Source organism: Homo sapiens, chromosome 12 (genome assembly GCF_000001405.40).
Source record: "Homo sapiens chromosome 12, GRCh38.p14 Primary Assembly".
NCBI classification, from domain to species: domain Eukaryota; kingdom Metazoa; phylum Chordata; class Mammalia; order Primates; family Hominidae; genus Homo; species Homo sapiens.
The window spans coordinates 45,697,425-45,917,259 of record NC_000012.12 but is presented as its reverse complement, the minus strand read 5'-3'; the positions used below and the strand labels follow the sequence as shown (position 1 = coordinate 45,917,259).

The 219,835-nt window shown below is 36.6% G+C and overlaps 1 protein-coding gene, 2 long non-coding RNA genes and 2 pseudogenes across 5 annotated transcripts, besides 8 other annotated features; 3 read left to right on the top strand and 2 right to left on the bottom strand.

Moving 5' to 3' along the window:
* On the bottom strand, positions 9,223–187,554 carry ARID2 (AT-rich interaction domain 2). 3 transcript variants are annotated; one of them, NM_152641.4, is made up of 21 exons: positions 187,332–187,554; positions 187,123–187,216; positions 185,946–186,043; positions 105,709–105,842; positions 99,372–99,590; positions 95,773–95,840; positions 80,605–80,671; positions 80,269–80,519; positions 79,843–79,939; positions 79,553–79,762; positions 77,764–77,931; positions 70,323–70,404; positions 68,290–68,424; positions 67,484–67,680; positions 64,364–67,224; positions 56,311–56,459; positions 25,342–25,480; positions 25,164–25,249; positions 23,717–23,840; positions 23,539–23,630; positions 9,223–12,326 (listed from the first exon to the last, which is right to left on the bottom strand). In NM_152641.4, the coding sequence occupies exons 1-21, from the start codon at positions 187,421–187,423 to the stop codon at positions 12,182–12,184; spliced, it is 5,508 nt and encodes a 1,835-aa protein (NP_689854.2). In that variant the 5' UTR covers positions 187,424–187,554; the 3' UTR covers positions 9,223–12,181. The 3 variants fall into 3 exon arrangements, with proteins under 3 accessions (NP_689854.2, NP_001334768.1, XP_047284445.1); NM_001347839.2 differs by lacking the exon at positions 9,223–12,326 and having other exon boundaries at positions 23,342–23,630; XM_047428489.1 differs by lacking the exons at positions 9,223–12,326; positions 23,539–23,630; positions 23,717–23,840; positions 25,164–25,249; positions 25,342–25,480 and adding an exon at positions 63,023–63,080 and having other exon boundaries at positions 56,312–56,459.
* On the top strand, positions 34,992–36,310 carry KNOP1P2 (lysine rich nucleolar protein 1 pseudogene 2; annotated as a pseudogene).
* On the bottom strand, positions 42,930–43,225 carry RN7SL246P (RNA, 7SL, cytoplasmic 246, pseudogene; annotated as a pseudogene).
* Positions 58,987–59,187: a silencer, noted in NCBI's record as "peak1713 fragment used in MPRA reporter construct". NCBI's record gives its function as "represses an SCP1 promoter by STARR-seq MPRAs in K562 erythroleukemia cells {active_cell/tissue: K562}" and the evidence as "EXISTENCE:reporter gene assay evidence [ECO:0000049][PMID:32103011]".
* Positions 67,614–91,360, top strand: LOC105369745 (uncharacterized). The gene is made up of 4 exons (XR_944892.3): positions 67,614–67,702; positions 71,720–71,828; positions 77,318–77,408; positions 91,227–91,360. It is a non-coding gene; the product is annotated as an uncharacterized LOC105369745 (long non-coding RNA).
* Positions 148,130–149,074: an enhancer, noted in NCBI's record as "NANOG hESC enhancer chr12:46161969-46162913 (GRCh37/hg19 assembly coordinates)". NCBI's record gives its function as "activates a minimal SCP1, AML or CMV promoter by ChIP-STARR-seq in naive H9 embryonic stem cells {active_cell/tissue: H9 hESC(naive)}" and the evidence as "EXISTENCE:reporter gene assay evidence [ECO:0000049][PMID:30033119]".
* Positions 187,104–187,343: a silencer, noted in NCBI's record as "silent region_4376". NCBI's record gives its function as "represses an Ori minimal core promoter by ATAC-STARR-seq in GM12878 lymphoblastoid cells {active_cell/tissue: GM12878}" and the evidence as "EXISTENCE:reporter gene assay evidence [ECO:0000049][PMID:35858748]".
* Positions 187,854–188,273: a silencer, noted in NCBI's record as "silent region_4375". NCBI's record gives its function as "represses an Ori minimal core promoter by ATAC-STARR-seq in GM12878 lymphoblastoid cells {active_cell/tissue: GM12878}" and the evidence as "EXISTENCE:reporter gene assay evidence [ECO:0000049][PMID:35858748]".
* Positions 188,786–189,748: an enhancer, noted in NCBI's record as "H3K27ac hESC enhancer chr12:46121295-46122257 (GRCh37/hg19 assembly coordinates)". NCBI's record gives its function as "activates a minimal SCP1, AML or CMV promoter by ChIP-STARR-seq in naive and primed H9 embryonic stem cells {active_cell/tissue: H9 hESC(naive and primed)}" and the evidence as "EXISTENCE:reporter gene assay evidence [ECO:0000049][PMID:30033119]".
* Positions 188,786–190,711: a biological region, named in NCBI's record as "H3K27ac hESC enhancers GRCh37_chr12:46120332-46121294 and GRCh37_chr12:46121295-46122257".
* Positions 189,324–190,043: an enhancer, noted in NCBI's record as "active region_6228". NCBI's record gives its function as "activates an Ori minimal core promoter by ATAC-STARR-seq in GM12878 lymphoblastoid cells {active_cell/tissue: GM12878}" and the evidence as "EXISTENCE:reporter gene assay evidence [ECO:0000049][PMID:35858748]".
* Positions 189,339–191,540, top strand: LINC00938 (long intergenic non-protein coding RNA 938). The gene has a single exon (NR_028408.1). It is a non-coding gene; the product is annotated as a long intergenic non-protein coding RNA 938 (long non-coding RNA).
* Positions 189,749–190,711: an enhancer, noted in NCBI's record as "H3K27ac hESC enhancer chr12:46120332-46121294 (GRCh37/hg19 assembly coordinates)". NCBI's record gives its function as "activates a minimal SCP1, AML or CMV promoter by ChIP-STARR-seq in primed H9 embryonic stem cells {active_cell/tissue: H9 hESC(primed)}" and the evidence as "EXISTENCE:reporter gene assay evidence [ECO:0000049][PMID:30033119]".

The window sequence follows — 219,835 nt, the reverse complement described above, 5'->3', positions numbered from 1 at the left end:
TGAACAATTTTTTTTTTTTTTTTTTTTTTTGAGACAAGAGTCTCACTTTGTTGCCCAGGCAAGAGTGCAGTGGCACAATCACTGCTCACTGCAGCCTCAACCTCCCAGGCTCAAGCAGTCCTCCCACCTCAGCCTCCTGAGTAGCTGGGACTACAGGTGTGCACCACCACGCCCGACTAATTTTTGTATTTTTTGTAGAGATGGGGTTTTGCTGTGTTGCCCAGGCTGGTCTCAAACTCCTGGATTCAAGCAGTCCACCTGCCTCAGCCTCCCAAAGTGCTGGGATTACAGGCATGAGCCAGTGGCCTGTTCATCGGTCTTATTGAACATTCAGTTGTTCATCAAACAATGCATGCCTACTGTGTATAAGGAATTCTTAGATTCTTGATGTCTTGTCAGGTTTAATCTTACCCCAGTATTCTAAAAGGAATAGTACGGTAAATATTACCATATTAAGCTTTTAGTATGTGCTAGGCATTCTGTCAAACATTTCATATGTATTACCACATTTCATTTGTAAAACCAATTCTAGTAATTTGACGAAAAAATTGAGATGCATAAAGGATTAACTGAGTTACCTAGTTGCACAGCTACTTAATGGAGCCAAGATTCACATCAAAGTCCATGCTAGACTTCGGGATGTTACATTGTTGAGTTCACATACATAAACTTAACATTTGTATAGTAACGCAGGAATGATAGCTGATAGAGAGAAGTGAAAACAGCATGGGGAAAGTGAGAGGAAGAGACATTTATCATGTGTCTATTCAGGTCCACTCATTTTTTACTTTTTTTTTTGGAGACAGTCTCACTTTGTTGCCCAGCCTGGAGTGCAGTGGCATGATCTTGGCTCACTGCAGCCTCAACCTCCTGGGCTCAAGTGATCTTTACACCTCAGCCTTCCAAGTAGCTGGGACTACAGGCAGAGGCCACTCCGCCCATCTGATTTTTTTAATTTTATAGAGACAGGATCTTGCTCTGGTGCCCAGGCTGGTCTCAAACTCCTGAGCTCAAGCAATTGTCCTGCCTTGGCCTCCCAAAGTGCTGGGATTATAGGCATGCGCCATGGTGCCTGGCCTCATTTTTGACTTTTTAATAGCACTCCCATATTTCCTATTTTGGAGATATTAAACATTTAACCATGAAGCCATCTTTAGTGAATTATTTGCTTTTCTCACCCTGTTTTCATTTTCTCAAACAGTTGCTATCTCCTGTGCATCAATTCCTCCTTTACAATAAACTCCAGCTCCAGTTTCCAGCCATGTTACCTTTGACTTTTTTCAGTAGTTTTAACTCTTACTTAAATTCTGCGGAAACCAGTTTCATCTCAGAAACTATAGACTAATCATCCAATAGTACAGTTTTGGTCAAATTATTCCACATCATTTCTTCAACAGATAATGCCAGCCTGTGTGTGTGCTACACAGTAGAGAAGAGAGAGCAAAACAGTATCATCATGGAGCCATATGCTTGGTGGGGAAAACAGGTACATATATAACTGATGAGGGTGCAAATAGGACAACCAGATGCTCCAAGAATCTGATGGGTTTATAAAATCTAAGATTGGTCAGGGAGGACCCTTGGGGTGGGAAGGGGGTTGACACTTCAGCTAAGAGCCAAACGGTAGCTAGGCAGGGAGAGGATGAGCTGGCAGAGGGAATGGGGCAAGAGTGGGTCTAGCCAGAGATAGCATGGCATCTCTAAACCTGGAATGGCTGGAATGAAGATTGGGAGGAGTTTTTTGGCAGCATATTTTGTAAGGAAAAGCTTTTAAACTGGAGGTGTTTGACATGATCAGATTTGCATTTTGAAATGAGTGCTCAAAATGTTTCAATGGCTCAATACAAGCGGTTAGAACAAGAGAAGTGGGCCGGGCGCGGTGGCTTATGCCTGTAATCCCAGCACTTTGGGAGGCCAAGGCGGGCAGGTCACCTGAGGTCAGGAGTTCCAGATCAGCCTGACCAACATGGATAAATCCCGTTTCTATTAAAAATACAAAATTAGCCGGGCGTAGTGGCGCATGCCTGTAATCCTAGCTACTTGGGAGGCTGAGGCACGAGAATCACTTGAACCTGGGAGGCAGAGGTTGTGGTGAGCCAAGATCGCGCCATTGCATTCCAGCCTGGGCAACAAGAGCGAAATTCTGTCGTCTCAAAAACAAAAAAACTTACTTAAGAAGTGTTCAAGCAAAAACATTAAACAACAGTGTTTTAAGTTTTGTCGAATTGATAATTTCCAATTATGGCAAGAGTGCCACGATCAAACACTACTGTGGGCAGAGGGGTGCAAATATGTACAATTTTTCTGAAAGGCAATTTGAAAATATGTATAAAGAAACTTAAAGGGATTATATATTCTTTTCATAATATAAACATCCTGGTCCACATATTTCTTTCCAGTATTAGTGGAAAACTGGAGAGGGATGGTTAACATAAACTATGGTTCATTCATATGAAAGTATTTTACAGCTATTTTAAATGTTTCCGGGGGGCGGGAAATGGAAGAATGTACTCCTTTAATACTAAATGGAGAAAAAATAATAGGACACAAATTATATACCATTATCCTAACTTTCTTTAAAAACTTTAAGGCAAAAAAATACATATTATTAATAGAAGTTGTTTCTGGGTAATAGAGGATTTTTTCCCCTGTATGCTTTTGTCTCCCAAATTTCACACAGTTAATAAAAATTGCATGATCAGAAAAACTATCTTCAAAATTGCAGGCCTCACTGCTTGTGGTATGAGGGTGAGAGACGGGGTGAAGGCTTTGCTCTAGGCTGAAGAGCTGAAAGTTTCCCACACCAGAACTGGTCTGAGTTCTCAGATGCTTGAGCATCTGACTGTGATGGGCAAGTGTCTGGTGGCTCCTCACACTCAGCTCCTCAGGGAGGAGCTTAACTTCCCTGGCAACTGATGAGTTCTAGTCTAAGTAGTCAGCACGCACTGGCTTTGTGGGGTGAGAAATGCTTTAGTCATGAAGCAGTGGACTTCCCAAACCATAACTAGCTGAGCATACTGCCCACCAATCCTGTGAGTACCACAGAAGATAATCCATTTCTGGTGATAAGCAGGGGTATCACAGAGGGCCCCAGTATGCTATCTCTGAACCTGAATTGCCTATAAAAAGGGGTGCTGCCTATCTACCTTGCAGGGTTACTGAGGATTGAGATAATAGATGGGAATGTCTTGAAATTTCCTCCACATTTACTTGGGGAAATTCCTGCCTATATAACCAGGACTGTTTTCTCACTGCTTTCATCCCTGTTGCATCCCTGAAATGCAACTTAACTTCTAGCTGCCTACTTAGGGTCATATAGAGAGTTTTATAAAAGGCCATGCACAAGCACAGGCCCACCCCAGACCAATTATATCTGTCTCTGGGGATGGGGTATTTTAAAATCTCCCAGGTGGAGTCTAATGTGCAGCCAAGAAGCAAACCATGTAACTTTTTTAGATCCCCTGCAGATCACAGCTGTTTGGTTAGAATAACATAATTAATTAGATTACAACTTGTTCTCTTTTTGAGACAGTCTTGCTCTATCGCTGAGGCTGGAGTGCAGGGGCATGATCACAGCTCACTGTAGGCTCAACCTCGTGGGTTTAAGTGATCCTCCCACCTCAGTCTCCCAAATAGCTGGAACTACAGGCATGTGCTATCATGCTACTTTTTGTATTTTTGTAGAAATGAGGTTTCACCATGTTGCCCAGGCTGGTCTCAAACTCCTGGGCTCAAGCAATCCACCTGACTCAGCCTCCCAAAATGCTGGGATTGCAGGTGTGAGCCACTATGCCTGGCCAGATCACAGCTTGTTTGAAAGCCATTTGGATTCTATCCCTGCTCTCTGAAACATCAACAGCACCTGATAGTTTGTACACACACGTAACTCTTTTTAACATTGTTTTCAAATTCGAATCTACCACATTATCTGGAATTTTGAGCCCACTAAGCACTAGGAAGATGGCAAAACAGCACCTTCAGAGACAAGATGTCAGACATTTCCAGGATGTTCACACAGTAGTTCACAGTGCAATCAACCTCTTGTAGGAACCCAGCTGTTGGTAAAGTTAGGATGCGTATACTTAATTTAACAAGATTTTTATTTACACTCTTGCCTAACGGAGTTATAGCTTCTAAAATTATCATTGTAGTATTGCTTTTTCAAATAATTTCCAGAAATCTTTTTCTTATACACTTTCAAAGCTGATAGCAGGTTCTCCTTACTGCTAGCTAAGTACAGTCAATCTTAATTACCAACAGCAGTGGCTAACACGGAGCACTTATTACTGGCTCTGTGCCAAGACTTTTATTGTATTATCTACTTCAATTTTCCTAACAACCTTGAAAAGTAGGTTCCATTATTTACTTCATTTTAGAATGGAAAAAATGCTCTCAACCATCTTATAATATTCCTCTCAGCTCATTACATGGTCTGCCCAGCGATATTTCCTTTGTGAAGTATCCATGTCCTAACACTGACCCTTCCTCCAACCTATCTAGCAGTTTGGGCACTAGAAATAACATCTGTATATTTCTGTTTCCATTATCCTGCTCCAAAGTGTGTGAAGTCCTCATAATCAGTCAAATATTATAAATATAATAAACTAAGTGGTCACCCTATTTAGTCTTTCAGATCATCCTGCTGACTTCTAAATTAATCATCTAATTCAACTAATATTAATTATATACTTGTGATGAGCCACGTAATTCCTGTATGCCATATTGCCAACAAACTTTACAGCAGAACTCCAAACAAAATCTAATTACAAAGGAATGAGTCTGCTCAGGCTGAAGGTGAGGACTGCACAGCTGCTTAGCCATCCTCTTGCCTATGGCTCTCAATCTGACTTCCTTTGAGGCACCTCTGGTTAGTCCCATTCGCCCTCAGAACCTAATTTGGATTGTATTTGTACTTGCCATTTGCACACTTCCAGACTGCTCTGTGGAATTATCTTACTAGATAATAAGGGAAATTCCGCTCCTAAGTTAATGTCCAACAGAAACACATGCCCCAGTGCATCAAGAGACGAGTAGAATGTTTATAGCATCATATGTAGTTGCCCCAAATTAGAAACAATCTAAATGCCATCAGTATTGGGAATATTCAGCAATAAAAATAAGGGAACCATTGCTACATCCAACAATATAGGTGAATCTCACAACCAAGCTGAGTGAAAGATAGACACAAAATATAATCCAATACTGTATTTCTGTAATAGTTCAAAAATTGACAAAACTAAATTATAGTGTTTAGAGATCCATACTTACGTAGTAAAGGTAAAAAAAAAAACATAAAGAATAGAAGCAGTTGCCTTGAAAATTCAGATAGTGGTTACTGATGGGGGTTTAGGGGCTTTGATTGAGATGGGACATGAGAGGCTTCTGGGGGGACTATCAAGGTCTTTTCTTGATCTGGGCAACGGCTACATAGGGTTTGCTGTAAAACAATAAGCCAGGCACTGTGAGTCATGCCTGTAATCCCAGCTACTCGGGAGGTTGAGGCAGGAGGATTGCTTCAGGCCAGGAGTTCAAGACCAGCCTGAGCAACATAGCAAGACCCTATCTCTAAAAACATAAAAATAAAGCTCTACTCTACATTTTACTCACTTTGTTATATGTGTTATATTTCATAATTTAAAAGTTTTTAAAGAAAGTACCAAGGGGCTAGCAATTAACCCAAGGCCATTGTTTTAGATTTGATAGTCAAATCTACATTTTTCCCATTCTCTCAATCCAGTCCCAAAGGCAAAAAGAAAATCCATGAACTTGAAGGGGGAAAAAAAATCTCCATTCAAAGAATAATTTTGCATCACATAAGACATACATCTGTTAGGAACCAGAAATAAGTAAAAAGCAACAAACATTCAAGGGCCTACTCTGCACAAGATTGAAGTTGTGTGTTCATTTCAAATAGTGCTCAGCCAGGCATGGTGGCTCACGCCTGTAAATCCCAGCACTTTGGGATGCCAAGGCAGTAGGATTGCTTGAGCCCAGGAGTTGAGACCAGCCTAGGCAACATAGTGAGGCCTTGTCTCTATAGCCAATCAGTCAGTCAAAAACAATGCTTTCTGTATTAGATTGCACCAACTTTCAGGTCCTTTCTTTTTCTAAGTTACTTTAACCATGCCATTTTCTACCTAAAGATGAAAAACAAACTCATTTTCAATGGTTGTACAATTTAGAAAAGTGCCTGTCCCAGGCAGCTGCCTTGCAAAAGTGATTTCGTTTAAAAGGTCAACCTGAAAGCCAGTCTAGTTTTGTCTTTCACAGTTTAGCTATAAATAGAGCATCATATTTGATAATTCAAATCAATACATCTTCTCAAAAGCAAAGGCTAAACGTTTTCTCCAGTTTAGGGAAGTCATAATGTATAGTCCAGAGATTCCGAAGCCCCTCTCAACCAAATGTGTTGGTTAAACTTACTTACTACATTTGATTTCAAAACTACACTTTGTGGGGCCCTGTTAGTTCTGTTTACTAGGTGGCCAAGACATTTCTATCATCTCACTCTGCTCCTCCCTGATATTGTCGAGTTTCATTTTTGTGCATTTTGTGTGTGGAGAATGTTTATAGCTTTGACCTCTTACTAGTTAACCCCTGCACTTGTCAATCTATAACCTCCTCTCATCCTCAACAAGACCTCTCCAAACTCAAACTCTCTTACTACCATTAGGTCTGTCCATTTCTATTTTATTATTATTTTGAGACAAGGTCTCACTCTGTTGCCCAGGCTGGAGTGGAGTGGCACAAACACAGTTCACTGTAGCTTCAACCTCCTGGGCTCAAATATCCACATGCTTCATCCTCTCCAGTAGTTGGAACCACAGGTGTGCACCACCACACCCAGCTAATTTTCTTATTTTTTGTAGAGACAAAGTCTGCACCATGTTAACCAAGTTGGTCTCAAATTCCTGAGCTTGAGCAATCTTCCTGCCTCAGCGTCCCAATGTGCTGGAATTATAGGTGCGAACCACCATGCCTGGCTGAGGTCTGTCAAATTTCTACTAGCCCTTAGAATCTCTCATTAAAAAGACATTTTCCCTTCTCAGGGGTCGGGCGCGGTGGCTCACACCTCTAATCCCAGCACCTTGGAAGACCGAGGTGGGTGGATTGCTTGAGGTCAGGAGTTCAAGACCAGTATGGGCGACATGGCAAAATACTATCTCTACAAAAAAATAAATAAACACAAAAATTAGCCAGGCATGGTGGCTCGCACCTGTAATCCCAGCTAACTCAGGAGGCTGAAGTGGGAGGACCGCTTGAGCCTGGGAGGCGGAGGTTGCAGTGAGCCGAGATTACACCACTGCACTTCAGTATGGGTGACAGAGCCAGACCCTGTCTTAAAAATAAAGAAATAAAAGATAAAAAATAATACAAAGTACTTAAAAAGAAAAAGACATTTTGCCTTCTCCACAAAGCCTTTCCTACTTTCCCTTTCCAACTCAGCATCAAATGAAGCCTGCTACATGATTAAACTCCCCAAACTGTTTATAATTTCCTTATGGCACATGTTTTTATCTTTTATCGTATTGGGTATTATTTGTAAGTTTGGGCTACCTTCAGAGCAGGATGTCTCCGCCTTCCAAAGCAGCAGCATAGGTACTCCAACAGTATTGTGCATTGAAGGTGATTTAAAGGTGTACGCTGGGGAAAATCCTATTAACATCATACTATTGTTAAGGAGTATGACTCTTTCCAAAGGAGTCAGCAGATGGTTGTTTGAACTAGGCACCAGACGGATAGTTGATTAGAAACTGTGGTTTCAACTTACTATAAATATTTGTCTTAGAAATGGCCCTTTGTCAAGGGTATTTCCAGAAAATTTTTCTGGCTGTATAAAGTGGTGCCAAGTTAATGAATGAAATACTTGGGAAATCTGAAGAATTATGGAAAATCTTAAAAAGACAAAATGCAAAGAAAGAAAATACTAGGAACAATGAGGCAAATACAAACGAAAAGATCCACACCAAAATTAGGGGTACATAGTGTTTATACTAGCAGACTCCTGGCCTTGAGTCTGACTCTCTGAGGAAAGAATTCTCCCAATTACTCTTCATAACTAGGCTTCAGAGGAGCTGGATAGTTTAACCACTTACTTGCTGTTAAGAACCTGGTCAAGGTACTTACTCATCTTAACCCTCTTTTCCCCACTTGTGAAATATTAGCTATTACATTGGGCTGTTGTGAAGGCTGAAACAATACATGTAAAATGCTTAGCACAGTGCCTGACAGAGTAGTGTTCAGCAAAGTATTAGTGACTAGTTTAAAACAGCACCTTAAATTTTGGAAACAATTTAAATGTCCATCGATATGGGGTCTAGTTAAATATAGTATACCCATACAATGGAAAACTATATTGTATAGCTGTAAGAAGGATGAGAAAGCTATGTACCAATATGGAATAAACTTAAAATATTAAAATTTCAAGAAAGTACGGCATATTATTTATGGTATGACATATTTTTGTGTAAAAAAGAGAAAATATTGAATTCACTTGTATGTAATCAACACCAGAGATGTACTCAAGAAATGTGAACAGTGGTTATCTGGTTGGGGGACACGGGTGGTGAAGCAGATGGGAATGAGGCTTTTCATATAATTTAACTTTTTGATTAAGTTACTTTCTAAAGGCAGTTTATGTTTTAAATAAATGTATACAATGTGGGTTGTATCTCAGACTAAAATCCACAGGAGCCAGGACTTGACTTAATAATAGCCTTTTCTTTTAATATTTAAATGTAGTCTTATTAATCAAAGTAAATGGATCTACTTAAGTATATGCCAGTGTGTCTTAGTGTTTCTTATCCACACACAAGGCAATCCTGGACTTAATTTTTACCAATAGGAAATGAGGCTATATAATTGAAATGAAAGAGTTACAAATACCAGTGTAGTAATGTAATTAGACAGTGGTACTGTCTTCATTTGTTTTGTTGCCTCTGGAGAAGGCTAGTGTAGTTGTCGTATGACTGACTGCTGTATGAGTCTGAGAAGAGTCAAGCAGTATGAAAGTGATCGGCTAAAATTTCCTAATAGATACTGGATTTTGTTCTCATTTAACTTACTATTTGGTAACAGTGACAGTGCCAGGTGTCCCACGTGGTTAACCCCATAGCTCCACTTCTGCTCTTTAGCAGCTTCTGCTTTGCATCATGTTTCCTCTGTTTGGTATTTAACAGCAGTGGTTAAGATCAGGACAGAAGTCACTTATCCAAAACATTCTCATTTTAAAAATCATTTTATTGTCATTTCATGGTTAAAAAAACATACATGACATGACTATAAAGTAATGAGACGAGTTCTCAGGTGTGGGTTGGATTACTGAGTCTCATTAATATATAGTCACAATCCTGACTTGAGCTTGGAAGAAAAATATGCCTTCGCTATATGATTATCAATTTTGTTACTTAAAATTTATTGAGTGCCAACAGAGCACTAGGCACATATATAACACAGAATTATACAGTCTCTATGTTGTAGACTATATTATTTACATAGATTTCTCAAAGATAACATTAAAGCATGTATTTACAGAACTTTAGACAAAAATAACAATACTGTAAATCAGCAAGTTTCTGTCTAGCAAGGAGCACCTTTTCATGAATGAGAGGGTTTTGCAGAACTTATTGTGCAAAAGCACTTTAATTCCATTACACAGCAAGTCCATATTATTATATAGTTCTATAAAGCTATAAGAAGAAAAACCTAAGTGGGAAGCCATGATCAGTTTCATTAGGTCAAACGCATTTAGGAAATTCTCTGCTGAGACTGAAGCTTAAAAGGCTACAGTCATATTTACATATTATAGCAGAAAAGCTAGAACTACAGCATGCAATTCAATGAGGTGGAAGAATGGTGAATATGAAAACCATTTTTCTAAACCTGCAGTTTGTTCTCTTTTCTATTAATTTAATTACCACTGCAGTTTCTGATTTTGAGAAGACATTATCTTTCAAATAAACGTTGTTGCACAAATTTACTTTTTAAAAGAGATTTTTGGATAAGTACGGTGAATAGAAAATTCCCCATATGATGTCAACTACCAGGTGCTTGTAAGTTTGAGGGCTCTGAAGGCCATCCTAGGGATACCCACATGATTTCAGCGGTGTCTGTTGGGCAGTGCCAGTCTTGGAAGGTGGGCCAAGCATAAATTCCACAACCTTATAACTAATATTAGATGAAGTTTCTCAAACATTCCTTTGAGACATGGCAGGACAGCGCCAGGGATCCTCCTTCAGGAAGAAACTAGATTTTACATTGGTACTAATTCAATCAAAATATTTAAAACATTTTTAATATGGAAACTGAGGCTTTTTCACTCTAAGAATCTGCCTCCAAATTCAAGCTGAAGATTTGGATACACTGTGATTCTGAATAAACAGTCAAGAAACACAACATCAAACAATAAAAGCTTTTAGCCAAATGTACAGTATCCAGTAAAAAAAGGCATATTGAGCTTTAACTGCATCAATCATTTGCTGTTCTCTACATTTGCTCTGCATTATAACAAGATGAAAAATAAATACTTGGTTAATCTGCTTATTTCATGCAAATTTGTCATGTAAAGGACCTCTCTTATTTGTTCTCTATTTAATATGTTATCAATCAACATATAATCAAATAGGTAGGTGACCGTTATACCTTGCCTTCAGCTGAATTTAGAATTCTCTCTATATTTTTAAGATGTCTTAAGCATACTCAGAAATGAAGGACTCAAGAAAATGTTCAGTCTTTTATTTAAAAACTATAAACAGTCACCAAAGTAAATAAAGCCATTCTATAACATAAACTGTTAGGTCTATATTTTTTACTGCACATCCTAAGGACACAGCAGAAATGGTGGTTGGGAGGCCTTCCACATTTTTGGATGCTAATAGAACAGGCAATAGGCAGTTATAAATGGATACATTTCACGCTGGGGGAAAAAAGACAATTTAAGGAAGTGAGCAGTTTCTGAGCAGGAATGTGGTACAGTATTAAGAATGGAAGAATAATACAATAAAATTCCACACTATATTAAGATAGAAAAAGTAGTGAAGAAAATATCATACCTGCACATAATGCATATATAACACAGGAGAAAACCTGTATAAAATTCCATGTATTTAAACCAATTTACAAATACAAAAAATTCTGTCCAAGCTCTGAGCTTGTACACGACAAACGTTTACAGTGGATACATGTTAAGGAAAACCAAAAAATACCTTCAAATAGTTTTTCTTCTAAAAAATGACATGAGATATATTATTCCATACTCTTTCAGCCAGCAAAATGAGTTCTACAAGGTGTATAATACAAAAAAAAAAAGAAAAAAAAAAAGAAAAAAGAAAAAAAAATCACAGTTCCACAAAACTGTTTTGACTTTACAGCATCAGTACCTTTGCAGAAGTATTTACACAAATTTAAAGAACATTCATCCACTGCATAGAATATATCACAATTACTTACAATTGACAGGAAAGTCTAGAAAACTTTAGAACCTACCAATAATGCTTCTAGGACACCACAGAATGTATTTCCAGTGGCTGCAGTGGCATGAAAGGTATTCATTCTATTCACAAATATTTACAAGATCTATTCAGACTGGTAAATTTTTATGATAATAAATAAGTGAAAATATATTGGCTCAAGTAAGAAAACCAAGCTACTGATTTCTAAACAAAACACACGATCCATAGCTAGATATTGGTGGCCCCCTCTGAGATCGGGGGTATAGGTGTGCTGAAACTTTTTTAAATTATTCAAACCAGCTTAAACGGTTTTGTAAATATAAAAATGTGCTCCTTTTTGGATATAGATAAAAATATTTAATGCTTCTATTTCATCTGCTCATGTAGGTTTTACAATATTCCATGTATATTCCAATGTGGATGGTACTGAATTCTGATCATACCAGTTTCCATCAGGATTTATCAGATCTGAAACATCCTGCAGATAAGCTGGTTGACAATCCCACAGCAGTTCTTTTTTTTTTTTCCTTTTTCTTTTTAGATTTTTTTAAACAGAGAACAAAGGGATTCACTCAGAGATCAGAATACGAAGCTTCCTCTCAGCATCATGGGAGGAGATAAAATAATTCATTCTATGGTCTTTGTTCCATTAAGACTTGGTGCTTTCTTCAGTAACAGTATGTGAAATGTGGCTGACTTTGAGTCCCCCACTGTGTAAGTGGAATTATTTTTCACTGCAGCATTTCTGAGTCTTTTTCTTGTTCCTTACTCTGAACTGTAAAATTAAGTTCATAAAGGCATTTGGCAAGGGTGGAGGAAGCTTCCATGTTACTAATGGCTAGCACTGATAAGTTATTTTCATGTCTCTTTAACAATCTGCAAAAAAACATATAGAAGATTGTCAGTCTCCAAGGTCACAGCGATGACTCTTTATCATGAATTTTGCAAGTTTAAAAACTAAAATAGAAACAATACATAGCTCCACACCCCGTAAATGTTAATATAGTATTGCAGGAAGAGAGGGAAGCATCTGGGAAACAACTAGAAGGATAAACTGAGGCTGACTATTACTGTTTGCCTTTTCTGCATAGTACCTTTTTTTTTTTTTTTTTTTTTTTTTGAGAAGGAGTCTCACTCTATTGCCAGGCTGGAGTGTAATGGCGCAATCTTAGCTCACTGCAACCTCCACCTCCCGGGTTCAAGTGATTCTCCTGCCTCAGCCTCCCAAGTAGCTGGGACAACAGGCGTGTGCCACCACGCCCAGCTAATTTTTGTATTTTTAGTAGAGACGGGGTTTCACCATGTTGGCCAGGACGGTCTCGATCTCTTGACCTTGTGATCCACCCGCCTTGGCCTCCCAAAGTGCTGGGATTACAGGCGTGAGCCACCGCGCCCAGCCTCTCCATAGTACCTTTCTAAATATGGAAGGCTGCACAGCAAAATTCTTTTTCAATCTTCATTCATGTTTCTAGAAAATTTAGAAAATGGTGTCAGAAAACAGCTGGAGAGGAACAAAATGGTTGCTTTTAAGGGATGACATGAAATTAAAATTATATTGTAGGTATAATTAAAGCTTCTTAGTCTTCATTAAGTGAAACCAAGCCACATCTAGCTTAACTATATCCTAAATGCCCCATTAGCCATAAAAGCTGTTTTCTAAAAACTTATCAATCTTAAATTTTCTACCCAAAAGATCACAATATTGATGTGGCTATCTATATAATGAGAGATTATAAAAGTGAGCATCATCTAGCTAAAAAAAAGGGATGCTGGGGGCTGAGAAAAATGGTAAAAATCACCCAGAACTGTGGGATGGATAAATGGACAGATATGTGATAAAGCAAGTATACTAAAATATTCATGGTAATAGCTAGGTGGCAGGTATAAAAAATTTCATTGCAAACATTTCAAATTTGCCTATGTGTGAAAAATTTTATATTAAATGTTAAAAAAAAATATCAGCCAGCATGAGATTACCCAGGAACCTTGGTGCCTTCATTAAAATAACTCCGAATAAAAGAAACTACAGGAGAAAAAAAGAGAAGATGAAGACACGTACATTTTGAATTAAAAAACACTGTAGAAAAGAAGTTTATGGAAAAGATGCAAAAATTCAAAATCAAAATTTAATGTAGGGACTGGAGTCACTTTTACTATAGTAAAGCAAAGGAAAAGAAATGAGCAAAAAATGAGACTGAAGAATAAACAGTTGGGCATCTTTTCATGTTTTTTGGGCCATTTCAGTTTTATGTAGTTTCCATATATACATACCATCACACACTCAAAAGAGTGGATAAAATTAAACATTTTAATTACAATACCAAATGTTGGCAAGTACATGGAGTAGCTGAGACTCTCATACATTTCTATAGAGTGTCAATTGATAAAATCATTTTGGAATTGGTTGGCATCATGTAGCAAACTTTTAACATCTTATGAGTCACCAATCCTTTGAAAACACTCAACAGAAATATGTTCCGTATATGGCCAAAAAACAGAATATGGTTTAGAATGTTTATAGCAGCATTACTCTTAATAGCCCCAAATTGGAAATAACCCATTTGCCCATCAAAAGCAGAGAAAAAAATACAATAATATGAATAAAATACTATCATGCAACAACATGAATCAATCTCAAAAATATAATGCTGAAAATAATATTGTATGATTTCACATATAGAAAGTTCAAAATCAGGCAAAATGAACCTCTGGTGTCACAGATCAGGATAGTGGTCCCTTATAGAGAGGAGGATGGAGTAAAGATTGGAGAGAACATGAAAGATTTCAACTGATATTGCTCTATTTCTTAACTTGGACAGATAGTTATATGAGTGGTTCAGTTTGTGATAATTCACTGAACTTTACACTTCTGTTTTATAAAATCTTTATGATTTTCTTTAAAATTTTATTTAACAACTTTTAAAATAAAGTATGAAATTTCTAAGATCTTTCTGGAAAAGAAAAATTAGTTGTACAAAAATTGATTTAAAAATTTACAAAACGCTTTGGGAGGCTGAGGCAGGCGGATCACGAGGTCAGGAGTTCGAGACCAGCCTGGCCAACATGGTGAAACCCCATCTCTACTAAAAATACAAAAAATTAGCTGGGCGTGGTGGCAGGAGCTACTTGGGAGGCTACTAATCCCAGCTACTCAGGAGGCTGAGGCAGGAGAATCGCTTGAACCCAGGAGGCAGAGGTTGCAGTGAGCCGAGACTGCACCACTACACTCCAGCCTGGGCAACAGAGCGAGACTCCATCTCAAAAAAAAAAAAAATTTACAAAATAAAAATAACTTTACAAAGTACAATCAGTTTTTCCCCACAATCAATGAATATTTTAACAAAGAAAGAAAAAAGACTTTAGTTTCAAAAAGTTAACAAAATCATATTTTTCAAAGTGATAGTCACATGTTAAAAAGTATTCTTTTATTTGAATATTGCATGGATAAAACTAGAAAGAATAAACTGAAATCACTAGGATGATTTTAAAGTAACTAATAATTTCCTTTTTGATATAAATGTTTAATTTTTTGAGGTTTTAAAAAATTAAGCACTCACTTTGTTTTGATATAAAACAAAACATGCCTAATTTGTTTTTTTATAAAATGATATTCTTTCAACTTCTAAATTCACATGTTAGTTTTTTGAGATGATTTAACAAAGAATAAATATTGGGTCACTCTAATATCCTTAACAGATAATAAAAATAATTTCTAAGCAACACTAGTAAAAACCATTTAGGATACAAATCAGCTTCTAAGAAAACAAGTTTAAACAAGTTTCTTTCCATTCCCTCCTCAAAACAGTACGAAGGGTAAAAGAAATTTATTTTTTGCTAGGCGTGGTGGCTCACGCCTGTAATCCCAGCACTTTGGGAGGCCGAGGCAGGTGGATCACTTGAGTTGAGGAGTTCAAGACCAGCTTGGGCAATATAGTGAGACACCCTCCCCCACCCCCCACCTTACAGAAAATTAAAAAATGAACTGTTGGGCATGGTGGCATATGCTTGTGGTCCCAATTACTCAGGAGGCTAAGGTGGGAGGATCACTTGAGCCCAGGAGGTTGGAGGCTGCAGTGAGCCATGATGGCCCCACTGAACTCCAGCCTGGGTAACAGAGCAAGACTCTTGTCTTGGGGGGCGGAGGATAAGCAAACCCCCAAATCCTCAGAAATTTGAGGAATTACAAGGAAAGAGTAACCATACACAGATTGGGAAAAAACTACAAAAGTAGAGGTGTTAATATCCTCAGAGAGATGAGAAGACACCACTAAGAACAGGATGTTATAAAATAGTAACAACTGGCAACCAATAACAAGCTCTTAAAAATTAAGGAAATTTCCGGCTGGGGGTGGTGGCTCATGCCTGTAATCCCAGCACTTTGGGAGGCTGAGGAGGGCGGATCACGAGGTCAGGAGATCGAGACCATCCTGGCTAACTAGGTGAAACCCTGTCTCTACTAAATATACAAAATATTAGCGGGGCATGGTGGTGGGCGCCTGTAGTCCCAGCTACTCCAGAGGATGAGGCAGGAGAATGGCGTGAACCTGGGAGGTGGAGCTTGCAGTGAGCCAAGATCGTGCCACTGCATTCCAGCCTGGGCAACGGAGCGAGACTCTGTCTCAAAAAAAAAAAAAAAAAAAAAAAAAAAAAAAAAATTAAGGAAATTTCCAAAAAATAGATTAAACAGAGAGAAAACAGAAAGCTAAAAGAGAAAAGAAAAAGAAACATACCAGAAAAGTTCCCATTACTGAAGGATATAAATCTCCAGATTGAAAGGACCCACCAAAATGAAATAATGACTTCAATGAAAACAACAACAAAACACCCACCGAAGACACATCATCATCAAGAAACCTCAGAATATTCAGAAATAAAGAGATCACAACAGTTTCTAGAGGGGGGAAAACAGATCACATACAAAGAAATGGGAACCAGAATGTCACTAGTCTTCTCAACAGCAAAGCTGGTGCTAGAATACACCAAAGCAATGCCCTCAGGTTTTTAAAGAAAAATGATTTTTCAATCTAGAATGTTATGTACAGCCAACAACTATCAAGAGTAAGGGTAGATTACAGACATTTTTAGGCATGTAGGGTCTTAAATGATTGAAGGATATGCTTTTGCATGAAGAGAGTAAAACAAGAAAAGAAAATAAATGGGTTTCAACGAAAAGGGATTCAACATGGAGGTAATTCCTGAGAAGAGGTGTGTACCAGGTCCAGAGAGCAACCTGTCTAGACTGCAGAAGAGCAGTTTGCAAGGAAAAAAATATTCTAAAAATGAAAATTTGACAGAGGTTTAACAACTGTGTTTCAGTATGTGGACAGCTTATTGACAGGCTTGAAAGATACTGATTAAAATATATGGTACAATCAGTATTAGGCCCGTAAAAAGCCAAGCAAAAAGCATGGCACTCATGCTTTTTATGGGCCTAATACAGAGACAAAAAAGCTGGGTATGGTGGCTCACACCTGTAATCCCAGCCCATTGGGAGGCCAAGGTGGGTGGATCACTTGAGGTCAGGAATTGAGGACCAGCCTGGCCCACATGGTGAAACCCCATCTCCACTAGAAATAAAAAAATTAGCCAGGCGTAGTAGTGGGAGCCTGTAGTTCCAGCTACTCAGGAGGCTGAGGCAGGAGAATCACTTGAACCTGGGAGGCAAAGGTTGAAATGAGCCGAGATCACGCCACGGAACTCCAGTCTGGGTGACAGAGCGAGACTCTGTCTCAAAAAATAAAAATAAAAAAGAGAAAGAAAAACATAATAGTATAGCACTTGGCTCAACATCAAACAATCCAACAATATCTGATTTAAGATTTAATCAACGACTGTGATGGAACAATAATATGATGAGGTAAAAGTAAAGTGGGAAGAAGAGAGGTTTATCCAATTTCTTAAAAGGGAAGTCAATAAATGTATAAAATTAGATAAGTTAAGAAATAGTAACATAGACATATTTTGAAATATGAAAGCAATTGCACTAGCTCAAATTGTTGCAGGCTCCCCCCTTGGAGGTGGGAGGGGGGGGTAAAGTAGGGAACTATTTGGTTATATATATATATATAAAACCATATATATATAACCATATATATATAACCATATATATATATAACCATATATATATAACCATATATAACCATATATATATATATAACCAAATATATATATATATAACCAAATATATACATATATATATATTTTGAGATGGAATCTCGCTCTGTCGCCCAGGCTGGAGTGCAGTGGTGGGATCTCGGTTCACTGCAAGCTCCGCCTCCTGTGTTCACGCCATTCTCCTGCCTCAGCCTCCTGAGTAGCTGGGACTACAGGCGCCCGCCACCACGCCCAGCTAATTTTTTTGTATATTTTACTAGAGATGGGGTTTCACTGTGTTAGCCAGGATGGTCTTGATCTCCTGACCTCGTGATCTGCCCGCCTTGGCCTCCCAAAGTGCTGGGATTACAGGTGTGAGCCACCACGCCCAGCCTGGTTATAACTTTTGTAGCACTTACTTTTTTTTTTTTTTTTTTTTTTTTTTTGAGACAGAGTCTTGCTCTTTCGCCAGGCTGGAATGCAGTGGTGTGATCTTGGCTCACCGCAACCTCCGCCTTACGGGTTCAAATGATTCTCCTGCCTCAGCCTCCTGAGTAGCTGGGACTACAGGTACGCGCCACCACGCCCAGCTAATTTTTGTATTTTTAGTAGAGATGGGGTTTCACCATGTTGGCCAGGATGATCTCAATATCTTGACCTCGTGATTCACCTGCCTCAGCCTCCCAAAGTACTGGGATTACAGGCATGAGCCACCACGCCCCGCCTTGATTTTTTAAAATTTATTTTTTCTAACACCTTCATTGAGGTATAATTCACACACTATACAATCTATTTATTTATTTGAGATGCAATCTTGCTCTGTCACACAGGCTGGAGTACAGTGGCATGATCTCAGCTCACTGCAACATCCGCCTCCTGGGTTCAAGCGATTCTCCTGCCTCAGCCTGAGTAGCTGGGATTACAGGCATGCGCCACCATGCCCAGCTAATTTTTATATTTTTTAGTAGAGATGGGGTTTTGCCATGCTGGCCAGGCTGGTCTCAAACTCCTGACCTCGGATGATCCGCCCGCCTCAGCCTCCCAAAGTGCCGGGATTATAGGCATAAGCCACCGCGTCTGGCCCAATCCACCCATTTAAACAAAAATTCTCTCGTTTTTAGTATATTCACGGAATTGTGCAACCATCACCACAATTCTAGAATATTTTCATCATCTTTAAAAGAAACCCAATACCCATTAGCAGTCACTTCCAATTTTCCCCAAATCCTTCCTTTGTTGTGTTTTAGTTTTTTTCCATTGTGGTAAAACATACATAACATAAAACGTACTATTTTAACCACTTTTAAGTGTACAGTTCAGTGGCATTAAGTACATTCATACTGTTGTACAACCATCACCACTATCCATCTCCACAACTTTTTCATCATCTCATAATGGAACTCTCTACCCACTTAACAGTAACTCTCCATTCCTGAACTACCCCCAGCCCCAGTAACCACTGTTCTACTTTCTGTCTCTATGCATTTGACTCTTCTAGGTATCTCATAAGTGAAATCATACCATATATTTGTCCTTTTGTGTCATGCTAATTTCACTTGGCATGATGTTCTCAAAGTTTATTCATATGTAGCATATGTCAGAATTTTTTTTCCTTTGTAGGCTGGGCTCAGTAGCTCACGCCTGTAATCCTAGCACTTTGAGGGGCCGAGGCAGGTGGATTGCTTGAGCCCAGAAGTTCAAGACAACCCTGCACAACATGGTGAGACCTCGTCTCTACTAAAAACACAAAAACTGAGATGGGAGGATCACCTGAGCCTGGAGAGGTCAAGACTGCAGTGAGCCATGATTGCTCCGCTGCAACCCACCCTGGGCAACTGAGTGAGACCCCGTCTCAAAGATAAAAAAAAAAACCTCAAAAACTCATAGAACTGTACACTAAAAAGCGTGAACTTTACTATAAGTAAATTGTTTTTTCCTTTGTAATACTGAGTAATATTCCATTGCATGTACATGCCACATTTTGTCTATCATCGATGATAGACACTTAGGTTGCTTCCACACCAATTTTTGTCTCTTATGAGTAATAGCCATCAATATTGGTGTAAACATATCTTTCAATTCCCTGCCTTCAATTCATTTGTGAATATACTCAGAAGTGGGACTGCTGAATGAAACAGGTAATTCTGTTTGTTTTTTTAAGGAACTGCCCTGTTTTACACAGTAGTTAGGCATTCTCTATATATTCTGAATATTAGTTTCTTCTCAGACAGGTGACTTGCAATTATTTTGTCTAATTCTATGGGTTGCCTTTTTACTCTGTTGATAGTATCCTTTGATGTACAAGCTTCAAATTTTGACGAAGTACAGTTTGTCTGGTTTTCCTTTTATTGTCTGTGTCTTTGGTGTCATATCCCAAGAAATCACTGCCAAATCCAATATTATAAAGCTTTTGCCCTGTGTTTTCTTCTAAGAGTCTTACGGTTTTATATATGGTACAGGGTAAGTGTCCAACTTCATTGTTTTGATGTACATATCCAGTTTTTCAAATGCCATTTGTTGAAAAGACTGTCTTTTCCTCATTGAATGAAGAATTGTCATACTTATGGAAAATCATTTGACCAAATATGTGAGGACTTACTTTTTGGGCCCTCTCTTCTATTCCATTGGTCTCTATGGCTGTCTTTATGCCAGTACCACGCTGTTTTGATTATGTTAGCTTTGTAGTAAATCAGAAGTGGGAGTCCTGCAACATTGTTCTTTCTCAAGATTGTTTCTGCTATTCAGGGTCTCTTGAGATTACGTATGAATTCTAGTACGAATTTTTCTTTTTTTGAGTAAGATTATCACTGTATTTATTTTCCTATATTTTTTCTATAGCTTCAATGTTTTATCTTCAAAATGAAAAGAAAAACATCCCCAAATTTAGAACTGGATCATTTGGCCCTTTCTCTTCTTTATCTCCTCCCAGTTCAAAATGCTTGCATCTCTTAATGGCCAGCATCCTGTTGATCTGCTGTTAGGCTCAACACATTCCACCCTTAGCATAATCGTGGTTTTAGCCTTTGTATTAGTCCGTTTTCACGCTGCTGATAAAGACATACCCAAGACTGGGCAATTTACAAAAGAAAGAGGTTTATTGGACTTTTAGTTCCACGTGGCTGGGGAGGCCTCACAATTATGGTGGAAAGTGAAAAGTACGTCTCACATGGTGGCAAACAAGAGAGCTTTTGCAGGCACACTCCCTTTTTTAAAACCATCGGATCTCGTGAGACTTATTCACAATAATGAGAACAGCACAGGAGAGACGTGCCCCCATGATTCAATTACTTCCTGCCGGGTCCCTCCCACAACATGTGGGAATTCAAGAGGAGATCTGGGTGGGGACACAGCCAAACCGCATCAGCCTTCTTTTGGAAAACTGACTTTGTCTGCCCACCACAGCCACTCTGCTTCCAATCATAGCACCTCTTTCCCTGGGCATACAGGGAATCCTTGCCCTTCTCATACTGTGTCACTTTTGTAAGGCTGATGCTTACCACACTTCTTACACAAGGTTCTTTGGGTTTTAGGCACATTGACCATCTCCGCAGCAGAGCTGCCCTGTCTATACGATGAAAACAGGAAACTGCATCTGCAACCCTCACCTCGTGTCACTCACACATAACTGGATTTTTCTATTTTTTCAAAAATCATTGGGATGTTGACAGGGGTTGCACTGAATCTGTAGAATACTTTGGTAGTACTGACATCTCACCTAAATTAAGTCTTCCAATCCATGAACATGAGAAATCTTTCCAGTTGTTTATATATTCTTTAATTTCTTTCAGTAATATTTTGTAGTTTTCAGTTTACAAATCTTCTCTTTGGTTAAGACAACTCCTAAGTATTTTACTCTTTTTGATGCTATTGTAAATGGAATTACTGGCCAGGTGCGGTGGCTCACACCTGTAATCCCAGCACTTTGGGAGGCCGAGGCAGGTGGATCACGAGGTCAGGAGTTCAAGACCAAACTGGCCAACATGGTGAAACTCTGTCGCTACTAAAAATACAAAAATTAGCTCGGCATAGTGGCATGAGCCGATAATCCCAGCTACTCGAGAGGCTGAGGCAGGAGAATCGCTCAAACCCAGGAGGCAGAGGTTGCAGTGAGCCGAGATCGTGCCACTGCACTCCAGCCTGGGCGATAGAGCGAGACTCTGTCTCAAAAAATTCCAGATCAGAACTCTAGGAGAAAATGAATTTCCCACCACCTGTCTATCAATCAAATACTTACTGAATGACTATCATATTGCCAACACTATGCTAGGCACTAAAGATACAAAGATCAAAATACTGAATCCCTACCTTCAAAGAGCTCATCATCTAAGGTGGTAACATGCAACACATGGGGCATTAGGGAATATGTACTGTGCTCCAGGTCAGGGTTAAGGTAGTAAGGAAGACATCAGGAAAGGAAGCAGTAACCACTGAGTTGAATCTTAAAGGATGAATAGGAGGTAGAGGTTATAATGTGTTGGGCACTGTGCTAAGTGTTCAAGCTACAAAGATTAATCAGAGGAAGTCTCTGCACATAGTTCTGTAAGGGAAAAAGCCACATAAAAAAACATTTTCAAAACAATGAGATTAAAAGTTTTAAGACAGACATGTTATAAAAATAGAGGAGAACAAGCTCAGTAGGGAAGGGGAATAGAGCAAAGGAAAAGCTACACAAAGAAACTCATGTCTGAACTGAATCATGAAGGATAAGCAGATATTCAATAGGTGGGCAACGCAGGGAGGAGGGCATTCTAGGCAGGGAGAATAGTATGAGCATTGGAACAAAGGTACCAAGTGTGACTTGAGAGAGCCCAATGTGATTAGGAACTTGCATGTGGCTTAGTTTCACTGAAATGTAGGCTATGAAACAAAAAAGAGGTTAGAAGGGAAATAAAGTAAGAAAAGTAAAAAGAAATGTTATGAACTAAATCATGAAGATACTGGTATTCTCATATGGTTACTAAACCTTTATATTTCTTTTTTTTCTAAAAAAAACTTGGCTCAAGTGTTAAAAATTTTCCTGTTCATTTATACTTGATTAAATAAATATAGTAACATTTGTCATTGCAAATACTTTTCAACTTTAGCTTTAAATGTTATTCACCTTCCACTTAGAGAAATCTTAAAACAATATAGTCAAATTCATTTTCTTTTTATAATTGATACCACTATTTTTATGCTTAGAAAATTCAGTTTAAAGGTCATTGCAAAAAAAATATCATAAAAGACGTAAGACAAGGTAAAATAGTGGTGTAGGGAAGAACTAACATGGATTCAAAATACATTAAGGAGATGGAACTAATATTATGTGAAAGGGAGGGCCTGAGATAGAAAGTGACTATCAGGAACACAAGATGCATCTGAGGACAATTTCGCAGAGAGGCGGCCCAAGACTGGTCAATTGAAGATGTAGGAGGAATTCTAGAAAAGTAACTAAGGAAGACAAGGTATTGACAGAATATTCTATATTTGCTCTCTCACGAATTAATGAGTTATCCCTCCTAGTTTCTGTAGATCTACAAAATCCTGGGTTTTCTTTTGCTTAAATCCATTGGAAAGTTAAGTTTTAAAACTTCAGAGTATTATACACATACCTTAACATTATTTATGCCATTGATGGGTACATGAAAATGCCAGGTGTCAAACTGAATTTCATTTGGACTCCACGTGATTCAAATGATCAAATTCCTTTGTTTTCCCCAATAAACTCCTAAGTTTCCTCTTTAGTACAGCTGCTTTTTGTTCTAAATTATATGGTCAGTAAGACAAATTAACTTAATAAAACAACTTAAGAGACCACCTTTTGGTTGTTTTAACTTCTATTTATTTTTGACTTTTAAGAGCTCATCATGGCCTGACCTAGGCATAAACTTTTGGATGTATTTGCAAAATTGATGAGAAAAACAATGAAGAAAATACAGTTATCTAATTTTATTAACTTATATGTAAAAATAAAATAAACTAAATTCACTTTGGCTACAGAAAACATATTACTCACCTGCGACCACATTCTGAATATTTACCAATATTTTTTAATATTAAGGCAGCTGTTAGTCGGATGTGTTTAGTTATTGGTCCCTCTTTTTCATCCTTAAAAAGAAAGGAAAAAAAAGAATAAAGATCTAAATCATACAGGACTCAGACTTTTACAGATAAGGGTTTCAAGGCATGCTTACTGTAAAATCTCGAAAGACAAGGTTTCTTGATCCTCTCCTCAGAGCCATAAGTGCAGCACTGGGATGATTCACAATGGCCTTTTGTGCTCTAGGAGTTGAGCTTGTGCCCCCTACAGTTGGCTGCCTAAATTGATCAGAGAGAGAGAGAGAGAGAGAATTAACGTGATACTGCAGACAGACTGACAACTATGACCACCCTGCCAACCCCTTTAAGCTGGTTATTTTAAAATCGTGTTTACAGGGTGACTAAAGGTCCAATGGTCTAGCATTAACGTTTATGCTCTGTGACAGCCTAGGCAAAGGGGCGCTTAGTATCAAGGTAAAGTTTCAAGTCTTTTATTTTCCAATCTATCAATTTTAAAGCAAACAGATGTTCCATCTTTAAAGTTACTGTATTGGGTAAGTATGCAATCAAGACAAATTCAACGTAGCATCGAAGTTATAGCCTTCTCATCTTTGAATATAATGTGAACATTTTAACAAAGAAGAAAAGTCTACAATTTTTGCTACAAATTATTTCTAAATGGTACCTAAGAGTAAAGTAATATTACCTAAGAATGTACTGACACTGGTCATCCAAGAAAACATGGTATGATAACATGGAATTATGCTAAATACCACATTTCCAACTATTACTTACATATCTTAAATTTCATTATTAGTTTATAATTTCAATCAATCCTTTCACTATAGTTCTGTTATTTATGAAAGATACAGAATGGAAGAACTGCAGAGATGATTTTATGTAAAATAAGATTCAAACTACTGTAGATTTCTTTCACCAAGCAGATATAGTGCATCATTATCTGTGTGCTCTGGTGAGATAGCAATGGAGATGCTGACTCGTATATGAGGAAACCCTATTTCTGACACTGTAACTGGCTGCATGACTTTCAATATTTCTTTTCACATCTGAAAAGCAGGGGTATTTCTGATATATTTTTACTAATTCTGAATATTAAATTATTTTAAGCTAATTCTGAATATTAAATAAGATAACCTGAAAACAATCTTTAAACTGTAAACTAGTGTATGTTTATATGTGTGTGTATATATATATATATGATAATGACAAGATATGAAATCTCTTTGCCATTATCAAATAGATGATTACTTTTACAGAAAAAAGAACCATACACAGTACTTTTAGTTTACAAAGCATTTCTCATATATCATCTGTCATTACTTCCAATGACTGACTAGTCTACAAAACAGAATCAGTGTTAGAGCTGAAAGGTAACTTACAGACCACATTGTCCAGCCAAAAGGAAAAGTGATGCCAAGAGAATCTAAGCAATTTGAACAGGGTCACATTGCTGGTTCATGGCAGAGCTGGACTAGAACCCAGGTTTCTGGTCTCCTAATATGCTAAGTTGCGTTTCATTTTCTTGTGTTTTGCCTAGTTTCTTTTTGTATGTACAACAGGAAGTAAACTCATTTTCCTTACTTGGTAGAAGACTTCTGACTTCCTGCTTGTCCTGGTTCATCTTGTTTTAATCCTGCAAGTAGGGCATCCTTTGAACAGTGCTTATCCTTTTTGAGGAAGAGGAAGCAAGAGAATGGCACGTCAAAATCTTTAATGCAGTCAAATGAGTTACTGATCAAATAGTATTTAAAAAGTGTACCTGCAAGTGGGTAATAAAAGAAAACCGCTGTCGCTGAAAAGGCTCACAACCTTCCCAAAGACACTGCCCTGGATATACATCTTTTCCTCCATGTTCAGTTGCTGCATGGTAGAAAACCTGTGAGGGTGTCTGAAACCACCTATAAAAAATAAAAGTAGTAGACACTTGGATGTATTCAAGTATATTTTGAAACTATTTCAAAAATTTCTCTGCTTATATTTCCAAGTGGAATCATCAGTTGTACTGAACACTTTTGGTAAATTGTTTTAACATCCCTTATTCATAATTCCCTACCTTCAATGAAGGCTGACTAAAAATCTCTTAAAAGTGAATGAAATATCATTAAAAACACCATAGAACATTATCTTATAAACAAATACCATACTCTACTGTACTTTCATAAATTTCTCAAGCATTTACTAGATTTCATATTACATATAATAACTCAAGCATATCCAATCCAACAGTTCAAATTCTATAAGTTTTAGTAAGTCTGCCTTTTAAGTTCACATTTATATGTCTGTCCATGTTTTTAAGTCCCATCTCTCACTCCTCCAGCACATACCCTATGATGTCTGAGTGGGCATGTGGCAAAGCACACAAAACTGAAGAAAGTCAGATTTTATTCTCCTTTATTAGACAGTAGGGAAATGAGAGAGAACAGTGGAATCTAGACAGCAAAGAATGTATTAAAAGGCTTCAATTACTAATGAGTAACTCAAATATTTGTGCAATCAATTTTTTTTTTTTTTTTTGAGACGGAGTCTCGCTCTGTCGCCAGGCTGGAGTGCAGTGGTGCGATCTCGGCTCACTGCAACCTCCACCTCCTGGGTTCAAGTGCTTCTTCTGCTTCAGCCTCCCGAGTACCTGGGACTACAAGCACATGCCACCATGCGCGGCTAATTTTTGTATTTTTAGTAGAGACGGGGTTTCACCATGTTGGCCAGGCTGGTCTCGAATTCCTGACCTCATGATCTGCCCGCCTTGGCCTCCCAAAGTGCTGGGATTACAGGTATGAGCCACAGCACCTGGCCATAATCAATATCTTTAAGATCTACAGCAAAGATCTCTTAGGATTTGACTTTTTATGGCTGTCATATTAACATATCTATATTTGAACCAGTTTTTAACGTGTAACAAATATCTAGTATCCCAAATTAATATTCCTTCAGGAATGACTAATATTTTAAAATAAAATTTAATCAAAAAAGTAATTAAATACTGAATTATATAACACAATGTCAGAAAGAGTAAGTTATATATTTAATTTCCATCACATGCATCTATATAAATACCTACAAAAGTATATTGTGAGGCTAAAATCAGTAAATACATTTTGTTTTAGAATTTCGTTTAATTCTCAGAACTCACAATGCTATTTCATTAATATGAAATATGATTTGAGTTCTGTTATACATACTAGTTATTGCCACAAGGAGGCATTTCTTGTTAAGACATTACCTAAATACTATTAAATCATTAATTGCAATATAAAGTCTGCACACACGTGCACACATATACACAGAAACCAAAACCCAAATGTACTACTACTCACTATTCACAATGTCTATTTCTAAACTATTTTTCAATACATACAATTAATCAAGTTTATTTGCAACAATAAAAATGGTGAATGTAGCAGCCATAGGAAAAAGGATAGCACTTCCTTAAATCAATTTTAATTACTAAATATACACAACTATGTATGATTTTAAAACAGATATTTTTAAGTGTTCATTAGTCTATCTGTCCTCAGAGTCTATTTTTCTCTCCAATCTACTACTCTTTTCTTCATTCCAAGTCTATTTTCTCTCTATCTAACTACTCTAGTCATAAAAGCTATTCATTGATTGTTGTGGTGGTTCAAGGTAAAGTTCTAATCTAACTATGAATGAAGCTGGTTGCAATAATCACATGAAGGTGAAAAGTAGTTAAGGGTTCCAAATCCATTAAATGAACTACCTGAATTTTATTTATTTATGAGACAGAGTCTTGCTCTGTCACCCAGGCTGGAGAGCAATGGTGCGATCTCGACTCAATGCAACTTCTGCCTCCCGGGTTCAAGCGATTCTCCTGCCTCAGCCTCCCAAGTAGCTGGGACTACAGGCACCTGCCACCACGCCCAGCTAATTTTTGTATTTTTAGGCAAGACGGGGTTTCGCCATGTTGGCCAGACTGGTCTCGAACTCCTGACCTTGTGATCCACCCGCCTCGGCCTTCCAAAGTGTTGGGATTACAGGCGTGAGCCAGCCACCGTGCCTGGCCGATACCTGAGTTTTAAAAGTTTACGTGTAATATTGGAGAGTTAAACTCTAAAGAAATGTAAAGCAAATAAATACTGAGTTTTCAGAACATTACGGATATTTATTGGATGGGTTGGGAGAAGTGTAAGTGATGAAGCAGAATGCTACCATTTACTGTCATGTCTAGAAAACTGTTCTTAAAACTACTCCAGCAATCACCTCCACTCCCTATCAGCAACCCGCAAATCATAAACAATATGTTCATTTAAGGGAACTGGGAAAATTCAAGAGTATACAAAATAATAAAAATAAAAATTACCTGTGATATATAGCCAAGTATACTAAAATGCTAACATTTTAGTATACTTTCTTTAAGCCTTCTCTGAGTATGTATGTGTTTTTAAACAAAACTGGGACTGTTACTGATATAATTTTATATACTGCTGCCACTCCAGAGTAATATGATACCTTTGTACAAATTATTATTATTATTTGAGACAGAGTCTCACTCTGTTGCCCAGGCTGGAGTGCAGGGGCACAATCTTGGCTCACTGCAACCTGTATCTCCTGAGTTCAAGTGTTTCTTTTGCCTCAGCCTCCCGAGTAGCTGGGATTACGTGCACCACAATGCCTAATTTTTGTATTTTTTTAGTAGAGACAGGGTTTCGGCATGTCGGCCAGGCTGGTTTCAAGCTCCTGACCTCAAGTGATTCGCCTGCCTTGGCCTCCCAAAGTGCTGGGATTACAGGTGTGGGCCACCAAGCCCAGCCCCTTTGTACAAATTAAAATAATACTCTTCCTTAAGATACTTTATTGCCTTGTGCTGAAAAATTGTTGTAATAAATATACCACATATGGCACATACAATGTAACTGGATCCCCCTTTGATGTGTACAACCACAGGCAACAGCTCTGGGCAAAAAAGATTCCTCTGAAATGCATTTTACTCACTGAGAATCTAGTTTTAAAGATGGGTGTGAGGCTTAAATTTGATGATATGTATAAATCTATTTGGAAAATAGTAGGCCAAAAATAAATAAGGGCTATTGTCATCATGATCAGTAATAGTAGCAGTAGTGGTGGTAAGGGGTAGTGGAGGTACTGGTAACGTCTTGTCTCTTCACCTGCCCATCTTGTTAATCCTCTACTCTGAGATCTTCTCCACAACTATTCCAAAATTGCCAAGCTTTGCTAAGTAACGTTTGGTCCACCTTCAAGTTAGTGGCCTCCATTAGCAAGCAACACTCACTATCGCTCACAACTACTTTTATTCATTTCTGCTCCTGAAAATATTCTCCATAGAAACTATCTGCAATTCAACTTTGGTTAAATAGTGAGTTTCAATCTTATTTTAGAGCTTGTCTTCCTCTGTACTTGTGTGTATTTGTAAATTTAGAGACAGTATCTTACATTTGTCTCTGAAAAAAATGCTTATTACTGAAAAAATAAGTTCATTTCATTAGAGCTTTTTTTTTTTTTTTGAGACGGAGTCTCGCTCTGTCACCCAGGCTGGAGTGCAGTGGCGCGATCTCGGCTCACTGCAAGCTCCGCCTCCCAGGTTCACACCATTCTCCTGCTACAGCCTCCTGGGTAGCTGGGACTACAGGCGCCCGCCAGCACCCCCAGCTGATTTTTTATATTTTTAGTAGAGACAGGGTTTCACCGTGTTAGCCAGGATGGTCTCAATCTCCTGACCTCGTGATCCGCCCGCCTAGCTTCTTTAACTTTCTTCTGTACATTAGATCTTCAGTCATTATTCATCCTTTCTTTCTCTAGGATCTCAGCCAAATGTAGCTACTATTTCCCTGGTTAACTCCTTCACTTATATATTGGTGAGACAACCAAGTTAAAAGGGCTCCTCAGAGAATCCCTGACCAGCCTCTGCACTGGAAGGACGGGGTGGAGCCTCGGGAAGTTCGTGCCACTTGCAGAAGGGAGATGCCTGGCCACTCCTCTTCCTGTGTGGTAAGCTGGGATTCAATCTGTGAGGTGGAAAACCTGTTAGCAGGACTCCATCTCACTTTGCTGAGTTGTTTTTCCTTTTCCGTTCTCATCCAGTAAATTCCACTCCTCACACTTCCATGTGTCTATGAGCCTAATCTTTCCTGGTTGTGTGAAAAGAACCCGGTTTTTTCCTACAACATTGGATTCTATTGTGTTTCTTCCTAAATTATCCCCTCTTTTGCATCTTTTATCTTTTCCTCTCTTCTGAATCCCACACTTAAGTATATAAAAACAAATGTTATTCTAACTAGAAGCGATAGAAACAACACTTTTTCTTTGATCCTGCTACTTTTTCAAAAGAAAGGAACCAGAATTTATCAATATCTGGCAAAACAATGCAAAATGTAGTATTTAATATAATTACTGTAACAAGTTTTTGACACTTTTCTCTCAGTCACTGGCGATTTAAAATATATATATATTTTTCAGTTACATCATCACTATAATTTATAATAGTTGGTTTCCTGCTTATTATTTAAATCATTGCAGTGAAAGCTCAGGATTAGCTTCTATTCTTCATTTAATTCCCCTTCAGCCAAATTGTATTTTCTTTTATTCCAGTGAAGAGCTGTTTGGTTCAACTGAGCAAATATTCACATAGGCTACTAGGTACAAATTTCCTGAAATGAAAACCCATTTTCTGGGGAGAAATTCAGGTCTGCTGCAGGAATTTGTATAAGTAACAAGGAGCTGAATGTTAATCACCAAGACAATGGGGAAAATGTCTCCAGGGCATGTCAGAGACCTTCATGGCAGCCTCTCCCCAGAGCCCTAGCAGGACAAAATTATTTCCTGGGCCAGCCCCAGGCCCCCATGCTGCCTGCAGCCTAGGGACTTGATGCCCTGCATCCCAGCTGTTCCAGCCATGGCTAAAAAGGGCCAAGGTACAGCTTGGGCTGTAGCTTCAGAGAGTGCAAATCCCAAGCCTTGGCAGCTTTCACGTGGTGTTGAGCCTGTGGGTACATAAAAATCAAAAATTGAGGTTTGGGAACCTCCACCTAGATTTCAGAGGATGTTTGGGAACCTCCACCTAGATTTCAGAGGATGTATGGAAACATCTGGATGTCCAAGCAGAAGTTTGCTGCAGGGGCAGAACCCTCATGGAGAACATCTGCTAGGGCAGGTCAGAGCCCCACACAGAGTCCCCACTGGGACACTACCTAGTGGAGCTGTGAGAAGAGGGCCATCATCCTCCAGACCCCAGAATGGTAGATAAATGAACAGCTTGCACTGTGCTCCTGGAGAAACCGCAGACACTCAATGCCAACCCATGATGGCAGCTGACCGGGGGGGGCACTGTATCCTGCAAAGCCACAGGGGTGGAGCTGCGCAAGGCTGTAGGAGCCCACCTCGTGCATCAGCGTGACCAGGGTGTGAAACATGGAGTCAAAGGAGATCATTTTGGAACTTTAAGGTTTAATGACTACCCTATTGGATTATGGATTTGGATGGTGCCTGTAGCCTCTTTGTTTTGGCCAATTTCTCCCATTTGGAATGGGTATATATACTCAATGCCTCTATCCCACTGTATCTAGGAAGTAACTAACTTGCTTTTGATTTTACAGGCTGATAGGTGGAAGGGACTTTCCTTGTCTCAAATGAGACTTTGGACTTGGACTTTTTGGTTAATGATGGAATGAGCTCAGACTCTGGGGGACTCCTGGAAAGGCATGATTGTGTTTTGAAATGTGAGGACATGAGATTTGGGAGGGGCCAGGGCAGAATGATACGGTTTGGCTGTGTACCCACCCAAATCTCACCTTGAATTGTAGTTCCCATAATCCTTACTTGTCATAGGAGGGACCCAGTAGGAGGTAACTGAATCATGGGGTTACCCCTATGCTGTTCTTGTGATACTGAGTGAGTTCTCATGAGATCTGATGGTTTTATAAAGGGCTTATCCCTGTTTGCTCAGCACTTCTCTCTCCTGCTGCCATGTGAAGAAGGACATGTTTGCTTCTCCTTCTGCCATGATTGCAAGTTTCCTGAGGCCTGCCCAGCCCTGCAGAAGTGTGAGTCAATTAAACCTCTTTCCTTTGCAAATTACCCAGTCTCTGGCAGTTCTTTATAGCAGCATAAGAATGGACAATACAGATAGTTTCATTTGGAGTTTTCTTATTTACTCAAGGTCTTGGCAGGCTATTTTTCTTTGGTGGCCAAAGAGTATTCCATATCCTTCTTTATAGCCTTCCTACTGAAACAAACAAACAAACAAACTCACCTGACTTAAAATGCAAGGGATTTTTTTTTTTTGCAGGAATATTCTAGTTAAAAAGATGGCACATAAATGTTAATAAATGCACATAAATGTATATGTGAGACTATACATCCAAAAAATTCATACTGCAAACATATTTTAGTTTTAAAAAAGGCTCTATTATTGGTTGCAGAACCATGAACTTGTACCTCAACCCTTGGCATCTGTTTTAGATATATATATTCTATGACAAAAGAAATATCAAGGGCAAGCATTATTATATATTCAAATAAGACTTAGTAACAAGCTGCTAAAATTCTGGGGAAAAAATATACCAACAACCTTGGTGAGAGGCTAACCCAACTTTATTTTATCTAGTTGCAAAAGTTCAAAATAGAAAAAAAGTACTAACTACACTATTAAAGAGAAATTAATTTATTTCCTTAATACATGATGAAACATTATAAATACAAACTGGAAAACTGAAAATCAGTACTGGTATTCTTGGAAACAAAATATTGCTGTTCCTACAAGAATGAATTCTCCAGTCTCAGCTTCTGTGCTACCGTCAATCCAGATTAAAAGTCATAGGTGGGAACAACTGATTGACTAGTGTAGCTGCCAAAGGCAATAGGGGAGGAAGCAAGTATTTGGCCTTCTTGGGGGGCTTTTGTACAAAGATGGGCCCTGCCTCCTAGTAAGACTGAAATTGTAGGAAATATCCCAAATATAGGAAGGGGTTCATATGGGGGATGATCCAAACCAACTGCCCTCAGTTCTGACTCCTTTCCTTTCCTCCTAATAATTATTACAGGAAAAGATTTCTGTATTTGCTCTTTGACCTTCCCACATCAAGTGCTATTAACCCGCCGGTCTGTGAAGCAGTCACTTATTTTACATAGTAAAATATAAAAGTGAATTATCAGGGACTTTGTTTTAAAATGTTTTTAAAATGTGTACCTGCCAAACAAATATGAATATTGGGCTGAAACAGTAGTTCACATTTGAAAAGTGCTATGAAAGCTGATTTGTACAATTCAGGTATTATAACAATGTTTTGTTTGTTTGTTTGTTTGTTTGAGACAGAATCTCACTCTGTTGAGCAGGCTGGAGTATACTGGCATGATCTCTGCTCACTGCAACCTCCACCTCCCAGGTTTAAGTGATTCTCCTGCCTCAGCCTCCCAAGTAGCTGAGATTACAGGCACCTGCCACCATGCCCAGCTAATTTTTGTATTTTTAGTAGAGATGGGGTTTCACTATGTTGGCCAGCTGGTCTTGAACTCGTGACCTCAAGCAATCTGCACACCTCAGTATCCCAAAGTGCTGGGATTACAGGCATGAGCCACCGTGTCTGGTCAACAATGTTATTCTTAATAAGCTAAACATAAACTTGGAGATAAAATAAAAATAAGTGATGATGTGTATATCTGTGTGGTTTTAATGAAATAAAAAAAGCATACCAAATAATTTTAAACTTTTAAATTCTAGCTTATTCATTCATTCTTCTCTTTGAAAGATATGCTAGCACATCAGTTCACACTGTTCTTGACAAAGCTGCACATAGCGCAAAGTACGTCTCCACTTGAACTTCTGTTTGCTCAGAACTTACTATGTATCTGGCATATTCACATATATCATCTTATTTGATTCCCATGACTGCTCTTTGAACATAAAATTATCCCTTTACTGCTGAGGAAGTGGGCTTTCAAAAAGTAACTTTTCCAGAGTTATACAGCTAAGTAACAGAACTGGGATTTGAAACCTGGTATGTCTAACATAAAAGACCTGATTTTCTCCTTCTATGTGATACTACATAATTGTTTACTCAAATACTACACATAGATGTATTACTAGGTAAAAATGGGGGTATATTTTTATATACAGTATCTGTGATATCATACTGGCAAATAAATTCTGAAAGCATACTAGATAAGAGGTTAGCATTGGTATATAATTCTCCTTATTTTACGCACAAGTTTCCAAGGAATAAATAAGGTTTGTTTCTTTGTTTTTGTTTTTGCTGAAGTACATACTAGATTCTCACCCTAGGAAATTCTTTTCCCAACTATTGTAAATATTTGATAACAAAAATGTCTTCAACATGATTTGGCAAATTCTTCTCATTGTTATGTAACCTTTTGGCATTTGATAACATCTTTAAGTAATCAAATTCTTTGGTATTCAATGTTTAAAATAATAGAGCAAGGTAAAAATTCTACTACTATGTGTGGTAGAAATCAGGGTATTTCCTAGTTAAAAAAATTATTTATGGCAAATCAGTAGTTAAGGCCTAAGGAACACATATTTCTCAAACTGATGTTACCAAAAATAAATTATTAAATGAAATTAATCTCACATTTATGAAGGCTCATTAGTTCAAATTATAAGGATAGTAATATTAGCAAAATATCTAGTATTTTAGCGCTCTCACACAAAATATTTTATCAACCTAGAAACAGCAAGATGACGACAACTTGTTATCCTGACAATTGAAAATGCAAGATGCCAACAGGCTAAGTCAGCAAAGAACTGATGACTTTAGAATCAAGCTAGGTAAACTTCATTCATTTAACTTAGTCAAAAATATGTTAGTTAAAAGCATTTTATGTGCAAGGCATTGTGCTAATACCACAAAACTTCAGAAAACAACATATAACCCTCTGAAGATCTCTTCTGGTTTTATGACCACAAAATTGAGACAAATGATGCTACAAAACTAATTTCAATTTGTTTCTCCCACTGACATTTAAGTCAAGCTATTGATCAATCTAACTACTGATTAATTTCAACCTAAATTGGCAGTTTACCTAAAATTAAACAGTATTTGCTAAGGCATGTTATCATGAATTTAAAAATTCCACTTGGATATTTTACTCTTTCAAGTATTTTCACATTATCAAGATGGCAGTTTTATGTGTAACATTCAGCTCGTCTTTAGATACTTCAATACTTTTGGAAGAAGTAGAAGTAATCATGTAAATCAATCTACCTTTGTTCTAGAAAACAAATTCTAGCTACCTGTAAGTTTTTAATCACTTGCAAAATATAGTGAAGTTGGTGTCTGTTGTTGTTTTCAGTAATTTTCTATCAGACAAAGCATTATTCGTACTTTAGCCAGTTCGGTACAAAAGTCTTATTCCGGGACTTCTGGGTCATGGTGAAGTAGGCTCTCACCTGGAGGCAGAGAAGTTTGACTTATGGGAATAATCACCAAGGCCCACAAAGGAGACCTGGGCCTTGGGGTCCCAAAGTAAAAAAGAAAGAAGGTCATCAAAGAACTGGAGACTTAATCTCAATTTTAAACAATGACAATCATTTTGTTGATGTTTCTCCTATAAGAGCCACATCCCGCTCTAAGAGTGTGGTACAAGCGCGGACACCAGAGATGCCTCTAGTGAAAACAAAGACAAGCCTTAGCACCCTAAGGAGCACCTAGAACCTGAGGCCATGTTGTGTGACAGACAGACAGGGAAGTCACCCAGCCCCAGGAAGCAGGCGCTTTGCCACTTGGAGTTCCTCAGCAGGAAGAAGAAAAAGAAGTGACCTCTGGCATGTTCCACGGCTCTGGGGTGAAAACCTCCCCAGATCCCAGACACAGTGAGGAGGAGACCAGAGTTGGCGAGAAGTTCAAAAAACACAAGAGGGAAAAAAAGGGGCACAGGAACCCAGAGCCTTCTCAGTCCAGGACCCTTGATTCTGCAAGGAAAGGAATGTTGCCTACATTTGCTCAGTGAGGAAGGAGGGCAAGGAGCAGGCAGCCTTGGGGCAGAACGGAAGCAGGGGAAGCCCAGGGAACACAGTGGTTAAGTGAAGAAGACAAAAAAATCCACCGGAAGGGAGACAACCTCCTAGGCCACACCCCAAGCCCTCCAGGTCCATGAAGTGTATGTAGCCTTAGGATACGAAGTAAAAAAAAGCCAGTCAAAATTGAGGCTCCAAAATACATCGCAATATGCGATGGCCCTAAGGTCACAGCAAAGAAGAAACTGAAGTCCAAGAAAAACAGAGCAGCCACTCACTGAGGACGTGGCTCTGAAAAGGAAAAAAAGAAGAGGAAAGAGAGTGGGGTAGCAGGAAACTCGTGGAAAGAGAAAACAGACAGACACAGAGGTTATGTTGGAAAAGAAAGGCAACATGGACAAGGGGCACACAGACCAGGTGAGGTGGAAGGCCTTGCAACAGACTGATCTTTAGCTGGGCAAAAGAGAAGCTTCTGAAACCAGGAAGTGGACAGTAACCCAGTTTGGCCAGTAGGATACTGGTTTTAAGAACAAGGAACAGAAATGGAAATTTCTCAAACATGGGTGGATTCAAAAATCTGACCCCTTCATTCAGCTGCCCCCCTAGCATGACTGCAAGGCCCAACATGACCCTCAGCAAGAAGGCAGCAAATAGCCTGCAGCAGAACCTGCAGCAGGACTACAACTAGGCCATGAGCTGGAAGTTCAACCTAGGAGCAGGCTTTGGCTTCTCCAATGCCTCAAACAAAATCTTTTATATTGGCAGGAATGCTTCCAAGTCAAGTTCGAAGATTAAACTCTAGTGTTGTGTCCCCCCAAACAGCCAAAACTGCATTTATATTCACTTATGCAGATGAACGCCATCTGACAGTTGTCTTGAATCCAACACCTGCAAAGATTAAGGACACTATCTCGATAGGCTTGGACAAACTGGGGTAGGGGCAGAGAATATGTCAATGGCTAAAACTTCCTGTTTTATGTATTTAACATTCCATGCCTGTTTGAGACATCAGCATGTATAAATAACATCTGTTAAGTGTTGAGCATGTGCTAGACACAGACTCAAGTGTTTTCCTTGCATTAATGTGTTTAATCTTCATAATTATAAAATGAGTGCTATTATTATCCCCATCTTATCCATGAGGCAACTGAGGTTCAGGGATAAAGTAATAAAATTGCCTGGGTCACCCAACAAATAAACAAACAAACAAAAAAATTATTCTGGCTTGTACAGTAGGAGTAATTATACCTTACAATAGGAACTTTAGGAGGAATTGTAACTGTATAAGGTTCAGTAGGAACCTGGTGATTTGAACCTCAACATCACTTGGGTAGATTTCCTGGGCAGTTGGGGAATTATCAGTTTTATCAGTACCAAGTAAAAGTCCCTCCTTCATAGACAGACAAGTTTTCACACAGGAAATATTTGTTTAGAATATATTTGAGATCCTCTATATTCCTGGTTTGACTTTCAATAATGCAATTCTAAATACAAATATAATGTAGATTTTATTCCTCTTAAGGGAAAATAATTTTCATCTTTCTGTAGCAGTTTTTAACGAGAAATATATGAGGAGCAATAGATTCCAGAAAAGTGTTTTTCAAATGTCTTTTTAGCAACAGAATCTTCAAACAAAATATTACTTAAAACCCCTATATATAAAACAAAAGCAAAACTCCTATGTTTAAAGGCAAGGTAGAGGGCCTTTCTTAACTTTGCCTGACACCACTTATTCAAAGAACACTGTAGCCTAGAAAAATAAAGTCCTAAAAACACTTAATATAAACTCCACTATTCAAAGGCATCAAGTCCTTTTCTCCAATTACACAGAATTTAAACAGCAATTCATAGATATTTTTAAATAAAGGACACTTTTGAGGGAGTCTCAAAAATGTTTTATACAATCACACATTATTTATACATTTCAAGGATAAACTAATAGTCAACATTGTGCTTAATGATGATAAACAAGGATAAAAGATAATGATGAGGACTTTCAGTTTCCTTTCAAACATGTAAAAAGCTGCAAGTCATCAGTCCCATCCTCACAATAAGAAATAAGATGAACAAACTGAAAATTTACAACTCCTCCTGGATCTGTCAGAGAACTGAGGTCACAGGGCAAACTACCACTCTGAAAGCTGGAGAGACCCTTGAATACAGAGAATCAGCCCTTATAGCTGGAGCCCGTAACTTGCAGGAACCCTTAAACAGCAACTGACAAACTGCTAATCTTCACAATTAAAAACCCTTGGGGCGGGAGGTCAGTTTCTGTGGAGAACCCATACTTTTGTGTGAATTACCTTCAGAGTCCAGGATCTCACAGTGAAGACTGAAGAAAAATTTCTCCCTGCTTCCAGGAATGGAAGGGGGTGAGTAAACATTTCTAATATGCCCAGACTGTTCTCTTCACCTTACAAAGGTCTGTCTCATGAAAAACGACTTTACCAGAGCCTTATCTGACTTACAGGAAAAGCAATTAGAAAACACGGGCCCTCTCTAGACTTTTCGTCTTACACAGGAGAAAAAAAATAAAGGCTGAAAAACTTACCAAAGTCGCAGCCCTTAGATGAAGGCCGACTTTTTTAAAGTGAGATTTAATCATAAGATTATAGAATATTTCACCTCCCCATTACCTTACCACTGTATCAACAGGTTTCCAGTATAGTATAACAGTGTATTAGAACTGAGAGAGCTACAAGATACAGGCTATATTTAAAAAGGAGTTTCTAAAAAAAATCCAACAACAACAAAGGAAGAAAAAAAAGGACATCAGGGAATACTGAAGCTTCTGACACCTACAGCTACAGCAAACATTAAACATAGCCTAAATTCTAACCAGATAAACATAAAACCTCACGCCAAAGGCTATTTACCTCAGATGCTTAACTGAAACATCCTGTCTGACTTAACAAAAACTGACAAGGCACGCCAAAAGTATAAAAACAAACAACCCCCGCCCACCACCACACACACGGTCAGAAGAGGCAAAGCTAACATTAGAACCAGACTCAGATATCACACAAATTTTGACATTTTCAGACTGAGAATTTAAAATAATTATAATAAATATGCTAAGACTAATGGAAAAAGTGAACATCAAGAACAAATGAATAATGTAAGCAGAGATGAGATGCTAAGAATAAAAAGAAAATGCTAGAAATATGAAAAAAACTGTAACAGAAATAAACAATGTCTTTCATAGACTCATCAACAGACTGGATACAGATAAGGAAAGAATCAGTGGACTTGAAGATGTAAGTAAGATATGTCAACAGGAACTTCCCAAACTGAAAAGCAAAGGGAACAAAGAATAGAGGAAACAAACAGAATATTCAAGGACTGTGGGGTGATAACAAAAGCTGCAAATATATGCAGTGGGAATACCATAAAGAGAAGAAAAAGAGAAAGAACACAAAAAATATTTGAAGTAAGAACGAAGTGAGAATTTTCCAAAACTAATGTCACACAAGAAATCACAGATCCAGGAAACACAGACAACACTAAACAAGATAAATATTAAAAAATCAACACCTAGCCACATCATATTCAAACTTCCAAAAACCAAAGACAAAGAAAAAAACCTTCACAGAATTAAGAGGGAAAAAACCAACTTACTGATGGAAGGACAAGGAGAAGAATACACTGATGTCTCTTTAGGAATAATGCAAGCAAGAAGAATGGAATGAGATATTTAAACTGTTGAAAGATAAACATCCACTAACCTAGAATTTTGTATCCAGTAAAATCACTCTTCAAAAGTCAAGGAGAAATAGACTTTCTCAGACAAACAAAAACTGAGGCCATATGCACCAGGAGACTTGCTTCACAAGAAATGTTAAAAGGAGATCTTCAGAGAAGGAAAATATAGAGGTCAAAACTTGAATTTACATAGAGTAAGGAAGAGTGTTAGAGAAGAAATCAATAGAAGCAAAATATTTCTTTTTCTTACTTTTGATTGATCTAACAGATAATAAAAAATAACAATAGTATATCTGGTGATTATAGCTTACAGATAAGTGAAATGAGTGACAGTATGTAAAGGACATAGTATAAGGCAACGGTCACCAACCTTTTTTGGTACCAGGGACCACTTTCATGGAAGACAATTTTTCCATGGACCAGGGGTTGGGGGGATGGTTTTGGGATGATTCAAGCGCATTACATTTATTGTACACTTTATTTCCATTATTACTCATTGTACCATATAATGAAATAATTATACAACTCACCATAATGTAGAATCAATGGGAGCCCTGTGCTTCTTTTCCTGCAACTAGATGGTCCCATCTGGGGGTGATGGGAGAAGTGACAGATCATCAGGCATTAGGTTCTCATAAGGAGCATGCAACCTAGATCCCTCGCATGCACAGTTCACAACAGGGCTTGCGCTCCTATGAGAATCCAATGCCGCCACTGATCTAACAGGGGGCAGAGCTTAGGTGGTAATGCAAGCAATAGGGAGCGGCTGTAAATACAGATGAAGCTTTGCTTTTTTGCCTGGCACTCACCTCCTGCTGTGCAGCCTGGTTCCTAACAGGCCACGGACCAGTACCTGTATAGCAATACACAGGTACATCCCATTTTATTGCATGTTGCTTTATTATGCTTTGCAAATACTTTTTTTTTTTTTTTTTTTGAGATGGAGTCTCACTCTGTCACCCAGGCTGGAGTGCAGTGGCGTGATCTGGGCTCACTGCAAGCTCTGTCTCCTGGGTTCACGCTATTCTCCTGCCTCACCCTCCCAAGGAGCTGGGACTACAGGTGCCCACCACCAGGCCTGGTTAATTTTTTTGTATTTTTTTAGTAGAGATGAGTTTTCACTGTGTTAGCCAGGATGGTCTCGGTCTCCTGAACTTGTGATCCGCCCACCTCAGCCTCCCAAAGTGCTGGGATTACAGGCGTGAGCCACCACGCCCGGCCTTTTTTTTTTTTTTAATTGAAGGTTTGTGGCAACCCTGTGACAAGCAAGACTATCAGCACCATTTTTCTAACAGCATGTGCTTGCTTCCTGTCTTTATATCACATTTTGGTAATTCTCACAATATTTAAAACACTTTCATTATTACTATATCTGTTATAGTGATCTGTGATCAGTGATCTTGATGTCACCTTTGTAAATGTTTTGGAGTGTAAATGTTCTGTGTCTTTTTTTTTTTTTCCTTTTTTTTCTTTTTTTGAGATGGAGTTTCGCTCTTGTTGCCCAGGCTGGAGTGCAACGGCACAATCTCTGGCTCACCGCAACCTCCACCTTCCGGGCTCAAACGATTCTCCTGCCTCAGCCTCCCTACTAGCTGGGATTACAGGCATGTGCCACCACATCTGGCTAATTTTGTATTTTTAGGAGAAACAGGGTTTCTCCATGTTGGTCAGGGTGGTCTTGAACTCCCAACCTCACGTGATCCACCCGCCTCGGCCTCCCAAAGTGCTGGGATTACAGGCGTGAGCCACTGCACCCAGCCAAATGTTATGTGTCTTTTGAGTACTCCATTGACTGGCTGTTACCTTCATCTCTCTCTCCATCCTTAGGGCTCCCTGATACACCATTCAACAATAATGAAATTAGGCCAATTAATAACCCCACAATGGCCTCTCAGTGTTCAAGTGAAAGGAAGAGTCGTATGTCTCTCACTTTAAATTAAAAGCTAGAAATGATTAAGTTTAGTGAGAAAGGTATGGCAAAGCTGAGAAAGGCTAAAAGCTATGCCTCTTGCACCAAACAGCCAAGCTGTGAATGTAAATGAAAAGTTCTCAATGGAAAATAAAAGTGATTCTCAAGTGAACACCCAAATGTCAGGAAAGTGAAAGAGCCTTGCTGATATGGAGACAGTTGTAGAGGTCTGGATAGAATATCAAACCAGTCAAGACATTCTATTAAGCCAAAGCCTAATCCAGAGCAAGGCCCTAAACTCTCTTAAATTCTATGCATAGGTTGAGAGAGGTAGAGAAGCTGCAGAAGAAAAGTTTGAAGCCAGCAGAGGTTGCTTCATGAGGTTTAAGAAGCCATCTCCATAACATGAAAGTGCAAGGTAAAGCAAGTCCTGATGCAGAAGCTGCAGCACGTTATCCAGAAGACCTAGCTAACATCATTGATAAAGAATGCTACACTAAGCAACAGATTTTCAATAAAGATCAAACAGCCTTTTACTGGAAGAAGATGATATCTAGGTCTAGGACTTTCATAGCTAGAGAGGAAAAGTCAATACCTGGCTTCAAAGCTTCTAAGATTCTAAGAAAGGCTGACTCTCATTAGCAGCTAATGCAGCTGGTGACTTTAAGTTGAAGTCAATGCTCATTGGCCATTCTGAAAATCTGAGGACTCTTAAGAATTATGCTAAATCTACATTGCCTGGGCAACATCAAAGCCTAGATGATAGCACATTTGTTTACAGCATGGTTTACTGAGTATTTTAAGTCTGCTATTGAAACTTACCACTCTGATGAAAAGATTTATTTCAAAACAGTACCACTCACTGACAATGTATCTAGGTGCCCAAGAGCTCTGATGGAGCTCTACAAGGATATGAATGTTGTTTTCATGCTGCTAACACAACATCCATTCTGCAGCCCATGGAACAAGCAGTCACTTCAACTATTTTTTATTTTTTTGAGACAGGGTCTCACTCTGTTGCTGAGGATGGAGTGTAGTGGTACATCTCCGCTCACTGCAAACTCCGCCTCCTGGGCTCAAGCGATCCTTCCACCAAAGCCTCCTGAGTAACTGGGACCACAGGCAAGGGCCACCATCACCACCTATTTTTTATTTTTTTTGTAGGAACAAGGTCTTGCTATATTGCCAGCCTCATCTTGAACTCCTAGGTTCAAGCCATCTTCCTGCTTTGGCCTTCCAAAGTGTTGAGATTACAGGCATCAGCCACTGTGCCTGGCCTCAACTTTCAACTCTTGTTCCTTAAGGCTATAGCTGCTATAGATAGTAATTCCATGGATAGATCTGGCAAAGTAAATTGAAAATCTTCTGCAAAGGATTCTCTAATGCTAGTTGCCACTAAGAACATTCGTGATTCATGGGAGGAGGTCGAAATATGAACATTAGCAGGAGTATGGAAGAAATTGATTCCAATTCTCATGAATGACTTTGAGGATTCAAGGCTTCAGTGGAGGAAGTAACAGCAAATATGATACAAATAGCAAGAGAACTAGAAGCAGAGCCTAAAGATGTAACTGAATTGCTAAAATCTTATGATAAAATTTGAATGGATGAGGAGTTGCTTCTTAGGGATGAACAAAGAAAGTGGTTTCTTGGGGTAGAATCTACTCCTGGTGAAGATGCTGTGAACACTGTTGAAATGATAGCAAAGGCTTTAGAATATTACATAAACTTAGTTGATAACATAGCAGCAGGGTTTGAGAAGACTGACTCAATCTTTTTTTTTTTTTTAAGAGACAGGGTCTTGCTCTATTGTCCAGGTTGGAGTGCAGTGGCTATTTACAGGCACTATCCTAGTACTGATCAGCGTTGGAGTTTTGACTTGCTCCATTTCTGACTTGGGCTAGTTCACCCTTCCTTAGGCAACCTGGTGGTCCCTACTCCCAGGAAGTCACCATACTGATGCCGAACTTAGTGCAGACAACCAGTCAGTGTAGTGTGCTACAGCCCAGAACTCTTGGACTCAAGCAATCCTCCTTCCTCAACCTCCCAAATAGCTGGGAGTACAGGAATGCACTGCTGCTTGATTCCAATTTTGAAAGAAGTTCTACCGTGGGTAAAATGGTATCAAGCAGCATCTCATGCTACAGCAAAATCTTTTGTGAAAGGAAGAGTCCAGTGATGTGGCAAACTTCATTACCTTATTTTAAGAAATTGACATGACTACCCCAACCTTCAGCAACCACTATCCTGATCAGTCAGCAGCCATCAATATCGAGGCAAGACCTTTCACCAGCAAAAAGATGATGACTTGCTAAAGGTTCAGATGATCATTAGCATCTTTAGCAGTAAAGCATTTTTAATTAAGGTATGTACCTTTTTATTTTAGACAAAATGTTATTGCACACTTAATTAACTACAGTATAGTGTAAACATTACTTTTAAATGCACTAAGAAACAAAAATATTTATGTGACTTGCTTTATTGTGATATTTGCCTTCTTGTGGTGATCTGGAACCAAACATGCAATATCTCTGAGGTATGCCTGTACTATTGTTTGAAAGTCATCTTAGATTAACTATAAATGTATACTGCAAACTCTAAAATAACCACAAATGAAAAAGTTAAAGAAATATGATTGATATCCGAAGAAAGGGGAGAAAATGGCAACATAAAAAGTGCTCAGCTAACATCAGAGAAGGCAGAAAAATGGGACAGCAGAAAAAGAACAAGTGCATTTACAAATATGATAGCTATCAATGCAACTACAGTGAAAATCACATTAAATGAGAATGATCTAAATACACGAATTAAAAGACAGAGAGGATAATAAGACCCAACTATGTATTGTTAAAATAAAGACACAGATTAAAAGTAAAGGGATGGAGAAAGATAAACTATATTAACACTAATTAAAAGTAAGCTGGAGTGGCAATAATTATTTCAGACAAAGCAGACTTCAGAGCAAGGAAAATTATCGTGGATCAAGAGGGGCATTACATAATGATAAAGAAAACCTAACAATCTTCTCCAAGAAGATATAGCAATCCTTAAGATATATGTACTGAACATAAAGCATCAAAACATGTGAGTCAAACACTGATAGAACTGCAAAGAGAAAGAACCAAATCCACTATTATAGTTGAAGACTTCAACATACCTCTATCAGTAATTGACAGATCCAATAGGCAGAAAATCAGTAAGGATATAGTTGAATTGAACAGCACCATCAATCAACTGGATCTAATTGATATTTACTGAATACTTCATCCAACAATATATTCTTCTCAAGCTCACATGGAACATCCACCAAGATAGACCACAATCTGGGACATAAAACACACCTTAGCAAATTTAAAAGAATAGAAATCATATGTATACTCTGAAACCACAATGGAATTAAATAGTAATTGATATGGTTTGGCTGTGTCCCCACCCATGCGGTTACGCCCGTGCTGCTGTTCTCCTGATAGTGAGTGAGTTCTCACGAGATCTGACGATTTTATAAGGGACTTTTCCCCTCTTTGCTTGGCACTTCTCTCTCTTGCTGCCATGTGAAGGACGTGTTTACTTCCCTTTCTGTCATGATTGTTGCTTTCCTGAGGCCTTCCCAGCCATGCAAAACTGTGAGTCAATTAAACCTTTATTCTTTATAAGTTACCCAGTCTCGGGTATGTCCTTAAAGCAGTGTGAGAACAGATTAATAGAGAAATCAATAACAAAAAGATAGCTAGAAAATACCAAAAACATTTGGAGTCTAAATAACACATTTTTGCAATATTTCGAACTAGAGGAAAATGAAAATACAACATAATCATAATTTCTGGATATAGTAAAAGTAGTACTTAGAGGGAAGGCTTTAGCATTGAACTTATATACTAAAAAAGAAGAAAGATCTAAAATAATAATGCAAGCTTCTACCTTAGGAAACTAGACAAAGAAGAGCACATTAAACCCAAAGCAGGCAGAAGAAAAAAAATAATAAAAGAGCAGAAATTAATGAAACTGAAAACAGGAAATCAACAGAAAGAAAAAAATTTAACAAAACCAAAAGCTGGTTCTTTGGGGGAAAAAAAATTCAATAAAATACATAAACCTGTAGCTAACCTAACCAAGAAAAAATAACAGAAGATACAAATCATTAATATCAGAAATGAAAAAGGGACCATTACTACCAATCCCATGGACATTAAAAGGATGCTAATAAAGAAACAGAAATATCTCTATGCTCACATATTTGATAACTTAGATGAAATCGGCCAATTCCCTGAAAGACACAATCTGCCAAAACTCACTCAAGGAGCAACAGATAATCTGAATAACATTGTAACTATTAAAGAAATTGAATCAATAATTAATAACCTTCAAAACAGAAAGTACCAGGACCACAGGTTTCTCTGCTGAATTCACAACAAATAATTAAAGGAAGGAATGATATAAATTCTCTACAATCCCTACTCCCTACCAGACAATAGAAGCAGAGGGAACACTTTCTAACTTATTCTATGAGGACAGCATAACCCTATTACCAAAATCAGACAAAGACATTACAAGAAAACTACATCCCAGAATCTTGCATGAATATAGAGGAGAACATCCTCAGGAAAAATATTAGCAAATTGTATCAAACAATGCATAAAAAAGAAATATATGCCATGACAAAGTAAAATTTATTACAGGGACACAAGGCTGGTTGAAGCAAAAATTGAAGTAATCCATCACATTCACAAGACAAAAAATAAAAATCATATGATCATAGCAATAGACGCAGAAAAGCATTTGACATAATCCATTATCTACTCATGCCAAAAGCTCTCAGCAAACAACCAAATTAAAAATGGGTTAAATATCTGAATAGACACCCACCAAAAAGATATACATATGGTAAATAAACAAACAAAAAGATGCTCAGCATCATATGTTTTTAGGGAACTAGAAATTAACAGATATACCAACACACACCTATCAGAATGGCTCATATCTAAAACACTGACAAAACTAAATGTTGGCAAGGATATGAAGCAACAAAATTCTCATTCACTGCTGGTAGGAATACAAAATCGTACAGACACTTTGGAAGACAGATTCACAGTGTCTTACAATGTTAAGCATAGTCTTTATCATATGATCCAGCAATTATAATCCTAGGTGTTTGCCCAAATGAGTTAGTTGAAAAACTACATCCACACAAACTTACACATAAATGTTTATAACACCTTAGTTCAAAATTGCCAGTAATTGGAAGCAATTATGACACTGTTCAATAGACGAATGGATAAGCAAACTATGTACATCTGTATAATAAAATATTATACAGAAATAAAAAGAAATGAGCTATCCAACAATAAGAAGACATGGAGAAAACTTATGTGCATATTACTAAGTGAAAGAAACCAGATTAAAAAGGATACTGCTGAATAATTCCAACTATATTACATTCTGGAAAAATGAAAACTATAGAAATAGTAAAAAAAATGAGTGGCTGCCAGGAACTGGGGGCGAGGGAGGGGGTGAGGAGGAATAAATAGGTAAAGCAAAATGGATTTTTAGTGTAGTGAAGGTACTCTGCATGTTACTGTAATGTTGGAGACATGACATTACGCATTTGTCAAAACCCACAGAACTGTAGAAAGGATGAATCTGAATGTAAACTATGAACTTTAGTTAATACTAGTGTATCAATATTGGCTCATCAATTATCACATGTGTACCACACTAATGCAAGGTGTCAATAATAGTGGAAACTGTGTGCAGGGAGGACGGAGATATGGGAACTCTATTCTGTCTGCTCGATTTTTCCATAAACCTAAAACTGCTCTAAAAAAACGTGGTTTTGGCCGGACACAGTGGCTCACGCCTGTAATCCCAGCACTTTGGGAGGCCGAGGAGGGTGGATCAGGAAGTCAGGAGATCGAGACCATCCTGGCTAGCACAGTGAAGCCCCGTTCTCTACTAAAAATACAAAAAAAGTTAGCAGGGCATGGTGGCGGGCGCCTGTAGTCCCAGCTACTCAGGAGGCTGAGGCAGGAGAATGGCGTGAACCCAGGAGGCGGAGCTTGCAGTGAGCCGAGATCGCGCCACTGCACTACAGCCTGGATGACAGAGCAAGAGTCTGTCTCAACAACAACAAAAAAAATGGTTTATTAGCTTTAAAAAAGATATGGATGAATATTATCACTATTGTGCAATTGTGCTGAAAACATTAGACTTGTTTGTTTGTTTTTGTTTTGTTTTGTTTTTGAGGTGGAATCTTGCTCTGTCACACAGGCTGGAATGCAATGGCATGATCTCAGCTCACTGCAACCTCCACCTCCCCGGTTCAAGCAATTCTCCTGCTTCAGCCTCCTTATTAGCTGGGATTACAGTCGCCCGCCACCACGCCTGGCTAATGTTCACATTTTTAGTAGAGACGGGGTTTCACCATATTGGCCAGGCTGTTCTCAAACTCCTGACCTCAAGTGATCCATCTGCCTCGGCCTCCCAAAGTGCTGAAATTACAAGCATGAGCCACGACACCTGGCCTAGACATTATAATTGGATAAGACAAAATATGAAGTATAAATATAGAAAACACCTATCAGTTGAAAAATATAATGGAAGTTGAGATCATTTATAACAACTAAATATAAGACTACCACCTAGCAATAAACTTAATAAAGTACAAAATTCATGCGAAGAAAAGTCAAGAAGCTCTATTGGAAAAAAAAAAGTAATAACATGGGCTGATACCTTTTCCAGTAAGGGAAATCTAAAAAAAAGTGCTCACTATCAAAAAATAAACAAAAAACTGTTCATTAAAAGCAATCGCGGCCGGGCACGGTGGCGCACGCCTGTAATCCCAGCACTTTGGGAGGCCGAGGCAGGCAGATCACGAGCTCAGGAGTTCGAGACCAGCCTGGCCAATATGGTGAAACCCTGTCCCTACTAAAAATACAAAAATTAGCTGGGCATGGTGGCACGTGCCTGTAATCCCAGCTACTCAGGCTGAGGCAGGCGAATCGCTTGAACCTGGGAGGCGAAGGTTACAGTGAGCCAACATCTTGCCAATGTACTCCAGCCTGGGTGACACAGCGAGACTCCATCTCAAAAAAAAAAACAAAAAGCAATTGCAACCCAAATCCCAACATGCCTTTCTTGGCAATCTCGAGAAATAAATCTGATTTATACATCACTCTAATTTCAAAACCCGGCACAGTGCCTAGTATAAAGTAGTTGCTCAAATAAATCATAAAAAACTGCGAAGAATCAGCAGGGGCAAACTGCCATGTCCAAAGTTAAAATACATTTAAAGTGATAGTGTAATAAGGACAGAGATCAAGGGGATAACAAGTGATCCAGAAATAGGCACAGCATTTATAGGATTAGTATATGACAAAGGTGGCAATTCAAATGTCTGAGGGAAAGATGATTGCCAATAAGTTAGCCATTTGGAAAATAATTAAGCTAGGCTCATACCTCATTTTATACATCAAGCTAAATTACAAATTAATCAAAAAGTAAAAATATTAATGTATTACAAAGCAAAAAATGTGCATTTTATGATATAAAAGTTGAAAAGGTCTTTCTAAGCACGACATGAAAACCATTAAGATTTAAATTTTATGTAGCAAAATATGGCTAAAGTCTCGAGACGTGGGGTGGACACATAATAAAGAGATGATATCCTTCTTTTTTTCCTCTTTGAGACAGAGTCTCGCTTTGTCACCCAGGCTGGAGTGCAGTGGCACAATCTCGGCTTGCTGCAACCTCTGCCTCCTGGGTTCAAGCGATTCTCGTGCCTCAGCCACCCAAGTAGCTGGGATTACAGGTACCCGCCACCATGCCTAGCTAATTTTTGTATTTTTAGTAGAGACAGGGTTTTGCCATGTTGGCCAGGCTGGTCTCGAACTCCTGACCTCAAGTGATCTGCCTGCCTTGGCCTCTCAAAGTGCTGGGATTACAGGTGTGAGCCACCACGCCTGGCCAAGAGTTGACATCCTTAATGTACAGAGAAGTATTGCAAATTTTTAGGAAGGGCAATAAAGAATGAGCAAATGACACGAGTAGATAATTCACAGAAGAAAATCATAAAGATATTTAACTCAATACTTGAAATAAAAATTAAAACAGGAGCTGGGGAATGGTAAGATGAAGAGGCAGAATACAAAAGATTTTTAGGGCAATAAAACTATTCTGTATACTGTAATGGTGGACACATGTTATTATATTAATAGTTGTCAAAACCCATAGAGTGGTCAGGTGCAGTGGCTCATGCCTGTAATCCCAACCCTTTGTGAGGCCAAGGTGGGAGAATTGCTTGAGACCAGGAGTTCAAGACCAGCTTAGGCAACATAGTAAGACCCCATCTGTACAGAAGTTTTTTTTTCTTTTTTTTTTTTTTGAGATGGAGTCTCGTTCTGTTGCCCTGGCTAGAGTGCAGTGGCGCGATCTGGGCTCACTGCAAGCTCCGCCTCCAGGGTTCATGCCATTTTCCTGCCTCAGCCTCCCGAGTAGCTGGGACTACAGGCGCCCGCCACCATGCCCGGCTAATTTTTTTGTATTTTTAGTAGAGACGGGGTTTCACTGTGCTAGCCAGGATGGTCTCGATCTCCTGACCTCACGATCAGCCCGCCTCGGCCTCCCAAAGTGCTGGGATTACAGGCATGAGCCACTGCGCCCGGCCAGCACAGAAAATTTTAAAATTAGCTTAGAAAAAAGTTAAAATTAGGTGGGTGTGGTGGTCACATCTGTAGTCCTAGCTACTCAGGAGGCTGAGGCGGGAGGGATCACTTGAGCTCAGGAAGTTGAGGTTACAGTGAACTGTGATCATCCCACTAAACTCTAGCATGGATGACAGAACAAGACCTTGTCTCAGAAAACAAACAAGTAACAACAGGCTGGGTGCAGTGGCTCATGCCTGTAATCCCAGCACTTTGGGAGGCCAAGGTGGGTGGATCAGGAGGTCAGGAGTTCAAGACCAGCCTTCCCAACATGGTGAAATGCCATCTCTACTAAAAATACAAAAATTAGCTGGGCATGGTGGCACGCACCTGTAGTCCCAGCTACTCAGGAAGATGAGCCAAGAGAATCGTTTGAACTTGGGAGGTGGAGGTTGCAGTGAGCCGAGATCACCCCACTGCACTCCAGCCTGGGTGATGAAGTAAGACTCCATCTCCAAACAACAACAACAACAACAACAACAACAACAACAACAAACTTCACAAAACAACCCAACAAAACAAAACCCCCAGAATGTACAATGTCAAGAGCAAATCTTAATGTAAACAATGGACTTTGGGTGATAATGATGTGTCAATGTAGGTTAACCAGTTATAACAAATGTACCATTCCTATAAAGATGTAATATTTGTGGGGCAGTGCTATATAGGAACACTCTGTATTTGCCATTCAATTTTGTTGTAAACCTAAAATTGCTCTCAAAATAGTCTATTTAAAAAGTTAAAATAACAAAAGAATAAAAATTGACAGTCTTTTTGAGGCTATCAGATCAGCAAAGAAATTTCCCCTCAGTTTTGAGTAGCCAGGTAGTGGGAAACAAGCTCATATTCTATTATTTGAATTACAAGTTAACATTTTTAGATGGTACTTCTACAAAAATAAAAACATGTAAATCCCCTGACTCAGCAATTCCCAATTTGGTATTTTATTCTACTGAAATACTTGTAGAAAATGTGCTATGGAAACGAAATTATTCACCACAGTTCTGTTCATATGTAATAGCAAATAACTAAAATCCTAAATACCCTTAATATGAGATATAGTTAACAGACTATAGTGCAGGATCATTGCATCTTATTTATGGAAAGAAATGTGTCCTCATAATTCAAGAGTAATCCTGTCAAAAAAAGGACGAGCAGTTCTATTTACCAATGCAGATAACAAAGACAGTGCAATAAAAGGGAATTATTGGTATTCAATACAAAGAATGAGTAAATCTATGTATTGACATAAAAAGTATATATATATAGTCATATTAATGAGTATTACATATATTATTGAAGCAAGCTCTAGATCAGTATATATAGTTTAAAATAAGAAACAAAGTATACATGTATACTTTTCATGTACAATATAGTATAGCTGTATATGAAAAAGGTTTGTAAAGACACATACCAAACTTACAACCATGGTTATCTTCTGATAACGCTATTTTTGGAATTTAAATTTTTTAAAAGCTAGAAATATAATTTTAAAATAAGAAAAACAATTATGAAAATATTGTGGAATCACTTTTGTTAAGAGTCTTGAGTAGCATCTGATGAAACTAGTTTGGATTGTCCCACTGGACAGTGCTGAAGCCCAAAATATCCACTGTGACTCTCATTTTTCTTAGAATAAACTACTCTTATAGTATGAGAAAAGAAAGTTACAGTGACAAATTGAAGAAAAAAGTCACTGACTTACCCTCATTTCCTTAAGACCAGATTACTGACACAGGGAAAAATACCAAAATATAAGATTTAAATGGAAACTAAAAAATCACATAAGTTCTAAATAAAAACATGGGGGTTCTTCTACAATTTGGGCACAGAGAAAGCCTTCCTAACTATAATCCAGATCCTGAAGCAATAATGAAAAACCTAATAAATTTGTTTACAGAAAAATTAATTGAAAGAAAAAAACCCTTCATCTAGGACAAAAACAAACAAAATAACAAAAAACAAAGGGTTACTTTGTTTTCTTTTACAAATGATTGTAAAAAGACAATCATTTGTCTGTTTACTTTAAAAGACAAATGATTAATTGAAAAAATGAGAAAAACCTTTTCAAGTTATACCACAGCAGACAACATTTTTTTTGGAGTATGACATAGGACAAAGAATAAATTCTTAACAATATTGAGAAATGGGATTTTTGGTGTGGGAGAAAGAAGGTACAGGTGTGAAAATGATAAAACGAAGTAAAAACCTTGTTGTACTTAATCTAAATTCCAAGAATCAGTATAAACACACAGACTATCTTGCCTATCAGAGAGCAGGAAAACTATCAAACACTTATATTAAGGTCACAACCAAAGGACCTGGGAAATCCACTTGAAGAGGCTTTCACTGACCGAAAATGGCACAATTTGTATACCAAGAAGGATACATAACCTCAATTGACTGAAATATCTCAAATATGTTTAAATTCCTGTTAGCTCACAGTAATACTACAAACAAAATAAACAAAAACCAAACCTCATGGTAACTTTTGCAGGGTGATAGTGAGCAACTCATTATTTTGAAAACTGGTAAATAAGGGAAATATCCAAGCATCTATCTTGCCTTTCCTGTAGGAACTATTCCTCAAAGAAGGCAAATGACTGATAAAAGGGGGTCTTTTATATTTTACAAACCTTAATGAAATAATGTTCTGAACAATGATCCTTAAAGGCTGTTTATATCACAAAAAGAGACAAGAAGATATTACATATCTCCTGATGGAAGTACACAATATCATTTCTGAAGTGGTCTTCATATAGTGAAACCAGAACTTGATCAAATATTTGGACCAAACTACCAATGTACAGAAAATACAAGGTCAGAGTAACATGCTAAACAGTATCAGGAAAATCCAGATTGTAATGCTCTATAGGACAAATTAACCTGTTTTTTTTTTTTCAACAAAAACTTGCAAAGAAAAAAAAATTAAGAGGGATGGAGGGGTAATCTAACAGATTAAAAGAGATTTAAGACTTATCAACCAGAGGCAATGTTTGAACCTTACATTCCAATTCAAACTCTAAACAAAAGGCCACTGGAGAAATGTAAACACTGACAGGATATAAGAAGAAATCATAATATTGAAGGGAATTAATTTTTTTCTGTAGGAGTATGGTGGTGGTGGTGGTATATAGTATTTATATCTAAAGAGTGAGGTCCCTAACTTTTAGAGATAAATGCTTACAGATCAAAAAACCAAGCATCAATATGTGATGATATAAGAGGGAGTGGGGCTTACTGAAAAGAATCTATATTATACATCTAAAAGGAGAATTATGGCTCATGCCTGTAATCCCAGCACTTTGGGAGGCTGAGGTGGGCAGATCACTTGAGTTCAGGAGTTCGAGAACAGCCTTGGCAACATGGCAAAACCCTGTCTGTATAAAAAAATGCAAAAATTAGCTTGGTGTGGCGGCATGCACCTGTAGTCTCAGTCACTTTGGAGGCTGAGGTGGGAGGATGGCTTGAGCTCACAAGACAGAGGTTGCAATGAGCCAAGATCAAGATAGCACCACTGCATAGAAGCCTGGGTGACATAGTGAGACTGTGTCTCAAAAAAAAAACAAAAAAAAAAGGGAAAGAAAAAGAAAAAGAAAAAAAAAGGAGAATTATAAATACAAAAAGACTACATAAAGTGTGGTGCCAATACAGAACTAAGAACAGGTTAAATGTATACTCAAAGTCACTTTTAAGTCCTTAAAAGGAAGAGAGCACATAGCTATTTCAACTTTAAATACAAAGCAGTTTACAATAATATATAGGTAAAGAAAATAATTTTAGCTTTAAATCTGATGGAAACAAAGAAAGTTTTCTGGTTTGTTTTTTTTTTAAAAAGAGACAGTGTCTTACTTTATAACCGAGGCTGGAGTGCAATGATGCAATCATAGCTCACTGTAGCCTTGAAGTCCTGGGCTCAAGAGATTCTCCAGTTCTCAGCATCCCGAGTAGCTGGCATTACAGGCTCAAGCCACCATGCCCAGCATAAAGTTCTTTACTAGTATTTTTGATATGATATTAAAGAAATCAGAACAGCCACTTAGTGGTCAATGGCTATCATATATATGTTCCTACTTGGAACTGGAACTAAATATGAATAAGAGCCATTTCTCTTTTCATGTCGTTATGCTTGTAGTATCCTAACTTCTCACAGTTTCCTGGACATACAAGGTCCTTTTACACTCCTGTGCTTGCTCTTAACATTCTGACAGGTTTATTTTAGCATGAAAAATTCCTACTCATTCTTTAAGACTCAACTAAAATGTAATGCTTGTAGTAAAACTCTCCAACCATCTCAAAGTTAAATTGTCCAATATGTTGCAAACAGCACTATGAAACTATCTTTTTTACAGTACTTACTTATACTGTAATTTATTTGTTTTTTGGTCTGTGTCCCTCAGGACTGGGAGTGATTTTTGTATTTCTATCTTCTGGCACATGCACCCTCGTAGAGGATGCTTAACAAATATTTGCAGACTAAAACTAAACTTATTAGCAATGCAGTAGTGAAAAGCTATGGATAAAAAAAAAATGGCATGCTCTAAGAAGCCCTGTTTAATCTGTCTTGTTTAGAAAAGACTAGCAAGAAAAAGGTAAATCATCAAATTATGTAACACTGATCTATTAGCAAGATGGGAAACTGTCAGACATCTAGGTTCATTAACTCTTCCGGCAACTTATCTTGAAGTAACCTAAACACTTCATCTAAAGCAGTTATGCTTAAACTTCTTTATTTTTATCTTTTTAGACATGAGGTCTCACCATGTTGCCCAAGCTAGACTCGAATTCCTAGGTTCAAGCGATCCTCCTGCCTCAGCCTTCCTGGGCAGCTGGGGCTACAGGAGTGCACCACTGCGACAAGCTTCGTAAACTTTTTGAAAAGTTAACAAACACCTTTAGCACACTACCCATTCCATCAACTACTATTTGCCATGAAAAAAACAAAAATCTCAAGACAAATGGAGAGAGTAAAATTGGCATGCAGTGAAGAAAGTTTCAAATTAACTTACAAACATACACCTTAAAAAGAAAGAGATGGTCAAATTAAATGAATGAAGGAAATAATCCTTCAATGAATGAAGGAAACAACCTAAAGGACTGATTTTTAAAGAATTTTTTTGACAAATAGATTTTATACTATGATCAAATACACATATATAGGTCACATATATATAACTGAAAACAATATTTACCCTTGCTAACATGGTGAACTATGATATATTTAATTTTTTCATTGAAAAGAAAAACAAACAAAAACCTACTAAAATGATCCACAGTCCCACTACTGGGTTGAGAGTTACAGTTTGATCATTGCTATCCTATAGATATTTTGCATACTATTAATAATCCCTAGGCTACACAGGTAGCCATAATCATATAAAAAATCTGTATATGAAGTTTACAATAAAGTATAATATCTATATCACAAAAATATGAATAGCAAAGATAGCTTGTAAAAGATATGGTAATTTCTGCTATTAATTATGAAGAGTGAAATGGAATCTTTGATATCTAAAAAATGAACAGTGTTATGTCTATTAAAACAAATGCTGGCAGGGCTTAGTAGCTTACGCTTGTAGTCCCAGCACTTTGGGAGGCCGAGGCCAGAGGGATCACTGGAGGTCAGGAGTTCCAGACTAGCCTGGCCAACGTGGTGAAAAAAAAAACAAAAATTAGCCAGGGATGGTGGCACATGCCTGTAATCCCAGCTACTCAAGAAGCTGAGGCAAAAGAATTGCTTGAACCTAGGAGGTGGAGGTTGCAGTGAGTGGAGATAGCGCCACTGCACTCCAGCCTGAACAACAGAGCGAGACTCTGTTTCCAAAAAAAAAAAAAAAAAAAAAGACAAATGCCTTAGTCCTAGACCTCTAAAAAAATGACTGAAGGCAAAAGGTCTTACCTAAGTACTGTCAAAGGAATTAAGATTTTTATTTTAACCAACATTCTTTTCAAGTTTTCCTTCAAGTCTAAGAAAGGTTTATTTCAAAAGTTCATCTTAATTAAATTGTAAGATGGTATGGCTTTAAAAATAATTTTCATAGGTATCCATCCCAAACTCAAATTCAAGACAAGTCATTCTCTTTCTAGCACATTATTACTTCTAAGTTTCTACTATATGGAAATACTATAGCTGCCACTAAGTTCAAGCCACTTAAAAACGACAAAAACAACAAAAAAAAGCTTTTAACAGCCAAATATATAATTAAATTCTTAATTGATTTTCTTTACTGAAAACAAATATTGAACCGTATTCTCTACAACGTACCATTAAGCAATGAAGTTCTTTCCATCACTTATATATAAATTTCTTAGTTTAGGTCCACATAATGGATCATAAATATAACTCTTGTAGTTTCGCTAAAGTTAGTGGTTCTAAAGGAAAATTTTCATGCAACTATAGATGACAGAAACTTAAATATAAAAGCATTCCAAAACAAAGAATACTTTTATATATCAAATAAAATTGCCATTTACTTTTTACAAGACTGCCACAGACACATGAAGTTCTGTCCAGGTTTTCTCATTGGATCTCCAGGCTGACTGGATCCACTGAATGGAGAAGGCTGAGAACTGTTAGGCTGGCCCTGCACTTGTACAGCTGGTGAAGGTGGCATAGGAGTGTTCTGTGAAAAAGAACAAATGCAGAGTTTGTGACATGACACTGAAAAAATTCATATTTTATAGTATAGTCTTATAAATTTGATTATGTTGTTATACATTTCTACCATAAAATTTACATTTTATAATTTTAAGCTTATGATTACCTTTAAAATCTTTAAAAATTATTTTTATAGAAATATTTAGAAAGTTTATTTTATTTAATATAAAACCACGAAGGTAATACCACATTGTTATTACCACTATAAAATATATATTATTTAAAATAAAGATTTTTAGGATGAAACAATACAATTGTAGATTTAAATGAGAAATAAATATACTATAAATGTACCCATTGGATTTACTTATGTGAATTCTTCACAAGAACAGATCAACTGCAAGTTACTACTTTTTTGTATGTTTACTTTTAGATTTTCTAAAGAATATAATGTGAAACAATATGGTAAAAAGCAATGAAAATTTTAGATAGCAATAATGATGTAACCATATGTATAAAATATGATATTAACTAATTTGCAGTAAGCTGCTTAACAATTTTAGATTTTGAAGTTGCTCAATTATGTATTTTTGTTATTTTTAGAGACAGGGTCGGTCTTGTTCTGTTGCCTGGGCAGGTTACAGAGGCATAATCATAGCTCACTATAATCTCAAATTACTGGCCTCAAGCCATCCTCCCCCTTTGGCCTCCCAAAGTGCTGGCATTACAGGTATGAGCTGCCACATCCAGCCCCCAGTCTAATTATATCTTTTGTTATTTATGTAAGAATTCTAGGCTGGGCACGGTGGTTCATGCCTGTAATCCTAGCACTTTGGGAGGCCCAGGGGGGTGGATCACCTGAGGTCAGGAGTTCGAGACCAACCTGGCCAACATGGCGAAACCCCATCTCTGCTAAAAACAAAAATTAGCCAGGCGTGGTGGCAGGCGCCTGTAATCCCAGCTACTTGGGAGGCTGAGGCAGGAGAATCACTTGAACCCGGGAGGCAGAGGTTGCAGTGAGCTGAGATCGCTCCACTTCACTCCAACCTGGGTGAAAGAGGAGACTCTGTCTCAAAAGAAAAAATAATAATTCTAATTGTAGGCATAAAGTCTTTTAAATATATCCTATAATTTTTTTCTTTTAGATCCCATCCCTTTCTCTTGGAAAAAACACTAATAATCAAAATGTACCTTAAATCAAATTTAGGCAATATATTTTCTTGAAATACCACAAAGGGAAAAATTAATGTTAAATTTCTTATAGAAATGGTAGTACATTATTTTTGAAGAACTGCTTAAAGGCAGTAAATTAAAACTCTGGGAAAACATTGAATATACTTGTTCATTTATAAGGTAATGCAGTCGTGCATCACTTAATGACAGGAATATGTTTGAGAAATGGGTCACAGAACATTTCATTGTTCTGTGAATGCCATACGGTGTACTTCCACAAACCTAGATGATATAGCCTACTACATACCTAGGCTATATGGAATAGCCTATTGCTCCTAGGCTAAAAATCTGTATAGCATGTTACTGTACCGAATACTATAGGCAACCGTAACACAATGGTTAAGTATTTGTGTATCAAAACATAGAAAAGGTACAGTGAAAACAATATTATGATCTTATGAGACTATTGTTGTATTATGTGGTCCATCCTTGACAGAAATGTCCTTAAGTAGCACATGACTGTACTGGCAATAGGTGGGAAAGCAGTAAGCTAAAATTGCTGAGAACTTAGATTAAAAGCCACAGTAATTTTCTTTAGAAAAAAAGATAAATCACAAACATACAAGGCTACTATGACATACAAATGAAAGAAGGAAGAGAATAACATGTTGAAAGACAAAGTTGTCAGAAATGGGAAGTCAAGAACTTTTGAGTTCTAAGCTCTGAGGGAAAAATCTACTTCAAGACTGACATTTCTATAATAGGTTCCCACTCTTAAGATTTTACAATAAGAAAACATACACATGCACCAAAAACATTTTAGGGCCGTAGAGATATCACAAATAGGATGAGGATTTTCCAGCTTGACAGATCAGGACTCACACTTTCAATCTGATTTTTACTAGCCATGTGATCTTGGGCTACCGACTTAACCTCTCTGATCCTCAGTTTTCTCATCTGTAAAGTGTAAGTAATAAAAACTAACTTATGAGATGATGGGAAGACTAGAGAAACTATAAATGAGAAGCCTAGCTCAAGAGTCTCAATAAATGGCAATAATAGGAAACCATATTTCAGAGGAAAGATGATCGGTTTAGTTTGGGAATAATGACAGATGAACGAACTAAAAATGTCTATCAATAGAAGTTAATGTTGGAAAAATAAATCTGAAAACCATTCACCTGCAAATTCTAAAAGCCATAGAACTCTGATGGTGAGAAAGTGGCATGGGAGGAGGGGTTAAAGAGCAAGGAAAGTATAAAAGGAAAGTTTCTTTCTTTCTTTCTTTTTTTTAGATAGGGTTTTGCTCTGTCACCCAGGCTGGAGTGCAATGGCGTGATCACAGTTCACTGCAGCCTTGAACTCCTGGGCTCATGCAATCTTCCCACCTCAGCCTCCTGAGTAGCTGTATCTTCTATGGTTGAGATAAACAGGATGGTGAATAAACCAGACACCATGACACCTAAAACCATACTGAAGAAACTGGGAAAGAGTATTCTAAAGAAGAGGTGAGAAGGAAAGACACTTTCAAAACCTTGTAAGGAACAAGAATTGTATTTACTCTGAATGTGATATAAGAGATACCTCTAGCTAGGCCAGGCACGGTGGCTCATGCCTATAATCCCAGCACTTTGGGAGGCCAAGGCAGAAGGATCACTTGAGCCCAGGAGTTTGAGATCAGCCTGGGCAACATGGCAAAACCTGGTCTCTACAGAAAATACAAAAATCAGACAGGTGTGGTAGTGTGCACCTGTAGTGCCAGCCACTCGGGAGGCTGAAGAAGGAGGATTGCTTAAGCCCAAGAGGCAGAGGTTGCAGTGAGCCAAGAGTGTGCCACTGCACTCCAGCCTAGGCAACAGAGCGAGGCTCTGTATTAAAAAAAAGAGAGAGAGAGAGGGAGAGAGAGAGAGATGCATTTAGCTAAATGTATAAGTCTTCAGAGAAGAGAATTAAGACAGTAATAGAAATCACTGGAAAAGAGATTTTTGTGAATGTGGACAATTCACTTCAACTCTTAAAAGTAGGAGTTTTGGCCAAGATATAATATCAGAGACCCTTCAGCTCTAACATTTCCTCATTTTCTTAAATTACCAAGTTTTTTCCTCTTATTAAGTATAAATTTAGATCATCAATACATGCCAACACTACTTTATAAGAACACATTAAAATATAAACAAAAAAGTTATGTAATACTTTTCTTAGTTTTATAATGTGCTATTGGTCTACAAATCTGAGTGGCAGTACTCTTAGAAAAACAAAAGTGATATTCTTGTGGCTCTTGCTAAACTGTTCTTTTATGGCTACAACTAAATGCTGCCCCCGCCTGAGGCTACCAATCTATTTTCTGATGGGTTGAGTAACTTTCTCAAGCTCTTTACCAGTAAGATACCAATATTCCATGTTACACAGTACCATTATTAGGAATGATTTACACTCTGAATTGAGGCGAGGCATATGTTAAATATCTTAAATATGTATATCCTTAAACTATTTTTATGTATAAGAATTTGGCATGTTATCAGATTATGGGATTAACAGATAACTAACAGATTATGTTCAACATGTATTTTGTATGATCCTGAAAAAAAACCAAGTCTTATGTTAAGTTTTTGTATCTAAGTTTCTTTCATTTTATAAATTCTTTTTTATTTTTAGTATGCCATTTAGCAAATATGTTTCCAACAGATACCAATTCATGAACAGTGGAACAGGGCAGGGCTTCTGGAAATAGTATTCTATAAATTGTGCTTCAACTTGCAAGTATTACATTTGAAATAAGCAGTTACCAATAAAGAAATGTGCCTTGAAGTAGGTACAGTTTATTTTATATTTATATAAACTACCCAGCTAAATACTAAATATAAAAATCAATGGGTATATCATTTACTTTCACATAGATTCTTTTTACTTGTTGCTATTTTTTTCTGTAATAAAATTAATATAGCTGATTAATGGAGGTTGGAAGAAACAAAACTGAGAAGAAAAAAAATGAATTACAATGGCATTAGAAAGGATTACTTGTTGCTCCTTCTTGGCAAGGAGACTTCCCTGTGCTCTTTCCAGCCCTGGGCATTCTGCAAGTCTGGAAATCCCTTATCAGGGTGCAAGTACTTCCTTAACATCCCTAGATCCCTTGAAATTGTAGAATAACAAGGTTTCTCCAAAAAAAATCACAATTAAAATCCTCTATTTTGTCTACTCCTTTAAGCTACCAATTCAAATAGTGAATAAAATGGTATTAAACCAAGGTCTAACATGCAACTTTAAAGAGTATATAAAGAAATTTAGTCAGGCATGGTGGCTTACGCCTGTAATCCCAGCACTTTGGGAGGCCGAGGTGGGCGGATCACGAGGTCAGGAGCTTGAGACCAGCCTGACCAACATGGTGAAACCCAGTCTCTATTAAAAATACAAAAATCAGCCAGGCATGGTGGCCTGTAATTCCAGTTACTCAGGAGGCTGAGGTGGAAGAATCGCTTGAACCCGGGAGGTAGAGGTTGCAGTGAGCTGACATCATGCCACCGCACTCCAGCCTACGCAACAGAGCGAGACTGTGTCTCAAAAAAAAAAAAAAAAAAAAAAAAAGAAAAGAAGAAAGAAAAAGAGTACATAAAGAAATTTAAGCCAGGTCTGTTGGCTCACACCTATAATCTCAGCACTTTGGGAGGCCAAGGCGCGGGGATCACTCAAGTCTGCTAGGAGTTTAAGACCAGCCTGGGCAACATAGGGAGATCCCAACTCTACAAAAATAAAACATAAAACAAATTAGCTGGGCATGGCAGTACATGCCTGTGCTCCCAGCTACAGTCTTGGGAGGCTGAGGTGGAAGGATTACTTGAGCCAAGGAGGTCGAGGCTGCAGTGAGCTGTGATTGCACTACTGCACTCTAGCCTGGTCAACAGAGTAAGCCCCTGTCTTCCCCACCCAAAAAAGAAAGAAATTAAAAGGATGGGGGCAATAATGGTTATGGCTTTCTGTTAATTAGCATGCTTTTCAGAAGGCCCAACAACCTTCTCTTCAAAAGAAACTTATAACGCCATCTTGAACAGTTAATTTTTTTGTCTGTTAAAAATATTTAGCCCCAATAGGTACTTCATCATCTATAAAAAGATAAAGCATACCTTCCCCATTACTAACTGCCCATATATGTAGCAGGCACTGGGCTAAGTGCTATATATAAGAATGCTGTTTTTGTTATTCTCATTCTCATAGACATCATGTACGCTACATCTCTTTTTCCTTGCAAAGTTTTAAATTTCTATAAGACAACCAAATATCAGTTTTAGAAATAAAGAATGTACCTATTTTAAATAAACTACATCCTTTGTGAGAATGTAAGAAAGTTTAATACAGATTTTTCAGATTAGGAACAAAATGTATTGATTTCTTGGCCTGAATTAACTACATATATGTCCAATGTGCTAAGTAAAGCATTTTAGCATTAATGTCCTAAAATTATCATTTAGTAGAACATCTCATAACACCACAGCTCAAATAACCAATGAGTTTTAGCAATAATGTCCTAAAATGATCATTTAATAGAACATCCTCTAACACAACAGCTCAAATAATCAATATGTTAGATTAAAAAAAGGCTCTCTAGAGCTTTATAGAGAAATCTTCTAGAACAGTGGAAAGAAGAAAGGTTAATGGGTTAAGAGCATGAGTTTTGGTTTCAGACAAACCCAGGTTTCTGTCCTGGTACCACCTCATATTAGTTGGTAACCTTGGGCAAGTTACTAGCCATCTTGAGTCCTCATCTTTATAATAAATTTTACCTAATAAGGTTGTGTGAGGATTAAATGAGAAACTGCTTTAGTATAAAGTCCCTATGACATGTCCTCGTCTTAGCTAGTATTATTGTTCATTCTTTGTAATTGTGATATTACTGACTACAACCACATTGGAAGATTAAGGGTACAAAAAATGAGTGTTGGTGAAACAATTCCATAATGATGGAGATGGAGTTTTTCTCTAATTTGGCTTGGTCTGTTATAACTATTTAGGATTGTAAAGGTCTCTAAGAGGAGTAACAGGCACATAATCAAGGTGAAGTGGGAAATTATTAAATATAAGAGAAAAAACCTAACTATGGAATATCTACTATATACTCCACATTGCACTAATTAAAAAATTGTGTTTAAGTGGAAAGCTCAACATGTGGAAGCTTGAATAAAAATGATACAGTATTTTCCATCAATAACTCAGGATTAATTATTGCCATGTATATAACATCCCTCAAAGCAGAAGTCTCCAATCTTTTTGGCACCAGGGACCGGTTTCATGGAGGACAATTTTTCCACAGACCAGGGAGTGAGGAGATGGTTTTGGGGTGATACAAGCGCATTACATTTATTAAGCACTTTATTTCTATTATTACACTGTAATATATAATGAAATAATTATACAACTTGCCATAATGTAGAATCATTGGGGGCTCTGAGCTTGTTTTCCTGCAACTTGACAGTCCCATCTGGGGAATGGGAGACAGTGACCGATCATCAGGCGTTAGATTCTCCTAAGGAGCGTGCAACCTAGATCCTTCGCATGCACAGTTCACGATAGGGCTTGTGGTCCTACGAGAATCTAATGCTGCCACTGATCTGACAGGAGACAGAGCTCAGGATATAACGTGAGTGATGGGAAGCGGCTGTAAGTAAATACAGATGAAGCTTCACTCGCTCACCTGCCGCTCACCTCCGGCTGTGTGGCCCAGTTCCTAAAGGGCCACGGACTGGTACCTGTCAGTTATTCTACTAGTTCTGAAGCAAGGGGCTCTTCCCTTTGTTCTTGTACTTTCCATTTGGCTATTGCCCACACCTAGATTTGGCACTAATGCCAACAATAGCCATATATCTGCTGTCATCACCGTAACCATACAGAAGCCCAAGCCAGAACTGTGTCAGCAGAGTTGGCAGTAGTCATAGAAGGTTCTGGCTATGTAGGAATTAGGAAGAACAGAGTGAAAGAAAAGTGATCCAGGAAACAGGTGGTGACGACTGTTAAGAGAATCCATGATTTCAGTGGAAAGAGCATATAAGATTGTCCTTAAAATCCTCATAGCCTGATTGGACCCTCAACTTGGTAGTGCTGATTTTAGAAAATACTTGTTTTTACTAAGGCATGCAGAGATGGAATCTTAGGCATTAAAAAGGGAATAGCAGGAATAGGACAGTAAAGCAAAGGAGTAAGAAACAGAAAAGAATATCAGAATATCTGAAACAAATTGAAATTACAATAAATAATACTTTTTAACACTAAAGGAGACTAATGCAATACATAAATACAAAAAGAATACGACTGATAAAGTTATTACAAGATTCATCCTTATTACAACAGTACTGTTAAAGAGGCAACAAAAACACACTCAGGTCAAAATCAAATACAGAAATCCCCATTTAGAGTACTCTTAGGACCCCCATTCCCCCCAACACTTGTGCAGTAAACTCAAAAAGGAGATTAAGATACATTTTTTAAATTCTCCAAAAGATGTCAGATTAGCAACTGCTTCTCTACCTTGGGCCTAGAAAATTATTAATTTGGATCTATAACAAAATTGAAAGATTCTTTAAATCATGTGCTAAAATTGAAAACTAATATTACAAAACCAGAGAAAAAGAAAAGGACAGGTTGGATACAAGTGAGCTGATACAGTAACTTTTCAAGATGAGACATGGAAAACAGTGCATTTCCCTCTAAAATTGTATTTACAGATCAGAAATTTCATAAGAGAAATGTGATCATGGAATAACTTACCTGCGGGACCACATTCTGTACATATGTTGGTGGATGCTGTTGCTTTTGCTGAACAGCACTTTCTATTGCTACTTTAGCTACAGTGCTTGGATCTGCTCCTGCTGGCACAGCAACCATTGTTGCGCTGCAGCCAGCATTGTTGGGGTCACTGATTGTAACAATTCTAACTCCTACTTTATTTGGAATTCCTGCGACTGTTTCCCTATCAGTATCCTCTGCTGGCCTCTTTACAGTTTTGCATTCTGCTGTGCCATTTGTAGACCGAACGTCAGATGATAGGGCAGGAGAATGGGATACTTTTGATCCTGAGTCGGGAACTGCTATGATTTGATGTCCCTGTATAACAGAGGTTGTAGAATGTGGTGAGACAACTACACTTGGGCGTTGCTGAGGCACATCTGAATTCAAACTTGAAGCTAGAGGTCCATTAAGCAAATCAGTACCACTAAATTGCTGTGTTGCCGCATTTGAAGCCTCCTGTATACTGCTCACAGATGAACCACCCAAAGTTAATACAGGTCCATTAGAAATTCTTTCTAGTTGATCACCTTTGGCAGTATCTTGCTGAGTGATATCTAAAGTCCCTTGTGGTTCCATTGGAGATATCTCACCATTTCCTACATGATTGGAAGTTTTATGATTTGGAATGTTTTTGCTTAAATGAGAACCATCTCCTTTATCAAAATCACAGATTCCATTAACTAGCGGTTTTCTCAAATCACTTTTGATATCTTGCATGTCTATTTGTTCTGAGTTCTGTTTCCCAGATGCTCCATTCTCACCTAATTCCAATGATGGCCCATTACTGATTAGTGAGCACTGATTAGTCTCACTTTGAATTTTCCCTGAGTTTGAAGGAGGTAGACTTGAGTCACTGTACTTTCTCCCATTTAAAAGACTTCCCACATGCATTTCATTTTCCTTTGTATCCCCATTGCTGGTGTTTGTGGCTCCTCGTCGGCAGGACGGGTTCTCCATGACTTCAATTTTACGTTCATGAACATGTAAACCTGTTGCTTCCTTTGCTTCCTCCTCCTTTTGGCAAATTATTTTATCACCTTTGAATGGGGGAGTAGCAGTAGTACATGATGATTGTCCAGCAGGAGATGCTTGAGTGGCTGGAAGCGTTTGTACTGGAAGTCCAACTCCTGTCTGCGTTCCGCTCATGGTAATTCCTGCTGGAGCAATGAGCTGAGTTGCATTTCCCTGACTCACAGTTGCAGGTGCAAAACTCGTATTTGGCACAACTGTTATGGTTACCTGGTTGCCAGAAGTCCCTTGGAAAATGGTTGCTGGGCTATTTGAGATCAGTGGACCTGGCAATATTTGTAAGTTCGAAATGGGCACAGTTTGTACTCCCCCTGAGGGTGGCATTGCACTTGGGACCAACTGAACATTTTGCTGCCCAACCAATAGCTGCTGAGCTGGAGTTTGCCCCTGCACTCCAAAACCTGCGGCTTGGTTACTGGCCACCTGATAGACCACCTGAGGGCTAGGAGCTCTTGCATTATTAGGGGGAGGAATCTGTGGAGCTGGGAGAATAAGCTTACCACCTGGTGTTGAAGGACCACGTTTCGGAAGCAGAAGCTGTTTAATCAGACTCGACTCACCAGAGGCAGGCTGACCAACTCCTGCATTCGACTGTTGAGGTTGAACTTGCATCTGTACTTGTTGGGGCTGCTGAACTTGTACTTGTACCTGCTGTGGTGGGGGTGCTGGTGAATGTTGCTGCTGTTGCTGCCTTTTCACAGATAACATTTGACTGACAGTAGGAGGTGGTCCCTGTGATTGAGGGGTAGAGGACGACGACATGGCAGTAGGGACTTGGTTATTAGTAGCTGGGACAGGTGATGGTGAAGAAGATGGAGTTATGTTAGGTTGTCCAGTTAGCTGAACTGTCTGACCAGCTGGAAGAGCTGCTGGATTAGCAAGAACAATTTGGTGAATGGCTGGTGCATAAGTTTGACCTTGTTGAGCTGGCTGGCTTACAATCACTACGCTTTGTTGGGTTGGCTGCTGTGGTTGTTGAATAGGCTGCTGTACCACTGTAGATGAAACTTGCTGAGAAGGGAGAGGTTTTGGTGCAATGTTCTGAAACCCTACCCTTGAGGCTTGTGGACTTGGGACACCAGCAATAGTAACCATTTGTCCTGTAGCTACCTGAAAATTCTGTACTGAAGTTGCTGAGACAATATTGGATGCAGAAGTTGTTACATACTGTGGGGGTGCTATGATAACAGTATCTTGTGACTGGCTACCAGCTGATGTCTGTTGAGATGAAGTTTGCACAGGTTGGGGTGATGTGGTGATTAACTGTTGACCCTGTGAAACTGTAGAAGTACATGCTGGTATGTTCTGTACTCTGCCAAACATATGACTCTGTGGGACAGCTTGTTGAATTACTGTAACAGGAGTGCCTGAAGGGATCTGTCCTGGTACCACTGTGTGTAATGGAGACTGCTGTGGAATTACAGATGGATGGTGAAGCAATGTCTGAGAATTCACAACTGTAACAGGTTGTGGCCCTGTACTATGATTCTGAACAACAGAACTCTGTGGAGGTCCTCCTCCAACAGCAATACTAACAGGAACTCCTGTCTGGGGTATGGAATTCTGGATAACTGTAGCCTTAACAACTTCACAAGGAATTGGAGCTTTACTTTGAATGACAGTCACTGGAGCATTTTGTTGCTGGTGGGTATGAGGTGAAGGATTTTGTGGAATTCTTGAAACAGTTTGTGCCACAGTATGAACACCTTGTACAGGAAAAGACATTTGTGTTGCAGTCAGATTTGAAGATTGGTTGGCAACAGGAGTCCTCTGAAAATGGTTTCCTATGGTTTGTGATCCATGAGGGATTCCTGAAAATATGAAGAAAACGTCAAAATTCCAAATGAAATGACTGAAAATCCCAAGTAGGAATTATTTTACTTAAGAGAAAATAGTTTTAAGAAATTAACATCTAACAATTTTGAATCATATGAATATGGTAATAGACCAAGTAAGAAAATGCTACTGGAGACACAAAAGTTATACATTTAAAATGCATAGAATATATATTTTTCATTCAGTTTTATTATTAAATCAGTAATACTTTAAAAATACAATAAAAATTAACACCTGCAGGTGAAGGAGCAGGAGATACATCAGGAACAGAATCAACACGAACAACAGAAGTAGAAACTGGTTGCTGCTGATAGTACATCTGAATGGGAAGTGGTATAGCCCTCCGTTTTACTCCTACCACATGAATATGTGCCTGCCCATTGCTACTGGAATCCTCCACTCTCTTCACTGTATGATTTGGAAAGACCGTTCTGTAAAGTACATACATAATCAGTAAGTTTTGATAACTATCACATTGACTTCTAACATTATGTTTACATGAACAACAGCAGTATGTTTACTGTTGCTTATGTATGAACCAGTATGACTCACAGTTATATTCTGCAAGGATGGAAAGCAAAGAAATATAAAAGATTAATCATCCCATTTAAAACATCATTATTTATTAACAATGTCGCTGGGTTTTAAACAATTCCACCCACATATAACTAATAAAAGATACCTATTTTTATGTACTTTGCAAAATATCAAAAAGTCTTTGTATTTGAAGATAATAATATTATATTCTATTATTCAAGATTAAAAAGATACAGTCATGTCTTTAACATGTAAAAGTAGGTAGGAAAAAGAAAGTAAACTTCATTTCTTTGATAAATCTCATAATGTTCCAACACAAACACTAGATGTGATTTCTGAAACTGCTTTTTATTTAAACCTCCACCACACTATAACCTATCCATACGAAACTTCTAGTAGTAGAAATATTTAAAACTAGATAAGATATTTGGTATTTTCTTTAAAGAGCAAGAGATGTTGTAAGTGACGTAAATGGACTTTATTTAAAGAACTATGGATCCTACCTAAGACATTTATAAAATCCAGTTGATGTTAGGATTCCACCACGAGCTAATTTACTGCAAGTCGAGAGGTATTCAGAATACATTTCTGCTCGAGAAACAGAACAATCTGGATTTACTTCAAAATGAGCATTTAGCCTAAAAGAGGAGAAAAATTAAGCATTATACAATATACTCTAGGAAACTCCATATTTAAATATACTAAAGCCATGTGGAGGCAATGTGTTAAAACTAATAATTATACCTACTAATCAAATTTCACTGACTCATACGTTAGTAGCAAAAATATATGCTAAATTTTAGATTAAATCAATAGATTAACATGCTTATTTTAGTATTAAAAATGACACTGACAACAAATATAAAAACTATGTTCACATCCCAATGAGAGCAGGGTTGGTCTGCTGACAACAAATGTTCTATAAGAAATAGTTTTATTTAGTGAATATCTATTCGGCATCCTGTCTTGTAATAATCATAACATAAAACAAGTTCCCAATTACGTGCTATTTGCATTGTAGCTGAAGAAAATGGGGGGAAACTGAACTAAGGTTAAACTTTCCTTGGCTCTTGGATCAAATTCCTTCAGAAAAAACTTATCCAAGCTTTTCAGCTACTTCCTAAAACAATGACACTTTCCATGCTGCACACTCCCATTTCCCCATTTCAAAACAGTTTTAATTTGTAATCCATTACAAACTAATTCAAACCTCATTTTGTCTTTTTCTTAAAATGACCTTTACCTATAAATTGGGATTGGAGGCCTGATTACCCTGATAGGCTCTTTCCATAACTCACTATGTATAATAGGCTAAACTTAGTTTTTCTGAAAAACTAAATCAAATAGTAATTATGATTTAAAAAAAAAACTGTAAAATGATTCTCTTCCCCCTCTCCAAGAAATAGCAGAAACGTGCAACTGGGATTTATAAGACCAAATCTATGCTTAACACATACACATTTTATAGTGGTTATGGTGTGTATTCTTTCCAACTTTCATAATCCTGTCTGTACTGAAATTTCAAAAAGACTAGATATAAAAACTTCATTTTGGTTGCAATGTAGAAGACAAACAACATTTCCAAATATTACTGGAAAAGATTCAAGTGTAAGGGGCCAATGTGTAAAAATATAGAAGGTGAGGAAAAAGCAAACAATTAGAGATATTTAAAACCATAAACCCGATTTAAGCAAAGTAGAAAAGTCTGGAGAAAACTGTCATAGGAACAAAAATGTATTGAAAGCACCAAAAATACGGAACAAAGAGTGACAGGAGCATGAAATGGGAGACAAATAATGTTAGTGAATGGCAGAAAAGTGATCAAGAAATTTTTAAAGTGATATATCATTGGAAAGTGATTGTGTAATTCAATCTGTTAATCTTCTAAAGAATTTAAGCCGAACTTCATACTAATGTTGAGGCAACTATCCATAACAAGTGAAATTTTTAAAACTCTTCATTTGCTTTTTTTCAGAAAGTGGTGCAGATAGGACTACACAATCTTTTCAAGGAAATATTATTGTCAAGCTGCTTATTTCTGTTCTATCATTTGATTAATGTCCGTCTACTATTACAAACCCAAAAATTATTAAAGAATAAGAAGTTTTGTTTTAGATGGAAGAGAAGAGACATTTTAAAACACCTGCTTTTATTTTCTTAAGGTCAGTCCAATTCAGTTTTAACAAAATGTTAATTTTAGAAGAACAAATTTTGTAACCTGACAAACTGTACTTTCTACAAAGTGAAAGATAACTTTTTAACACAAATTTTACTCTGAAAAAAGTTAAATGGTGTAATTTAATGACATTCTAGTCATACTATTTTAATTCTGAAAATTCTGATGAATATTTTTCTTTCAAATTATTCCAATATACAAGGGGATTTTAAAGTGTCCTTTCTTTGTGTAAATGATATTCTACTCTAACTAAAAAGGAATACAGAACAAAACATTCTGGATGTCTGTAGAATACATTTCCTTTTTTTCTTTGCTTTACTCCTCCCAAGGATAAATCCTTAATAGAAATAAACCACTTACCACTGACAAGCAAACTTCTCACTATCTATTTCCACTATTCCTGGAGGTGGAGCAACATGCTGCGCTACAACTGCTCTGGAAGCTAAAGAAAAAAATACATTAGCTACATCATTTCTTAAAAGTTAGTCACTATTTGCCATACTTTTTTTTATGGATATTGAACCCATTAACACAATGAATACCTTTTTAAAAGGTGTATAAACATATGAAAGTATACACATTTGAGAACAAACCTAATATATAATGGAGCACATATCATACCAGGCACTGTCTTAGAGGATTCATATGAACTATTTTGTTTAACCTCACAATCATTAAAATAATAACAATTAATATGGATGATTTAGTTAATATAACCTCTGTTATTCCCATGGGCAAGACACTGAACTAAATACTTTACAATATCTGCTTACTTAATTCTTCTGTGAGGTAGGTACAGATAAGAAAACTGAGACTCAAAGTGATTTAAAAAACTGGCCCAGGGTCATACAGTTCAACACGTAAGTTGAGCATCTTTCCGTTTAGCTACGGAAGCAGAACGCAGCTGAAATTATGGCTTCACTCCCTAATTTAAAAGATTAATAACTCTGTAAGTGGCATATATAAAATTTTTGGAATACAGTGAACAAAAGCTGAACTAATTTAAAGTCCCATATTCAAAAAAGGATTTCCATAATTTTTCTGGGGAAGAAAAAAAGAAGATATCTGTTGTAATAATAAATTTGAATTATACTTTTTTCCTGAAAGAGGCAACCTGGTTGTATACAAATGTACTAGCTATTAATCTTAAGACACATACTTTCTAAAGTTGCATCTATGACATATTCTAAAAGTTTCAAGGTCAATGAATAAATGAGTAAATCACCTATTATTTTCTAACATGTTGAAGAGATCTGTAGAAAAATGATGTATGTTACCTTTTCTTCTCCCCTATGTTATACAAAGGAACTAAGGAAAACATGAAAAGTATAAAGTCATATTATAAATTATAAGTCTGAATCATATATTTGTAAATAAAAATTAATTATCCTTTTTTCACTATTGATCAGCATTACTTTGTAGGTTTTTAGAAAACTTGCTATGTGACACGGCAATGTAGTTTTTAAGCACACAGATTATACACAATTTTTTTCAGATGATATTTTAGCAAAGCTTCTCAGAACCCTCAAACAGAACAAATGCATTTTAAAATTATTGGAACTAGGCAAGCTCCATAGTACAGCCAAATGTGTGAATGATCTGAGGCAATCATAACCTTTGATGAATGCCCCATGCTTTCTTTGAGGTAACAGCTAATTGTAGCCATTTAATAAACATATACTCTGTATAAATCCATTTATATTTACATTATATATTTTAATCTTTTAAGTCTAAGTTTAATTATACCTATTTTACAGATCAGAAAACTAAAGCTCAGAGATTAAGTTCAGCCAGGAACACGGTGGAGATAGCAGAGCTGGGTATACTTGGAAGGACTTCTTTTAAAAGTGTTGGATTTGAATCCAGGTCTGTCACATTTTAGAGGCCATACTATTATATGCTCCTTGAGATAATGCAACAGTTAGAACAAAAATAATTTTTCCTGTTGGCAATCCTAGCTTATCTTTTCTTCCCCTTCTAAGTTGACGATATTAATACAGAAAATACTTTCTAGGGCCTGAAACTGTGTAGAAATCTTCCTCCCTTTATCATCTCTACTATGAAAGAGCATACCCTACTTAGACTGAAATTTCCTGAATGAATTAGCAATCAATTTCATGAAACACTAGAAATTACGTTGAAATCATGAGAAGTCTTTATAAACAATGTAGAAAGAGGAATAAAATCACAAATGGGAATTTAAACTGGAAACATAATTACTATAAAAAGTAGCCACAAACTGAGGAGCACTGCCCTCAGGATACCTGAAGACATTCTAAATGAAGGTGCTTATACTTTGAATCAATTTCCAGATACTCAACTTTCTTATGTATTCTTCCTAAAACTGCTTTGCATGAGAATATCACCTCCTCTTTGATAATTTTTTCTCTCATTTTGGAATCAAATGACTTAATTCTCACCCATCTTTGATAGCTCTGCAGGATTATGCATTATGGTTAAATGCATAAATCCAGAGCCAGAGAATTCCATCACTCACTAGCTAGCTGTGTAACTATGAGCAAAATAACTCTGTCCATACAATGGAGGAAAGTAACAGTACACTAACCTCGTATGTTGCTATAAGGATTAGATTATGTGCAAGTCACTTAAAATAATGCCTAGCACAAAGTAAGCACTATATAAACGCTAGCTACTATTATTATTGTTATAGTGTAACGTGGAACACTAAAGAGAGAATTAGAAACATTAGTATCCATGAAGCCTCTTAACCAAGGTATTATTGGTATAGCTTCCTGTCAATACCAGTATTTTACATATTACAATTGAGGGCAAAGTTGGGCATTAGAAATTGGGTATTCTGGCCCCTTGGTTTGTTCTAAATTCAGATAAATTGTAGAGTAATGATAATTCTGCTTAATGCCCTTGCCTCCTTAACTACTGTCAAAGAATGCATTACTTCTTAGGCAGAATCCTGTGTAAACAAAGTACAGAAAATATTTTAAAGAAATATCAAAGGTGGGCCAGGCATGGTGGCTCATGCCTGTAATTCCAGCACTTTGGGAGGCCGAAGTGGGTGAATTGCTTGATCCCAGGAGTTTGAGACTGCCTGGGCAACATAGTGAAACCCCGTCCTTAGCCAGACTTGGTGGCATGTACTTGTAGTACCAACTACTCAGGAGCCTGAGGTAGGGGGATCGATTGAGCTCCCGAGCTCAACACTACAGTGAGCCAGGTTCTGATGGCGCCCCTGCACTGCAGTCTGGGTGACCGAGTGAGACCCTTTCTCAAAAAAAAGAAAGAGAGAAAGAAAGAAAAAGTATAGAAGGTGGTGGTATTTTATTTCATTCAGATTACGAACTCATGGCAAATTCAACTGTTAAAATTCTGAAGGAAAGAACGCGTCACACTAACATACTAACATACTTTCTTGAATTGAAAAACAACATTGGACTTTTTCTAAGTAACAAAAAGAGCCTGATTAAGCAAGAGACTTTTGTTAATAAAAACTATCTTTACTAGGTTACGTGGCAGACATTTTCCGAAAAATCAACTGAGGTAAATCTGCAGTGTCAAGGTTTTCACAAAAATATATTTGAAGTATATGATAAAAAGCACCTAAACATCAAATACATTGTAACGGTCTTGAAATGAACAATATTTCAATTTTCCCAACCCAGTAATCCTAAAAATACAGTCCCTGGACTGCAGCATCTGCATCTCATGAGAACTTGATAAAAATGAAAATTCTGTGACCAGCCTGGGCAACATGGTGAAATCTCATCTCTATTAAAAAAATACAAAAATTAGCTGGGTGTGGTGGTGGCCACCTGTAGTCCCAGTTACTCAGGAGGCTGAGGTGGGAGGATAGTCTTGAGCCCAGGTGGTAGAAGTTGCAGTGAGCTGAGATAGCACTCCAGCCTGGGCAAGAGTGAGACGCTGTCTTTAGAAAAAAAAAAAAAAAGAAGAAAACATCTCAGGTCCCACCTGATCCAGAAACTCAGGGAATGTAGCCCAGAAATCTTTAATAAGTCTATCACATGATTCTGATGTACCTAAGGTTTGAGAACCACTGTGCTAAAACTTCTTGAATATATCAGGTTACACAAGATACCTAAGTAAAACAGTAACAAGTATAATTTATACTCATATCTTGTTAATATCTTTTTGATATATTTTCCAGAAACTTAAAAAAAAAAGGCCTCTAATGACTGAGCCACAAATATTCTTGCAGTCAGGTACTTGCTAATTCTTTGATTTCAACAAAACAAAGGAGAACTCAAGTTTTCAGATGATTGTAAAAAATAAGTTTAATACTTTTTGGATAATTCTGAAGTTCAAAGAACTGTAAATTCTATCTTCATCTATTTAATAATGCAAACTAGATTTTTCAATTTACATCTATAAAAAGGGAAACAGGGATACTACTGATGCTAAATTCCAGTTTCATTCTAGCAGTAAGTAATAGTCATTGAGAGATATACTGAATTAATAGCATCTAGAGAATTAGAGGGGAGAGTCCTATTCATCTTATTAAGAGATACATTTCAAGTAAATTTTTGTTTAATAATTTTTTTTTTTTTTGAGATGGAGTCTTGGTCTGTCACCAAGCTGGAGTGCAGTGGCATGATCTCGGCTCACTGCAACCTCTGCCTCCCTGGTTCAAGCAATTCTCCTGCCTCAGCCTCCTGAGTAGCTGGGACTACAGGCGCACACCATCATGCCCAGATAATTTTTGTATTTTTAGTAGAGATGGGGTTTCACCATGTTGGCCAGGATGGTCTCAATCTCTTGACCTCAAGATCTGCCCGCCTTGGCCTCCCAAAGTGCTGGGATTATAGGCATGAGCCACTGTGCCCGGCCTTGTTTAATAATTATTTATAAAAATTTACAATGTATTTACTATTTGATGTACCATTTATTAATAAAACCTGTAATGATAAAATATATGTATGTGTGTTTTATATATGTGTGTGTATATATACACATATATACATATACATGTGTGTATATATATACATATACATGTGTGTATATATATACACACACATATGTGTGTGTATGTGTATATATGTATATACATATACGTATTTTTTTTTTTTTTTGAGATAGACCAGGTTCTTGCTCTACTGCCTAAGGTGGATCCAGTGACACATTCATAGCTCACTACAGCCTTTGACTCCCTGGGCCCAAGCTGGGACTACACGCATGCATCACCATGCTCAGCTAATTTTTTTCCTGATTTTGTAGAGATGGAATCTCACTATGTTGCCAGGCTGGTCTCAAACTCCTGGCCTCCAGTGATCCTTCTGCCTCAGCCTCCCAAAGTGCTGGGATTATAGGTGTAAGCCACAGTGCCTGGCCAAATGAAATTTTTAAAATTTAGAGCTTTAAAGAATAACAAGGAATTGAAAAACTTTAAAAATGTCTATTTTGTAACTAAAAAGTATTGACAGGGTGATGAATAAAAAAGAATCTCAAACATAAAATGTATTATATTAGGATAAAACTCTTGTGAGGATACTGGAATACAAGTTCAAGGTGAAAGAGGAATATTATAAAATTTCTGATGTTAAAGAGTTTGTGTATTTTAAAAAATGAATGATGGTATCAAGATTCCACTGCATACAAAAAGCACTGTAATTATTTTCTTTTAAAAATGTAGTTTAATATACATCAAGACAATACATACTTTGCAACTATTTAAATTATGATAGAGATTTAGATGTTAACCTAAAAATGGGTAAAAGGTTATAAAAGTTTTCAGAGGGATTGAGGGAAGTGAGCAAAAAGTTTAAAGATGGTAATTCCAAAAAAAGCAGCATTAAACTATGCAGGCAATAGCTAAACCACAAAGGATAACCAATCAAACAATTTAAAGTTGTCATTCAGGGAGAGCACAAGTAATAAAGTGCTCTCCAGCTGAAAATTAACTCTTTTCAATCCTGAGCAGTCTAGTCCCATCTCTATGAATGAATTAATTACTACATAAATGAATAAGCCACAAATTCTCAATGTTTAAATTCATTCATTTGCCAAATGAGGACCAAATTTTAGATTGAGAAGTAGGTTCATTTGCTGAGGTCAAAAGAACTGTGAAGGTCAAAGGCTAACCATGCAGCAAAAAATAGTCTTCATCAAATCACCCTTGAGTATTCACTGACATTTTATCAATTTCTCTAACACTGCTCCTTTATGTCCCTCAATTAATTTAATCTTTAGTTTCTTCTTTGATGGTAAAAAACATTCCCACCTCCCACTTAACTAGCAATATGAACAGTTTCATTTCTTTCTCAAGGTTGAGAAACCATTAATATTCTGACCAAAGATTCCCCAATATAAATCGGCTGTTTAACATCTATTACCTGTAGTTGAAAGCTCATTGAATAGACTGGCAGTCAAAATTATCTATTTTGTGCCTTCTGTTATTTGTCCACTTTTGTTAGGTGGATCCAAGTTAGTTGAGTGAACATATGACACAAATCTATACACTTCAGAAGGACATAATGGAAATCAATGAAATATGTGATACTTATTACATACTTTGCATAGAGTACATAATTTTCATACTACAAGTTGGAGTAGAAGACAAATTGGGACCATGAATGAACGTGAGAACAGATAGCTAGAGATGATGAGAGTTCAATCTCATTCATAAGCATTGGCAATTGAAAAGGCCAGGTATTTAGGAAGACTCAACAAGATCTGATGAATGGATGTGATGGCTAAAGATTAAGGATAATGAAATTTTTGGTTTGGGGCTAGCGAGGGAGGATAAGAGACCTAAACGCATTTCTAGCTGAAAGGAAAAAGTGAGTAAATAAAAAGAGATTTAAGATATGGGAACATGGAGATGGGAAAGACTGATATTCAGAGTAAGTTTCAGAAGAAATTAGCATCTCTTTCTGAAATGAGCAGAAGCTAAAGGAAAATGAGTCCAGATGCTAATAAGTTTGTAACTGAAGGAGTAAAAAATTGAAGAAATTCATTCTACACAGCCTCTGTATTAATTGCAAAGTGAGAATTAAGATCAATTGAGAACACGAGCATCCTCCATTCAAAAAATATAAAGAAAGATTAAGTGTCTTGGGGACAGCAGGAGGTGAGAGGATAGGAAATGGAAGGGTAGGTGAGATGAAATATGTATTTTTAGTATAAACCAAGGTAGAGAAAGCACTCCAAAAAAAGGTTAAGGGTGGTAAAATATAAAAAATGATGACTCATAATGAGCCAGTGGAAGGAGTTCAAGGACTGAAGTCTGGTTATTAGACATGTCTGTACTATAATTACAGTTGAGCTAAACAGAATTGAGCTAAGAGACACTAGGAAAGGTGCATAAATGCAGGTATACATGCTTGTAAGTGTGTGTATACATATGTGCATGTGTCTTCTCCTAGGCTGTTGATTCTGTGGTGTTGGTTCCAACACTTAAGGACATTAGAAGTATTATACTTACGCGTCCTGATGATCACCTGAGAAAATCATAAGGTAATATATGAATAATCTATTCCTGGCATGTCAATTTCCCATGACCAAAATCACAAATAATATGCCTATTGGGGCACTTATAGCTATCGTAATTATGAATATCTAATTCATCACATTACTCTAAATCCTGCCGAACTTAATTTTCCTATTATACTATTCTTCCTATGAGCTCACCTTGATCCTGCTACTCCTGGAATGTATAATATCTAAGAAATTAGAGTACATATCCAAATTCCACTTTGGCCTACTATACTGTAAAATATCAGTTCTCTATACTGCACATTGAAATTTATTCTTAGGATCAAATCTTATACACTCGTAACCACACTGAAAAAGAATATGTGAAAACACTAACCTGGGGCAGATGCTACATGAGTCTGGGTTTGGACTTGCTCTATAGCTTGTGGCCTAATTTCAGATAACATTTGATGACTGGAACTTGGGTGTTCAATGAGTTTTACCGCAGCTAGTGCATCAGGGCCAAACATCTGAATATCCATAGAAACCAGACACACTAACATGTCTAAAATAAATAAAAAGCAATAGTTATTAGTCAATAATATTATAAATGAATGCCATCACTGGTGAACACATGTTGTACAGAATACTTATCAATGTGAATAAATGCTAGTCCATGAATCACAGTACATCAGAATTACCTGTGCATCTTTAAAAAAAAAGATTTTTAGGCTGGGCGTGGCGGCTCACACCTGTAATCCCAGCACTTTGGGAGGCGGAGGCGGGCGGATCATGAGATCAGGAGATTGAGATCATCCTGGCTAACATGGTGAAGCCCCATCTCTACTAAAAATACAAAAAAAAAAAATTAGCCGGGCATGGTGCCTGTAGTCCCAGCTACTCGGAAGGCTGAGGCAGGAGAATGGCATGAACCCAGGAGGCGGAGCTTGCAGTGAGCCAAGATCAGGCCACTGCACTCCAGCCTGGGCGACAGAGTGAGATTCTGTCTCAAAAAAAAAAAAAAACAAAACATTTTTAGGCTCAATCTCTGAAGACTGATTTAATAGCTCTGGAGTGGGAGCTGGATATCTATATCTATATCTATCTATCTATCTATATATTTTTTTTTGAGAAAGGATCTTGTTCTGTCACCCAGGCTGGAGTGCTGGCACGATCACAGCTCACTGCAGCCTCAACCTCCCAGGCTCAAGTGATCCTCCCACATCAGCCTCCCAAGCAGCTGGGAACTACAGGCATGCACCACTACATCTGGTTAATTTTATTTATTTTTCGTACAGATGAGATCTCACTATGTTGCCCAGGGTAATCTTGAACTGTGCTCAGGTGATTTTCCTGCCTTGGCCTCCCAAAGTGCTGGGATTACAGGTGTGAGCCACCATGCCCAGCAGTGGATATCTATATACTTGAAAAGATTCTCAAGTGATTCTGATGTGTAGCCAGATTTAAGAATCACTGATATGAAAAGTGACACATTAACTTCTCAATAAGAACAGTTTTCAAGCTGAATCTTTATTAACTCTGATTTTAATATTTATTATACCTAAGAAAGATATCATTTTAATCACCAAGTAAAACGTTAACATGGCATGTGTTAGTAAGTATATTTAAAACTGATAGCTCTTATGGAGGTGACTTCAATGATTTTTAAAGATTGCAGCACTACCAGCAACTTCTAGGAACAGAAGGAAACATATTTCACTTAGCTTTAATTGTTTAACAGTAGTAGCTGGCCATATGAAACAGAAAGACCTGCTCTCAGATAAGTTAGATATAGCAGTTTTGTCCATTTCAAATTTAATACGTAACAACAGAAATTAAGAGAAGAAATAGGAATTACTGATAGCCATGTAATCCTGGTTTCTAAATTATAGATGCTTCTTGCTCATTGAGCTACGCTTCTTCCAGAGTTGTATATTTCAAATTTAATAAAAATAAAAAATAAACAAGACAATGTTGCATAACGTTAAAGAATGTAATTATTGTAAAAATAGCCATCACTGAATTTAAAGCATAATAAAGAATAATGGAAACAAGTATGCCTGAGGAGGTAATGACTCTTCAAAATAAAACACTAAACCTCAAATATAAATTGAGGGTTTTGTACAGTACCATATTAAACACTTTTACTCAATAAAGAAAATAAGTGTTTTTTGGTCCAGTCTTACCTATGCTCTTTTCTACTTTTGCAATTTTTGTGCAAGCAACATCTCCCATTTCCGTGAGCATGTATAGCACCTCGAGTGTTGAGATTACAAGCAGCACATCAGGTAAAGTGAGATGACAAATGATCTCTCTGTAGGAATCCTGATCCACATATTCACAAATTAAAACACCATTATCTTCTGCTTTGCAAAGATTTCCCAAAATTTCCATGCCTGAAAAACATACAAATATGTATTACTAAGAAATGATAGTTTGTTTACTTTAGAAAGTAAATACTTCAGTGAAAACTCACCTCTCATCTTTAAAAATCTATCCCTTGACATTAGACATTTTGTAACAGTATGAAACATCAGATGAGTAGTTTTGAAATCAACAGGGTCCAGTAAAAGCTGGAAAAAGAAACAACACTATTATTGAGCTATGCTTCTTCCAGAGTTGTATACTTCAAATTTAATAAAAATAAAAAATAAACAGGACAATGTTGCATAACGTTAAAAAATGTTATTGTAAAAATAGCCATTTCTGAATTTAAAGCATCATTTCAAATACTTTTTTCCATAAAAGTATGTGATACTTCTACATCACCATTTTTAGCAACTAATACATGTAAGCATTTAATAGTCTATAAATATGGCAACTATAAAATGCCACATCCTAAAATTGTAACATAAATGTTGCTAACTATAAAAACTAGTTTAAGGTACAGTCACATGCTTACCTCAGCTGCAATATTTCCTAATGTGTCAAGGCCTAATTGCCTTAAAGAAATAAAATGACTATGTGCAGAAAGTAATAGGAAACGAAGACAGGTACGATTAGCTGCCAAGAGCTTAACATTGCCCTCCTCAAAGGAAAGATTTCTCAAAATCACTGCAATCTGAAGTACCCGCTGTCCTTCAATATCGTTAATGCCCAGCTTTCGAGGTGGATGAAATAAAGACTCCCAAATCCATTCTCCTGATGTACCTTCTACAATAGAAAATACATATTTCACTTAATATTTCATTTATTAATACTTCAAAGGTTTTGAAAAATTTTGCTTTCACTAACTTACCATGAGACTTGTTTCTGTCAGAAATGAGGTCACGAACTTCATTATCATCAACGATGTCTTTCCAAAACTGTAATGATAAATTATTTAATTCTCCATGATTTGAAACAACTATTCTATTGCTTTAGAAATAGTCACACACAGGCTAGGTATGGTGGCTCATGCCTGTAATCCCAGCACTTTAAGAGGCCAAGATGGGAGGATTACTTGCAGCTGGGAGTTTGAGACCTGCCTGGGCAGCAAAGAGACACCCCATCTCTACAAACTAGAAAATTTAAAACATTAGCCAGGAGTGGTGGCATGTGCCTGAAGTCCCAGCTACTTGGGAGGCTGAGGCAGGAGGATCACTTGAGGCCTGGAATTGAAGGCTGCAGGGAGCTGTGATTGTGCCACTGCACTCCAGCCTGGGCGGAAGAGTGAGACCCCATCTCAAAATTAAATTTAAAAATAAGTTTTAAAAAATAGTCACACAATATGAAAATAATGTTTCTACTTATTTTTAGTTCATGTGGATATTGCTACATTCTAGGGAATTAATTCTTTGATGTAAATATTTGATTGTCTATAGTTTCAGATACTTATATAAAAAGGCATCTTTTTATGTTTAGGGCTTTTTAACCTGAGGGCCACAGACGACTAAAGGGACTGTGAAAGAAATCAGAAATCTGTGAACTTGGATGGGGGAAAAATGACATCTCTATGTACATTAAACACTACTGGAAATTTGACATTTCTTTTTTGTTTTTGTTTTTTTTTTTGAGATGGAGTTTCGCTCTTTTCACCCAGGCTGGAGTGCAATGGCACCATCTCGGCTCACTGCAACCTCCACCTCCCGGGTTCAAGTGATTCCCCTACCTCAGCCTCCCGAGTAGCTGGAATTATAGGCACGCGCCACCACGCCCAACTAATTTTTGTATTTTTAGTAGAGATGGGGTTTCACCATGTTGGCCAGGATGGTCTCAATCTCTTGACCTTGTGATCCGCCTGCCTCTGCCTCCCAAAGTGCTGGGATTACAGGCATGAGCCACAGCGCCCGGCCTGGAAATCTGACATTTCTTTAGAATTTCTTCAACTCTGAATATTAAGCAATGAACTATAGTAATATTAGCAGTATCTGTGACATTATGTGTATATTTCAAAACAACTGGGTTTTTTTTTTGGAATCAAAGTTCTTAGGCATTTAAAACCATTAGTTGGAAAAAGGCTTACTGGCTTCATGTGATCATCAAAGAAATCCATTGCACAAAAAATCTATGACAAACAATGTTTGGTAGCAATAAAAAAGAAGTAGGCACATTTTTTTAAAAGACAATGTTCAATAACCAAGAAAGAAGGGCCACAAGAATTCAGATATTAAAGATATCAGACACAAAACTTAAAATGACAATGAATAGTAAGTTCAAAGAAATAAAAAACTAAAAATTTTGGCAAAGGAATTAAAACTATATGAAAGAACTAAAAAGAAATTCTACAACTGAAAAACATAACTAAAATTAAGAATTCAGTGGATATGTTTAAGAACTGATTAGATACAACCCAAGAGTGAATTTATGAGCAAGAAGAGAGGGCAAGTAAATAAGTTTGAAGTATAAAGAGACAAAAGGATGAAGAGAAAAAAAGTGTATGAGACATAAGGCACACAGTGAAAAGTTCTAACATACAAATAATTGGAGTTCCTGAAGAAGAGAAAGAATGGGCAGACAGAATATGTGACAATGTAAGGGCAGAAAATTATTCTAAAATAACTGAAAAATGTTAACCTATATATTTCAGAAGCACTACAAACTCCAAGAAAGATAAAAAAAGAAAAAAGCTGTGGAAACGTCATCATAAAACTCCTGAAGAACAAAGAGAAAAATCACAATGGGATATTTTCAAAATGATGGAAGAAAATATCTGCCAACGTATTTCTTTTCATTGAGACGGAATCTCGCTCTATCACCCAGGCTAGAGTGCAATGGCGTGATCTCAGCTCACTGCAACCTTTGCCTCCCAGGTTCAAGCGATTCTGCCTCAACCTCCCAAGTAGCTGGGATTATAGGTGCGTGCCACCATGCCCAACTAATTTTTGTACTTTTAGGAGAGATGGGGTTTCACCATGTTGGTCAGGCTGGTCGTGAAGTCCTAACCTCAGGTGATCCGCCCATCTCGGCCTCCCAAAGTGCTGGGATTACATGGGATTACAGGCGTGAGCCACTGTACCCAGCCTGCCAACATAGAATTTTTTAAATAGTGAAACTGTTCCTCAAGAATGAAAGTGACATAAAAACATTTTCTGACAAATAAAAAACAGAAAAGCTCATTATCTACAATCTAAGGAAGAATAAATGATAAAGGTAACTGTGGTTAAGCCAAATTAAAACACTTTCAAAAAGTCATGGGGTAGAAAAAAAAAAAAGGTAAATTTAAAATTTAGAAAAATACTTTCAAGTGACTATTTATTTAGGCCATATGGAGTATGGTACTGGAGTAGTCATCCTACCAAAACCCAACATGTATGAAAAAACTGTTTTCAGAGATTGGAAAAAAGGTAATGCAAGACTGTAATCACTGAACAAGAGAAACAAATGAGGTTATTCCAATGATTGACTGGTATTTTTATTTGGACATTAATTCTAGACTAAAGCATAAGGAAGAGAAACCCAAGATATCATAGTGATTGCTAAGCTGAAAACACTGAACAGAGCACAGCAAAGCTAAGGAGGCTAGAATATGAGAGCAAATTTTCAATAAGGGAAGAGTTATGCAGAGAAAGAGCTCCATGAATCTACATACATATACTTTGAGTTCATTGCTAAGTATTAAGTTACACAGATGTATGCTCAAACTCCACAATGCTAGTCAAAAAACTGGAGAGAACAATTATAAGAGGCTGTAATTAAACAATTCCTAGAATAGAGAAAACTCATATACACCTAGCTCTTTCAGGAGAAATTCCCAAAATGTCATACCTAAGTAGAAGGAATAAACAAGCCCTAGAGTAAAGGCTAATCTACATATGTCATAAAGCTTTAAAACAACCCTACTCTGATAATCCATATATGAACTAACAGCCTGCTAAAACAAAGTTCAACATTCTGGAAAAATGCCAAAGTTCAGACACTCAACAATGTCACACTCACACAACACTCACATCTAATAAAAAATTACCACACCTACAAAGAAATGAGGACCCATAACCAAGACAAAAATCAGTTTCAAGAAAAATAAGATAGTGAAATAACAAAGATAACAAGAAAATTAACAATGACATTAAAAAACTATTAAGTATGTTCAGTGATATAAAAATATGAACATAATTAGCAAATAAATGGATAATATAGGACAATCAAATAAAATTTCTTGAGCTGGAAAATGTAATACAGATGTTCCTTGACTTATGATGGGGTTATGTCCCAATAAACCCATAGTAAGTCTAAAACATCGTAATGCATTTAATACCCCCAATAAAACCATAGTAAAGTCAAAAAAACTAAGTTTATCATAACTTGGGGACCATCTGTATCTGCAAATAAAGAAAATATACAAGATTTGCTTAACTAGAAAAGATGAATGCATAACAATAGAAAATATCCACAATTAAGTACACAGAAAACAAAAAAGGTCTAAAAATACTGAAAAGAGCTTCAGTGACCTGTGGAACACCCCCATGATCTAATATACATATTCAGTCATCCCTCAGTATCTGTGGGGACTGGTTCTAGGACTCTCCAAAGATATCAAATTTTCCACATGCTCAAGTTCCTCATATAAAATGGTATAGCAGTATAGTATTTGCATATAACCTACAAACATCCTCCTGTGTACTTTAAATACAGTATACCTAATACAGTGTAACGTGAAGTAAATAGTTGTTGCACTGTCTTCTTTTAATTTTTTAGTTTTATTACTTTTTACTGTTTTTTAAATTGCTTTTTTCCCCAAATATTTTCAATCTGTGATTGGTTAAATCTATGGATGCAGAACCCATGGATTCAGAGACCAGACTGTAAATGTAGTACCAGGAAAAGAAGAGGGGTCTGGGTGTGGTGGTGGATGCCTATAGTCCCAGCTACTTGGGAGGCTGAGGCAGGAGGATTGCTTGAACTCACGTGTTCAAGGTTGCAGTGAGCTATAATTGTACCACTGCACTCCAGCCTGGGTAGCGAAGCAAGACCCTGTCTCTAAAACAAACAAAACAAAAAAAACAAGAGGGGAAAGAAAAATATTGGAAGAAGTGATTGTGAAAAACTCTCCAAATTTTACGTAAGATACCAAACCACAGATCCAAGAAACTAAATGAACCCCAAGTAAAATAAGCAATGAAACTGCAAGGCATATCATAACCAAATTAAATATCAGTAATAAAGAGAACATATTAAAAGTAGTGAGAGTCTACAATACATATACAAGAGCAATAAGAAAAAAGTTGACTTCTTGTCAATAAGAATGCTATCTTTAAAGTGCTCAGACAAAACCCTAAAACCTACAGTTTTATATGCATCAAAAATATCCTTGAAACATGAAGGCAAAATAAAATTTTTAGATAAATAAAAGTTGAGAGCCTAAACTCAACTACATCATTAATTTCCTAAAGTGTAAATGGGCTTAATGCACTGACTTAAAGGCAGAAATCACAGAAAAGGCAGACTGTGGGGAGGAGGAAAATAAGTGCTAACTATATGGTATCTAAAGAAACGCTATGTATAAAAACACAGAAAAAAACTATAAAGATGGGAAAAATATATTATGACAACATAATAAGAAAGCTGTAGCTAAGTTTCATACATAATGTTTTTTAAAAGTTAATTCATCATGAAAATATATCAACTGTAAATGTGTATGCAACTAACAACAGAGGTTCAAAAGACGTAAGGTAAAAACTGACAGAACTGAAAGGATATATAAACATTCATAATTACAGTTGATGATTTCAACATTCACATCTCAGGAAATTGTAGAACAACTGAACTGAACTCATGGAGATGGAGAGTAGAATGATGGTTACCAGAGGCTGGGGCAAAGTAGGAATGGTTAATAGGTACAAAAATATAGCTGGACAGAATGAATAAGATTTAGTATCTGATAGCAAAACAGAGTGACTACAATAATTTATAGTATGTTTAAAAATAACTAAAAATGTATAAGTGGAATGTTTATAGCACAAAGAAATGATGTTTGAGGTGAAGAATACCCCATTTACCCTGATGTGATCATTAAACACTGTATACCTATTTCAAAATATCTCCTGTATCCCTAAATATATGAACCTACTACATATCCATAACAATTAAAAACTTAAATAAATAACCCACGTAGAGGAAATCACAGTGGAAATGAGAAGATACTCAGTTGTAATGAACGCATGACATATCAAATTGGTAGAATAAAGTTAAGCTGTGCTTAGAGGTAATTTTGTGGTCTTAATTGTATGTATTAGAATGTACATATTAAAAAAATAAAAACAACAATCAATCGTGTAAGCACCAGCTCTAATTCCTAACAAGTTAGAAAAAGTGCAGCAATAGAAAGATATATGAAAAGCAGAAATTAATGAAAACACATACAACAGCAGGAAACATCTAATCTTCCTCAATTATATTTGTGTTTTCTTCTAATGCCTTTTTTTTTTTTTTTGACAGAGTCTCGTTCTGTCACTAGTGGCATGATCTCGGCTCACTGCAACCTCTGCCTCCTGGGCTCAAGTGATTCTCCTGCCTCAGCCTCCTGAGTAGCTGGGATTGCAGGTGCCCGCCAAAATGCCCAGCTAATTTTTTTGTATTTTTAGTAGAGATGGGCTTTTGCCATGTTGGCCAGGCTGGTCTCAAACTCCTGACCTCAAATGATCTGCCCACCTGAGCTTCCCAAAGTCAAAGTGTTGGGATTATAGGCGTGAGCCACCGTGCCCAGCCATTTGTGTTTTCTTGATTTCATGTGATTAGTGATTATACTGATAACTGCCACTCCCCATTGTGACTGGGTATTTATTTAAACACTTTGTGCAATTTACACTTTCATCACTAATTTTCTGGAGTTAAAAAAAAAAGTATATAATTCTATAACCAAATGGTTTCGCTCTTGATGCAGTGTAGTGAGGACAGAATATAGGACCCTGGGTCAGTTTATGAAGTGGGGAATTAGGAATGCAGCTCTGTATCATGGTGAAAACTTTGAAGATCTAATACCTTCAAAGAAAAGGAGGCAAAAGGGCTTGACTGTCTCTACCGTAGTTTTGGGTTAAAAATAATGCCCCAAATTTTGTACCACTGGCCTACTCCCCAATCTCCATTGATTTGGTTTTAGTAACTACTCGAGTTACCCGAAAATCAATGAAGAAATTAATACAGTCATTCTGAACCAGTATTTCTCTGTAGATGATTGGCAATTGCAATAGAGTAGTGGAAGAATGAACTTTCAATCCAATCTGTACAAAAACCCTACAAAAACTGGTCTGCTGAAATTTGTAACCAATATTATAAAACAGAAGGGAATATTCCACCATGGAATAAGTAAAATTAGTCACAACAGCTTTAGATATTAGAACAATCAAGTGTATTTAATTTTTAATTTACATATTATATATTTATATATTTTGTTTCTATATATTTATATAATTCAAATTAATTTATTAAAAGATTTTTAAAAATCTTCAAAATTATTAAAAACATAAAAAAGAAGATCAAAAGGGCAAATCTAAAATAGGATGGAGAGAATTTCTAGAAATTAAAACATGATCACTAAAATAGAAATTTAACAAATAAGTCAAGCAGCATATTAGGCACAGCTGAAAATGATTAAGGAACAAGCCTAAGGAAATTACCCAGAATGCTGCTCAGAATTAAGAGAAGGTCAGAAATTGATTAAAAAAAAAAAAAAAAGAAGAAGAAAGATAACCTAGAAGAAAAGGCAGAAAACAATAGAATGACAATAATACAAGAAAAATATAACTTATAATCTACAATCTATAAATGGAACATGGACAAAAATAAAGACAAGATAACCTAGAAGAAAACGCAAAAAACAACAGAATGACAATAATACAATAAAAATATAACTTATAATCTACAATCTATAAATGGAACATGGACAAAAATAAGGACAATTATAAAACTCAGAATTTTATCAATAAAATATCTTCATTGAAAGATCTAGTTAAAGATGTGTTATACTGTGAAAAAAACACATACTCAGAAGGGAGATGAAATACACAAGAAAGAATGAGGACAGAAAAATAAGATTAAAAGATCTGCTTTCTGGGGTTTTAAATTGCATAGAGGTATAAAAACAAAAATAACATTTTTAGCAATGAGCTACACATAAAAATAGGAAAATAAATATTTTCTCTAATTAGAAAACACAAATTTTTACTGAAATGTAGTAGGAAGAATTTCAGTTTCTTGACTAAAAATCTGGTACTTTCAAGCCCTAACGGGGCAAATAAACCAATGAAAAAGAATCTAGAAAAAGATCTATACATATATGATTGGTGGATTTATGACAATGGTGATACTGCAACACAGTTTTTAAAACAAATATTGTAGGTTCAAGTGGGTATCCATATGAGGGAAAAAAACCAAATCTTTACTCCTGGCTTATACCACATACACAAAAACACAATAAAAATTATAGATCTAAGTGTGAAAAGTAAAACAGAAAAAAACACATTCTGTTTTTGACCTCATGGTTGGCAAAATTTTGTAACTAGAACTAAAAAATGGCCAACTTCCAGAAAAATTGATGTTAAACTACATTAAAATTAAGTTATGTAAGTTCATCAAAAGACACCATTCAAGAATGAAAAGGCAAGCTAGAGAGAAAATATTTCCAACATCTTAAAAAGAAATTTTATCCAAAATATAGAAAAAAAACTCTTACAAATCAAAAAGATAATTATTTAAAAATGGACAAAATATAGGCACTGCCTAAAAGAAGCTATCAAAATTGCCAAAGGTATTCTAGTTCTCATCAAACAAGAAAAAATGTAAATTAAAACCAAGCTACAGTAACAATGCACACTCACTGTAATAGTTAAAATGAAAGAGACTGACAATACCAAATACTGTCAACAACGAGGAACTGGAACCGACATACTACTGCTGAGAAGGTAAAACTGTACAACTGCTTTGAAACATGTTTGGTAGTATCTACCAAAGCTGAATACAGATATGCATACCCTATGACCTAGCAATTAACACTCCTAGGTCAATTACCCAACAAAAATGCATGCATATATTTACCAAAATGCATATATAAAACCCTTCATAGCAAAATTATTTGTGTCCAACCTGGAAATAACTAAATCCTTATTGCTTTTTACAGTAGAACAAATTGCTGCATATTCATGCAATGTAACATTATACAACAATAGAAATGAATGAAATACAAATACTTGCAACGATATGCATGAAACTTTCACAAACATGATGTTGAACAAAAGAAAAAAAGAGAAGTAGAATAAGGAAGAAAGGTTAACAGATAAGGGAGTGAATGAAGAAGTGACTGAAAGGGGGAATGAATAGGCGTACTTCAGAGGTGTTGATAATGTTCTAATTCTTCATCTGGGTAACGATTACATGAGTGTATTCACTTTATAAACACATCTTGAGGTGTATACTTATGTATGTGTTATACATATACACTAAGTATGTGTTATAATTTAAAAAGTACTTATAGGAGTCCAAAAAAGATAATATATTAAATTACAAAGTCAATGCATCCTGAAGCTTAGTTTTAATACATATAATAATACGATTAACATATCTTTTGTCATTAATTAAAATTTTCTGTTAACTGCATATTCACAGCTGAAACAGGCACATTTGTCTGCTACTACTTTTCCTTTTGTTTACCATGGTCCTGCACATAAGCATACTTTCTATACCTCAAACTAAATTTGTTCTTACCTCAGAACATTTGCATTTGCTATTCCCTCTGTCAGAAAGACTCTTCCTCTGCAGTGCTGGTCACCTATTATCATTCAAACCTACTAAAAATCATCAGATATTACCTCCTGAGGGAAGCCTTTCTGGTCATATTATCTAACGTTACCATACACTCACATGTCTTATAACTCTCTATCACATTGTCTTGCTTTATTTTCTTCACAATACTTGCAAAAGCCTCAAATAACATTGTTTACTTTTATTGTCTGTTTTCCTATCATAGAATGGAAATTTGCTGAGAGGGGAGACCTTGTTTTCCCAGTGTCTGGAAAAGTATTGGCACACAGAAAATAGTAAATATTTTTTAAATAAATGAATTAATGTACAAAATATTTTACCAAATAAATTAGTTCAAGTATTTTTTTCTCTGAAATAAGGTGACTTAAAGCTATTAATCCGATAATTCTTATCAGATATTATCAGATAAATGTCATAAACATTTTAACTAATTATACAATATTTTATGTAGCAATAGGCCTAGCTATTTTGGGCTACAAACTTAATTCTGGATAACAATATGAAAAGTGTAACTTTACCACAAAATTCAGTTAAGATGGTATACTTCTTGTGAAGGATCTAGTATACTCTTTGACTTGCAAATTTGTCTTGGAGTTAACTTAAGAAAAAACGTTTTTTATACTTGTGGGCCTGGATGTGAGTACGTACATCCCAGGTAGGTTGATAATAAGAAGAAATGGAAACAATCTAAATTTCTGAAAATATGGATTATTTACATGAATTATGAAATGTGTAATATGAATGAAGTAGCCATTAAAATACTAAACATTAAGGATGAGAAGAAAATCTAACATTGTAATAAGTGAAAAGAACAGGTTACAAATTAAATTCTGAATAAAACTTTTGCTTTAAATAATATGCATAGAAAAGACTCGATAGATGTATATAAGGATATTAATGGTGTTTATTTCTGAATGGGTGTGATTAATAATGGTTTTAATATCTGCCCTTTGCTGTAAATTCTAGCTTTTCCACAGCATGCATCAATTACTTCTATAAGGGAGCAGACAGGGTGGTTCATGCTTATAATCCCAGCACTCTGGGAGGCCGAGGCAGGAGGACTGCTTGAGAACAGGAGTTTGAGACTACCTTGAGGAACATATCAAGACTCTATCTCTACAAAAAAATAAAAAATAAGTTAGCCAAGCATGGTGGCAGGAGTCTGTAATCTTAGCTACTTGGGAGCCTGAGGCAGGAGGATCCCTTGGGCCGAGGACATTGCAATGAACTACAATGGCACCACTGGACTCTAGCCTGGGTGATAAGAGTAAGACTGTCTCAAAGAAAAATAAATAAATAAAAAATAAAGACTAACCTCTGTAAAACCAGGAAAACATTTCTCTCTCTCTCTCTTTTCCCACTATTTAACTATTAATTCAAATATTACCAGCTCGTTAAAATAAAATTCATGTATACATCTCTGAAGAGACATTATAGGTTCCTATTTGTTGAAATACTTTACAGTGGAACTGTTTTGTAAAAAAACTGTGTAAACAGAAAAATGATAAAGAGAACTACGTAAAGTGTTTAATATATAGTCTATATTAACTTTTAATTCAAGTAAAAATATGTTTATGATAGAAAAACAAATCTACATGACAACTAATACTTAATATAAAATTATTTTTATATAAGCCATTGATGCTAAATGCCTAACTATAACTCTTTAATTTTATCTCTTCTTAGGTAAAGAAAAAGTTCCATTATAAAAGAAAAATGCCCTAGTGGGAATATACGTTAGAAACCAAGCCTGTAAGGATTTTCTAACTATTTAAACATCTAAAATCTACAAAAAATTCAATAAATCATACTGATCTACATGAAAGTTTCCAGAAAGTCTTTTTTTTTTCCCCTTAAAGACAGGGTCTCACTCTGTTACTCATGGTGGAGTGCAGTGGTACAATCATAGCTCACTACAGTGTCTAACTCCAGAGCTCAAGCAATCCTTCTGCCTCAGCCTCCCAAGTAGCTGGAACTACAATCATGCACCACGATGCCCAACTAATTATTTTTTTTCTTTGTAGAGACGAGGTCTCATTATATTGCCCAGGCTAGTCTTGAACTCTTGGGCTCAACCAATCCTCCTAACTTGTCCTCTAAAATTGTCAAGTAAGTCTTGATGCATTAAAGACAATTTATAATACTTAAAATAGACTGCTAAAGAATAAAGTTTTTGATTAGTTGAAGCTTATCATTAGCAGTTTTTGTTAGTTAAACCTAAAGACTAGCAATAAAGAAAAGCTAAAATGCCACTAGAAAAATCTACTTAACAGTTACCATTTCCTAAAATGACTCCCTTTTAATACAAATTTGCAAGATAGCTCAATAACAAATTTTATGGACATATAACAACTGTATGTACTTATGGGGTACCTGTGATATTTTAATACATGCATACAATGTGTAATAATCAAATAATGGTATTTGGGATATGCATCACCTCATATATTTATCATTTCTTTGTGTTGGGAGCATTTCAAATCTTCTCTTCTTACTATTTTGAAATATAAACTATTGATAACTATAGTCATGCTACTGTCCTATAAAACACTAGAATTTATTATTTATTCTTTCTAACTAGGTATTTGTACTCATTAACCAACCTCTCTTTGTACATCACCCTCTGACCCTTCCTAGCCTCTGGTAACCACCAATCTACTCTACCTCCAAAATATCAACAAGTTTGGCTCCCACATACGAGTGAGAACATGAAATATTTCTCACTCTGTGCCTAGGTTTTCATTGAACATAATGACCTCCAGTTCCAACCACATTGCTACAAAAATAGCACATTTTCATTCCTTTTAGGGCTGAATAGTATTTCATTTTATATATACATATATATATATATATGTATATATATAACTTTATTCATTCACCTGTTACTGGATACTTCAGTCAATTTCATATCTTGGCTATTGTGAATAATGCTGCAATGCACATTGACGGCACAGGTATTCCTTTGATATACTATTTCCTCTCCTTTGGATAAATACCCAGTAGTGGGATACCGTTTTCCATAATGGCTATATTACTTACTTTCCCATCAACAGTGTATGAGTTCCCTTTTATCCACATTATTACCAGCATTTGTTATTTTGCTGCCTTTCTGACAACAGCCATTCTAACTGGGGTGAGATGATATCTCATTGTGGTTCTCATTTACATTTTCCTGATGATTAGTGATGTTGAGCAATTTTTCATATATATTTTGGCCATTTGTAAGTCTTTTTTTTAAGAAATGTATCCTGCAACTTTACTGAAGTTTTATTCCTTTCTCTTGCTTGATTCCTTTGGCTAGGACTTCCAATACAATGTTGAATGAGAGTGGTGCAAGTGAGTGTCCTCATCTTATTTCAGTTTTTCAAGGAAAAGCTTTCAGTTTTTCCCCTATTTGGTATGATGATTATCTCAAAAGATGCAAAAAAAGCATTTGATAAAATTTAACATTTCTTCTTGATAAAAATTTTCAAGAAATTAGGCATAGAAGAAACATACCTCAAAACAATAAAAGCCACGTATGACAAATCTACAACTGAGATGATCATATTTTTGTCCTTCATTCTGTTGATGTGATGTATCACATTTATTGATTTGCATCCTTACATCCCTGGGATAAATCCAGCTTAATGATGGTGCACTGTCTTTTTGATATGTTGTTGGATTTGGTTTGCTAGCATTTTGTTGAGGACTTTTGCATCTATGTTCGTCACAGATACTGACCTCCAGTTTTCTTTTTCTGTTGTGTACTTGCCTGGTTTTGGTATCAGAGTAGTATTGGCCTCAAAGAATGAGTTAAGGAGAGTTCTCTCCCCTTCAGATTTTTGGAATAGTTAGAGAAGAACTGGTGTTGGTTCTTCTTTATAAGTTTGGAAGAATTCAGCCATAAGCCATCCGGTCCTGGGCTTTTCTTCATTGAGAAACTTTTTATTACTGATTCAATCTTGTTACTCTTTATTGGTCTGGTGAGGCCATTACTTCCTGGTTCAATCTTGATGGGTTGTATGTGTCCAAGTATTTATCCATTTTTTCTAGGTTTTCCAATTCATTAGCATAATATTTCAGCATAGTCTCTAATGATCCTTTATATTTCTGTAGTATCAGCTGTAATGTCTCCTTTTATGTTTCTGACTTTATTTGAGTCTTCTCTCTTTTTTCTTAGCTATTCTAGCTAGTGGTTTCTCAATTTTGTTTATCTTATCAAAAAACAACTTTTTGTTTTGTTGATCCTTTGTCTTTTTCGTCTCCATTTCAATTAGTTCTGGTCTGATCTTTAGAATTTCTTTCCTCTACTAATTTTGGGTTTGGTTTGGTTTGCTTTTCTAGTTCCTTAAGGTGTATCATTAGGTTGTTTATTTGAAATCTTTCTACTTTTTTGATGTAGGCATATATTGCTATAAGCTTCCCTCTTAGGACTGCTTCTGCTGTATCCAATGGGTTTTGGCATATTGTGTTTCCATTTTAAATTTCCTTCTTAACTTCTTCCTTGATGCCCAATAGTCATTCAGGAGCACGTTAATTTTCTTGTATTAACATCTGTACAGTTTCCAAAGTTCCTCTTATTATTGATTTCTACTTTTATTCCATTGCGATATAAGAAGACACTTGATACTATTTCAATTTTTAAACATTTGTTGAGATTGTATTGTGGCATACGATATGGTCTATCCCAGAGACTGTTCCATGTGCTGATGAGAAGAATGTATATTCTACAGTTGTTGGATAAAATAGTCTATAAATGTCTATTAGGTCCATTTGGTCTATAGTGCAGATTAAGTCTGATGTTTCTTTACTGATTTTCTATCTAGATGATCTGTCCAATGCTGAAAGTGAGTAAAGTCCCGAACTATAATTGTATTGGGGTCTCTTTTTAGCTCTACTAATATTTGCTTTATACATCTGGGGCCTCCAGTGTTGAGTGCATATATGATTGTTACATACATCCTTTTGCTGTATTGATCCCTTGTTTCATTATATAATTACCTTTTTTGTCTCTTTTTGTTCTGTGACTTAGTCTATTTTGTCTGGACAATATCAAAATTTTTACAACTGATTTTTAATATTTAAGTGATTAATCAAACACCATTAAATAAATGAAAATAAAAAATAAAGTAGTTCCCTAAAACACCATGCTATCATTTTATTTTTTATTTATTTTTATTGATTTATCGGTTGATTTTAGAGACAGGTCTTGCTCTGTCACCCAGACTAGAGTGCAGTGGCACAATTATAGCTCACTGCAGCCTCAAATTCCCAGGCTCAAGCAAGCAATCCTCCCACCTCAACCTCCCTAGTAGCTGGGACTACAGGCGCACACAACCACGCCCAGCTAATTCTTTAATATTTTTGTATAATGAAGTAAAAAATATATACTTTTTTTTGTAGGGATGGGGTCTTGCTTTGTTGCTCAGGCTTGTCTTGAACTCCTAGCTTCAAGCGATTTTCCCACCTCAGCCTCCTAAGGTGCTGGGATTACAGGTGTGAGACACCACACCCAGCCCAAGAGAGCTACTTTTAAGAAACAAAGTGGATAGATTTAGAAATTTTAGCTGAAGTTGCAGCAAGAATGAAGAGTAATCATACTTGAATGTATCTCATGAGTTTTAAAGAAAAGGTGTTTAAACAATAATGTTCTATTAATAGTAATACTATAAAATGTACCCTTGGAGAGTAAATAAAAGAAGCATCCTATATTTCCTTGAAAGCCAGCAAAGTTAGACAAGTGTTAAGTGAGAAAACAATTTGTTCAAGTCTTTTTGTAGTTTCTCACTTGAAATTCACAACTATATTTTGTTTCAGAAATATATTCCCAGAAATTTTCCTCTAGATGGACACTTACTAATCTTTTACACCTATTCTTTTTGAGGATTTGATGGCAGGTCTGGCCCTTCATTCCTTTCTGAATTGCATAGTTTCAGAACACACATAAAAACGAAAACTTCCTGAAACCCATTCTCAGAATCCCAGTTGAGAAGAGGGTCATTCAATTGTTTACTGCTATTGTTGTTACTATTCACAGAAATCAATGAAAATTTTATGTCTGTTCGTGGGTATTCTAAAAGATTTTTCACTCAACTCAATCACAACTTTAAAATCGTTGTGTATGGCATATGTATTAGGTAAAGATAAAAGTATAGGTAGTATTATGTATATTAAATAAGCAACCACTGATCTATTGTTGGCTTAGCTGCATGTAACTCAATGAATCAACATTTTAATTAAAATGATTTACCTTAACGAAGTCTCTATCAGTCTTCTCTTTCCATTCTTCTCCAAATACAGTGGAAAAGGATCCTAAAGCTAAAAAACAAATAAATAAATAGTACATTCAATAAAATGCAATAAATTCTTTCAATTAATTATTTAATAATAGGCTTGGAAAAACAACAAAACTACATCTTAATATATCTTGTGTACTAAAAATTATTTTATAGTAAATGATAGTCATGATAATTTCTTTTGAAATACATTGTTTTTAGATTTAAAGAAAATTTGTGTTCCTACAAATTAATAATATAGACTCTTTTTCATAATAATTATACAGATAATAAAGAAGTGAAGAGTACTTAAGAGTTACTCCACACTGGCTTTCATTTATACAGAAGAAAAATCTTAAAAAAGCAAACTGAGGTTATTGCTATTAAATTTCCAGGTTATCATTTAAAATCTTCATATTAATTTCAGAAATACTTGCATAATTCACACTTCAAAAAACATAGAGAGCAAGGCACTCCATGGAAATAATTCCCACAATTCCCATAAATCTCCTTTAAGGAAAATTCTGAGGCCTACATCACGCTTGTGTTTCTCGATAAAGTTGCTTTATCAACAACTTTATGACTTTTGAAAAGTCAAACCATCTGTTTTCGTAAGCTTCTTCTTAATAACGCTCTGTCTCTCATCCACATGTGGCCCTCACTTCCCCACCAAAAAACTTAAGGCACATAGATAAGTACATCCTGTGTTATTTTTTCTCCTTCATGCTGCTAGCTCGAATTGTCAATATGGGATCAGACTATAAAGCAGTATGATTCAAATGTCTAAGCTGTGATACAATGTATTTTTCCCCTTAAAAATTAAGTGAATCCTTTATCAACTATCACATTAGCTCCGTAATGAAAGTTACTGCTTTTAGAAACCAAAAGAAAATTATATAATGACAACTGTTAACAGAAAAACTAGCTGTTATGAACGTTAATCTTTAAAAAAACAAAATCTTAAGCTTCCTTATTGGACGTGTTATGACAAGCATAACAAGTGGGTATGTTTTCTCTCATAAGAGATTTATGGACTCTTGGCAGTCTTATTACCTTTTAAGTATGAACCTAATATTTAGTTAAAATTGAGTAAAATAAAGTTTGTAAAGTACTCTGGCTAGAATAAGAATTTTCATCTTACAAAATATTTAAAAGGGTGAGAAACAGCAACATTTTAAACATAAATTATATTTACTAATGATTTTACTACTGACCTTAGGGTCGTGAGGAAATAATATAAAGAACAGATGTAAATGTTTTGAATAAACAAATTAACTACAGTGACCTCAAAAAGCATTTCATAAAATATCAAATTTATACATAAGTAGCAGCTTAACCAGCAAAATGAAGCCCACACACCACTAAAGACAGACAAAGTTTTCTTTGTCCTGAAAAATCCTTATAAAAAACTTCCCTAGGGGCCGGGCATGGTGGCTCACACCTGTAATCCCAGCACTCTGGGAGGCCGAGGCGGGCAGATCACTTGAGGACAGGAGTTTGAGATTGGCCTGGCCAACATGAGGAAACCCTGTCTCTACTAAAAATATAAAAATTAGCCAGGTGTGGTGGTGCTCACTCGTAGTCCTAGCTACTTGGGAGGCTAAGGCACGAGACTCACTTGAACCTTGGAGGCGGAGGTTGCAGTGAGCCAAGACTGCATCACTGCATTCCAGCCTAGGGGACAGAGCAAGGTTCTGTCTCTTAAAAAAAAAAAACCCAAAAAAACAAACAAAAAACCCACCAAGCAAATAACATCCCTGGGAAAACAATATAGGGCAGAAATATAAAATTGAAAAATGAAATTTCTTGTCACATAGAATTTTTATTATACTTCTTCAAACACACAAAATATGTAAATATTCTACTTTCTAAAAGAAGTGGCATCTATATTTCTCTCTCAATTAAAATCTCATGCCCTAAAAATCAAATTGAAGCCTCTCAAAGTCTAACCAAATAAAATATGTCTACAACCTTCAAACTCCAAAGGAATTATTTTTGTCATATAAAACTATTGTTTTAAATATAAGGTCTTCATAAAGTCCCTATGTACTGTGGAACTAAACTTTCTGTGACTTCAAATGATAGAAACTATACCCAAATGGCACTTGCTAAATTAATGCGGTTTTGCATTATTATACTACACAATAATTTAGTCTTTTAAACAAACAAAATGCCTGAAGAATGCATGAAGATAAATTAGGTCTAAACAAGGTCTTGTCTTAGAGCACCCAAACTGGTAAGATTACTTCTATCATATACCCAACTTAAATTATTTACATGTAATCCTATTCAAAGATTAAATGTTAAGACTTAAAATTATTCTGGTTTGAAAATATACATTCTTTTCAAAGGCTTCATTTTAAGGTTTCTAAAAAATGTGAAACAATTTTCAACTCCATTCTACAATAAATGCTGAAAGTTGTATTTGGAAGATCAAAATAGAATAACGGAAATCAAAGAATATAAAAGTGATGTGAAAAGCCATCAAATTTATATCTTCAAAGTTATGACAGAAACTGAGAACTAACCATCTTTCTTCCCACATCCCCATCCATGTAATCAAGAATAGTTTTGGGCAAGTTAAGAAACTAATTTTTACTTTTATTTAATTTCAAAATCATTTTCAATATAAAATATGTGCCAAATTTCAAAGAATCCTACCTAAATAATCCCAAATAAAACACTACTTGACCCAAATCAAATTGCAGAGAAATAAATTCTTTTGCAAACATCTCACTAAAGATAAAAACAAAAAGTCATAAAATGTTATAACAAGTTCTCTCAAAGACTCTGCTACTGTGCTATATATATAATTTCCTAAAAGATAAAATACTTTTGATGTATGTCAATACCTTATTCTTGAATAGGATATACTTCTGGCAAAAAATGGGGTTGGAGTTGGGGAGAGTCGGAAAGCAAGAAATAACTTTATACCAATAACTTCAGCTAACACAGATATTTTACAAAAGAAAAACTGAGCAGGGAAAGATTTCAAAATATTATTTCTAAATCTTTATTAAACTGCAAGAGAAAACTGAGTAATTTGCTCTGTGTGATAATCTAGCCTTAATAGGTAATTTCAGAAGAGATGAAGAATTTGATTTATCAAAACCCACAACTAGCAAACCCTACAAGTAAAAATGATATGAAGCCTTTGATAAGCCTTACGTTGATGATTTAGAAGACAAATTTTCAAATGCATTGACCTAAAATGTTTTAGTTAAAAATTATAGCCACACATTAGCAGTAATAGACTTCAGAAAACAATTTCTTCCAGATCCTAGTTTTCTTTGTCAAAATCTTGTAGCAAGCAATCGTCTCAACTCAGGAAATCTATATATTACTCCAACTTAAAAACCAGGACTTTTACTTCAAAAACACTGAGACAAAATTACTATTCAAATATTTAAGGTTAAAACCCCCCAAACATTCATTATCTTAAATAATGCATAATATAAAAACAGAAAATAAAGAATGCTATTATGTTGACAAACAAAAAGTACTTTCTCCTTAAAAACCTTAAAAAAAAAACTTTTACAGAAGAATTATATAATACATTCAGCTTAAAACTTACTGTCGTCAAACACCCCGGCATTAGCAAGTAGTAAAGTGATGATTTTAGGATCTTTTTCAAGTTGCATGACGTGCTTGCTTTCATTTGATAGGAGAGTGCATACGTTAATAGCAAAGTCCACTTCATTTGGGAGTCCAGATAACAGTGAAAGCACCAATTTATTATAATCATTTGGCGAATTAAAGTCCATGGACAGCCCATAACTTTGACGCAGATAATCTAACAAAGAAAAAAAATACCTTAAGTATATCAAAGATCAGATACCTTTATGGTGAATATCCCTTGAATACAGAACACAGCTTTAAATATATATATATAATATATATAAAATATAATATAAATATATATATATATAAAATATAAACTGATTAGAGGTTCAAAACGTTCAACTTTTAAAACTTCTTAGGTTTACTAATTAAAATTACATTCTTGAAAAGGTATTAAAATACCAAAATGTACATACCATTTGGCCATCATTGCCAAAATATTTTTGAATCAGTATTTTAATTGACCTAGCTGCACTTTTTTTATTTTCTGAGACATGTCTGGCTCTGTTGCCCAGGATGGAGTGCAATGTCGCTTTCATAGCTCACTGCAGCCTCAATCTCCCAAGCTCAAGTGATCCTCCCACCTCAGCCTCCTGAGTAGCTAGGACTACAGGAAGGCTCCACTATGCTCAACTAATTTTATTTTTAGTAGAGAGAGGTCTCCCTATGTTGCCCGGGCTGGTGTCTCAATCTACCGAGTTTATGCAATTCTCCGGCTGCGGCCTCCCAAAGTGCTGCATTACATGCATGAGCCCTGTGCCCAGACTAATCTACACTTCTTACTATTGCATTTCAATGGACTTCTTCCAAATTACTGCAATATCATTAACATAGTAAAACCCATGCTAATTTTAGTTCTACAATTCTAAGTTTTGACAGATGTATAGTTTTAATCATCACAGTCAAGATATAGAGTATCTCTATCACTACAAAAAGTTTCTCATGCTCAATTCCATCCCCTACCACTAGGTACTACAAATCAAATTTACTTTCCTATCATTTTATTTCAAAATGCCAAATAAGTGGAATCACACAATATAGTCTTTTGTTGTCTGGTTTCTTTTATTTAGCAAAATGCTCTTGAGATTCATATCCATGTTGATAAGTGCATCAGTAGTCCATACCTTTCTAAACACAGTTTGTTTATCCATTCCCTAGTTGAGGGACGTTTAGATTGTTTCCAATTATTGGTGAGTACTAATAAATCTCGCTAGAAACATAGACAGGATTTTGTCGGGACATATTTTTTTCATTTCTCTGGCATAAATACCTAGAAGTGGGATTGCTGAGTCACACATAAGTGTATCCTTAACTTTGTAACAAACTGTGAAACTGTTTTCCAAAGTGGCTGTAACATCTTGCATTTCCATCAGCAATATAAAGAGTTCCTATTGCTCTCCATCCTGGCCAGCACTTAATACTGTCAGTTCTAAATACTCTAAATGAGTCCTTTGTTTCATATTTGCTTTGCACATATTTTCTCCCTGTTAGTGGCTTATCTTTTCATTTTCTTAAGTGTCTTTAAACAGAAATTTTAATTTTGATGAAGTCTGAGTTACAAATATTTACTTTTATGGTTCATGCTTTTGTGCCTAAACCAAAGCAACTAAGATTTTCCACAGGAGAATTAATTTAAAACATTTACAAAACTTTGAAGATGGGATAAAACGGGCTTACAGAACACTAAGATACTATATAATCATAATTCACATATATAAAAAATGTTGTATTTTTAGAAATAACTGAATCCTAACGGGGCAGTTTAGACCTTGGCAACTATGTCCTGAGACAAATATCACAAGTACATTTTTTCAAATAAAGCTGTCACAAGTTTAAGGGAAAAGGCAAAAAACTAAAATTTAAACATTCAAGAATATTTCAGGCTGGGCATGGTGGCTCATGCCTATAATCCCAACACTTTGGGAGGCTGAGGAAGGAAGATCACATGAGGCCAGGAGTTCAAGACCAGCCTGTGCAATATAATGAGATGCTGTCTCTACCAAAAATTTAACATTTAGCTAGTTGTGGTGGTGTGTGCTGTAATCCTAGCTGTTTGGAAGGCTGAGCTGGGAGGATTGCTTGAGCCCAGGAGGTCCAGTTTCCAGTGAGCTTTGGTTAAGTCACTGCACTCCAGCCTGAGCGACGAAGTGAGACCTGTCTCTTAACAACAATAACAAAAGAATATTTCGGAAATATCTGAATATTTTTAAAAGTTAAAAACACACACACACACACACACACAATCTCTTTAAGTAGGATGCAAGTAGAAATCTACTGTCACAACATACCACAGAAGAATATCATGTAAGTAAAGAATTTCATTTCCAAATGCAGACAGTTGAAGAGATACACCTCTTCAATTCTAACCTATTCTAGCAGTGTCTCCAACATAATGAAGAAATTCCACAACACAGTTTTTAATGGCTATGACACAGATTGTTTACAATATTTAAAGCTTGACAATAAGAATATATTGTTCATTTTTGATAATCCTTATAAATGAAATTTCTCATAAGTAACATAAAATAAATATCTGGAGAAAAAGTAATGAAACTTCTATGAATATAGGAGCAGATTTTTATATTCTACACTGTAAACTGGACTGATGATAAGCCAAGTCTTAGCAATAATTAATTTACATTTTTATATTCCACATAGCTTTCAGGTAAATCTGAATAGAAAAAAATGTGGAACCCGTATTCCTTATCTGTCGCAGTCCTAAAGTTTATGTTTTCAATATGATCTTAGAATTGTGCTATTTCCTACTGTAAAATGACAGATATTCCATTCAATACATCCTTACCAGAATGACTCTGTCAAAGACATCTTCAATTAGAGTAAGATAAACATAACAATTATGAAATATCCTTTAATTATATTTAAACATTTAGTAGTAAAGTGATGATTTTAGGATCATTTTCAAGTTGCATGATGTGCTTGCTTTCATTTGACAGGAGACTGCATACATTAACAGCAAAGTCTGCTTCATTTGGGAGTTCAGATAACAGTGAAAGCACCAATTTATTATAATCATTTGGCGAATTAAAAATTCCTTGGTAAAGATTCCTAAGATAATTATGTAGGAGAAAATGCTTATAAAATTTTAAGATCCTCCTTTCATTCCCTCAAGGAGATATGGTTGAGTAGCTATAATTTTATAACTGGAATGAGGAGGGAAGTTTATTATTTTTTTGAGATGGAGTTTTGCTCTGTCGCCTAGGCTACTGGAGTGCTGTGGATTTCGGCTCACTATAACCTCCGCCTCCTGGGTTCAAGCAATTCTCCTGCCTCAGCCTCCTGAGTAGCTGGGATTACAGGCATGCGACACCACACCTGGCCAATTTTTGTATTTTTAGTAGAAACAGGGTTTCACCATGTTGGCCAGGCTGGTCTCAAACTCCTGACCTCAGGTGATCCACCAGCCTTGGTCTCTCAAAGTGCTGGAATTACAGGTGTGAGACACCGCGCCCGTCCATATTTTCAACATTCTTGATTCAAAATTTATACAAGTGGGTCACTACTGACAAATTTAATCTGAGGCAGTCACTTCTCTTTGTTTTCAATTTAGAAGAAAGGGAGAGTTGTTCCTGGAGTGCTGTTTATGTACACTGTAGAAATTCTACAATATATTCTATCCATCTATATTGGCAGTGATTGTTGTAGTCCAAATGTCTTGTTAGAATATGCAATGCTTAAAGAAAATCTTTACTCAAATATAGCTAATAAAAAATTTTTATATCTTCCTTCTTGAAACCGAAAATTTAAGTACCAAAAATGCAAATGGACCGGGTACTTGGCTTCACTTTATTAAAATGATTGAGTTGGATTAAATCATCATAATAATAATAATCCACCTAATAATTCTGCAGAAATGATTATATCCAATCAATACCAAGGAAAAAAACAGAGAAAGAAGGAAACTGAAGTATTAGGTATGTAATGTCAAAAACAGTATGAAAACCTATGCAAATGAATGATAAAAACCACCATGTACTTGATGCCAATGTTGAAGAATCTTAAAGCTTAAAGCAACAAAACCCACAATATTTTTTTTTGCCACTTAAAGTTATTGGCCAAAAGTAGTCAATATCCTCAAAGGCAAATTCAGGCCCACATTCTATCAGTGTACGATGTTCTATATTCTAGCACTACTGACCACTGAAATTTATTATACTACCATTCAAAATATTTTAGAACAGCTTTTCTTAATGTCAACAATAAAAGTATCTCTGGATAAATACATTTATTCAAAGCTACAAGGGGAATAAGGCTGTATGATCAAATATGTAAATACATATCTTCTCAAAGTTCTAAGTAAATTTCTTTAAATACTCTCAATCTAATATTAGATAATTTCATTTTGGTGGTTTTTTTTTTTTTTTTAGAACACATGCACGCACACACACACGGAGCTTATTCTATTTTCCTTAATAACACATTAAAAGAAAAATTAATGACTTATTTGCTTTATATATTGATAATCATGTCAATTTTTAGAATACTGTCATGATGTTGCTATGGCTCTTTCTAGAAAAACATAAAGTATAAATGCTGCCCTGAAATTCTACCCCTTTTCAGTATGAACTAGATATTCTGTAATCTGATGTTCCCCATCAGTTCCCAGTTTCTTCCTCTTCATGAATCTCCAATCCTGACTTCATTACACATGTTACACATAAAATGTAACTGTTCAGATTCTCTTAAAACAAATCACACATATAATAGCATATCAGAAAAGGGTTGTTTTAACAACAGGTTAAGCAATTCTATCACTCCTTTAACCTGTGTAGCTCTATCAGTAACTTTCATTATAGGCTTCCGAAATACCAAAAATATTTCACATGATCTTTCTCAAAGCAGATCAATAGAAAATGGGAAAAAACAGATTCAGGAAAAAAATCTATTTTAAACAAGACCAAACATAGAAAAGTGTTTGTTTGGGAACAGTAGTAGCGGACACCAAAGTCTGTTTAAGTTACAAGGATTAATAGCTCTGCTATTATTGTAATACAGGGATCACACAGAGTTGTAAGTTGAAAATGATCTTTAAAGGTCATTAGCACAACATCTCATTCGATGTAGGAGTATCTTTTTTAACATCCTTGAATTAGATAATGGTCATTAGCTCTTTTTAGAAACAAGGAGCACATCACCTAACAAGTCACCCCATTTTATCTTATCAGCATAAACTATTAGCAAGCATTTCTAAAGGTGACTTAAAATATTCTCCTTTACTCTTGGTTCTTGCAGTAAAAACTATTCATTAAAAACAAAGCTAGGTTTTGTTGGCACTCCCTGCTTCACCCCTACCCCAATTATACAAAAGCATCAGATGAAGCCTCTTCTAATGGAGATCGCAGATTCTAAAAGAAGATTCTATTTCTTCAGTCATTACTGATTAGGGAAGAAATATGAAGTCAAATTCAACTTTTAAGAAACTTTGAAAATAGATAATACGAAAAAAAAGTTGATGATACTGATGATAGTCCACAAATGAGACAGTATAAATCTAAGGATAACCTGTAAGAGTACAGAACTAGTACCAGTAAATAATAATAATGATAATAAATATTTAGAATAATTATAATTTTTATAAAGAACATAGCTTGAAAAACAAGTATCTCTTTTTTTTTTTAGGCCAAATGTTAGTGAGTGGAAAAACAAAGATGTGTATCTCCTTAGACCTCTCTTCCTAGTCATCACAGTCCTGACCTCCAGAGCCACTGAAAACTGGAGCCCGTCTACTCCACTCAAGAGAGTATCAACACTCGCGCTGATTTTTTTCCAACTTGATTTTTTTCAAGCTGTGGATTCCTCTATAACCATTACAAGCATGACAAGTGAAAAAAAAATCTTCCTGCTACCATGGCAGGAAAATAGAATAATCAGAAACATTTCTGAGAATTCTGATGCTGGAAATCCCATTAATGTTAGAAAATCTAATAGACTCTATAAGAAAATTCTTGGTCTCCTGAATCCTAACAGGATCTTCCTCTTCTTATTTTAGTGACTATTTAGGATAAACTGATCATTAGTTAGAGCAATAAGGAAAAATCATTACTTGGAAGTGAAAGTGTTTTATAACTAAAAATTCCTGCAACTAAAATTCTCAAGTAACCTGTGAGAGAAAGGGCTCTGATACCAATTAGATGTCAATCTTTGAAAGCTGCATTACCTTAAGGCCTTAAGTGTTCTCATGTGCAAAGGAAGGGACTAACTCATTGGATGATGTCTATTTTCCTAATTCAAAACTGCGGACATATATCCTGTTAATTTGCAGTGATATTTACCCGACACACTGTGTTGCTGGTAATTGTAGGAAGATGGAATTGCACCAATAGGAAGCTGTGGCTTTGGATTGCCTGGTGGTACCTCATCATCATCCTCCCCAAAATGATGAACTTTCTCGTACTTTTCTAGGTAACTGAAACAGAAAAACAGCACAGCAAACATTTAAAAATAGATTTATATCTTATTTTTAACTCTCACCACATATTTGTTTTCCTTTTCTAAACAATAATCTAAAAAAATTAATAAAAATACCATAAACCTCTTATATTAGAACAGTAACTCCAGTTTAGAGTAAGATAAACCGCAGATAAACTCAATGCAATGGTTCTTTTTTTTTTTTTTGAGACAGAGTCTCGCTCTGTCGCCCAGGCTGGAGTGCAGTGGTGCGATCTCAGCTCACTGCAAGCTCCGCCTCCAGGGATCACGCCATTCTCCTGCCTCAGCCTCCCAGGTAGCTGGGACTACAGGCGACTGCCACCACACCCGGCTAATTTTTTGTATTTTTTGTAGAGACGGGGTTTCACCGTGTTAGCTAGGATGGTCTCAATTTCCTGACCTCGTGACCCACCCACCTCGGCCTCCCAAAGTGCTGGGATTACAGGCATGAGCCACCGCGCCCGGCCTCAATGCAATGGTTCTAAAAGTATTTTTATATTTTCAGAAAAGACCATACCACTATTCAAATAACAATATAAAAATAGGGAATATCAGATGACAACTACATGTAGATGAATAGTACCTTTATTTATTTGTAAAAATTATACATGGTCATTATAAAAACAATATGAAAATTAGAAGATTCTGTAACCCTTGACCTCTACAAATTCACTTATCAGCAATAACAACAGGTTCATGTGCAAACCTGAGTATATTTTCTGAGAATATCTTTATTTAATAATATATTTTAGAGGTCTAAATATACCAATACATACTGCACTACCTCATTCTTTTGTAACATTCTTTTGTATAGCATTTGATCCTATTGATACATTATAAATTTAAATAGTTCTCTAGCAATACATTTAGGGTATTTTCAGTTTTGTTTTTTGGTAATAAACTTAATCTGTACACTTGTTTGAATATTTTCTCTTGATATTAGAAAGGTATGATCATTTTAAACATCAATATAGCCAAACTGCAATCCAAAAGTACTATGCCTAATACATTTTGACCAATTTATAAGACAGTGTATCCCCCCACTGTATCACCATTACTGAGTATAATCAATCTTAATATTAACTAGGATTGAATTTTCAAATTCATAATACCTCATCATCTACCAGTTTATAGTAAGATTTCCAAGTAAGATGTGATTTTAAAACAGGGAAACAACTGGTCGAAACCATGTCAAACACAACACTATTCTAACATAGCTGTTACTATGCTTCACAGATAAGAAGTTAAACTGATTGATATATAATGACTTACATTTACCAAAGAAAAGTTCTACATGTGATTATTTTACAGATCAATCCTTCTACCATTCCTGATCTAGGCAGGTGCTTAGTCCATTTGGAGCTACTTAAAAGCTTGGCAGCTACCTACCCTCTGCTTTTTTAAGACAGCTGAGGTAAGGGAGGTGGGTATCAATGAACATGTAAGAGTATCCTGGAAGTATTATTTTTAGTACCAAACCTTAAATTTCAAAGAGGGATGAATGGAAGCTATAATTTTATAAATATAAAAACTAATGACATGAAAAATCATTATCATTCCTCATTTTCCCCTTCCAGCTTTACAAGACACAATAATTCACATCCTTGAACCTGGAAAAGAATTAAACTGTCCCTTTCCATTACTTCCAAGTTCCCCACATAAGCCTAATTTGAGCAAGAAACTCTTTCCTAGCAGGTAGCTTGATAGATAATGAATCCAATATTTTTCTTTATGGTTGTAGATAAAACATACTGAAGCAGAGACATATACACAGATATAATCCTTGAGCATTGAAAATGGTAGGCAAGTGTACACATTTCAACCTGACTCTGAGTATGTCCCTTGCAGACAGAATTTACAGTCTAAGAACACAAAACAGAACAAAAAGATGATTAAGAAGGGGCAGTCATTCTCTAGCATAAACCCACAACAAACTTAAGTAGGTAAATGAATCAAGCTCATTCTTTTTAAATTGCTAAAGCAGGTATCACAGAAAGAAAAATATATATAAATGTAGACATAAAAAGTACACTGGAAAAACAGGTGCTCAAAATTTATGTGGCATCTTTACTGCAAATGAAGGATAATATATGTCACACAAAATCACTTGGATATAATAGTATTCATAAAGGTATTTTACATAGTACAATCTTTTAGAATTGTTTGAACTCATTGTGGAATGGTTAAAACAGACTACAGATAAATAATCTTTATAAAATAATTGTTATCTAATCAAAATAACAATGAAGACCATTAAATAACAGGTTTAGGATGCTCTTCATAAGTTGTTATCATTTAGTACAGTAGATTTAAAATTTACGTGTTTTTTAGGGTGGGTGCAGTGGCTCACGCCTGTAATCCCAGCACTTTGGGAGGTGAGGTGGGAGTATCTCTTGAGGCCAAGAGTTCGAGGCCAGCATGGCCAACACAGCAAAACGCCATCTCTACTAAGAAATACAAAAATTAGCTGGATGTGGTGGCGCACGCCTGTAATCCCAGCTACTCAGGTGGCTGAAGTACAAGAATTGTTTGAATCTGGGAGGCCGAGGTTACAGTGAGCCAAGATTGTGCCACTGCACTCCAGCTGCCTGGACGATAGGGCAAAACTTCGTCTCAACACACACACACACACATACACACACACACACACACACACACGCACGCAAACACACATTTTTAATAACGGCCGGGAGAGAAAGCAACATTGTTAGTAAAGAAAGGCTATAAACAGGAACTCGTCCCTCCCAGAACACCCAAAATGGAACGTAAGAGATGTGGAGTGAACTGACAACACTATATACTCATAATAAACCATATATATTATATATATAAAACCCCATATAATTCAAAGTTTCATTAGGTTTTAAAAATACATCATTTCTGGTCCCTTGTAATAGTCTAACAGTATTCTTCCAAACAGATTCTTTGCACAATTCCAATCCCCAGAAATTTATGATTTAGGCTGTTATGATTTTGAAATTTTTATTTCCCTGGCTTGAAGACCAGTACTTGTTCTCACTGCCATTATTAAATATTTCCAACTGAGATGCAAAAAGATTTTGGCACCCTCTCAATAAATAAGCACAAGGTCAGTTTGTTTGGTTTTTCAGTTATACTTCTAAAAACTAAAAAGTATTAACAAACCAGAGAACACAGCTAAAACACAAAGTTACATTTCAAAGTGCAAGTGTTCTGATTTAATTCCCTAACATGACCTTGAGTTTACATATCAACAGATCTACTGTGTTCACCCATTAAACTACAAATGCTAGACTGCACATCTTTCTCCTCAAAAATCGATGACATAACTTTGAACAGTTAACATATTATTCAAACAAATATTTGCTGAGCTCCTATAGTAATCTGCCTAGTACATTACATATTTAACTCAAAACTAGTGAAATATTGTAATCCAGAAAGCTTAAATGTGACCAATATAATGGGGGAAAAAGAGTTCATTCAAAACAGCATCAAATAATATCAGCACTATTACAGTGACTTTGGGGAAATTTAATGTATCTCTTACAATATCTGACAGATTAAGTAGACAAAGAAATAAATTAGGTTACAGAAGACTTGAATATCATCACCAAGATGGTATTGGACACATAATGACTTCCTTTTAGAATCTTAATGGAAATTTTAAAACTGATCATGTATCAATTCACACAGAAAACTACAATAAATTTAAGATTATATGTTATATAGGGCACATTTTCTAACCACAATGCAATTCAAGAAATTTTTTTCTTAGAAGAAATCAAATTCTTGTAAAATTAGAACTAATTTTTTCTTATGTGAAATTCCAAACCCATAGGCAAAACTATAAAGACTAGCACAATAGTATCTATCAATAGATATCAATTTATGGTCAATCTTGTTTTATCACAACCACAGTTACCCATCTTGACAACCAAATCTCTCTCAGATTTTTTTAAAGCAATTCTCAGATATCATATAACCTCATCTGTAAATATTTTGGTAGAATACTTATAAACTGAAACAATAACCACCACCACTACCAATCAAGAAAACTCTTGACTATTCTTGGATCAAGGAAAAAAAATTAACTCTGTATGACAGAAACACTTCCATATTAACAAAACCTTTTGAAATGTTACAAAAAAAGATGATAGGGCAAGGACTCATATTCACTTCTCCCTTTAAATCCAATTACAATAAACTTTAGAGAGAAAAATAAAGAGGTATTAGCATAATTTCTCAGTTAAAAACTTTCATAAATTCTGATACATTTAAAGCAACTTCAAGGATTCACAAGGCCAACTTACAAAACACATCTTGAGAAAGTAATATGGTCTGGTGGATCCTAGGCCCAAACACTTAAAAAGGCAAGTTCAATTTGGATTTCCCTTAGCTCCTGAGGAGCTACAGAAAGTGATGGTGTGTTTCAAAAGGGGACCCAGAGAGTAACAACTATTTTTTAAAAGATTTATTGAAAGTTGGGTTGAAATAGTTGGTTTTCCAAGAAAGCAAGGTCCTTTATAAACTTCAACTTGTAACTTCTTTGTCAAAATGAGTCCAAAGACCAAGGGGATGTGAAGCAACTATGAGAAGCACCAGCACGGAATGACTGGTGTCATCCGGTGACAGGGACCTACACTGATGTGATAACTTCAAGATGAAAACACTAGGCAAAAAAATCCAGTACAGTAGCTTGGAAACCATAAAAATAATAAAGTTTCTCTTCCAGGATTTCCAAAAGAGAGAGAAAAACAGAGAGATATGAGAGAGCATTAAAGAGTAAATTTGACAATGTAGATCACATCGGTAATGTACAAAGTAAGCCTGAGAAACTGTTCTATATGGAAAGGAAATAAACTAATGGAAATAAGTGGTGGACAAAAATGAAAGATATGTATGATAAATAAAAGCTCAAACACAGAAAAAATTTTAAAACCAGTAGTCCTATAGGAGAGACCGGAATAAATGAAACAGAAGCAATAATCATTGATGTAATAGAAGAATGTCTTTAACTGAAAGGCATGAAAGGATGTAAACATCAAAAAGTTCCCTGGGGCTAGGGTGTCCGGGTACATGGGTCACCAGGCAAAATGTAAAGAAAATTGAAAAATACTCAGATACATCTTGATCAAAGATTTAAGCTTCAAAAATAGAGAAGATTCTTAGAACTATCCAGAACCACCATCTCGCCCCCACCAAAAAAAAAAAATTACACAGAACATTTGAATCAGGCTCTGATTTCTCTCCAAAAATTAATTGCCAGAAGATAATGAACAGAGTTTGAGAAGAAAGGTTATTTCACAGGAGTTTCCTACCCAATTATGTTTCTCACCTAAGACAACAGAAATTCATTTTCAGATATGCAGACTCAGAAAGAATAAAGCCACATGGCTCTCTAGACAAAAACAAACAAACAAACAGTCTGATAGATGAAACAAAATTAAGAAATGGTTAGAAACACAGAACAGAATGGTGATTACCAAGGGGGAAAGTGGTAGGGGAAAAAGGGAGATGCTGGTCAATGGGTACAAACATTCAGCTACAATATGAATAAGTTCAGAAGATCTAATATACAGGATGGGGATTTTAGGTAACAATACTGAATTATATACTTTATTTGAAATTTGCTTAGATGTTCTCACCACAAAACAAAAAGGGTAACTAGGTAAGGTGATAGATGTGTTAAACTAACTTAACTGTGGTAATCATTTCACAAAACATGTATACCAAACCATCATGTTGTACACCTTAAAATCATACAATTTTATTAGTCAATTGTACCTCAATAAAGCTGGAAAATTTTTTAAAATGTCGGAATGGTTAGGTAGCAATACAGATGACTAATAATAGGTACAGAAAGTAAACTCAGATATTAGTCTCAATAATAACCATTATATATACACAAGAGAAAGCAATTGTGATTGGTAATTAAGAATATAAAGATATAAAACTATTAAAATAATTTGAAAACAATACTCCTCATCTGAATTTTCAAGAACTTTTCCACATAAATGGGAGAAGAAAACTAGTAAGAATTAAAGCTCTACTCTGTATGTTACTTGTATAGGAAGACTGAACAAAAGGTTTATTCTCACAGTTAATATTAAGGTAAATAGGTTATCAGCTGTTTTCTAATTTTTTTCAAGTGCCTAACACAAAAATTAAAGTCAGGATCATTACTTTCAAAATCACCATAGGGAAATAAAAATGACAGCAAATATAAATATACAGAAAAAAGGAGAAAATAAAGACTATCCTATCATGCAGCAAATCCACTCTGAGGCATACACCCTAAAATAAAACCAACTGGAAACAACACAAACATCCATAAAGGAAAGCATAGATAAAAATACTGTGGCATATTGAGGCAATAAAATACTATATGGCAGTAAAAATTAACAAACTGAAATGGACCCATACAAACAGCCATCAACAACAAAATGGTAAGTAAAAGAAAATCATTTCAGAAGAATACATTATAATTCCACTTATATGAAGATCATAAGCATGCAAAAAATCGAATATATTTGTAGCAACAGACAAGTATGTAGTAAGTGACAAAGAAAAGCAACATAATGATTATCACCTAGAGGACAAGCTAAAGTCTGCCATTCTACAGAGGCTTCAAAGGTATTAGTAAGGTTAAATTTTTTGGAGGTGGGGGTTTAGATGATGTATTAAGCTTTTTTGTGTGTGCATGATATATTTCACAATTTAAAAATTTTTTTAACATCAAAAAACCAGTAGTCAATTATTTCAAACTTTCCAAGAACAGACATTTCCATTGCTATGTAAAATGTTTCCAACTATAGAAAAAGATTGGAAGCTATGCTGAAAATCGTAATCCAGTAAAACCCTGATAAACTTCATAAAAGTTGCAGTTAAAAAAAAGACTACATACAGACACACACACACACACACACGCACACACACGCACACACTAGAAAAACTAATTTACTCATTAAACACAACCACCACAACCCAAGACTATAAGATTTTATTGTGGAAGTCCAGTGATAGTTCAATATTGAAAATTTCATAACAATTAAACTCATCTGTAGATCAAAGAAAAATGACATTATGTAAACAAAGGATGCCAAAGGGAATTTAATAAAATGAAGCCGCATGCTTTGCTGGAAAAAAAATTTAATTAATGAAGAATCTCAGAATACTTCTACTTTTGGATCTCTCCTATGACTCCTTTGTTGTGCAATTCAGAGAATTTCCAATGTAACTCCTTTTTCCAGTACAGGCCTTCTCAGGACTTCACAAGCCAACTTCAGCCACAACAGTACTTGCTTCTGTAGAAGAAATGTCCTTCAAAGTGGGGCACACACATAAGATACTCCAATAGGGAAAGACATTTAATTTATGCATTGACACTGTCTCCTCTCTCCCTCTCTTCATATATCAGGCACTCCATATGTTACTCATCCTACTTCAGACAAAGTGGAATGCATAAGAGAGGAACCGTCACTCATTTGTTAGCTTTTGACAAGTGGAACCTTTACTCATTCGTTATTTTCTATTTACTAATGTCTGCGTGTGTCTAGGTTAAGTCAACTTAAAGATGTATTATCTAACTTTAATTAAACCATCTCTCACAAAAAGGACAACTAAATTTAATAGATTCCTCCAAAGAAACCAGTTTGAATAATGCAAACAAAACTAAACAATAAAGTGGCAGAGTAGACGCTTCTCACCTGAACCTATTGTCAACCATACTATGCAATAAAAACAATGAAAATGCAATAAGATATGAAAGAAGTAGGCCAAAAGATTTCTATATTACCAAAAGAAGATCTAAACTATAAATTTACATGCCCCCACAATGATTAACCTTGTCCTAGGTTAATGCTGTACTTTTTGTTACGTGATGCTTTGCAATATGCTTACAACTAAGTATCCAGAATTTGAAGTACTTTGTTAAAGTTTAAAATGAAATATTATTTCAAGCAAGGATACTGATAAATATTTACCAGTCATTTCAGAAGCTAACTTCTGTATCACTGAAGACAAATGTTTTCATTTTCTCATGATAAAAGTGGCTAAATTAATACATGGAAGATATGGCAAAAAAAATACTGTTGGAAAATGATAAGAAAACACTACTGAAGAGTTGAAGAAACAAGGATTAGAGCAAATTACACTGTGTGGGAGGTTTCTATATAGCTGAATTCAAGTACAGATGTTTCTAACATGTCTGAGCTTATGGTATTTACTAGATTCTCTTTCAAAAACAAAATTCACAAAGAACTACTTTTTAGTGAGTCATTAAAGGAAAGCTCTAACATGGAAGATATGTTCTCATAAGCAAATAATTTTTTTTTAGAAAAAAAGACTTTCAGAAAAACATGTTAATTCTACTTAAAGCCACAATGAATAAGCAGGTGCTTTAATTGGAAAAGAAAAGAAAATGAGGGGAGAGGATAGCGGGAAAAGAAAAGGAAAAAGGAAGGGGAAAAGAAGGGAAGATTACGGGGTAAGATTAGACATGTGAAAATCATTTATTATGTCATTCACAGGCAGACGAACGTGGCAAAGAAGTTGAAAGTCGGCAATGCCAAAAGTGTTACAAGATGATTTCAATGTAGTAAACAAGGTTTTAGACATACAGCAAAATTTACTTTGTGACTTTTATGATCACATAATGAATTGACTCACGAAAAAAAATTTTTTTTTCTTTACCACACAGTGTTTCTTGGTGGTGTAAGTACTCTTGAAGCTTATTTATAAGTGATGCCAATCTTGAGAAGAGTTATATGCCTTACTTCTCAAAAGCCCAACTTTACTAACTTTCCTGTGATAACATTAGATGATGAGCAATATCTTACCTAGCAGATAATTTAGAAAACAAGGCAATAAAGACAATCTACCCGTTACAATAAAGGTGAAATTCTAACAATAAATAGAAAGTAATTACTTTTAAAAGAAATTCACGCAATATGGAACATTTTTTAAAGGGTGTTTTTTAAAAAGTATTTTCTCTCTACCATGTGCCTTTGTGACTGAAAATACTGTGCAAATGTCACATATTAAAACTCTTTGGCAGGCACAGTGGTTCATGCCTATAATTCCAACACTTTGGGAGGCCGGGTGTGAGGATCACCTGAGCCCAAGAGTTTTGAGACCAGCCTGGGCAACCATAGTGAGACTCCAACTCTACAAAAAATAAAAAATTAGCCAAGAGTGGTGGTGCACGCCTGTAGTCCTAGCTACTGGGAAGGATGAGGTAAGAGGATCACTTAAGCCCGGAAGGTTGAGGATGCAGTGAGCTGTGATTGTGCCACTGCACTCCAGCCTTGGCAACAGAGAGAGACCCTGTCGTCTCGGGGGTGGGTGGGGGTGGGGGAGCCAAACGAAAAACAAAACTCTTATATCTACACTGAGCCAGAAAAAAGGATTTTCCAAATAATTTAAAAACCTCCCTTAAGTTTCTGTAGGCTTGAACCCTTTAAAAACAACTTTTATACTGATACAGATTCATACTTTAAAGTTACAACAATATTCAAAGAATTCATTTATCCTTCATCCAGATCCAGATACACCAATTGTTTATATGTTGCTTCATTTACCTTATCCTATTCTCATTCTTTCTCTCTCTCTCTGTCCCCCACCCCCCAATACACACATTTTTTGTGTGTGAACCACTTAAAAACAAGTGGTTTCTCCTTGTTTTTCATGACCTTGACATCTTTCAAGAGTATAGGGTGGCGATTTTGCAGAATGTCCTGCAATTCGGGTTTATTTGATATGTCTTAATAATTAAATTAGACACAGAGAATGTATTTTTTGAAGGAATACTACAGATGTGAATTGTTACCCTAGTGTATATATTAAGAGGCACATCATGTCTATTTGTCTCACAGTTGGCGCTTTTACTTTGATTACTTTGTTGTTAAGGTTGGGATTGCTAGGTTATCACACTATGAAGTTATCCTTTTCCTTTTAGAAATTACTAATTTACAGAAAAACACTTTAAGTCTAAATATCCTGTTCCTTTTCAACCTTGTACCTGCTAGTTTTAGCATCCATTGATTCTCGACTAAGTCACTGTGAAAGTAATTTTTCTTTTTTTACTTTTTTTTTTTTTCTTTTTTTGAGACGGAGTCTCACTCTTTTGCCCAGGCCGGACTGCAGTGGCGCTATCTCGGCTCACTGCAAACTCCACCTCCCGGGTTCACGCCATTCTCCTGCCTCAGCCTACCAAGTAGCTGCGACTACGGGCGCCTACCACCGCGCGTGGCTAATTTTTTGTATTTTTAGTAGAGATGAGGTTTCACCATGTTAGCCAGGATGGTCTCGATCTCCTGACCTCGTGATCCGCCCACCTCAGCCTCCCAAAGCGCTGGGATTACAGGCGTGAGAAAGTAATTTTTCTAACTCCATTATTCCTTCAACATTTATTAGTTGGCATTCGACTGTGAGTACTTTCCATCCTCTCTCGTTTATTTACTCATTATTTATACTACCATGGATTCAGAGAGTCTCCTCTTACTTCATGGGTATTACATTCCTATCGTTATTCAGTCAAATGCTCAAGTTATCCTAGATTTGGCATCTGTATCCTTTAGACAGTGTCCCAGATTTGGCCACTGGGATCCCTTTCAAGCTGGCTCCTATGTACTTTTGATGTGTCCTTATCATTTTTTTTAGCAGTTTCTTACTTTATATTTATAGCACAATAAGATATTCCAGGCTTATCTCGTATTTTCCCTGCTTCAGCCCTAGAATCCCTCTTTCTCCCCAATAAACACTGCTTTTCAGTGATGAATGGTATTTAGAAACCAATTATCTGGACACTAGGTGTGCTCAATGCTTAAAGAGGTATCTTTATTTCTAGGACCTTCCATTATACAAAACTAAGAAATATAAACAAATGCATGCACACGTTTATAAATTTCTTTATCTCTAAAAGGATAAAATCATAGCAACATCTCTAATATCAATTCAACATCACAGTTATCTCTTTTCATATTTTAAACTTTTTTCTCCAGTACTGAGAAATCTGGCTCATGTTATTCTCAATAAAATTGCACATTTGCTCAATCCTAAAGTAAACAAACCTAGAATTTAATATGAATTTTACAGTTCTTTGTGTCTTCAGATAAATGGTATAGTATTTGAACTACTAATTCACTTGTTTCTGTTTTTATTCCATTTTTGGTTTACTCTGCCACGTTATTGTATCTATTTAATTTTATTATTACTTATATTTTTTGTTAACTATCTATGAGTCTATTTTCAGTACGAAAATTAAATTTTCTGGGCACAGAGGCTCACACCTGTAATCCCATCACTTTGGGAAGCTGAGGTGGGTGAACTGCATGATCCCAGGAGTTCGAGACTGCCTGGCCAACATAGTGAGACCCCCATCTCTACATAAAATTTAAAAATTGGCTAGGTGTGGTGGCACACACCTGTTGTCCCAGCTACTCGGAGGGCTAAGGTGGGAGAATCACTTGAGCCTGGGAAGTAGAAGATGCAGTGATCCATCATTGCGCTACCACACTCCAGGCTGGGCAACAAACTGAGACCTTGTCTGAAGGGGAAAAAAAAGAAAATAAAACTAAATTTATGGGTTTTAGCTAAAGTCATGATGGGGTAATTTATGTAATGTGTTGCTTTGTTCTTTCATTTTGTTTTCTATATCTTTTGGTATTTAGTAAAATCTGTGTTTTTGTTATATTGATTACCTTGGTACTTACACATTTGCAATGCCTTAACCCATTCTCTTATTTTGTCATCTGGCATGTCAACTTTCAGTAGTATCTTTTGACTCCCAACTATTGCTTTTATAACAACAAAGGTTTATTGTATTTTCCTCTTTACTTCTTCCTTTATAGTTGCATTATTTCTACTTTGTAAAGATATAACAGATTTACATATTACACTGACCCAAATTTTGCAAGAAAAATTGATGGGCAAGATGAAAATAAATAAATTTCAACAAAAAAAATGTGCACCACTGACAGATGGGATTTTAAAATAAGGGATCATGATTTATTAAGTGTACATAATGATGCATTTGTTCCATGTTCATCCATGTATTGTTCTTCCACTGAGGAAAAGCAAGTATCAAAATAAACTGAATCTAAAAACAAACCTTCCAATCAATGCATGACAAACTATTAAAGTGATTTAAAGCCTACTACAATTCATTCAACAAATACTTATTAAGCACTTACTATGTGCCAGACATTGTTTCATATGCTCAGAATACTGTGTAAACAAAGCAGACACATATTGCTATCCCCATGAGGCTAACAGTCTCATGGGGAGAGACAAACAATAAGAATAATAAAATACTTTTTTAAAAAATTATAAAAGCTTTTTATGTGGTTAAAATAAAATTTTAAATAGAATTTATTTCACTTTATTAAAAACTTACTTCTTGTATATTTTTATTTTAATACCCAGGTTAATATATTAGGGAGAGTACCTCAATTTTTCACTTAATTATAAGTATATAATTATACTTATATGTAATTATAAGAATATAATTACAGTCTGAAGAAAAGAGATTTCTAGAGGAAAACACTAAGAGTTTCTGGATTTAAAGCTGGATGGAAGAAGTAACTTATGAGCCTTTGGGTTGTCTCCCCTTAGAGAATGAATAAAGTATTTACAGGTATAAGTAGAACCATTACAATTTACTACGTTGAAGAGCTCTTATATTGTTTACTTCAAATGTTTGTATGAGAAGAAGGGTTGCATATAGATATTAAGCAACCAAAAATGATAACTGTATTGCTTGTTTGTTGATATCCCACATTCAAGTACCTTACTTTTAGAAGAACTTGCTTAACTGATGGGCATTAGAGTCTGGCTTAAACTATAAATCCTAAAAGCTTGAAAAAGCCTACTCTCCACTTCCAGGCAGCTAAAGCATGAACAGATAACACCCTTGTCCAGATGGATTCTCCTGCCTGAAATTTTGAATTTTTAGGGAAGAACAAACATAGGTTATTCAAAGCAGTGGCAGTAGGAGGTGAGAGACTAATTCCTGGTTTTCCAGATTTCCTGTAAATATCTCTTCTGAAATTAGCCAAGACTGATTTACATTGTTTGTAACTTGTCACAGTCTATGACACAATAAATTCCACTTCGAGAAATTTATCCTACATTGCATGTTAGCAAAGAATAGGATAAGGATGTAGAATATTACGGTAGTTTTTGACAAAAAAATACTGGAAAAAAAAAACACGTTCAAACAATAATAAACTATTGTTTTAGATTCTTAAGTTGGATTAGTATATAGCTGTAAAAAGTGAGAAAATTAGTTAGATCTGTATTTGGTGACACATAGTAAAAAAGGGTACAGAGCAACTGTGTATATGGTGTATTTCTATCTAGGTAATAAAAAGAAGATTAGCTATATGCTTGCAAATGAACCATATATTTTTAGAATGAAATAAAGAAACTATAATAGCAGTTAGCCTCATAGTAGAGACTTTCCCATCCTTTACATTATTTATTTTCTTTTTAAGAATGTGCTTGATGACTTTTCAATAAAAAGATCAAATTAAAAAATAATATATTAAAAGATACAATATTTAAAACAAAATGAAGAGCTGAATCAATAATTCTCTGATATAAAAAGCTAGTATTTCATATACACGTGAAGAAAGAATAGCATTTTCAATAATTAATTCTGCGATAAATCATTAGTGCAAAACAAAAAAAATTAATTTTTTTTACCTCATGCCATACTAAGCAAATTCCAGGTGAGTAAGAAATTTAAATGTAAAATTTTTAAAAAAGAAGAAAATGTGTCAATATATTTATAATATTAAAGAGCAAGGAAGGCTCTTCTTAGCATGAGAAATCATTATCTCCAAGAAAGACTAAGATATTTATCTCATTAAAATTTAAAAACGGCTGGGAGTGGTGGCTCACAACTGTAATGCCAGCACTTTGGGAGGCCAAGGCAGGTGGATCACCTGAGATCAGGAGTTCAAGACCAGCCTAGCCAACATGGCGAAACCCATCTCTACTAAAAATATAAAAATTAGCTGGGCATGGTGGTGCACACCTGTAATCTCAGCTACTCAGGAGGCTGAGGCAGGAGAATCACTTGAATCCAGGAGGCAGAGGTTGCAGTGAGCCGAGATCACGCCACTGCACTCCAGCCTGGACCACAGAGTGAGGCTCAGTGTCAAGAAATAAACAAATAATAAAAATAAAATAAAATTTAAAAACTTAGGCAAAGTATAACACAATACTAAATGATAAACAATAGCCTAGAAAACTATGTGTTTGTGTGTGTATGTATGTATATTAAATTACTTTAAATCATTATAAAAAGGATTGATATTATAATTTTTAAAATGAGCAATGACATGATTTTTTAAAACAAAGTAATATTTGATGCACACGAGAAACACAGATGTAAAATGTGAAATGTGTTTGAAAAACTATAATATCCAGTTTTGGCAAAGGTTTAGGTAAACAGAAACTCATACAGAGAGTAGAAATACATAGTGTTATATCGGTTCTGAAGGATAATTTAACAATATTCTCTATAAAAGCATTAAAAACATGAGTATCATTTGATCTCAGAGATCTTTCTCCTACCAAATAACACTTAGAAAATAAACATGTTGGCCAGGCGCAATGGTTCACATCAGTATTCACTCTGGGAGGCCAAGGTGGGCAGATCACTTAAGGTTAGGAGTTCGAGACCAGCCTGGCCAATGTGGTAAACCCCATCTTTACTAAAATCACAAAAATTAGCTGGGCATGGTGGCATGTGCCTGTAATCCCAGCTACTCTGGAGACTAAAGCAGGCGAACTGCTTGAACCCAGGAGGCGGAGGTTGCAGTGAGCCGAGATTGCACTACTGCACTCCAGCCTGGACGACAGAGCAATACTTCATCTCCAAAATAAAATAAAATAAAATAAAATAAACATGTTATTCACAGATTCATTCAAAGACATCGTTATAGATTTATATATAGATGACATATAGTTTCAAAGATTTACCAAAAAAACTCAAACTGTCACTGCTTATAAGGAAGAAAAACAACCTAACTATCCAACAGGGAACTACTATACTAAGTTTTTATGCAAGAAAAGTCCATGTGGCCCGTAAAAATAGTGGTGTAAAAGAATACTTAATAACATGTAAAAATATTTTAGATACTATGTAAAAATTAGAAAAAAATCATACAGTATGATTCTATTTAAATATTTGTAAGTGAATATATGTAAAATATATATTAAAAATTTTTGAATTTTATCAAGGAAAAAGGAGTAAACAGAAGTTATTCCTTCTGAGTTCTGAATAAGGAGAAAAACTTAGTTAAGATATAAATCATTTTTTAAGTGGTAGAGAAAGTGGTTTAAAAAAAGAAATCTAAATGTCAGTTTCTATTTTCTTAGTACATTAGAAAGATATCTAAAACGAGTACAGTAGACAGGAGCGGAGACCAGGGAATTTAAACAAATAACAAATCTTTAAAACAGCTTTTCTAGGAATAAAAGAGAGGGGATGTGGTCATTTATTGAGGCAGTAGTAGTGTTATATAGGAAAAGAGCCTTTAATTTGGAAAAAAGAGGATGGAGGAGACAGGAAGTGGGGAGCAAAGGCAAGTAAAGGAAAAGGAGGGATATAAAGAAAAGAAAATAAAGAAGAGAAGAACAAACAAGATAGGAGGAAAAGAAAAGAACAGAGAGGCCAGGCGCGGGGGCTCACGCCTATAATCCCAGCACTTTGGGAGGCCAAGGCGGGCGGATCACGAGGTCAGGAGATCGAGACCATCCTGGCTAACACAGTGAAACCCCGTCTCTAGTAAAAAATACAAAAAAAAATTAACCAGGCGTGGTGGCGGGCGCCTGTAGTCCCAGCTACTCAGGAGGCTGAGGCAGGAGAATGGCGTGAACCCGGGAGGCGGAGCTTTGCAGTGAGCCGAGATCGCACCACTGCACTCCAGCCTGGGCGACAGAGCGAGACTCCGTCTAAAAAAAAAATAAAAAAGAAAAAGAAAAGGAAGACGGAGGAAGAAAGCAGAGCAGAGTACCACAAGAAAAAACTGATACTATAAGAGAGTTATCATAAAATATCCAGAGGCTCCTGTGGCGTAGTATCATCAGCCAGAAAGTAGCAACCTCATGAGAACAGGAGTAGACTTGAGGTGATTGTACAATGGGTAGAAATGATCCCCTACAGGGTCAATGTTCTAGATGGGACTTTGATACTGGCACATGGAGGGTGCAAAAGATATAATACACTCCCATACTAAATATCACCCTTCATAAATATCTGAATTTATTTCTAAAATTATTATAAAACATAAAATGTATTTATATTTCTTGAATAATCTAAGAACTCTTCCATGTTTAAAAAAAAAACCTTGCAGAATATAAAAATTCCACACACAAAAAACGACAGGAGTGGAAAATTACAAGATAGTATGTTTTAGAGTGAAATGGAAAAAAGAAAGAAACTTGTGGGGAAAGTGCCCTGGAAACCTGAGGGGGCTGGGGGCATAAAGTATTACCATGCTAAGTTACTCAAGACAAAAATAATAGCTAAGTAGACAGAATATTAGAAAATTCTTTTTCAGAGTCAGTTCTACCACATAATTTATAAATTAGATTCATTATTTAATAACCACACTTTGTTTTCTGACCTCAGACAGTAAAACTGAATGCTCTGGCCAAATGAAAAAGAAAAATCTGTTACCATCGGGGAAGCTAGGGTTGTTTAACCAATTAAAGTACGCAAGACGAATGCCCTCTACCATTAGGGTAACACCATTACAAAAAAGAACACACCGGGAGCTATCCCTGGTGCTGCAATTAGCCCTAACTACTGGAGACCTGACCTAAAGACTAGTTTTCCTAACGCTGAGTCCAGGTCTACTCCTCCTATGATGACCTATTTGTCTGAATCTCACTAGTCTTATTTCAGCAAATTATACACTTACCTGTGCCTCCATAAGTGTATCCCTTCAAAATTTATTAGAAATTGCATGAAATAAAGAGATAGAGCAAAGGGTTCCAATGTAGGTCATTTATGCAAGATGTTTTCTTCATATTTTCCAATAATTTTTGAAAATTAATAACAAGAAAAAATCATACGCTGAGGTTGCTCAGCTCTATGGAAAGAACAAATATTCCATCCCTAAAATTGTGAAGAAGGAAAAATAAACTGCTAGTCTTGCTGTTGCACCTCAAACTGCAAACATTATGTCCACAGTGTGTGGTAAGTGCTTAGTTAAGAGAGAAAAGGCATTAAGTGTATGGGTGGAAGATGAACAGAAACGTGTTCTGATTGACGGCAACTGGGTTCCATATTACCTGCAGTTTCAGGTATCTACTGGGGGTCTTGGAACATACCCTCGAAGGGGGACTTCCATAAAAACACACTCAAAACTGCTCCAGATGCTGAAATTACCAAACACAGATTAAAACCCCAGGCAAGATTTTAAAAATTCATAACTGCTTACAACATAGTTTCAAAAACCAAAGACAAAAACAATTATTAAAGGTAGTCAGAGGAAAAAGAAGACATTTGCTTCAAAAAGGAAAGAATAGAAAAAATAAAAATATTTCCTAAAAAAAAGAAATGACTTTTTTTTTTAAAACCAGCAGACCTGCACTAAAAGATTAAGTTTCTAAATGGAGGTATGGAGATGTAATAAAAAGCCAAGAAAAAAAAAGTGTATATATATATATGTAGAATATCTTGCTGAGATATATATGTGTGTGTGTGTGTATATATAAATATGTAGAATATCTTGCTGAGATATATATGTATATATATTGTCCTCTGGGATTTAAATATAGACAATAGAAATATACAATGCTTATGACATATATAGCATATATATATAATACATATACACACACACACACACACACAGTTACATAAAGGCAGTTATATATATAAAGTACTCTAAGGTCTTTCAATTAGGTCTTTCAATTTATGGGAAAGGGATAAAAGCACCAAGTATTAGACAGTGATAGGTCAAGGGTGAGTGTAAATAATAAATTAATAAAAAAGAATAAAGATGAAAAAATTCCTCAGTTAATTCAAACAAGATAAAAAAGAGAAAAAAAGTATTAAAAAGCAGAGAGATAAAAATACAAAATAAGTCTTTTTTTTTTAATGGAGGTTCACTCTTGTTGTCCAGGCTTGAGTGCAATGGTGCAATCTTGGCTCCCTGCAACCTCTGCTTCCGGGGTTCAAGCGGTTCTCTTGTCTCAGCCTCCCAAGTAACTGGGATTATAGGTGCCCAACAGCATACCCGGCTAATTTTTGTATTTTTAGTAGAGATGGGGTTTCAACCATGTTAGCCAGGCTGGTCTCGAACTCCTGACCTCAGGTGATCCACCTGCCTCAGCCTCCCAAAGTGCTGGGATTACAGGCGTGAGCCACTGCACCCGGCCCAAAATAAGACTTAAACCCAAATACATCACCAGCCATATTAAATATAAACAGACTAAACAATTTTTTTAAAAAGATCCTCCAATTACATTTTAAAAATTCAAGTATATGCTTTTTATCCAGAAGGTTGAAATTTTAAAATGTAGATATTAACCAAATTGGCTGATATAGCTATATTAATATCAGATAACACACTTTAACATAAAAACCTCTATTAAAGATAAAGCAAATTTTATAATAATACTATATTTAACTCATTTTAAAAAACATTCAATTGACCAGGAAGATATCATTTCACCTTTGACCTAACAAGAGCCCCAAAACATAGAATGCAAAATTGACACAACTAAAAAAAAATGACAAGTCCATAATTAATAATTGTCATAGTTTAATTTTTAAAACCTATCTCTCTTAATAATTGAAGAAACAAACCAAGAAAACACAGTAAGGATACAGCTTTATCTGTATTATTAACAAACTTGAACTAATGGACATACTGTATACAAAGCACTGAACTCTGCGTTACAATGCACAACATACTTAAGCACAGATAGAATATATTTAAAAATTTACCATATATTGAGTCATAAATTGCAAACAATTGGGATCATATATACTATGCTCTCTGATCACAGTACATATTAGGTAACAATAACAGAAATACTAGGAAATCCTTCCATGTTTGGAAATTAAGAAGTGTATTTTGAAATAACCCAAAGGACAAATAATCCTAATACTGTAGAAAGTAGGAAAACATTTTAACCTAATCATAATAAACTAGAACATGCAAAACTTGTGGGAACAAGCTAAAAGCAGTACTTAAGACAGAAATGTACAGTCCCAAAAACAAAAATATTAAAAAGCAAGAATGAAAATTAATTATGAGCATCCATCTCTAAAAGGGTTTTAAAATAGAAGGGAATAAAAGGCAAATGCAGAAATCAATGAAATAGAAAATTAATATAATATAGAGAATCAACATAGTCAAAGTAGTTTATCAGAAAACACGAATAAAATTGATTACTTTCTGGTGAGACTGATGGGGGTGGAAAAGAAAGTGCACTAATTACCAATGTTAAGAATGAAAGAGGGGACATTAATTATAGTTCCTGCTACCACTATAATATTTGACTAGTGCTATAATTACTGAAGAAATTCAATCTGTAATACAAACTGTTCCACAAATAAAACTAGATTGCAGACAACTTTCTTGCTGGTGGGAATTATATCAGATAGTTGAGAAATAAATTACAATCTGGGCCGGGCACAGTGATGCACGCCTGTGAGTCCCACCTACTTGGGAGGCTGCAGTGGGAGGATCACCTGAGCCCAGGGAGGTCCAGACTGCAGTGAGCCGTGATTGGGCCACTACACTCCAGCCTAGATGACAGAATGAGACCCTTTCTCAAACAATCAATCAATCAATCAACAATCTTACATATACTTTTCCAAAAATAAGGAGAAGAGTTCATCAGAACCCTGATATAAGAACATTTCAGAAAAAAAGGCCAAATCACACATATTAATAGACAGTTGTAACACTGTAAACAAAATATTACCAAATCAAATACAAGAAGATATATTAAGGATAAAACTTTATGAAAAAGTTGAGTTTATACCAGGATTTAAGGTTGGCCTAACATTTTTAAAATGTAATTTGCCACATTAAAAAATATGGAAGACAAATCATATAATAGATGAATTAAAAGTATTTGATAAAATTCAGTATCTCTTTTCAATTAAAAGGAAACACAGCTACTACTTCATACCATTAGGACTGCTACCACACACACACACACACACACACACACACAGAAAATGTGCTGGCAAGAAAGTGAAGAAACTGGAACCCTTGTGCACTGCTGGTGGAAATATAAAATGGTGTAGCCACTATGGGAAACAGCATGGCAGTTCCTCAAAAAATTAATAATAGAATTACCATACAATCCACCAATTTCACTTGTGGGTAAATACCTTTAAATAAATGGAAAGCAAGGACTCAAAAGATTATTTGTACACTCATGTTCATAACAGCATTATTCACAATAGTCAAAAGGAAGAAGTAGCCCAAGCGTCCACTGACGAATAAATAGATAAAAAAGAAAACAAAGAAAAACCTCTTCTCAAAGTAGGAACAGAATTTCCTTATTTGATAAAGGGAATTATTAAAAAAAATCATATCTAAATGATGGAAGTTTTTCTTTTAGAACATGAAACACCACAAAGATGCCTGCCACCACAACTTGTGTTGAACAGTGTCCTAGAAATGCTAGCCAAGATAGTTTTTATGAAAGAAATAAAATTGACATTTGTGAACAGTAGCATTCCGCATGTAAGAAATTCAAAAGAATTTAAAGAAACATTTACTAATTTATTACCATTAATAAAGGAGTTCAGCAAGATTGCTGCATACAATGTTATATTTCTACATATAACAGCAAACATAAAATAAGAACATACAATTAAGTATCTAGGAATAAATCAGAGAACAATGTACAGGACCCTTACAAAGAAAATCATAAAACAGTACTGAGAGAACCACATAAACAATTTAAAATTTTCATGAGTTAGAAGGCTTAATATTATAAAGGTGTCAGTTTTTGCCAAATTTAGTTCAAATCCAAATTCCAAGTTTTTTAAACTAGAAGAACACAACATATTGAATCTATATCATACAAATATAAACGTAAAAAATTAAAGTTACAGAACCATAAGGCATAAAAGAGACAGAAACAATTCTTTGATTCTATAAAAAACTAAAACATAAGGTATTTTTAAGCATCATATAAAAAAGATGAACATTTAAAGGTAGTAAAAGCAAGTCCAAATATACCACTATTTGCAAATAATAAAAGTACTAATAAACTTTAAAGTTCATAGATAATAGAACTGAATAATTTAAAAATGGAAAAATACGCTATTTATAGGACATCTAAGTTATAAGTATAGAGGAAGGTTCCAATTAAAGGAATGGAAAAGTTTATATCATTTCCATTCGAATCACATAAATTGTGAGCTGCTCTATTAATAAAAGACAAAATCGTTTTGTTTTGTTTTGGTTTTTTTGGTAGAGAGGAGCTTGCTGTGTTGCCCAGACTGTTCTCCAACTTCTGGCCTCAAGCAACCCTCCCATCTCGGCATCCAAAAGTGCTAGGATTACAGACATAAGCCACTACACCCAGCCTTCAAAATAGCTTTAAAAAATATATTACTTGGTTCAAGAAGGGTCACATTATAATGATAAAAGGTTCAATTTCCAGAAATACATGATACTTCCGAAAAACTTGTAAGTACTAGTAAAATAGCCGCAAAATACTGAAGCAAAAGTTACTGGAATAACACAGAGCAATTGACAAATCCATTGTAGTGGGAGATTAATACATTTCTTTTATGTATTGGTAGTTCAGGCAGACCAAAAAAATTACTTAATAAAGCTACAGAAGACCAGGATGGTTATCAAGGCTAATTTAATATATATTTAAATTACAGAATACATATTATCCTCAAGCATATGAAGAATATTTATAAAATTTAACTAAAACTAGACCATAATGAAAGTCTCAACAAATATCAAAGAACTACAATCACGCAGACCACATCTTTTGACAACAATGCAATTATATTAGAAGTCAATAACAACAAATAAACACAGAAAAAGAAATATTGCCCCAGTAGAAGGCTAACATCTGAAGAACCAACCTAAGATCTCACAGACAAAATATAATCCAAAATGCACCACAGTCTTCTACCAGGCAAAGAATTAACCTTGCACAACTACTCCCAAGGGACATCTGACTAAGAAGGAAGAGATGTTCTGCTGGGCATCACTGGTTGTCATTATTCTACAGATAAGGAAACTGAAGCTTAAGGTAGTGAGTTTTACAACCAGGATTTGAATCCACACTGCCTATTTATAGAACTCATAAACTTATCCACTATTTTGACCCTTATAAAAGGCCCTTATTAAATGTTTGTCAGATTAGTTAATAATATAATAGATTATCAGGCTTGTCTGAACATCAGGTTAGAAGAATTAATTAAGAGCAAATGAACAGATTCTATTTTGACGTGCATTACTCTGATTAAGTCTGCAGGACAAAAAAGTCCTTTTTATACATTAGGTTAAACAGTTCAGCACATTTATTTAATACACATGATCTTAAAAGGAAACTGCTTTTGGATAGGTGAGCATCTATTCACACTCTCATAAAAGATTATGTTTAAATTTATTTTCCAAAGTTCTTGAACAGAGTTTGAAATGCTTTAAGTAATTTTTATTTTTTTCAGAATTCAGAATTCCATCTCTCACTGCTGGGAAACAAAAAGGGTGGTAGAAACCTTCAGTTTGGGGAATACAAAAGAAATTTCCTTGAAATTTTTCACTATAGGAGTATTATAAACTCCCATATCCTGGGTAGGGGGTAGGGAGCTATAATACTTCTTAATCAAATCGTAGTCTACTTCCTAATCAAAGTATAGACCATTTCCCTGATACATGTAAATAAGTATGAATTTAAAAGTAATCATTAACAATTTCTTTATAAAATAAAGATACATCAGGGTCATAGAGTATGCTTAAACAGTGTAAATATGGATAATGAAATCAAACTTGGAACTGAATCCCAATGCTGCCATTTATCAGCTACATGATCTTGAGGTTTGATAATTTATCTAATCCTCAATGTAAAACAGACACAATATCTACCTAATCGGTTTGTTGTAAAGAAGACTGTGTACTGAGCAAGGCATAAGTTGCTATGCATGTAATAACTAGTAGCTGCTAATATGAATAAAAATAGCATCAATAATTATCAATTAATAGCATTAATAGTAATGCTCATGTTCTCAATACAAAGTAATATAGAATCAAAGACAAATGATCTCTCTAAAGTTCTACGTTTAAATGTTGAATATTATAAAAATGATAACTATGTGAGGTAATGCATTTGTTAGCTAGGTTTAACCATTCCACAATGTACACATACTTCAAAACAGTATGTTGTAAACGACAAAAACATACAATGCTATCCGTCAATTTAAATAGAAAAGAATGAATGAATGCTTAATGTGCCCTATGAATGCTTGCCAGATTAGAAAAGCAAAAGGAGTGAAAATATATTCTAATAGGCAGGGTAGGAAAACAAGAGAAGACCTTTGAATCCTTAAATCTTGCCTAAATTCTAGCTTTGTCCATTCAAAGTGACTTTGACACACAGGTAAAATGAGGATAAGGATCCCTATATTAATATAATTATTCTGAAGCTTAATTAGGATAATATATACTAACAGCCTAGTTTTATGTCTATTCATTTAAAAAGTTTACAGTTTAAAGAAAAGATAAGGTTTAGGTAGTTAAATAATTTTAAAAATAAGATTAGTAAAGGCATTATAGCAGTGATATATTTTCTATTTTTTAATCAACAAATAAATGTTGTATATATTTATGGTATACAACATGTTTTGAAATATGTATATGTACACGTCTGTCCAGGTACAGGGGCTCAGCCTATAATCCCAGCACTTTGGGAGGCGAAGGTGGGAGGATCACTTAAGCCCAGGAGTTCGAGACCAGCCTGGGCAACACAGTGAAACCCCATCTCTACCAAAAAGACAATAATAATAATAAACAAAAATTATCCCAGACATATTGGTGCATGCTTGCAGTCCCAGCTACATAGGAGGCTGAGGCAGGAGGATCACTTGAGCCTGGGAGGTCGAGGCTATAGTGAGCCGCGATTGTGCCACCGTGCTCCAGCCTGGGTGACAGAGGGAGACCCTGTCTTTAAAAAAAAAAAAAAAAGAAAAGAAATAGGTATACATTGTGGAATGGCTAAAATGAACTGATTAACATTTGCAATATCTCACATACTTATCACTTTTTGTGGTGAAAGCACTTAAACTCTACACTTTTAGTTATTTTCAAGTATACAATACATAATTAATTATAGTCAGCATGATATGAAACAGATCTCTGGAACTTATTTCTCTTAAATAAAATTTTGTAACCTTTGACCGACATCTCCCCCATCTCCACAACTTCCAGCCTCTGGAAATCACCATTCTATTTTGTTTTATGAGTGTGACCTTTTTAGGTTCCACATATAATTGAGCTCATGCAGTATTTGTGTTTCTGTGCCTGACTCATTTTACTTAACGTCCTCCAGGATCACCCATGCTGTTGCAAATGACAGGATTTTGTTCTTTTTTACGGCTGAATAGTATTACACTGTGCATATATATCACATTTTCTCCGTGCACTCATCTGTCAATGGACACTTGGGTTGTTAATTCCATATCTTGGCTATTGTGAATAATGGTACACTGAGCATGGAAATGCAGATACCTCTTCAATATACTGATTTCTTTCCCTTTGGACATATATCCAGTAGTTGGATCGCTGGATCACACAGTAGTTCTATTTTCAATTTTTTGAGGAACCTCCATACTATTTTCCATAACTATACTAATTTCTCCCTTTCAAAAGAGGTCCTTTCCTTACACAACTACTCTCCAAACTTGTACAGGTCCCACAGAATAAAAGATCTGAAAAGCACTATCCTTGTTAATATCATCCACATTTACAGTGATAGCTTTCATATTTTATAGGACAATACTGATTACAAATATTAAATCATATTGTCATATTATGTCAGAATGTGTATTTCAAATTTTGGCTTAAAGACTAGTCACCATACTTATAAGGATAAATCCATACCCTTTCTGTTCTATGTAGTTTTCTTAAGGATTCTTAACATTGGGCTAGATTTGTCCTCTACTTTAAGCAACCAAAAGGATCAAAGGACTTACTACCTTTGTTTTTCATTGATAGACCAGAAATAAAAAAGCTATATATGCAGATAAAAAATGTGTACAGTTAAAATTATATTTATAAATATGAATCACAGTATATAAAAGACTGTAACTTTCAGTCCCTTAGAGATTGACAGTATTCTTTCACAGAGCTATTCAATATTGGGCATTAAATAAAGGTTTTTTGAAATATGACCCTCTCTATAGCCTACATCAGCAGTCCCCAACATTTCTGACAGCAGGGAATGGTTTCATGGAAGACAATTTTCCCACAGACCACTACTGGTCCATGGCCCAGAGGTTGGGGACCACTGCCCTACACAGTAAATCTATTATTTCACTGGATCTTTTTTAGGATATTTCTATTTTAAAGGTAATAAAATATAAGACCTAAGTACTACAGGTTGAGTATTCCTTATCCAAAATGCTTAGGACCAAAACTATTTCAGATTTTGAATTTTTTTGGATTTGGGGGGGTGTTTTTGTGTTTTTTTGGGAATGTTTGCATTAAGCTTACCTACTGAGCTTCTCTAATCTGAAAATTCAAAATACTCCAATGAGCATTTCCTTTAAGTGTCATGTTGGCATTCATAAAGTTTCCAATTTTGGAGCTTTTCGGATTAGGGATACTTAACCTGTAGTAACTTGTGTAAGGTTTTTTTTTCCACTAACCCAGGGGCGTTGTACTTAGGCCTTCTAAATCATAGTTCATTGCTCTTTCACTACCACATAAATCAGCAGGTAAAATCATTCTCCCTGATCACAGGAGGAGAGGCAAAGATTTCTGTGCGTCTTATGGAAAACATCAATCCTAACCGAATCCTCTCATTTAATATAATGAAAGATGATGATGATGATATTAGTTACCAATTATTAAACACTATGAGGTAAGTATTACTAAAACCTTTTAGTAAGTAGAAAACTGAGGGTTGAAGAAGGTAAATAATTTACCTGAGGCCAAAGCTAGTTAAGTGATAGAATCAGAATTCAAACTTGTTTAACTTTAGGGCACTCTGTGCTCCTGTCTCTATAATTTACTATCTTTACCTTATTTTCCATCACCTCTACTCTGGCAAGAGAATATAAGAAAATAAGAAGAGAGGCTTCTTCGCCTGAAAGGCTGATAGGAAATTCTCTGGTTAGAACAAGGTTCTCCTTTCTTATGTCTAATACAGATTTCAGCTGTTTATTCATAATTTATTATAACAGAAAGATAAAGGCTCCAAGTATTAGCTTCTTAACGAGCTGTGTGGTATTAGGCAAGTCACAAACTTTTAAATCCACAATTTCTCCACCTGAAAAAAGGAATAACATTATGGATAATAACAACTGTGGGAATTAAGTAATATTTGTGTGTAAACTGACTCTCTATAGAAAGGCAGGAGTTTAAATATAAATAATATTTTCTTCGTATGTGGTCTGCCTGGAATTAGTCAAGAATATTACAATCACAAACAAAACCATCAAACAAACATATATACAAAAGATACTCATCTTACAAAGAATTAATCAAAACCTAAATATTCCACAATTTTTTCTTTTCTTGAGACAAGGTCTCACTCTGTCACTCAGGCTGGAGTGCAGTAGCACGATCTCGGCTCAGTGCAACCTCCTCCTCCTGGGCTCAAGTGATCTTCCCGCCTCAGCCCCCTGAAAGTAGCTGGGACCATACCCAGCTAATTTTTGTATTTTTTGTAGAGATGGTGTTTCACCACATTGCCCAGGCCACCGCCCCCAGCTTCATTTAAGTTTTTCTTATATAGGTCTTACATGTTTCTCATTGTGTTTATTCTTAGATATTATTATAAGTTGGATCTTTTTTTATTAATTTTAATTGGAATTGCTGGTATCATATTTTAAAATAGTAGATACTAAGTTTTGCATATTTGGCTGGATACTGTGACTTGTGTCTGTAATTCCAGAGACTCAGGAGGCTGAAGCAGGAGGATCACTTGGGGCCAGGTGTTCAAGACCAGTCTGGGCCACACAGCAAGACCCTCATCTCTAAAAATAAATAACTAAATAAATAAAAATAAAAATAAAACAAACAAATTAGCCAGGTACAGCAGCACACACCTGTAGTCCCAGCTACTCAGGAGGCTGAGGTGGGAGGACTGATTGAGCTCCGGAGTTTGAGGCTACAGTGAGCTACAATCTTGCCACTGCACTCCAGCCCAGGCAACACAGTGAGACCCTGATTCTAAACAAAATTAAATAAAAACTTTTTTGCATATTTATATTTTTGGATTCTGTCCACTTTATAGAAGTCTCTCATTAGGTCCAATAGTTTTCCCATTGTTTCTTTGCTTTCCTATTTAACTTAAAAGTAGTGATAATTTTCTCGTCTTTGTTTAGTGTTGCTAAAACAGAACACCTGAGATTGGGTAATTTATAATGAAAATAAGTTTATTTAGCCAATGGTTCACAATTTCAACAGACTGGTACTAACTGACCTGTTAGGAACCGGGCTGCACAGCAGGAGGTGAGTGGCAAGCCAGCGAAACTGCGCTCCACCTCCTGTCAGATCAGCAGTGGCATTAGATTCTCAAAGGAGCGTGAACCCTACTGTGAACTGCGCATGCAAAAGATTTAGGTTCCATGCTCATTATGAGAATCTAATGATGTAACGTAATGCACTTAATATCATCCTGAAACCATCCCCCTGCCACAGTCTGTGGAAAAACTGTCTTCCACAAAACTGTTCCCTGGTGCCAAAAAGGTTGGGGACCACTGCTCTAACATTTCACCATTGAGCATAATGTTTGTTTTCTGATTAAATACTCTATCAATTTATTTTCCTCATTTACTGAGATGACCATAAAATTTTTCACACCTGATTTTCAATAATCCTAACATAACCCCCTACATGTTATGATATATTTTTCACTGTAGTGCTGCTGAATTAGCTAATTTCATATTTAGTTATTGATAGTCATAATTAAGGCTGGTCTAGATTAAACTTTGACATAATCTTGGTCAGATTTTATTACAAAATTAATCAGACTACTTTCCATCCTTTTCTAAGCTTTGGATTTTTTTTTCAATCATGAGAATCATTTTTCACTTTTTTTTTTGGAGACAGAGTCTTACTCTGTCATCCAGGGTGGAGTAAAGTGGCGTGATCTTGGCTCACTGCAACCTCTGCCTCCCAGGTTCAAGCAATTTTCGTGCCTCAGCCTCCCCCGTAGTTCAGTAGTTGGGATTACAGGTGCGCACGACCACCCCTGGCTAATTTTTATTTATTTATTTATTTTGCATTTTTAGTAGAGACAGGGCTTTGCCATGTTGCCCAGGCTGGTCTCGAACTCCTGAGCTCAAGTGATCTACCCGCCTCAGCCTCCCAAAGTGCTAGAATTACAGGCATGAACCACCGCACCCGGCCCATTTTTCACTTCTTAAGTTTTTTTCCCTGAGGTTTCCTATCTCTTCATTAGGGAAACAATAGAGCCCAACAGGTCAGCCTACAGACACTGTTGACAAAAAGGACTTTAGTTCAAGTCCTAGTTCTGCCACTTGTTAGTATATATGACATCAAGCACATTAAAATTACTAAATTTTGATTCAAAAAAATTTTTTTGAGACAGAGTCTCGCTCTGTCGCCCAGGCTGGAGTGTAATGGCGCGATCTCGGCTCACTGCAACCTCCACCTCCCGGGTTCAAGTGATTCTCCTGCCCCAGTCTCCTGAGTAGCTGGGGTTGCAGGCATCTGACAACATGCCCACCTAATTTTTGTATTTTCAGTAGAGACGGGTTTTCACCATGTTGACCAGTCTGGTCTTTAACTCCTCACCTCAGGTGATCCATCCACCTCGGCCTCCCAGTGTGCTGGGATTACAGGCATGAGCCACCGTGCCCAGCTTGATTCAGATGTTTAAATTTATTAGTATTAGTTTTACTTTACAGGTTTCTCATTTTTTTAATCTCCTCCGTTTTTATAGCTATGTATTCTTCTGACACCTAATGTTGTATATTTGTGTTTTCTACTTTGTTTCTAGACACATTTGCTAGTGAATATTCTATTTTTATAAAATTTTGTAGCATGTGCCAAATCCAATTCCACAATTTCAATTTATAGCCCTTCTCACAAGTCATCTTTTTAAATCTACTCTCTTTTTTAAAAAAAACTTACTAGTGTCCCTCCTTCATCCTCAAATTTTTCCCTTAATTCTCTATAACTTTTATATTAACTTTTTATACCTCCCCTTTACTGGTCATTTAACAGTTACTGAGGAAACAGCAAGTTTTATCTTGTACTAGAATTGTTCTCCCACAACTGGCCCACAAAATATTTGTTCTTCAAAATCTTAATAGATACTGTACCATAAAAGGATTCCATACCAATTAACTCTGAGAAATATGGGTTTAAACAGGTTCCTTTAGCTAAGAGCACTTAAAGTATGTTAATGTGCATTGTGAATCTATAGGATACAATAAGCAGCTTTTGTCAGATTCACAAATCCTTCCTTAAACTCCCACCTACAAACCTATCCATATCTTACAGGCAGTTGGTGAAATACAGCCCTGGGAAATTCAGTCAGCAACAATCACTTCCATTTTTAAAAGCCTGAAAAGCAGAGTTATGGTGAAGCCCTTCAAACCAATCCAAGTAAAGTACTTCCAAGAAAAATTATAACAGAAAAGTGGAGGTTCCTCAACTTGGCGAAAATATATCCATTACTCTTGTAAGACTTGGTACTTACCGGAAGGCTAGCAAGTAATGACCAATGATAATCTGACCTTTATTCCAAAACATAATCAACATGTTATATTTTAAGGGTTTAGTTATACTAGGCAAGTACTGAGTACTCAATTGATAAAATTTGATGTGCCTGGCCAATGCCCTCATTTCAATGGGCCACAAGGAAATTAATTCTGTCAACAATCACTGAGTGAGTTTGAAAGCAGACTCCTCCCTAGTCAAACTTTGAGATGACTGAAACCCAGGCCAACCATTGACTGCAGTCTTGATTGCAACAGATTGACAGTGACAGACTCTTAGCTAGAGTCTAAGCTAGAACTAAATTGTGCCCAGATTCAGAACTCACAGAAACTTTAAGATAATAAATGTTTGTTGTTTTAAGTGCTGGGTTTGAGGGTAATTTGTAATGCAGCCATAAATAAGTAGTATGATTTCTTTCAGCTCTGTTTTTATGGGAGTGGGGGATTTAGTGAGATTGAAAACTACTTCATAAGTAATTTTAAAAACAAATATTACTCTTAAAAGTAAATGCTATATTTTTCTTTAATTTTGGAGGCCAATTTTAACAGCTAAGCAAAGAAAATAATTTCAGCCGGGCGCAGTGGCTCACGCCTGTAATCCCAGCACTTTGGGAGGCTAAGGCAGGTGGATCGCCTGAGGTCAGGAGTTCGAGAACAGCCTGGCCAACATAGTGAAACCCCATCACTACTAAAAATACAAAAAATTAGCCAGGCGTGGTGGCAGGCACCTGTAATCCCAGTGACTAGGTTGGCTGAGGCAGGAGAATCACTTGAACCCGGCAGGCAGAGGTTGCAGTGAGCCGAGATCACGCCATTGCACCCCAGCCTAGGCAATAAGAGCAAGACTCCGTCTCCAAAAATAATAATAATAATAATAATTTATATCAATTTACTTTAAAATGTAAATGTACTCTGCTGTTTAGTTACCAAAAAAGCAATTCCTTCTTCCCTTCTCAGATAAATTATTATAGTATCATTAATTCCAACATGTATTACCATATAAAAATCAGATGCTTTATTTTCTATCAGCTTGAGTTTCCCAAATGAAAAAAAGCAGATACTAATCACATCACTTTTCATATGAATAAAACTTATACAGAAAACAAAAACAGTGCAAAGTACTCCTCCCCCAAAAGGCAGAAGTCATTCTTTAACTATAAGGCCATTTATTCCCATGAAGTCATTTATCCCAAGTTTTTAAACACTTGTTTATGGTTATTTTAATTTTCAAGATAAATTCTACCCCCTCATCCCTAACTGCAGTGTAAGTTCCATCAGATGATTGTCAGTTTGTATCAGCAATGTCTACAAAGTGTGTGGCACACTGTAAGTGGTTAGTAAATACTTGTTGAATGAATAAGTCTATCAAAATCTGCTAAACTATAACCAGCATGTAGTTAGCATTTACCAACTACTAGGCAATCTGCTAAGTAAGTACTTTACATGTATTAACTTTCACAATCCTTGTAAGAAACTGTTTTTAATCTTATTTAATAGATAAGGAAACTGAGGCCTAGAAGTTAGACAATTTATCCAATATAAATATTGTAAGCAAATGACATAATCTTAATAAGTTACTAAAAAGTCTAATTTCAAAGCAGCGCTCTTACATTCCTACATTATAACAGCCATTCCTAAAATTTGATAAATGAGCAAGGATTTATTTTTCTATAGAAAAATACTTCTCAGTATGAATTTTCTCTTGCTTTTAAAGCTGCTTTATTTCAATAATATTATTGAATAAATTATTATTTTAATAAAACTGCCAAGTTTTGATTTGGCAAAACTAAAAGATGACAGAAAACTAATGAGAATTACTCTAAAAATCCAAATAATGATCAGAGGCAAGACCTAAAGTTCAAGTGAAAGTCTATTAATCAATGGTGATTCCCAATGGATCCTCTTACCATTACAATGACCAAATATTTCCAAATCTCCTGGCTGTTGACAATGTTCTACTAAACTACATTTTAATTTAAATTGATAAAGTCCAGGTATGTTTTTTAAATGTTCAATTAATCCACTTAAAACTATAATGTAAAATAACATTTTCAGTATTTTGACAATATTTGACAGAACAAAGTACAATTTTTCACAAATGAAATAGTAAAGATTTTTAAAATGCAATTATGATACTAACTGGTGACAAAAGTATTATTTTATAGACATTTTACATACTGCTAGTGGATGTTAAATTGGATCAGTGTTTCTGGATGGCTACTTGGCAATATACATTAAGAATCTTGAAAACATTTATATTTCCTGACTTAGTAATTACCCCTCTAGAAATATAAAAGGAAATAATCAGACACAGATAAAAGATTTACAGATTTATAAATACATTTATGAACAAGAAGATTCACCACAAAATTTATAACATTAAAGCAAAAGGGTAACTTAAATGTATGACAATAAAAAGAAGTTAAAATTATGACACAAATATGAAGTTATTAAAATTATCTAAAAACTAAAGATATGGAAAAGTTATTGTTTATAATAGGTTAAAAAACTAATAAAGATATGAGTGATGCCAATTTTAAAAATTTATTTTTTAAAAGACTGGGAAGAAATAAACCAAAATATTAATTGTAATTATTTTTGAGTGGTAGGTTCACATGGGATTTACAGTTTCTTCCAGATACTTTTTCAGATGTTTCCAGATTTTCTATAATTAACCAGTATCAGCTTTAGGATGAAAAACAGCCCATTATTTTCCAAAGATTTTAATTCAGATTAATACATAAAATATTATATGATTTTTGAAGTATAATTAATATGTAAATGAACCGTCATTTATTTAAAAATTTAAATTAATTTAAATAAAAATTAAGTAGAAACTCTGAAAACACTGATTTTCTTACTAACCTAAGTAAATACACTGTGTAGTAAACTACATACACTGTATATAACTTCCGAGCAAATATAGATCTATCTAGGACCTATAGTCTTTTTCTTATTATTACTCTCTCTGCAGTCTTTTATTACTTCTCTCTCTGCCTTCTCTACCTATCTATATACACACAAATATCAAAAACAGCACTAAGTACTAACATACATTCAACTTATGAATATTCTTTTTTACACGAAATGTATATATTCCTGGCCTCTACCCAGAGTTATGATGAGGTTAGATACCCTGAAGTTGGAAGTGAAAAATAGCAAATTAACACCATAAGAGGTTACCTCTACTCTGCCATCTATATCCTAGATCTATAATAAGGCATTTTCTTGCGGGTTGGGGGGGGAACACATATAAACTGGGCTTTTAAGCATTCTTTTTTTTTTGGAGAAGTCTCGCTCTTGTCCCCCAGGCTGGAGCGCAATGGCGCAATCTCGGCTCACTGCAACTCTGCCTCCCGGGTTCAAGCGATTCCACTGCCCCGGCCCCCCTGAGAAGCTGAGATTATGGGCGCCTGCCACCACACCCGGCTAATTTTTGTATTTTTAGTAGAGACAGGGTTTCACCATGTTGGCCAGGCTGGTCTAGAACTCCTGACCTCAGATGATCCACCTGCCTCAGCCTCCCAAAGTGCTGGGATTACAGGCGTGAGCCACTGGGCCTGGCCGGTTTTAACCATTCTTATTAGTAAAATTACTAAATAGTCCAGTTTGTTAAAATTCTACTTGTTGAGTATAATATAAACTTTATAAAATATAAAATATATATTTATATAAAAAAATAAAATATATATTTATATAAAAAATATAAACTTTAAAGACAACAGTCCCTGTACTTAGTCCCTATAATCTACGACAACGCTAAGAAAGGCTAATGTATAATAAGCTAAACTAACATAAAATAAAAATTAGTTTACCAGCAAGAATAAAATATGTAGCACCTATATTGAAAGATAATTAGGGATAGACTCAAGTTAAGACTTTAGTAGTATAACCTGCATATAAAAAATTTGACTTACACGGAGAAAAATTAAGGTCACCAGTTGAAGTATCTCAATATTAATGTACTGCTTGTGCATTATTAAGAAGAAAGGCCCAAAGATTTGCAAGCTATAGATAATAGCACAGCTCTGTACATTTAATGTGATTGTATCTTCTATATATTATACACAATACACTATCATCTCAATGGCAATTCAGTCATTATGAACACATTAATTAGAGCATTAATACTTATTACACTACAATTAAATTCTCAAATAGACTAACAGTACTATTATAAGCATCCAAATCTGGAATTCTTTTCTACCACTATTTAAAAGAACATCTCTATACAATATATACTATACTATGAACTTTTAGAATATATTTTTAGACTTCTTTTCTTTAAATAATTGCAGTTTTCAGCATACTACCTCTTCTTATATATTATCATCCTAATTTCCATTTTTAAAGTTTCCTTTTTTATATAAAATATCTTATTTAAAAAATAGAGATGGAGGTTGGGCACAATGGGTCACGTCTGTAATCCCAGCACTTTGGGAAGCCGAGGCAGGTGGATCACTTGAGGCCAGGAGTTTGAGACCAGCCTGGCCAACATGGCAAAACCCCATCTCTACTTTAAAAAAAAAAACCACATAAATTAGCTGGGCATGGTGGTGTGTGCCTGTAACCCCAGCTACTTGGGAGGCTGAGGCACAAGAATTGCTTGAACCTGGGAGGCAGAGGTTGCAGTGAGCCGAGATCACGGCGCTGTACTCTAGCCTGGACGACCCCGCAAGACTGTCTCAAAAAAAAAAAAAAAAAAAAAGCCGGAATCTCACTATGTTGCCCAGGCTGGTCTCGAACTCCTGGGCTCAAACGATCTGTCCGCCTTGGCCTCCCAAAGTGCTGGGATTATAGGCATGATCCACCATGCCCAGCCTCGATTTTTAAAGTTTCTATAGAAGCATGTGAATTTTTAAAAAAATCCTTTGATTTCATGTCTCAGGAATCTGTTTAACTCAGCAGCTCCTCAGTACCAAACAATCATACTCCCACAGTACAGGATTTTAAATTAAATATTTTGAGGGCTTTTTTAAAATAGTGATTTATATAAACACCTATCCTGACCCTTGAAATAATATTTCTCAAACTGTCTTTCTTTAAACGCTTCATGTGAGCTATTTGAGTTCAGCCAGAAATTTGGACAGTTTATCTTCCCACAAGTAATACAAGTTTAAAATGTGGTAGTTTGAACAAAAGGAGAACAAGACAAATATACTGGATTAAAATCAAGTGAACTTATTTCAACAAGTCACTCTCTGTAGAGCAGTTCCTAAACTTTAGCAAGGTTCAGAATCACCTGGAGGACCTGTTAAAAACAGACTGCTTGGCCCTAACCCCAGAGTTTCTGACTGAGTAGGTCTGAATATTTGCATTTCTAACAAGCTCCCAGATGATGCCGATCCGGCTGGTCTGGGGAACCTCAGTTAGAGAATCACTGCTGTAGAGTCTCATGAAGTATACTGCCTGAAATAAAAATTGTAACATGTCAAAAGTTCTCTAATTAGAAACACATATCTAAATATATGTAAGCAAATACTCTCTTGCCTAACATTGTATTAATTAGTTACTGGAAGTAAATTATTTCAGAGAAATATGGTACCACCGGATTTTCACCAATTATTACAACAACGTAGGTTAAAACATTCTTCGAAAGGTTAAGTTTACCAGCTAGAAATTACTAAGATAAGCAACAGCAATAAAGTACTTAAAGCAGAAAAAAGTATGATCCTGAATAACTTATAAAATGAAAAGATTAGTTCCTTAATATATTTAAACTAAATTCTATTTGCATCCATCTGGCAGTAAAATTAACACAGTATGCCTTTATTTTAGAGCATACCTAAAGTGGAATCATGACTTCACCAAACTACTTAGCTCATATGACATTGGCTGAGCTAATGAGTTAATGTTTCTCCTGCCTTAAAACAGACAGTTCCAATATAGCAAAGCTTTAAAATGCTTTGTAATGTTATTCTCCCTTCCATGAAACTAGTAACGCATCAAATTGTAAGAACAGTAATGAATAAATTTTCAAAAAAGAATCCAGAAACTTCTGAGAGAGAAAAAATTTGAAAACTTAAAATTCTTTTCTCACCTGGATTCAGATGGAGTCTTATTGGATGTGATAAGGATGCCCTAACCAAAACCCAAGGGCATAAAAGAGCAATGAAGCCTCTTAGATAAAATCCCTATTGCACATAGAAATAGACATTCTGGAAGACTCTGTCAGGCATAGAGGGCAATGATCCAAAAATAGTTCTAGGTTTTCTCTGAGATGGCAAACACTGCAAACTTTCTGGAGCTAGACATTCTGGTTGTCAGCTTACGTCCTAAAGTACTAGCATGAAAATATAGTTCAACCAAACACTAAAAGAAAGCATCATTTTCCCTCAAACCTGCAAGAATCATGGCTCATAGGATGAACGCACAATCACTCCAGGCCAGGGTTTCTCATCCTCAGCACTATTAACATTTCAGGCTGGATAATTCTTCTTTATGGGGGGACCATCCTGAGCATTATACATTATTCAGCAGTATCCCTAGCCACTATTCACTAAATGCCAGCAGCACTCCCCAGCTATGACAATCAAAAATATCTCCAGACATTGCCCAATGTTCTCTGTGAAGCAAAACTACCCCTTATGGAGAACTACTGCCGTAGCTCAAAATCAAGAACAGCAGTAAATTGAAAATGTTTACAAATAATCTAAGTTTTGGATGGAACAATTATCTGGCCACAATGCCTCATAAAACTCAAGCATTCAACAAATGTTAGCCACTATTATTATCATTTTGTATGTGTACATGGCTGCCTAGTGTGTTGGCAGTAACAGGAGTCTGAACTCACTTCCTGTAATAGTTAACAAAAACGTTTAGAAACTTTGGAGGGAGGAATCGTCTCTTAGAGTCCCACCAGTGCTGCATATTGGGACGCTCATGGGAAGCCATAATTTATATCCCAAATGGTAAAAAAGTATGCCACAATTCATATTAAACACAACACACAAACATGTACACACATGCATACATACACATAAAGGGGAAAAAGATGCTAAAAGTTGACCTACCAACCTCAAAGATCTCTAATACTCAAGTGAGACGCATACAAATGATCTTTGACAGGTATGATAAACAAGTTTCCAGGGAAAAGTGATTTTTAAAAATCAGCCAATTCAGCCCCAGCTTATACTCTTTAAGTTTACACCAAATGATTCAAGGAACATGTAAGGGTCCTTTATTCTTGTAACAGACCTTCACACTAAAAATTAGGTTAACTAAAAACCTGAATATAAGTAATTTAGTAATGTCTTTAAATTAACATTATTATATTAGAACCTAGAAATACAACTAGTATTTGGTATAATCTTATAAACACACTTTAAACATTTTATTTAAAATTTTTAAATAAATTCGGATTCAATAATCAATAATCTGCCTTCAAAAGGTTTCCCTCACTCAGGCAATACAATGTCTTTTAAGGAAGTTAAAAGTTTTATAAACTAGTTACAAGATAATTGAATGCAGGAAGCTACTATATATGAAAAAAAAGTTTCCACTCAAAGCAAGGATCTTAATCTCCAGTCACAGGGGAAGATAAATAACTTACTGCTATTTCCCTAGTGCTCTGGTTACCCATTCCCACACCAACTGCTGTAAGAAGGTACATCTGTCCCCAACTAAGTCTATTTCTTGCAAAAGTTGGTGAAGAATCTGTACTAATTTTCCTTTCAATGTTTGGCAGAATTCCCTAGTTAAACCATCTGGGCCTTTGCTTTACCTTGTAGGTGGCTTCTTAAAAAAATAATAATTAACTCAATCTCTTTATTTGTTATAGGTCTATTTACATTGTCTTTTTTTTTTAAGTCAATTTTGGTAGTTTGTATCTTTCTAGAAAGTTGTCCATCTCATCTAAGTTATTTAATTTATTGGCATACAGCTGCTACTATTCCTTTACACTCCTTTTTATTTCTGTAAGATTGGTAGCAGTGTCTCCTCTTTCATTTCTAATTCTAGTAATCTGTGTTTTGTTTTTTCTTAGACAATCTAGCTAAATATTTTGGCAAAATTGTTGATATTTTCAAAGACCCAGCTTTTGATTTAACTAATTTTGATTTAACTAGTTTTTCTTTTATTTCATTAATTTCTTCTTGAACCTTCATTATCTCCTTTCTCTGCTTGCTTTAGGTTTAGGTTTGCTCTTTTTTCAGTGTCTTAAGGTAGACGGCTGTATCAATTTGAGATTTTTCTTCTTTTTTAATAGACATTTACAATTACAGATTTTCCTCTAAGCACTACCTTAACTGCACCCATAAGTTTAGTATATTATTTCTTCATTTTCATTAATCTCATAGTATTTTCCAACTTTACTTCTGATTTCTTCTTTCACTCACTAGTTACTTTAGGAACATGTTCCATTTCTACATATTTTTAAGTTTCCCAAATTTCTTTCTGTTGGTTGCTCATTTCATTCTATTGTGCTTTGAAAACATGCTTTGTATTATTTCTTTTTAAATGTAATAAGGTTTCTTTTACAGTGTTGCATATGGTGTTTCCTAGAGAATATTCCGTTTGCACTACAGAAAAATCCATATTCTGCTACTGTTGGATAGTGTTCTGCTACTCTTGGATAGTGTCTGTTTGGTCTGGTTGACTTACAATGCTGTTCAAGTCTTATATTTCCTTGTTGATCATCTGCCAAGTTGTTCTATCCGTTAATGAAAGAGGGGTATTAAAGTCTGCAACCATTATTTTTAAATTGCCTCTTTCTCCCTTTATCAGTTTTTGCTTCATACTATTTTGGAGCTTTGTTGTTAGATGCAGATATTCACAATTTACAATTATTATGTCTTCTTAATGAACTGCAATTTTTTTATGAATATAAAATGTCCCTTTTTAGCTTCAGTAACTTTTTTTTGTTTTAAAATCTATTTTGCCTGATATTAATATAGCCACTCCAGCTTTCTTATGGTTATAATTTGCATAATAAATCTTTTGTCATCCTTTTATTTTCAATCCATATATTTGAATCTGAAGTGTGTCTCCTGTAGAGAGCATAGAGTTGAGTTCTGTATTTTTTATCCAGTCTGACAATCTCCAGTCTCTGCCTTTTTAAAATTTTTGTAAACAGGGTCTTGCTATGTTACCCAATCTGGCTCTTAACTACTGGGCTCAAGCAATCCTCCCATCTCAGCCTCCTGAGTAGCTAGGACTACAGGTGTACTTTACCACACCTGGATTCTAACTTCTGAATTGACTGTTTGATCCATTTACATTAATTGTCATTATTGATATAACTAGATTTTGACCTGCTAATCTACTTTTTGTTCTGTGTGTATCTCATGTTTTTGTTTCTCCATTCCTCCTTCTTTATTGCTTTCTTTTTGCATTACATCAATATTTCCTAATGTAGCATTTTGTCATTGATTTTCCTTCATGTTTGCTCTAGGGCTTCCCATATACATCTTATCAGATCCAGCTTCAGATTTATGCTAACTTAATCACACTGAGATGTGAAGATGTTACTCCTATATAGCTCTATTTCCTTTTCCTCCTTTTTGTGATATCACTGTTTTATACATCTATAAATGTTATAAGCTGAACAATACTTGTTATAGTTATTACTTTACATAATTTTACAACTTTTTTAAAAGCTGAGAGAATAAAAAGAGCAAAGGGAGTTTGCTCTTTTTTACTGTTTCTGGTTCTCCTTGTTCCCGTGGCTTCAAATTACCATCAAGAGTCATTTCCTCAGTTAAGTAGTTTTGTGCCAACAAATTTTCCTCACACTGTAACTGGCAAATATATTGCATTTTAATGTATATGGTCCCAAAGACTATATATATATATATATAGTTTTACACATTTGCTCTTTAAGACAGGGTCTGGCTCTGTTGCCCAGGCTAGCGTACAGTGGTACAATCATAGCTCACTGCAGCCTCAAACTCCTGAGCTCAAGCAATCCTCCCACCTCAGCCTACCAAGCAGCTAGGACTACAGGCATGCAACACTGTGGCTAACTAGTTTTAAATTTTTTTTTTTTTTTGTAAAAACAGAGTCTTACTATGTTGCCCAGGCTGCTCTCAAACTCCTGGCCTCTGGTGATCTACCTGCCTCAACTTCCCAAGGTACTGGGATTTCAGGTTTCAGCCACCATACCCAGCCCACAATTGCTTTTTTTTTTTTTTTTTGACATGGACTCTCAATCTGTTGCCCAGGTGGAGTGCAGTGGCACGATCTCAGCTGACTGCAACCTCCGCCTCCCGGGCTCAAGCGATTCTCCTGCCTCAGCCTCCTGAGTAGTTGGGATCACAGGCGTGAGCCACCACGCCCGGGTAATTTTTGTATTTTTAGTAGAGATGGGGTTTCACCACTGCGCCCAGCCTGCTTTTTAAATCAATTAAGAAATGGAAAAGAAATATGCATTTATACTATCTTTTATAATTATATAATTACCTTCGCTGGTGGTGCTTTTTGTCAATTTTGTGTGTGTGGATTTAAATTACTATGTGGGATCGCCGGCTTTCAGTCCAAGTAACTTCCTTTAGTACTTCTTATTGGTAGTGACAGGAGGCAGTCAAATGCCAGGCAGATAGGGATGGTTCCCTGGTGAAACCCCACTCCCAAGCCAAAGAAAGTTTAAAGCCTGAAAGCCAAGCTACAAGTCAAATCCATGGACTGGATTGAGAACCTGTCTTCCCATTTGGTGCACTTTTCTCTGATTGATCTCTACCCTTCAACTATTTTACATACACCTACTCTTTCCTAATTGGTTTTCTACCCTGCTGTGCCCACCTCTGAGTGGTGCCTCTGCTTTAGCCTTTCTCTGCATACTAGGAAACCAATCAGCACACACTCCCCTATTCTGAGGCCATAAAAACCCTGGACTCAGCCACACTGAGAGAGGGACCACTTCCGTGTCCTCTCTTTGGTGAGAGCTGTTCTGTCATTCAATAAAATTATTCTCCGCCTTCCTCACTCTTCAACTGTCAGTGTATCCCCATTCTTCTCGGATGGGGGACAAGAGCTTGGGAACCACTGAATGTGGGTACAAGCTATAGCACAGGTGAGCTGGGACACCCCTGGTCTAGCTGCAGGCTGTGCTGGTGCACAAGTCAGACTTAGCCCAGGTGGGACAAGTAGACAGGGTGCCCCCCTGCTGTGACCCTGGCAAAGGGGCCAAAAAAAATCCTGTGTCATTGTAAGGCATGACTGCTAGCAACAAATTCTCTGAGTTTTGTTTATCTGTCTGGGAATATTTTTGTTTTGCCTTCTTGTTTTTTGTTTTTTTTTTTGAGATGGAGTCTCGCTCTGTCGCCCAGGCTGGAGTGCAGTGGCACGATCTCGGCTCACTGCAATCTCTGCCTCCCGTATTCACGCCATTCTCCTGCCTCAGCCTCCCGGGTAGCTGGGACTACAGGCGCCCACCACCACTCCCGGCTACTTTTTGTATTTTTAGTAGAGATGGGGTTTCACTGTGTTAGCCAGGATGGTCTCGATCTCCTGACCTCGTGATCTACCCGTCTCAGCCTCCCAAAGTGGTAGGATTACAGGTGTGAGCCACCGCGCCCGGCCTTGCCTTTATTTTTCAAAGACAGATTTCCTGAATACAGAATTCTTGGTTGACAGGTTTGTTTGGTTTTTTCCCCTTTAAGCCCTTGATCTTATCCCACTGCATTCTGGCCTCCATTCTTTCTGATAAGAAGGCAGTTATTAATTTTATTGGGGTTCACTTGTAAGTGATGACATGTTTTTATGTTGCTGCTCTCAAGATTTCCTCCTTATCCTTAACCTATGCCATGATGTGTCTGTGAATCTCTCTGCATTTATTCACTTGGAGTTCACTGAGGGTCCAAGACATATAGATTAATGTTTTTCAATAAACTTGTGAATAAATTTGGCAATGAAAGAAAAATGTTCAGTCCTTCTTCCATTTTCTGTTCTTTTCTGTTCTCTCCTGGTCCTACCATTATGTGTACGTTGGTACACTTCATGGCGTCCCACATTTCTATGAGGTTCTGTTGATTATTCTCCATGCTTTTTTTCTCTTCACACTGCATAATCTCTGTTGATCTATCTTTAAATTAACTAATTCTGTCTTCTGCCAGTACAAATCTGTGACTCAGTCCCTCTAGTGAACTCTTCATTTCAGCCTTAATATTTTTCAATTATAGAATCCCACTTAGTTCTTTTTAATAATTCTGTATCTTTATTGACATTCTCTATTTGATAAAAAATTGTCACCATACATTGCTTTACTTAATAGTGATTTTATTTACTTCTCTGAACATATTTACAATGGCTATTTGAAGTTAATTCCAAAATCTGGTCACTTTTACAGGCAGTTTCTGTTGCCTGCTTTTTTTCTGGTGTATAGCTCATTCTTTGATGTTCTTTACATATCTCACAATTTTTTGTTGGGAACTGACCATTTTATATATTATAGCCACTCTGGATATTGATTGCCCCACTCTGGGGTATGTTACTGTTATTTCTTTAGTCACTGGCTGGATTGTTTTAGTGAAGCATATTTCTCCCAATCTCCCCTCTGTGTGAAGCCCCTCATGTTCCTCCTCAGGAGGCACAGCCTTGGATAGTCCCAAAGTCACCATGAAATGACAGTGGTTTTGGCAGGGCACTCTTTTCCTCTTTCTTTGACCACATCCAGTTGTTAGGCATCACCAATTGCTGGCTGATTACTCCATTGTTTTCAACAATGTGCTGAAGCATAAATTGCTTCACAGGTCAATCAAAACAAATCTGGGTTCCTTTAAAGGAATAGTTTCGGGGGCCAATGTTTGAGATTTGTTCTGACCCCAAAAAGACTCCTCCCAGCTCTTCATTTCCCTGGTTCTCTCCAGCAAACTAGCCCTTCTACAGTTTATTTATCTCCACTGCACCTACCAATCTCCTCCTAACTGTCTCTCACCGCACCCTCCTGTTTTTGAATACTCTTAGGCCTGAACTTCTCCCCAGCAAATGAAGTTAGTTGCTTTAGAAAGAGATTTAGAACTCTGTCTTACAGCATACTTCTCCCCCTAGGCAAGTCTCTATCTCTGGAGCTGGGGAACAATGGTGCACTTCTCTTTGAATGACAACCCAGCTAGAGGACAAAAACACTTTGTGGAGTTGGGGCAACAGCCTCGGGTCTCAACTTGCCTCTCCCAATGTGGAACTGCTGGATTACAAGCTGGGGCATGGGTGACTGTGCCTTCAGTATTCTCAGTGGTACTGTACACAGGTACAGCCTCTGTACCATGAGTAAGAAATAGTTCCTGCCTCTCAGCCCCACTCATCCAGAACTTGACCTCACCAACAGGCCACTAAAAAAAAAAATCTTGATATCCTATTCCTTTGAGAAAGATACCCTCCAACTAGGAAATAAAGGAACAGGTAATCTTGTGTTCTTGGCTGCACCAGTCTGGAGTGAAGTTTCTATCTCAGCAAGCTGGGAAAGAGGAAAAGGAGTGGGTCTTGGTTCAATACCACAGAAATTCAATGTTCTTACCAAGTTTTAGTAGATATTCTTGAATAAATGTCTTTTCATTTGCTATATGTTCTTAGGACCATTTTTCGAGACCAAATGACTGCTTTTTCCAGTTTCACCGGAAAGTGGGTCTACAGAAAGACTCATGCTGTCCTGTTGAAAGTGCACTGTCCCAACTAAATGTATAGCTCAAATGTCTCTTAATGATTTCTTATTGCATCTCCTTCACTGCATTCCTCTTCCACAATCAGAGATAACTACCAGCAACAGTGTGAAGTAGATTTTTTTCCTCATACCTTCAACAAGGAAGATGTACAAACTATAGTTCCACAGATACATCCCATACCACACACCATCGTTCTCCCCAGAACTGAGAGTTTTGTTTTGTTTTGTTTCAAGAAACAGAGTCTTGCTATATTGCCCAAGCTAATCTCCAACTCCTAGGCTCAAGTGATCCTCCTGCCTCCACCTCCCAAGGAGCTGGGATTACAGGCCCCTGCCACTCCACCCAGCTTAAGTTTGTTGCTATTTGTGGTGACCTGCCATTCCTGCCCAGTCTTCAGAGATTTATTTCCTCACTTACAGGATTATTCAAAGCATGGAAAATATTTTTATTTCCAAGTAACCATGTAAGTAACTAAAAGCATGAATCTTGAAAGAAAAAAAATTGAAAAAAAACAACTTTATAAAAACTAAAAATTCTTCCTTTTTTCACGAGAAAATGAAAGCACAAGCCATAGACTGAGAGAAAATATTTGCAAATCACTTATTGGGTAATATTCAGAATACATAAAGGACTCCAAAATTGAATACAAGGAAAACAACTCAATTTCAAAGGTGCACAAAAGACTTGAACAGGCTCTTCACCAAAGAATATATAAAAAATGCAAATAAGAATATAACAGTACTCAATATGATTAGTCATTAAGGAAAAGCAAATTCTAGCCACAGTAAGATATCACTACACACCTATGAGGATGGCAAAAAATAGATTGGCCATGTTGAGTGACAACATGGATCAACCAGAACTTTCAAACATTGCTGGTGAGAATGTAAAATGTTTGTTATTGTTGTTGTTTTTTGTTTTGTTTTGAGACAGAGTTTCGCTCTTGTTGCCCAGGCTGGAGTGCAATGGCGCGATCTTGGCTCACCGCAATCTCTGCCTCCCAGGTTCAAGTGATTCTCCTGCCTCAGCCTCCCAAGTAGCTAGGATTACAAGCTACTTCTTTAAAAATTAAATATATGCCGGCTGGGCGCGGTGGCTCACGCCTGTAATCCCAGCACTCTGGGAGGCCGAGGTGGGCGGATCACAAGGTCAGGAGATCGAGACCATCCTGGCTAACACGGTGAAACCCTGTCCCTACTAAAAAATACAAAAAATTAGCCAGGTGTGGTGGTGGGTGCCTGTAGTCCCAGCTACTCGGGAGGCTGAGGCAGGAGAAGGGCATGAACCCAGGAGGCGGAGCTTGCAGTGAGCCAAGATTGCGCCACTGCACTCCAGCCAGGGTGACAGAGCAAGATTCTGTCTCAAAATAAATAAATAAATAAAATAAAAAATCTACTCTCCATCATTTTCAAGAATATAATCCACTTGGCCAGGTGGGGTGGCTCATGCCTGTAATCCCAACACTTTGGGAGGCCAAGGCAGGCAGATCACTTGAGGTCAGGAGTTCAAGACCAGCTCGGCCAATATAATGAAACCCATCTCTACTAAAAAATAGAAAAATTAGTCGGGTGTGGTGGTGGGCGCCTGTAATCCCACCTACTCAGGAGGCTGAGGCAGGAGAATCGCTTGAACCTGGGAAGCAGAGGTTGCAGTGAGCCGAGATTGCGCCACTGCACTCCAGTCTTGGTGACAGAGCAAGACTCTGTCTCAAAAAAAAAAAAAGTTAAATATATGCCTAACATATCCAATATATAACATAAAACAATATGTTCATTGTGGTCTTATTTGTAACAACCAAAAATTGGAAATAACTCACATGCCTATCAAGAAGTGGATACCTAAACAAATTATGGTGTATCAATACAATAGAATACTACTCAGCAATAAAATAAAAATGAACTTTGCTATATGAAACAACATGGATCAATTTCAAAATAATTTTGTTGACTAAAAGAGTACAAATTGTATGATTTCATTTATATAAAATCCTAGAAAATGCAAACTAATTTGTTATGAAAATAAACTAACAAATTAGTGGTTGCCTGGGGATAGCCAGAGGTTAAAAAGGGGCAAGAAAAGACTTTTGAGGGTGATGAATATGTTCACATTCATAGCTTGACTGTGTTAATAGTTTCACAGGATACACATGTCGAAACCTACCAAATTGTATACTTTATACAATTCAAAAAGCTAAACTGTACAAAGAACATTTTCAGTTTACTGTACATCAATTATATATCTCAATAATGCTTACTGAAGAGAGAATAAAAAGACAAATCACAGTTTATGTGAAAATATCTGCGAATCACATACTTGATGAAGGACTTCTACCCAGAATATTTTGAAGAACTCACAAAATTCAATTAAAAAAAAAAAAAAACCGAGGCCAGGTTCAGTAGTTCAAACCTCTAATTCCAACACTTTAGGAGGCTAAGGCAGGAGGATCACTTGAGCCCAGGAATTCAAGACCAGCCTGAGCAACATGATGAGACACCATCTCTACAAATAGTTTACTTTTTAATTAGCCAGGATTGGTGGCGTGTGCCTGCAGTCCCAGCTACTTGAGAGGCTATCATGGGAGGATCACTTGAGCACAGGAGTCGAGGCTGCAATGAGCCAAGATTGTGCCACTGCACTCCAGCCTGTGTGACAGAGAGAGACCTTGTCTCAAAAAAAAAGAAAAGAAAAAGAAAACAACCCAATAAAGAAATGGGCATGAGATCAAATACTTAGTTACTTCACCAAAGAATATATACAGTGGAAAAAAACATATATTAAAAATGTTCACATTCATTAGTCATTTAGGGAAATGTAAATTAAAAGAACAATGAGATATTATTACACATCTTTTAGAATGGCTAAAATTAATTTAAAAATTAACAATATCAAATGCTAGCAAGGTTGAGGGACAACTGGAACTCACATATTGCTAATGGAAACACAAAATAGTTCAGCCATTCTCAAAAACAGTTTAGCAGTTTCTTATGAGATCAAATAAATATTTAAGGTATAACCCAGCAATTTTACTCCTTGGTATTTACTCAAATTAAGTGAAAATTTCTGAAAAACTTATATGCGAATGTTTATAGTGTTTTTAATCACCAAAGACTGGAAGCAACCAAATTATTCATCAACTAAAAAAGAATAAAGAATCTTCAGTATATCCACACAACAGAACACTACTTAACAACACAAAAGAATGAATTCTGATAGAGGCACTATGTATAAATCTCAGATGTACTGTACTAAGAAAAAGAAGCCAGGCTTAAAAGGCTTCATACAGTATTATTTCATTTATATCACATTCTTGAAAAAGCACATTTGTAAGGGTATAAAACAGATTAGCGGTTGCCAGAGACTGAAGATGGAGAGCTGGACTGACTACAAGGGACAGAAGAATGTGAGGGGTAACACAACTGTTCTACATCTTCATTTTGGTGGTTCTTACACAACTGTTTGCATGTGTCAAAACTTGCAAGGCAGTACTAAAATGGGTGAATTTTACTGTGTGTAAATTATATTTAATAAAAAGGGGGGAATGATTTCACTACTTAAGTAATGTCAAGCAAAAAAAACAACTCCAACAACATAGAGTTAGCAATTTTCTAATCTGTGTTCTTTCACACAATCACTGTTTCGAGTTCCACCACCAAGTATAACTATAATCAGGAAGCAAAAGATAAGGGTAGAAAATTTGCCTTTTTTATGTAATAAAAAATAAAGGTTAATTACTAAAATAATTTTAATAGTTAAGTGTACTAGTCTTAAATGAAAAAGTAGTTACGTCCATAGATAAGTCTAATATTAAAAAAAAACTAGTTGAGAAATGGTGATCACATAAACTGCTTAAGGAAGCAGGAATTATTTCTCATTTATTTTCTGTTTTTACATCTGAATATAAAACATACAAGCACACAATGAATAAACAGCTTTTCAGTGATCCTTTCTATTTGCAATTTTCTATAAATATTAAATACTCTAAAAATTAAATGGCTCTGTATAATCATCCCAAACATAACACTGAAACCAAAAAACAAACAAAAACCATTAACGATATAAAAATTGCAAATTCTCTAGGTCTCAGTTCCCTCAACAATAACAATCAGCCAGGCACAGTGGCTCACACCTGTAATCCCAACATTTTGGGAGGCCAAGGTGGCGGCATCGCTTGAGGCCAGGAGCTGAAAACTAGTCTGAGCAACACAGAAAAGCCCTGTGTCTACAAAAAAATTTTAAAAAAAATTTTTTTTTTTTTGTAGTCCCAGCTATTCAGGAGGCTGAGGTGGGATGATCCCTTGAGCAGAGTTCAAGGCTGCAGCCTGGGTGACAGAGACTTTGTGTCTGAAAACAATAACAACAGTAACAATCTCCTCCAATTATTTCCCTCTTCCACAGGCAAAACATTTTATGACCTTTTTTTTTTTTGAGTCTGAGTCTCACATTGTCACCTGGGCTGGAATGGAATGGAGCGGTCTTGGCTCACTGCAACCTCCGCCTCCTGGGTTCAAGTGATTCTCCTGCCTCCACCTCCCCGGTAGCTGGGATTACAGGTGCCTGCCTCCACGCCCGGCTAATTTTTTGTATTTTTAGTAGAGACGGGGTTTCACTATGTTGGCCAGGCTGGCCTCAAACTCCTGACCTCATGATCCACCCGCCTTGGCCTCCCAAAGTGCTGGGATTACAGGCGTGAGCCACCGCACCTTGCCTCACATTTTATGACTTTAATGGAATTTACTATTACTAAACTATATTGAACATAATTTTTGTTTTGAAGAATAGTAATACACAATTCTTATAAACCTATTAAGTTAAAACTTCTCATTGGAGAAATAATCCTGGTCTTATCCCAACATTACATACATAAAACACTTAGCACAGTATCCAAGACACAATAAGCACCCAATAAATAGTAGCTGTTATAGATCACAATACTTTAAAAGTCAGTTATATTTCTATCACAAAAGGTTTTTTAAATATACTGTAACCAGAATAGCACAATTTGATGCATGAGGAAAGAGACAGAAATTGTTAAAGATAAACTTGTTCTCTTATCTCTTCATAAAACCACTTTAATACCCTAAGATGTTCTGAGAATTCCAAAGAAATTTAATCATTTATAGCTATTACCTTTAGAAGTAAGATATAGGTTTTGGTTTCTGAAAAGTTAAGAGACTAGCACCATCTGCTGGTATGCTGGCTTATTCCTATGAATCCCACTCTACAGATGACGCTGAGGTAATATAAACATTGCTGGATCTCAAAAACCAGTTCAACAACACTTGAAGACATTGATAATGGTAGGGCATCTTTAGGGATGCACAGAGCACATGAAAGCCAGAGTCTACTCACTGATGGGAAGTATAAACTAGGGTTAAAAATTCTACTTGGGTATACTTTTTACTAGGCTGAATTTTCTTATGCAGATTATTGCCTATGCTATCACTACTTTAGTGTAGAACCTAATCAGCAGTGACAGTGAGATACCAGACTAAAACAAGATAGCAGAGAGGGAGGTGCCCTACTTATGTAAGCAGTGCCTACGGACAAGTGTCCCTAAGAAACAGGAGAGAGCCACATGTGAGAAAAACACCAAGTATGGCTGAGCTCGGTGTATGTCCATCTCTCACTCTCTAAATATACCAGCATTTTATGATTATAGAAGATTTAGCAAATGGGAAAAATTAAAGAGATATTTAAGAAGCATTAATATGGGAAAGGGAAACACATACTGACAAGAAATAACCTCATTCAAGAAAAATCAGAACTAATCAAAAAAAACTTTAAACAGTCATAATAAATAGCCTCAGGCAGACATGAAAAAATATCAGAAATACAAAGCAGGAATAAGCAGTTAAGAGAAAGAAAATATTGGCTGTAAAAATATATATAATTATTGCAATGAAGAATTTTAAAATGGTTTGAATAAGAAAATGAACAGAGTTGATTTAAGAATTAATCTAGGAAATGTTCCAAAGGGTCTCAGAAAGCGACAAAAAGATGAATAAAGCGCTAGTTAAAATATGGTGGGGAAAGTAGTATTAGTGTAAATATCTACCCAAAAGGAATTCTATAAGCAAAGAAAATAAACGAAGAAGAATTTGAAAAAATGACAGAATTTTGCAGAATTCACAATATGAAATCTCAGATTGAAATGGCTTAAAGTGCTAAGGAGAAAAGATAAGGAAAAAAAAAAGTCCATACCTAAATGTACTGGAGTAAAATGTAAGCCTTTCAAAGACAAAATTTTAAAAGCTTCTAGCAAGAGGAGCAGGGGCAACATCACCTAAAAAAGAGCAGGGTCAAACTGATACCAGATTTCAGAACACCACCAGGACAGGAAGAGGACAATAAAACATTACCCTATCCTCAAAATATTGAGGTAGAAAAACAAATCCATGCTTAGAATTTTAAATCAAGGTAAATTATCACTTAATTGTGAATGGTAAACATATTATAGGCAGACAATGCCTCAATGTTTACCACAAAAAAAAGACCTTCTTTCAAAGAACATTTGAAAAATGTAATCTAGTCAAAAAAGAAATATATCCAGAAGAAAACAACAAAATATGGGAAGGAAAAAATTTTAGAAGATGTATTGTTATCTTAAAACAAGTGTATTCATAAGAATAAATAATTAAAACATCACATCACCCTATTTCAAGAAAGTAGGGGTGCAGTGTGGAGAGTATGCTAAACTTCTTGGAATTTGTTGGGCAAGGAAGGGAGAAGAGAAAGATTCAACTTGGACACTGAAGGGATATGATATAAAATGGCAGAGCTAAGTTCTAACATAGAAATAATCACATTAAATTCTAATAGGTTAAACTCAGAAGACATATTCTCAGTTTAAGTGTAAAACAACAATCCAGGCCAGGAACAATGGCTCACATCTGTAATCCCAGTGCTTTGTGGGGCCAACATGGAAGGACTGCTTAAATCCAGGAGATTCGGGCTCCAGTGAGCTATGATCGCACCACTGCACTCCAGCCCAGGCAACAGAGCCAGACCCTATCGCTAAAAACTAAATAAAAATTAAATTTAAAAATTAAGTTAAAAATCCAAAATAAATAAATAAAACCAGGATCCAGCAAAGCTGAAAAAAATAAAGAAACAAAAAGGTACCTAAAAAATATGAACCAAAATAAACCCACCATAGTATCAAAAGAATTTAAATTCAAAGGCAAGGGCAATAAAAGACAAATGGAAACATATACCGGTAAAAAAGCAAATGTGAATATACACAGATACACATATATACAGCCTCAACATACATAAGCAACAACTTATGTATAGATACACATATATACAGTCTCAATGTACATAAGCAACAACTAAAAATCTGTGTGCAAAAACACAAAAAAACACAAAAAACACAAAAGAAACACAAAAACACCAAAAAAACACACACGCAGAAAAAACAACTAAAAATCTGTGTGCAAAAGAGATTAACAATTCTAATTAGACGTTGTTAACAAGCCTTCAGAAAATGACAAAAAAAATTTAAAAACCTCAAAATTTGAAAAATGCCACTTTGAAAGTCTGATATCATATGACGTATGTGACATCACAATAAACATAAAATATATTCTTTTTGAGCTTACACAGAACATTCATAAAAACTGACCATATAATAGCCCAAAGAGACACTTCAATTACCTTCCCAAATCAATGAAATACAGACTCTGTACACAAAGTATAGAGCAATAAATTAAAATCAACAACCAAAAGAGAGCTTTAAAAATATTATATCTGGAAATTAAGCTGTTAATTAAAGAAAAAATTCTGATTATAATACTTTGAGATGAATGACAAAATTCATGTCTTTGCTATTCATGCAGCGTTAACAAAAAAGAAAATGCATGTCAAAGTATGTAAAATCTAGCTTAAGCCTAAAGAGAAATTAATTTGAAAAGATCAGAAAATAAGAATCATTTAAAACATACTTAAGATACTATCAAATAATATCATATACATGAAAAGGTGCTTGTTAAACTATAAAATCTCCCAAATGTACAACCTTATTTTTATATGCACTTAGGCCAGGCACGCGCTTGCATGCCTGTAGTCCCAGCTACTAGGCTGAGATGGGAGAATCACTTGAGCACAGGAGATTGAGACCAGCCTGGGAAACAAAGTGAAACCCCATCTCAATCAATCAATCAATTGGTGCAATTAAAATTTCCTAAATTTAATTTTAGTTGGAACTCCCTATAAAAATTATTACACTAAATGGAACTAATTCCTAGGTATGTGTTTACATACGAGAGATATGAGATCTAAAAAAACGAACGGACATAGCTGAATATACATATTTTCCTCTATTTCAATAAGATAAGTACACCAATTACCTTTACAATTTTAAAACTGAGAATTTGGGAAGAAGACCTAAAATCTCCTAGATCATATTGCAATTTAAGTGGACCACTGCATCACTAAGTCATCATTTTTCCCTTTCATGGAAAACAACTGTAATCAAAAGTGCTCATTTTAATAAACCATTACTTTGCTATTACATTTTTGATAGACAGTCTGTACATCAAGTATCTGCATGCCAAATAATATTATCTCATTATATTCCTATATGTGCACATATACACATATACATATCACCAATTTAAAAACTCAATATACATTCAGACATCCTGGGGAACTGAATGCTTCATACACTGAAAATTCTTACACCCATAAGTTACTCATTTACAGAGAACTAGAATACAATATACTTAAAAAGTAATTTCTATAAAGTACAATCTATTATTTACGTGAAAACATAGAAAACACTTCAGCATTTGGAAAAGCATATCAGAATAATTAATAACAGCCTGCTAAATACCTCTATTCTCCCTATAAATATATATATTAATATATACATACACATATGTGTGTGTGTGCGTGTCTTTTATCACAACAGAAGTTTCAGCAGGACATATCTGATATGACTTTTTTAGGTGTTCTCTAAGGCTTACTACATGATCAATTTTTATTAATGGTCTGTGAAATCTCAAAGACTACATTTCCCAGTCTCCCTTGTGTAACAAGGTTCTGACCAGTGGAATGTGAATAGAAAAGACATATACAACTTTCAAGGTGTACCCTTAGAAAAAGTGCTTCTTCTCTCTTTTACTCTGCCCTGCTAGCTGGAAGGAGGATGTACTGGCAAGTACTACAGCAGGCATCTTAGACCATGAGATGGAAACCATTAAGGAGGAGGATAGGAAAGAATAAGGCCCAAGGGCTCCACAAAGCTACATTATCAGTCCTAGACTATTTATGTTTGGACTGTTATATCAGAGAGAAACAAATTTAAGATTTGTTAAGCCATTGTTACTTAATTTTTGGGGCAGCTATAAAACCTGTAGCCTAACATTTGGAACACCAACTATTATCTTGTAGAGCAGGGGTGTTCAATCTTTTGGCTTCCCTAGGTCACACTGGAAGAAGAATTGCCTTAGGCGACACATAAAACTAACACTAACAATCGCTGATGAGCTTAAAAAAAAGTCGCACAAAAAAAAAATCGATCGCACAAAAAAAAATGTCATAATGTTTTAAGAAAGTTTACAAACTTGTGTTGGGCCTCATACAGCCCACGGGGCTGCATGTTGGACAAGCTTGTTGTATAGAGTTATTAGAAAGTCTATGAAGTTGGACTAAATCTACCCTTACTTAATGAAATGCCTTTAATGTTTGTTTTCCATATTAATAATTTCATAAAAAATGCCCACCTATTTATCTTTTACATTTTTCTCAAGAAAAAAGTATGTAATATGTCGAGAAACTGTAAGCATCCTGCTTATTTAGGTTCCAGAGAAACAAAACTTTGTTGTCTCGAAAAATCGCTTTGTTGTCTCAAAGAATCCTTTTGTCTTCACAGGGAATTCATAAATGACTATTCATTTTTGTGATCTTTGCATATTCACCTAAAGGAATTTATTAGAAAATATTGGACAGCAAATATTTAGAGAAATACTGGAGTTAACGGATAATTGAAGCAAGCACCATGTCTATTCCACCAGTTCAAGAATAAAAGATAATTCAACAACTTACAGATCTAATTGAAATGCATTCTCAAACTGCATTCACATGACAAAAGTGTGAAGAATTTGCACTGAAGTGTTGAAATCTAATCCTAAGAACTAACCGTATGAAATATTTGCTAATTCACTAATCAGGGTTCATAATCTTCAGACTTTTTTAAACGACTCCTCTCAAGGCACCCTACTATGCCCTAGTAATGAATGTTAACTGTTTTTACTCTTCTAGTGCATTCTAAATAAATTCCACTAAAACTTGGCTTCTCCTTTTTTCTCAATCAAGCTCTCTGTGATCATGATCAATCATCCCAGAACTAGAAGGGCAATGGGCTTTCACATCTGTCTCAGTAAGTTAAACATTTTTCAAGACTATCCCAGTTGGGTCCATTTTATCTAGCAAGTTTGTGTACTGACGGCAACATTTCCTAAAACTTCACATTTACCCTGTGAGTGATACGTATGCTAGGGGCTGGTGAGGTCAGGAGTGGGAAGAGATGGGACAATATGTGCTCAAATGTGTTTGGGAAATTCTGTGGACAGTCAGAAGATACATTATAAGCATATTAGTTTGAGAAGTGTTGCAGAAAAGAACGATGTTTAACTGTTTTTCCAAATAGTATTTAAGTACAGAACACATTTTCCACAGTCCACCTACTTAACAGTTTGGGAATGCTGGCCTAGGGATCTTTGCAAAGAAAACCAGTCCTTAGTCAATCATCCAAAATTGTACAATGAAAGGGGATTTGATACTTCATTAGGAGCTTAAACTCCTTTTCCTTATAATAATGATTCAGAGAAAGGAACAAGCTGAGATTTTTCCCTTAATTCAGGCTGCAGTTTACAAAGATGAATACTCCTTGCATTGCAAGGAGACTATTCCTGAACTTGCTGTGAATACCATGAAAAGAGCTCCACATTTTGTTTATATTACAACCGCCTCTGCTCTTTTTTTTCTTTTTTTAGAGGCAGAGTCTCATTCTGTTGACCAGGCTGGAGTGCAGTGGCACTATGCCAGCTTACTGCAGCCTCAACCTCCCAGGCTCCAGGGATCCTCCCACCTCAGCCTCTCAAGTAGCTAGGACTAAAGGCGCATGCCACCACACATAGCTCAAGCAATCCTCCCGCCTCAGCCTGCCAAAATGCTGGCATTACAGGCATGAGCCACTGTGCCCAGCCTCCTCCACTCTTCTAAGCAAAAGCAAACCCATGCCTTGAATGTTACAGGTAGGGAAGTTTGGGAAAAATTAACTTCATTCTAAATGCTGGATTTTCATCATTTGAGAATATCTGTCCTCTAATTGTGGTTGCAATGTTGTCAGTTACATATTCTTTGCATATTAATTGAAGGTGAGTTAGAGTGGAAGCAATTTTTATTAGTCTCAACCTTTGTGATAGCTATTTAAAAATCACTTCTAAAGGGAAAAAATATAGAAATGTCCAAACCAAATCAAATCAGCTTAATGTTAAAATAAGATTCTAAGTAACAAAAAAGCCCTTCCAGAAGAATTTTAATAAGATATGATGCTAAGTACATCCCAGTAGATAATTCTCCCCACTCCCAAGTATCTTTCCTGAACAGTCCCTTTTTCTTAACCACATGCACTAGCCACACAAATGTGTGTCCAGGAATATCCAAAGTTAGAAAATGTATTCTAGGCTGGGCGCGTTGGCTCATGCCTGTAATCCCAGCACTTTGGTAGGCTGAGGTAGGAGGATCACTTGAGGCCAGGAGTTCGAGACCAGCCTGGCCAACATGGTGAAACCCCATCTCTACTAAAAATGCAAAAATTGGCCAGGCGTGGCAGCACACACCTGTAATTCCAGCTACTCCGGAGGCTGAGGCACGAAAATCGCTTGAACCTGGGAGGCAGAGGTTGCAGTGAGCCGACTTCACGCCACTGCACTCCAGCCTGGGTGACAGAGTGAGACTCTGTAACAAGAAAAAACAAAAAGTATTCTAAAGAACTCTGAAGGTTTCAAATATGTGTATCTATCTTCTGTTCAGCCTGTTTCTGTCATTTGTAGATATACTTATCCCACTAGGCTCTATCTCACATGGTTCAGAAGAATAGAAGACAATGTTGCCAAATTATTCAGAGAGAAGTGCTGAGTTCCAGAGCTTGTTTAAAAAAAAAGTGAGCTCAGAGATGAAGTTGTAAAAAGTTCCTTCCAGCACAGAGGAAGAAGATAAACTGAATTAATAAGCTACATGTAATCTAAAATTTTACATGATTATGAACAATGGTGGACCTACACTCAAATAAAATATAGAACAGTTTATCCAATTTCCTAGTAAGTAGAATTCTCTATTAACCTGTTCTTCTGTAAATCAACAGTTCAATGACAAGTGATACTTACAACGATAAGCCTAAAGATACCACAGATTCTGAAGTACTTTCTGAATGTGACTTCCTTGTCTAGTATTTTTAAAGAAGTATTAGTTCACATTTATCTTAATATTCTATAAAAATAATCTCATTCTCTGACCAAGCTGGGCAGGTGTGTTTGCCATTCCTGCCACTACTTCCTCCTATCTCAAACCTATCCCACATACCAATGTAAGATTAATGTTCCCAAAACATCACTTTCATCAAAACAGTGTTCTGCTAAAAAACAAACAAATAACAACTACAAAACCTCCCCCAAATCTCACATCCTCACTATATGCAGAATAAAGCTCAAATATGTTAATTTGATTTTCAAAATCCTCCACAGTCTAAAACCAATTTTTGGTCCAGGTCTTATATTCCACCAATCACATGCGTTAACGCCTCCGATGCAGCAGAGTTCATTTACATGTTTAAAATACACTGTACAGACTCTCATTTTCCATTTTCCTCATATCTAAAAAGTCCCCCATCTTCCTTTTTATTGTTTCTATCTGAATCCAACCAGTCTTTCAATGTCAAGCTTGAGGGCTCTTCCATAGGCCCCTCTCTATCTCAAACAAAAGTGATTTCCTACTTTTCTTATTTCCAATTATCCTTGCAAGCATTCATTCATTGATTCTATTAGCCACACATTAGGTAACTCCTATGCACTAATTAGTATTGTGTTATGATGTTAGGGCTACTAAAATACACAATACTAAGTCCCTACCTCCTCAGGCTCACAGTTCACAGAAGAAACAGACAATAAAAAAGTTGTTATAGTAGTGTTTGTAATAGAGATATAAATGAGGAGGAAAGTGGGATTATAAAGAAGGATCTACTTCAAGCTGCTTGATGAGATAAGAAAAGGCTTTTTAGAAAAGGTGACATTTGTGTTCAATTTCAAAGATAGGTAGGAGTATGTCAGGCAATGAAAAAAGGAAAGGAATTCCAGACAGGGAAAATGGCACATGCAAAGGCAGAAAGGTGAGAAAAACTTGGCATGCTTGGAGAACTATAAATGGATCAGCATGGCTGGATCTAATTCTACTAACTAATTCTACCAACGTGTACTGACTGTTCATTAACCAAGCTTTAAAACAGAAAAAAAGACATAGTATCTGTCTTCAAAAGATGTGCAAGGGTATGGCAAGGAGATTAAGAATGGAAAAGTAATGAAGGGCCTTTTACGACCTACTAATATATTTGGACTTTCTTCTTTAGCAATAGAGAGCCACTGAAGAAATGTAAGCACTTACCTGCATCACTCAGCCCTCTTTTTTTATTATTTTTTTGCCTGATACTATTACTTATGCATTCAAGTGAATGAAATGCTTCTATAAGATTCAACAGTTTGTTTTTTGAAACAACTAAACCAGAATGTATTCATTCCAATGAACATTATTTTCCAAGTAATCACCTTGTTGAAATCATAAATGTATTTCAATGATACTATTAGTTAAAAATAACTTTTTAGTAGTTGCTTTAGAAATGACATCAGATATAGCCAGAAGCATCACAAATCTTAGTACTTCATCATGTTGAAAATGGCAAAAGTCACTAAGAGCTAAATTTGGCAAATAAGGTGGGTAAGCAAGTTGTTGTTATGGGGGCTCATGCCTATAATTCCAGCACTTTGGAAGGCCAAGGAGGGCAGATCGCTTGAGTCCAGGAGTTCGAGACCAGCCTGAGCAACACAGGGAGACCTCGTCTCTACAAAAAATACAAAAATTAGCCAGGCATGGTGGCACGTGCCTGTAGTCCCAGCTATTCGGGAGGCTGAGGTGGGAGGATCGCTTGACCAAAGGTTGCAGTGAGACGCAATCGCACTATTGCACTCCAGCCTGGGCGACAGAGCGAGACCTTGTCTCAAAAAAAGAAAAAAGAAACCTGGATTATGTTTTAGATCAATTACAGGATCAGCAGAAAATAATAAAAATTTGCATTTATAGATTAAACTATATACCAGACACTACATATACTAATGTATTTACCACTCAAAACAACTCTATAAGGTACACACTTTATTATCTACTTTTTACAGGTGAAACTGTGCAGAGTAACTTGCCCAAGGTCACAAAACTGACTGAATGGAGAAGGTGAAATCTGAACCCAGATAGTGTGCCTCCAGAGCCAACTCCTAAATCACTACGCTACAGACCATCATGAGGGGGGAAACACTTTTTTTTTTTTTTGAGATGGAGTTTCGCTCTTGTTGCCCAGGCTGGAGTGCACTGGCACAATCTTAGCTCACTGCAACCTCTGCCTCTGGGTTCAAGTGATTCTCCTGCAACCTCTGCCTCTGGGTTCAAATGATTCTCCTGCCTCAGCCTCCCGAGTAGCTGGGGTTACAGGCATGCGCCACCACACCCAGCTAATTTTGTATTTTTAGTAGAGACAGGGTTTCTCCATGTTGGTCAGGCTGGTTGTCTTGAACTCCCGACCTCAGGTGATCCGCCCGCCTCAGCCTCCCAAAGTGCTGGGATTACAGGCATGAGCCACCACGCCCAGCTGGAAAAAAACTTTTAATGAACAAATTTAATAAAACTTTATAGCATGACTCAAACTGACTCTTAAGAGTAAACTACATGATGTCTTTACAGAACAACAGTATCCCCGATGACTTCCTCTCAAGATAACTGTAGTGGTTGTTTTAGCTTAATTTCTGTTATGTTTGCTTAAGAAAAATCAGCCTTGGCCTGGTACAGTGGCTCACGCCTGTAATGCCAGCATTTTGGAAAGCCAAGGCAGGAGGACTGCTTACTGGCCTGGGCAACATAGCGAGATCCTGCCTCTACAAAAAATCAGCTGGGTGTGGTGGTATGAGTCTGAGTCCTAGCTACTCAGGAGAGTGAGGCAGAAGGACTGCTTGAGCTCAGGAATTCAAGGCTACGGTGAGCTATGATTATACCATTACACTCCAGCCTGGGCAACAGAGCCAGACCCTGTCTCTTAAAAAAACAAAACAGAAAACTCAGCCTTATTATTTTACAAGTGTACCTACTGAGTGTTTCCTCCCTAACTAAACATAAATCATTGAATCCCATATAGTATTTGGCACAATTAATTCAAACAAAACAAGCAGCACTAGCACTTATCATGAACCAGACACCGTGCTCTCTACCTAAGATAGAGAAATAAAGAACACAGTTCCTGTTTTTAAGGAGCTAAGATTTTAGTAGGGGAGACAGAGAGCTAGCTTATGGTAGACAGCATTTATTAAGGTTCAATCCTATGCCAAAAGACTAGAAAAAAATACGCCAAGATGTTTGTTCATGGCGTTCAATAATTTTATCTGCATATGCTAGGATATTACACTGCTTGATATTTTCCCTCCATGGATCTTCTAAATTGTGTACTATTAACACATATTATAGACTTTGATAACAGAAGAAAATTAGGTTTAAAATTGAAAAAGTATAAAACTTGGCACCTAATGGGTTATATCTGAGGTCTCTGCTAATTAAAGTCCTCAAAGTTTTATATTTGAAACTTTAGAAATATATCTAAAATATGAATACTTTTTACCATCTCAAGAGCTATGAACCTTGGTCGTACAAACTATCATTTTTCAACTGGATTACAGTCATGCACTGCAAAATGACATTTAGGTCAATGACCATATATACAATGGTGCTCCCATAAGATTATAATATCATATTTTTACTGTACCTTTTATATGTTTAGCTATGTTTAGATACACAAATACTTACCATGGGGTTACAATTGCCTACAGTATTCAGTATGTAGCATGCTGTACAGGTTTGTAGCCTAAAGCAACAGGCCATACCATATAGCTTAGGTGTGTAGTAGGCTCTACCAGCTAGGTTTGTGTAAGTACACTCTACGTTGTTCAAACAATGAAGAAATCACCTTACAACCCATTTCTTAGAATGTATCCCAGTCATAAAGCAAGAACTAACTGTATTTTCTCAGCCTTCTATCAAGACTCTTTGGTTCTACCCTTGAGCATGCAACATCTATACACAACAAAGCATCCAGACAAATCCAGATAACACTTCATTGCTCAAAATCCTCCAATGGCTTCAGTAGATGCAAAGATCTTCCAGAGGCCCTACAAGATCTGCTCCCAGATTGTACCTCTCTGATCTATTCATCTCCACTGCTTTCCTCTGGTCTGGTCACTAATGCTAGCCACAATGGGCTCCTAAATGTTCTTTGAACATACCAAGCATACTCTCTTGCTGTTTGTTCATTCTTATCCCAAATATCCACCTGGTTTGCTCCTTTCTCTCCTTTAAGTCTGTATTCAACTCTTGCTAAGACTTTTCCAGTCCAGTTTGTCTAACGATTTAACACCCTACTCAAGCAAAAGCCATCTCCCTTTATTTGCTTTATTTTTCTCCTTGTGCTATTAGCTAGCATACTCTTATTTGTCTCCTTTCCCTCACTCTAAAGGGGAAATAATTTTTCTCTGTTCTCATCATTGATATATGTCCAGTGCATAGAGTCTAGCACAAGATACGTGATCAATTATTATTCATTAAATTAATGAATAAAGAGCAGTATTCTACATAGCTGGTAAAAGTTTGGTCTCTGGAAGCAGAAGACCTGGGTCAAATTCTAGCCCCACCACTTTGTACTTGGGTCACCTTGTACAAATTACTTAACCTTTCTAAATCTTAGTTTCCTCATTATAAAATGATGATGATGGTATTCTTATAGGGTAGTTTGGGGGATTAAAATAAAGCAGGCTGAGCATAGTACCTGGCAAATAATAAGTGTTCAATAAATGTTATCTATTATAATAATAAACATTCCCAACTCCAAAATGTCTCCAACCAAGTAATCACATCATTTGTATTAATCGTATCCATGTTTTCAAAAATAGTAGTTACTTTGCAAAATCCCTGGATCCTCACATATCAGTTTAAAACAAAGTCAATACAGGCATACTTCATTTTATTGTGCCTCATTTTATTGTGCTTTCCAGATATTATCTTTTTTAAAACCAATTGAAGGTTTAACAAGTTGAAGCAAGTCTATCGGCATCATTTTTTAAAACCATGTGCTCACTTCACAGTTCTGTGTCACATTTTGGTAATTCTCCCAATATTTCAAACTTTTTCATTATTATTATTATATCCATTATGGTGATCTCTGATCAGTAATCTTTGATGCTAATATTCTATTTGTTTGGGGGCACCCCAAACTGTACCCACATAAGAAAGCAACTTAATAAATACTGTGTGTGTTCTGACTACTCCACTGACTGGTCATTCTCCCATTTCTCTCCCTTCTCCTTGGGCATCCCTATACCCTGAGACACAACTATATTGAAATTAGGCCACAACGGCCTCTAAGCGTTCAAGTGAAAGGAAGAGTTGCATATCTCTCACTTTAAATCAAAAGCTAGAAATGATTACGCTTAATGAGGAAGGTATTTCAAAAGCCAAGATATGCCAAAAGCTAGACCTCTTGCACTAAACATTTAGCTATGTTGTGAATGTAAAAGGAAAGTTTTGAAGAAAAATAAGTGCTACTCCAGGGAACACACAAATGATAAAGTGAAACACCCTTATGGCTGGTAAGTAGAAAGTCTGAGTGGTCTAGACAGAAGATCAAACCAGCCAGACATTCCTTTAAGCCAAAGCCTAATCCAGAACAAGGTCGTAACTCTCTTCAATTCAAGGAAGACTGAGAGAAGTGAGGAAGCTGCAGAAGGAAAGTCTGAAGCTAGCAAAGGTTGTTGGTTTGTGAGGTTTACAAAAAGACGTTATCTTCATAACATAAAAGTGCAAGGTGAAGCAGCAAGTGGTGACAGTGAATCTACAGCAGGATATCCAGAAGATCTAGCTAAGGTAAATGATAGAACTGGCTACACTAAACAACAGATTTTCAACATAGATGAAAAAGCCTTCTATTGGAAGAAGATGCCATCTGAGACTTTCAGAGCTAGAAAGGAAAAGTCAATGCCTGGCTTCAAAGCTTCAAGGGAAAAGCTGACTCTTTTGTTAGGGGCTAATGCAGCTGGTGACTTTAAGTCAAAGCCAATGCTCAATGACCATTCTGAAAATCCAAGGGTCCTTAAGAATTATGCTAAATCTACTCTGTCTGTACTCTATAAATGAAACAACAAAGCCTGGATGACAGTACATCTGTTAACAGCATGGTTTACTGAATGTTTTGAGCTCAGTGTTGAAACCAGCTGCTCAAAAAAAAAGATCACTTTCAAAATATTACTGCTCACTGACAATGGTCACCCAAGAGGTCTGATGGAGATGTACAAGGAGATGAATGTTGTTTTCATGCTGCTGACACAACATCCATTCTACAGCCCATGGAACAAGGAGTCATTTTGACTTTCTAGTCTATTACTTAAGAAATACATTTTGTACAGTTATAGCTGCCACAGTGATTCCCTGGATGGAAGTGAGCAAAGTAGTCTGAAAACCTTCTGAAAAGGATTCACCATTCTAGATGCCATTGAGAACATCTGTGATTCATAGGAGGTTAAAATATGAACATTAACAGTTTTGAAGACATTGTTTCCAATCCTCGTAGATAACTTTGAGGGCTTCAAGATTACAGTGGAGGAGGTCATTGCAGATGTGCAAATGGCAAAAGAACTAGAATTAGAAGTGGAGCCTGAAGATGTGACTGAACTGCTGCAATCTCATGATAAAACCTGAATTAATGAGGAGTTCCTTCTCAGGGATGAGCAAAGAAAATGGTTTATTGAGATAGAATGTATTCTCGGTGAAGATGCTGTGAACATTGCTGAAATGACAACAAAGGATTTAGAACAGTATATAAATTTAGTTGATAAAGCAGTGGCAGGGTTTGTGAGGACTGACTCAAATTATGTTCTACTGTGGGTAATTTGCTACCAAACAGCATTACATGCTACAGAGAAACCTCTCGTGAAAGAAAGAGTTGATCGATGCAGCAAACTTCATTGTTGTCTTAAGAAATTTCCACATCCACCCCAATCTTCAGTAACCACCACCCTGATCAGTCAGCAGCCATCAATATCAAGGCAAGACCTTTCACCAGTAAAAAGATTATGACTCACTGAAAACTCAGATGATTGTCAGCACTTTTCAGCAATAAAGTATTTTTGTTTTCTTTTTTTTGAGACAAGGTATCATTCTATTGTCCAGGCTAGATGGAGTCCAGTGGCACAATCATGGCTCACTGCAGCCTCAACCTCCCAGGCTCAAGCAATCCTTCCACCTCAGCCTCCCAAGTATCTGGGACCACAGATATGCACCATCATAACCAGCTACTTAAAACATTTTCTTTTGTAGAGACAGGGTCTCACTACGTCTCAAACTCACTAGGCAGCTTGAGACTGCCTAGGTTGTCTCAAACTCCTGGCCTCAAGCAATCCTCCTGCCTCAGCCTCACAAAGTGCTGGGCCTACAGGCGTTGAGCCACCACACCTGGCCGTACATTGTTATTTGAGACATAATGCTACTGAACAATTAATATACTACAGTATAATATAAACATAACTTGTCTGTGCACTGGGAAACCAAAAAATTCACTCTCATTTTACTATCATATATATTAATGTGGTGGTCTGGAATCAAACCCACAGCATCTCTCAGGCATGTCTGTATTACTCTCTCAAATCTTACCCTACACAAGACTCTCTAGTCTCATATTGTAGCTTGTGAAGACAGATAGGGAGACATTAGTGTCTATTTTACTTAAAAACAACTTCAAGTACTGCATAGAATTGCACAAAATGACACATTTACCACAATGTTAATTAATATTCTACAACTACAACTGACTCTTGATGCTTGTTTAATAAAACCACACAAAAAAATGTTAAGCTTTAGGGACAGACGAATGAAATGCTATACTATTAATTCTGTAAGTTAGAAATTTTCAATTCTTTCAGAATTTCCCAAATTAGATTTCCCACTTGCTGAGAGGCCTACCATACCCACCTGAGTTCATAAGAAGCTCCCCAAGTGACAGGAGATCCTAATTCAGTTCAGCTACAATGTATCAGATGCCAAAAAGTGCATTGCCATTAAAAAAAAAAAATCCTTGACCCCAAGACTCTGATAGTAAACTAGGAGCAGTACACTATAACTCACAAAACTAAACTCTAATTCTGCACTAGCAATGGTACTTACAGGCTTTTTCCCTGATCTACAAGAGGATAATACCTATTTCCTAGAGTTGTTGCAAAAATCCACTGAGATAAATATTTGTAAAAATAAACTATAAACTGTACAGCAACACACACGTTATTACAAAAAGATACATTAAAGAATTTTTTAAATAAAAATAAAAAGCCACAATCCCACAACTACCCTAACCATTTTCATATTTTTATTCCCTTGAAGTCCTTATCTTCAAATACTTTTTAATAAAATTATATTCATGTGAATTGGGGGAAGACAGTATAATATGCCTAGATTCCAGGTTTAAATACTAGGTCCAGCCGGGCACGGTGGCTCACGCCTGTAATCCCAACACTTTGGGAGGCTGAGGCGGGCGGATCACAAGGTCAGGAGTTCGAGAACATCCTGGCTAACACGGTGAAACCCCATCTCTACCTAAAATACAAAGAAAAATTAGCTGGGCATGGTGGCGAGCGCCTGTAGTCCCAGCTACTCGGGAGGCTGAGGCAGGAGAATGGCGTGAACCCGGAAGGCGGAGCTTGCAGTGAGCCTCGATCGCGCCACTGCACTCCAGCCTGGGTGACAGAGCGAGACTCCGTCTCAAAAAAAAAATACTAGATCCAGAACTTACTGTGTGAACCTGGGCAAGGTTCTTAAACACCTTTGTCCTGTTTTCTCATCTATAATACCAGGATATTAACAGTATCTATGTCATAGGGAGGTGTGAAGAGAAAATGAGTTACCACTTGGTGCAGTGCCCGGCACATGGCAAATTAAATAAATGTTAGCTAAAAAAATATAAACTTAATAGTCTGCTTTTTAAAAGATTCAACATGGTATCATAAACCAAAAGTATACTATTAAAGTTTCATAAGAAAAATACTTAAAAAAAAAACTTTAGCATATGTTACATTGACTGTTTTTAAAACATATCTCCCTACCATCCCTTTGTCTAGATATTTACAGTAATAGAATCAGGCTGGGTGGGTGGCTCAGGTCTGCAATCCCAACACTTTGGGAGGCCAAGCCAGGAGGATCACTTGAGGCCAGGAGTTGGAAACCATCCTGGGCAACACAGAAAGCCCTGGTCTCTACAAAATCTTTACACATCAGCCAGGTATGGTGGCACACACCTGTAGTCCTAGTTACTAGGGAGGCTGAAGTAGGAGGATCTCTTAAGCCAAGAAGGTTGAGGCTGCAGTGAACCATGATTGCACCACTACTCTTCATTCTCCAGCCTGGGTGGCAGAGCAAGATCCTGTCTCCAAAGGAAAAAAAAAAAAAAATCAAACCAGAATCTATCTATTACTTCATACTTCCAGTAGAGGTCTCCATCTAAAAAATTATGTACTAGACTAACCTTTAAATGAGTATCCTTGGTTATTTAAAAAAAAAAACAACTATCAAATATATAAGCTTTATCAAATATGTAAGTTTAGGTTTTTACGAGTAAAATATTTAATATAAAGAATATTTGCAGTAAAAAGTGTTTTTTCTCTCTTAGTATAAGTCAGCAGAATCATCTTAACATAAAACCAGGCCAGGCGCAGTGGCTCATGCCTGTAATCCCAGCACTTTGGGAGGCCAAGGCGGGCAGATCACTTGAGGCCAGGAGTTCGAGAACAGCCTGGCCAAATGACGAAACCCTGTCTCTACTAAACGTACAAAAAAATTAGCCAGGCATGTTGTTGTGTGCCTGTAGTCCCACCTACTCAGGAGACTGAAACATGAGAATCACTTGAACCCAGGAGGTGGAGGTTGCAGTGAGCCGAGATTGCGCCACTGCATTCTAGCCTGGGTGACATAGTGAGACTTTGTCTCAAAAATAATAATAATAAATAAAGGCCCCGTTTTATATAGCAAAGAAATCTCTGATAGTCTTCTAAAATTATTCCTTTTAAAACAGAATGGAGTGGTTAGTGTAATAAATGCAGATCTGATTTGGTTTCTACTTTTCCCTTCCATCATTCAGTAGTAATAATCTTAGGCAAGTCAATTATCCCCACGCAGGCCTACCTGGAAAAGTATCCTTATTTCTACCCTTCCAGAAAGCAGAGGGCTAGACCATCTTCTTAAAATCCTTTCTAGTATTAAGACTGACGATACTACAAATCAATAAATAAATTCAGTAGCCATATCCAATTATAGCTAACTACACACTTCTTGCTCCTGTCTTTAGGAATCTAAATTTTCAGGTGCTGAAAGCTATACTACTGGGCTTCTACAAAACATTAAGTTTGTATACAATAGCTAATATCCACTTCAACTTAGCCCTTTAAATATGTAAGGCTTGGTAAATTCCTATAAGACTGGTTATGAGCAAGAACTGATCAATAAATCACCAAACAGTTTGCTTAAAACTCTAAAGAGTGCTGCTTACACACACACGTGCCTGCACAAACACACACATTTAAGCTAACCTCCATAGTTTATAAAGAGGGGGCCAAAGAAGGAGGGATGTTCCAAGCAATTCTCAGAACTAGGAAGATTTTTTCAATAACCAAATTATGATTAATTGTGAGGATCAAATATACTATGTAAAAACATAACACATTTAATTTAGCATTGATGAATTTAAATGGATTCACGCAAACAAACATAAGATTTCTGACTGTGATTAAAGTACAAATTTGCTTTTCTTCTTTAGGGGGTTCATTAACCTATAATGAAGACTTGTAAGACTAAAATAATTATTTCTCATCTTGAGAATATAAAAATCAAGCAATAATTTAAATTATTGCCTTATTATTAAATATCAAGTAATGTAATCAATGGCCAGCAAAGAACAAAAGAGCAAAAACTGTTTCATAGATAGAAAAAGAAAGATAATTTTCCTCCAAATTTATCAGCACTGTAGCTGACTTGTATTTTTGTGTTAAATTCTTGGAACATAAGAAACACTCATATTCAAATATAAGGTGCAAAAATGGAATTTTAAAAATGTAATGTTCATCATTAGCCCCTCTCTTAAATATAGATAATACCTATGGATTAAAAAAAAGATACTAAACTGTAGTAGATAACACAAAAAAATCACTAAATCTGATTTCTAAGTCTAACAATACCACTCATTAAATAAACAGATAGATGAATACTTTCATATATCACAGGATTACTAAAATTAAAGTCAATAGTTAAGATTGCATCAAAACATATAACAGGCAGTATCTTAATGAGGAAATGTCAGAAGCATCAAACTAAGGTCAGCAACAAGGCAAAGAAAAGATGTTTCCATTTTCCCTACTAATTAACATTGCATGGATATACTGGCCAATGCAATTAGACAAAAGAAAGTAATTTGATGCATAACTTAGAAGAGTAAAACAATCCCTATTTGCAGATGACACACCAAGTATACAGGTAAAATTCTAAAAAAAAGAAAAAAAAATCAATCATAAAATCAAAACTATAAAACAATTTAGTAAGGCAGCAGGTTAGAAAATATAAAAGTTCAACAGCTTTTATATAAATAAATGATAACAAGAAAACATGAAACAGAAAACCACATTTTCAATAGCAACAACAATAACAATATCCCTAAGAATAAACTTTAGAAATGTTCAAACCCTATATAAAGAAAACTTTAGGCTCTGAATGACACAAAAAGATGTGAACAAGTGGAAAGACTTCCATTGCTCTTTGATAGGTCAACTCGGTATCATCACAAAATCAGTCCTCCAACTTATAAATTTAATGCAACCCCCATAAAAAGACCAACAAGCTTTTTTTTTCTGGAACTAGAACAAACTGATACTAAAGTACACATGGAAAAATAAACATTAAAGAATAACCTTGTAAAAAAGAACTATGAGATGGGATTGGCACTATCAAAGATGAAAACATGTTAAAAAGTCTAGGCACAGTGGTGCATGTCTGTAGTCTCAGCTACTCAGGAGGCTGAGGCAGTTCGTTGCTTGAAAGTAAGAGTTCAATGCTGTCATATACTATGACTACACCTGTGAATAGCCACTGCACTCAAGCCTGGGCAACACAGTAAAATTTGTCTCTCTTTTTTTTTGAGACAGAGTCTTGCTCAGTCACCCAGGCTAGAGGGCAGTGGTGCAATCTCAGCTCACCACAACCTCCACCTCCTGGGTTCAAGCCTTTCTCCTGCTTCAGCCTCCCGAGTAGCTGGGATGACAGGCACCCACCACAGCACCTGGCTAATTTTTGTATGTTTTTTTTTTTTATTTTTTTAGTAGAGATGGGGTTTCACTATCTCGGCCAGGCTGGTCTCGAGCTCCTGACCTTGTGATCCACCCACCTCGGCCTTCCAAAGTGCTGGGATTACAGGCATGAGCCACCATGCCCAGCCAACTCAATCTCTTTAAAAAAACAAACAAACATGCTGTAATGTCTCAATAATTAAAATATAGTGAGATACCATTTCTTAATCCCCTATATTAGAGAAATTTAACAAGCCAGACAACAGAGCAAAGTTGTGGAAAACAGGTATTTTCATATACTGTTGGTAGAAGTGCAAAAAAGTTCTCTCCTACAAAGGGAATCTGGCAATATTTAACAAAACTACATGTGCATTTATTCTTTGATTGCTGCTTCAATCCCCACTTTAGTAACTAGCTCTAAAGACACAGCTGCAACAATCTGAAAATAGGTTTGCATAAAGTTACTAAGATTTACAGATTATTCAGATGACATTATTTACTACAGTAACACTGGAAACAATCTAAGTGCCATTATGTAGGGAACTGGTTGAATAAACTAGGATATAGCTACACGATGGGAACATTATGCAGCTGTTAAAAAAATAATAATGGGATTCTATGAACTTAGTGATTTTTCAAGATATATGAAGTGAAAAAAGGCAAAATATATATTTTTAATGAGCTTTATTTTAGGAAGGGAAACTAGGCTTAATCTTACGTGTTTTACATATTCATAAATAAAATTTGTTGAATTTCATAATTCAACAAACATCACAAAACGCACTTACACAAACCTAGATGGTATATAGTCTACTACATACCTAGGCTATAAGGCATAGCCCGCTGCTCTAAGCTACATACCTATACAGCATGTTACTGTACCAAATACTGCAAGCAAGTATAATACAATGCTAAATATTTGTGTATCTAAACATATCTAAACACAGAAAAGGTAAAGTAAAAATATTATATTCTTATGAAAACACAGTCATATATGCAGTCCATCATTTACCAAAACACTTTATGCAGTGCATGTCTGTACTTTTAACAATACATCTTCAGTCTAAACACAAAAAGAACTTCAAACAAATCTGTAGCTACTTGGTAGGTTTGTTGTTTGTTGTGGGATAACACTTCTGGAAGTATTCTATATGTACTGCAGAACTGAGAAGATGAACATATATACTATTGTAGAGAACTAGGATTCTTACTGAAGGTTAAGGGAGATACACGGAATGGAAGAAGGAAAAGAACTAGCTAGTATGGAGTGCAATTAGAAGTATCAGCATAGCCTCCTGATTTTCAAAATAAATGTATTTACAGACAAAATAATTTTTTCCCCAGTTCTGTTCTCTAAAAGGCCCTAGAAGAAAAAATAACCCAGTAGCAATGAGCACACCTATCACCTCGATCTTGGTTTCTATATACCATTCCGCATTAAATGGAACGAGGATTTTCAGAGAAATAGATGATTCTAGAGCTGGGTAGGCAAAATACAAGTAGACCCTGGAAGATCTTATTTTGTCAAAAAGGAAGGGCTCAAGAATAATAGACACATGTTAAAAAGATAAAGGAGCCAGCTTAAAAGGGCTCTCACTGGCCAAATCTAAGCAGCAAAATGCATAACAATGATAGATTTTAACCACTGCATAACATAAAAACCTAACTAATAAATAAATAAGAATGAAAATATGTCCCATATGTAAAAGGAGAAATGTAAAAGGAGCCAGGAGCAGTGGCTCATGCCTGTAATCCTAACACTTTGGAGGCCAATGCAAATGGATTGCTTAAGCCCAGAAGTTTGAGACCAGCCTGAGCAAAATGGCACAACCCTATCTCTATAAAACTACAAAAAACTAGCTGGGCAGGGTGGCATGCGCCTGTAGTCCCAGGTACTTGGGAGGCTGTGGTGGGAGGATGGCTTGAGCTGGAAGGTCAAGGCTGCAATGAGCCATGATTTGTGTCACTGTACTCCAGCCTGGGTGTTTTGAGACAGAGTGAGACCCAGTCTCAAAAACAAATAAATGTAAAAGAAATGATAAGAGTTAGAAAACAAGCATCATAAAATGCTTGTATCATATTAATAACTGATTCAAGCACAAATAAATGCAAGTATCATATTAATAACTGATTCAAGCCCAAACCATCAGTGGATGTTAAAACTACTGGGTAAAAGTTTGATGGTAAGCAAAATAGTTTCATGGTCTCAAGGTATGTCGCTACAGAATACTTATTAATTCAAAAAGAGAAAATGGTAACTTTACAGTGGAGAAATCAGGAGGATACCACCTTAATCTCAGCAATAATGAGACAAAGTGACATGACATGTCTCTTGCCAAAAATGCCTAACTTAAATCCTGAAAAAATATTAGACAACTCCAAACTTTATAGTACTTTTGGCCTGTATAGTTCAAAATGTAACATCACAAAAGACACAAAAAGGCTGAAGAACTACAGATATGATAACTACATGCAATACAAGATAATGAATGGGGTTGGGGGATATGATTGCTATAAAAGGCATCTTTAGGACAACTGTTAAAATTTGATTTAAGGTCTACATAATAGAGAATACAATTTTATCCATGTTAAGGTTTCTGAATGTAATAACTGTCCATTGTTACATTAGCGAATGATTTTACTCTTAGGTCATAACACATATAAATAAAAGACATTATACTGTAATAATATCCAATGAATAAACGACAGTGATAATGTGTGTATGTGTATATAAACACACACACACACTTGCCACATTTGCTTTATATTTTTCTTTTTATATGTGATAGTGTGTGTATGAGTGTGCACACCATCACATATAAAAAGAAAAATGTAAACCAAATGTGGCAAAACAATTAATTGGTTGATCTACAGGAAGTGTAAGCAAAAGTTCACATATAGATAGCAAAAGAAATTTAACAATTTTGAAAAGGAAAAACATGGCAAAAAAAGAAGAAAATAATGGATTCACCATTTCTCTCTCAACTGGACTATATCAAAAATCACATATATTTTTACTACTAGATTGAATTACTACATTGCAATATGAGGCTACCTAAAAAGACAACTCAGAAATTCAAAAGTTTGACTCTTTAATGGTGTAAACTACAAATTATACCAAACCACTTAAGAACTCTTGATAGACTACCTATTATTTGCAAGCACACTGGGAGGTACAAGTTACTCTAAGCCACTAACTACTGTTTATGAAGTTCTATGTGGTCTGATCTGAGCTCAAGCGTATTGCAAATTCACTTAATCTATGAACCATTATGGAAAGTGTGATCAACCTGAGCCTTACTACTGAAAAAGTTAAATTCATCCCATTTTTAAAATATTACAAATTAGGTATTTTCTGGACAGGGCCCTAGCTATGGTCTCTTCCTTGACCTATTGTAATAGAAGAATGTTCCCACTGATCTCATGTATGTTTATATTAACATTTTATTTATTTAAAATTAATCGCTGGGCTAGCATAGAGACAGAATAAAATTTCACCCAAAAACACTTCACCATGAAAGATACGTATTATTTAATAAAGATCATCTTTGTGCACACAGCAATTGACTACTGGCCACTATATATAAATACTTATCAAGTATGACAGTAAGAACTCAGAAAGACCAGAATTATGAAACCTGGCCATATTTTACAATAAGATGTTTATCCAAACAATAGATTACACAACTTTATTTGAATTCTTCATAAAAAGTAACTTTCTGCACTCCAGCCTGGGCGACAGAGCCAGACGCTGTCTCAAAAAAAAAAAAAAAAAAAAAAAAGTAACTTTATATTTTATCCCAATTATATGGTAGTTTTAAAAATTATTTACTGATACAAATAAAAGCCAAGCACACCTGGAACATGGAATATACCTGCATAAGATGAATAGCAACTATGGATAATGTAGGATTATCTATAAGACAATTAAGACAATGCTCTGGCCGGGCGCAGTGGCTCACGCCTGTAATCTCAGCACTTTGGGAGGCCAAAGCAGGTGAATCACCTGAGGTCAGGAGTTTGAGACCACCCTGGCCAACATGGTGAAACCCCATTTCTACTAAAAAAGCAAAAAAACAAAATAATTAGCTGGGCATGGTGGCGGGCACCTATCATCCCAGCTACTTGGGAGGCTGAGGCAGGAGAATCACTTGAACCCAAGAGGTGGAGGCTGCAGTGAGCCAAGATCACACCACTGCACTCTAGCCTGGGTAACAAGAGCGAAACTGTCTCAAAAAGAAAAAAAAAGACAACACTCTGTAAAATGTACAGCAGGTCTATCAGCAGGGAAGGGAATGGGAAGGTGAAGCAGGGAAAGTAGGGTCTGAAAATATGTAAAATATCCTTTCCTGACTAGCAACTGTGGCTGACACTTAAGGCTGGGAGTTGGATATAACCTAAAGCCTTAAAAAAAAAAAAAAAAAAAAAAAAAAAAAAAAAAGTAGCCCATATGCCCCAGGAAGAAAAAAGTTTGGGTGGCATAAAGAATTTTTTCCCTTGCTTTTATACATAAAAAAAGAAAGAATATTTTTCCTAGTTGTTATTTTTTCTAAGATTAAATAACACAATTACTTCTCAAATTTGAAATGATAAAAATAAAATCTCCGGCCAGCCGGGTGCAGTGGCTCATGCCTGTAATCCCAACACTTTGGGAGGTCAAGATGGGTGGATCACCTGAGATCAGGAGTTTGTAGACCAGCTTGGCCAACTGAAACCCCATCTCTACTAAAATACAAAAATTAGCCGGGTATGGTGGCACACGCCTGTAATTCCAGCTACCTGGGAGACTGAGGCAGGAGAATCACTGGAACCCAGGAGGTGAAGGTTGCAGTGAGCCAAGATCATGCCACTGCACTCCAGCCTGAGTGACAGAGAGCAACTCCGTCTCAAAAATAAATAAAAATAAATAAATAAAATCTCCCATATGAAAATGTTTTGAAAAACAAAGCTGGTGGACATTAAACAAAACAGGTTATTGTTAGTATTATTACTTTCACAGGAATTTATACATGTTAACTCTACTACGAAATACCAGGACAGACCAACAAAATTTTCACAAACAAGCATCCAGTAAATTCAGTAAAACAAATGGTACCCCATTTGGAAAGAATATAGTAAAGTTCTATGAGAAAAAAAAACCATACATATATGTAAAGAAAGTTCTCCAATTAGGAATAAGTGAGGAACACTTATTTTTAATTAATTTTTTTAATCCAAATTACATAAACACACTTAGGATAAGTTAGAATTTGGTAGTTCATTTACTCTTTTTTTCCCTTAACTAAAGTGGAGCCCTTGTTACCTTCTCTAGAGTCCAGAGACAAAGTATAAGTGTGTCCAAGCTGTGGTCAGAGATGACAGGTGCAGCTTGAGCAGGTGCCCCTAGACCAGATGTCACCTGGAGGTTTTGTTCTGGATGTAACCCTGACCAATATGTTCATGCCATGTTAAACTAGTCATCTCAGCAACTAAATTGGTTTCATTACAATACTTAGATCAACTGTTCTCAAACTTCAGTGTACTTAAGAATCACCTGGAGCACTTTTTGGAAATACATATTAATCAAATTATTAATACCTAAAACCACTGTTCAATCTTAGCATCACTAAAAGGGGACAACTAAACATTATATGCCTCATGATATGATGAAAAGCACAGCAGTACCTATCAAGTATGCCTAAAATATTAAATCTGAATATTATTAACCTTTAGATCTATCACTTTTCAGCAAATATGTATGAGGGATAGAGGAACAAGTTAATTGACACCAAAAGAAAGCAATCAAAGCCAGAATTTAAGACAGTCTAAAGAACAAATTGACCCCTTTACTCCAAATCAATGGTATAATGGGGAAAAAAAGGGCGGGGGGAGAGGGAAGGCAGCAGCCAAAACATCAAAACCAGCACATTCTCCCTGGGGCTCCACCAAAAATTTCTATGGCAGTAAGATGGGAGTGAAGCCCTGTAAACGCTGACTTAGATATTCATGGAATATGGGTCTATCATTTTTGGTCAACAATTCAGAATGTGATAGCTATTCCTGGACATCACTAAGAGACTTCCATTCCAGCAATAGTTTATTGCAATGTATTTAGTCAAATGAATTATCAATTCACAACATAATGAATACACAGAAAGTATCCAAGCACAAGTGAAATTTATGTTTTAAAACAGAAAAAAGTTTGTTATTTCTTTTATCACATTATAGTTTAAACAGTAGAAAATGTATAGTTGTGCATCTCTTAGGTTGGTGCACAAGTAATTGCAGTTTTGGCGATGGTGTTACACTATTTACTGTGGGGTGAAACACTGGTGAAACACTATTTACTATGGGGAAGGGAAGAGAAGTAGTAATGTTTCCCCAAAATGTCTAGAGATCCACAATACACATTAGCAAAATAAAGTCTCTAAGAAGTCCTGCAATAAAGTAACCCAAGTTTAGCCTTTTGCTCAAGTTCATTTCGTCTTCTTTTCATGGAAATATATTAACATTTCTGGAAAACTAGTGTTTCTAGAGTACAAACTCTAGTTGGCCCTGAATACCAAAGACTGTGGTGATCAAAGCAGCAAAAGGAGAATCCCCTCAACCCCATCCGTCTGCTCCATTTATCCTCTATGTCCTTCCCAATTCAGACAAAATCCATTTTTATCATTAAACTTTAGTAGGTCTGGAAAACACCCAATAAGCACCTTCACAATATAATTAAAACTTTTAAATACTTTACCTAAAAATATATATTAAGTACCTGCTCACTGACTAATGAAATGCAGTTAAAACTGTGTTTTTCCTTCCTTTCCAACTTCTAATTTCATTCAGTTTGAGAATATAAAATATCTAGTAGCAATATACTTTTTTTTTTTTTTTCAGACGGAGTCTCGCTCTGTCACCCAGGCTGGAGTGCAGTGGCACGATCTCGGCTCACTGCAAGCTCCGCCTCCCGAGTTCAAGTGATTCTCCTGCCTCAGCCTCCCGAGTAGCTGGGACTACAGGTGCATGCCACCACGCCTAGCTAATTTTTTGTATTTTTAGTAGAGACAGGGTTTCACTGTGTTAGCCAGACTGGTCTTGGTCTCCTGACCTTGTGATTCGCCTGCCTTGGCCTCCCAAAGTGTTGGGATTACAGGGCGTGAGCCACCACGCCCGGCCACAATATACTTGTCTATCAAAGACGTTATAGATTTCACACGATCAACTATGAAAATACTGAATCCACAACAAAGCAGAGATAGGATTATGAAAGAGTGCTTCTATTCAGGGACATTTTTAGTTAACAGCTAAGGTAGAAAATTTAACTGCAAAAAAAAAGCATATAAACATTTTTGGGAATTATAATGTTCTCATTTTGTATCCTCAGGAAAATTTGTAACCTCAGTGAAAACTATCTGTCTTAGAAAGAACTCAATTTATTTCTACTTTGGGCAATTTAAGCTCTAAAAACATGGATTCTAAGACATAACACTAACCTAGCTGAGCTTTGATAAGTCTTTCAACTTTCTCCACTTTCTGCTCTTCCTTTCAACAAGTCTGCATGTCCTTTAAAAACGTAACAGAATATCAGAAAATATCAAAATCAGGTTTTTTGTTTTTTAAAATGGATACACTGCCAGGCTCAGTGGCTCACTTTTGTATCCGAGCACTTTGGAAGGCTGAGGCACAGTGGCTCACTTTTGTATCCCAGCACTTTGGAAGGCTGAGGCGGGAGGATACCTTGAAGCCAGGCATTCAAGACAAGCATGGGCAACAAAGCAAGACCCCTGTCTACACACACACACACACACACACACACACACACACACACACACGATACAGTTTATAAAGTTAAATTTGAAATACATGCATGAATAACTTATTGATATATTTGTCTTCCAATCTCCATATACTTTTATTTTCCTTCCTTGAATAAGAAGGGCAATCAGTTTATTCAGTTCCGTTTAGCAATTTACAAACTCAGTGCTTATATACCTAAGGCTTTCTCTTAAAAGAATTGATCTATATGGTGGACACTAACTAGAGAACACATGAGTGTATTCATTCAATTTAACTAACAAATGTAAACTCCCTCAAATGGTGTAATTTAAGAAAGAGCTTTACCCACCAAGAAAAAAAAAATAGAATAAATTCACAATGCGATTGAAAATGTACTATGGTAAACATAACTCTACAATTAAGTTTCTGACTATTCTAAAGGTAGGTACATATAAATAGAAATGAATATTTCAGTGCCAGAAAACTAGTAACATATAGTTTTGTACAATAAATTTTTAATGTCCAAGATATTTCACCCCCTTTCCAAAAAAATCAAGTTTTATAAAGGAAACATCAAGTTAACCTTGACTATAGCTGTAATATTGGCATCAGTAAGCAAAAACAAAATTTTAAAATATTTGAAATATTTACCTAAATCTTCATACCAAAACTTCAAATTCTTAACCCAGATAAGACCAGCAAACTGTCCCCCAATTTCAACAACAAAACAGAACAAAAAATTAAAATCCACCAAGTAAATATGGAACACATTAGGCAAAGAGATACTTGGGCATAAATTTAACCATAAGTAATTTCCAAATATTATTGAACACGTCATGAACACAACATTTTGGTCCAATTAATGAAATGTTCCCTAAGCCATTTAATTTTTTTTTTTTTTGCACTTTAATATCTCCATCTACAAAATGTGGGAAACTATACCTTATCCTTTCATACTATAGGAATATCCTAATAATAAACATTGGTGGAACACATTGAGATGTACATGCCAAGAAAAGGAACTACATGAAAATAAAGTGCATAAACATCACAGATGATTAGTATCCAATTTTTAATTTATTTATTTTATTTTATTTTATTTTTTTGAGAAAGAGTCTCACTCTGTCGGCCAGACTAGAGTGCAGTAGCACGATCTCCGCTCACTGCAACCTCCGACTCCCGGGCTCAAGCAGTTCTCCTGCATCAGCCTCCCAAGTAGCTGGGATTACAGGCATGAGCCACCATGCCAGGCTAATTTTTCTATTTTTGGTAGACACGGGGTTTCACCATGTTGGCCAGGCTGGTCTCAAACTCCTGACCTCAGGTAATCCGTCTGCCTCGGCCTCCCAAAGTGCTGAGATTACAGGCGTGAGCCACCGCACCTGGCCTCCAATTTTTAAATAGACTGCTTTTACACATTATCTGTAAGCACTTTACTTTTTTTTAATTTTTAATTTTTGTGGGTACACAGTACGTGTATATATTTCTGGAGTAGGTGAGAAACTTTGATACAGGCAGGCACTTATATTTGTAAAAATTAAATGCCAATGTTAAAATAATCAATTGCATTTTCAATTTTAGACTCTAAGAAATTTTTGTAGACAAGCTATAACTGAATAAATGTATATTTGAGAAAATTAAGTTAATGTCTGGCAGACCATTAATACTCAAGTCTATATTTAATGACTGTCAATATTTGTATCAAAAATAACAAAACACTATTAAAATATACATGGCCAGCATACTAGCTTGCTCTTCCTAATTTAAATTATCTGTAATATTATGAAGATATATCATAAAACACTAGGCTAACAGCCATCCATCCAATTAATAGCAAACTTACAGGGGAATGTGAGCAAATATTAAACTTGTAAAGGAGGAATAACACATATAATGACAGTCTTACAATAGGTCAAATGAAAAAGCAGTTCATATTAAAAAATTATTCCACTTGTAATTTAAAAAACACACTGCATTATCTGCTCATCAGTAATGATGATATTCAATCTGACGTAGCAAAGAGGTAACTTATCAAGTCACTCGATTACTATTTCTTACTATGAAGAGCCAATCTTATGGGTAGGTAATAGAATTGCTGTTACTTGGCATCTTGTCTGCCAATTAAGATTTTTCAGAGGAAGGTGTAAAAGCTAGCATCATATATATCCTCTTACTGTGCAATATTAGACCACCAGGAAAAAATTCTTTCAAGGTTGGTAGTACCTAAGTTTTGACCAGCATATTTCTTTTGTATTTCTTTACAAGCCATGCAAATCTTCACATGGTTTTATTTTCCAAAACAAATGCTTCAACTTTTTTCCTAGTAGCCTAGCTACAACCCTGCAAAAACAAACCTAGAGAGTGACATATGGAGGAAAAACAAGTTTAACTAAGGACATAGTTCAAAAAGCAGCTTCTAATAAGAGCAAAAAGCCCAATTTGATCTGAAGACCATGTAAATACTTACAATGTTGAAACTATATAGTTAAAAACAGTACCTATAATTAATGATATCCTCCCAAGATAAAAATGACAACTGGAAAAACAATATTTATAATTAACTTTTGTTAAAAAAAATTGGAAGCCTAGATATTAATTTGATTATGCTAAAACTATTAGTATGAATGTAAACTCTTCAGAAAAATATACATCTCATGAATCATGTATATTCTATAGTACTTTCTGGTTATAAAACTTAAGTCAATCAATCTAACAAATATGAAGCAAAACTTCAAAAATATGTATTTCAAACAGTCCAAAATTCAAATGCTTTAAACTGATAAAAACATAAAACCAGAATATGTATTAACATGTTCCTCTCAATATCATAAATAGAAATGAGCAAATGAATGTCACGATGAATATAAAACTCTCTTGTTTCTCACCCCACTACTAACTCAACGGTTTTGGAGGTTAATTTTGCTTTTTGATTTAGCCCTTTAATTTAAAATGTACTCTGACACAAATGCCATCACACACACACAATAGATGACAACCATATTTAATATTTTCTAGACTTCCTGTGTAACTCAATAACTACTCCACAAAGTTCTGCGAACTCCAGCTTCAAGCCTGAAGTCAATCTAAGATAGCCAATAGAAAGTACACCTGTGCGATTACTGCATTTCCTATTTCAGAATGCTGAACGTAATACACAATAACTGAGTGCATCTGAAGCAATAATAAATGCAAAACTCAAATTATGCAGAAGCCACCTTACAAAAAAAGGCCTGTACTATCACTATTAAAAAGCAATAAATACAAAGAATATCATTTTAGTTTTTAATAACACCAACTAACTTAGGATCCTCTAAGATAAGCACTTTAAAAATAAAACACAGCATCATGATAAATTACAGTATGAAAGTATTCCTAGAAGAAAAACTAGAGGCAAAAAAAAAAACGCTAAATCACAAAATATATCATCTAGACTGTATCACATACCAACTGAATAAGAAATTAAACTTTGCCGAATAAGCAGTCAAAGAAGAAGAGGGAGAATGAAAGAAAATCCAGATTATAGTATCCCATTTCATAGTATCCCCATTTTCCTAAAGATATAATAATTTAAATTATCTAATTTAAATTACTAATTTAAGTCACTGGAAATTCAACAAAAAGTAATTATCAAAACAATCCTGGTCACCTAAGCCACCAACATGTTATGCCATGTAGGAATATTCTACTGAAAAACCTATTCAATGACACTGTTCCAAACAAGAAGTTTCATTAAAAAAAAAAAATTCTTAAAGCCAGAATTTTTAAAACTAAAGGAGTTTCCAAAACAAAGAAAAAAATTTTCCCAAAGGTTACAAAGTTTCATTAACTATCTTAAGTCTTTTACTAAGCATCACCTTTCTGCCCCTCAGTGGGTATCAAGCGATGAATAACAATGTCACAAAAGAATGTTTACCAAGATTGGGGCTGGGGTGTCACCTGTAATGATTTTGTATGAAAAATGTAAACGATCCTGAAATTGGTGAGGAAGACTTTCACCTTCCTACAATCTCACTTTATTTATATTAAATGTGTCTCAGTCTGAAATGAACAAGAGCTTAAGAACTGTTTGGTGTGCAAGGTTTGCTTTTGTTTTTGCTAAAAACAAATCTCTCCATAAGTCCCTTATTTCCAAATACTATGGAAAAGTCACTACTACTCACCGCAAGTAATACTGTTTTAAAGCAAAGGCAGCGTTAGAACAACTTCTGGGAAAGTTGAACTCTTCAACAATTTCTCCCCACTGATTCTTCTCAGAAACCTGGTAAAACACAGGCACAGTTGTCTGAACGTGAACAATCTAAGAAAATCTTAACCTAACTATGAAATAAATACCCATTCTACAGAGATCTGTAGATACCTAAGGCATCAGTGGGTGTTTCGGATCGATCGGTAAGAGTTACTAAGCAAGGGCTTCTTGAATCACTGTGTTTTCACCAGAGAGCCCTGTATTTAATACCACTTGTTTTGTTTGGGGGTGGGGGGGTTTGGTGGGTTTGTTTTGTTTTTGAAGCCCGGACAATAACCAATCGCAAGTCCCTCTGTCGCCCCCTTTTAAATCTCAACGCGGTCCGTTTACACTAAAAAAAAAAAAAAAAAAAAAAGTTCAAAAGGATCAATACAGTTCCGGACAGCGACGTCCGCGGGTTGGGGGGGGGGCCGGGGCTGGGGCCGATTCCGATCCCTCTCCCAGATCTATCCATCTCCATAGGCCCTTCTTTGAGGCCTACAGCTTCTGCCTAGCCTTGAAGCCTAAGATGGCTATTTGGAGACAGGTCCTGGTTTCTTTTGTTAGCTGTATAAACCGAGGGCGACGGGGCCGAGGCTGTGCCCCCGGCTGCCGGGATTATTTCGCAGCCGATTATCGATGTTAAACCTGCCCGCGCTAATTTTGAGTTGCACGAAAACTGCTCTCAGAGTCTGTGTGTCTCTGTGTGTCTCCGCCTGTGCTAGAGCGGCAGCGGCGGCAGAGCTGACTCGCGAGCGAGCGGGCGGGCGGCGCGGGAGCGGGGCGGGCGCGGGGCTCAGGCTGGCGCCCCGCACGCCCGCATTCCCCGCCGCGGCGCTCAGACCCCGCCGGCCCGACCGGGCACCGGGCAGGGCGCGAGCCGGCGCCGGGCCGCCCGCCCGCCGGAGCCCCGCGCCCGCCGCGCGCACGCGAGCCACCAGGCCAAAAACAGCCCCGCCGCCGTCCGCCTCCGTGCCACCGGCTGGGAGCGAAAAGAACGCCTTTTGCCCCCGCGGGCCACCCCCCCAGCCCCAAGCGCCCACTCCGGGGTCAAAGGAGACTTTTTGGAGGAGGCCAGCGAGAGGGAAATACAAATTAAAACTTCCACTCACCTTCGCGAATCCGCCTAAAGTAGTGACTCTGGTGTAGAGACCGTGAAGATCCAGCTCCTTCCCACCCACCGCAGGGATTTTTTTAAAAGGCGACCTGCGGGAGAGAAAAAGCCCCGCACTTGTCAGCCGGGACCCCGTGCCCGGCCCGGGCGGGAGAGCCCCGTTCGCCCCGGCTCGCCCCGGCGCTGCCCCCCCGGTTCTGCTCTCACCCTCTGCTGTGGTGGAACTGCCGCAGCTCGTCCAGGAAAGCGAGTCCCTTTCTCCGCTCGTCCGGAGGCGCCTTCCCCGTCGAGTTTGCCATTATTTTTTCAAAGGAGGTTTTTAAAAAACCCAGATCGGTGTTTTAAAAGCGCCCCCCGCTCCCAGCGCTTCCTACCAGAGCCCGGAGCCCATTCCTCGGCCGGCGGCGGCGGGGCTCAGTCATGGGCCGGCGGTGGCGGCGGCGGCGGCGGCGGCGGCGGCGGCGGCGGCGCAGGGAGGGAGGGAGGGAGGGGGAGGAGGAGGAGGAGGGGAAGGAGGGAGCAGGAGGCCAGGGGGAGAGGAGGGAAGGAGGGAGGGGAATTTCTAAAAAAGTTTAAAGAAATCGGAGCGAAACTAGAAGGGCAGGCGACTGCCGGATCCGCGCGAAGCCGCGGGGCGAGCGCGGCCCCCACCCCTTCCTTCCCTCCCTCCCCGTGGCCCGGCTCTCGCCCGCCTCTCAGCGCCGCCGGCTGAGGCAGCTCAGCCCGGGGACGCGATTCAACATGGTGCTGCTGCCGGGGGCGCGCGAGCGGGCGACGGGCAAGGCGAGCCGATGGTGAGGGGTCTGGGCGGCCAGAGGCCCAAGAGTTTCGGCGGCGGCGGCGGCGGGGCTAGGGCAGGCGGGGCTGGGGGTGGGGAGGGGGAGGTCTGTGTGGTGGTTTGTGGAAAGCGCGGTGACAGCGTGTATTTCGGCCCCGGCTCCGCGGGGCCCTCGCACACATTCACGCGCGGCCTCGGCCGCTGAGGCCGGGGCGTCCCCGGGCAGAAGCACCGGCGGCAGCTGAGCCGCTGCGCGCCGCCCGCCTGCTTCCCTCCCCGCCAGCCTCCCTCTCTGCCGCCGCCACGGCCTGGCAGCCAGTGCCACACAGCGACCCCCGAGGGCTGGCCGCGGCACTGCGCCTGGCTCCACACCGCCCCGGCAGATCCTCGCGGGGAACAATAGACTCGACTCGCCGGGCTTAGGGTTCGTCTGCAATGTGCCGCACATTTCACACGCACACAAAGCCGGCGGAAAGGGGGGCGGTGCGGGGAAACGGCCACTACCGGTTGTTCCAGGGTTAGGGGTGGAGGCGATGTTCGCGTCCCCGGCCCGGCTGTTGGAAGGGCCGCCTCGGAGTCCCCGCCCGCCCGACAGAACCGGTGTGGCGCTCTGAAGGGAAAGGAAGCTCACCGGGGTAGCCCCTCACGCTACGCAACATTCACAGATCGGAATAAAGTCAATTTGTTACCTTCTGTTTTTGTAAAATCTAAAGGAATCGGCTTTTATGAGCCGTATGCTAGTATTTTGGGGCCTGGTTAGCACATTTTCTATGAATTATCCACACGCTAACTTTAGCAAACTATACGTTAAATACAATGTGAACTGTCTGTCCTAGTTCTGTGGAAATAGAGTAATGCTCTTAATTCATCTTGCCGCTGGTTGGCTTCACATATCAAACTGGAGTATTCTATGAGCAAAGTTATGCAAACTAACTAAACTGGTTGGGAAGCAATCTATCGAACTTCGACAATAATAATTAAGGTTTACATTTTTATAGTAAGGTCTCTTCAAGATTGCTGCGTTTAAAATAAATACCGAATAAAACGTTTTTCCTTGCTTTCAAATGTCTTAAATGTAATCCTCGTTTAAAATATTTTGAAGGTTAAAAAAACCCTTTGCTTAAATGAGTCAAAACATCTCAACAAATACTACCACCTAAATTTGCATTTACGAGGGGTGTTGGAGCCGGCTCTTTGCTACAAATGTTAATTAAGATTACAGTACGTGAAACGTATTATTATTCCCATTTTAGTGACGGCCACCACGGGCAAAGTCACTGCCTAACCCAAGGTCACAGGGTAGTAGGGGTCTGGATGGGTTATTTCAGGTAGTCGTTCCAATGGGAACATTGCTTTGGAGGTGAAAAATTATGTAATATAGTGCAGCTTGCTTCCGGTGCTCACTCTAGGAAACGGACTTATTTCCCAACTAAAGTTTGTCTCTTAAGTGGGGTCGGAATAAGGTTGTGGCTAGGAAGATCCTGACAACCCAGGGCCAGTGAGTGTCTCGGAAGCCTGTGAGGGGCGGAGACCCGGCCCGGGGAGGTGGAGAAGCTCGCCGGCCGCGGAAGACTAGGGGTGAGGCTGCTGCGAGGAAGACCCGGTCAGCTGTCCCTTCCCCCATCGGTCCTCTTAGGGGAAGTGGAGATGTGGGCCTCGGAGCTGCGTGGCCCGGGCTGTGCGGATTCCCTAAACGCCGCACTTGCGCACAGCCCCTTACGTAACCGTCAGTGCCGGGGATTCCCTGGAGGGGGTCATTCTATTCAACCATTATACACACCCCGGGCTCCTGCCGCCGCGCCGCCGCCGCCTCACAAAATGGCGGCGCCCATAGAGGAGACCGCGGCCGCCTCCCCGGCCCCATTTTGTGGGAGGCGAGAGATCTGTCAACATGGAAAACCTCTGCTGAGGATGCATCCGAGTTTGGAAACCCCACTTAAGGGATGGAGCCTGGGGGATCACATTAAACGGAAAATGCCAACGACTTCTACCACCTCTACGCGTTTTTAGTTTTTCATTTTCTCGAAGGAAGCGCCAGAAGCCTGTGGAGTAATTGTAACTAGAGGGAGAACGGAAAGCTGAGGTGACTGCTCCGGGGACTTGGCGCGGCGCCTTGGTGGCTTTGGTTGCTCTTCCACGCTCCCGGCAGCTGACCAGAATCTCTTGGAGGGTCTCCTGGGCCACCTCGGCCGCGCCAGTCGTGCAGTGAGACTTCTGTAGTTTTAAAATGCCACAGTCCACGGCCCGGTCGGCACCGCTCGCCTGAATCGTGGGCTTTGGGAACCTTGGAGGCTGCTGCTCCAGGAACTCGCGGTCGGCCGGGAGCCGGGGAGCTTCGTTGCTGGGAGCGGGCGGTATTCGCGGACTCCGGCGGCCCTGGCGGGTCGCGGCCGGGATCCGAGCCGGGGATGACGATGCTGATGGAGCTGATGGGGCAAGAGTGGGAACGGAGGCACGTACACTGAAATTTAAGTCATCCAAGTTGGGACTTAAGATAGCAGGTTAATATTGTCTCAGGCGAGACTTAGAACGTCTTTTCTGGTATCCCAGTCTGCAGTGGGCAAATCTATTGTCTTTATTTCTCATTTAAGGGCAGAATGGAGGGATGACATATTTTTACTTTTCAAGAGGCGGTTGCCACTTTTAAGTCACTGTTGTGTGTGTGTGTGTACATACACAAACATACGATAGTGTGTTTTCAGAGCAAGTATCAAAGGCTAAAGACTTGGAGTGATACTAGTGTTTAAAAGCCTTTTTAAAAAAATTAAGATGTGATGAGAAACTGGAGAATTGACTTTTAAAAATTTCTTTTCTGTAGAAGAGGCTATCTTCAAAATGGAGTCCTAAAGTATATCTGATGGATAGAATTTAAATTCTTAACACTGTATATACCCTGTGGTCAAAAGCATCAACGTAAAACTTGATGTTTATCAGATTACTTATGTTTCAATTTTCCTGTGGTTAGAAAAATTAAGACAGAAGTAAGCTATTAACGGTATTTGCTTGTAAGAGTAACGTTAAAGGTTTAAGGAAAGGTTTGTTGAAATCGATATGCATCACACGAATCATTTATTTTCAATGTTGTTTTCCAGTTGCAGCAATCATTTGTGTTTACATGACTTTGAAAAAGGGTTTAGTTTATGTTGATTTTGACCCTCTTATTTAATCTCTAGTGCAGAAGTGCAGCTTTCTGCAGGCTGCGCCTCAATCGCTAAGTTCCACTCTCCATCCTCTGCCGCGCTACTCCTGGCATGTGGATCACCAAGATACAATTTCTGGTCCTGTCTGTTCTTATTGATGTCCTTTACAGTTAATAAATTTGATTGCCACTAATCAGTCTGTATCTCTTGCAAAAACACCACATTTAGCATCCAAGTAGAGTCAGAGTATGTTTTTTATGAGATTGTACTAAAGTAACCTTCTATTACATTTCTTATTACCATATTGCATTTCCTATAGTGGGCAGCATAGAGCAGGTGGATCCTGACAAAGTAATGTTAGAGATGTGCTGACAGCTTTACAATAGATATTCTCCAACTAATTTGACAAGATATAAAATAAAATGTAGTTCGTAGTTTTCAAGCATTAATGGAAAGTGTTCCTATTAAAAAATTACCAATAACAGTGGAAATTGTTGCAATCCAATTTGTATAGTTTACTGTTTTGATGACAAAGCGCTTATGATGGGAAAAATGTAGTGTTGCTTTTGTAACTGCAAACGCTGCACGCCGTAATTAGAGGTTTATGTTATTTTATTTGAATTTTTCATTCTTACCATCAGTTTTCATATTAGTCAGGAAATTGTGATAAATTAAAAATTCCCTCATTCAACTAAACCTTAAAAAACTGTACCCAGTTTCAAATCAAGCATTATCAGGTGTATGATTACAACAGCTGAAATAAATTGAGGAATTGGTATGCCAACTCAGTGGAGAAATTTTGGGATTTTAGGTCACTCTAAGATTTAAAAAAATAGTTTGATTCGTTAAACAAGGCTATTGAAGTTAAATTGATATTTCCTTAAAGATGATTTTAGAGAAAAATTCCTTGGCGAGCTTCGAGAATGCGTTCATGGCTTCTGTTGCCTGTACCTACTGCTATACTTTTTTATGTGGACTAATTTGTCTTATTTGAAAATTTGATTACAATATCAAATCCTAGATGAAGCCCTTCCATTCTTAGGGTGATTCTAAGGAGTACTGATAACTAAGCTCTTAAAAGGCGAGGAAATAGTTTATTCTACTGCAGATTAGGGTAATCTTAATACAGACACTCTGATGGTAATTCTAAGCAGTGTTGATAACTAAGCTTTTAAAAGATAAGGAAATAGTTTATTCTACTTCAGAGTAGGGTAATTTTAATGCCCTGAATATACTCTGAATCTTTTATAGATAGATTTCTGGATGATTTGGCCCAAAAAATCTGATAAGCTTTGGGGAATTTTTTAATTTTTTTTTCTCTTAAAGAGAAATCAGAAATGTGGGATTTTTTTAAAAATTTATTTTCAGTAGATATTGGAGATTATGCTTTGTACATTAAATCCAGTTTGATTTTTAAGTGATAATTTTCAATTAAAGACTTTTTAATAAGACAACTAAAAAATTAAATTTTAGTCAATTACAATAATATTTTTTGGAGAAGCATTCCCAGATGTGCTTTTGACGGGGAGTTGATTTCATTAGTTGTTTGGGTTGTTTAATCCAGAATTTTTAAAACTGTTATGGGTTTAATTTGCTACATTTGTCCATTCTTATTCATTTCATCTGTTTTGATCACTGAAAAGTTGTCTAAAAACTGTGCTCATTATACACAGTTTATAGTATTTTAATACTTTGTTTATAGTATTTAATAGCTTCTGAAAACTTTAAGAGAACATACTAAACCAAGGAACTATTTATTAATGGTAATCTATATTTAGTAATAAATATATTTGTAACTTACTAAATGTAAGTTTACTAAATGTAGATTACTAAATCACTGAGTAAATATTTCTTGAATATTTGGACAAGAGATGGGGGGAGGGAGAATGACTTGACCCTCAAGAAACTTAACTGCTACCTTTAAAAGGTTATAATGAAGCTGGGCACAGTGGTACACACCTGTAGTCCCAGCTACTCAGGAGGCTGAGGCAGGAGGACCCCTTGAGCCGAGGAGTTCGAGGCTCTGTCTCTTAAAACAAAAAAAGTTATAAAAATATTCAGACTGGAGGGTTCCTAACTTTTAATACTTAAGCAGGGTCTTTACCACAGAGTTAAATTTAAAATTCTGTTTAGAATGGTAACAAATTTAATTATGTACAAAACAGCATCACTTTAGTGTTAGGATCAGTGTTACTCAAAGTGTTGTAATGTTAATAACAAGCATTTAAATCACATTGTTTGAAAACTGGGATCTACAAAAAATATGATTCCAATAATTAACTTTTTAATTATGGGAAAGGCAAGGGAATGTTCAGTGAATGTAAAAAAAATATACTACTGAGCAAACAAATTGTTTTAATGAATTTTGATTTTCTGTTTTAATTTTTTGGTACATTGACTCTTCTTGACATGGCACTTTGCTATTAATTAAAAAAAATTAAACCCCAAAGACAAATTAATTCTGTATTTAATGCAGATTTAATTCTTGACTAGCTGTAATGCTTAAGGAGTTGGCAGTCTTGTTGGCAAAACAATAAAATAGGAATTAAGCTGAAATGTAAAATTGTGTAATAATTAGGTTTCATTAAAGTATATATAGTTTCCTTAATAACTACATGAGTCAGTAGTGTTGACTTAATAATAAGTTATTTAGCTTTTGCTTTTCTCTGAAAACATATCAAACTCTTCATATATAGCATCGAAATAGATATTCAACCTGAGCCACTGTAAATTGTTGAAGCTTATTGCTATACATTAAGGGAAATTCTATCCAACAGTTCAGTGTAAACAATTTTTTAAAGGTGCTATGATTCTTTAACATGATTTGTAGTATGTAGAACTCAAGTATTCTAGAATAATCTTTGCATGATAATGTATGAGAAACATTTATAAACAGTCCTTCAGGTGTACAAAATAACTGACATAATATTTTGCATTTAACTACACTGCCTCCAAGTATTTTAAACAAAGATGAAATTTTTAGAGTATTGTGCTATATTTTTATAACTGAATTTCCCTCTTATTAACAATACTCATAACATTTAGCCATTAATGATTACTGATAGCTTAAATAAGAGTGTAGTTTCTGTTTCTAATGTCTATTAATTTTAACCCCATTTAAAGATATTTCCTACTTATCATACTCAAAGTTAATCAGAAGTTAAATAAATGATGGTCCTTCTGGTTCTCTGGAAACTGAAAAGAAGCTTCTGTTTCTTTAGGGTATGCAGGAATTTTTTTTCTTCCCAGTGAGCTGAATCCATCCTTTACGCTGCTATTTGCTAACCTCAGTTGTTTTTCTGCTCCATTAAAGTTGAGGCCACCAAAAATAGTAGTAATATCACAACTACAAAACCCTGGGTGGATTTGTACCCATTGCACATACACTTCTTGCTGCCAATTCCTAAGAGACTTTTGAAATAATAGTATATTCCCAGCTGGACAATATATTCTACTTGTGGCCTATGTATAGTGTTCAACAAGTCCAGGAGCCCTATGAAACGGAATGTGTTTACTGCATTTTTCTAGGGAGAAGTTCTCAGCAGGCACGGGCATCTTAAAGACCCTGTGATGCCCAAAAGGTTAAAGCTCTATTTGCTAATGACAGATAGTAAGTTTGGAGGATTGCTTCAGGTGCAGCATTTTATTTTGTGGGTTGTTGGCCTGTAGGGAAAAACATTTTGAAATTGTAGTTAAGGAATACCACTTCAGTTCATCAAATTAAAAAAATTATGGCAAATAAGCAAAAATCTATTTCTAAAGAACTACATACAATATATTCTTACAGAAAATTTTAGATTAAATGCATGTAACTGTTTTTTTGGTTTGCCATGTATTGAAAATGGATGGATGGGGGATTACATTAGTTGATGTATTTATTTATTTATTTTTGAGGCGGAGTCTCACTCTGTTGCCCAGGCTGGGGTGCAGTAGCGCAGTCTCGGCTCGCAACCTCTGCACCCTAGGCTCAAGCAACACTCGCACCTCCACCTCCTGAATAGCTAGGACTACAGGTGCACGCACCATACCACACCTGGCTAATTTTTGTATTTTTTTATAGAGACAGGGGTCTTGCTATGCTGCCCAGGCTGGTCTTAAACTCCTGAGCTCAAGCAATCTGCATGCCCAAGCCATTGGCCCATCTTGGCCTTCTAAAGTGCTGGGATTACAGGCGTGAGTCACCATGGTCAGCCCATATTAATTTAAAGTAGGCTTCAAATATAATTATTCACTAATTGGGAATGCCTGGGGATGTATATGAATGTATTACCGTTTTGTGAGTAGTAGTGTGTGCTTGTGTTCATGGATGGCATTCATCAGAATGTTTGCAATGGTGTAGCCAGGTTACACTGCCATCTTCCTGTTCTCCTTTGTGCTTACTTGCTCTGCCTGTATTTGCTGCAGTTTCTAGCGAGTGTATGTAGGTGTTGGCCCAGAACTTGCTTTTGTAGAGATCATACATTGTGCTAATTTATCCCAAATCAGTTTTTGTGTATTATCTGTGGGCCCAATGTGTAATTTGAACTTTAAGGATACTACTTCAGACTGCAGTGTAGCATAACCTTTAAAAAAAAAAATGCTAGTTTTGCCCTAATCTGTGCATATTCCAGTTGTTCAATGGGTATTAGTAATACATGAATTACTTCTGTGCCCTTTTTGGTGTAGAGTCTCATATGAATAATTACTGTTATTTAAAACCCACGACTCCATGCATTGTTTTGGTGGGAGAGGGTAGTTTCCCATCATGTTTTACATATATGTTAGCATTCAGATTTTCCTTTTTAGCCCACTCCCTACTGAACTGAAGGGAAAGGGCGTATTTGAGAGAAAACATATGCTTTACTCAGGTTCCAATAATTAAGCCAATGCACTTGATTTAAGTTATACATTTAGCTCATTCTTAAAGTGTAATAAAGACTTTAAGCCTCCTGGCTCCCAAATCAGTGCTTTTTCTACTAAACATTCTTTCTGTCTTGCTAAAAAAATCCAATTTTCAGAATCAAGTTAGTTGCTAAGCAAATATGCATAAAACCATACATTTATCTGAATTGTTTCTAATTTAAGGAGTAGTATATAAAAGTTTCAACAGAAATCATTGATTAGTAAAAGTGATGGAAAATCAGCAAAATAAAAATAGAATTAGAGTAGGCTAAAAGGCCCTTCTTTAGGGTAATCGGAAAACTGAGTTCAAATATAGGGTCTGGGACTTCTCAGGTGATATTTTATCTTAAATTAGAATCTGCATGAGGTAGGGTGGGGCCACTCATGCCTATAATCTCAGCACTTTGAGAGGCCGAGGCAGGAGCGTCCCTTGAGACCAGGAGTTCGAGACCAGCCTGAGCAACATAGCAAGACCTTCTCTCTATTTTTAAAAAACTAAAATTGGATTTAAATAAAGAATCTGCATGAACTTTCTTGTCACTTATTCTTACATATTATTTGCCAGTGTGCGATACTTAATAACCAAGTAAGACACTTGAAATGAGTCTTTTAAGGCTACAACTTAGGTAACATTTTATAAATATTACTGCTACATACATAATACAGTAACTTTTTTTAGCCTCACAATAATACCTTGTACAATTTATAACTGCTAAAGGGCCTATAGAAGGCTACCCACCTATGTAAAAAAAAAAAAAAAAAAAAAAAGGTCCTAGCTCTGTCTGGTGTAGCTTGGCAAATTATTTTTGATATGAATTGCCAGGAATATAGGGGTATCATTCCTTGCTGATAAGAGCACATACCCTTCCTTTGCTGGCTAAGCTATGTGATTCTGTAGGACCTTAGTGTCATGGCCATCCTTTCAGTAGTAAGCAGATTTAGAGAAGTTGTCCCATTGTTACCTTATTTCAATAGTTTTTGGTCTTTCTATATTGTGCATAACCTCACTTAATCAGATTGTTATGACTGTTTCCCCCCAGGAAGTATAGGAAGATAAAAAAAAAAAAAAGCCAGGCCAGATATATATGACTGAACGTGAGCTCAGCAAATGATATAGGTGTCTTAAACATACTTTCTTTTTTTTTTTTTTAAAGGGAGGGGTTCTGGCTCTGTCACCCAGGCTGGAGTCCAGTGGCTCAATCATGGCTCACTGCAGCCTTGACCTTCCCAGGCTCAAGCGATCCTCCTGCCTCAGCCTTCTGAGTAGCTGAGACTACAGGCATGCAGCCCCACACCCAGTTAATTTTTTTATTTTTATTTTTGTGGAGACACCGTCTTGCTGTGTTGCCTAGGCTGGTCTTGAACTCCTGAGCTCAACCAGTCCTCTCACCTTGGCCTCCCAAAATGCTGGGATTACAAGCATGAGCCAGGGCACTTGGTCCATATTTTGTTTCTTAAAGTCACAAGTTAAAGCTGGAGGTTTCACCCAGAATCAAAGTGCCAGGTAGCATTTTAGTCCAGCCTAGGATAAGCAGCTGAGTTTCCATGAACACAGTACAAGAATTCAGGGATATCACTTGCTAAATGTAAACCAGTTACCTCCGTAATTTCCCAAAAATTTTATTGTGACAAACGAGTGCCATACTCTGAACATTAAAGGCTTTTACCTCCAGCTGTCCAAACATTGTGCATGTTATTCGGGTAGAGGCACTGGTATGGTAGGAGTTTCTCCTTTAGTGTCTTGTAATTGACAACAGATCCAGCATTTATGGAATGTATTGTTATTGTAACTTTTGAGTTTCCATAGCCAAGAACGTAAGAGTAATAACTAGGTATAGTCCATTATTTTTAGTAAAGTTAGTTTTAGTTAGCCTTTGATGGTAGACACTTCTCAGGTTATAATTCAGACTCAATAACAAAGCCAGAAAGTTCAGGAAGGGTAGGGTAGTGCTGTGGTCTGAATGTTGAAATCCTAACTATCAAGGCATTAGGAAATGGAACCTCTAAAAGGTGATTAGATCATGAGGGCAGAACCCTAATGAATTAGTACCCTTATAAAAGAGACCCCAGAGAACTGGTTTGCCCCTTCTGCCTTGTGAGGTTACAGCAAAAAGACCATCATATAGGAAGCAGGACCTCACCAGACACCAAATCTGCCAACGCCTTAATCTTCGACTTCCCAGACTCCAGAACTGAGAGATATAAATTTATTAAGTTTATAAGCTACCCAGTCTTTGGTATTTTGTTATAACAGCCCAAACTAAGGTAACAAGAAGCAATCCTCACAGTGCTTGCTTAATGTCATGCACCTGTCATTCTAGTGGTGCTCATTTGCCAGTCTTTTTTTTTTATGAAAGAAATTAGCAGTCCTGCTTTCTCTTGTTTTGAGTGACAGGTCTCAGGTAAGGATTTATTTTCCAGAAAGAAAGTGACTAAATAGATTCCCTCCAGAAAGATTTTCAGATCAGTAGATCTGCCTTAAACTAATGTAGTCTTTGGACCCAGTTCAGAAGTGGCCAAGGCCAATCCTCAATGCATGAAAGTAAAAGTTAGACTGTATTTAAGGGAGACAAATTACTAGTTAGGAACCATCGAATGAGGTCAGAGGCAAGACCTTACTAACAGATGGGCAAGTTAAATGCTATCTTCTGAAAATTTTAGTTGCTTCATGATGGACTCATTTGGAGCATATCTGGAAAGTTTTTTGGACATGTCTAAAACACGGGGTTGAATTTTCCTTACAAGCCAGGGTTAGGACAGGAGGTCGACCTGCTGTCTAGATAGTCTCAGCACTACCAGAAGCTATTTGTAAGCTGTACTACTAGTCTGGTGACTCAAGTAGGAAGTGTCCAGGAACCTTTCTTCTAGACACTGCGAGAAACCAAAGATTAGTAATAAGAAATTGTTTGATAGACAAGATGAACATCTTAAAGCATAGATTCAAGACAGAGGACCTTTGTACCTGACAAGTACTCAGGAAGACTTGAAAAGGGCCCCCGCAGGTGAGTTTCAGGCTCTGTCTTCCACTCATGAACCTGCAAAATCCAATCCTTGCTGCTGAAGATTTCTTAAGAAAAATGAACAGTGTACCTGGCCACTTCAGTGTCTTTAGAATCCCATCTTGGTGTTATACTTTGCCTATTGATTCTAGATGGAGAGGTATCAAATGCTTTACAAAATCTCAAGGAGTTATAAACTACTTTTACAATCTGTGTTATAAAGTGTATTCCCTGGTTATTATAAATAGGCAAAATGCTATTCCAAATCTAACAATAAAGACTTTTGCCAATACTCATTGTTTCAGCTTTCAAATATGTTAAGTATGTTTTCTACCCATCCTACAAAAGTATACATAATCACTAAAACTTATGAACAACACATATATGATATTAACCTGAATATTTACAGAGAGCTCCCCGGAGGGATGATTTTATTTATTATGTTAATTCTCTATTTGTTTAGTTTGTGACCTGATCTTAATAGTAACAAGTGAATGAGTTAGCAGAGGAAATCAGTTAATAAATATAAGAGCAACAATGCCTGTGAAGAAGTCACCACATGGGCCAGGCACAGTGGCTCATGCCTACGTCTGTATAATCCTAGCACTTTGGTAGGCTCAGGTGGGAAGATCCCTTGAACCCAGGAGTTTGAGACCAGCCTGAGCAACATAGCAAGACCTTATCTCTACTAAGAATAAAATTAAAAATAAAAACATGAAGAAATCACCACAGCCTTAGTTTAGTAACGATAACAGTATTTTGTAATATCCACAGCAGAGGAGACTAAGGACTAGATATTTTAGCTCCTCCAGAAGCGAGGAATGTTTATTGTTTTTACAATTGTCTACAATCAAGAACTACCCAAAAGCTTGAGGAGCATCAGTCATTTATGACTTTTCAGAAGTTAAAGTATCATCTCAGGTGAGGACAGCACTTTCTGCCACCTAGGAAGAATATGGAGAAAGCAAAATTTTTTACTACTTTGTCTTAAGAACAGACTGCATGTCTAGAAGCCAATTTGGTTTTTTTCTCCAAGCTGCCAGTTCCCTCTTCAATATTATACAGTGTTTTGTTTTGGTCATAGCACCAATTACTAATTTAAATGAGATTTAACGAAACTCTTTCAATAATAAATAATACATAACAAAATACGTGTGTGACCATATATTTGCAAGAAAGGGGTTGTGCCATGAATCTTTTTTTCTCAGTTTAACAAATAAATTTGCAAAGGCAACTTTCAGGAATCAGAATGTTATTTTAAATATTATTAACAAGACAACAAATTATTCAGACAACTAATCAGAATTATAGACTTTAAACTTACGTTATTTTTCACAGAATATAGCAACACTGAAATCCAGGCGTCCAGGAAGACTATTTTACTTGAAATAATATTTTTAAACCCAGTTTTATGATATAGAATAGAATTCTATTTGCTTTTCTGCAGCTTTAGGGAAGAGGGGACATTTTCCCCTTTTGATATTGCTGGTTTTTTTTTTTTATTTTAAGAAAACAGCAATTAGAAGTGTCTAAATATCAGATTTCCATTAGCTAGCATCAAGAGAGAAGAGTAGGTACAAACTTAAAATTCAGAAAAGGACAGAAAGGGCCAGGCATACTGGCTCATCCCTGTAATCCCAAACTTGGGGAGGCTGAGGTAGGAGGATTGCTTGAGGCCAGGAGTTCAAGACCAGCCTGAGTGACGAAGCAAGATCCCGATCTCTACGGAAAGATCAGCCATTCCTGGTGGCTCGCAGCTGTAGTCCCAGCTACTCAGTAGACTGAGGCGGGAGGATTGCTTGAGCCCAGGAGTTCAGGGCTACAGTGAGCTGTGATGGCACCACTGCACTCCAGCTTGGATGACACAGCAAGGCCCTGTATCAGAAAATAAAGAGAAAAAGGACAGAAAGATAATGCTAACAAATGGAATATGGAGCATATAATGTCTTGCCTCTACATGTAATTAAGAATAGAAGTAAAATTTATCTCAGATTAAGATTTTTTTTGAAACAATCTCAACAGTCTATATTCAGATAAGACAGATTTTAATAAAATTATATATGTCAGTCATCTGTTTCAAAAATTTCAGGGCTATTTTTAGTCTTTATCAAGCATAACTTACAGTTATAGATAGTTGTGGTTTTAGAAGCTATTCTATTTGTTATTCCCTCTGTATCCCTTAATCCCATGCCTCAAATTATTTCAGAATACTTTCCCAATAAATGTACTAACTTGTTCTTTTGTATTCCAAAAATGTGAAAGGTGTTAAAAGTTTGTGTTTTCAGTGCCTTTGGAAACACTTAAAAACGCATCTTTGAAATTGTGTGTCCAAACCAGTATTTCCCAAAATGTGCCATGATCTGTTTATAGGTGTTGAGTTAAATATATGTATACACACATATATTATATACACATATATATGTGTGTATACATGTATACACATATATACATGCATATGCACACATATGTGTGTATACATGTATGTGTGTACACATCTATGTATATATACACATATATGCACACATGTGTATACATATATACACTATGTATATATACACATAGATGCATATATATGTATATACACATATACACACATATGCATATATATGTATATACACATATATGTATACACATATGCGTATATATGTATACATATATACACATATGTATACATATATACACATATATATACATATATATGCAGTTACATAACTTTGAGAAATGCCAAGTTAAGCAAAGTTAGAGTTCTTTACTACAAGACTTCTCAGTGCCTTTAATGTCCTCCTATGTTATCCTCTGGGTATATTCTATTTTCTAAATCAACCTACCTTTTTACTAGGATTGGTGTTCCAAGGAAAATACTGGAAAATGCTGGTCTAAATATTGTTAAAAATTGAACTCAAGTGTCTAAAACCAGAAGTGCCCAATCCTTTACTAGAGTGTGAGCTCCTTGAGGACAAGGGTCTGTACTCATTCTTTGTAATCCCATCTTGCATATAACCAATATAATGCTCAATATATATTATTGAATATATTAATATAAATTTAATATAACTGTTGAGAGTCAATTTGTAATGCAAACCTAATAAGCTCCTGATTTGATAAAGTTAGTTATTATGAAATAACTTGTGTATTTTCATGCATATTTGTTTTTCTTCTCTATACTTGGAAGAAATAGAACATTTTAAAATGGACACTATTTTACAGGTTCATATTTTAAGATGGTGATCAGCTATTTTTATCTGTTGAAAAGTTGTAGACCTAACCTTATAAAAGATCTGTTCATAGACCATGAAGCATTTCAAAACTGTGAGGTAGAGAAATCAGGGTATTCTGATTCATTTCATTTCACTTCAACATTTACCCCTCTGGGAATCTGAAACTTTTTTCATAGTCTTCTACTTCACTCTCAACTCCTACCTCCCAAAAAGATAATTTATCTACTTATGTTCCCACTGCTTTCTAGAGTTCATATAGTTTCCCAGAATTTGCAGCATCTCCCCGACTCTTTCCTGTTACTTCATGTTATAGAGCTTCTCCAAATGCTTTCCCATAGGTTTCCTGCCTCATCTGCCAGAGACTTCTTGTAGTTCTTCAGAATTTACTGGATGTGCTAAAGAGCATTTAAGTACACATTTACAAAATGAAGGAACTCCACTGCTGTGCAAGTAGTAATAGGTCTTCAGATCCATGAAGCAAGGACATTTGGAGAAGTCTCAGTTATCAAGTATGATACCTATTTATGGGGAATGTAGAGAATTTTGCCATCTTTCTTATTAGTAGAAAGAGAAATTTGCAGATTCCTTAGAGATTTAGGGGCGTTTAAGATAATCAAAGAGTTTTGTATATTGCAGTTGGGGATCTAATCCATACTGAAGACCATAATCTATAATAAAGCGTCAGAAGCAAATAGGAAATAGAAAATATATGAAGGAATTATTTGAGTTTAGAGGAAAAGAAAACCAGCAAGAATACTGCTATCTAATCATTAAATCAGTTTAAGATAGACACATTGGGAATGTCTGGTAAAACGTGTTCTTAATTAGATTATAATGCTTTTTAGAGGACCCTTAATAGGTATTGTGAAACTCATATTTTGGCAATTTGAGCATCCTTTTTGCAGAATTTTATGAGAATTTCTTTGTAAAAGAAAACTTTTAACAAGGACTATTTGATACAGAAAAGTGTTACTAATGGAAATTTCAAGACTTCCTGCCTTGATGCTCTTTTAAATTAGAGGTTCATGCAGTAGCTTAAATGAGCAAGTCTTATAAACAACTGGAGAGTTCTTTAATATCCCTTAGAACCAGATGTTTTGTTGCTGTTACTTTTTTTCTATCTCCATTCAAACTACCCATGGATGTGACAATGTTAGCCAAGCAATGTGCTAAGATAAGAAGCTGTTTGAAGAAGGCACAGTGCCTTAAGTTTTGGAGTTCATGAGTGGTGGGAAGGAGGAGTGGACATAGGAGTAATTCTACTATAGTATGATCAAGGAGTATGATGCAGGTATTGGCTCTGCCTGGAGAAGTCTGGAAGCTTTATAAGAATAGTGTGTCTTAAAGTAAGAATGTTCATTGTTCTGATTAATGGGGAAGGGAGGGCTAGGATATTCAAAGACCCAGAGGCACAAAAGTGTATGGCATGCTTTGGGAATGGTGAATGGCCCACTGAATGAGCCCATTTTGTGGGAGTGAGGGCGAAAAAGAAGCCAGAAAGCTGTATTGAGGCCAATCTGGGATTTGGACTTTTTTCCCAAAGATTATATTATTCTCAGTCATTTTTCTTGTGCTACACAAATGATAGACATACACATGTGCAGGGTTATGTACAATTCCTGGGCCCTAGGCTTTCCTGCAGTGAATTCCATCCCATTCAAGCATATGAAAATACATGAAGGGGAATTACACTATTATAGATAATTGCAGATAGATACAGATTTGACTGTTTAAACATATGTTTAACTTTTAGAATTATTGCTTATTCACAACTGGTGAAAACAGTTGTCTTGACAGAGATTGAGAACAGGAGGTGACTTGTAAGGAATGTAGTAAACCACTATCATGACAAAACAGGAAACTGGAAGCAAGGGGTTCATTAACAGAATGAGAAAACAGAGTAGATATAAGGAATATTGCAGTACAATTGAGAGAACTTGATCGATTTCCAAGACTCATAACATACTCTATGTGTGGGTCATTCTTCGTTACAACAGGACATATTTCAGTAAATGTTTTGCCATGGGGGGCCTCTTTGAAATGACTGCTTAGGCCATGCCCAAAATGCCTATAATTCCAGCAATTTGGGAGTCCAAGGCGGGAGGATTGCTGGAGACCAGCAGTTCAGACCAGACCGGACAACACAGCGAGACCCTATCTCCAAAAAAAAATTAAAAATTAGCTGGGCATGCACTTGTGGTCCTAACTACTTCAGAGGCCAAGGCAAGAGGGTCACTTGAGCCTGAGAGGTCGAGGCTGCAGTGAGCCATGATTGCACCACTGCACTCCATCCAGGTGACAGAGCAAGACCCTGGCTCAAAAAAAAAAAAAAAACCCCTCCCACCCCCCCGCCCAAAAAAACCTGGCTGCTTAAAACACACACTAAAAAAAATAAATAAATAAATAAAAAATAAACTCTGACCCTTCTTATATTCCTTATCCCTGATGATCACATGCTTCCCTGCATCCCTGAATTTAAAAGATGAAACACATGGCACATGCCTGTAGTCCTGTAGTCCTACCTACTCCGTAGACTGAGACGGGAGGATACCTTGAGCCCAGGAGTTCAAGGCCAGCGTGGGCAACATAGCGAGACTCCATCTCTTTAAAAAAAGAAGTGAAACACAATTTTGAGAAGTGAGGATGAGTTTCTGTTGCATACTTTACTTGGTAATTAAAAAAACTTAACTATTAAAGTAAGATGGTGGCTTATGGCTATAATCCCAGCACTTTGGGAGGCTGAGGCAGGAGGATCACTTGAGCCCAGGAGTTCAAGACCAGCCTGGGCAACATAGTGAGACCTTGTGTCTACAAAAAAGTTTTTTAATTAGCCAGGTGTGGTGGCACCCACCTGTAGTCCCAGCTACTTGGGAGGTTGAGGCGGGAGGATCACTTGAGCCTGGGAGGTCAAGGCTGCACTGAGCGATGATCATGCTGCTCTACTCCAGCCTGGGCAGCACAGCAGGCCCATCTCAAACAAATGAAAACACTATTTGCTGTCATCTATTAAAGTCCATGTTTATTTAGGTAAAAAATATTCTGACAAAACTCCACTTGGATTGACCCTAACTGGAGTATTAAAGCATTATAGGCTAGGCATGGTGGCTCACACCTGTAATTCTAGCACCTTGGAGGCCAAGGCAGTAGAATCACTTGAGCCCTGGAGTTCGAGAGCAGCCTGGGCAACATAGTAGAACCCTGTCTCTGCAAAAAATAAAAACATCCAGGTGTGGTGGTGTGTGCCTGTAATCCCAGCTACTCAGGAGACTGAGAAGTGGGGATCACTCGAGCCCAAGAGGTCAAGGCTGCAGTGAGCCATGATCATGCCACTGAACTCCACCCTGGGTAACAGAGTGAGACCCTGTCTTTAAATAAATAAATAAATAAATAAATCTAAGATGCCAGCCATCTTTGAATTTATGTAAGCCAAACGTTATTAAGTGAAGCATGACTGTATTTTTTTTAATGAACTTGAACCAGATAGAATGTAGGTGTTACAGAAACTAACTGCGAACTACTATCATTTATGATAAATATATACAGTCATGTGTCCCACAATGACATTTCAGTCAATTATGGACCATATTTATGGCAGAGTCCCAAGAAATTATACTATTATATTTTTACTGTACCTTTTCTATGTTTAGCTATGTTTAGATGTGCAAATACTTACCATGGTGGTACAATTGCCTACAGTATTCAGTACAGTAACATGCTGTACAGGTTGTAGCCTCAGAGCAATAGGCTCTACGATATAGTCTTGGTGGGTAGTAGGCTATACCATCTAGGTTTGTGTAAGTACACTCTGTGTTTCCATAATGACAAAATTGCCTAATGATGCATTTCTCAAAATGTATGGTCATCATTAAGTGATGCATGACTGTATAAGAAAAAGTATCTATTTGTTTTAAAGTTGGCTCAGACACACATGGTAGTGAAAAACATTGAAAACATTTGAATGTTTATTGATTTGGTATCTAGCTGTAATCACCTCTGGATTCTATCATGGCATCTGGGTGTCTGAGCAGAAGAAATCCTGGATCATGTGACTTATCCATAAAGAATAGATTCTACATTTAGATCTGATCACGTGCACAGAGTACCTACCCTGTGCCAGGCACATTTGTGTATGGTATTTCATCTAGTCACTCACAGATTATTAAATCAGCTATAAAAAGATAAAATGCTTTTACTTGAAATAAGATTAATGTTCCCTGAGACCCTGCACTATAAAATAATTGTTTTTTCCAGCATAGTCATTTATTACAGTTAAAGGAAAATGTTATAAAACATTTGGATATTTCTCATATGCTCCTTGCATAAAGTAAGCAGATTTATATTTATTTCAATATGATCAAACCCTAGAGCTTAAATGCTTTCTTTTGTATATAATTTATACTATATAAATATTTAAATATACAACAGTAATAGTTAATATTTAAGAATAGTAAATATTTAAATATACAAGAGTTGTCCAAAACAAAAATAAGAGTTCTGGATCTTACTAGCTCCAATACTACTTTACTTTGAAATATTGAATGAGTGATTTCATATTTCTAATATTATTTATCTTTAAAATTGGGAAAAAATATCCTACTGAATATGATTAATTGAGAACCCTAGGTACAAAGTATTCCTTAAATTTGAAGTGATAACTACTGAAAGTGTATCCCAGAGGGAAATGGTCTAGGTTGGAAGATATACATATGGTGGTCATAAAGAACATTCAGCCTCATTGGACTTCTAAAAATATTTTTTTGCTGTGAGTGATAGCCTTTTTTTTTTTAATTAATTTTTTTAACTGCTCCTTACAGAGCAGGGCTACTACACAGGCAGTGTGCCCAGAGTATCCACCAAGCCTTTATTTAAGAGCTACATTTTTAAAAGCAAATATTGGTCTTTAGGGTTCTTTGCGAGGAAATAATACCGCGTGGAGGTATTTGTGATTCTTATATATTGACTCCACAATGGCAGACAATTATCTCCATCATTTGGATCTGAAGCCTATCAAGACATCTAATGTTAATTAGGGCCGGTGCTAGAAATCATGAAATATAGCTCAAAAAAATAGTCTGTGTCTTGAGGTCTCGTACTCAAGCTAAAGAGAAATATAAACATTGATAAACCAATTTGAATATAAAACATGTAAAATCTAGTTGTAATCATTTTCTCCATATTTTACTGTTTTATGACATAACTTTCAAATCCTGGCTGTAATTGTATATTTGCTAATATGTTAATGCTTAACCTTATTTCTACTAAGTTAGGAAAAATTTCATAGAGGAAAGAGAAAATCAGGATTTTTAAATGAGGAGAGGAAGGGTGCTTGGTAAATATAAAAAGAGATTATTCTGGTTTACTGAAGGAATGAAGAAGAGAGACTCTAATGAATGGTTAGAATAGTTTAGCAGTAGACTTGAGAGAGATAAAACAGGAATAAAAATTAGATAGATGACAGAAAACTGACATATGCTTCTTAACAGATTTGTTGATGATTTTTGAAAAGGGAAAATTTTAGTCATTTGTATATGCCCAGAGGAGAGGAAAGCTGGAAACCAGTGAAGAAGCGGGAGCAGTTAGAAACAACATATATGGGGAATTTAGATAGTAGGACACTCAGAAAAGAATAGATCTTCGAAGTGTTAACAAGTTAGTGTCAAAAATTACTCTAAGGCCCCATTAACTAGTACCAATGACTGCAGAGCCTAGCATTTTAAGATGTAACCACTGTCATGATGTTTCTTTAATTTTGCCACTTCCTGGTCTCTTGGTACCTTCTCTGGACACTCTTATCTAAAATAGCTTGTTTATCATTTGTCTCCCAACCCATAGTCCATTAGAATGATATAAACTCCATTTGGTTAATAATTTCTCTCTTTCTATTTTTATTTTATTTTATTATTATTTTTGAGACAGGATCTCATTCTGTCACCCGGACTGGAATACAGTGTTATGATCTTGACCTTCCAGGCTCAAGCAATCCTCCCACCTCAGTCTCCAGAGTAGCTGTGACCACAGGCATGCACCACCACGTCTGGATAATTTTTTTACATTTTTTAGAGACAGGGTCTTATTATGTTGCCCAGGCTTCTGTCTCTCTTTGTATAGCTATATCCTTATTGCTGAGAATAATTTTTAAAGAATTCTAGACCTAGCAATCAGTGTCTTGAAATACAGCCTCTCAGTTGGATATTTAGGATCCATAAATGAGAATGAAATAATCTTAAATTTGTCAGGGACTGCAGAGGTCATGCAGCCTGCTGTTTTTTTACTACCTGCTATGGGTATTTGAGGAAGATTTCTACTACTTAAGTCTTGCCTCAGCTTTGGGAATGACAATTGAGATTTAGTGCTTTTCTTCTCTTTCCTTCTCTTTTCTTTCACTTTGGGATCCAATGTGAATAATTTAACTAGTTTTCCAGTGTGATAAAACTGATCTAGTCCAATCTCTCACCTTATGTAGACATTCCTTCTATGGGATATATTTCCATGGGTCCCATCTGGGAGTAAAGAGCACACTGTTGGGGTGTGTCTGTCTGTATGTGTGTGTGTTTCATCCAACAAGTATTTATTGATTGGCTACTATGTGCTAGGCTAAGGACACAGTGATAAAAAGACACATTCCCTGCCCTTACTGACTTTCTAATGGAAATTTTGCTAGCAGCAAATGAAGTCTCTAAACTTTTTTCCTGTCCTCTCTTTATTCTCAAAGTTCTTTTGAAAGAAATGCAGAATAGTGGGAAGAAATAAAGAACAATGAGAGTTAAACTTCTACTAAAAATGCCCACTTTTAGTTTGTAGGGGTTTTAAATTCAGACCAGTTCAGTTCAACAAACACTGCTGAGCATCTCTAGCCCTTGGCTAGATCCTGAGCAATAAAAGCAATAAAATAAAATTATTATAAAAATAAAAATAAAAGCTGAAATACTCCCTACTCACAAGGGGGGAAATGCAAATGTATAAATACTCTTCAGTATGATAAGTGCTATATGTACCTGTTTTTTGAGAAATCCATTCCACTGGGTGGTCTAACTAATATAAAGTTCTTTCTCCTTTAATTTAAAATTTTTTCAAGACACGGTCTTGCTCTGTTGCCCATACCGGAGTGCAGTGGTACAATCTTGGCTCACTGCAGCCTCAACTGCCTGGGCCCAGGCAATCTTCCCACCTCAGCCTCCTGAGTAGTTGGGTCTACAGGCATGTGCCACCATATCCAGCTAAATTTTTAAAAACATTTTGTAGCTACAGGGTCTCTTTATGTTGCCCAGGCTTGTCTTGAACTCCTGGGCTCAAGCAATCCTCCCGCCTCAGCCTCTCAAAATGCTGGGATTACAAGCATGAACCACCACACCCGGCCAAGTTTTTTGTTATGTTAAACTAAAATCTGCTGCTTTTTAATTTCTGTTCGTTTGTCACAGGTTTGTCCTCTGAGCTCTTCATTTGTTTATTTGACCCGTAAACCTTTATTGAAGCACTACCACGTGCCAGACTTTGCCACATTCTCCTCATACACGTATAGTACATGATCCTTGCCTTCCAAAAACATTAAGATATAATTCTGCAACATGCGGAAGTTTCTTAACCACTCTATGCTCAGTTTCTTCACCTGCAAGTTGAGGGTAGTATTAGTTCCTACTTTCTAAGGTTTGTCATGAGGATTAAATAATGCATGCAGTGTACTTAATACAAAGCCTAGTACACAGCTTTCAACGAACGCTAAGTATTATTATTCATATGGTTTAAAACTGGGGTCCAGATATGTAAATTAGCAGTTTCAGGGTTGATTTGAGTGCCCTAACAGAAGTAAACACAGGGTGCTGTGAAAATATACCAGAGGGGCACCTAATCGTAGCTGGGGAGGCTAAGGAAACACTCTACAGGAGGTGAGCTCTGAACTCAGTGTTGATTTGGACTAAATAGTGGGGGTGGGAAAGACACAGGCAACTTAGGGAAAGAGGTTAGAGAGCATGGTGTTAATCAGGGGACTTCAGTAGTTTAGATTGACTACTTTCAGCAAAGCTAGAATACAAATGGCCTTGGATGCCATCCTAAGTAACTAAGAATGTGTCATGAAGGTAATGGGGAATGATCGAAAAGATTCTGCACAATTAAACTTTCAACTTTGGAAAGTCTCTCTGGCAGTGGTGTAGACAAAGAAGGCAGGAGAAAGGTGGGAAAACCAGTTAGAATGTTATTACTATGTTCCTACTGACAACTGTCCTAAATTAGGGCAGTGATGTAGGAGAGCAGGAGACTGATTCAAGAGAGAATTAAGACTTAATGACCAATTAGATGTAGATGTAGGAGGAAAGGAAGAGGAAGTATCAAAGTTAATTCTCAAATGACTGTCTTGAATAAGTGAATAAAGGTGATGACATTAGTTCATAGGGAAAATGCATGGAGGAGAGGGTGCCAGTAAGTTCAGTTATAGACATGTTGAGCTTCAGGAAGGCTAGGCACTTTAATATTCAGATCAGGAGCCTAGAACTGGCCCAAAGCTGCAGATTTGGGATTTGTTGACAGGTTTTAGTTGAAGCCATCATGCTTATCGTGTATAGAGGACGGTCTGCATTAAGGGATGATCAAATCACTGTTATATAAAACTTATAGGAGACATTGTTTTGGACTAGCCTCCTACACTGCGCCCCAGTAGACCAGACCAAACTATAATGGAGTCAATCATGCTAGGTGCCACATAATCAAACTGAACTCTAAAACAGGCCAGTTTTTCAAAATAAATAAATAAATAAAAAGTAAAAATAAAAAACAGGAAATTCATAGCAACCAATCAAAACGGGCCTGGTTTACTTGATTTGCCATGCTAAAGAAGTTCCCTCTATTTTAACCCTATAAGAAAAGTAACTTTGAAACAACCAATCTGCTTTTTGTTCTCTGTTTCTGCTTTCTTCAGCCTGTTTCTGTCTATAAAGCCAATTCCTCTGCTCAGCTCATCGGAACACTCATTCTTGTTTTATAGAATGCAGTGTTGCTCAATTATAAAATTGCAAATAAAAGGCAATTAAAGTATTTAAGCTAAATTTGTTGATTTTGTCTTTTAACACAGCTCATAATGTCAACTGAGAAAGAATGCCCTGGCATGTTAGAGGAAAAATCAAGAAATAGTACTGTCCCAGACACTAAGAAAGGAGAAAGTGGTTTGTTTTTGGTGTTTTGGTTTTTTGGGTTTTTTTGTTTGTTTGTTTTGTTTTGTTTTTGAGACAGAGTCTCGCTCTGTTGCCAGGCTGGAGTGCAGTAGTGCAATCTCGGCTCACTGCAACCTCTGCCTCCTGGGTTCAAGCGATTGAGAGGAGAATGTTTTAAAAGAAGTCCACAGTCACAAATGCTATGAGAGGATAACAGAAAATTGTTCTTGGGATTTAGCAACTAGGAAGTCACCGGGCTAGAGCTGTTTCAGAGTAGTGAAAGGGACCAGAAACTAGATTGCAAGAGATGGCAGCATGGATGGGAGGTTAGGGAGGAAGATAATGCCTGGAGGCTCCTTTTTTAGAATCTGTGAAGAGGAGAGGAGAGATAGTGCAGAAGCTGGAGGGTAAAGGGCGGGCCTGGTTTATTTAAAGATAAAGGACACTTGACCTCCTTTCTATGTTGACAAGTAAGAGCCTAGAAAAAGGGAGAGAAGATACAGAATAGAGTGTAAACAAATAATAAAACAGGATTCCTGAGAAGGCTGAAGAGGTGACATCCAGTGGAGGAATGTGTCTTGAAAAGGAAGAGGGAACACCTCTTCCACTAGCCAAAGTGGAAACAGATACATCTGAAGGGATTTGAAGTAACTGATGAGTTCTCTGAGGCCAAGTCATCTGACAGCATCAATAAAGGGGGTGGTGGGATTGAGGTATGGGAATTTGAAAAGAGGCATGGAAATTATGAGAAATGGCAGTGTTGCCATTTGGTGCCCAGTACTTCGTCAGTGTCCCACTTTAGTAACAGACATCCACAGTGACCTGCACCAGATGGCGTCTGACCAAAGGTGAGACCCATTGTCTTCCTTCAACTGTTAGTTTCCTTGTTTGGAATTCTGTTCTTTCACTAATGTAGCCTCTGATTGAATGAGCTTTTTTTTAATAGCTCATTCTACTAAAAGATCAAGAAAAAGGATTTATCCAGAAGCCAGGGACAGAGGAAAATTTGAGTCAGTAATGTTTACTGTTAAAAACAATGAACTACTTACATTATAAAAGTCAAGAATTAATTCAGAAATTATTAAAATGTAATAGGATACCTCCCTAAATGGTTTCCACATAGTGACAAACACAAGCAAGAATTAGTTGTATAAAGGAAGGCCCAGTTGATGTTTAAAAACATCTGTTGAATGTCTAATGCAGATGGCATAGACATCAAATAAGCATACTATTATGGATATGCCATTATACCCACCGGTTAGTCAGTCGGAAACAAAATTCAGCAATAGATGGATTTTGTTCATATTCACTCACCATCCCCTGTTATCCTACACCTGGTTGACACTCCAATTATAACTCCCTAGACCCTGAAGAACCCTAGAGTTTGCTCTAGGGTGCTCTAAAACCTACCGTTTGACTAGATCAGCTGAAAGTTATAACCAATCAGGATATGTTAATCTCAAATAGAGCTGCTTTTACTAAAGTACTATTTTGTGTTCAATGATTGGCTTGTATTATGGGGTGCAATAATAAAACATCTTCATAAAACATGTAGTTATGATTACTATATGCAAAGTAGGCATACATTTTGATTTGGGGAGGTAGTCCCCGTTTACACCTGTTGTCCCAGAATAGTGTCTAATAGTTCCCCTTTCACTCTTAAGAAAAGTCAGTTATTATATAATCAGTATGTTGTTGTTTTCATGATACAATGTCCTCTTATGGAACTTTGTAACTTTCATCTTCATTAGCATCAGCCATGTCTGTGTTCCTTCTGAGCAATTGGGTTGTTTTTACTATATACACATGGTGACTCATAACTGCTCAGGTTTCCCTTTTTAAGTTGGCCTTAAAAAGCTGGGAGGGAGTGGGGATTGGATGATGAGAAATTATTTAATGGATAACCTAAAAGCCCTGACTTCACCACTGTGCAATCTATGCATTTAACAAAATTACACTTGTCCCCCATAAATTCATACAAAAAAAAAGGAAAGAGGCCTGGTGTGGTGGCTCACACCTGTAATCCCAACACTTTGGGAGTGTAAGGTGGGAGAGGATCACTTGAACCCAAGAGTTCGAGACCAACCCTGGCAACATAGCAAGACCCTGTCTCTACAAAATATTTAAAAATTAGCCGTTTGTGATGGTATATGCCTTTAGTCCTAGCTACTCCAGAGGCTGAGGTGGGAGGCTCACTTTAGCCTGGGAGGTTGAGGCTGCAGTGAGCCAAGGTCTCACCTCTGCACTCCAGCCTAGATGACAGAGCAAGACCCTGTCTAAACACACACACACACACACACACACACACACACACACACAAGCTTAGGGCCAAATCTGCCACCTGCATCATAACTGTACAGAACTGAATACATGTTCATTTTAGTCTTCTTTTCTTTCTTCTTGTTCCTTTGTTACTCACCTATTTCTCATTTATATCTTGAATTTTATGTATCCTTGTCAGCTATCTTAAATTCTCTTTGAAATAAGGGAGTGAATAAAGAAGCAGAACACAAAACAAAAAATTACTACTTCTAGAACTTATCTGATATTATTGGATGACTGAAGAGTGGCTCATTCTCAGCTTGACTGTTTGTTTCCAATTTTTGTTTAATTCTTTGATCCATGATATCTTTTGAAGGGATTGTCAGATTGTGGCCAAATCAGATGCATTATTAAGGCTATGGAGATAGTGTGCTTTCAAGTTGATCTCTGAACAGTCTGCCACCTTAAAGTATTGCTGATAACATTTTTTGAATGGCTCTATCTTCTATGATTGCAGAGCTTGAATAGGGAGAGAGAATAGGGAGGCAATCTGGCTTCATGGAAAGAAGTTACATAACAGTTTATAATCGGCAAACCCTATCTCTGCCACTTACTATGTGACTTTGGAAAAATTCTTTACCTTCTCTAAGTCTCAGGTCTTTCATATGTAGCTTAGAGATAACATTACTTTGTTCTTTGAGTAAGTGAGACAATTTACATAAAATGGCTGGCATAGAGTTAGAAGCTCAGTAAATTGTTGTTATCTTTACAATTTATAAATGACTTAACACTAAGGATTTTGCATTTCATAAGAATTCTGCCACTTTTTCTCTTTTAACTAAAATTTGGAAATTAATTTTTTTTTAATTTCCAACTTTTAAGTTCAGGGGTACATGTGTAAGATGTGCAGATTTGTTACATAGGTAAACTTGTGCCATGTTGGTTTGCTGCTTACATCATCCCATCACTCAGGTATTAAGCCAGTATCCACTAGCTATCCTTCCTGATCCTCTCCCTCCTCCCACCTGCCACCCTCTAAGAGGCCCCAGTATGTGCTGTTGTCCCCCATGTGTTCATGTGTTCTCATCATTTAATTAAATTATTTGTGACATCTACTGACAGCATAACAAGATAGGTATTTTTGGCTCTTCCAGAGCTAAATGCCAAGGTACTGGATAAAACACAATATACAGACATACTTTTCAATGTATTGTGGAGCTTGCAGGAAAATAAGGAAAACCCCCAAGATTTCCAGCCACCCTCAACAAAAATAAACAAAATTTAAAAAAACACCAAACTGAAATCAGAGAAGTAGCTAAGTGAAGAACTGTGGCTGCTTTAGGCATATATGCCAAGATCGGGAACCTAGAGTCCTAGGAAGCATATGGAGGTGCAGGAAACCAGGTCCCAAGGCACATATACATTGGAGGAGTTAATTCTGAGACATCTTCCACCCTCGCTAAATAAACAGATACTAGAGGAGGCTACAGCCTCAGTGAATATGTGATATTAAAATAATAACTAATGTAGACATTAAAATAGTGGATACTAGGCTTAATACATGGGTGATAAAATAACCTGTACAACAAACCCCCGTGACACAAGTTTACCTACGTAACAAACCTGCACTTGTACCCCTGAACTTAAAAAAATGTTAAAAAGACAAAAATCGCATATATATATATATATATATATATATAATTACGGTACATATATGGCATAAATCTTTCAAAATTGAGGAAAACAATATTTGTTAGAGTCAGGAGACCCAGGGAATCCCAAGTGGGATTTAAAAATAAGAAATCCACACTTAGACACATCATAGTGAAACTGCACTACCACAAAAGCAAATAGAATATACTGGTAGGTTGGGCATGGTGTCCCACACCTGTAATCCCAGCACTTTGGGAGACCAAGGTGGGCAGATCACTTTAGGTCAGGAGTTCAAGACCAGCCTGGCCACACATGGTGAAACCCCATCTCTACTAAAAATACAAAAATTAGCTGGGCATGGTGACACGCACCTGCATTCACAGCTACTCAGGAAGCTGAGGCACAAGAATTGCTTGAACCTGGGAGACGGAGGTTGCAGTGAGCTGAGATCGCACCACCGCATCACTGCACTACAGCCTGAGTGACAGAGCAAGGCAAAAGAAAAAAAAGAATATATTGGCAAATAGCCAGAGAAAAAATCACCCTCAAAAGAGCAACAATTAGACTAACAGCAGACTTTTCAACTGCAGCAATAGAAACCAGAAGATAGTGAAGGATCTCCAAAATATTAATACTAACAGAAAATAACTTCCAACTTAGAATTCTGTACCCAGCAAAACCATCTTTCAAAAATGATAGTGAAATAAAAATGTTTCCAGACAAACAAAAATATTATAATTTGAAAGTTCTAAGCATAACAAAAGCAACAAGGAAAATAGCTATTTCCTTGCATGCCTTCTTTATGTATGGTCAAGAGAATAATTGAAATTTTAACAATTAAACTGACCTTTTTGAATAGCTGAAAGTCCTTATTTTAAGGAAGTCAAAATTAAGTTGTAATAGTACCAGCTAGAAAGTTAGGAACTATTGTGTCTTCTAAAAATCACAGTGAAAATGGGAAAGAAGAGGAAACTTTTTTGTTAAGGATGCATGTTCCCTACAACAGTTTTTCTAACATATGCTTTTTGTGGGAGGCTGAGGTGTCCTCTTTTAACATCTCTGTTTAAAAACCCAGTGTTAGACCAGTAAATTATATTAGACCAATAAAAATATAGGACATTAAATCTATAGAATACTATGCAAAATTTATATTCTGGTTCCACAGGCAATCAGGAATGATACATATGGCAATATCTCAAGAAAATTATTTCAAATTTGTCCTCGTAGATTTACAAGGTAGTTAGATTCAATATTTCAGTTGAAAAACATGATAGATAAGCATTCATTTGAGATAAGTAATGATCTTAGTATTAGCTAAAGATTTAGCCATTTATTCATCTCTTCTTAGTATATTTAGATAACTCTTTAGATAACTGTAAAATTCTTGGAGAAAGAATTTTTTCTATTCTTAAGGAAGAATAAAAAAAGTGTCTCCTGTTTCTTATTATTGAAGTTATACGCATATCTCAGTGGGAACGGGAAATATGCAAAGACAGTTTTGTATCCTTTTATATAAAAAATTACTCTTTCACTTGAATGTGATGACTGGAGATATTTTATGGTGGCAGGGTGCATACATAGTATATCTAATATAGCATAGAAAAGGGTTTTTTTTTAGCATCATCAATGAAGACTCTAAGCTTTCAAGGCCCTAGTAACATCAGTAAGAGGCTAGGGAAATTAATAAGCAAAATATTAACAGTAAACAGAAAAAAGATAAGTATAGGGCAGCAGTGTACAACAGTCAATGTGGTTACTCTTTCAAATTTCAGACCATGACCTTGGCTGCAGCTGGAATTTGGGCTCCTGGACAAAGTGATGGCAAAAGACAGCTACTTTGAGCCTTTTGAATTTAAGATCTGTGATACTATATATTGTGCTTACAATGAACAGTATTGACACTCAGTAAATAGAAAAGAATATATCATTTAATAATGATAATTTGAAAAATAGGCTAAGTCTCTGAATAAAGGATTGGCTAAGAAAGCAAAAAACATCAGTATGGTATCAAACACAATACTAAGGACAGAGGTGCTTAATAAATATTTGCCATTAACTATTACTTTGGACAAGTTATTATATTTTTGCACTTTATCTTTTCTAAATCAAAGTGATAACTCCTATAGTTTTCTAATTAGCAGGAGTTAATATTAGTGTTTGAAAAGCACTCTTTTCAGAGTCCCCAGAGAATAGGAATACGTGAAGAACTTTGTGTGGGTTTTTTTTAAGAGAGAAATGAAAAGGGGTGAGAAAACTTATACTCTATCAAATTTGAATTGTGCCGTGAAGGAAAAATATAGTTATGAAACAAAAGAAGAAATACAATTTTGAAACTTTATAGTAGTCCTGTGTCCTAGAAATGGTAAAGCTGGCTTATGATTTGGAGCTGAGAAAGAAAATTTAAGTAATATCTTTGTTGAATGATGTCATCCACTCCAGGACTGCGTGTTGTTGTTTTTTTGTTTGTTTGTTTGTTTGTTTCTGTGGGGAGGGGGTTGGTTGGAATATGTCATGGAGGAATTTCCAGCTATTGCAGTTTCCTTTAGCATGCTACTGAATGAAACTACTGATGGCTCAGAAGACAGCCAGCTCCATGTCTCCATTATGTGCATAGCACACCTTCACAAAAAAATTCTATTTTAAGAACCCCTTTTGGAATCTTTAAAAGCCATCAATATCTTTGAAATAGTAAAACATTTTTGTCGAGCAAAACAACTATGCTTCTCAACTTTTTCCAGTTAAAACAGCCTATGGCAAAAATGGTAATCTTTGTGCAGTAAAATGGGATAAACATAGGAGCTTGCTTACAGAGAAGACCATTCCCACCCAGTTTCCCCAAGGGCAGAGGGGATCAATAGGTTGGAACACCTGTAAGAAATTCAGGCACAAAGGTTGGGATGTTCTACTCTAGAATAGCTGTGGTGTTTGGCAAAGAACAAAGTTCCATGCATAGATGAGTCTTTTTTTTAGATGGAGTCTCGCTGTGTCACCCAGGCTGGAGTGCAGTAGTGCCATCTCGGCTCACTGCAACCTCTGCCTCCCGGGTTCAAGCGACTCTCCTGCCTCAGCCTCCTAAGTAGCTGGGATGACAGGTGCGTGCCACCACACCCGGCTAATTTTTGTATTTTTAGTAGAGACGGGGTTTCACCATGTTGGTCAGGCTGGTCTCGAACTCTTGACCTTGTGATCTGCCCACCTCAGCCTCCCAAAGTGCTGGGATTACAGGCATGAGCCACCGCGCCTGGCCTCAGTGAGTCTTTTTGAGGCTTTGTCATCAAAGTCTCAGTCAACAGTCCCAAAATAAATGTTGCCTGTTGCTGGGAAAGTGAGCAAGCCTTTTAAATAATTTTGCAAAGAACTGTGAGTAAATGACACTCTACTCAACTACAAAGAAATTGGCTGAGCATCCCAAGAGCAAATCTTGAAGAGCTTGATTGAATTTAAGACAAACATTTTAGTTTTTTTTGTTGCTTACTGAAAGAAAACAAACGACCATTCTAGAACAACAGGGAAAAGCCCATTCATGGCTTTGATAAATACCTGAGGTAAATTTTTGATGTAACTTAAGATTGAAGAAGAGGAGATTTGAGAGGATAACCACATAAACTGTCCAGTGATGGAGGAAATGATTCTGCAACTGAGGTGATAAAACTTCATCATGCAACTTGAATTGATAAAGTTTTATCAATTTCCCAGTAGGCAGAGATCCAAAAAACAAGAAACACTACAATCACCGATGTTACAGATGACATATATGTAGCTAAGGCAAAGACAACTCCTCTGTGTCAACTTCACAATCAAGACAAACAGCCTTCTCAATGAAATTTTAAGCAGAATTAAAGCTAACTTTTTGTTTTCTCTGAACAATTTGGTTTTGGTTTCCTATTTGTTTTTCAGAATGAAACTGTTAATTTTTGTATATAAAAAGGAAGACAAATCTTAGTAAAAGTATATTTTTTTAATTTTATGTAAGAAAATCTATTTTCAGTGCAATAAAATTAATTGTATGTGAATCTTTGGGTGCATGCTTCATGTGCGTTTTCTGCAAGGGAGGATCCATAGCTTTCATTTGATTCACAGATGTGTCTGCTCCTCCTCCCCTACTTTCCTCCACTTCAAACTTTATGGGTTACTAATATAGAGTATAGAGTACTCTAGGTCATACAACTCTTCCTTTGCGTGCCCAATAACCTAATTGTTATCACCACTCATTTGGTATTGTGAAATTAAAAAAAAAAAATTCCGAGCCCCCAAACCAACTGAAGAGACTATCTCTCAGCCAAGGGCATCCCAGAGAAACCTTGAAAACTGAGTTCCCAACCATGACGGGATGTGGGTAGAACATGCCTCATTATACCCGCTCCCTCCATAACCACCATAGGCTTTCTTCCCTAAGGGCTAAACAGAAACCAGCCCTTTAAACAACTTTATCACTGATAACCAACTGCCTGATGCCACCCCTTTCCTTTGCAGTTTCAGCACAACAAATTGATAGCAGCAGTAGCCTGTCTGGAGTGGCCACTGCAAAGACGGTGGCTACAGCAGGGCAGGTGGAGCCAGGGTCACAAGTTCCGTGGGGCCAGTGGGAGCTGGGAACAGGCAAGAGCCCTGCCTCCTACCGAGTTGGCAGGGCAGGT

Bases quoted from the DNA above. Each gene is read 5' to 3' on its own strand.
- ARID2 (NM_152641.4), bottom strand. From the start codon at position 187,423: ATGGCAAACTCGACGGGGAAGGCGCCTCCGGACGAGCGGAGAAAGGGA. The intron at 105,843-185,945 runs GTGAGTAGTAGT...TTTCTGTTTCAG, and splicing joins TTAAAACAGTATTACTTGCG to TTACCTAGAAAAGTACGAGA. The intron at 67,681-68,289 runs GTAGGATCCATA...TGTACTTTACAG, and splicing joins GGATTTTATAAATGTCTTAG to AACGGTCTTTCCAAATCATA.